General features: G+C 39.6%; 3 protein-coding genes across 18 annotated transcripts; 2 read left to right on the top strand and 1 right to left on the bottom strand.

Moving 5' to 3' along the window:
• Positions 1 to 2,448: 2,448 nt before the first annotated feature.
• Positions 2,449 to 32,518, bottom strand: SERAC1 (serine active site containing 1). 13 transcript variants are annotated; one of them, XM_075035911.1, is made up of 18 exons: positions 29,251 to 29,338; positions 28,562 to 28,676; positions 27,841 to 27,877; positions 27,395 to 27,546; positions 26,987 to 27,076; positions 25,912 to 26,043; positions 23,726 to 23,847; positions 22,098 to 22,226; positions 20,606 to 20,719; positions 18,806 to 18,968; positions 15,901 to 16,051; positions 14,932 to 15,073; positions 14,036 to 14,136; positions 10,028 to 10,125; positions 9,299 to 9,481; positions 8,675 to 8,818; positions 6,566 to 6,729; positions 2,449 to 5,347 (listed from the first exon to the last, which is right to left on the bottom strand). In XM_075035911.1, the coding sequence occupies exons 1-17, from the start codon at positions 29,257 to 29,259 to the stop codon at positions 6,593 to 6,595; spliced, it is 2,019 nt and encodes a 672-aa protein (XP_074892012.1). In that variant the 5' UTR covers positions 29,260 to 29,338; the 3' UTR covers positions 2,449 to 5,347; positions 6,566 to 6,592. The 13 variants fall into 13 exon arrangements, 11 of the variants coding, with proteins under 11 accessions (XP_074892012.1, XP_074892016.1, XP_074892020.1 ...); XR_012651664.1 differs by lacking the exon at positions 2,449 to 5,347 and adding an exon at positions 8,176 to 8,323 and having other exon boundaries at positions 6,608 to 6,729; XM_075035915.1 differs by lacking the exon at positions 28,562 to 28,676 and adding an exon at positions 32,414 to 32,518 and having other exon boundaries at positions 2,449 to 6,729; positions 29,251 to 29,342.
• A 1-nt stretch (position 32,519) lies between these two features.
• On the top strand, positions 32,520 to 36,668 carry GTF2H5 (general transcription factor IIH subunit 5). 3 transcript variants are annotated; one of them, XM_075035923.1, is made up of 3 exons: positions 32,520 to 32,561; positions 33,041 to 33,159; positions 36,262 to 36,668. In XM_075035923.1, exons 2-3 carry the CDS (start codon positions 33,125 to 33,127, stop codon positions 36,440 to 36,442), a joined length of 216 nt encoding a protein of 71 aa, XP_074892024.1. In that variant the 5' UTR covers positions 32,520 to 32,561; positions 33,041 to 33,124; the 3' UTR covers positions 36,443 to 36,668. The 3 variants fall into 3 exon arrangements, with proteins under 3 accessions (XP_074892024.1, XP_074892022.1, XP_074892023.1); XM_075035921.1 differs by having other exon boundaries at positions 32,520 to 32,608; XM_075035922.1 differs by lacking the exon at positions 32,520 to 32,561 and adding an exon at positions 32,654 to 32,851.
• A 16,899-nt stretch (positions 36,669 to 53,567) lies between these two features.
• TULP4 (TUB like protein 4) lies at positions 53,568 to 215,514 on the top strand. Of its 2 annotated transcripts, none has more exons than XM_075035904.1 (15): positions 53,568 to 53,636; positions 82,667 to 84,962; positions 155,666 to 155,794; positions 156,111 to 156,272; positions 174,548 to 174,728; positions 177,285 to 177,419; positions 181,357 to 181,523; positions 190,960 to 191,184; positions 193,437 to 193,671; positions 194,172 to 194,316; positions 195,859 to 196,003; positions 197,268 to 197,361; positions 199,006 to 199,149; positions 203,330 to 205,920; positions 207,701 to 215,514. In XM_075035904.1, exons 2-15 carry the CDS (start codon positions 84,711 to 84,713, stop codon positions 207,815 to 207,817), a joined length of 4,722 nt encoding a protein of 1,573 aa, XP_074892005.1. In that variant the 5' UTR covers positions 53,568 to 53,636; positions 82,667 to 84,710; the 3' UTR covers positions 207,818 to 215,514. The 2 variants fall into 2 exon arrangements, with proteins under 2 accessions (XP_074892005.1, XP_074892006.1); XM_075035905.1 differs by lacking the exon at positions 53,568 to 53,636 and adding an exon at positions 53,705 to 53,784.
• Positions 215,515 to 228,976: the final 13,462 nt, after the last annotated feature.

Below are 228,976 nucleotides of genomic sequence, written 5' to 3'. Positions count from 1 at the left end.
TGTGGTAAAAGCTGTGCTGCAGCCGTGAAAAACAGTAGGATCACCAAACATGATCCTGGGAAGGCTAAGAAATGGAACTAGACATGGGCCACTGCAGCTAAGACCAAGGACAAATTTAAGAAGCATGTGCACCGCTCTAAATAAAACTGTTGCCCAGGTGCGCTGTGGATCTATACAGGGAGTGTACCTAGGAGGCAGTTGCAACACATAGAGTAAGAAAGACCAACAAACAGGCAAGTGCAGGTTCTTGCAAACGAGAGGTTTAAAAGATGATCATGTTCAATGGTTCAGTCTACAACAGCCTAGACCAGGGAAGCACCCCCTGCGAACCACTGCAGGAACTCCAGGTAAGTACTCCCATGCGCCTGCTTTGCTTCTCCCGTACATTTACCCAGCATTCCACCAGAGCCTATAAGGCAGGTGTTTCAGGTGAGTCTATAGGTCACTTACCACAGTGGGCTGACTCATGAAGTATTGGTGCTCCGCTCAAAGCAGACTCGATGAAGTCATCTTGTTCATTAGCAAGCCAGCAGTCATGCTTCTCAGAAGCCCAGGATTTTGGCGAGGATAATCCACGGTGCTAAATGCGTCTGTTATCTGCTCTGGCTGCGCAGGCTTTTGCCTTGTCTGTGCAGTAAAATCATACACTACAGATGCCATTTGTTCAAAGCAGGCAGTTAAAAATGACAAAACAGATTGTGACTTGTCATGGTAACTTGTTAAGAGAAGCATCAAGATCTTTTATTATTAAAGGAAGTAGAGCATTTTTAAGCAGTTGGTGAAGCTGAAAAAAACCCCTCATTTTCAGATTTTTTTTGCAGGAAACATGTATTAAAAAAAGTTCAGAGGTTTGGGTTTTTTTCATAGGAAAATTAATTGGCTTGTTCTCAGCTTCTTGGAAACTGGGAATTCAGCCATTTTCATACTTGCAACGCCTACCTGTTTCAGTGCCACTGCCAAATTTTGAACACAAGACATCCTGTAAGAGAGGACGCTGCCTTTGTCTGAGCACCTGCCATCCTCCTCTGCTCCCTCGTTTGCCAGACATTTTAAGAAACCCTCCAAAACCTTCAGAGGCCAAACCAGTGAAACCCAGTGCTAAGCTTCTTACACAAGTGTCAGTTTAACATGGTAGCAGGCTGGGGAATAATGCCGAAGCAAGATAGTTATTTCCTTACAAGATGACACAGAGCCTGAGCCTATTCATCCTCCTCTTAAAAAAAGAGTGAACATTTATGGGCACATTTCAGTATAAAACATTAAGAGCAGTAAAAAAGAAAGAGTATGTTATATGACCATATCCAACATTTTCTGCAAAGATAATTAACAGCTCTAGGACAGCTAATTTACATGTTAATGAAAGTGTTAGGAGGAAAGCCAATTAAAGTGGATTTATACAAGTCAAATAAAATCTGCTTTATTACTCTCCTTGAATAAGAGAAGTATCTGGCCTTTAGCATTATATCTTACATCTATGTATGTGGCAAGCTGCCCACTGAAGTATAAATCCCTGCAGCTAGCTGGTTTATACTATCAGTGACAGCATATACTGTTCAATTGCAGCAAATCAAGGGAAAGGAACAGACAGTCCAGCTGAAAAGGTTACAGCAAAGAATGAGGAATCTCCTGTCTCAATATATTATCTTCCGCACTGGTGCCCAACACCCCAGCCAAGTGTTTTTTCAGAGGGAGGTGCTCGTGACCTGGGTTCTAGTTTTAATCGTCAGGAGAAGGTAAGCAGGGCCAGACTTGCTCTGCGTTTGGGAAACCACTACACAAAACTCAGGCTGCAGGAGGTGGTGGTTCTTTCCTTCTCATTCAGAATTAATTTGGGCCCCACCACAGTGTGAAAAGAAGCTAAGTAACCTGAACCATCGTTACCTGACATCTGCAACTAGGGAACCCACAGCATGGCTCTGTCCTCAGCTCTGCTGCCCATTCTCACTGGGACATTATCAATGGAACCCAAGGTTCTCAGTGATAGCTCTCAGTCTTGAGTGCCATATAACAGGTGGTAGGGAGCGGCCATCCCATCACATTTTTCATGTTGTAAACCCAGCTCTTGGAAATCTTAAAGTGTTGAAGCTGGCTGTGAAGCCAGATATGAATATCTGGGAATCCAGATATGCAAGTATATAAACTGCTGTGTCCTTATTTGATGTGAGAGACTTTGGCAAGAGACTAACACCATGTGAGCGCGCCCAGGACCCTGTAGTCCAGAAACTTTAAGTTGCTACAGGCATCCTGGTTGTTCAGCCGCATGTGTGTTTGGGTGGGTAAGTGGTCCTCCCTGGTATAGGAACTGCCCACATTAACTTTTTTAGGTGGGTGGTCACTGAAAAAAAGCCAAAGAAAAAAAGAACCAGACCCAAAATATTGTTTAGAATTTCTATTCTGACACAACAAAATTTTTGCTTTTTCCTTTTTGTCTAGAATTGACATTTTCACCAGATGGAAAATTCCTCCTTTCTAGGTAGCTGCTCTGCCTGGCACCATGGAGCACAAATCACAGTGAAAGCCAGTTTGCACTACTGTAATCACAGCAATTAAAGACTTAATGACTGTTGCTACTAGAAATACCAATACAGTTATACAAGAGTGCTGGACAACAAGTGCATGAGGATTGACAAATTCCTATTAGTCCTTCCTTCCTGTCTTACTGTTTTAGTCTTGGATGCCACAACGCAGATGAAATACCATCTTCTCAGACAATTCACACATACCTGCTAGCCACATCTGCAGCTGGGTTCCCAGCTAGATGGGATTAAAGGCATAGTTTGAGACCTAAGAATTTACATAAAGGCACTATTCTGAATTAATGTGACACCAGGGAAGCATGAAAGCATGAGCTTCTAATGGGAAGCAGACATGAATTCTATCCAACAGACCCTCTGGCCTTCAAAGCAATGTCTGTACATGGTTGAGGAGACAGTTTTGCAAAATCTAAAAGCTCAACTGAAAAACTGTTCAGTTTGGACAAACTGATGACTGGCTGTGCCCCCCAGTACTATGCCTTTTACTGAAGATGAAGGGTAAACATTACATTCTTCCAGCATGAGACAATCACTAAAAAATAATGCAGGTCTTTAACAAAAGCAAACATGATCCAGAGCATTCATTTGGTAGATCATTCACCTTTAATACATTTTGTGGCGTACCTAGTACATGTTTAAAAACACATTTCATTACTATATTCCAAACCCCCGCCCCACAACCCTAAAATCAACACCTCAAAATGTTAGTTTTAAAAGTTACACATATATACATACAGCTTCAAAAAGGAGAAAGTTGCCTCGAGTTCCAGTTCCAGTAACAAAACACAGATGCATTTACTGAGATTAATGTGTAACGTCATTGATCTGAATCGCTGTAAGCCAAAGAAGTCTATTAAAATCAATACAAGATTTGTCACACTAAACACATATTCAGTTATTAGAAGTCTTGTCTATTCACAATGAACTCCACATACCCTCTACTTTGTGAATATGAAGTGTTCTAATATATTTACACTCTGAAGTTTAAACCACAGTGTATAAACCTCTTTAGAAGTTACAACGGTTCTGTTACATTTTCTATCCGAAATACTGCTTTGCAGTGTTCTTGCCTACATCTTGGTTAGGGGAAAATAAATGCTTTTTGCCAGTGTCATGCTGTACGTTCTCTGTACTGCTTTTGTGAATTTTACTCCACAACTTCAGCAGGTCAAGGCTCAACTTCCAGAAGTGCATTTTCAGATGTAGTGTCCTCCTGGGCTGGAGTGCTCTTAAGTGGGAACAGCTGAGGTGGCCTCAGGACCTATCAGGACTGCAATGGCCACTGGCACCTGCACCAAGCCCCTGCAGAAATGCAAAGTGCATCCCACCTCTTTGGTAGCTTTTACAGCCATGATTTTAAGGCCAGTGATATTAGATCCATCTCACATAAGTGATGCTAAGAGACATCTTAAGCCTGTCGTCAATACAGGCCTTATTTAACAAATGGTCAGCTAGGGCAGTATAGCCTAATCATAGCCTATGTTTGTTTTCAGAGAGGGTTGGGGGTGGAAAGAAAGGAAGGGAAGAGACCACAATTAGACTAGGCTGCTTTTAACTACATTGCAAACCATTTAAGACTTTAAAAAAGTGGCTGAGCACTGATGGTTTTTTTTTCTAAAAATACTTATTTCTCACCAGTATTGTTAAGGTACCCTTAACATAAGCATAAACTCAAATAAGACAACACTGCTGTTTTTCTCTATACCTACACCAATATACACTTGGCCTTCAAGAACTCAAAACATCTGGGATATTCTGCATTTCCAGTGGGACCTTATGATCACCTGAATTTCTTCCTACTTTACTTTTCTCTACATGAGCTCCAAACTCTAAGCATCAGCTGTTTTGTCAGGGCCTACATTTGTCTTGCTCCACTTGAGCATTTTCAATGCTCTTTAAATCAGCTAAAGAAAGAGTTTCTAAATAAGTAACATGAGCCATGGATTTGAACATATCATCTTGGTACATCCCAAGAGTAAAGCAAAAGAGCTAAGCCTCTGTTCTATATCTTCCATGAGAACAAGCACACAACTGCCCTGAGTCTGACCAGATACACACTGTCCTAAAGAAAGCAACCTCACAAGTTGCTAAGAGAGAAACGTAGAAGAAGCTGAACAATTCTTTTGTTTTGTTTTCATTTGTACAAACAGATTAAAACAACTACAGTTGTCTATGCAAGACAACCTACCAACCTATGTCTTTCTCATGCAGAAAACAGATGCCATATTTGCTGAAAAATCTGGGTGGTCTCTTAAATGAAAAGGCGAATTACAAAAACTCCTGTAACTGGGCCACTGTATTGGTTTTATGTGGCAAGGTTTTGGTAGTGGGGGGGGGTTACAGGGGTGGCTTCTGTAAGAAGCTGCTGGAAGCTTCCCCTGTGTTCGAGAGAGAGCCCATACCAGCTGGCTCTAAGACGGACCCGCCGCCGGCCAAGGCCGAGCCCATCAGCGATAGTGGTAACGCCTCTGTGATAACATTTTTAAGAAGGAAAAAAAGTTGGGACAGGGAGAAACAGCTGCCGGAGAGAGGAGTGAGAACATGTAAGAGAAACAAGCCTGTGGACACCAAGGTCAGTGAAGAAGGAGGGGGAGGAGATGCTCCAGGTGCCGGAGCGAAGATTCCCCTGCAGCCTGTGGTGAAGACCATGGTGAGGCAGGCTGTCCCCCTGCAGTCCAGGGAGGTCCACGGTGGAGCAGATCTCCACCTGCAGCCCATGGAGGACCCCACGCCGGAGCAGGTGGGTTCCCGAAGGAGGCTGTGACCCCGTGGGAACCCCGCGCTGGAGCAGGTTCCTGCCAGGACCTGTGGATCTGCAGAGAGAGGAGCCCGTGGAGCAGGTTTTCTGGCAGGACTTGTGACCCCGTGGGGGACCCACGCTGGAGCAGTGTGCTCCTGAAGGACTGCACACCGTGGAAAGGACCCACGCTGGAGCAGTTCGTGAAGAACTGCAGCCCGTGGGAATGGCCCACATGGAGACGTTCGTGGAGGACTGTCTCCCGTGGGTGGGACCCCATGTTGGAGCGGGGGAAGAGTGTGATGAGCCCTCACCCTGAGGAGGTGAAGCGGCAGAAAATAACGTGTGATGACCGTAAACCCTATCCCTGTCCCCCTTTTGCTGCTGGGGGGGCTTGGTGGAGAAATCCAGGAGTGAAGTAGTGCCCGGGAAGAAGGGAGGGGTGGTGGGAAGGTGTTCTGAGATTTTGTTTTATTTCTCATTACCTTACTCTGGCTGATTTGTAATAAATTGAGCTAATTTTCCCTAAGCTGAGTCTGTTTTGCCCGTGACGGTAATTAGTGAATGATCTCTCCTGTCCTTATCTCGACCCGCAAGTTTTTGTTATATTTTTCTCTCCCCTGTCCAGCTGAGGATGGGGGAGTGATAGAACGGCTTTGGTGGGCACCTGGCGTCCAGCCAGGGTCAACCCATCACAGCCACTAAACCAAAATGCTACCTTCATTCACTTGGATAAATTTCTTCAAGCTTCAGTCATACTACTTAACATGGACAGTAAACCAAAGCTTTGAGGCAGCCACATGCTTCTTGTCCCCTTTGACACAACAAATAGCCCACCTCAGTTAATTCTTTCTGATCTTCTCTATAAGGCTTTAGTCCCAGATGCATATTTATCTTAATGAGATCACCTACCTCCAGAGCAAGCTTCCCCCCCACCAGCTAAAAGAAGATATCCTGGGCACTCTCCACATTCTAGCTGTATTGCTTCAGAGGGATATCTGTAGACTAAGTGAAACTTCTCTTCCATTGAATCCCCATCCCCTCCCAGACAAACTGCTGGAGCATTTACACACATTTTGTTGACATATCATTGTCACTTTAAGCCAACACACATTTTCTTTTTGTCAAGCTCATAGGACTTCAGTTTGTATTTGTTTTGAATATATTTTAGAAATAAGTTGGAGAGATGTCTAAGTTGGAGATGTACTGAAAATTATTTTAGCAGCAGATACTATTGACACAGCATCTTTGTAGTTCTGCAGATCCCCTAACAAACGTTAGGGGAAGAACTTACTGTGTTACACCAAATAGAAGAAAAAACTCAGTCTCCAATTTCTTGGGCTAAAACATCCTGAATGAACTTCAATGTACGTTGGTACAGGAAAGCATCCTTCTTCTTTGGCTTACAAATATTTAGATGATTAACATCCACTGGAATAAGGTCTCCAATTCCTAACTCTGGGAAAGGAAAAAAAAAAAAAAGATAAAGAAGAAAAAACTACCAAAGTTCGTAAGATCACCTAGACTGAAAAGCACATCTTGCATTAACAATTTATCTCTCAAAAGCAACTTCTCCTGTCTTCAGTATAACTGTTTTGTCTTCATTATTTTTTAATGTGCTAAAAGCATCAATACACACTGTTATAGTCAGATAGAGCTATACGTTGCTACAAAACTGACACTGGTAAACCACTAGGTCAGAGTTCTACTATCTTTACTGGGAATACACAAATGTACACTTCTCCATACAGACAACTTTGAAGAATCAAAACTTCATTTACCAGCACCTGACTGACAGCAAAGTCCTGACTGAAGTTTAAGCATTGACATGAAAATGGAAAGGGTTTAAATCCAGGGTATCCAGGTTTTCATCACCACTAATTGCCCATAATCCTTATAAAATACTTTGATATGGAGATTAAAAATGGGACTAGAATGAACCTGAAATATGCCACAAATCACTACACACATTTCCAGGGAAATGAAAAATTTACATTGCTTTATTGTAGAGTACAAGTAATCCATTTTCAGCTACACATTTTGGTGCACACTACAGCATTTATTCTTTCCTGACAGCTATCACTACCAGTGAAATTTCCAGTTAGGATGCTGTGACTGCCACGTTCCAGTTTATTATCTATTCACTCGACCTCCTGAGAAATCCTCCGTTTTGCTTGGAACTCTGTATCTTTAACCATGTAAAATAACACTAGAGCAGGATGAAGGTTTGCTTTTGTGTGCCCAAGCATGCATGTAAGAAACAGTGAGCATACTGCTTGTCAGCCTGGGTTTTTAACAAAATGAGTGGCATGCCACTGAACCATCATGTATCCTCTAAAGGCTTTTGAGAGCTCACGTGCTGCATTGTGTGTCATCTCTAAAAGAGAAGTATGCTACAAAATTATAAGTGCACAGTGCTTATTTGTGCACTCTGTTATCCAGCCCTCTTTTTCATTTTATTTTGTTAAATCAAAAAAAATGAATGCCCAGTTTTTCAGTCCTCACCAATAACATCGCATCAGCAGCATTTTCCACACAATTGCTTCTTGAGAAGACATACTGAAAAAATACCACTAAATATTGACTCAGGAAAACAGGGATATATGGTCCGCCTTTTTCAGAGAAACTAACCTTGCATTTAACCTAGTGGATTTAGCTGGTGGAAAGCCTGATCTAAAAACCCAACAAAGTAACGGCTTCTGTTCAAGGCCTTACAGGTACCTTTGGCAGCACAGAAGAGCATTTTGTTCAGGGAAAACCTGAAAATATCACACTTAAAACAATTCCCTAAGTTGAACACCCATAAACAAAGCAAGAGAAAGAACTGGCTGGTGCTCCCTTCTCCTACAAAAGGCAAAAAGATGGAGGGAACTTTTCAGGAGGTAAACTCTATTTCTTGAGTACCTGAGATATGGAAGATAAAGGACTCAACATTGAAAAACAGCTTTGTGACTTTTTCCTTCCATTAGCAGTTTGCTAATTTTCTTTCTTATTTTTTAAAGGAGGAAATAGTTGGAATTTGCGGGAGCTTCTGAAACACTATTCAGCCTACCTATACAAGGATAAACAACAGTTACTCATAATTACAAAGGAAAGGACTACAACAATGTAAAATCAGACCAGGGACTACCTGGTTTTTTCAATAAGGAAGTGTTACTTGCATTTAGAAAAATCAAAACAAACAATTGCTATTCTAAGATGTAAACGTAGCTGCCTCTGATCTCAGCAGGGGGACTGTAGATTAAACTCAGCCAAAAGTTTAAACAAAAACCCCACAACATAACAGATGTATTTTTCTAGGTCTTTCTACCAAAGCATTTGTAATCCTTCCTCATTATCGATGCTTACATGAACATATACAAAATTAAATAAATTAAATAAATTAAATGGTTATTTGACTTACTTGCTGATTCCAGAGGTACGACATGCAGTTTTATCATGCTGCCTATATGTGTTGGTAAGGTTTCTGCAAAACTCAGCACTGAAAATTTCTTGTCTTTGGCAAAAGACAGGAAGTCGTCATTCAGCTCTTTAAGGGCAGGAGAATCTGAGAAAAAGCAACATAATTTTTGCAGTGTTATCTTGAACATAAGATTATAGCATTTGTCTTGCAAGACTGCATTCCTACAGAGATGTTTTGGAAAAATTAATACTGCATTAAAAGAAGTAGCATTTTGTTTGTGATCCCTTTTTCCTGCTATCATATGCAACAATTGTTTGTTTCTGTGTAGCGTGGAATTGTTTAGAAGATAAGAGCCTGAAGTCCAGCACATGTTGAGTTACTACATTCCTAAATGGCCCAAACTACTATTCTATAAACTTTTTCTGACTCCCTTTTTTCCCCTTGACTCTACAATCAAATGAAAGTTACTCAGAATTACTTACAGTAATTCAACACACAACCCAAAACATAAAAAGGGAGTTTGTTGTTTTTACATCCAGCTTTTTCTGACAGCACAATAAAAAAAAGCATCGCGAACAGATTAGCATAGATCCCTGCTGTTAAATGGTAGCAAAGTGAGCGTACCCTTGCTGAGTTCTTTAACCTCCACAGATGGAAAGAGAAGATATCTGGCATTTATAGAATATTCAGCCAGCTGGGAACCATGGTGAGGTACGCTATAAAATATGATTCCTCTGGTGTTGTTTACAATTTTATCCATTTCTGGATTCTTGGAAGCATCCACCAGCATCTTTTTGACTAGAAGACCTGGCAATAGAAACTGAATTAATGCAGGGATTTAAATCACAATGAAAATAACGATCATGCTATATTATCCATGAAACAACTAACCATATTCTTGCCTCAGTTGATTAGTTCTTAGTTTGTCAACCATGTTAGATTAAGTTGAAAAAAAACAAACCAAACCTGAGGAGGCATTAAAATAAAATGTCAATGAATGATGCAAATCCAATTTTGGTTTCCTTTAAGTGTTGCTAATGACATTTACTATATGCCTGATCATGGAGAAAATTCTGCCTCTGGATTCCCATTTACATGAATTTCAACTCATTGATTTTGTGGTTTTAAATCAACACAGTAAAAACAAACAGCAATAATAATCCTTCCAAAATGTATATGCTATTGAAGGTAATGCATTGAGAAAGTAGAAATCTATTTTTCATTTTTAGGTCTTTGCAAATTTTTTAGATAAACTATTCTGAATAATTGCATTTCAGACTGAATTTAGTTAACAGCTTATTCTGAACTAAAACAACAAATAAATACTTTATATCAAACAGGCAATGTGCTTACCACCCATGCTATGTGATACCCACACCAGAGGTCTGTCTCCAATCCCAGCAGCTCTGAGCTTGTCGAGAAGTTCATTGCTCCTGTAAGCAATAGACTTCCTGCAAAGAAAAAACAAACACAAGCATGATGGAGCATGATATGTTAAAAGGCTATGTTAAAACAGAATGAATTTTCAGTGCTGCACATTTATGAAAGTGAGTTAGGTACATAAAACATTAATGACTTAATTGTTGTTGCTACACTGAAAAATGCCAGAAACTTTCGTAAGGTTGGCTTCACAAGGACAACAGGAATTGAGCTAAATTCAGTTTCTTGATCTTGCCAGAAAGATTTATTTTCATTTCACTCACCACTCATTTCCTTTAGCTTTAGTTCGACAAATCTCTTTATGGAATTTTAAATAGTTTCATTTACACATTGTAATAAAATTATGTTTTCATTTTATGAAAGCATCATCAATGCATAATGAACTTTATCCCCTGAAGCAAGAATATACCTAATGTCTGACAAAAACATACTTGGCTAAACAACAGTCAAAATGTGGAGCAATGTACAGGAATTTAATAGCTAAGTGCATGATCAACCAATACACTAAAAAAAAAAGATCACAGATAATGTCTGTTATACTTTCCAGACGATATTCTCCAAATGTTTTGTACTGGAATAGTACAAAAGCACAATAATCTCCACTTTATAAATTAAGAGACTGAGCTCTGGAAAGGATAAGCTACACATTAGAGGTTGAAAATGAATCTGTGGTAAAACCAAAACAAAACCAATGCCAACTCCCAATCCAAGCTTGAAAGTGCAACACAGTCACTCCTTGCAGTGTAACAAGAATCTTAGAAAGATGACCCTTGAATAATGAAAACATAAGGATGTTGGGGCAACCACTGTGCAAAGTAATTCACTTCATCTCTATTTGGTTCTCTGCATTCTCACTAGAAATTGCTTTTATAATACATATGAAAAGGATACCCAAATGTGTCTTCTCAGCCAAACAGTAGACTTTAGGATAGCCGAGAGACATAAAACCTCACTTTTGAAACAGTGAATAAGCCTATACACTTAGAACAATCATAAGGTTGTAATTCTAATGCTACACCTTTGTTCCTGCTAGTTAAAGTATCTCTCATTTTTTATTAACTATATCAAATTATAAAATAATCAAATACTATGCTTGTGTGGCCATAAATAGCAGGTAATGTAATTTTCCATTTTGTAACAAAAAAGACATTATCTGAAAATAAATAAAGAAATATATGTTTAGTTCTTTTTCAAATTTTCTTCCATTACACTTACTCCAGATGGACAGAGGAAAAAAGTTCTCTTAGAAACATAGAATTGTTTAGGTTGGAAAAGACCCTTAAGATCATCAAGTCCAACCATTAACCTAACACTGCCAAGTCCACCACTACACCATGTCCCTAAGCGCCACCTCTACACGTCTTCTAAATACCTCCAGGGATAGTGCCCAACCACTTCCCTGGGCAGCTTGTTCCAAAGCTTGACAACCCTTTCGGTGAAGAAATTTTTCCTAATATCCGATCTAAATCTCCCCTGGTGCAACTTGAGGCCATTTCCTCTTGCTTGTTACTTGGGAGAGGAGACCGACCCCCACCTCACTACAACCTTTTTTCAGGTAGTTGTAGGGAGCAATAAGGTCTCCCCTCAGCCTCCTTTCCTCCAGACTAAACAACCCCAGTTACCTCAGCTTCTCCTCATAAGACTTGTGCTCCAGAGCCTTCACCAGCTTCGTTGCTCTTCTTTGGGTGCAAAACAAGGTGCAAGGTCCCTCTACAAGGTCCAGTCTGCTTTGGACCTTGTAGAGGTAACCACCTACATGTTTTTTACTGTCATTGTTTTGCCTAATTTCAAATAGGCATTTTAACAGCCATGTCTTCCTTATTTTTTCCCTGCTTACACGCTTTAATGTAGTAACTGCATTGATCCTTCCTGTATCCATAGAGTGGAGTGAATGAAAAAGTACCAAGTTCCCAGTCTATTATACACATGCTCATTTTTCTTATCCCCTACACAAAACATAATCAATTTTCAGACTCTTAACCTATGAGCAGTGATGCACGTGCCTTCACTGAAGTACACAAGCTGAATCTACAGTACTCGTTACATGCTTAAGTATCTGCATAAGTGTTTGAAGGACTCAGATTAGGATCCGATTTAAAGATCATTGAACTTAATTACTAAGCTGTCCTGGTTTCAGCTGGGATGGAGTAAATTTTCTTCCTAGTAGGTGGTATAGTGTTCTGTTTTGGATTTAGTATGAGAATAAGGTTGATAACACACACTGATATTTTTAGTTGTTGCTAAGTATTGTTTAGACTAAGTCAAGGATTTTTCAGCTTCTCATGCCCAGGCAGCAAGTAGGCTGGAGGGGCACAAGAAGTTGGAAGGGGACACAGCCAGGACAGCTGACCCAAACTGGCCAAAGGAATATTCCATACCATGTGATGTCATGCCCAGTATATAAACTGGGGGAATTGGCCTTGGGGGGGATTGTTGCTCAGGAATTAACTGGGCATTGGTCGGCAGGTGGTGAGCAATTGCATTGTGCATCACTTGTTTTGTATATTCCAATTCTTTTATTATTATTGTATTATTATTATGATTACTATTATCATCACCATTATTATTATTTTCTTCCTTTCTGTCCTGTTAAACTGTCTTTATCTCAACCCACGAGTTTTACTTTTTTTTTCCCCGATTGTCTCCCCCATCCCACTGGGTGGGGGGGAGTGAGTGAGCAGCTGTGTGCTGCTTAGTTGCTGGCTGGGGTTAAACCATGACACAAGCCTAAAATCTGTTCAAGCCAAATAACCTTTACAGGCTCAAAGTATTTTTAATTTTTAGAAGGAACATGTTTGGAGGTAGCATTTTTCTCTGATGTGCCTACTTCATGGTCAGTAAAAACACAATTCCTCTGATGATGGCAATTACACTATCTGACCAAACCAGGTACAGTTGCTGTATTTTGTCTATCAGACTTATATGAATCTTTTTCCAGGAATTAGCACTTGAATAAAACTATCTTTGTATCAGAAATAGTGTGGCCAGCAGGAGCAGGGAAGTGATCGTCGCCCTGTACTCAGCACTGGTGAGGCCGCACCTCCAGTGCTGTGTTCAGTTTTGGGCTCCTCACTACAGGAAAGACATTGAGGTGCTGGAGCGTGTCCAGAGAAGGGCAACCAAGCTGGTGAGGGGCCTGGAGCACAAGTCTTATGAGGAGAAGCTGAGGTAACTGGGGTTGTTTAGTCTGGAGGAAAGGAGGCTGAGGGGAGACCTTATTGCTCCCTACAACTACCTGAAAAAAGGTTGTAGTGAGGTGGGGGTCGGTCTCCTCTCCCAAGTAACAAGCAAGAGGAAATGGCCTCAAGTTGCACCAGGGGAGGTTTAGATCGGATATTAGGAAAAATTTCTTCACCGAAAGGGTTGTCAAGCTTTGGAACAAGCTGCCCAGGGAAGTGGTTGGGCACCATCCCTGGAGGTATTTAGAAGACGTGTAGAGGTGGCGCTTAGGGACATGGTGTAGTGGTGGACTTGGCAGTGTTAGGTTAATGGTTGGACTCAATGATCTTAATTCTATGATTCTACGAAAATTATATCCTTCATTTTATCATGAGTATAAAGTCACAGTCCAGTGATTTTTTTGCTGTGCTTATGAAGAATTATTGGGTAATTAAGTTTAAGAAACATTCCCCTTAAGATGTAAAATTGATGTTATATTTATATCAATTAATAGCATAATTTAGTGTCTCCCCTAAACATGAAGCAGAACAGACTGTAAGAATTTAGAAAGTTGCCACAAATAATTACCTATGAGGCTAAAAACCTCAAGCATACCATGACTGTACCTACTGTTTTTCTGAACAATTTTCAAATGCAACAGGAAAAGTTAAATTCTCTGTTTCAAACTAGGTGATCCCAATGATAAGCTTTAGAGGTCTCCCTCCTGGCCCCCCTCCTAAGTGCAGACACTATATTTGTTACCTGTGAGCCTCAACAGGACATTTTGCTTTCCAGTCACTCAAATGGGTGTCATATTCCACAGATATGATTCTAAGGGCAGGACAGTCTGAAGCCAGCCATGTCTAAATTAAAGCAAAGCAAGACCAAAAGGAACTTATAATTGAAGTACTTAAACTCTTGCAAGCAATTTATCAGCAATGGAGCAAAGATGTTCCTATGGGGACAATATCAAGCAAGATTTTTGCTCTTCAGTTAATCCCCAAATACATCTTACACCTAGACTATTATTCTTTTATTACATGCTTGCAAACTCTAGGTTGTTCCCCAGCCACGAAGTAGGCGAAAGATGGAGATGGATTACTAACTCGTGCGTTCCTGGCTCCCTCTCCTGGGTGAAACAAGAATTACTAAGATCACCAACGGAACTGATCAGTTTAAGTTTTACAGATACTTTGGTGGTTATACCAGTATGAGTTGCTTGAAGCAGTAATTACTTATTTACCAACAATATTCAAGTAGCAATCTGCAGAAATTTAGGTACCAGACACCTATGTAAGAAAAGGTACTTAATTTAAAAGGTAATTCTATGTATCTTTTTCTCAGCAAAAACATTCCATAAAAAAAAAAAAAAAAAAGCATGAGGAAAGCAGCCATTGCTGCCTCTTTCACTACGAGGAGAATAATGTTGCGAGCATTAAATTTAGCGGGGATTTTCCTTTGCAAGAATAATCTGTTCAAAATTTCAGCTTGCTAACAAAAATATATCAGGAACTTGGAAAGTGCTACTTGTATAACAGATTACAAGTCATTTGATTCAAAAAAGACAACTGCCAGGACAGTGTAGTTCTAGATACTCTGGACAGCTCTCATTAATGAGAAAACAGCACCTACAAGTGAAAATGTTATTGTCTTTTTACCTTTGGCCAGCACTGGCTATAGTCCTCTTCCCCTTCTGAAGCCTTTTTATCCAAACGCCGGTCAATGTCTTGCTGTCGCCAGGTTTTAAATGCTGCCCCCAAAAGACCATGAACAAAAAGGATGTCTGCTCTGATGGGCTGACTGATACAAAAAATAGGAATTTTTAAGAGATGCACGGTACATATTCTTTTAGCAAATTAAATTTATACAGAACTTTTAACCTAAAGGATGCCAAAATGCTATTTTTAACACTATATGTGATTTCTTATCTTCTGGACAACATTTCATGATGTTTCAAAGAGGCTACTCAGATCAAGACAAAAAAACAGGGATCCACCCATGAAAGAGAGATATAAAAAGAGGTATGGAAAGTACCCACCTCACAAGTCATATTTTTCTATAATGAAAAACACCATTCTCTCCAGCTACTGTTAATGCAGCTCAGTAGTTCCAGATTTATCATCAAATTAGATCTTCACTGTAACCTGACTAACACCAATGAGCCAGGGAATAGTTGCTACTAAGTGACATAACCACATTGGGGACTGCTTCAGTCCCAGATACACAATCACTACTAAAAGAAGCTAAAGCTGTATATTTACTGCATCTTAGGCCAACAGGTACTGCTGCCAGCAGAATAATTGCAAGGCACTGTATCCCAAGACAGCCAGTGCAAAGGTTAAATAGTTGTAATGCGTGCTAAGCAGTAATTCATCTCATGCCTTCTGTTTGGATTTCTCCATTGTAGTACAATAATACTCCTTTCATGGTTGTGGACTGCTCCAACCACTTCTGTTGCTCTCCTATTTGAGAACCTAAATTCAGTCCTCTCAACTCACCAAAGAACAGGAGGAGCAGGTGACATCAGTACAGCAGCACTCTGACATCAACTCTTACAAAGTTTTGTAACTGAACAGTATAACAAGTAACTCAAAGTACAACATGTACAATATCTCCTTCTGCTTTACCTGCTACGATATTGTGGATGTAAAACATAAACACCATCTGGATACTTTTCTTTCACTGTGTCCCTGTCTAGATTAGCCAAAGCTCTGGATGCATGAGAAGACTGAATGACATGTGGGGATTTCATTACTTCAGCAAGTACAGAAACCCAACCTACATTGAAAAAATAAAGTAGCAGGTTAACTAATTAGAAACATCATCCAAACAGAAGAACTCAGAAACATCCTTCAAACTATACTTGTGAAAATAGATGTTAAAACTTAAGAATGATAACATCAAAACAAATTATTTCAATCCACTCTCTTTACCACAGGAAAGCCAATGCTAGGTAAGTGGAACCTCCAAAATTCAAAAATCCAGAGCACCAAGGAGGCAATGTATTTTACTACTGTGCAGCTTATGATCTGAAGGAGATCCCCTTCTCAGAGAAAAAGAAAGTGTATTAGCAGGTCAGTGCAGTTGTCAGAGAGAGAACAGATCTGAAGTCTCTTTTTGCAGGTAAGATGCAAGAAAAAGAAATGTCCCAGGGAGAAAATGAAGCTTAAAGCATAAGACAGACATAGAAAACAACCCACAGGAGTAATGGCAGGTGGAAAAATTGATGCTTGCTGTGAGAGTACAACCATTTCTAATTTTAAAGTCCAGTGTGTGAAAAACTATTTAAGGAATTAAAATGTCCCTGCTATTCTAAAAACAGTATACTATTTATACCTAAGAAACAAGAGAATGAATGAAGGAAATCTTTGATACAATCCTCAATAAAATTTTAAGTCATAGCTACTTCAAGAAAAAGCAGACACTTTATAATACCTTACCTAGGGTGTAATATATAGTTTCTTAGACATGGATGGGGATGTTTATAGACTACTGAGAAATGCAAGGAATATCTTTTATGCACACACATACACACACACACATTTCTTTAAAATTCTGATAAATCTTGTTGCTGCTAGCAAGAGTGGCCTATAAATCACAATTACATTAAAGTCAAGTTCATAAATAAAACCTGGGAAGACTTTGAAGAGAGATTTTCAAATGGAGGCTGATTTGAAAAAGAAGAAACAATTTACTGCATTAGCATTATTTCAAAATCATGTACAATATGTTGCTACTAGTATAGCCTGTAAGTTGCTAATTCAAGATAGTTAGTTCACTGTGGACTGAGGAAAAGAATGAATTGACATGTGAGGTTTGTTTTAATACAAGTACCTTTGAGAACTGTAATTTTTTTTTTTTTAAGAATTATGTATTTAAATTACACTTCTAACCAGAATATATGTTGACCACTGTGCAAGTTCTCCTTAAGAGGAACACTATCTAAAATCTATTTTCAGTTCCCCAAATACAATGAAAGACTGCCAAGCCAGTCTGATTAAAACTAGCAAGGTCTCTGGTTTTGCATTTCTCTTAAATGAGCCAAGATGAATAGTCAAAATAGTGCTCAGAATGCTTCTGCCTCCAGATGCCCCATCACAGCTACTACACAGTGCATCATTGCTTTTCTTCCTCTTCCTGTGCCAGCAGTTTTTGCAAAGCAAAAGAACCTTAGAGGTTTTTACTTCTTATGCACCATCCAGCAACAAAGAGAAGTCTTATCAGCTCTTGACCAGCAGTATCCAACTGCTCATCTCTGGAGTCCAGTTCACTGTCTAAAATTCCATTGTACTGACAGCTCTGCCCCTGGGAGCTGCTGACTCTTCTGTTACAATCTCTTCCTCTACACATATGGTTTTAGCAGTTATTGTAAGATGATGCTAGAGCTCAGACCAATGGCCTTGTACTCCAGCTGTCTTTCTCCAAAAGCGAGCAGTAATGGCAGTTGTGGAACAATAAAAACATAGAGCAATAAAAGGGCAAGTATATAGTGCTGATTCTCCACTACACCCTCTCAGTTTTCTGCAAGCAACTTGGCTTCTGTGTGTAGAGCTTTATAGTTTTTTCTTTCCATGAATTTGTCTAATCACTTTTTGAAGCTTTATAAGTCTTCAACAATCACAATGTTTTGTGGCCAGTTTTAGTTTGGTCATGCACTGTGTGGAAAAAAAAAAAAATATACATTTATTCGTTCTGCCTCTTGATAATTTCACGTACAAGAACCTTTGGTCTTGCATTACAAGAAACAGCAGATGACCATTCCCTCTCTGCCTTCTCTATGCCAGTGAGGTTTTTATAAATCCTTCAGTTGCTTTTTCCATACTAAGTATAAGACTTTCCCTGTGCCTTTGCTACTTCTTTTTGCAAGAGGGAGATTAAAAAAATGCACACTGTGTTTAAGAGGCAGACAGCAGCCTGGACATATACAACAGCGTATGGATATTTTCTATTTTTCTTTCCTAATAAAACATTGGGAATTATTTATTTGATACACAACTTTCATTGTGATATTTAGGGGTATTAAAAAAGAGGCATCAGACCAAAGCTTAGCAGAAGTTACTAGCATAACATGAAACAAGGGAGGGCAGGAAGGCATGTTTCTCTGTTCTAAAAGGTAAGGACTGCAAGCTGGTCTGTTCTTTTACAAGACTAAAACACAGTCAATAAAAAAAAAAAATAAAAAAAATTAATCTACAAGGTAGATGATCTGTAAGAGTAGGAAAGTAAAAAAATTTTTGCCATTAATGTGAACTGAACATCAACCAAGTCCAAATTCTCACCATCCATCGGACTTAGAACACCTCTGTAGCACGGACATATATTGGCTAGACAGCATACAGGAGTCTTTAATCAACACCATCTAAATCGTCTGTATTTTTTGTATTAAAAAAACCCAACAACACCTCCCCACCCCCCAAATATAAAACTGACACCACTACCATGGTCCCTTGCAATTACAAAAGCACCAAATCATCTGAAAATTTTAGAATAGAAATCTGACATTCAGACTGCTGGTATTTGCTTTCCTCTTACCTGCACGTACTATGGATGAATGAAGACGTTCATCCAAAGCCATATTTCCAATAATGCGAATTATATTCCTTTGTATTTTTGCTGAATCTTTACGTAGCTGGTATATCCTCTGTAGTAGCTGAAGGCCTCCTTTAGCTTCAATTTTATCACAGTGAGAAGAAACCTAGCATTATACAGTAAATACAATAAGTAGATGTTCTGCAAAAGGTTCTTTGAGATGCTGTTAATTCACAAAGCAGGGAATTTTAAGGAGCCGATATAACGCAGAGCCCTTACTACACAGAAATTCTTATTAATCTAGAATTTATTATGCCATAGTTAAAAAGGAAGTAAATATTTTAATATGCTAAATGCATGATTTCTATGGATTGACAACCCTGAAGATGCTGAGTACCATCACTCTAGTCTCCTCCGCATTTGAGGGAGATGAGATTGCTCTCCACTTGGCGTGATCAAATTTCAACTAAAGTTCAAGAGTCTGAACAGGACAATTGTCTGCATTTTTTAAAGCACTATCTCAACCAGAGCTACTTGTCTTCCTGTTTACCACCTAAAATGCAATCATTATAATCCCTTCTCTTTGAAATGCAAAGGCATTTCTACATTCCAAATAGTACTGCTATCATCATTGATCTTAAGGGCAACAACAGATTCTAGTCCAAGCAGATGAATACGCACTAATTAGTTGTAGTGTCAAGTACTGATATTGGCCAAATGCTTACGACTTGAACATGTTGTCTACAGTGCTTAAAAATGTGCGGTAGTTATGGTCCTCAAGTCTGTGGCTTTCAACAAAGACAGACACACGTTCGGAATGAGTACAGTCACAACTTGTTTAAACTGAAAACCTGGAATATAAAAAATTCTAGACTAAGTCAGAATTTCTATGTATATGGAAGACGTGAAAGGAATACTGGCAAAGTGCACTTTATCCATCCCTACTACCAATAACAATTTGGCATTCTCAACACTGTTGCTCAGTGCGCTTGGCTTCTGAGCAATTAAGTGCACACAGAAGAGTGCAGCAATAAGAAACAAGACGAATCACTGTTACACAGTCTTCCATACTTTTCATCTGTGTCTGCAAAGAACAGACTGGTCATGTGAAGATGCACTGTGTTAGCTGCATGCTGTGCAATATCCTGTCCAAAGGCAGTGACCCTTGAAAGAGGGCCATTGTGAATAGCCAAGGTTTGCATTCCTTTCTGGCTTCTGATTAGAGTGAATTCATGAAGCTACTCTGCTTTCTGGAAACCGGGCACTAGAGTTACATTAAGAGCTGTAAGAAGAGACTGCTTGTAAGCTTTCTGAGCTGAGGTACACCAACACAAATACACGCATACTTTGCACTGAGAATTTCGCATCATCAGTATCTCGCTTACTGAGAAGCTGTAGAATGGAAACACTGTTTCCTCATGATATCAATCTCCAATGACTTTGGGTGTCAGTGGGAGGTAGCCCTATACAGAAAAGGCATCCAGACTTCAGGCATTCTCTCCTGCTTTTTTGTATCAGAGCTGCCCTTTTACTTCCTGAAAGATACATACAGGTATGCTACAGGGGAACTTATATGGGCTAATTAGAAACAATAACAGAATTTACATACAATTCCCATGAGAAAAAATGAGTTTGTTATGCTGCCTTCCAATTCACACCAGTCTCAGTTGTCAGAACATCCTTACAGAAGGGGTGAGGGGTAGGAGACAAGGAAATGGCAACTCCTTCCCAATATATGAGAGAATATTAGAAAGGAATGTTTATAAATGTAGCTTTTCAGTTATAGTTTAAAGGAAAAATTACCTTAGAATGCTGCACTAAAGCTTGCAAGCAAAAGAGTTCCACTGTCTCTGAAGGGATTTTACTCAACGTCTCACAATATGGAAGTCCATTTCCTCCAAAACACCACAAGCCTCCCTGAAATGAGAATCAGTTAAAAATTATACCACATTCCAAATGGCTACATAAAGTATTTCTAAACTAAAACATTAAGTGTGTAATGATCTGCAGAAATTGCTATAAAGAGTGCACAGCATGTATGCACTTTTCAAAATGTACGAATTACACAACAGTACACCATAAAAATATCTACTATTTTTAACTGAAAATATTAACTAGATTTTCAGTCAGTAGTCTCCATAGTCTATTAACTTCAAACCATACAATAAAGGGGGAAAATGTAGGATTTTCATTTTGTTAATGAATGTTGTCTTTTAAGATCATTTGCTTAAGCATAAAAAAGCAAGAATCTGACTGCATCTAGATTTCCATAGCTGCAAAAATGAGAAGAGGAGGAAAAAAGGTCTTATACACATAGCACAGCGTCTGAAGACCAGTCTCTCTCAATTATGTAGTAGGAAGACCAGCATAACCTCAATAAAAACCAGTTTTCCAGAACAGCATGATTATCAAAATGCCTCCATGTGTGGTATCTTACCAAAGCTCCCTTTGTAGCAAGAGCTCTGGCTGTAAAAGCAATAAAGGAGTGATAGCGTAAGAATATTACACGTAACTGTGTCATAGGAAATAAAAAAGTTATTGCACTCTGGATCTCTAAACAAAGCCTGACTGGCATCATTATTAAAATATGACAGTCATTTTTATTATAGCATCTTACAAAAAATAATAATCACCCATTAAAAAAGTCACCACTTTTACAGAAAAAAATAAAATGCACAAGAGATAGTGGATGGCACTGGCATTACAATTATTATTTTTAAGCAATTACAGCACTTTAAATGATGTTCCTAAAGCCACTTAGGAAGTTGTTGGACAGAGTTGAAGAACTCCTAGTTTCCAAGTCCACAAACAGACCACTTGGCTCTTCCAATTCTGGTTTTGGCAACAGTGACCTGTTATAGGGATACATTTCCAGGTGACAGAGTTTACTATTTAAGGTGTGCTAACAACTTACCAGTTTGCTAGTAAGACTTAACAGAGGTTTAATCATCTTAGCAGTAAAAGAACACTCAAACAACGGTAAGACAAAATGTGAAAAATCATTTTATGAGCACTGCAAGGGAAAGGAAATGTTCTGGACAAGACATTGAAATATCTGCTTTAAGAGAAGGCTTCTAAGTAAAGATATAATCTTTCACTAGACCAACTAGTACAGCTGGGAAAGATAAACAAGCTTTCAGGCAGACTGACTACATGTAGAAGAGATTTTACTTATGCTGTACGGTCACAAAGTCTCTGTATTTCTCTTCCTCTTATAATGCTCAAAAATACAGAATCTTTGAGCTCTGCAGGAACAAAGAACCCAAATAGCCCTATTCTGCAGGTGGGAACTCACCCTTTGTGCAGCCAGAGTCTGACTACTTTCACGTAAAGCAAGAGACGTGAAGTACTGGACACATGGATCAAGACCAGTCTGAGGTAAAGATACTAACAACAAGCGAAGTTCATCTTCTATGGGATAATCCTGTAAGAAATAAGCACAAATAGCTTTTAGTTCTGTTCAAAGCATGAAGCAAAACAGAGAAAAGAAAGATCTGAAATAATGGAATCTGACATATTAATAAGGCCATAAAATACAAACCCTGCACTTGAGTGCACTGCAACTTCGGTTTAATAGTTACACCTGTAAAGACTTTGGAAACTGATAATTCTAAAACCACTAAGTGATGAAAAGCAAGCTCTAAACTTCATACTTTGGTGGCCTTATTCTAACAGGTCTGAAGGGCAGAAGAAAAAACACAGTTTCTCTCGGCACAGGAAACTTAAAAGTTCACCCCTAACTACACAGTAATTTTGGAGCTGCTCCATTAAAAATGAACATAAAAATTAGTAGTAAAAAATACAGACATTTCTTTTAATCTTTTATCTTCAAAATATTCATATAGATGTTAATTTAATAATCCAGGGTAGATGACAGGAAAATAGATTCAAAGTAATTTTATTTGCCCACAGTCATGGAACTTGTAGTTATTCTAGTCCTTGCCACAATCAGAGGTAGAGACATATCTGATGTGCAGAGCAACACTTGCTGACACAATGATTTGTTTCAACTTCCTAAGCAGCAGATTGGGAACTCTTATCTTCAATCACCTAGCAATCATACTGCTGTAAAAATAAAGCATATACACAACCATATACTAGTATAACCTAGTTCTGCAGGACTGACAGGTACAGATTCACTGTCATGTAATGTTACAAAGATAAGAAAGCAAAAACTGAGAATATCACTACCAATCAATGCTGGTTTTCAGAGTTTTGTTGGTTAATATATATAGGTATTCTCTGACAGGGACTTCTGCCAGCATTCATTCTACTAGCATTACAAAAGACCTCTTATATTATCCTTTGTGTGCCAATTCTGTTTATTGAAGAAGCTGACATGATGACATGACTGCTCAAACCATCATATATATATATATACACACACACTTACAAATTAACATAAAAACAAACCAGGGGCAAATCTATCCAATACAGATTTGTTGGTACACAAAAGCTGGCAATAAAGAGGTGGGCCTACGGCAGAGCACTACACTAGCAGTGAGGATGCAAAGGCCTCCAGGAGTGCTCCCTATGTGTAGGATTCTGTCAGTATCAACAAGGCAATCTAGGATGACTTAATATAAGACTGCTTCGCATTGCCTATTAGGTACAGACAGGCAGTGTCTGTATCAGACTGGTAACTGACTCAAACTTCACTGATAAATATGTAATGTGGACATACAGTCCAAGAAAAATAATTGATCAACACTCCCATCCTTATTTCTTTCCATCATGCCATTCACTACTGCAGATATACTCCAGGGGTATATCACTGTATTACGGTTTTGTATTTTGGTCTTAATTTTACTACTTGTTAGTTACTTTAGAAGAACTCCACTTTAGTACAGTTGCCAACATCAAAAGCACTAAAAACAAACAACCAAGCAAAAATCATCGAATACCTACTTTTCATTTACTTACATTCTTTATTTTTGGCAATGGTGGTGGAGGCAGGAAAAAGCGAAGGTCGATATCTTTGGATCGAGCCAAACCTATAGCAGTCCTTTGATCACAGGTTTGGGCAACTGTACCATACTGATAATCTGTAGTACAAGAACTTCAGTGTTAGGGTTAAAACTAACCTTAAATATTTAATTTGGTTTTAAATGTAGTTTCTTCTCTACTTTGTAAATATACTTGAAAAAAGAACCACCTCTGCAATCTACTTAAATAAGATCTGATTTTGTAACCACAAATTCCAAAAGATAAAAATTGCAGATGTTAGACCAGCATTATACTGAGCTGAAATATGACTGGGCGCTAATTGTTCATTATAGACCAGTTTGATAAAGGTCCTCAGATATAAGTTGAACACAAGCAAAACCAAATGTTCAGTGTTGCCACTGTGAAAGGAATACAAGGATTATAGACCCAAGCTTAATACCCTGGGCTTGAGTTAAAATTTGAAAAGCATCTTGCATACTTTTTTCTGCATACAGCATTAAAAACCGGAGCCTTAAATCCAAATGCTGCAAAGACATAGACATCTAATGTTAAATGATACAAAAGGCAATAAAATTGTTAACATCACAAAATCAGGTGACCTTAGAAAAGGCAGGATAGCACCACAGTACAGTTTTAAACAGCCCTTTCTTACTGAAGATACAAGAGAGACTTTCAGTTATCCTACTGAAGGGAAACCAGATTTAAACAGTAACTACTATTCCCTTCCAAAACTTACCTACTTTATAGCTGGAGAAATTGAAAATTACGCTCTGAAATTAAGTGGCAAACTGAAGGAAAAAAACCCAACAAACCTTAAAGTGGATCAATACTTTTTTCTATAAAAAATTGTTTCTATCCTTGTTACTGTTATACAATTCTAGAACAAAACTGACAAGCCATTTAAAATATACTTTTCACAGTCACAGATTGGCCATATTTTTTCTTTGGTGCAGATCACTTACAGCTGCAAATTGAAGTCACTGAAGCTGTGCTTTGGACAAGCGAAATACTGTATTTACAGTAACAGGCATGCTGAACAATTTGGTCCTAGCTGTGAGAAGTCAGCACATACTTTCAGTCTTAACCTTTCTTGGACTCAGTTTTGGAATAGCAGGTTAAAAAAAAGCCTGCTTCCCTCATGAGGTAGTTGGCAAGAATAATTACTATTTGTGAAACATCCAAGTACTACAGCAATGAGCACTACAGAGAAAAGGAGATAACAAAAAGCAACTAGATTCCCGAGTACTGGCCTTCTTGTGCACTGAGAACCTGAGATCACCTGCTAACAGATAGTATTCTCCTACAAACACAAGACAGTTATATTAAATTAGTACACAAAGCTTCAATTTTGGTACATCCTAGGTTTCAAATATTTTCAAACGCAGCTTTTTGATGTAAATTGCTTGGGGAAATTAATTAGAATTTTAAAGAGGCAATCTGAAACAAGATAAATCCCATGGCACAGAATTGCACTGGAAGAGTGAAAGGTCCTCAACAGACTGGATACCAGAATAATGAGAGTCAAGATTAGGGTGTCACCTAGTTCACGTGGACAAATGATGAATGGGAGAGGAGGACACACATACACACACCCCCCCTTTACTTGGGGTTTCAACGATATTTGCTGCTAGAGCAACAGGAAGAACTTATTACTACCAAATAACAGCTAGGATGGAAAATGGCTTACAAATAATGCTTGCACATACAAGTCCTCTACCTCTAGTTTGTCATTACTACCTTGCTATTACTAATTATCAGCTCCTAACCAATTTTTATTAACTTAACCATGGCCCTAAACTCACTCCTACAGAGCCTTATAAAAATCACTGCCAGAACTTGTGACTGTGTTAGCAGTCCCAACAGAAAAACCAAGGAACCAATGAACACGAACTGCTCTCCCACACCACAGCAGTGGTGTAATTCTCTGGCGGGGAAACAGAGACCCGCACTGCAGACACACACCCTGTATCAGGGTATTAAGAAAGAACAATTGCTTGAAATATAAATAACCCCCTCACACACACATTTTAGACCAAATTACAGAACGTATTTACACTTCTTGCAGCTACTAGCTTTTTTTCATGTTGGCAGCAGACTTGGAACAGCTAACTGAGACTTTGTCGCATTTCTGGGATGAATTAGGCTACATCAGCATACGTTACCATGCCAGTGACTGTTGTTTGCCAGGTCTTGTACAGCCTGCAGTCGGACTTCTTTGTCTTCTGACTGACTTCTCTTTAAGAGAAGCCATAAGGCACATTCATGATCTTCTCCATCAAATGTACTGAATTGTTCTTTTACCAGGAAACAAATAAAACTGAAGTTATTATTAATGAGCATTTTAACAGTCACACTTCTATTTGTTGAGTAAAAAGATCTGTTTCTTTTAATATTTGAATATCAGTTGTTAACAATAACTTAGAGTGTAATGTTTTAATATTAAATTAGTGCAATACACAATGCCAGGATGACATCAGTAAAATGCTGATCCTTAAATTAATAGGATGGGTTTGATTCATTTTAGTGGCAGCAAGTTGATATTTCATATATACGTTACACACAAAACCCCCTAGCTGGCACTTACCAATCAGAATTGCCAGCTTCCAGCAGGTGCTAGAAACAATTAGCAAATCTTGCGGCTCTGACCTTGAACAATTAATTTCATAGCATGGCAGTGGAGGTACATATTGTTATAATCATTTAACAGACAGTTAAATGAGAATAGATAGTATGCCTCAGGAGCACAGTTTCTTATATGAATTGAAATTCTTATTTTAAATTACTCTAAAAAGCAGTGACACACTCTTACAAAAAGAGTGTGCTGCTTTCAGTTAATACTGGCAGTTCTGTGGAGAGCATAACATACTTGCCTAAAATGAAATTTTGAGAGTATCTCATTTCCCAAATGCCTTTTGTACACAAAACTGGTATCAAATATTAACATGGTATCTTAAGCTTCAAATTTCTTTTGAAACAGGAAAAAAACCCCAACAAACAACCCTCAAATCTCTTCTCAACCGTCATTTTCATTTACGTTAAGAAAAGGAATGTTTTTAACACATAAAAAATATACTAATATTCTATCTTAATACAGAAAATTATAAGTAATATTACCATTGTTTCAAACACAAAAGAACACGTTAAGTTTGTAAGGAAAATTATTTTACTTTCTAAAAGGCTTATATTTTACTATTCAAAAATAATAATCACAGATAAAGCCATGCCTTGAATACCTACCATTAAAAGGTCTCCGGAAAATTTTAGCTTCTGTTTCTAGAATTTTCCTCACTGCTTTATGGATTTCTTTTCTGGCATGGTATGTGATGCCTACAAGAGTATTTTTAGATTACTAGAAGTCTGAAAGACAGTTCTCACATTATTTTTCATATACATATATAAAATATACACACACATACACATATGGACATATATGTAGAGAATTCTCTCATACATAAAGAACTGTATGTATAGAACGATCTTAAAAAAACAGCCACCAGCTTAAAATAAATTTGGTGACATTGTGAAGAATATTGGTTTTGTAACAGATCTCAGGAAATATAACTTTCCTTACATAAGGGTGACTTCTAGAAACATTCTATTCTCATAAAACTCTATTTTTAGAACCCAAACAATTATGCATCTTACCTTGATAGTCACTTGGATTTACAGAAGTTGTACGTATGTATACATAGGATTTAAGTTTTTCTTGATGTATAGCTTGAGTATCAATTTGCAGTAACTTCTTTAAGGACAGGACTTCATATGTAATGAATACAAAACCTCTAGATAAAAGAAAACTGCACATGAATATTAATTTAAAAATATTATAGCAAAAATATGATAACAATCACTTTAGTGTAAATCATCCAGATTTTACTGAATATATAATAGTCTGCATATTATTTTAATTGAGCAAAGCAGAGAAAAGACTTTAAAATACTGGAAGTAACAACTATCAGAAAATATGCTTCAAAACTATATCCTACCATGTCTAAAGGTCTCCTAGTACTGTCACATTTTTTGAAAGATATGTGAATTGAAATTTTAACTGTATACATAAGTTACATATATGCTTGTCAGTTACAACTTACCCTAGTATAAGCGATCCAGTTACTTTTGCAATTTTTCCTTGAAAAGATGAAAAATTCATGTCAAACAAAGTTGTGTGCATCACCTCAATATAAACACAGTTAGCATTTGATTATGAGACAGTAAGAATGTCAGCCATTAAGAGTAAGCTTTTTTAAACAACTTCTATTGCTCTCTGGCCTTCAGGAAATCATTATCTAAATTTAAAAATAGAGAAAACATTACTTGATTAGAATTTCCTGCTCTCCTAAGCAAGACGATACAACATGTATCCTGCCAGTGCTATTTACTTTTGAGTATTGCTACCTATTAATTACATTCATCACTCAGCTGCACGAATCAACAGTAAACTTTCTCTGCCTGTACCACTAGCATTCATTTGGAACTCTAGATTACAAGGATTTAACTTTTTCTTACATGGTGTGGATATTTCTTCAATGTGTATTAATACATACAGGAGTACGCATGTTCTTTGAAAAGTCCTGCAGAGTATCCCTAAGAAAATATATGGTTTTTAAATGATTCCATTGAATCTAATTTATAAAGCAAACAGCTGAATAAACACATGCCACTTGCAACAATTTCTCTTTAAGTCTAATGATCCTGTCAGATTTGAGCTATTTTGCCTGGACAAAGTTGAGCTGATTATCTGGATGTAAGGATCTCAATACGGAGAAACTCTATTATTACCAGTAGCAGCAAACCCAATGAAACACATCTCACCTATCATGAATAATTTCTTTTCCTCAGCATGATTTGGGAGATTTGCCCCACAACCACTGCCACCAGGTTCTGTCTTTGCGAGACCATAAGAATTTTGCATGCAGACAAGAGGCAGCTACACGTTGAAGAAATAACTGGCAGAGAAGGTTGAAAAGGCAAAAAAAATGCAATGCTTCCTGTAGAGCAGAAATGGAAATATCCTATCTTTTAATGCTCAAAAATAAACTTCTGTATAGAATGACAATTCTTACAATTCTGAAGGCACCAAAGAAAGCAGAGACTGTGCAGGAAAGACTGCAGAACTAATATCAGTAAAGGAGGAAGAAACAACAGAAACATACTTTATTCAAACTTTATTCACAGTTTATGGATGTTGTTTCATGGCTCTAGAGGTTACAAAAAAATCAGATACAAAATGGAGTTTAAGATAGTTTAATGAATTGCATGGGGGGGGGGGGCACCCTCATCTCATGTTCTAATCCCAGATAATCTGCTGGTGTCATTATACATATCACCATGCAAAGCAAGGTCAGAAGCAGACATCCACTTTAGGCAAATAAAAGCTTTTAATCACAAAGTATTCAGGGATTTAGATGTTTAGTATCATTTAATTATGCATGGCATCATACCAACACAGATTTTTCCTTTTTATTAACACCTCAGATCAATACATATAGAACTATACTTACTGATATCATTCCAGGGTAGGTGTGTTTTTGTGGCTGGACCAGAGGTTCCTATTTGTCTATAGCAAAATATACAGTAAGCAGCCACTGACATTCTGCGTATTAAAAAAAAAAAAAAAAAAAAAGAAAAAGTAATGATTGATTTGAGAATCACAGCAGAAAACCTATAGCAGTTTTTTCCTGTCTTTTTACAGCAAAGGTCATGATTTACAGCAAAGGTCACAATAAACCATATTTGTGTCATTTTACTCCATATAAAGTGCTCTAATTAAAGAAGTCTATAAACTCCTCAATTTAATAGACTGCATTTCAATTACAAGTAAAGTTTAAAGCAGTTTTTCATACAATTGTGTTACTGTTGATTTTAGTGAGTATGTATCTCCAATTAATTTCTCTGCTTGCAAGTCTCCTTTCCTACTTCTTAGTAACTCTGCCTTAAATACCACATATGCTCATATCTCCATCAAGACATTACTCAATATGACACGGGCTTTAATATAACTCAGTAACCAACTGCTTTTAAAGTTCACAATTGATTGTGTTAGCAAGTCTTTTATTTGCCTAACAAGGCTCCAAGAACTAACTACTACATATTTTTGCCTTTAAAGGGCAAATCCATCTAATCCTTCAAGAACATAAAAACTCTACAGCTAAAAAAATAAGTAATGGTTCTAAAATGCTCTGACTCCATAAGCTCATGAAACTCATCGGCCATGCTTACAGGTAAAACATAGGGGATGCATCTCATTGTAGAAAAATTCTTACACATGTGAAAGAATGAAAACCGAGCCATAGCCATGAAGAAGAGAACCTTTTCTAAAATTAAGACCTTAGCAATTCAATGTTATGAAGACACAGAATACTGACAGACTAATTGCACTGTATTCACTGAATGCTGACATCAAACTAGAATTTTTTTTCCAGTCACAAACACATATAATGCATCTTAGAATTACCAAAGTCCTGAATGTGCAAGCAATCCTGTGCGAGCATGAATCTTCTTGACAGTAATTGTCTCCATGAAAGTAGTATCCGAGTTCTTCAGAAATATGAAACGATTTACTCTTCTGACCTATCTATGGTGCAAGGCATGAACTTTCCTGATTTTACAGGTAGGAAGATGAGTTAAGACAAGCATGCTGCAACTTCCTTACACATTCCAGATATTACCTTGCCTCTTTGAACAAGTGGGACTATTCAGGAGGGACCATAAAGAAGCCATGCTCTTTAGGCCACTGATCAAGGCTGTATCTTAACCTCTGCACAATAAGGTGCAAAGAAAATGTAGTTACATTAGTCAAGCACTGAAAACCAAGGCAATTTAGGCCAGGCAAAAGCACCAATTCCTGTTTCTACCACTCACATATATTTACTATTTTATGCAGTAGCAAAATTTACTGCCTTTACATTTGATTTATATAAGAAAAACTTACCTAAGTTAGGAAAATAAACAAATTGGCTTTGGCAACCCACGACAACAATCAAGTGCTGCATGTTACTTCTGCCAAAGACTTAATCTCAAGTCTTAGTAGACAGAACGTGAAGTATTTTTAGTACAAGAATTATGCCAAAATCCAGAAAGAATATCAAACATTTATAGCAACCACAAAACAAACAAACGTTTTTGCAGAAGTAACATGAAATTCATCTTTTATGATCTAGTGTCTGCATTGATACATCTACACTGGCTGAAACACCGAGTTAATCTGTTTAAATGGATTTTAAACCACACCACTCTTTCTCATATATTTATCAAATTATTATGTTGGAAACATAGACATCCTTATTAAATGTCAAATTAAGTCTATATCACCACAATGACAATTAACTCAAAATGATAAAATGTCAGGTGTGTAGATCTTGATCAGTAAATCTGATCTTGAAATATGGGAGCCCCTGATATTCTCCTTGAAGGCAATCTCTACAGATCAAAAAAAAAGAGCTTACATTGCTTTTTATGTTAGCGTCCAATTTCTCTAAACAAGGAGACTTTTTTCTTTCCTTCCATTAAGATGCCTTCCTCTTTTCCTGTTTCCCCCAAAGTTTTGATTTTTCCTTCTCTCTTGCTTGTGTTTGGGAGATTTTGGAAAAACATCAGCATTACCCCAGCACTGCCACAATCACAGCAGACAACTTTTTGGCTTCTGTCATTTCAGCATTGTGTTTATCCATTCACTTCAACAAAGTACACAACACTATGAAACACTTTAAAGACATTAACAATCAGTCCTCTGGAGACACCTCCCCCTCCTCCAAACACTCTAATTTGTGGCAGTGCCTTTACTATCTTTATTCACAGAACCACGGTACTCATATTTATTCTTCTACCCAGCCACAGTGTGTAACTGCAATAAACATGTAGTTCAGTGACACCAGGTGCCACAATTCCCTGAATTCAAAACATGCACCTGCAAACCGAAGAGGCCAAAGCAAGTACCATTTCTTTGTTGCCAGGATCCCCTGTTCAGGTCTGAGAGCAAATATGCTTAGGTATACCCAAATATAATGCAAAAGGACGCGTTTTGCACCGTTTCACAGCTGGTTCAGGGAGCTCTGCAGTCTGCAACAAACTCCTGCACCGGCCCACGCCGATGAGGCTGCATCGTGCCAACGTTTCTGTCATTACCCCAGCGTGGGGCAGCAACACTGCTGCCTTGCAATTAGGGCACATTTGAAAAAAATACAATTTTAGGCAATGCAACATCCAAAGGCCAAGGAGCAAAGCGGGGATAACTCCGTGCCTCTTTCCAGAGGGGGAAAAAAAACATTTGTTACCTTTTCTGCGCTCACACGGAGCAGGTGAAGCCTAAGGCACCACTAATTTCTGGATATTTTTCACGAGCGCGGGCTGCCCCGGGGTCTCCCCCCCGCCCGGGCGGGGCCATGCCGCTCGGCGGGCCGGGGCGCCGGGGGGCGGCGCAGGCAGCCTCGCCGCTGCGGGCTCCCGGAACCGGGAGGGACTTAGAGGCCGAGATCATTAAAGCGATAATAAATATCAAACCGGGAAAACACACCGCAAATCCTGTGAGGTAAACAAGCACGCCGCCTCGGCGGGCGGTGACGGCGGGGCTGAGATCCCCCGTGTCCCGCCCCAGAGCCCAACCCCGCCCGCCGGCCAGCCGCCATTACCGAGCCCCCCCCGCCCCCGGGCAAACGCCGCCGCTACCTTCCGCCTCTCCTCCCGGCACCGGCGCCTACGCGCTCCCGTGACGCCAGCACGCTGCAGGTAGCCCGGCCAATCCGGAGGCGATGCCGGAAGCGGAGGCGGGAGAGGGGGAGGTCGCGCATGCGTATGGCACAGCGGCCGCCGGCGGGTGCGGTAACTCTGTCGTCAGGGAAGCGGTCGGCGGTAGCGGCCGAGGTGAAGGGCGGGTGGGACCGGAGCTCCTGGGAGCGGCGGGGCCTGTCGGGCGGGAGTCGGCCCGCCCGTTCAACGTCCCTGGCCGTCTCAGCGGCGCGTTGGGGCTCGTCTTCCTCCGCCCAGGCCGCCTTTCGCAAGGCCGCGGCTCGCCTCCGCCGGCAGAAGGGCCGGTAGTCGGCCGCAGCCGCTGGAGGAGCTCGGCGGGGCTGGCGGGGGGCAGAGGTGCCTGGACTGCACTCAGGGGTGAGGGGAGGCGACTTCAGTTTTTACAGCTCAGTGCCACAGCTGAGCGGGCCCTGCTGCCCCGGCCCGGCCCGGCGCGCCTCTCTCCAAGCCCCCGGCCTCGGCCTAATAGCGCTGCTGGTCCGGGGGAGGCGAGCTGTCTTGAAGGGTCAATGAGTTCAACCAAGGCGTTGTTTCTTTTTCTTTCAGATTTCCTCTGTTTACGTGTGTAACCCAAAGCAAGAGTTGTTCTTGTCACCTCTTCCTGTCAGTGTTTGTGAGAGAACTGAGAAGATGGTGAATGTTCTGAAAGGTGTTCTGATTGAATGGTTAGTAACAGCACTTACTGCTTCTTGTTGTGTGAAAGTACTTATTTCTTTAGAGCTGGTAATATTCTAAGTAACTTAAGAGTCTAGACAAAAAAAAATAAATTGTTGTGAGGAGGGATGATGCTGAACAAGCAGACAAGAGGAGAGTATGGCCTTTTGGGAAGAAGGAAAGAGGCAGTTGTAGGTAATCCTAATTCCAAACTAACTTTTCTTTTCAAGATATTGTTTTCCGCTTATGCTTAGCTATTAGATGTTCCCTCTTGTTCTTTATATTGCTTACAAATAATGGGGTTTGTTGTTGTTGTTTGTGAGCAATGTGTATCTTTACTGATTCTAGAGGGAGGCGAGATAATCTTTCATCTTTTCTCTCCTGTCTTTTTTCATCAGTTCCAGTCCAAATTCTGTTCAAGGCTGACATGTGGCTCTGTTTGTAGATCATAATTGAAAGGAGTATGCTTGTAGTTTGTAAAAATAAGCTTTTGATGTATGTGCAGTAAACATGTTTTCATACAATCTGAAGTCTCTAGACTAAGCATCAGATAACTGGTTACCTCCAAAGTAAAAAGAAGCATCAGTCAGGATTTGTGGGGTCATTGCATAGCATTATACGACATATAAAATTTCTGTTGTACACTTAGATTGTAAACATATTAACAGATTATATCTACACAAAAGCAGAAGAACCTTCAACCTCTGTGATGTGCCTGCATATAGCCGTGATCTTGCAGCAGCTAACTTCTGGGCTGGCTGGATGCTATCCAGCTGAAGTCTGGATGTCTAATGGCTATGTGTGAGCAGTTCAGAGTCTAAACTCTGCTATAACAAAAAGCCTGTCTTCTCAGATTTGGCTCCCTGGTAGTACCTGAAGCACAAGAAATTGCATGCCTGCAGTTGACTGTGATGATGCCCAGAGCAGAATTGTTGACTGACAAGACAAGAAGTTCTAAAATCTCAAGCAGTTAGCAAAATATTTTACTTTGCACCTTATGTATTTATTTTACACATACCTAAAGATCCTTGTGTTTTTATTCAGCTCTGTGGCCACATTCCACTTAGTATTAGCATGGAACTTAATCATCCTCCCTGGAAGGGAAGGGTATTTTCTCTCTGATAACAAATCTACAGCATTTGTTATGCCATCAGATGTTTTCAACAGCTCCGTGGGAAACTGACCTTTGAGTTGGTTTTGCTAGCTCTTGGTGATTTGGTTTTGTTTGTTTTCTCCCCACCTATGCGTAAGGGTAGCCTATGATTGCGCACAAAATTCCATCCTAGAAGAAGATGCAGAATTACTATAAACCTGTCCTCTTGTTTACACTTCAGATACAAGTTTTTTACAACCCAGTTTCCTGAGGGTGTTTAAGATACCAAATGGATAGGGAGTGGAAAAAAAAAGACACTTCTGAATGTGTAAATCATGCAAATAAAATAGTGAAATGTCGTGCAGGTCTTTTTTTATCCATATTCTTCCAATAAATAGCTAAACTTTTCTGAAGACACCATATCAAGGATTATAATCTTCAAGTACTATAACGAGATCAATGTTTCTGCTGTGGCATATATCTACTGGCACTGGTTACAGTTCTGTACATTGATTGTGTGAAAACCAGTCTGTGGGTGCTGCCTAACATCATAAAGGCTGGTCATACCAGCTAGGACAAAAGCTATGCCATCTAGTACTACTAATGTGAGTCACTAAAGTACAACTGAATGAAACAAGCAAAAAATGAATCTCCCTGCACCAATCCAAAGGGGGATGTGGATGGATGCTGGGAACAACATATTTCTGGTATCTGATTTTTCTCAATTCTTACGTTTCTCTTTTGTTTCTGCTCTTACATACTGGAGTGCATAAATAATGGCTCTTCTAAAGAAGATACAGCTTCCAGACATTCCCATTCTCCTTTCCTCAAAATCACTTTGTACTTTGAAAACTCATCTTACTCTAGTCATGCTTCTGCAGGTTTGAGGCTAATATTAAAGGTTGTTTTTTGAGTTGCTGGTTAAGGGGCAGGGGAAGGGTTTGATCTCATAGTGCATGTCTTTGCACCATATATATGTTTAGGTAAGGGAAAATTAGTCCTCATACTGCATTTAAAAAAGAGAAGGTTAACCAAGGGGTTCTTTTAAGACTTACTATGTTATTAAGAATTCTTTTTAAGACTTACTATGTTGCGAAAACAATTGTGTTCATAATTTTGAAAGTGTCCTGAGCTACCTGATTCCAATTTCCTGTATTTCTTGCACATATTCTTCACCAGTTGTTGCAATCAAATACTAAGTTTTACCAAAAAGCATGTTTTTCCTGTTTTAGAAAAACTAGTATCAGAATAATACAGTCTGAATTCTTTAAAATTTCAGTGGATCAAAGAGCTTATATTTTTAAGCCACTTTATCTAGCTGCTTAGTATAATGCAACTGTTTCAGTTACCTGTAATTTTCATACTTCCAAAATGTTTTCTTTTAAACACTTAATTTAACTTAGAAGGTGACATCATGAAAAAGAAGAGACTGTTCAGTTACGGTGTGATACATGTACAATTCATACATGACCGCTTTTTCTCTGTGCTATAATACTTTGAGTGAAATCTATGTTCTGGGTTTTGGTTACCCTCAAACAAAAACGTACTTTAAGAAAACCTGTTTCTATGGTGCTCTTGCTGAAGATAGAAATGTAAGTTCAAACTTGCCTTATTTTTTGTTTAAGCTAATTTAACAGCAGCATAGGGGCACTTCTCTGCTAATCAAGCAGCTAGTTCTTCTCATTAGACTTCATTATCAGTTTATTTTTATCTCTAAAGTAATCCAAGCAATTACTATTGTGAGAGAAACAACTTTTTCAAAAGCTTCTGTTGTGGTTTAACCCCAGCTGGGAACTAAGTACCACACAGCTGCTTGCACAGATGGTCCTGAAGTTACAGCTCCAATTTCCCAAAACCAGCACAGCTACATAAACTTTGTTTAAGTTGTGAGCAGCTCTTGAAATTAATATTAATTTCCCAAAGAACTTTAGGAGTGTCTTCAAACAGTGGTTTTTTTAATTTGTTCTTAACTGTATCTCATTGCAATGAGGTGGGATCTGATGTGTGTTTGTCTTTACAGTGACCCAGCAATGAAGCAGTTTCTGCTCTACTTGGATGAGTCAAATGCATTGGGAAAGAAGTTCATCATACAAGACCTGGATGAAACTCATGTCTTTGTATTAGCTGAGTTGGTTAACTTCCTCCAGGAGAGAGTGGGCGAGTTAATGGACCAGAACTCTTTTCCTATTACTCAGAAGTAAAAAGACTAGAGAAATGAGATTACTGCAAGTTTTGGAATAGTGTATTTCAATAGCTTGGGTTGTTACTGTTTTAATAGATACACTGTGGTTAGTAAGTTCTACATGGAAGCGGCTACTCTAGAAAATGGATCATTTTCATAGGCAAAATACTCTTGAATTGGATTTTATTTCTCTTTTTGAAAGATTATGGTATCTTTATTAAAATCCTTAAAATGATACACTTGAAGACTTGCCTAGAGAACTTTTGATGCATGCTCTCTGTTTTTCCTTTAGAATTTTTATCTTGTAAGGTGTTATGACTCAAAAATTAGAGTAGTGTTTCTGTTTTGGAATGCTATATGAACTCCTCTGACATGTTACATTCCTGTGGAATTGATTAATTTGGTTATAGTGTGACTGACAGAATATAAAGAGTGTCTGTTAAAGTATGATCTGTGCTTGATGGAACATCTCCATAAGTTGACGGCATGGTTAGATACTGTTTTAACTTAATGGCTTTTGTACACCAAAATGAAAGTTGGTGTGAGGTTTTGGGGGGGGGTTAGTTGTTCTTGAGTTTTTTTGGTTTGGGGTTGTGGGTTTTTTTTCAAACATTTTACAAATGCTCCATACTACTTGCCTACTTTCTTGAGGCCACATCCATTCTTTTGTTTTGTGTTCCGGGTTTGGGGAGTGGTGGTGGGAATCTAGGTGTTTGGAGGGGAAGTGGGGATGTGAGGGGAGGGGGACGACAAAATCCATTATCTCAGATCATTCCATTTTAACTGTAAATTGATTACTTGCATATCAACAATACCAAATTAAAGGGATAACAAATGGGAGACCAGTCATTTAGATACAATTGCTTGTATTTTTCCACTGAAGCTAATACCTAGTCACAATAACGCATGTGATCAGGAAGGGGAAATAAAGACTTAGTTGCTCTACTTGTGAAGAAGAAAGCTGGTTTTGGTTTTTTTGGGGTGTTCGGGTTTTGTTGGTTGTTTTTTGGTTTGTTTTTTTTTTTTTCTTTCTTCAGCTTAGCCTTCCTCCCCTACTGCACTTTGCTGCAAAGAAAATGCCTCATAATTTCATAGTTTGGGGGGGGGGGGGGTTATACTGTATTTGTAACTCACTATCTCAGACACTGGCTTATTTAGTAAGTCAGTTACTGCATGATGATAAAACCTGTGAAGATTTCTGTCTACAAATGTGGCAGATATAGGTTACAGAAACAAAAAGAATAACATGTATTACCTTTTCTCTTATCCTACTTCCTACTCAAAATAGTCAAATTTATTGGATCTATAAGTAATCATTTATAAATGAAAGACTTCTAGGATATTACTTCAAACAGAAGCTTGGTTTTCAGAGCTGCTCATGTACATCAGATAGATGCCATCTTTTTATCTTTGGGGAAAAAACGAGTGTAAATAGAAAGGCTTATATAAGGAACAGTTTTCTTTACTGACTCTCCCACCATTGCTTTTTTTTTCTTGTCCAGTAGATACTGATATCAGATTTGTTGGTGGTTTTGGGTTTTTTGGCTTTTGTTTGTTTTTGTTGTTTTGTTTTGGGTTTTTTTTTCCCCAGGAATAGGGAAGCTTCAGGAGCAAGTTTCATTAGATGTTTTTAATCACAAAGCTGTCCAAAGAACGTTCTGCAGAATTGCATATATTCAGGCTCATGTGGATGAACAAATAGCCCTGTGGAATTTAGTTTCATAGAACAACAGAAGAATAGAACAATGGGGTTTGGTCCAAGTTGTTTCATCTCTTTCTTTTACAAATGGATGCTTCCCCAGTCACACAGATCAAGAACCAGCTACACATCTTCACTTGAAATAAAAAGTTGAAATCTTGTATGAATGGTTTATGGTTCCTTAACTCTTTCTTGAGATTGGTCAAATGTTGACCTCATAACTGTTATTTTGTGGAACATAATTGGATGCTCATTTAATGGAGAGATGATCAGTAGTCTTAACATGGCATGCTGGCTTAATGCAATTTATTAGAAGTGTCTTAGATCCTTTGGAAACTTGGTTTATTTTCCATCCAGATTTTGACGAAACGTAGATGATCCCTCTCTCTTTGAAGGACGGTGTTTGAAAAGTCATGTCAGAATTACACCTGTTAAACTTACCTGTATTTAGGATGTCTAGTGCTACATTTCTATTGTGATTTTCCTTTTAAGTCTATGATAAACTTCTTGCAGTTCTTGGCTTTTTCTCCTGGTAATTGTACAGCTTTATTGTTGCATTACCTGTGTTTTAGCTTACATTTCCAGTGATAAATGGCTTATGTAATACAGAGGGATAAAAGTTCCAAACTGTATAAACTAAACAGTTAGGCATGCTCTCAATCTTTTTCGAGCAATCATGTTTATGGGTTTTAACTTCTAAACCTGTCAAGACTTAGATCCTTCCTGCAACCTAACCAGGCCTAACTGATTCTGTGCTGGAAGAGTAAACAAAAGATATGAAGAAGCAAATTGGTATCTCCAAATGGGGTCTGAGGAGCTGAGTTCTCTGTAATTTCTGGGGAAAAAAGGGTCTTGAATCATGTAGTGTGGTGAAGGAAATCCAATGAGGAAGCTTGTAGAACTTCAGTACATGTATGTATTAAAAAAAACCACCAAACACACAAGGGTTTCTGGAGTTGAATAAAGTGGGACCCCAGGAAGCTTTTTTTTTCTTAAATGCATATAATCCTAAAACTTACAGTGCTTTTAAGAATACATATATATATTGCCCAGATGGGAGAAAAGTAGATACTAGCTTTAAAAATACCAAGACATTTTGAGATAGTTAACATTTACACTGACAGATTTTAAATGTTTTCACAGGCTTTCCTTTAGGTGTGAAATACTATTGGTGAGTGGAGCTTGGAATTAAACATTGTGTTAAGAATATCTTATTATTTTTAAAGGCTGGAAGCATTTGAGAATAAAAGGTAAAGGAGATCCATTTAAATATATACATGTTTTGCTAATAGAGTTGATATGGTGAGAACATCAGCTCTGATTGTATTTGGAACGTTGTATGTTAATTCAGCATTCCTATCCATAGCTAGTAAGTTCACTTTTTTTTTTTTTTGCTAGTGTCTAGCATAGGGACTATACTGTGCTTGGGTCCTACTTGAGCAGCAAAAATAGAGCTTGAATGGTAGACTTCTTATTGCTTCTTGTTGAAGCAGCAAATTTTATCTTGATGGGCTTTCACTGCTAAGGGTTGAGCTGGTGCTTCACTTTGCTTTCAGTCTGAGTTGAAAGTATCTTGTCTACTGGAGGAAGAACATAGTAGAATAAGTACCTAAAGGACACTTATTTGAACTTTGTTTCTTATTTGCTACTTATTTATACTTAGCTCTAAAAAAGCTTGCAAGTTCACTTGTTTGTGTTTTGTGATGCAAACAATTGCTCTTGGGTAGTTACTGTAACTTTGAACAGGCTTATAAATACCACTTTCATTAACACAGATGCAGAAGCTAAAGAGTAGTATTTGACAGAAAGGTGACAGATCTCCCTAAAGCAAGGTAAGAGAATTGGAACAATGCAAACAAAATATTTATATTAAATGGGAAGAGGGGGTAGAAACTGAAAATGGAGCTTCCCATTAAAATAACGCAATAGCACCTCATTTTTATTGAAAATTACACTATTTCGTGTTTTGTTTTTTGTTCAAGACTCAGATTATTTTTTAAGTTTGTTTATTAATGGTCTTAAAAGAAAGCTGTGTAGTATGACCATAGTGTACCACAAAAGAAAATAAGCCTAAATGCTGTCACATATTTAGATACTTTTAGAAATTGTGAGATAAGCTAATTCTGGAGGATGGGGTTTTTTAACGCGGGGGTTGGCAGCACGATGAAGATGGCCCTGAGTTAGTATAGATAGAGATTATAATGAATTTCTTAGCTTGTTACCAGTGCATAAGTCCCCTTTCCTTCTCTCCAGTACAACAGATAGCCCAGGGAGAATAATTGTCCAGTGCAGTAAAGGAGGAAATAACCAACAATCAGTAGAGAGAATGGATGTGGCCTCAAGAAAGAAAACTGTTGAAAGAAAATAGAGAATGCTTCAGAGAATTGCACCATTTTATCTGAGAGAAGCCAGATTGAGTGGATTTGACTTTGTAGCTAAACTGACAGTGTCGTTTCATAAAAAGGTAGGCATCTGAATCCATTTGGAATGAAGAATGGTAGAGTGGTTTTGTTTATTTGTTTAGAAATTTAATGTGCTTATAATGATAGTTTGTTTTTTGTTCTATGTAGCACAGTGCTGAGACCTAGATGGCTGGTGTGATGTACTATACAAAAAATTCTCCAAGTGCTGTTTTACAGTCTTTCCAGGATTGTAGGGTGTATTGAAAAGCGTATCTTCTGATTCTTTTTTTAATGTGGCATAGCAACAGATTTTACTGTTTTTTCTCACTCAAGTTAGCTCTGCAGGGCCACCTGAAGTATGTGAGAACAAACTAGAGAACATGTATTTTATGCATTAATAGGATTGTTTACAGTGAGCTGAAGATAATGGTATTTCATGGTGTCATTAAAATGACTTATTTTAACCTTTCTTAGTTGGCATCATCACCGTGAAGTGTCCAATTTCAGTCAGCCTCTAGGCTGAACTTGCAAAAGTAGGGCTCTAAAAACTGTGTCTCCATATATGCGTGTGTGTATATATATTAAAAAAATCAACAAGTCTTTAATCATATAAACCAACACAGGCTGAGAAGTATATTTTGTACTCCCAACCAGGCAATAGGCCATTGAAGAAAACAGCAAGCTTTTGTAATAAATCTTTTTGCAGTTCCCAATTCCACAGCAGATTCTGATCCTTTTCCCATACTGACTCGCTAATTATCCCACAAATGATCCCATTAAAGCTGGTGGTGGTTACTGTGAAATGAGGCATTACTCTATGTCAGATTTGGGTGTCCATGTTTGTTTTGTAATTCAGACTTTGGCAAGGCTTACATGTGCTATACAAAATTAAGGATTCAGTAAATTGGTGAAGTTCATAATGACGCAGAAAAACATTTTTCCTAAACTAAGTCATTATCTTTAGTCTTATGACTTAACAACTAATAAGAAATTTAAAAAATAGGGTCCCTGGTAGAAATATGATATGGCTTTTTTTTTTTTTTTTAAATGTTGAATAGAAATAATATTTTACCTATCTTTGTTTCATAGAAAAAGATTCTCAGGACTGAAGACTTAACAATTTGAAGGCAGACCAGTAAGGGGAGCTCTTACCAATATTTTAAACTGCTTTTTAAAAAATTGCTGCAGCATGGGCAATGGTGTGTCAGACTTACCATGCTTTGGAACATTAATATATTTCCGGATATGCTTTCAGCTGGAGATGAACATTCAACTTCAAAGGATCCTTCTAGAAAGATATTTGCGTTAGGAGATTTTGGAATCTAGTATCTTTAGCTCTGAAATTTCTTAGATGTTTAGTTATCCAATGTTTTCTTTCTGTGCTTACGTGCACAGTCCTGTTACATTAAAATTATGTATCTGAAATGTGGTCTTCCTTTCAGATGTTACTGGTGGGTCTGTGTATCTCCACACCACTAGCCTGTTTTAGGAGTTGCTCTGTATTAAGTTACATCATTTTTAGTGAGTGTAAATTGCAGGAAGACATTGTTGATACAGTCAGAAGTAATTGCTATTAAGTTTTTTTTCTCTTTATTTCCTCATCATACAAAATGCATGTGATTGTAGGGTACTTGTTCCTCAGAGCACATGCACCATACCCTATGGAAGTCACATACAACAACTATTCAGTCTTACAGTATTTCAGTCTGCACTGGGGATTTCTGTGTCTGTATCCCTACAGTGTTGCTAATAGTACATAGAAATGAGACATACAGAAAGTTTTCCCCTCATTACCCCCAAAAGTGAATAGTTTTATTGGTTTACACTTATAGAAAGGTAAAATTCAGTATGTTCCCTAAACAAACAAAACCCCCACACCTACCAGTTAAGTTTTAATACAAAGGGAAAAAACCTCTTAATACCTTGGATATTAGTGGTTGTGTTTTTCATATACACAGAAAAAGTAATTTTCTCTCCTCTGTGTAGCAGTAATAAGCAGATTAACTGCAGAGTAGAAATGGACTATGAAATTGCTGTCCAGTGAACAAATTCAAAAAGTTAAAATTTTAGAGTATTATTGTTAGCTTTTAACTTTTTTGTTCATGAGCAATTCTAGGTGTTAGTAACAGCAACAAGTATAAGGTTCCTGGAAGATATCTCATTTTCAAATTAATATTCTTCTTTTACCAAAAGAAAAGCAGACTCATAATACCCATGCAGGAATGTGCTCCAACACACCAAAGAAAACTCACTCAACACCAAAACTGATTGATTAGCCATAAAACTAGCCCCTCAGGAAAGAAACAGCAAGCAAAATTTCTGGATGACTATAGACTTGAAGGACTTGGCTGTCAGAGCTATGCAGTTGTTCACTTTTCTATTACAGAAAAGATGGACCCAGTTGTAAATTACAGGACATGCAGAATGATGGGTCCACTTGCAGCTGTGAAGATATCACTTACAGATAAAGTATTGCACATTTCTACAATGTTGGTGTAACTCGTACACTGTCAGTAGCGAGAGGTAAACATACTAAGCAAACCTCTATAATCTGTCAGTGTTTTGTGTGTTGTTTTCCTGATGCTTGGAAGCTAGAGAGGTGAGATAGATGGACAAAAGAGAAAGAAGGTAGGAAAAGAGGGGGAAGAGTATTTTAGGCTTGTAACTAGCATTTCCTGTTAATTCTGAAATTGAACAAGATCACAAGGAGCATAGGAAAAAATTGCGAGAGATTGCACTCAGATCAATTTTAATTTTGTGTCCAAAAATGTACTTGCAATTAACTAGACCTTAATTGGTTTATAGAAGGTCCTGTATTTATCATCAGAGCCAACATATCATGAGGACTGGGAGAGCAAGTTTTCTGAATGTTATGCCTATTATTCTACCTTGCTTCTGTCCTGGACGGGACCACTTTTCCATGTGGAATGATAGTGTAGTTTTGGTTCTTTTTAATCTTTTGATTCTCCTACACTGGCAACTTTATTGGGTGTAAAATGTGTTTTGCATGTGTGTGGTATGTTTATCATTAGATATATAGGTATTCCAGAAGCTAGTGATGAGTAACCCTGGGATAACGATAGCCTTCTGTATCATCAACCAGCTTGAAATTATTCAGCTGTAACATGAAGCATGTTCCCTGCATTTGATTTTGCTTTTGGTCTAAACTGAGACTAATTATATCTTTTAATTTTGGGAAAGTTATAAATTCAGTATAAAATTGAAGAAAAGAGAGGCCTGGTTTCTTAAGGAGTATTTGAAATGGATATTGTCAAGCACAGCCATGGCAATGTCAGTGTGATAGAGGACTATGACAGCTTTTTGCTACTGGGCAGGTTGCCCTTTGGGCAAAGGCAGCTGCAAACAGTGTTTGAGAGGAGCAGGAGAGTAGAGATGAGGAGTGGGCAAAGCTAAGAATCTGAACAAATCTGTCAGGAGGACCAGGGAACCTGAAGTCTTGGAACTAGTAAATGTTTCCCCTTTTGGCTTTGAGTAGCTTTTTTTTAAAACCATTTCTGCCTGTTTAGCCTGCTGTGTGACAGCAGGAGCCAGAAGGAGCTCTAGGGAGTGGGAAGGAGGGATTCTGAGGGTGTATGTGTTTCAGAAGGTGGTTCCTAAAGTTGTTTGCTACAAGTTTGAAAAACTAGACCAAGCTGAAACTGCCTATTCAATATGCAGAGTTATTCTAGCTCATTTATTTTTAAATATACTATAAAGCAAAAGGAACTGTGAAGGTGCTGGAAAGAACTTTTATTTTTCAAATTGCTAACTATAAGAAGCAACCTGCTACACCTCTCAATTTGAAACGGTGAAGGAGGTTTTCATGTAGTGCATTTTTTCATTATCATCATAGTTACATGAAGATCATAACCAAAACAGTCTTCTCTCTTTGTTTCTATGACTTGATATAAATGGCCGAAGTTTAAGACTAGTGGTCAGACATTGGCAACACTTCATCCCTGCTCAAGCTTGAGATTAATCGCTTGTGCCAATTTTTTTAGTTTCTACTAGTCAGGAGGCTTGCCTTGGGACGTCTGGGGCAGAACTCTAAGTTGGATGTGCTGGAAACTTGTCACTCTTGGGTTGAGGGAATGTAAAAGTCTGGATTTTTCAGTCTCAAAAACTGCTACACTTAAGCATGACAGGTACTTTTCTCCTTTGTCCTAGCACCCAATATGTAATGATGACAGTCATGCGCATTTGTAACATCTGTGACAATATACATAATGCAATAATGAAGTATCATGTACAACTGAAAGGGTGATGTAGGGATTTAATTTTCTTCTCTTTTAAAAGTACAAGAACACATGTGAGAATAACTTGTGTGTGCACCAGAAAGCATTGAATGCAGTTCATTCTAAGTATGATCTCTGACACCAAGTGATTGATCTTTTTTAATGAAGCAGCCATTTAAATATATGTAAATTGTGTAACAAGTGTTGAGAACATAGCAAAATGCCAAGTCATTAGTTCAAATTTCCTCCAGATGTTGGTAAGAAAATCATTAAAAAGTAATAAATATACAAAGCAAATATTAGCAAAGCAATTAAGGGTTTGTTCATGCAAATGTGAACTTATTACCAAGTGCAGTGTACTTACTATTCAGAGTTGTTCTGCTAGCTTTCCAGACCTGATCATATGTGATACTAAACACTACATTTAACAGTAATGTTTTTACTTCTGCCTTACTACTCTACTAGAGCTATGAAAATTAGTTCTTTCTGAGAAGGGAAGATGTTAACAACATTATTTTGGTGAGACTCTCTCACCACTGAAAGAATAGTTCACCTTTCAGTTAAGTAGTATGATCTAGTGGAGAAGTGAAAAGTCTGACATTGCTCTATGTTCTCAAGCAGGTAACTTTCTTTGCCCTAATATAGATTTTCCTACCTGTAAAACAGGGATAAGAGTGCTTATTTTTCTGCTACGCCTACTGAGCAGGACTGCGGCCTTGCTCTGTATTCTATCTATACAAAATGCACAATGGAAGTCTGTCGTGCTCTCTGTTCCTATTAAAATATAAATATTCTCTAGTGAAAGTAAATGTTGGGGTACTTCATAACATACATAGGAAAATATGCATTCAGTTGCAGGAGATCTTACTATGCTAACATGTTGGCTTGCATGCATGCATATTAACTATTGCCATTAATCAAAGATTCTTATGCCTTCATAGCATCAGATCCTGGCCTAACTGCAATTTTGTAGATATATATAAATATAAATACACACACACAAAAAAATAACTGTGTGTATATGTGTGTGTGCATATATATTTATATGCAGTATGTGTATATAATTACTGCAGCTATAGTATGCTTACCTTGTGGGAGAAAGATACCCTTCCTGACCCAACAATATTTCTTACAGTTTAGGGAGGAAAAAGATGCTTTTGCAGTCCTTGTACTGAGTAGCCTCACTGTAAGCCTCAAGTGGGGGGAGGGGTGTGTCTCAAGGGGGAACAAAGGTAGGAAATTGGAGTGCTAATAAGGATAACCAGACCTTTCACATGTGGAATTTATTTTGTGTCCTCCTAAAACTAGGATTAAAATGATCAGTGAAATCCCTAATCAGGCATTCATGTAAGTAAGGGGTTTTTTTCTTTTCTTTGTACTTAGAGCTGCCTTTTATCATTGTATTATATTTTGCTAACACCCTAACAAATGAAAAAAAAACCTAATCAGTATATTCTTCATATTCTTGTAGTGTATTTTCCTAGTGTTAAATCTAGATTGAAATTATTTTTTCGGTGGAGTAGGAAGACTTTAAATATTTGATCATGTTCCTTTGTAGGACTACCACAGCAAATGCAGGTATGCTGTAATTATGTTACTTTTTTTAAGAATTAACATTTGATTTTGCAACAATCTCTGTATTTGTTGTATTTTCTACTATGGAGAGGGATAGCACAGAGGATGCTTATTTGGGACTGTGGTGAGCTAACTGCTGGTAGAATTCTGGTGCTTAAAACCTTGGATATTTTGATGGCTTTTCTCTTATTCTTTCATATTTTTCGAGAACTTTATTTTTGTATTTGAATGTTGTCTCCATTGAATTTTGCAAAAAAAAGGATTGCTTAAGCTTTGCTGTTCTGTCCTCTTACTTGAACTGCTCATGAGACCACACTTTGAAATGATAAGCGGTTTTGAAGAATCTATATATATATGGCATGGGTCTCTGTAGATTTAAGCCAAAAAAGATATAAATTTGTATCTCAGCCATTAAAGCACTTGTCTGAAAAGCCTAGGGACCTTGGAAGTATTTCCACCAGCTGCTATTTATTTTAATATTCTAATGTGGGCTTTGCTGAGAAAGTTATATTAATTGCTTTTTTATATTGTAGACACATTCAAAGGTCTCACTTTGAACTAGGGTTTCGTAATGCTAAATTTTTCATGAAATGCATAAGAAGGGGGCCTGACTTGATGTAGTAAATGAAATAGGCAAAAATTGACTGTGTTTGTTTAATAGAGTAACATAGAGATAGAATCATGTCTGTTTCTCCTGGCCCTTTGCTGTACCCATTTCAAATTTAATTTATTATTCTTCAATGTAAGTGATCACAACTGTATGCAGAACTCTAGGTGAAGTCTTCCCAGTACCAGTGCAATAGCATTTATATTCCAAATCTCTCTTGGAAATCCTGGGAGAATCAGCCTCTTTCATGATCTCATCAGATTGATGCCTTATGGATATTATGTTGCTGACCGGCAGATACAGATTTTTCTCCTCCTCTTTTCAGTTGATGCCTTCAGTTTAAAATGAATATTTGTAAGTCCTTCAGTTCATGATTTTGAACTCTGTACTATCATGTTTCATCCCTCCTTTTTTTTTGTCTGCTTCTGTGGGTCATCCATTTTCTGAATGATATATATATATTATGGTTTTAGGCTGTATTGTTCTCAAGTTTGTGTCATCAGCTAATTTTATTAGCACACTCATGTTTTTGTTCTAAGGTCAACTAACAAAAATCTTAAAAAGGTCAGTATCATGACTGATTGTTCAGGGACTCCATTTATATTATCTCCTCAGTCTGATTTCTTTGGAGCACCATCCACTGCCATCCTTATTAGTTCCCATCCCTTGCTATCTGTACTAATCCTCATCTCTTCAGTTTAATATCTTGTGTGGCACCATTTGAAATACTACATAAAGTTTAAAAAAAAAATACACATGTATGTATTTCCCTTGTTTATCACATCAGTAATCTGACAAAGAAAAAAATGCAAAAGTTGCATTTCTGTTCAACTTAGTGTATGTTGTCCCATTTTTCCCATTTACCAAATTGGTTTTGTTCTTATCTACAAAATGTTTTTCAAATCTTTATGTGCCATTCACACCTGATGGGTAACTCTGAGCTTGCCCTTATTGTTCCCTTTCTTGAATACAGGTACAATGTCTTCTCTTAGATATGCTAGGGTTGGCAGACTTAATTTTTAAAAATTGCTGCTGCTTTTAATGTGTCAGCTCTTTCAGTATCCCAGGAAGATACCTTATTTTTCCTGTTCACATTTCCCCCCTTCTTCACAGAGTTTAAAAACGTATGTGGAAGGTTGGAACTGCTTCCACAACAAAAATGAGGCAGGAAGAAGCTGAAGTGAACAGCCAGTTGAAGGGGGGGTTGGTTAATCATCAGTCAGCCTGGCTGTTCTCAGCTACTGAAGAAATCCTTGCTCTTTTGGGGAATCTGCCCAAGCAAGCTGACTTGTTTCTCTTTCTCTGATGTGTTCCTGTGTGGTGGAGGAAAATTGCAAAGTTAGTTACATCAAAAGGAAAATGCCTTTTGGAATCAGTTGAGTGTGTAAAGCTAACAAAAATGAGTTAAGTTTGTGTGTGGAATGAGTGAATAGATTTGCACGTGAAGAAAGTGAGCAAGTTTGCATGTGAAACTCTCCAATGTATTAAAAAATGGGACAGTCATTCATGCTGGAAATCCAGATAGAAGTGAAGGAGGAAGATGGAATAATGGAGGCATCTACAAGAACAGATTTCCCATTGTGACACAAGATGCTTAGGTACCTCTTCTAGTTTAGGTCCTGTGAGGTACTGTTCTGCAAGGTGAACTGTTCATGTCCTTTTTTGACAACACATCAAGACAATTTGCAATTTTTTCCGTTTCTTTTAATTTAGGGTATTTTGGTATTTCTCAGCTTCCCTTTTTTTGCTGAAGGACTAAGAAACTGGAGTGAAATAATGACATACCTTAATTTGAGTTTTAGGCTTCTTGAATGTGTAGCAGATGTAGTTGAGTTGGGAGCCCTTTAAAATCTTTACTTGATTATTTTTGTTATTAATTATATTTAATTTTAACAGCTTGTAATGGAAACAAACTGAACTAAAAGGCTAAATTTCAATGCTTTTATACTGATGAATAATACCACTGATGGACTCTGGGTTCAAAAGAAATCTATATTTGTTCAAACATAGCAGAACTCCCTATGGCTAGGAGGAGCAGGGACATTTGAAGAAATCCACCCACTACTGCCAGCCAGAGGCATTTCAGGTTGGGCAACAGAAATTGGAGAATTTTGTCATCTTGAAACCTGTAAATATCAGTGGACTATCTACTATGTTTGGCCTATGTTTCTAAGAAATTAATATCAAAATCTTATCCTGAGCTCAGACACCCTTCCGCATCCATTCTGCTAAACTTGGGAAGTCCAGCTTGGGAGTTGTAGAGCAGTAATTCTGATGCAGTCTTCTGAAAAGTTACTAGCCAGCAAGAAAAACAGCGAGTCACAGTCTGATGGAGGCAGCTCATGTAGGTGATCAAAGCAACGAGAGGTATGAGCAGGATTTCCCTTTACATCTCTGTTGTAGACTGAAATGGAATAAAATAATTTTTTCTGTTGGTAGTTTAAATAGCATTTAAATTATGTACTTTTTAGAAAGTCAGGGCAAACTTTCAATGCAAAGACCTCAGTCCTGCAAATACTTAGGCATATTAGTTTGTTGAACTCAAAGATATTGAAAAGTTTTTATAACAATCAAGCTTGAGTATGGATTTAACCGCATGCCAATGTTGAACTCAATTTGCTTACCTGCTAATGATTACACCTGAAAGAGGCAAGAACTTTTTTTTTTTTTTTTTTTTTTTTTTTTTTAGAAATAGGCCACTTTTCCCTTGGGTAACTCAAGAACTCATTTTTGTTTTTCTTTTTTCCTGCCTTAGTTATCTGGACATAGTAGATCTGCATTTTTAAATTAAACTGTCTTTAGGATGAGATTAATTATGAAGAGCTACATCCCCCAAAATACTTAAAAAACAACCAAACAAAAGCTCTGAGTTAAACTAAGGGATTCAAAAGGATCTTAACAATAATGGTTACATTTGACCTTTCAGGTGTGCTTTCCCTTTCTCATGGAGCATATGGAACACTTCTAGGAAGTGATTGCAACATTAAAAAAACAACCACCCTTGACTTTACATATGAAGAATATATAGAGAACTATCAGGTCACCAGTTCTGGGAATATAATGCCTGCAGAAATCACAGTTTTGTTCTTTGTAGTGCTAATGTTGCTTGCATTTGGAAGGCAACCAAGTCCCGTGCTTTGTTTTCTGACCCAACGTACCCAAGTTGTATAAATGAGCACGAACAGAGTGAGCTTGTGAATGGGGAAGAAATCATTAAACATGAAATGACATGGAAAAATAAAAAGCATCTGCCATGAAAACATTTAATGTGGGAGAGTGTGAATATTCTACCTGGAAAGAAAAAAATTAGATGTTCTGGCTGGGGAGACTAAGTAAGGTGAGTTGAAGAAATTGTTTCCTTGTGTTTTCTTTTTGAAATAAAAAATTTTGACATTCAAAAAAGTTCACGTAGTTGCTCATAGACAAGTGGGATTTACCATCTGCCTTCATGAATGGTCATAGCTAGTTATTTTAAAGGTGTCTGAATTAAAAAAAAAAAAAGGAAAAAAAAAAAGGAGGTATTATAAGAAAATCTTCCTGAAAAAGAGGCCAGCCTTTGGTTTCTTAGAGGTTTGTGAATATGGGATTAATGGTTTATAGTAATGGACAGATATTGGAGTAGCTGTTTACTCTCACAGCTGGGTACATGTACAAGCATAGGCCTGGTCAAGACTGAAATGAACAGAGCTAAGTTCCTTCTGAAAAGGCAGATGTCTTACTGCCTTTGACCTTAAATTTACAATACTCCAATAGAAAAAATGAATTTACAAACTTTTCTGTACAGTTTCTTGAGTGATATTTTATTATCCAGTCAAGTTGGCTAGGTAACTAAGCTGTTCTTTAGATCTGTAATACCAGAAGTGAGTAGAAACACAGCTTTAAAAAAAAAGTGGGGGTTTTAGGCTTCAAAATAAAACTAACAATGTTGCATGATATGATGATTTTGATAACACAATTTTAGTTTAATGTCTCTATTCATTTGTACTGCTGAAGTTGCATTAAATGTTCCAGTTGGACTATTGAAATGTTTATGCTGTTAGCTCCATAATATGATGAACTGGTGCTTTAGGTCAAGCTTATTACACTGGAGGAAGGGATGGAGTAGACTAGTGGAGGAAAAGGTTGTCTCTCCCATTTGAGTTTTCTGGTTTGTACATATCTTTAAAAAATACTTTGGAGTGTGAATTAAGTGGGTGTTAAAATGCTTGATTATCCTAGAGATGTACCTTTAGTCACAGAAAAAGTAGAAAATAGTAGTTGCACAAACCTGATGCAATACAGTAGTGATATTTTCCTAAGTGTGATCTGCCTTTGCATTTATAGAGCAGCAGTGTCCTGTAGGCAAGTTAAAAGAGCATGTGCTACTGCTATAAATAATAGAGGTTTTGACTTCTGTTTTCACTTTGGAAGCTGAGGCCTTGTCTTAACTGCAAGGATACTCCTGGGTTCCAGTCACTCAGACTATGGACTTGATTTGAGATTGCTGTTGCTCCCCTTCTGCACATGGGTAAATGCTGTACTCCATCCCTGATGTAGAATCAGGTCTTGTTGATACACACACGCAGATGAAAAAGATGGGGAATTGCTCCTCTGTTGCAAGGTTTACACATAGCTTGAAGTATCTCATTCTGGTTCCTGGGACTCTTGTGCATCTGTGTGAATTTGTTTCCGGAAAATAAATATGTTGATAGAATGAGCTGCAGCAATGATAGGGTTCACCTTCCTATGTATTTTCCTTCAGTCCTCAACATGTAATGGTGTGCAGAATGGGTAAGACTCCTGCAAGATATCACTTAAAGCCATGATCATAGTTTGCAGTGGGTGGTGAAGAACTACCAGACATAGTTTTCTCTTGTGATTATGAACCCAGCTACAACTTCTAATATGGCTGAGAGAAGGGACTAGTAGGCAACACGTTTACACTGTAGTTAATGTGCCAGGGGTGAAGAGTACAGGATTACAAAGGGGGTTAAAGCTGCAGCAGTGTTTTGGAAACCTCTCTGATGTTTTTTGCTTTACTACCTAAACTTAAGTCTTAAGATAGCCTGTAAATTAGGAATTGAGCTAAGGTACTGATGGCTTAAGTTAAACACAAAAATTGAGGGAGGTAGTGGTTTTAAATGTTTTGGCTCCTCAAAATTTTCTGCTGAAGAAGTAACCCCAATATAATAAATGTAAGACTACCAATAAGGGTGGTGGTTGTTGTCTTTTGCAGATATCCGGGAGGTAATTCAGGGACCCTGGTCTTCACAGCTCACCAGTTGATAATAACTACTGTAATGTACCCAGGAATGGAGCCCTAACTCCTTGATAGCTTTTTATTGCCCTTTAACTATAGGACTGTAATTCTACCTTTAACAGACACCCAAGGGTTTTGCCTGTGTAGTGCAACTGAAAATATTAAAAAAAACCAAACCAAAACAACTTTTTTTCTAAATGACAATTATATTAACAGATTAAATCTATACCTAGCTCTAACATATTATCTCAGGCTTCAGTCTTCCAGGTTTTCACAGACCTAGCTGGTCCTCTGGCACAAAGTTTGGCCCCTTCTTGCTATAGGTTGTATGATAAAATCCTTACAGAGCTTTGGGGAACAGTGTGAAAAATATTTACCTTTTTAGTTTCTGAAACGGTCAGTACGTTTTGATTACTAAAGCCAGCAGGGGATTGGGCCTTTTCACTTCCTGCTCCCCACGTACTATTCTTTAGATGGCTTTTTTAGAGCCGATAGTTACAGTTTGTTCTGGTTTCCTTAAACTACTAAGCGCTTTCTACTTCTTGCGTCTAGGCATTTTGTTGCTCTTCTCTGAAGAAAGGGAACATGCACTGAATGTGATACCAGAATATAACTTCAGAGCTTGTTTGCAATACAAATCCCGTTTTACTGAGGCTCCCCCAGATCTTGTAGTGTTGATATCCCTGGATTGTATCCTGAATTGCCAAGTTTGAGGATAAAGGCGTTCTCTCCCATAAGACACCCCCTGGACCCGTTATTGTAAGCATTATTTGCTGGGAGCAATGGTTTCGCTTAGCATGGGGCACTAATCAACACAGTTAATTTTCACTCTCTGTGGCTTTTGGTTTAAGTCAAAACACAGGAACGTAGTGGTGCCAGCGCCTGTGATTTTTGCTGGGAGGAGGAGTGTGAGGTACGTGATGGGACTTGGTGTCCCGGCTATTGGCACCAACTTCTTTTCCTTCCTTCTGTGTTAGCCCCGAAGGTGGGAGGGAGACGTCAGCTCTGACTGCTTTGTTATCAAATAACCCTCACCCTCATACACAGCCTTGGCTTTCTGTGATGCGTCCTGTGCTTTTCTTTTTCAGAGGAAGGTAAGGGAGTTCAGGGGCTGAGGGGGGACAGGGACGTGCTGGCGGCAGCCTTGGCCCCCCCACGGCTCCCTCCCCTCGTCAAATGAGCTGTTATCACGTCGCGTTACAGTGTCGCGCCGTCATGGCGCTGGCCGGACCCCACGAACGGGCCGTGGCCTTGCAGGGGGCACCGGGGGGTGCCCACGGCTCCGCTGGCGGGGGCGGCTTGCAGCGGCCCGGCTCGGCCCGGCGGAGCGGCCCCGGCGGCGCCCGGCGCTGCGGGAGAGACGGCGGGGGCGGAGCCGGCCCGGGGAAGTGTGGTGGTCACGTGGCGGGGTCACGTGGCGGGGGAGTCGGGCCCAGCCGCCGCCGCTCCGGTAGCGGTGAGAGACGGAGCCGGGAGGGCGGGCAGGGAAAAGGGAGGGGGGGGCGGGGGGGGGAAGGGGAGGCGCGCGGGGCCGGGGCGGGCGCGGGGAGGGAGCCCGGGGGTGCGAGTGGCCGCCGCTCGCTCCGCCGCCGCGCCCCGCCGAGGTGAGTGCGGGGGGGCGATGCGCGGGGCAGGGCCGCAGGGCGGGGGCGCCGGCGGGGGCGGGATGGGCCGGGCGCTGCGCGGCTCCGGGGCTGGCTTCCTTTTGTCGCGGGGGGCACCTGCGTGCCGGCGGAGCCGTCCGTTTTTTGGGGTGGGGGGGTGCCGGGGCGCCGCCGGGACGCGCGCATCGGTTGCGTGGCGCGCGCCGCGTCCTTTCCGTGGCGGTTCCCCGGGCGGCGGGCGGGCACCGGCCGGGCTGAGCCTCTGCCGGGCGGCTGGCGCCGTTCCTGCCTCCCCGACCGCCTCAGGAGCGGGGACGGGGGAGCGGCGGGAGGCTGGCTGGGAACGCCGGTCCTTCCCTCATACCTGCGGCTCCGAGAGCCGGGCGGTGAGGTGGGGTGGGGGTGGGGGTCCCCGCCTTCCCCCGGAGGCCGCCGCCGCTCCGCCTGCCTGAGCGGCCGGGGTCCGGCAGCGGCCGGCGCTCCGGGAGCCCCCGGCGGCGGCGGCGGCGGAGCGGCGAGCGGTGGCGCTGGCTCCGGCATCACCTGTGACTCTCTGCCCGCTGCCTGTAGCGCGGCGATTTTTTTACGTGTTGGTTTTTTGGGGTTTTTTTTTTCCTTTTTCTTCCTTCTCTTTTTCTACATTGCCCCCGCGCCCCCGCCTTTCTCGGGGCGGGAGACGGTTCGGAAATTTGCCCTGCGGTGTGGTAAAATTCGCCTAGCGAGTGCAACTCCTTCACATTCTTTTGTGTTGTGTTTTCACATCATGCTTTTCAATAAATGTCTGCGTGCGAACATGTTCCGAGCGCCTTGGCTTCCTAAAGGTTTCCAAAAAAGTGCAGGAATCCTTTACTGATCCGCTGCTTATATTTGACTTAAACATTAAAACATACAATTCAGACAGCTGTATGGGGTCAGATCAAAGGTCCGTCTAGTTCAGATTCCAGTTTCTGCAAGCGGCACATAGCAGATGCTTAGGAAACACCGTAACAACAGGGTGAGTGTGCTGTGAAGCTTCGGGAAGCCAGCCAGGCCGCCAGCAATTTGAGGTTAAGGGACTTCCTGAGTCGAATGTGATGTTTTAGGATTCAAGAGCCCTTTTTTTCCCGTGACTTAGAAATACATGCTTTCAAAAAAGAACGATACAAAGGCCTCTTAATAGAAAAGTTTTTTCTTTGCCTTCTTTAAAAAAATATAATGGCACTCGTATTATTGTCGTACATAATTTCATTTTGCCAGGATGAAATTTGCCTGTCCAAGGCTTACTGATTCATGAGCAACTTACTGTGCTTTAAATAGGTAAGGGGTATTTGCAGTGGATGTTTTCTACGCATATGGGAGCTGTAAATAATGGAATTGTTTCTTAATGTCTCTTTTTTACAAATCATTTGCAAAATTTAAGTCTTAAAATAACTGTTTAATAAAATGCAGTACATAAAATAGCAAGTGTTTTACTGTAATACAGTCTTGACATCTTTGGAGATTATTATACGAATGTGAACCACTAACGTTTATTTGTATTTAAGCTTAAAGAGTTAACTTGTACAAAAAGAAGATGTTTAGTAATAGAACAGATTTCTCACTACATCAAGATTTCTGGTAAAATTATTTCAATAATACCATCATAGATTTTTCCATAATAGCAAAATCATGGTGATCCCTAGGGATGCTAGCTATCAACTTGATTGTGCAATTCTAATTCAAGAAATAGCTTCGTGCCAGGAGCTCCTAACCTGATTGCTCTTATAAGGAACATTTGCACGAGTGGGCCTCATTCTTCACAGGCAACGTGAATGTCAAGCGAAATAGAGCTATTTCAAAATCTGCAAATCCCCCCACGCCTCCAGTGGAATTTTATAAGAAGGTCATTATCAGTTTCTTGGGGGCTGAAAGGAGGTGGTGGGTTGGGGGTGTGTGTGTGTATATACATATATATTTATAAGATTAAAAATAGTGTAGAAAACTGACAACTATAACTGTTGTGAATGACTTTCATGAAAAGATGATTTTTCTTTTAGTACATCACATCACTGCTTCTAACAACAGACTGGAATTTGTTCTCACCTAGTCAACAGATGTTTATTCTAAAACCCTTTTCACTATTCTGTAAAAACCCTTTGAACTATACTGAGCTCATGATGGATATTTTCTTCAGTAAGTTGATGAATAGGTTTAGATGGTTCTAATGTAAACTTACACCAAGAAAGCTGTTGCAGTGCAACTTTCCTTAGCTCACTGAATCATTTTTATCACAAAAAATGATTGGTTCAGCTGAACTTTCAAATAAAGTTAGTTTTGTTTATAACTAGCCTTTAGAAAAAGTTGTACTTGTTTTATGTAATTGTGAAGCATACTTATAATACACAGCTTTTAGCAGTACTTTCCATTAGTAAGTCTCAAAGCACCTTGCAGAAGAATTCAGTGTAATTATTCTCTTCTTATCTAAGGGTAATTATTCTGATCTTATCTAGTGCTCATAAAGAGATCATTGTCTGCCTGCGATTGCTGTAAGAAACTATAAGAAGGTCTAACACTAAAATCAGGTTTTTAAATTTTTTTACAATAAAAAACCCACAAACTCACCTTTCTGTTTTGTACAATTTTCTGTTGTAGCATATATATTTCATTTAATGATGCCTGAGGTCATTTCATACTGTACCTTCCATTCCAAGGTTGGAAGCTAAGCCTGTGCTTGAAGTAGAACAGACTTCTCGGTGTCAGAAGAGACCTTGCTGAAGGCTTAACTAAATTTATTGATGAGTTAGAGAATGATTCAGGACAGTTTCTGTTAAGGTGATTGAAGTAGTAATGGTGCGTGTCTCTAGTTTAGTTACCATAGAGCTTGACTGCTAAGAAAGTTTGTACAGATGTCTCTTGATATCTGTCGGGGGGAAAGAAAACGTGTGTGTGTGTGCGCACGCACATGTGTATGAATGCGTTACATGGCCAGCATCCTCATATCTTCTTGGTTTTCTTTCATTTCCACCTTGCAAAGCTGGTACAAATGGTACGGGATCTCGCATTTCATTTTTTTGACTGGAACCACCAGTTCCAGTCACCTTCGGCATCCCATTTTTGTAATGCATCTGGTAGCAGAACAAAATTCTGATGCTAGAGCTGTGAAGTACACACCCTTAAATCGTTGTTTTCCAACTAGCTCTATCAGTTGGGGTGTGCAGGTGATTATCACTAATTATATTATTGGTGCATTTCAATAGTTTAGTTTAGGACTTGAGATCTACTGGGTTGATATTTTCCAAAATAGGGACAGAAAGCCATTTATTTGTTTTTTAATTCAAGACAATACTTTAAAGCATTGTCATTTAGGGATAAAATACACGTTAGGAAACGTATGAAAAATTTTATAATGGAAGGATTTTAATTTGGGAACTATATAGTATACTAAATAATATGGGAACTGTATTCCCAGATAGTGTAATGCTATCCAGAAACATGAGTTCCTGTAACATAGATCTAAGCTGTAAACCTTTTATTAAAGGGGACGAAGGCTTACCTACTGTAATGAAATGTTTGCCAGCAGTCTTACAGGTGTAGTCAGTGATTTCACTTGACACTCTCTGTAGAAGCAATGCCTCTTTGTTGGCAGGCTAGCATCTAGACTTCAGTTAGATCTGTGTGAATTCACATTATTTGGAAAAAGGAACCAAGAGGAAATGTTCCGAGAGGTCCAGTTTCAAGGAGTTTTTCTGCCAGTTTCTGTTTTCATTGTTTTTGTGTGACTCTTGTTTTGATTCATGCTTTTGTATTTGATCCATTATTTCTATGTTGTGTTATTTTTAACTAATGCCTTTGTTTACATAATTTTACAGTACTTAAAACTTCAGTATCTTTTAAATGGTCTCTAATAGTTTTCACTTTGTGCTTATACCCATGAAAGACCTTAATATTATTCTACTGCACATCATATCCTTGATAGCTATAATATATCAAAGCTGGGCTGGAGAACCTCCTAACTGGAAAGCTGGGCTGTTTGTGTAGCATGGAGGTCCTGATTCGTTTGTGATTGTTGCCTTCTGCATAGTTTCAGAGCTAGCAGACCCAGCTGGTAGTTGTACGCTGGGTTTGAATAGTCTCTGACATCCTTGCCTAGTGCGAAGTAGTCTTCGCAAAGCATGTACTTGAAGATTAACTTTCCCATTAGAATATAAAGATCTAGCATTTCTCAGTACTAATAGCAGTCCATCCCGTTGGTTCTTCCTCTGCTTTGTAGGTGTGATGGAATAGGTTCCTTTGAAGGCACTCATTAAATATTTGTTGAAGCAAGTATCTTGGAGCTAAACTGATTTCTAAATAATATCTTCATATATCTCTTGTTTCACTCATTTGAATAATAATTGCGAAGTAAAATTTGGAGGAAGGCCAAACCCATTCACATAGCCATTTAAAGAAAATCCCTGCAAATACTTTACCAATGGTACCTGGCACCATTTAAGCAGACGAAAAACATGGAAAGGAGCCATAAATATTGGACACAATATGAAAGAAAAGAATCCTTCTGCATGTATATTAAGGATATGATAGAGGAGCAATGTTTTTGATGTTTTTGAAGATAAGTAGCAAATAAAGTTATTGCGAAAAGCAAAGGTTGGCTGCCTGCTGTGATTGTGATGGATCACAGTCCACAGGAGGCTCTTTAGTTGGAAAAAGACCATAGCTGACAGAATTCTTCAATTGTGAGAGGGAGAGAGAGCGCTCTTGCTTTTTTTATTCTGTTCTGGGTGCAGTATCTAGTACAGTGGGAACCCTGGTCTGTTAGGCATCCAGGCATTACTAGCAATGTTAATTGCTGCCTGTGCTTGATAAAGAACAGATCTCTCTATTCTAATGGCACGGTGGAATGACTTCTAGGAAATCCTTTCAGTTGTAAATAACTAAAAAATAAAACACAACACCAAAGATCTCCTGTCTAAAATTTGAATAAAATACACACGAGGAAGATTGACTAACACAAATTCTCTCTTGCAGATAATACAGGCTGTGGATAATAGTTAATGTTGTACAAAAATATAAAAAATGTTACTCATAAAGCTATTTTAAGTGTTAAGTAAAACTTGAAAGGGGGAGTGAATTCAGCTAAGGGAGAAGGAGGAAGAGTTATATATTTGTGATATTTGTGGTGTCTTCCCCAGCCCTCATGAGTGATGTAAGTATATTAAGAACTGTTACTATATAAATATTTTGGCTGCCATACAAGTGCCCTACATAGTGTTTGGAAATGAAAGAATTGAATAGTGTAGGTGTTGAACCAGCTTTAGATATTTTACCTTCCTTTTTCCCAGGCACAAAAATACGGACCTAAGAACAGTATATCAGTTCAGACCAAAGGTGTTTCTACATCAATATCTTGGTTTTTAACAGTGAATGATAGCAGATGCTTGGGGAAGAGTATCATAGGGCATGCAAACAGCTGAGTTTCTGAAGGGAATCATCACTGGCTTCTAGCAAGATGCAGTTTAGGGGTCTCTGGGCAGATGATTTGGTATTTAATAATTTGTTTTTTAATAGTTGTGGTGAATTTATGCAATCTCTTTTTGAGCCCTTGATAGCTTTAGCATCTGCAGCATCCTGTGACACAAGAATGACAGAAGTATAAGTGTCCATTGTTAGGCTGTTGCCAGCTAAAGAGTTGCAATCCTCCACTCCTTTCATTTTGCATGGTGTAAAACCCTGCTCGTTTTAATCTGTAAAATTTGATATGAAACTTTTCTGGATAAAGTTGAGTGCTTGATGTGTACATATGGAATGTCAGGCCTTGTGTGTACACTCCTTTTATTTGCTGAGAAATATAAAAAAGAGTTCTTCATAAAATCTTACTTTGCATTTCTCTTGAAATGGAACCTGAGAACTGTTTATAGCCACTTTTGCTCTTAGCAATCTATCTTTTTGTAAAGATTATGGCATTCATATCTGTATATGAATTGTATTTGTAGAAGTATTGTGAGCATAAGCAGCTTGCTTTTGAAAAGTAATTGCCAATTTTTTGATTGTTTGTAAGAATGAAGAAAGTTTTGATTGAGATTTTGGTGTGAAGTTTCTGTAGTTGAGTAGCAGAGGACAGGTATTATACCCATATTTATCATATGGTCATCCAAAAAAAAGTAAGACGTTGCTGAATAATTTGGAAACAGAACAGTATGTAAATGAAATGGCTCTTTCCTGTGGTCAATACTTGAACTTTCACTTCATCTGTAAAGAAACAGTTATATAAATCAGATGGGTTTGATTTGCCTTTCCAGACTTGGATTGCTCTGGAAACTGCTGAGGACTTTTCCAGTTTGATATGGACTTATCCCTGGCTTGGATTCTACCTTCCTCCTCTTGAGTGTTAGGGTTTGTTAGCAGATCTTTAAAGATGTTTGATTTCTAAGGCAGAGGATCCTTTATGGCAGGGGGTTTGGGGGGGGGTTTCGTTTGTTTTTTGGGTTTTTTTTTGTTTTTTTAATTTGTCAAAACAGAAGATGGGGCTACAGCTCCCATTGTCCAGTAGCTCTTTATGAATTTAATTAGATAAAGCAATTAAAGTGGTTGAATTCTAGAAGACAGATTTAAATAAATCGTTTTGAATCTTACAATGACATGGGAAGCTATGCAGTGAAAATCTGCTATTTTGCATGAATGATCAGGGGATAAAATTAAACCAGCTCACATTACAGGTATGCGATTTAGAACCATTTGCAGTTTTTGCAAAGTGGAGATGAAGATATTAAAAAAAAAAAAAATAAAATAGAGGGATAGGAGAAGGGACATGGTTCTTCTAAAGATACCTAGACCAAGCCCTATTATGAATTGTAACAGGCAACTATGAGCAAGAATTAGTCTGTTTCTCTCAACAGCAACAACTTCGGTGCAGCATCAAGGTTCTATTAAAAGCAAATACAAATCATAGGATTAAGTGATTAAGTCCTCTTCCCCTGGGTTACAGACCTTCCAGGGATGGATTCCTTCCAGATTGTGCCAGTTTACTGAGGAGACATTCTTTCTTCCGTTATACCAGCAGAATAACCCTGTGGAACATGTATTAAGTCCAATACATGTTATTTCCCAGTGTTGTTGGCAGAGGATTTCTGAATTTGAAAGTCTGTTCACTGGACCTGTAGTAAGATTGAGGAAAGTATACTGTATAAAAAAGTATAATTTGAGCTCACTACAAGTGCTAGGAGTATGCCTGTACAGTATTAGTCCCTCCCTTGTATTTCCAGAAGGTTAAGTACTTTTTATTAATAAAGGAATTGGAAATTACTCTTTCTTCCAAGCATTTAAATGAGAGACCACTGATTAGAGAATGATGTTGTAGCTTGGGAGATGAGTAAGAAGATTATATGGAAAATTCTTACAATACAGTTTCATTTTCAGTACTGTGTTGGTGGGTTTTGCAATCAATAATGCAGAGAGCAGATGACATGAGTAGTGGTTGTTCTGGGCTAAAAGTGACCAGTAATGCTGAAAGATTTCATAAAAGATAGTGTCCTGTTTTCACGAGATGCAACAGTAAAGTCTTTTGTCACTGTCATGGGGAGGTTATATTCCAAAGGTTGGATAGTTCCTTAATTCAGTCTTCCTGCTTTGGAGTTTGGTTTAAGTACTTCTGGTGTGAGAAACCTTCTAGTTGGTTTGGAGAGAAAGTATTTGTGATTTAATTGTCTAGTGCTGTGGTGCCAGAATGAGCTCTTGCTGGTTTTAAAATAGCATTGCTCATTTAAACTCCAGAAATACTGGGAAAACTTTGTTCCCTGGTTTGGATTTGAGTTTGTGTCCTTCCTTGTTGTCCAAGGATGAGTGTGAAAACCAAGAAATGACCGGCATTAGCTTTATGTTGGGCAGAGAATGAAAACTCTCCTAAAACAATCAAATGACTTTTGCATAGGCAACAATAATATGATTTTATAGTGTATCCAGGAGTAGATCTGCAACCAGTTGCCCATTTTTGGTTAAGGGAGATAAAATGGGATGGATGTGTCATGAGGATTTGGATCATATTGATTCGCCTCCAGCTGCATTGTCACAGTTTTGACAAATATCACGGCTGATGACTGAGTGTCCATACTGATGTGCAATTGTCTATTTGTTTTCACTTATGTTTACTTCTGCTTTGTTTTGTTGGTGTGTAGACTAAGATCTCCTTGCTTTCTGAGCCTAACACTTGCTCAAGCTCTTGGAATAACTCTTCTCCCTTGGAGTATCTTAAGAGGTTTGGGTTGTTGCCGCCTTCACTGGTAGGACTAGTATGGAAGCATTGAACATAAGATTTTAAAATGCTGATGGTGCTCAGTTCTGTTCCTGTTTTGATTGTCCCAAATGACATTTTTGAGTGCACATCTCCATGTGTGGGTTGATAACACTATTGATAAAAATAGGCCTGACGTGGTGTAGGTTGAATGGAAAAAGCACTGGAGAATGTACTAAAGAGTACATGACTTCTTTGAGCTTGTGTCCTTGATGAGGCTCGGGGGTTTTTGGGGGTGATGGTAGTGTATTTTTTGTGTTTGTTTTTTTTTTTTTTTTTTTTATTTGGGTTGGTTTGTTTGTTTGGGTTTTTTTTAACAATGATTAGGACAATTTCTTCCAGTCTTTCTGGTTAAGGGTTGTGACCCTATTTCCTGGATGCTGATATTGTTATTGTCTGCCTTCGCTGAAATTTACAATTTTGCAATTTTGTGGTATGCTAGGAGAGACTGTGTTTTGTTACTGCTTCCTTGTTTCCTCTACAACTTTATAGCAAATGTAGTCAGGAAAGAAATCTTGGGGATTTTGTTTGTTTTAAAGCACCTCATTGTGTTAGTTGATGTAAAAATCTATCTGGAAAATTGCCCCAACTTAAAAATAAATAACAATTGCACACAGACATACTTGGCTGCACAGCAAGATCTATTTTTAGAAAAGGGTTCTGTCCTGTTTTCACTTAATTTTAATGATCTGGAGTTTTACCTTCATTTGAGAAATCCTAATGAATTTTGGCATCTTTTCCAGTCCTTCCTAGGAGATAAATGCATGTGTCCTCTTGATCAGATTTCAGAGTAATTTGTGTAAGGGAAGCCCTGCTTATCTGTCAGATAACCTCAGGTATTCCCGTAGTTCCTAGTGCGTTCGAAGTTCTGTCTCTGCTTATTTGGCATTTACTCTAAAGGGGTCGTGTGGTTGGAAGGGTGAAGTAGTAGGTAGGCTGTAGGAGGTTGCTGCCATGTAAATATAAGATGATAAAAAGCAACTGTGATCCCAGGGAGATGAGTGTTCTGATGAAATGTTGTTTTTGTTTTTTAAATGAACCTATGTTAGACTAAGTTAATAGTTACATTTGGATTTTATTTTTGTTGTGCATTAGTTGATGATTACAGCAGCAGACTGGGAGTTGGAACTCCTGTACTTCTCTCTCAATTCTATCATGAGCTTCTGTATTGCCTTGGGATGCTTAATTGTCTTTCACTCAGCAGTATAATGTGAATAATGCTATTTTCCTACTTCTCCTAGGATCACTGAGGCTAGTAGAGTACTTCTAGGACACTGCATAAAAGGTTTGAAGTTCAGGGTCGTGTTAAAAGAAATCACCGTGCAGTTGGAAATGAGTCAAATGTTCACTCAACTGAAGATGATTAGGCTAGGTAAAGGTTAAACTAAAAAAGTTGCAGAAAGAGGGGACTGAAATAAGACAGGCTAAGCTATAAATACTGTTACATGACTCCTTGTTTCCTTGTTGATTCTTCAGACTGTGAACTAGGCCTATCACTAAATGTCTGTGAACCTTCAGACACAGCAATGATGTTAAAGTAATGATACTTAAAAAAAATAAGATTGGCAAAAGTGCATGCCTGGATGAGGTACCTGTGTAGGGCACATACTTGGACACATCCACTAAAGCACTCTTGTAGTTGAAGATTCCTCCACCTGTTTGTAGCAGATTGAATCACAGAAAGGGTCCCCAGTGTTGCTAAATTAGAATATGGTGTGTTGGGAGGTTGAGGAGTTAGCAAGGGCAAGTCTGTATTGCTCATTCATTGGTAAGGGTGCGTTCGTGATGGAAGGGTTGATTAAACAGCTTAGTGCATTTCTTTCTCTCTTGTGTAATAGAAAATACATCTGTAGACTATTCAGCTTTATCCATAGAAATGCTTTTTGGCCGCAGATTTTTGAGTGAGGTTGTGGGAGTTTTCATTTTCACAGTCCTTTAGCAATGTCTGTGTTTACTGAAGCAGTACGAATAAAGCAGACATGCTCTTTTGTTGAAAAGTCTCATCCTACCTGTTTGGAATTATTTCTGGAGCCCAGACTGCTAATTCCTATAATGATTTTCTTTAATACTTAGCTGTTATGCCTCAGATTTATGTTTGAAAAGTGTAGTATCCAATATGCAAAGTACAATTTATCTATGTCACGGATTTGTTAAGAATTAAGCATTAAGGTCATTTAGCCTAAACTTCTGCACAGCACTGTCTTTGCATTGTATGTGAAGTTGGGTGCTTAGGTTAAACTAAAGCAGTGTTCTTTTCAGAAAAAGTAAGACTTAAAATTGATAGAGGTATGAAGCTGGTTCTCTCATATAGTCAACTGTTAATAGGCCTGTCTTTTCTTGCATCTAGGTATAGGTAGAGACCTTGTGAAGAGGAGAATTGTGCTTCAAGGCAAAGAGGCAAATATAAAATTCTTAGGTCACAGAGAGGGGTAAGAAAAGTCAGGAAGGTCCTTGCTTCTCGTTTTGAGGCTTATCAGTGTTCTGGTGCAGATGTTTATTTGGAAATTTAACTGAACAAACAAAACATGCCATGAAAAATGCAGTGAACAAAATTGCATTCTTTTGTGATAGTTTTCTTCACTAGGTTTCTCAAGTTGTGGCGCAAGGCTTTCTGAGTGTCTCACCTTCAGCTGCTTGCCACCTCTCTTGGTAACATGTCTTGTTTACCTATCTTTTTCTTTTCTATTTTTGGAGACAATTATTCTATGTCTTCAGAGGTTTACTTGCCTTCTTTGAGTAGCTGAGTAAATTCAGGGATCCCTCAGGGATTTAAATTTGTCAAAAGATGATATTGCTGTCATGTTTCGTGCCTTGTCCCTCTGCATTTTTGAGTTTTTCTTTCAGGACAAGCTCCTGTGGCTATGCAGTTGATAATGTGTGTAGTTCCTCAAAGTGAGACTGTTAAGGTTTTTGCTCTCTAGCCTCTGATGTTTGTTAGGTGGCCTGTACCATAGTACTCAAGCCTTTTCTTTCAGCCTTTTCTTGCAGGATATTTCAAAGCCGTCCGTTTTAAGGTATGAATAAGTGATAATAGGAAGGGAAAAGTTGTGGGAGGTGCTCATTTCCATACCAAATAAAACTCACAGAAGTGCCCAGCTTGTTTGGCAGCATTAAGATATCTAGTGCGCTTTGCAGCGCACTTGCTGTGAACTGAGAGCCAAAGACCTTTTGTTCACTGTTTTGGAAAATTTCAGGCCCAGAACTGGTCAAAACACTATTCAGGCAAAAACTGGTGTATAGCCACTGCTCTGAAAGCCATAATCTCTCTTCTTATATTAAGGTTTTCAGACTTAATACAGAAATGTCCCATACTCTCTACTGTTTGAAGGATCAAAGGCTTAAGAAACATGATACTTCAAATTGTGAGTTATTTGCCCTAGCACCCATTCACATTGAGTATCTTCTGCAGAATTTTTCTGGTATTTATGAACGAATTGGACAAAAGCTTAGTTTTTCCTAGAGTATGGTTGTTTAGTCTGTGTTTGATCCCCCCCCCCCCCCGCCTCTAAATTCTGAAATCCTCGCTGATGAGTCTAATGATAAACAAGACATTCCCTCACAGTGGTGATAAGTCTACCCACAATCAGCAGGGTATCATAGTGTGTTCATAGCTTGAGCATACGAAGACAAATTTTGCTGAACCTAGGCCTTGATCAGCTGGAAAGGTTGCTTCCTGCTTTCTTTCCACTGCTGGTTTTTAGTGCACGTTTGTGTTGTACAGAAACAAAAATGAAGCAAAGGTAGTGGTATTATACACAGGTTTGGGGTGGAGACAAGCATACTGGTTGTCAAAGAGGTATTTTGGTGTGTCCTGTCCTGTTCCCCCAGCCCTAGTCATGGTATACGGTTACAGTAATAGTGAAAAATGTGTCTGGAAAGAATCTAGCATGAGGATAACACTCTCTCTCAGGAGTTTGCAATCTGTATTCATTTTTTAAGGCAAACACCTATTGTATACTTCTATCAATCGGGTCTTTATGGGAATAATATGAAAGGAATCACTGCCATCCTAATTTTTTCATCAGCATTTTATCTCTGTTTTGCTTAATTGCTGAATGTACGTTGTTTCTAGTAACACACTTCTATCTCCCTACATGAACTTAGTGTCTAATTTATTGAGACAGGATTGTCTTGCGTAGTGGATTTTATGAACATGTCATTTCTCATGTCAAATAATTTAGCATTTCTTTGGCATGCTAATAAAAAAATATGCTTCAATAACTTTGGGTTTGTTTTCAATTCTTCTCTTTTTTTTTTTTTTTTAATTTAGGAGTGTCTTAAAAATGCTGTTGCTAGACTGAAGGACACAGGTTCTCCCCCATCATCCGCCCTCCGCAGTCCGGTACCCCTACCGTGCTAATTAAACATCCCTTGTACTAGATGGGAAATGATGCTCTGTAGTATGTATGTACAGGCTGTTGGCCTGGTTACTCAGTCCAGGAAATTGATACCATGCCTGAAGTCTGCACAAACTCCACATGTTAATCTAGTGCTCTTTTTACCCTGTGAACCACCTGCCTCTTCTCAATATGACCTTAATTCACCCCATTTTCCCAGAAGGAAACTTGCTCCTTGTGTCTCTGCTTTCCTCTTAGAGGGATTCTCTCCAGCTCTGTCATTAGCCTCATGACTGGGATAATGTTTGTCGTGACCTGATGTCTCAGCTGGAAGGGAGCAGATCAGTCACTGGTCAGCTTGGAGCCAGCTTCTAAAGATTGACCTACTGCTGCCATATGACACTGCAGGGTTTGGCAGATAACCATTACAATTTTTCTTCTCATGTGTGCATATGTAGATGGCTTTGAATGCAGGGGAAGTAGAAATGTTAATTTCTGTATAGTTTCTCTATTATGAACCTGACATATGCATTGTTCATGCCACATTCACCCATCTGAAATCTTGTGTGTGTTGAGATTCGAAGTGTGAAGACTCTATCTTTTCCTGAAGTTTAAAAGAAATAAAACTAGTATGTCTAAATGGCTTTAGCAGACAAAATGCGTTGAAGTCTGGCTGTGACAGTTTGATGTGTCTTCTCCTGCCGTACCTGGTAGAGACTATCACCAGTCTGCTGCTGAATGGTTAGAGGAGAATGTGTGCCTGTACCACATGCAATTTACTTTAGAATTTGGCTTTTTACCTTGGTCTTATCTTCATCGTCAGCTTTTAAACTGAGATTCAGGACCTTTTTGTGTTGTGATAGAAGTGCAGACATGGGCCTGTAATGGAGGAGGAGCCTTTCTGACAATACCATAGCTAAAAGTCTTTTGTTACTGTGCTATGTTAGAGAGCATTTACAGAGTAGCTAAAAATACATATAAAAAGATACTGCTTTTAAGTGGAACTCTTTGTTTAAGTCTATTGTAGTAAATTTAGCCTTCAGCATAATTTGTCAAATTTAAGTAAAATAGCTTTGGTAATAAATAATATGAGTATGTATCGTTTAAATATTTTGCGAAATTGCTGGGTAAATAATTGGATTTAGTTTGCTGAAGGGGCAGATCAGTTTGCAACAGATTTTCTTCAGTAGGCATAGATGGAAAATTGTGTATTTATTTCAGTATAGTTTATGTCAGTTCTTTTTTTTTTCCTAAAGGAGAAACTGAAAAGCATTGTTTTCTTCTTATAAAATGTAATAAAAATGAGATGTGATGTTGAGATCAGCTATTTCTACTTTTGTAGTGATGTAGTATCCAGAAAGTCACCTCAGTTCACTAGCTAAAGATAATGCTTCCTTTTATTTAAAAAAAAATAAAAATCAATTAAACCCATGATTAATAGAGACATATGAATCCAAAATATCTAATGTAGTTTTATTTTATTAGTAGCATTCTCTAAATCTTGTAAAACTTGGATTTGTGTAAAAGGCATTCTAGCTTCCTTTGAAACTAACTTGATACAGTTGTGAGTTTAGAAGATAATCCTGAAATGTAAACCTTTAAAATACGGCAACTTTTTCTTGCTGACCCCAGCAACATTGGTGAGGTTGGATTTGACTGTTGGCAGGGGTAACTTCTTATTCTAGGGTGAGTCTTGTAACACTTCAGAGTACTTTGTGTACTAGCAGTGTTATGTAGGCATATACTCTGTGTCAGTGGTGCGTATATGGCTGTTTGGAGAACATCTGGTCCAGAAAATGAGAAGGACCATTTACCATTCTTTAACATCAAATGTGAAAATCATCAATCTGAATAAATGTGTGTTTAAATTATGCAACTACTTAAATGTGAATGTATTATAGCATTAAAGTTAGCAAATCAAAATATCAAATACAAGGTATAAGCTATGTTTACTTGCAAATCAACATCAGTTTAAGGTTACTAGATAGTAGCAGGATTTCTTTCAGAAAAGGAGTAGAAATGCAAAATTAAAATTGTATATTTAAATCAAATTTCCTTGCTTGATGATTGAAGTAGTAAATATTCTTGGTTACTGTAAATCATTTTGAATTAACCTGGCCTGAGTATCTATCTGTCTACAGTGAATGGCAGAAGTGTTTTGACATGCGATGCATTTCACCAAATGTTGATGGATATTTTTGAATATGAGAACAAAAAGCAGAATGTTGGTTATGGCTTTTCCTGTGGATCTAAAACAGATAAATTTTGAAGCAAGATGGAAATGGACAGGAAAACATCACAGGAGCCACACTTAGTGCTCATAGGATCGTAGCACAGACTGGAAGCCAGTAATGGTAAATTCTTCCTTCTTATTATGGTGCTATCTTTCCCTTCAATATTAAGGAGGATGCTCCAGCTCTGTCCCATGGAGAAATTCCATGGTGCAGCTGAGCTGATCTAACATCTTTCTTTTTCTGAAAGATCTCCCTGCATCTAAGTCTTGTGGATCCTGCGTGCTCCTTTGCTTCACCTAAGGCCACAGAATACTCCTCACTTTGTTCATATTTATTTTCTGATGTTTTAAGAAACTGAGTCTGACCAAGGAGATGTCAGACAGGCACCTGGCAGTGAACAGAGGAACAAGGGCCAGCCAGATCTAGGAAGGCAAATTGGAGTGGGTCATAGGGGTGGTGGGGATTGAGAAGTCTTTCTGTGGCATACGTTGCTTTGAACAGTTTGCTTGTCTTGCAGGCCTGTACCTTTCGTTTCATCTGTTACAACAGGAATCATACTTACCTATCTTACAGGGTTGCTAAAAAGACTTTGTAGTGTGTGCATTCAAGGCATCGTAAATGGTGAGAAAGATCTTATAGAAACAATCCTGCCTTACTGTATACTGAATGTACTACAACTTTTGCCATAAAACTTGATTTCTCAAGAGGTGAGATGTCATAAAGCTGTTGTATTACCATTGATAATGGTAATTCTGCCAGTCAGCTCTTCTGTTGAAGGATGATGAAGCTCTCTTTGTATTAATAATTTTATGGGAAGAGCAGGGCTAGCTGTTTGAATCATTGAATGTTGCTATGAGAAACCCAGTAGTGTTTCCATAGGGCATACCAACGTAATTATAGAAGCTTCTTTTGAAGATTGGTAAGGTGTCAGTTATTTGTAGCTCTGCTTCAGAGCAAATAAAACAATAACAAATGTTGAACAGAGTGGATGACTTGTGTGTGTCCTGATTTTCTTTGTAACTGTATGTGGCCTTCCAGAAGATAGATTTGGGTTTGCTTTTAGTCTGTTAGAGCTCTGGCTGATCTGAGTACAGTTCTGAAAAGCAGCAATAAAGGGCATTTGCTGTCGACCCATAGCAGTTGCTTTGTACTTTGGCTTTTGGCTCTTATGAGGAGAGCAACAGATCCAAGTATCACAGAACACATTGCACGGGGGAATGTTATGAAACTGTAAGTGCCTTGCTATGCTCTGCTTAAAAATTTTGATAAATTAAAATGTTGAAGCATTGAGAGGGAATAATCCTGTGACATCTGTAAGGCTCTATATAAGAAACAAACACTGTTTTACTGTAGAATATCCCAGTGTACATGCTTGCCATCCCAGTGGGAGACTGACTGCCCAGCAGAAGATACTGTCTGTATTCAGATCCCTGCAGCTCTGCATTGCTCTAGTATGTCTGTCTAGAATCTAGCAGTGTCTTGCTTTATTTTACTGTTCATATTGCTCTCTGTGAAATGGATTTCTTCATCTGAAATGAAAATTTGTAAACATACAAGTGCAAACTAAAGCTTGTGAGTTACATTTATAAAAAGCCACGTTATTGGTTTCGGTCAACTGAAATATTAATTTAACATTTTTTTGGATGTGAGCATTAGCTTCTCAAGCTTTAATCAATGTAAGGCATGAGATAATAGTATTAGCTCTTAAGCAAAAAAGGCTGACATCAGTTACAAGACTTCAGAAAGTACTTTGCTTCAGATGCTAAGCAGCGAAAAAGAAATCTGATGGATTGGATATGGTATTATTTTATTGATATTTTGCCCTCAAAGGGGGGGGTGTCCATGAATCTTGTTAATACTGTCTCCTACCTACTTGATATCCTGTAGAAATAACAATAAAATTTAATATATGCAAGACAATTAAATGGACTAGGCTTTGCAGACAATTCGCAGCTGTCTTGGAATACCAAGGGTAGAATATCTCTCTCTACATGAATGGAAACAGGAAAGAAGTTTAGAGAGCTCCTAAACCTAATTCTATACTTTGATCATTCTTGAGAGCAAGGGGAAGAAAATTTGGTTTTGTTAGCAGGCCCCTTAAATGCCATGTGTGTGTGGCATCTTTTGGGGTTTACTTGCTTAAGGACTTTGTGTCCAGTGGGGAGGGACAGGAAAGAATGGAATATTTGTTTTATGGTTTTTGTGGTTATCCATCAGTAAAATGTTGTTTACTCCCATTGTTAGTGATAGATTTTGGATGGACTACTGTAGGAGTACACTGTGGGGAATATTTGGAAGATATAACTGATACTAACTGACACTACAAATCTCTCAGGTGCATTAATTTGTAAAATTATTTGTTCCTATATGATAATTGTTTTGGGGGGTTTGCTTTTTTCAGGATTATTGTGGAACATTTATCCATTCACTGTCCATGTTACAGTTATTTAAAGGTATATTTAACATGTTTGGAACAGTGTATGCCATTTCCTTAGGCTCTCTTCTGGCTTTGCAGTTTTATTAATGCACTGAAATGCTCATCCTGGGAACATTATGAGTTGGTTACTCATCCCTCTTCTGCCAGATATTCCTAGCAGCCTTTCCATATTCTACTTTGACCAGTGACACAAGCATTACAGAGCCCCTTGTAAGAGTGAAATACATGAGAAATGGACACAAGGAGAAAGCAGTGGCAGTAATACTACTGTTGCTGTGATGGTCTACGGTTATAAGCAAGACAGGATATTTACGTGTAATGTTTTGTTTTGTATCTTTTTAGAAGGAAATAGGCTGACTTCAGGCAAACATATACTCTTTGGATTATACGTGAAGTATAACAGATTTTTCGTTTTTTATTTTTTCATATCTTACATCATTTTAATCATCCAGCCCAATACAGAATTGGTAGGTTGATGATCAAGTGAAATCAGCATCTGTAGCAGGTATTATTTGAGGTTTTAGTGTCACTAAGTAACTAGATTTTCCCATATTTAATTTAGGTTTTTCATTCTTTTAATAGTTAGAAATATAATTTTTGTATTCTGATGTAATTTCTGATTGTTCTTCAGCTGTCTTCGTTTCATGCTGTGATTCAGTAGACCAGTAAGTGAAAAGTAATATATAATTTTAGTTATTGGCGTAGAATTTTCTTAAAATGTCATTCTTCAGTTACTTAATTTCAGAAGCTTTGTATTAGCTTTACGAAATACTGTATGTTTTTCTCTAAATAGTGTTTGTTTTGTGCATCCTAACTACTACAGATCAAACATGATGGCTGTTTCAAGCAGATGCTGAAGTGTTGATTTCATTGCAGTCTAGCTAGTATAGATAACAAGAAAGCATACAGTTTTCTCCTAGTAACCTCCTGTTATTCGGTGGTCTGTGCATAATACACAGTTAATGGTGAAAGTATTGAGGTGTCATGACAGCATTAGATACTGAAGTAGTATACTGTCTTATGTTCCTTGAATCTAAAAAGAAACTGGAATATACTGATCCTCTTAAACTATAGAATTGAAATCCTGAAAAAGATGTTTTCAAGTAATTTGTTTTAATAGACTTCGTAAACTCAAGGGGACCACTGACACTACAAGATTATGATGTTACCTTGCCAAGCTGCTTACCAGGAAAAGCGGCAGAATTTTCCTTGAGCAGTTTGCAAGCAGACTTTTTCAATACAGAAGAGCAACCTTAAGTACAGGTGTTGAGTTCTATAGAGGGAACGATCAGGGTGGATTATATGTTACCAGTTTGGGTTTTTTTTCTCTGATTGTTCTGCTTTTTCACCGCTTCACATAGACATACAGAAATAACACTTAATACAGTAAATATTATGCTTTTATACAGCTCTGGAGGTACTTTGTAAAGTACTTACTAAATAAAAAAAGATTGTACTAAACCAAGTTTGTCTACATATGTAGTAATTCTAGGCATAGAAGGAAAAAAGCGACTGTATGTAAGATAGCTTTAAAATTTTAGGTCAAAATTATATTATTTATGAAATGACCTCAGATTGCTTTTATCTTCTTATTGTTATTTTTGGCTAGAATCTGCAAACATGATGGTATCCTAAGGAATTTACAATCATGTTAAAAAAAAAAAAAGCAACCTTTGCACGAGCAAAGCATGAGTGCAGGAGTATGACCTACATTTGTGAGATTTAGCAGAAGCAGCCCAAGTAGCACATCATCTACTAAATGCAATCATATTACTTTCCTAAATCCAAGTTTTGAAAATGAAGTAGAAAATGTATGAAGCTGATGTTCTTCAGTCGAAATCAGTCTTTTCTCTGGCTGTTTTGAAAAGTTCACCATCTTAATCTGAAGATCCTTGTGCTCCTTGGGAAAGGCAGTAAGGTGAAACTTGGCAATAGGAAAGAAGAAAATCCAAACAAAGAATGCCAGTGGTTTTTTTTTTCTCTTGTTTAGTCATGGATAGCTTTAGCTTTGTGTGTATGTGAATGCATTAGCTCTGTGTGAATATATATCTAAAAGGTATAGATTTAACTGCGATGATGAATTTTCGCTTTTGATTTTCATGCTTTGTAGATTCTGAATTGGAGCTTTACCAAAAAAAAATGTCGTAAGCGTAGGTTAGGTACAGATGCCAAAAGGCATTGAGAGTTTTGTGTTGAGGAAGAGAAATAATGGGGTCCAAGACGTTTGACAGTTACTGCATTTATATAACTTCTTGGGGAAAAAAACAAAATAAATTTAATTACAGGACTAGCTAGGAAGTAGTGAGAATATTACTGTAACTTAAAAAAAAACCCTCAAATTTAGAACATTTGTTTAATTTCTTGGTGCAACCTGAATGTTTGTTCAATGGAAGAGCATTTTCATAACTTCGTAGAGATTATAGTTAGAAGCAAGCACTATCTGGTAGTTGTACAGAGTTAAATGAATTACACAAAGTCTGGCTATCTTGGGATGTTACCATGTTAAGAAATAGACATATCAATACAATATAAAATGAATAAATTTTATATTAAAAATTACACCTTTCAAAGGCTTACTCTTTGCAGACTGACAGAACTGAATGAGAGGAATTGGCATCTCAGCTAAAAATTTAGTTAATTATAGAAATGAATTTTAGAAACAAAATTTGAGTAGTCTCTTTTTTACATTGACAGCATTAAAGTGAAATGTTCAGAATTCCTACTTAAAATAACTCATGTTGCTCTTTGAATATACTTTTCCAGAGTTTCTGAAAATCTTTTTCTGTTCACTCATTTTCCGTGATCATTTTAACACATATTTTTGTATCATATTTAAGAAAATAGAAGAGACAGTCCTTGATAGCTTTCCTTCCACTGAATACCCCTGTAATCACCAATTTTTACCTATTATGGACTTCTTACTAAAAAGGTTGTAGTGTCACAGTCGTGCAAGAAGAATGAGAGCTGTTTGCGACTACAGCATACTGCTGTTTCTTATCCCCATTTCAAAATTTTACAGTTTATCTACCTAAATCTTTCATATGTCTAGCAGGAGCAGCTGGCCAGGATGAGGAAAGAATCATAATTGTGAAGACCTCTACAAAGTAAAACTACCTGGACACGACTGCTGTGCTAATTTACCTAGGTGCAGGTCTGCCTTCAGCCTACCCCCCACAACATGACTGTGCGTAGAGGACGCCTGCTTCTTCCTGGACTCCTTGCTTCTGTCAGTGCAGGGGTCCAGTCAACACTTGGCATATTAGTGCCAACAGAACAGTTCAAAACCATCATCCACCTAACTGGGCACATATGTTTGCAGCTAATCTCATGCCCTCTGAGTCTTGCTAGTGAAACAACTCACTTCTGTACAGAAGTGTTTGCTTTGCTGCAAGCATTCATTTAAAGCTCCTGGCTTTTAAAAAGGCCTCTTCAGTGACTCGCTTGTCGAGGCTGCCTCTAAAGCAACCACTCTTAGAGTCTGACTGCCTTGATGATATTATATGCCTCTTTTAACCCAGAGACCTTGGCACAACCTTCCAGAACCTTGAGGAAAAAACAGGAAACTTGAAGCAAAAGGGGACAGGTATGGGGAGGAGATGAAGCTGTTCCTTAGCTTTGCATCTCTTCCTTGTGAGGGTAGAAGTATCCCTCCTCTGCATCTAGACCTCTAAGCAGTGGTGGTAAGGTGGGTGCAAGTCCTCCAACACAGACTGAAATCTTCAGTGACGGCATATTTGAGTGACGTTAGTGACAGTCAGGACTAGAGTCAAGTTCTTGATCCAAAAGCCAAAGACTGAGAAACCGGAGTTCTTTGAAAACTGCAACTCTTGTCTTTTTGTACTTTAAAAAAAAAATTAAAGAAAAATCCAACCCATTGAAGGTCTTCTGTGTGAGAAGTGCCTTGCTTCACAGCTCTAGCCGAGCAGCCTGTGGTGAGCAAATCCACTTCGCACCTGTGATGCAGCTTGCAGGCATCACCAGGAGCTCTGTCCCCGCAGGCTGATGCAGCATCCTTCCCTGCTGCAACACGCCACACTCAAACTGCTCCACAGAGATTATCAGATTTCTCACTGAAATATGTCTTGCTGTCCAACAGAAATAATTCTTGTTTATGAGGCTCTTCTGAATTTAAAAAACTGGTGGCTTCTGTTATTTTTCTCCTTTCATCTCCCCCTCCTTTTTTTATTTTATTTTTTGTTTCCAGTGTTGCAGTGCATGTGTCACATACAAAGGTGTATTGGGATTTTGGGGGAGGATATCAAAACTTCAATGTGTGTTCGTAAGAAAGTATTCAAAGAGCCTGTGGGCAGATATTGGAGATAATTAGGAACTAGCTGGAACTGCTGCAGGCTCCAGGGATGATTGCAGGCTGCAGAACGTTCCTACGGGAAAGAAATTGCTCTGTAATTACAGGCAAGGTCAGTGCAGTCAGTTCAATGGGAAAGAGGTGGTAAGAGCTGGGGCTCCCTCCCTTGAAGATCTTTGAATGTCATTAAGGAGACACAGTTGTTACTACTTTTTAAGTAAATGTCCCCTGAAGTGTACATTCTATAAGTGTTCCCTCTGCTGTGAGGATTGCAGCCCTTTCTTGAGAGGGAAGATTCACACTTGTAAGTGAAGGGAATTTCTTGGTTGCACTTCACGTTTCTTTTAATCTCTAAAGATTCTGAATGCGTGTTTCAGCAGTGTAAATCTCCAATTTGTTTAAAAGGCTAATACATATTATTTGTACATTTTTCTTTTCTGAAACAGGTCTTTCAACATCTGTCTGAAGTATTTCAGCCCTCTTCAATTTATTTGAAAATGAGGCATCTTTTCACGGCTGATGGGTAGCCTTGGCTCCAAGATATTGTGGTAGCCATCTTAAATTCGTCCTCAAAAGACCAACTTTGCTTTCCTCCCTTCTGAGGGCAAACCCTTGAGTTCAGAAATACTCTGTGCCCAAAATTTGTCATCAAAAGTGTTCAAGTGACAATACTAGTTGCAAGTACTCCTCCTTTCTGTTTCTCGCTTGTGCTGTACAGCTCCATCTTCTCCATTTTGCCAGTGCAGCTGAACGTGGGACCACGCTGGGACTGTGTCAGGGATCGATTCAACTTAAAAAAGATAAAGCTTTTGAGCACAGTTCAAACTGGTTGAAATCTAGGCTGCTGTGGTGCCATACCTCCCACCCCCTTTCTTACATTGGCAGTAGTGCTGCTGCTGCACGTGCATGGTGAGTTCGCTAAGGGGAGCTCCCTTAAAATTGATTGCTGTTTTTGGAGAGTATGTTTTTGGCAAGATCAGCTTCCTGAACTGTATGATTGGACGAGTGCTGGTGCTTGTGTTAGGACATGCTGGAGGGGTATGGTTTGCCACAAGGGAAACTGAGAGTGCGGCTGAATCTAGGAAACCAGATTTATATTGGTTAAGCTGTTGTGAATCTTCATTTCTCAAATTTTTAATTGGATCATTTCTCTAATGTAGTTCAGAGTGTAGCACCTTGAATGATCATCCTGGCTTAAGTGAGAGTCATGGTGTGCTGTGCTAGGGGTTGAGAAAGAAGTGATCCGAGCTGCGGGAGCAGAAACATTTTCTGTTCATCTTGCAGCTGAATCCTTTGTATTGTCTAGCCTTCAATTATTTTTCTGGTTTGCTTCACTGCCGTATAAGCTTAACAGATCTAACATTATTTGACTCAGAAGTTTCCCATGAGTGTGTTTGACCAGTAACTGATTAAAGGGATTTGCAGCAGTTCTTTCACAAGTGGATATAGTATTTATTCATCTAAAGTATGTAGTTGCTAAAGAAAGTGTTTAAAAAAACAAACCAAAATCAAACAAAAAAACACACCCAAGTTAGGTATTCTCTTTCTTGCATGTTTTGGTAGGTTCTGTTTAGCTCAAATGTCCTTAGTTTTGGGGCTGACTCTGTTCTGCAGTGCTTTTATCTTTTCTAACTTCTTTTCCCTGTGAACAGCATAACTGTTTACCTCAGTTCCTCCATAGGCAGAGTTTCTAACAATTTACTGTATTTCAAGTCTTCAGGCCTCCACCTTTTGAAGAATGTGTATCAATTTGGCAATTCACAATTAATACCTTCTAACAGTTTGCTTAAGGACCCTTTATGTTTTTCTTGAAAATATTTTTCCTGAAGGCATTTTAAAATTTGTTTCTTGCTTGTTCTTCCTAATTGTATTTTTAAATTTAACTCCAGTTTAATCTGATGGTATAGCATCAAGCATTGAAAGTGGAATATATATAATAGTTCTAGAAATAACGCATATAAGACAGCTATACACAAAAAAAGATCTTGCACTTTAAAAAATGTATACAACACACATATATATTGCCTTCTCCCCTATTACAAGAACCCAGGAGGGTCATTCAGCACATCAGAAATGCCGATCAGCTAGTACTATTTTTTTTATTTTCGCTTCTCTAAGAGTGTAATTTGGTGGAGGAGATGGTTGTAAGTTTGTAGGAGTATTGCATTGAAATAAATTTTGGCTATATTCATAATGAATGTCGCTGAACAGCCACTAATACAAGCTTCACTTCTCTCAATATGCCAACAAATACATTTTCTGTCAGTTTTATTTGCTTAACGATATATAGGCGCATATAACTAACACTACAGTGTCTGTATTACTTGGCTGGCAGTTATTATCACAGTTCCTGGTGTTACACCTTTGCTACGTATCTGCTTCTGTGCAGCTATGCTGTGGTTACAGATCTCTTTACATCTCTGATTAGCATGATTGACTGTCTTGCCCAGGCCATGCAGCTGTCCCCGAGTAAGGGAAGAGCTTCTAGAATTACCCATGGACAAACATTGTGGACAAACATTTAAGAACAAACAGAACAAAAATCAAGCATCTTCTAACTTTTTTTTCCTCTCTGCTCCTCCTTCATTTTTTAGGGGTGAAGAACATTTTTACAGCCACTAGTTAGCTTATTGGTATTTGTTTAGAATCATGTCCTCCAAATTAGTTTTGTGTTGTTGTGTAATATGAAAGAAAGGTGTTAACCTCAATGACTTATACCACAATAGAAGGTATAGAAGGTGAATAAAGCAAAGATAATTAGAAGGGATGAGTGAAAGAGGAGGAAAACCAGTACTTATTCAGGTCAAAATTGCATTTTGTCCCTATGGATTGGCCCTTTTTTAATGGAAAAAAAAAATCCTTTTACCTACAAACCAGTTAACTTTTCTTTTACATACTTTAGCCTTTTAGGAATTGAGTAGTTAATTTTGTTATATCATTTTCTTTCCTTTTGGATAGGATTATTTAATAATTTATGTTACCTTGTAAGTTGGACTAAATAAACAACAAAATGTATCATCTTGCCAGCTTCTAGCTCTATAGTATTTAGCCTGTAATACGGTGACTGTATTACAGAATGTGCCAATTTTGTAGTATAGTGTTCAGCAGTAACCTTGAAGGTTACTCCCACAGTCACCGTTTGATAGCTGGTGGGATCACCTGCCATGAGCTTGTGCAGAACGATTTGTGGTTTGATCCTTCTGAACAAAATGCAAGTTAGTGGTCTCACTTTTTTTTTTTTTTTAAGTATCTTGCTGTCTTCATGGATACTGGTGTATATTTTTTCCTTCTTAGACTGTGAAGGGAGGGAAAACTGCAGTTTCCTTTGTCATGCAAGATTGACCGGAAGGAAATCTGGTTAGGCTGAAAAATCCTAAAATCTGTTAGCCTGACTTTTCAAAGACTCTGTAGCTTACGTTTCTTTCCATAAGGTGTTTGGGCAGTCAGAATCTTCAAAGTGCAGCCTGTGAGTCCTTTTTTGTTTTGGTTTGTTTTTTTGAATGTAATAATTTAGAAATGGTGTGTATTCATCTGAATTTTCCTTCTCTGCTTTCCTTCCCCTCTCAGTCTCCTTTTATCCTCACCTTCAGATACTCCACTCTGGAGCCTTGAAGACTAGGGTTTTGAATAAACATAAAATGCTGAAGAGCTTGCTGCAGTGTTGGTACACTTGGCTGTGCATGACTTCTTTCTGTCAACAAAAGAGAGACACCTCAATGAAAGATGCATGAGAACAAACAAATGTTTTTCTGGATGTCCAACTGTGGCTTAACACTTACACTTTATATAAGTTAATGGAAACAGTTAGGAGATAAAAATGATGAGTTAAATATTGACACTAAAATATGAGAGCCACTGTTAATAAGTTCATTTTTAAAAATTAATACCTAAATTCATTTCTATAATGTGGAAACATAACTTGTTGCTGGTTTTGCATTTGAGAAGAGCTATGCTTTCACAGCAAAATCAAATTAAATACTTGTGGATCCTTTCCTGGGTCACAGGTCTAATACATTTTTGTCTCATTAGGTGCCTGTACTTAAGAAACGTTACATCACTGGGCTTAGACTCAAAACAGTATTAGAGGATAATTTCAAGTAGCAGCTCCCTTTGTTAAAGGGAAAATCCAGAGCAGAGATATTTTCAGCTACCTTTTAAGTGAGAATAAAAGTAGGTAACTGCGATTTGTTGATATTTAGTGTCCTAGTAGCACTAGAAATAATTTGCCAGCAAAAATAAGTATTTTCTCAGAATCCAGTGTACTTCTATGATTAGCCCTTGTCCTGCTCTGAAAGAAAAGATACATAAAGTTTGATTATAAATCTGCAGTCAAAACTTTAGTTTGGATTAATTTCATCTGGAAGGCCAAGTTCTCTTTATGTGGGGAGCTCAAACTGTATTCAGACTAGTGGTAAGATCATGCAAGTAACACGTAGCTCTTCTATAATGCTTTTTATCCTTGGCTCTTACACATGCTTTAGAATAGATGTAGCCATTACCCTAGTGTTTCATGGTGGGGAAGAAGGCAAAAAGCTTGCTTTAAACATGTGAAAAGGAGCAGAACTGTGGGACTGCTGTAATGGCAGAAGAAAGGGGGGAGTGTCTAAATTAGTTACAGATTTTCTTGAGGGAAGGCTGGCATCTGAATCTTTTAATTAGGTTATTTCTTAGGAAATACTGAGTGGGTGGAAATGAAGGAGAGGGGAATGGAAAGAATTAAATCTTAATATATAATATATGTAATCTTAATTCAGCCTACCTTTTGAGTGTTTGACACTACAGTCTTAAAAGTACTTTTTATCTTGTCTACTGAATGTAAGTACAACATAAAGGAAGTGTTGACCCTCAGTGATTTAAAGGTAAAATAGTCTCGTGGGGTGTATTGTACTGAGAAAGATGTATTTGAATAATGATTGACTTTATTCCTTTTGTAGTTATTCTAGACTTTCAACTCTACCTGTCCAGCATTCCTAATGGAGTTAGGATATTTTTAAGAGGAGAAGCCTTTAGTTTGTCTAATCTTGAAAGTGATGGTAAATGGGACTCAGGTGAGAGAAGGTTATTGGCCAAGACACAAAAGAGTTCTTTTCTCAAACTTGTTAATTTTATATGCAGTGAATAAGGACAGAAATTGCATACAGATTTTGTGCAAAGCCACAGCCTCTGTAGTTGTCTGTGTTTTAAAATCCACTTGTAAAGTCATGGTACTTGCACAGTTCAAACAATTCTGTTTAATGCTTACCTCATGCTGCTCTAACTGATGTTTCAGAGACTTTCTGTTTGCTCAGTAAACCATTTTTGTTTTTTGTTTCTCTGTGAGGTTAGTAAAGGCTTGCATCATAATACACAAGTCGCTAATATAAAATGTCAACTCTTGAATGCAGGTATTTGTTAGGAAGACCCTGGTGGGTGTGGAAGTAACAGCACTGATCCTTGACAGGATTATTTGCTTATGGGATGAGCACAGAAATTCTTCAGACCATCGTTGTGTTCTGGAAGTTTTTCTGAATTTTCCTTTATGTGAACTTTCTTTGGACTGTAATTGAGAAGCACCATAAATCTGGAAAGACTAGGTGACATTTCTTATATCCTCATCATGCTATGATGAAAAAAATTGGTAGCAGCCATTATTTTTAAATCTTTGGTTAGTTGTAATGCTGAAAAGTTCTGGTAGTGACTCACCAAACCTCATGGATGGTGTTCCTGATAAGTGTGCTAGCTGAATAGTGTTGTAAACCACTTTATGGCCTTGCCTTTATATCTATAATTTTTTTTCTTATCTTTTTCTTTTTTTAAAGAAAAAAATTATTGGTACATCTATGCTAGACTGAAAAAAGTGGTTAATTACTTGAAATGTGAGGTTAGTACAGTGCTGTATGTAATATAGACAAGACCATTTTTACAGCCCTGTTGAATGTCATAAATGCAATTCTCAATTTAAATGAGCTCTGTTTAGCAGTAAATGTTTAGAAGCATAACTGTGCCTATGTGTGCATTTCAGATATAACTTCTGGAATATCCTGGACAGTCTTTTCCTTGGTCTCTTCTACTCTACACTCTTCTGTGTATAACTGACTTTGGGGAATTTTTTCCCCCTTTTTCAAATGGAGACTTATGCAGAATTTGAGTAGTCAGTTCATCTGTATTGATTCAAACTTCTAAGTTTTAATTTTGGAGTACCTTAGATCTCTTTAAAGCAGTAATTTAAGCCCTGGAGGAATCTTCTCAGTCTTCTTTGACAAGTTTAGCACAGTACTTTCATGGTTTGGAGCATCTTTCATATGAGGAAAGTCTGAAAGAGCTGGGACTGTTCAGTCTGGAGAAGAAAAGGCTCGGGGAGATCTTTTTAGTATGTATAAAAGATCATCTTCACTGTGAGGGTGGTGAAACATGGGAACAGGTTGCCCAGAGAAGTTGTGGATGCCCCATCCCTGGAAATATTCAAGGCCAGGTTGGATGGGGCTTTGAGCAACCTGGTCTAGTGGAAGGTGTCCCTGCCCATGGCAGGGGGTTGGAACTAGATGATCTTTAAGGTCCCTTCCGACCCAAACCATTTTATGATTCTATGATAAACACTTGATGGGAGGGAATGAAGATGACAGAGCCAGGCTCTTGTCAGTGGAGCCCAGTGATAGGACCAGTGGCAGTGGGCACAAACTGCAACACAGGAGGTTCCCTCTGAACATCAGGGAACACTTCTTTACTGTGACGATGACGGAGTACTGGCACGGGTTGCACAGAGAGGTTGTGGAGTCTCCATCCTTGGAGACACTCAAAAGCTGCCTGGGTGCAGTCCTGGGCAGCCGGCTCTAGGTGTCCCTGCTTGAGCAGGGGGGTTGGACCAGATAATGTCCAGTGGTGCCTTCCAACCTCAGCCACTCTGTGATTCTGTTTGTGTGCCTTGGGGTCTAACTTTGTGCCTGCTCCGCCACTTCCCTACCCTCACTCCAAAGTTATGGAATCTTTGTCTAAGAGTTTGCCCCAGTGACTATGGCCAAAAGAAAGTTCCCTTTTTTCCCCCTGATGTATCCTTCCTGGATACATTTCATTAGTTATGTGTCAATTGTGTAATGTTTTAGAAACTTTGGAAGTGAAAAAGAAAATTTTGTAGTTTGTATTTGTGTATCAAATACATATGTGTGTGTGTCTGAATATTCCATGTATCTATATATAATATAGATATTTTATAGGAGTCCGTTATAAAATCCTTAATCATAATGCTTTGATTACTGTAACAATAGTCCTTGTATCTTTAAGTTGTCTTGTGGCTTATTTTATTCACTTGTTTTTTTCTTTTTTTGTATGTGTGTGTGCTTTGTCTTGCAGGGTTGGAAGAATCCAGGGATTTCAAGCTTTGAATGACGGGGGTCTTACAAGATTACCACAGCTAAACTGAAAAGGCAGATGCAGCTCTGAGTACCAGATTGAGTGAGCTGGTGTGTGCGCTGCATGTACATGAAAATGCACATGTTTTTGTCATCACATAGACTTACTCTTGCATATTCCTGAGAGCTTTGCAATTGATGAAAATTAATCTGAGAACCAGATGGAGCACCCTTACATCACAGGAATCAGTAACCCATGGAAAGACACGTGCCAGTAATGTTCAACTTTCCACATGGTCTTCACAGGTGAAAAAAGTTTGCAAGAAGAGGAAGAAAAAACACCCTCTGCACAGAAGAAGCCTAATAAATACCTCCACAATCTCAATCAATAGCTGCGAGGGAAACAGAAGAATACAGAGGGTAGAGGAAACTGATTTTGTTATTGCAGAGGGATAATGTATGGTCTTTGGCACATTTTGCTTTGGGCTCAGTAGATTGTGAATGGACTAATAAATCGTGACCATATGTTGAGTAATGATGACTGGAAGTAAATAAGTTGAGGAACTATGGGACAAGTCTGGGCATTGAACTGAGCAAACCTCGTCATCCTTCTTGAGTTAACCAGGTCATCAAACTTGCGTATTCTTTCTCCCTCTCCTTTTTCCTCTTTTCACTTAGTGTGGTATAAATACTAATTAATTGAGCTCATAAATGTTATTCAAATAAAACAATTGGAATACTTCATATGTTTCCTTCTTGTACAGCTGCAAATGTTGTGTCTGGAACTATGAATCTATGCTGTAGACAAGCATCAAGAAGGAAAGATCCGATCAAACAAGCAAGGAAAATACCTAGAGAAATAGCGAACCCAGGAAGTCAGATTTTTAATGCTGCTTCTCTTTCTTTTTTAGATGATTATATTTCTTCCTTCCTTGAATTTTAGAAGATTTTGAAAGAGTGCTTACTTGATGTGCTTTAATTCTGGCATTTGTTTTTTACGGTAGGATGAAAAGTCTGTGATTCCTTGTAGCAGAAAAAAGGGAAAAGTAAAGGAAAAACAGCTTGACATTTTAGCCTGTTTCAGAGGAGAGAGAACTTCATGGTTCACCTGAGGCAAAATTATCTGCTTTGAAAGCTAAAAGCTTTAGAGCATTTTTGATTCTGCTATAAATGAAGAGGGGGTTTCTTTTTCATTCGTGTGTGGCAGCAAAAAGTGGGAAAGCAGGCAAGATAGCGTGATAAACAGTTCAGGCTGTGTTGGGTCTCTGGTGGAAAAAAAGTGCTGCAATGAAAATTGGATTGGCTTTGGATTGCAAAAACTTTTGAGTCCAACGAGCAGTTCAGTACCAAGAGGGATTTTCCAACTGGCCTGGCACACCAGTGCCTGCACAAGTTCGGGTCTGTTGTTTCGCACGGTTTGTGTGCCTTTTTTTCCCTTTATGCAATCTCTTTCAGCTTTAGCAGCAGAAATACATCAGATGGAAAAGATATGCCAGAGGGCAGCTTGGAAAAGATGAATGTCATATATATACATATATATGTATGTGCGTGTGTTTAAATTTCTGCAACTGAACTTTTGAAGAAAATCTGACTGGAGGAAATCTTAAAAGCCTTAAGTTACTTGAAACCTACACATTTGCAACTCTTTGTCTCTGGAATTGCATTACGCTAAACTGGAATCTCAGGCTGTATAAAGATTATATCAAGTTGAGCAAAAAGATGACTTAACCATTTCTTGAGCGCCTCTTATGAAGTAGCTGTTTCTCCAAAGGATAAGTGCACCCTCACTCTACAGACTCAAAAACAAAAATGAACCTGAATTTTTTTTTAAGTGTTACTTTTTCTTAGCCAACTGCCATCATCTTTTATAGAGGAATTTTTCACTATGCATTTGGTGGATATTTATAAACACTGACCCCATCCTCCTCCCTTTCAATGATCTATCCCAGGTCAGTCTTATCAATAAAAAAAAAAAAAAATTGATTTAAATTTTGTGCACTAGACATATTACTTTCTTATGTCAAAAAATAAAATATTTAAAAAGCATGTATGCAGCAGTGGAACATGGGCCTGTTCTTTGCAGCGATTCCAACATCCTCTGCCTCTCCTGGAAAGGCAGAGTCCCCAAAAGTGAGAAGGAGAAACCGGTGTGCAGGAGGCGGTACTATGAGGAAGGCTGGTTGGCAACAGGCAATGGCAGAGGAGTTGTAGGCGTCACTTTTACTTCCAGCCATTGCAGGAGGGACCGGAACACCCCTCAGAGAATCAACTTCAATTTGAGGGGCCACAACAGTGAGGTAAGCAAAATGTGTGTTACACTTTAAAGGAAACAATAGCAACCTTTTTTTTTTTGTTGTTTTGGTAGTATTTCTGCTTGAAATTTGACAGGGCGGTGTGAAGGAGGCTCAAGACTAATCCAAATGTGATTGGGATCTATTGGAGTTCTTTCTAGTAAATTCAAGCGCATGAAGCTGATGGGGGGGAGGTTCTCTGGAAAGGTCTGGTTTTGTTTGGCCTATTTTCTCCCTCATTCCCCAGTGCCTCCCAGTTTACAGGCAAATTCAATAAGTGCATGTTAAGAGAGTTAAAAGTTGTGATAGTTGACTGCTTTTACACAGTATTAAAGTCTGGCTTGGAAGACTAAGGCAGGGGAGTGGGAGAGGAGCTCAGTTGAAGTCTGCCAGTTTTTCGGAAGCTGCAGACTGGAATGGCAGGGGATAGCTGTCATCTTTAGAAAAACTCTCAATTTTGTTAGAAAGAGGGGCAAGTGGGACTTCTCAGGAAAAGTGTTAAGATGCCCTGCAGTAAAATGCTGTAATTTCAGAGTGCAAGGCATTGTCCTGACTACAATGATACAAAAACTTTTCCACTTGTTTTTTCTGTTGGTAAAAGCTGATATTTCAGCTGTGCTTTATCATCTTCCTGGGTCCTATCTCTCTCTTGGTGTAATTCTTCATGGGAAGTGCAGATGATGCCCAGCAGCATACAGAGTTGGACAGGTGTAAGGACTTAGTTTGTTTCTGCTTTTTAGTTAGGCTGTGTTTGGATGTGCTCTTTGAAAATAATCTGTCCAAATCAAAGCTTTGCTTTTAGGTTAGTGGGTGGAATGACTTGTATGTACTGAAATTAAAACCGAAGATACAATGTGGTTTTTCTTGTCTTTTGTGCTACTTACTCATTGGACTCCAATGTATGTTGCCCTTTTGACATAAGCTGCACCAAAGATTTAGAGGTGGGTGGGTTTGGTTCTTGTGTTAACATTGATAACAATCCTCTTTTCAAGGAAAAAAGGGAGCAGGGGATAAATATTTAGTCTTAAATAATTGCATCCACATGCTTTGTCTATATAAAGATGCATGGGTGTATTGTAAATTATATAGACTTTTATATTTGTAGACAAGGGACAGATTCATGTATATATTTGTATTGGGTTCATTCAAAAAAATTGTAGCCACCTTTTCCCAAAGGGAGGAATGATGTTTAAATCCAGCATTTTGTTTTGAATCCTCTCTAGTTGTCAGTATAATTTTCAGTTGCAAATTGCATTTTATTTTTGAAATGTGTGATACAATGATCACTTTTCATTTCTCCATATTTTCTTCTCTAACTTTTCTGTGAACCTAGGCACCTATTTTTCTCCTTTTGCATCATATGTGTCTTGGAAACAATGGAGGAAGTGCTCTATATGGGAACGTGAAGTCTTGTTGCAGAACGTGGAAATACAAGACTAGGTTTAAGTATGTGCCAGTTAAGTGGAGAAGATGCTTATGTGTATGCTGCCCTTTGGTTTTGGCTAGTTTTGCTTTGTTTACTCAGTTGGCCATTAGATCCTCTTTCTGGGTCACTGCATCGTTGCCATGTGGATTGAGCTGTGGTGTCTGCACATCCTTTCACCGAACAGTGATTGGCATGAGGGAGACTTTCAAACGAAAGGAAAATGTTGTTTGAATTTTTATTTTTTTTTAATTTGGGTGCTTAAAATGTTCTGGGTCAAGCTTGTCATTAATAGAGTTATGTTTCTGTAAATAGTCTTCCTGACAGCAGAAGATGCATGAATGACCAGAATAGAGACTGCCAATTAATTTTTCTGTATGGCACTACGAAACTGGTGTGGTGGGGTTGTAGTGAAGGAAGAAGAAAAGTGGCTTTAGTGCAGCTAGCTTTCTGTGATAAGTCAGTGGCAGCTGTCAGATTTTCCTGCTGGCATATTTTTTTGAGCATCAGTGTAGATGAAAGTTCATACTTGCAAGATGATGTGTTATACAACACTCTTCACCAGGCTTACTGAATGTAATCCTTTTACAGGAGAATCCTACTGATTTTGGTAGGAATGAAACTAATACAGGATTTGTTAGTTGTTAAAGGTATATAGTTGAACGGACAAGATTTTTTTCTTTAGAAAACACCTTTCCTTCTAAATCTGTCTGTTGAAAGATTCTTTAAAAGAAAGAAAATGTTGAACAGCACTGCTTATTGCTAATATTTGCACAAGAAGTAGTGAATGTTTTGTTTTCCTATTATCATTTTAAAAAGCAGGCAGCCAATGACAACCTTGTCTCTTCTGTCTACCACATTACGCAATGGAAAATGCTAATTTTGCAAGCATATTCTGGTATATGTGTCTGATTAAAGCTATGTTTGTTGTTAAGAATGTACCCAAAGGGATGTGATTGACCTAAAACTTTTGAGAGCCTGTGTGTTTCACTGACCAGTTCTAGGAGTGTGTTGTATTGTCTTGTTCCCAGAAATGGTGATTTATACCTCTACATATTTTTCTCTGGGATAAAGCTAGGGTGACAAGTCAAGTTGACTGTTTTTCTGACATACGTTGCTGCTTTAATATTACTATGCATTCAATTTTAAAGTTTGCTGTAACAATTATACAGTATGCTGTAATGAAGAGAGCGGAAGAGTGAAAATACAGAAGCTAGATCCTTTCCATTTGGGTTATAATTAGCAGTATGCTGCAGGCAGAGCCGTACGTTGTATTTCAGTTTTAGGGTGAAAATCTGGAAAAGGTAATACAGCAGCACTGTGCTTTTGACAAGAACGTGAGACTATTTTTAATAGGGTCATCAAGGTGGATGCTAGTGATGTATTTTTGCAATGTTTTTATGATTGCTGAAGAGATTCACTGAAACCTTCTTTTGGTACACAGGTTCTTTTTTGACTGTAATAGCATGCCTGTAGCATATCTGAACAAATAAGAATGAAGAATCCCCAGGACTGAATTACTGACACGCATATTGCAGTGGTGGACTTGCATGACTCATCACATTGAACAATAATTGAGAATTAAATGCTTTGTAGTGTGAGCCATGCTTGTGTTTTTACAGTTGCTTCAAGATTGGTTTTTAGAGTTTGCAACTAGAAAGTGGCTGCCATATTATTTTAGTTAACCACCTCATTTTTTTGTAGTTTCTAAGGAGAACTACAGGGATTAAAATAAGCATATTCCTTTTATTCTGTGGCAAGAGGTAAAAATACTGCATTTTGTGATAGATTTTTTTTTAAAATTTGGCAATGCATTTACAGTTCTGAATCTCATTTACGAAAGGCTCAGCATTCTAAAAATGAAAATTTAAATGGGCACATATCAAAGGCAGAAGCAACTTTGGTGCAGAAGGAAGGGGAAATGTGCGTTGTGCAGCAGTTGTGCAGCAATGACGTGTTTCACGTGTCATAGGAACACGTTGCATCTCTGACCATGGGATGGGAGTGTCTCTGTGAGGGTATGTAGTGGATGGAGCAGATGTGAATGACTGCGGAGGCGCATGATTCAGTTTGGCTTTGGAACATTTCCCTTGGTCTGGGAGAACAAACTGATGGAAGCTGGCATTCGATGGGTTTCTTTCTTAAGTCTGGCAGAAAGGTTAGAAGGCAGGAAGATGTGCCATTGTACCGCAGCGTGTGAATTAGCAGCCAGGGAACAGAGATGTGGTGGCCTAGAATACCTTCCCCTCCCTTGCATTTGTAAATGCAGTGCTGTGCAGAAATTAGAGAGTGAAATTTAGAAGTCTTTGATTTTGACCTAACTTGACTTTCCTTAGCTGCACTGGGAAACAGTGTTAGAAAAGTAATTGAGTACATTCCTTTTATGACTCTTATTATTTCTGTGATAAATTAAGGATTAAATGAAAAATATCTGGTCACTTCAGCAAGGTCAGGGTTTTACCCAGTGTGACTAGTAGGCTCTGAAGCATGCCAGGCTGAATATTTTTTTTATAATACCACAGAGACACTGACTTTCAGCTTCTGGTCCATCCCAAGGTTTCTGGGGAGAGATTTTCAAGGGGATCTGTGAAAGATAATTAGAAAAAAAGCCCAAACTTATCCCCCAGTGGGCTTTGATTAGCCTTTCAGGGATCTTCCCTTCCAGTGAAAGATTTACAGGATGTCTGCAAATCAAATTGGTTGGATGGTGCTGCTGGAGGTATTTCTTTTAATGGGTTCTGTTGTGTCTAGTGTATTAAGATAATAACACTTTCTATGGCACTTACTGTTTCTTATATTATTAGTGTTTAAAAAAAATGTTTTGCAGAAAATGTGTATTTTCTCTTCACTGAGCTAACTAAAAAGACATCTTTGATATATTTATTAAGATGCAGTATGCTAATTGCTGGACTGAAGCATTAAAAAAGTAGTGCAAGAATATGCAAATTCAGATGCAGGGAACAAAGTAACATGCTGAATATGTTATTAAGTATGTATACACTTTTGTAAATTGCTCATTTATTTACGTTTGACATTATTTTAGTGTCTTAAGTGCATGACTACAGCTGCAAAAACCACCCTGTTTTGTTTAGCACAGGATTTAGAAGTAGATAGGGTTGTAAACATATCTCAGTTGGACTGTCAAATTAAGTATTTTTAGTTAGAGCTTTTCAAAGGAATGCTGTCCTTTAAAAACATTCAATAAATGTTGCTTTTCATACTACATTTGTTATGGAAGTCTCTGCACAGTTCTTGGTTTTGCTTTGGAGTGGAAGGAGGTTACAAATTGTTTTTCCTATTTTAAAAGGAAAGCTTTTCTTTATTCTGTCCACCTTTTGGAGCTTGTATATGAAAGTTCTGAGCAATTCTGGCAGAGCAGATTCTTTCCAGAAGTGTGTGGCTTGTATAGGAAATAAATTTAAAAAACCAAACAAATAAACCTTTTTAAGTAGTGTTTCTTGGTTTGTAGTGTCACTGGTAAGGATATAGAAAAAAATACAGGAAAACTGTTGATTTGTTTTGGTTTGTTTGTTGTGTTTTTTTAAAAAAAACTTTGTCTCTTTTAATTGTAAGTGGCATTTGAACCTTAAATGATTCCTGGACAGAATTCCTGGACAGAAAAAAACAAGTCAGCATGTGAGTCTTGACAGCATGGGTACCTCGTATCAATTGTTGCCTTCAGACACGACTGAAACTGTTGTTACTGGCGAATGCTTTAAGAAATTTTGAGGTAGAGCGATACCATAATAATGCCTTTTGGCTGTAGAAGCCTCAGTGGTACAAGACATACGCTGATGTAAACTGCAGTGGTACTGCAGATCTTCTCTCTTGATTTTCTGTCACTGCACACCGAAGACAGGACAAGGTTTGTCGGCAGAAATCTTTTTGTTAAAGCAAGCTCGTATAATTGGAAAAGACAGACAAGCTTTTGGGCATACAAGGTTCTGAAGAAGGACTTGTATTTCTGAAAACTCACCTAGTTTTTATAGCCCTGCTAGCTGATACAGTGCTAAATCTGTCTACAAACCATGCCCTTACTCTGTCCTTAAGCTATTACGGCTACAGAAAAATAGTGCTGCAGAGAGAGGCAGAATTAGTGCTTTTGTGGGCAGTGACTTGTAGGAGAACAGGTCCTGTGCCTGACTGGGCTGGCTCAGTTAAATTTGTATTGTGACTGGTATTGCCAGGCTTTTCTGACTACTTACTTTCAGAAAGGACAAACACATTGGGATTTCATGCAGGCACTTTATATCTTCTGGAATTGTCTGCTCTGCACTTGCTCTGGGTGCTTGAGTGCTTTAATTTCTTAAAACAGTATTAAAAGAGCCAAAATACATTTTAAACTTCTTTGGTAAGAAAAAGACTTAACAGTCTTTTAAACTTTGACGAAGCTTAAATATGCTCTGTGACATGCAAGAAGTGTCTTTCATAGCCTTCTCAAGAGAATTAGCAAAGAAAATAAATGGAGCTTGAAGTTCCTTAAATGACAAATAGCAGTCCTGCTGCTTCGCCTTTCTGTGCCCTATATCAGTTTGCAAACCCCAAGGTATGGCCTAAACTGTGCTGGTACACATTCTGTAAAGTTTGTTCACTCCAAGAAGTGTGACCACTTTCAATGTGTCTTTTATCTTTTCTTTGTGATACTGGTTTTTTCCAGCCACACTTAGCTTCTAGTTCCACAAATATTTGGCCCTTTCTGTCTGACTGTCCGTCTTTCTCCATTGCCTCGGAATCCCAGCCTCTCTGCGAGCTCTCCAAGTTCGAGGGGGTTGGCTGCTCAGTGCACTCTCCTCTTACTAAGGTACAGGATTATATTTGTCTTACACAGTCACGTGGCTTTGAAGCAAACCATCCAGTATTGCTACAAGTGGTGTTGAATAATCAGAGTTGGTAATGCTGCATTGATGTGCTTCTGGGAGGTTGCTGTTGTAGGTTGTGTGTACACAATGTGTTTCCTGCAAAGGATAGGGCATCTGCTCAAGAAGACTTTAAATTACAGTTTTTCTGTTTTGTTTCAATAAGCATCTAGAAAGTCATCCCTCAAGGCTGGGTAAAAAAGGAATACATGACATGAGAACAGTATTGTCAGCTTTTAAACAGAACTAATTATATTTGTAAGCAGGTCATCAGTGCGGTTTTATGTTTTACTGTGCTATAACACATAGCTACAGTTTTGTTGTTAGATAATTCTACTCAAAAAAAGTTTGAAGTGGAATCAAGCTGACTTCTATCAGAAATGAACCCTAAGCTTTTATTCATGTTAAATTGTTGAAAGATAACAACATGCATATTTCAAGATAATGATATGCCCAAGGAACCTTTCTTGCCTTATGAATTAGGGCGAAGATGCCCTATTGTTTTGGATAGGAGCAATTGTTCAGCATGATAACTTGGGTGTTCAAGGGAAATAAATGCATTTTCTTTAACAAAAGTTTAATAATAAGGAACTATAGATGTAGTGAATAGGTGAGATTACTACTAACAGTTGATAGCTAAGCTTGGAATATGAGCACCTTCTGAATAAGGAGGGTCACAACTCAATATGTAATTCTGAAGGCCTTGTATATGCATACATACATACTGAGCATCTGAATAGTCAAGAAATCAGGTTTTATGATAGCATTTCTGAGCCATAATAATCATTAAGGATACTGCCTTGGTTTAAACAGTTCCCAGAGGAATTCATCAAATTACAGATAGTCTGAACAGATAAGATATCCATTACAAACCATAAACATTTCACAATATAATTGAACATAGAACACCAAGTAATTGCTTGTCAAGTATAGCTAGAATGTAGTAGGACAGACAAAAGAAATTTTATAGGCACTTGTCCTTGGGCAACCAGCATTTCTGCTCTGATAACAATCTTTTATGAACATGTGTGAACTTCTGAGGGAGTTCTCAGTATTCTCCTTGCATTAGGAGCTTCTTTAAAGAGAAATAATCCATTTGTATAACAAAAATGTTACAGGAAGAAATGAAAATGAAGTTGAATTGGGGAATTTTTTGTGAATTTTCAAAAAGAAGTGCTGGTTTTAAGTTTTCAAAATAGGATTGTGATGTTCCGGTTCTGGAATTATTTGACAAATTAGTATATTGGAAAACAGTATCCTTACATGCTCATCTATTTTTTGCATTTTAAGAAAATGAAATGTACATAGCTGACTTTACTAATGAAGAAAATACATCTTTGTTTAGCCTGATCAGAATGTAATGAAACTGCAAAGTACAGTGGATTTATTCTGCTATTCAAAAGGGACACTCTGGCAGGAAGGAGTTCACACCCCTTGCCCTGATTAACAGCAGGGTTCTCGTGTTGGTGAAAGATGTGCATTGGAGGAGCCTGCTTTGCCAATTTTGGTTGTTCTCTGCAGACAACAGACAACACTGTCTCGTAAGGTTCTCATAGACAAGCTGTTGATGTACAGGCTGGATAAGCAGACAGTGAGGTGGATTGAAAACTGGCTGAATGGCTGGGCCTGGAGGGTGGTGATCAGTGGCACAAAGTCTAGTTGGGGGCCAGTGACTAGTGATGTACCCCAGGGATCAATACTGGGTCCAGTTGTGTTTGACATCTTCATTAATGATCTGGATGATGGGGCAGAGTTTACCCTCAGCAGGTTTGCTGATGACACCAGACTGACAGGAGTGGCTGATAAGCCAGAGGGTCGTGCTGCCATCCAGAGGGACCTTGACAGGCTGGAGAAATGGGCTGACAGCAACCTCATGAAGTTCAACAAGAAGAGCAAAGTCCTGCCCCTGGGGAGGAAGAACCCCATGCACCAATATATGCTGGGGGGCCACCCAGCTGGAAAGCATCTTTGCAAAAAAGGACCTGGGGGTCCTGTTGGACGCCAGGTTGAACATGAGCAAGCAATGGGCCCTTGCAGCAAAGAATGGAAATGGTGTCCTCAGCTGCATTAGGAGAAGTATTGCCAGCAGGTTGAGGGAGGTGATCCTTCTCTGCACAGCACTGCTAAGGCCACACCTGGAGGACTGGGTCCTGTTCTGGGGGGCTCCCCGGTACAAGAGAGACGTGGGCATATAGGAGGGAGTTAAACAAAGGGCCACAAGGATGATGAAGGGACTGGAGCACCTCACATGAGGAAGGGCTGAGAGAGCTGGGGTTGTTCAGCCTGAAGAGAAGGCTCAGGAGGATCTTATTAATTTATATAAATACCTGAAGGGAGGGTGCAAAGAAGATGGGGCCAGGCTCTTTTCAGTAGTGCCCAGTGACAGAGGCAATGGGCACAAACTAAACTGCAGGAGGTTCCCTGTGAATATCAGAAAACACTTTTTCGCTGTGAGGGCAACGGGCTTATTTTGCCCAGAGACATTGTGGAGCCTCTATGCTTAGAAATATTCAAAAGTCGTCTGAACACAGTCCTGGGCAACCAACTCTGTGTCCCTCCTTGAGCAGGGAGCTTGGACCTTCCAGAGGTTCCTTCCAACCCCAACTGTTCTGTGATTCTGTGAAATCTGTTTGTAACTCAAGGTGAAATCCTTTGCACCTGAACTGGTGGAGCAACATCAAAAAAACACAACTCATGAAGGCAGGCAGGAAGCACTAAATATGCAGAAGTGTGGAGAGAAGCCATTCAAGTTTGGCTAAAATGAGAGAACAGCTGATGTGCTAGAGGAGGCAGAGAGCATTTTTCCTGAGGATGAATCCAGATGATATTCCAAGTAGTCAAGCAGTTGGAGAGCATAGTCAAATTCCTCATGAGGAATTATATAGGCAGAGATAATTAAAATGCATAAGAAAGTTAAAGCTGTTGGATGTGAGGGTAACCACAAGAGAAGCAGAATTTGGGAAGGAAGATTGTCACTAAGCTGAAGAGGAGCAGAAACTGTTTAGGTGGAACAAGCCATGCCCTTGGAAAGAAGTTTTAGAAGAAGCTGCAGAGCATAAGTCTGCTCTAAGCTGTAGAAATCTGCAGCTCTGCTTAAAGCAAAGTAATAAAAAATGCTAAATGTAGACAGTGAAAGATCTGACTTCTGGAGGAAGTTGTATCACAAGGTAGCAGTGCCCTAATTACTGAGCTGGCTTGTTTGAATGTAAAATGAGAAAATGGTAAGTAACTGTTTCATCAAGGAAAGGCAAGGCAGAACTGTGAAGAAACCTGCAGCAACAGATCATCACTACCTAGGATAGGTGTGTAAGTATACCTGCATATGTGCAGGAGAGGCAGGTGTAGCTGGAGTAGAGCCAGTCTCAGAAATATTGTCCAAGCTGAGAGTAACACTGGCTTTTGTGAAGGTGAGCAAACGTGTGAGGGATCTAGCGTTCACTGACAGTCAGCAGAAGGCAGCAGTTAGTTCCACAGATGTAGTTTCCAGAGAGGATAACGGCCAGCAGCAGAAGACACAACCGAAGGCTGATTATCGGCAGTATGGTGACCTCCGAAAGTTAATGTTCTGAGTAGTGTCCTGGAGAGGGGGCCAAGCACAAGGACCTGCAAGAGGTGTTGGAGAAGTTGAGAAAGACTGAGTGTTTTAACCTGTTGAAGGAGAAATCCATCATTCTGAGTAAGATGGAAAAAAGACAGACAGGGGGTTCTTCCACTCAGGGAAGAGGTCGCTCTAAAGCCTTTAACCTGAAAAGAGCTAGAGGATGTTGAGTTTCACAGAAAATCTGATTCCACCAAAAGGAATGAATCAATGTCATTCTTCAGGTAGAGATACAACAGAGAATTGTGTTAGTAAAAAAAAAAAAGGTAGGAAGGAGACTCAAATAGGCTTGATTATTCAGTTACAAAATACTAAAAATAATGTTTGTAATTTCTAGCTACCCTAATGAGGACCTTTCTTGAGGAATGACATTATTTATCTTTAAAGGGTGCACAGGTGAAGATATCCCAAAAGGGTGTTTTGATACAATGAGACAGCTTTCTGATGCTCTGCTGTTGGGAAAAGGAGTGTTGATCGCATACTAGAGAGCTTAGTTTAAAAGGGATACAACCAGGCCTTTACATCAGAGTTATCGTAAGGAAAAGGGATCTATTCCTTATTCTTTCCCTTCCCTTAATTCTAATTTGGTCCTGTGAGGTATTTCTTGAGCCGGGTAATACTCAAATACTTTGCTCCTCAGTTCAGAAGTATTGTGGGAGCATATGATGAAGCTGTGTTTGCTGCTGCTACACAGAAGTGATAATGTTAAATGCCTGGTTAATTAATAGTGTTGCTGTGGAGGGAGTTGTATTTATTGTAAGGACTGGGTGCTCAAAATGGGGTTCCTTGAAATAAGGTGTCTTAAAAGTACACAGAGGACTAAATGGCTAAGAAAGGCTGCAGTTTGAGAGTACCTGTCACTTCTTGTTCTGGTAATAGCTTGAGTTAGGCATATACTTCATGACCTAAATGGGACCAATACTGAATAAAATGTATGACATGGAAGAATATTTGATGTTACAGTTAGAGGCACAGATTGTTTTAGTGTACAAAATGAGGCGTTAGCTTAAGTTATGTTTATCAGTGCAGAAGATAAATGCTTTCTCGCTTATGTCATTTTAGCAATTCTACTATTGCCCACAAGATACCGCATTGATTACAGATGTTAAGAGTAGGAATTGCTGTTTTCCCATGGAATGCCATCAATCATCTACATGTTTTATTTATAGTTCATTGCATTTCCAGCATTCTTACCGTTTCCCGAATAATACCCTTAATGGCTTCTTCAGATTTAGTAGTCCTTTTACTAATTAGGGAACCGAGACCCTGAACTCCACTTGTGAGAGAAGTCTGTGTGTCATAAGCTCTCTTGAATATTAGCAATACTTATGGAAGTTATAAAAATATAAGCCAACACTTGTTTATTGAGAAATATGTATTGGAATATATATATGTTGTTCTTGTTTGAAGGAAATCAGAAGTCTTTTGAAGCAGTGTTTCAAATCAAGAATAGTTGTTAAGGATAAAATTTGTCCTGCTTTAAGTACTTTCTCCAGAAGAAATAAATCCAGCAGGGAGGTTAACAAATTAGATTAGAACATTGTCGTTTTAATACGTACTACTTATGCAGCCAATTATACCTTGTTATTATGTCTTATGGCTGCCATAAAGTCATTCTGTTGATTAAACAGATTCAAATTAGGCTTTGACACAATGTTATTATGTATTATCAAAGGCCCTACCTGGATCTGGAGTTTCATTGGGTTAACTGTGGTAATGGTTCTAGTCTTTGTGGTCACTGGGTATATGTAAAAATTTCCTTGCTCAGCCAGCTTCCTGTACGGTTCCCTCAGAGTGAAGAAGTGAGATGTGGTTGTGATTACACTGGCCAGGGAGACGATTGTGTTTAATGACCGGCAGCAGGTGTCAGTAATTATAGGTGTAGGTTGCTTCTCCATCCGGAAGGTCCTGAGTTGCTGCTAGCAACTAAAATGAGCCACCTTATGCCTGAGATGGGAGAGGGAGATGCCTTCTCTGAAAATAGATGAGCCTAAATTAGCATTTGAGGCAAATGCATGTACTTTTGTTTCTGTACATATATAATATTTTCATACATGCCTCATTTTTATTTTATTTGCTCTTTCTGCAGCTTTGATGCATAATTGTGACAGTAGTCAAAACTTGCTTGTAAAACTTGAAGGACTTCTGCTTGTTCATATGACTAGAAAACGTCATATAAAGAAGTTGTATTTTACGTGAATATATATATGTCTTAGGAAAGACATGGACCTGTTGGAGTGGGTCCAGAGGAGGGCCACAAAGATGATCAGGGGGCTGGAGCACCTCTCCAATGAGGATAGGCTGAGAGAGTTGGGGTTGTTCAGCCTGGAGAAGAGAAGGCTCTGGGGAGACCTTGTTGCATCCTTGCAGTACTTGAAGTGGGCTTGTAAGAAAGATGGGGACAAAATTTTTAGCAGGGCCTGTAGCGGTAGGACAAGGAGTAATGGTTTTAAACTAGAAGAGGGTAGATCTAGATTAGATGTAAGGAAGAAGTTCTCCACTGTGAGGGTAGTGAAACATGGGAACGGGTTGCCCAGAGAGGCTGTGGATGCCCCATGCCTGGCAGTGTTCAAGGCCAGGTTGGATGGGGCTTTGAGCAACCTGGTCTAGTGGAAGGTGTCCCTGCCCATGGCAGGGGGGTTGGAACTAGATGATCTTTAAGGTCCCTTCCAACCCAAACCATTCTATGATTCTATGATAAATATGTAAATTAGAGTATTTGTAATATATATTGTCAGGTAAAATAAATTCATGTAAGTAAAGCTGTTGAAAAAATAACAGCTGTAGAAAAGTTCTGTTCCATAGAAAAGTAAGCTAATGAGGAACTAAACCATTTGATCTGTGGGCCTCATACAGTCTCCTAATGTTCCATGCTTTACTTTCAGCTAACTTCATAAAACAAATATTCTATATTGAGCTAAAAATTCATATGGAGTTCAATAAATGTGCAAATAGATGAGACATACCATAACATATGATACTGTTTTAAATAAGAGCATAGCATTTTTTTATTGTGACTTTTGAATATTCTTATTTTCTAACTAACGATTCTTCAAATCGGTTGTGAATAGGCATTAATTGCATACTAGCCGAAGGAGTAAGCTTTCTGTCCTTGTGTTTTGCCTATTCAACTGTTTTGTTTTGCAGGAAATGTCTGCTTTTACTATGACTGTTCAAGTGCTTTTAAGTGTTTCTTTCCTACAAGTTCCCCATTTTTAGTGCCGTGAAGACTCAATAACAATAGCTGAAACTAAACTAGAAACACCTTTTTGATATGTGTACCCAAGATGAAAATTCTTGCTGTGTACTAGGCATTTTATTACTTCACTTAAGATATTTTTTCAAAGTATTTTCCGAGCGTGAGACTTCTGTACTGAAATACACAGAGGTTTAGTCACAAGTGTATCTCCTGTCTGAAAGTAGTAAGACATAGACTTAAAAGATTTTAAACCTAATGCCTTTGGGCAGCTGTTATTTTTAAGTTTCTTGTGGCCTTTATGTTTGTAATCTTCAGGACAGAAATTTGAAAGCTTTTTAATACTGAAGGCACTCTTGTTTCTTAGATTGTTTGGGGTTTTTTTTTCTAATACTACTAGTCGTATTAGAAATACCTTGCTATTAAAATTTTATTTTTAATTGCTGGTGCAAATAATAGTAGCACCTGAATTATTAGCATTATTTCTACTAACTCTGTAGAAATGGTAAGCTTTCCAATATTATTACTGTACTGTTGAAAACCAGATGATTTTATGTGATGAGCATCCATTATTATTTTTACTGACATTTATTCAAGCAGAGCATTTTACTCATTTGATGTAGGGATCTAATACATAATTAATTACATGTTAAGTGGTAGCAGTGTCCATGAGAGCAGGGAAAGAGCTCAGAATTTCAGTAGAAGTGGGAATGAGCAGGCCCTGGGGAACAGGGCAGCCTGAAAGGTAGGGTGGGAGTTTGGGACTGTTCGGATGTGAGACGCAGGAGTACCTGGAGGAGGATAGGAGGCAGAGAGAGGGCAAGCCTGCCTGCTGCTTTTCTGATGAGGCTGTCTGCCAGGCCATGGGGTTGGACCTATACTTCTGAGATCCTGAGTTCCGCTGGATTCGTAAACAGCTATCAGGTGTGGTCAAAATATGTTCATCCTCTGTAGTGAATGATCCAAACCAGAGATGACAACTTTAATAGCTGTTAGTTAAATGTAGATAGTAGATATCAGTCCTGCTCATCGTTTTGTGGATTGATGGTGGATGTCAGGAGCAACATGTAGGTTTTTCCTATTTCTTTTGTAAAGCTTGAGCAATTTGTCAGACAGCCATTGTGTATCAGAGAGAAAAATTAAGCTATCCGAGGTTATGAAATGTCAGCATTACTTGCAGTTGATTTACCGTGTCGGCTCGTTTCTTTTAATGTGTTGGTGCGTACATATTATGATTCAGTTTTCAATTAGCTGAATACATCCTTTTTTTTTTTTGATGCCTTGCAATTCTTTTCTGTTCAGTACCTGTGTGGTGCCTGTGGATGAGGGAAAGTTGCCTGAACAAGCTCTATACTGGTTTTGAAAATCAGTAAGTAGTCACTGAAGGGCATGAAGAAAAGTGAAGTCCCATGGTTGGGCAGCTGAATGTTGCTGTGGGGGATTGTTTTTTTTTTACTGAGCTTTTCACCATAACCAGTATGTATTTCTCATTTTCTGAGTGATAGTAGTAATCATTTTACTATCTTTGGAACTGTGAAGATGAATTAATTAATTTTCATTAAATGTCCAGATACTATAATTCTACTCAGATACCCAGCATTTCTTAGTCTTAAAACATTTGCTTTTGTCAGTGTCATCTTGATACTCTTCTGGGGATCTGATTTCACAAGCCAATTTTAAAGTAAATTTTCATGACTCATCTTCAGAGTTTGATCATGAGTAATATTTGGCCCCGTGGCATGTGGGCACCAATGCAGTGGAGGTTTTTGGTATATATCTATCTAATCTTAAGGGTTTCCTTGATGGACAGCATAGCTAACTTCAAAACTCAAGACTTCTGGTGTATAGCAGTCAGAGTAAGGGGATTTTTAGTTGTGTTTTACATCTAGCTCATTGTGATTCAGTCGGTTTGTCAGCTTAGAAATCTCCTGTTTGGAGCTTCAGAACAATTGCAATGACGTGGATTGTACCCAGAGGATGTATAACACAATTCCTGTTAATGGGAGGTTTTAATAATTGAGTTCACTGTTGTTGATGATAACATTAGAGATGTTAGGTCTAACTTGTCCTGTTGAGCTTGAGTTTTAAAGTGTTCTAAAAAAATTCTGTGATGTACTTATATGCTGCAGTGATTATTAAGACTGAGAATCATAGGCATTTAATTGAATCTGAAACATGGTAGTGTGACTCCCTTGGGTAGGCGTGAAAGCTAGAAGTAAGTCAGATAGTACATGGAGTGAAGTTTCTTATTGTCAATTAACTCCAGAATCACTTGAGAAGTGCAGACAGTTTATCGGCAAACTTACTGTATCCTCACCAGTACTGCAAATACCACCACAGTCTGAAAAATCAAGTTGAGCTTTTAGTCCTCACCAGTAATCAAGGTTTTGTAGGTTAATGTAGGTTAGCTCTCCTACATCATTTTTCCAACTTGGTATCTCTAGCAAGTTTAAGCAGGTATAATGGAATGAACTATTGTATTTATGAGTAAAGATATTCCTTTGGTTGTGAAAGCAACAAAAATATGTTTTCTCTTTACTATGCTAACTCTGTGGTGTTAACTTTTTATCTTGCATGTCAGCAGAGGTGAGTTTTGAATACACATGGGGAGCAAATTTATTGAGTAAACAGTTGCTACTGTTAAATAAATCACTCCTAAGGCTGCATTTTAAAGCCCTTCTATTGTCAGAATCAGGCAGAGGCCCATAAAATGCCTTACAGAAGGTGTATGAACTGTAGAAGAGGCTTTAAAATGGGGGTAAAATGTCTTTTTAAATGCCCTTTATACTTCCAGGTGGTTGTGGAGGGTGCTTTTTGGGTTTTGCTGTCCAATGTGATGATGGTTAATTTTCCTCTTTATTTTTACAAGTGTTCTTTAGCAATGAAAATTCCATTGTATTGTGCTGTAGCACTCGCGGGTAACTTCTGTCGGTGTACATTTAGCTACCATTCTTGTTGAATTGAAATTTTCCTTCATAGTTTTCCTTAAAGTGAAAGATGGGTTATTATTTTTTAAATATTCGTGTGGATGGCACTGGTTTTAGTGGAACATGTTAGATTATGTAAAATACTACTCTAGTCTGGTGATAATGACAACTTTCTATTTGGGGTTTTTTACTAATTGAAAGTATTTGAATTTTTTTACTTAAAATACAGTTTTCAAAAGCCATTTTGCTCACTCCTCTTAATCTTTGTAATTCTGCTTAAAGAAAGTAGTCTGCTGCTTTCTTCATTCACTACTTGGGATAAGTAGGGAGGGGAAGCCTTGAAAATACTTAAAATTGAAGACACAGATTTTCCATTTCAGTGAGCCAGTAGTAGTCCAAGTTAAAAATAAGAGGCTTGGTTTTGAGGATTTTTGATGAGCTGAAAGCTTTTGGAACTGTAATCACAAGAATCACATAATTGTTTGATGGAAGGCTGCTCACCGATTTGTATTCATTTTTGGGTGGTTATTAGCAAGCTAATAACTCTAGATGCTGTTTTGAAATTTCCTGTCGTTTCTTGTCATTGTCACTGGAAGCACTGGGTATCATTCCAAGGGATCAGCCTGACATTTGATACCACATTTCTCACAGGCAGTGATGAGGACTGCAGTGTATGTAGACCAGTGATGCCCAATCTTTCTATCCAGATGAACCGACACCTTATTCAAGTGTTAAGAGGAAATTGTGTGCTTTGGCTCCTCTGCCACATGACTGGACTGTGGGGGGGGCACTACAGTCACCTACTTCCCAGAAGCAATAAAAATAAATAGGTAACTTGTACCAGCGAGTTGTATTTGGCCCTCAGGTGGAAGTTACCTGAGCAGCAGCTGTAAAATATGCTCATTATCATGCTTTGCTGAAGGTGGTACAAATGTGTAGCCCAGCTGCTTCGTCATGGCCGTGCTAAGGAACGAGATTTGGCTGCCCTTCTTCTTTGTGTTGTTACCACCAGCGCAGACAAATTGTTGTGCCTTACACAGCTGCAAGAGCCACTGCACTTCTGTAGTGGTAGCACTCTGTGTTGCAGGTAGCTGGAGTTGGTCTGTGGCTGGAGACAGGCTATTCCAGAAGCTGAGTTGTAGCAGAAACTCTTTGTTTGCTTCCCCCATTTTGCAGCGTTTTTGTCAGTGAAGGATCCCAGCAGTAAGAGAGCAAGTCAAGCTACAGAGCAGAAAGGACCGAGGCAGGATCTCTCAGTCACAAGGATGCCAAACCATCTGACATCAAAAAGCTGTTAAAACTTACAAGTATATGACAAACTAGTACAAATAGCATGCTGGGTCTTTTAGAATATTAATCTATTTTATGATCTCCCTTTTATAAATAAAGCTATATAATAAAGTGCTCCAGGGTCTTTTCAGATGAAAGGCATTAGATAATGGCGCCTTTGGATGTTTACCTCTTGTCTGGGCCTGTTAATACGTTTATCACTGAAATGCTTTATTGCAACAACTCTGTTCTTGCCCTTGTGTGGTGTAAAACCATTTGAATGTCATCTTTATTTATTTTAGCTCATTTATTAAGTTGCCTATTGTGAGGCATCTATGGCCTGAATTAAAACAGCTACGAAACACTAAAACCAAATCTCTACATAAAACTGCCAAATAAAATACATAGCCAGGCAAGATTAAAAATAAAGAAATAAATAAAAAATCAGGCACAAGGACAAGCCCAACAAACCTCTTGCGAACCACCCACAAAGGGATTAGTTACCAGCTTCTCAAAGGAATGGGATAAACATGGGTAGCAGATAAAGAGCAAAGGGAGGGGACCCAAAACAGATAAAAATAGCTCAGTTGAAATAAACAAGTCCTGCAGTAAAGCCTGCCAGAAAAGGGCAAGAAAAGAAGTGCGTGCTGGAACGTTACACAGAACTGTGAGTTGTTATACAGGGGTGGAAGTCACGGTGCAATGTGGCATCATCCTGAGCCTGGATCTGATCCGGAGCAGGCAGAGTGCCTCGCTGGCGTGCAGCCTGCAGGCTTCAGTTTGGTTTTGTCTGGCTGTTTCAGCCTGCCCTTGAAGGACCAGCTGCAAGGAAGGAGACAGCAATGCTGATACAAGTCAGAAAGCTGCTCTTCCAAAACGCAGGTTTGCTTTCTTTGGTTGGAATTACAGTATCAGGGCCCTTATCCACCCATTAAGCACAGAAGACCCAAGTACTAAAATGTTTTGCAGGATGAAGTCTAGAAGTTGTAAAAAGATGCATCCTTTTGAGGTTTTGAGTTTTACTGGCCTGGGTGGTTTCTTCTCATCTTTCCCAAGAAAAGTCCTTTGTAGCCATCTGAATGCTACAGGCAAGTGGAGACCAACTACAAGGGCTTATCTAAAACATCCCCTTTTTAACAGATTATTTCTCCACAAATGGACCTTACTTGTTATAAGATAATTTAAATGAAATCTGTGTTGCTGCCATGTTTGGAAATCTGAACTGTAATCCTTCACCTGTGCCAAATTGTTGTCCCCAAACAGGTTAAATTATTGAGGACGGGAGAAAAGTCTAACATGTGACTTGGCATTTTTGGTGGGGTCCACCCATGCTCCCAGCTCTAAATTTCAAAACAAACACACCCTGAACATTATGCTGCTCTTTTATTATAACTTCTGTGGTTGGTTTCTGCTTTGCATAGCTGCCACTTCATGGGATTCTTATTGACATTTAGTTTTTCTGCTTGGCCCATTTAGGTATTTGTTTCAATGGTATAAATAAATAAATACTACTACTACTACTATCTTTAGTTCCACTGCTGCTTTTCCTCAAGTAACAATCTTGTAGTTTTCTCTCCTTCCCTCCCCCCTTGCAGTCGTACCCTTTTGCACTAAAAATATTTGAATAATAATGTTACCATATTTTGCCCTTTCTTGATGCATTCCTTTTGAATCTCTTTATGTGAAATCAGTGCTTGTGAAAGCTGGAAGTTGACTGTTCTGGAGGCGAATCGGAGAGATACCAGTCAGAGTGGATGTGCAAAAAGGCGGCAGTTGTAAGAACTCTTTAAACCTTTAAGGTTTATGCTCACCTGTTGCCAGAGGTCCTGGTGCAATCCCCAGTGCTGATGCTGGGGTGGCTCCTGTGTGGAATCCCCTATGCATCAGGATCAGGAGCACATGTATAATCGTCATCTAACTGGAACATGTTTCAGTCATTACTGTCCTGTCTTAGAGGTGTAACCGAAGGCAGTCTGCAGGTGACTAGGAAGATGCTACAAATTCTCACCTGTAGGGTCTTATATAAATTGGAGAGTCATAACCCTGCTGGTTTGTGACCGACATCCAAGGGAAGTTATAAACAGTGTGGATGGAGGTTTACAAAGTAATGGGGCATTGCAAATTTCAGTTCCTCTTTGCTAATGTGTGTTTGGTATTTGTAAGTTAAAAATAGAATGGCTGTTTGAATTTAAAACATACATTAAATGAAATAGCTAAGAGAATGTAAAGTAGTAATTCCTTTGTTGTCAAGCAGAGCTCTGACTCTGTTGAAGCTCTCTTGGACACTGCAGTTGTCTTCATAAATCCAAACTCCTCATACCCATACGAAGCTGCATCCCCTTCATTGTAGCTTTGATTGGACCCACAGATGGGTGCTATGCCCAGATATGCAGGAGTGTGGATAAAAGGAGTGTGATGAAAGGAGCAGTCTGGTTTACACCCTCATACATAATCTGCTATTTAGCATTTCTCAATTCCTGGTCTTCCCTGTAGTATGCTGTGGGACTTCTGGAAGCTATTACTGTGGTACTGGGTTTATGGTTGTGACAAAACACTCGCCAGTCTTCAGAGCTTTCTGAGAAGCTGCTGTTTGAAAATGGAGTATTTTCTTCTTTCTTTTTTTTTTTCTTTTTCATTTTATCTGTCATTACCACCATATTACCATGCTTTTCCTTTATTCCTAATAGTTTCCTTTTTCATTTTGAAATGAAACTCTTCAGCCTTAGCTGGTGCTTAGTGTTCCTTTGTCTTGCTCATCTGACTCCTTGTCTTAATTACATCAGCTCCAAACCCCATCTATATTTCTGAAATGGCTCAGTCCCACTTTCTGTTGTGCCTACTTGGTTTCCATTGCTTAATGATAGATTTGTTTGGGCCAGAGGTTTCTGCCTGTACTTTCTGGTGGTGGAACAATTTAAGGAGTCCTGCAAGGTCTTCAGATGTTCATTGCAACTGTGATTTGAGGCATTTGGTCTAGTAAGGCTCTGTGCTGAGATGTATTGTAGAAACAGATGTATGTGAAGCTGCCTGTGTCATTATATTAGCTTACTGATAGGTATACTGCTCAGTGTTCTTAAAATGTCCCTTGTCAGGTTTTTAACTTAATTGTACAATTGAACTTTTTGATGTGAAGAGGAAAAAAAATAAAAGAGATAATTAAAAGTTCAGATATTGACCTTTTGAGAAAAGGAGTGAAAAAGAAATACAGAGCAGACTTTACCAGAGGTAGAGAGAGAGAGAAAAGTTTAATGCTGGCACTGGCAATTTTTAGAATTAATTTGTAGCTGTATGTCACCAGTTTGAGACAGGACAGCAAAAAGTTTTACATCCAGCATTGTTTAACATCTTTGTTGGCAACACGGACAGTGGGATTGGGTGTACCCTCAGCAAGTTTGTCAACGACACCAGGCTGTGTGGTGTGGTCAACACACCGGAGGAAGGGATGCCATCCAGAGGGACCTGGACAGGCTTGAGAGGTGGGCCCATATGAACCTCATGAAGTTCAACAAGGCCAAGTGCAAGGTCCTGCCCATGGGTCAGGGCAATCCCAAGCACAAATACAGGCTGGGCGATGAGTGGATTGAGAGCAGCCCTGAGGAGAAGGACTTGGGGGTGTTAGTGGATGAAAGACTGAGTATGAGCCAGCAATGTGCGCTTGCAGCCCAGAAAGCCATTCACATCCTGGGCCGCATCAAAAGAAGCGTGACCAGCAGGTTGAGGGAGGTGATTCTGCCCCTCTCCTCTGCTCTCATGAGACCCCACCTGGAGTACTGTGTTCAGCTCTGGGGCCCCCAACATAAGGTCATGGACCTGTTGGAGCAAGTCCAGAGGAGGGCCATGAAGATGATCAGAGGGCTGGACCACCTCTCCTGTGAAGACAGGCTGAGCGAGTTGGGGTTGTTCAGCCTGGAGAAGAGAAGACTTCAAGGGAGACCTTACAGCAGCCTTCCAGTACCTAAAGGGGGCCTACAAGAAAGCTGGAGAGGGACTTTTTACAAGGGCGTGTAGTGATAGGACAAGGGGTGTGATGGCTTTAAACTGAAAGAGAGTAGATTTAGATCAGATGTGAGGAAGCAGTTCTCCACTGTGAGGGTGGTGAGGCACTGGAACGGGTTCCTCAGAGAGGCTGTGGATGCCCCATCCCTGGCAGTGTTCAAGGCCAGGTTGGATGGGGCTTTGAGCAACCTGGTCTAGTGGAAGGTGTCCCTGCCCATGGCAGGGGGGTTGGAACTAGGTGATCTTTAAAGGTCCCTTCCAACCCAAACCATTCTATGATTCTATGTTAAAGGCTTTGTCCACAGTGGTTAAGAGCATCCATAGAGTATCAGATCAAATGTCCAGATGGCACGGTGTCCTGTTTGTGGCAGTGACCAGTAGCTGACACGTAGGGAAGAGTTTAAGCACCAGTATGCTCATAGTTGTGCTTTCCTGATACAGACCCTCACTCTCCAGGACTCTGCAGCTCAGGAGCTCCGTGGGCCAGGTACACGGACTTTGTGTCCGTACAACTTTATTCTGTGAATTTGCCTAACTGCTTTTTGCATCTGTGTAAAATTTTGACCTATCCTTTATAGTGAATTGTACCATTTACCTATGGGTTGTGTGGAAAAAGTACATTCTTTCGTTCGAATAGTCATCTTTCTGATTTCCATTGATGACCTTTATTTTCTGCACTGGAAACGGCAGTAACAGTTGTTAACCTATTTACTTGATGCCAGTCCTGATGTAATAGACCTGTATGATATGCCTTTACAGTCATTTATTTTCCTGATTTGAATAGTGTTAGTGTGTTGCTCATACTAATCTACTTATACGTTTGAGTCATCTTTTTTTTTCCTATTCTCAGTGTGTTTTCAGGTTGCCTTATATGCATTTTGAGACTAGAGGAAGAAGAACTGCACATAATAGAAATGAAAATCCATACAGTGGTGTAATGCTGGTTCCTGTTTTCCCTATCTCCCCCACTCCCTTACAGTTGCAAACGGTGGCCAACATAATAATGACAATTACTGCTTGTTATAGTTAGGGCGGACGTGTTTCTTTGAAAGAAGGCCTAGTGGGGGACATTTTAACTGGTGATGGATACAGGACCTGACGTGGACTCCCAATACAATTTCTGCTTCTTTGTTCCATGTAATATTTGTCAAAACAGTGGCAATGAATTATGATATGTATTTATATTTTTTCAGTGTGAAGGATGGCTGCATTCAAACATGCACACACACAGATAAAAGAAGTTGAACAGCTTCAAAAGCTGTGTCAGTCAGTCTGTCAAAATCGCATTGGCAGACCTGGAACACTGTATGTACAGATGGGACCTGAAAGTGAGATCTGTTTGCTCACGGGAGAAAAGGGAGCTTGGTTTGACAAGATTACCGCGGGGAGCTGCTGCCTTGCTTGGCTGTGACTGCATCTTCACACGCCTTGTAAGAAGCTTTTGCTAAATCTCTTTTTTTTTTTTTTTTTTTTTCTGCAAGCCGTGTTTCCCTCTTGGAGGTGCGCAGCCTTCATGTGCTGTGTCCTCTCTGGGGCACCAGCCACCTTTGTGGCCCTGGCCCTGCTCCTGGGGTCTCCCTGAGTGTGTCACTGCGCGGGGCGTTCATGGGCAGGCAGGAGAGCTGCTGTCCCAGCTATACTTTTGCTCATGCTCTGAAGGGTCTGCAGGGAAGCAAATAAAGGAACAGCGGCTACTTTTCTGTGTAGGGGAGTTAGGGAAGAAGAGCAAAAAGCAAGTAAGGCACAGGCTGCGAGTCCTGCTCGTTCCTTCAGAGTAAGCCCTCCTTGGGACCTGAATTTGGGCCAGATTTTGTGGTGAAGAGGTGTGTGCCTGTGGTCCAGAAGCCTGTCTTACACACTTTGGAGAGATCTTTTTAAACTGCATCAAGCCTTGAAACTAAACAAGTAACTTACCTGTTGGCTAGAAGGTTGGGGGGGTTTTGTTACAGGGTTGGCAATTCAGAGCAGCTGTTCACCTACCGAGTTAATGGAAATAAGTGTTTGAAATGTTGGGAGATTCTTCTTTCTGGCATCTATAGCCTTTATGTGTTTAAAGTTGTCATATAAGCAGTTATCCATGTCTTATACTTTTGTCATGAGAAATAAGATAATCTTCATTTGTTTTAAAATGTGAGCATTTAAAAATGTGTTTGTATAGGCAGTATAATTAATTCATCTCTCTTGACCAGGTAATAGGTATGTATTATTTTGCTAGGCTTGCTCCATAGTAATACTGATGTACTGAAGTACTGATCTGTTTTCTGGCCACTAGTTTTTGTGACTGCCTTTCTCAGAAAGATCTCATGCATTGAGGGGAAGACCTGTGGGTCTTATTAGAGGCGTCCACCTTCATGGCTTTGATCATGCTGCATACAGCAGCATAAGAACAACACACCTGTGTTTCATGATAAGGCTACTTTGCTCTGATTTCAGCTAGCAGATCGCTTAAGTCAGTAATATTTGTCCACCTTGAAAATGGTGATCATTTTTTAAATTTTTTGTAAGGAAGATACTAAATGTCTAATATCTGTATTGTTGAATGGATTAAAATAAATATATGGAAATGATGCAACTTAATGAGCACGTTCGCTTGAGAATATACTCAAATGCAAAAAGTACGTGAAGAACATGGGCACCTACAGACTACAGCAAATGTATGAAGGAATAAAATTCCCGTAAGACAAAGATTTGGAAAGAACAGAAAAAAAGCTAGTACATAATAGTAGTTAAAGGTCTAAAATCTATAAATCAGTCATTGTATTGGGAAATAGAAAAAGAGAAACTTAGCAAGGGAATGCAGACATTAACATAAATGAGGTTCTTGCAGCCTCAATTGTTACTTAAATTTTCTTTAAAATGTCAAAGGCATGTGTTTTCATTGTCCCTTAAGTCCTTGTAAAGTCTGATTTTTCTTTGTCTTTCTGAATAGAGAGCTGAGTGGTGCCCCGTGGCAGGACCAGAGGCAATGGGCTCAAACTGAAACACAGGAGATTCCTTCTGAACACAATGAAACACTTTTTCACTGTGAGGGTGACCAAGCACTGGCACAGGTTGCCCAGAGAGGTTGTGGAGATTCCACCCTTGGAGATACACAAAAGCTGCCTGGAGAGGGTCCTGGGCAGCCGGCTCTAGGTGTCCCTGCTTGAGCAGGGGGGTTGGACCAGATGACCTCCAGAGGTGCCTTCCAACCTCAGCCGTTCTGTGATTCTGAAAAAAAAGGCTTTTAATTATAAAAAAGAGTATTTTATTGCCATTTGCATAATGTAAACAGCTCAGCCAACATAGTTGACACTTGTAAAAAGAAACATTCACCTTCAGATATTAAAATGAGCTTTCCAACCAAATAAATGTCTAAAACTGTTATGTTTCAGTGATAAGAGGGGACAGAAGGGAAGCTTCAGACCACAGTGTGGATTTGGGGCTCTGATCTCCTCTAGCTGTAAATTGGAGGTTTTGCATAACACTGCTGATTAAACATATCTTGTTATGAGGAAAATATTCAGAAACAACCTTTGTGGGGTCTTGTTAGAAGTACTGAGTAGGTATTTGGTGTTTATAGCTCACTGGGATGCTTGCTAATGTATTCTTGGGTGAGATCTACAGACTTCTGTCTAAGAAATTATTTTTTTTAAAGTAGAAGTGCAAAATAAATGAGAGATTAATTGCCATCCAAATTGGATTATTTGGCAGGGCATCTTGTGTAAATCCATTGGCATCAGTGCTTGATCTAAAATGATGATGGCATTGATACTAAAATGTAAAGCACTGGCATTTTAAGATGACTCACTTTAGGAAGAAATACTATTTTAAAATCAGTCCTTCAGTCTGAGCTGCAGGCTGGGGAGAACAGTATTTGCTTTTGATAAGGGATAGGAAAAAAATCGATTGAAGATTTACTGAGGGACAGAATCGTTGCAGGCATGCAAAGTTAGAGAAGGTAAAACACTTTGGAGAGGACTGTAGAGGAAAAGTCTACTTTGAAAGAAACAGAATAGGCTGTATGATCCAAGACAGATACAAACTAATAGGCTGACCTTACCACATTTTCTATGAGGTTTGGCTTGAAAAGGAGAGAAGTAACTTCCAGTCGAAGGAAATTTTGTGTCTAGTTCTTTGAACTTCATTCTATGACTTGCATTTGTAATTATCGATGTAGCTTGAGCTGAATTACAATTTTTTTTTTCTAATGGCACAGTATTTTTTTATTTTAGTTAGTTCATGTTTTGAACATGAAAAATGCTACATAAGTGTAAAGTGTTGTTTTATCTTTGGACTGCTAGTCTTAATTTATTTACTTGCATGAATTTGTGCTCCAATTCCAGTCTCCCTGTGATTTCCCTTTATCTTCTACAGCTTGTGTTGCTTGGGATAGATGGCTTAGCTGAGAATAAAGCTGAATTTTTCATAATTTTTCTCAGAATCCCTTAATGACTCTTTGTGGTACTGGTTTCCTTAACTGATGCATTCATTTTTTTTATTTTTTCCTTTTTCTGAGAGTGTTCAAACTTTCAAATTGTTTCCCAGTGTCTAAATCTAAATGTTAATATTTCTTTACTTTTTTCTGAATTGCCATAGGTATCTTTATATTACTTTAAAAAAAAAGAAAAAAGCATACCTATTATGAATTGCTATCTTAGTTCCTTGATATGTGATGCAGCAGCAATCAAATATATTGTATCTCATTCTCTCTGTCAGAGATTTACATAACACTTGAGTCTCCTGTGACTGTGAAGCTTAATAAAATTTAGACTGCATCTTTGCTTTGATACAGAAGTTATTGTTTTTCAAGATACTGGATTTTCCTTCTTATACTACCTCTCCATATCACTGTAACTGATGGATGCAAATCCATCTGTACTTCGGCTGACTGACTGTCTTGCTGCATGCTACAAGATAAATTTCTATGGAACAACTTGAAATAATACTTTAATAAGAAAGAAGGTTTAAGTTTATGAAAAGGAGATCGCTTTTGCTGTCCGAGAAACTGGATTTTTACCTTTGTAGGTCTCTTTGAAAGAAAGAAAATACCATGGAAGCTGAAGTTCTTAATATTTGAACAAGTCAAGGGAAGAAAATTTAGCTTTCCATTGGATTAAGCAACAACTTGCTTACTATTTAGTTGGCCCATTTGGATTTCAACATTTATAGAAAAAGATGCTGTCTACAGTTTTTAAAAGTGAAACCATCCAGTAGTGGATTCTGTACTGGTTCATAAATGGAAAAGATTCAAAAAGTTAACTGCAAGTGAAACTAGGCAGTTGGGATTAGATTGCTTCAGTCAGTGGAAAAATAAATGTTTCTGGGGTCTCTAACATATATTTACTTGGAAAAAAAATTGGCGATAATAATAATGTCCATGAGCAGAAGCTATTAACAGCAGGAACTTCACTTAGGAAGTCTGGTAGCAAGCACCATGTAGTTAAATGCTGTGACTTGATGGGGGAGCATACAGGATGCTGTCTCTGGCTGCCCTGCAATGGCAGTGGTGTTTGAGTCTGGTGAAAGAAATGAGATGGAAGAACAGAGCAGAGGAAGAAAGGAGATCAAAGCAGAAGCTCTCACTGTAATAATGAGAAAGAAAATATCCAGCAAAACCCCCTTTCTCTTTGTTCTTCCTGCTCATTTGATGGTGTTGAGAAGTAGTGTTTGCACCAGAGCAGGGAATGGCCTTTCTTTTCAGCAGATGTCTTCCAGGAATTTTCAGTAGTGAGTAAATAGATCTGCTCATGGCTACGACTGGATATGTCTTTTTATAGGCAGAATCTATTTTTGTTATGACCTATTTATAATGCTTTACTTTCTTTAGCTCACTGGAGAAAAGTAGCTCATTTTTCATCTGAGTTGTCTTTCGGTAGTCACATTTTCCATGGCTTTGGAAGCCTCTGCTCAGTTGTTTCAAAATTTTTTTTTTTTTTTTTTTTTAATTGGTTGATGACTTGAAGCTGCAATGACTTCTAGTTAGGAGACCTAGCTGTCTGTTGGTGAATAGGCTTATTTTATTTTAATATTAGGTGATTTTAATTTTCTTGGCAGATCTGTGATGGCCAGTGCTGTTCAATTCTGTTGCTATTTGTAGAGCTTTGCTTTTGAATGTTCTCTTCTAGGAGTCCAGTAGGAAACAAACAAATTATCAACTCTGGGGGTTTTTTTTGCAAAGATTAGAGCTACAGAAGTCAACGGACTTATGTGATCTCCTAGAGAAAATAGGTAGACATACTCTGCAGATTATTTCATTTACATCAAAACAAAATTAATCTGGTGCTAGTATTTATTTCCAGCTATTTGCATGTCAGTACAAACAACGATGAGAAGTTCTTTTAATCCTCATGTCAGTGCCTACATTGTGACTTAGACAAATGAAATTGTCCAAATCTAGAAGAGCCCAAGGAAACAGAGGACCCCAGTGCATCATCTAGTCTGGCCACCAGTAGGTCACAAACTGTAATATCAAGCTCAGTGCAGAATTCAGTACCTTGAAACTTGGTCACACAACTTGTATCAGATAAAAATCCTCTCTTGCAGTTGCAAAAAGTACATTCCTTTTGTCTCAGGTGTTGCAAGTTTCTGTTCCATTGAAAAAATGAAAATTATAAGCCCTTGCAATATTTTTTCTTACCTCTAAGTAAATATGCAGTGGCAACATCATCAACAATCTGTAAATTGCTTCAAAGTACTACTGAAATACTAACCCTCTCACACATAGCTGTCAAGAGAAATGCAGAGGGCTACTTGAGACAGATTAATTGGTAGGAGTTAATGGGACCCGAAGGCAGTCTGCTGGTAGCTGTGTGCTAAGATAACCAGATGTTCCTCTCCCAGTATTGTCTCTCTCATACTGTCAGAAGTCTTTTTAAGTGTCTGTCTTTGTTCTAATGAAAGACTGCAGAAATTTTAAAAAAGAAATTATTTCAGTCTTTTCCTTTGCAGAGAGGGAAATTGAAGTAGTGTTTAATGCGATTGCTGAATTGCTACCAAAAGTGCCCCAAATCAGTCCTTTACATGAGAAGACATCTCAACACATGCTGTCATTTTTCAGCTTGTATATGGACTATGGAGAGATGAAAATACAGGTGCAATGCAGCTGAGTTATACCTTTTAAACATACAGTGTGAAAATCACTTAGGTTTTCTTATGTTCCTAGAAAATTAACACATTCAGGTTGGATTATGAAAAAGAAAAAACTTGTCTGCATAATGGCTGTTCTTGAAAGTATACTCTTGGGTGAATTGGTAGATTGGGTTGTTTTGTATGTTGCCTATTTTTTAGAGCTCAGAACAGGTACAGAGATTGTCACCTACGATATTTTTAGGTTTTAGGGCACTTTCTAAAGGAAGAAAATAAATAATTAAATCTAAGCAATGAACTCATTTGTGAGGAGCTCAGTGAAAATCTATTTAGTTTTTGCTCATCCTACTTAAACTTGATATGTATTCTGCCTGTAGGGGAACAGTACTACTGTGCATTTTAATAGTGTAAAATAAGTTATTAATTTTGGAGTGTTAACTTGACAGCATTTCTATGCAATTACCGTCTCTTATGGATTGGTTGTGGTTCTTTTTTCTTTCTCACTCTAGCATTGGGATGGGACTTATTTCAGAGCCTGTCACCACTGGTTCATGTTCAGGCAGAAGAGTGGCAACTGAGTTGTGTACTGGGCTGAGAGTGTGGCTGCGTTGCAGTTCCAGCTCCTGCAGTCCCAGGCAGGCAGACTCTGAGAGATAGCGAGCCACATTTTGCTCTCATAAAAACTGGAGCAATATCAGTGAAGCCACTTGGATTGAAGGCTGCTTAATACTTCTGTAAATCAGGTTTAACTGTCCACTTGTCTCCTTCTGGGCCATGCTAAACTGGCCACTTCGGCAGAGTTTGTGCGGTGACAGTTGCTACGGGTAAGAGAAGGAATTGCATTATTTTTTCCACCTTTCTTGACATACATTGCCCAAGCAAGGTATGAGAATTGGCTTCAGAAGCACATGAAGTTTGTCAGCTCTCCAGGAGCTTTGAGGGTGAACCACAAATTTTTGGGTCAAATCTTGAGCTCACTGAAAACAATGAAAATTCTGTTCTGATTATAATAGAATCAGTCATGGGTTAGCTTTAAAATAAATAATGTATTTGTGAAAAGATGCATATCCTTAAAACTCATTATGAGTAATAATTGTTGACTTTTTGGTTTTTTTCTTCAGGAAGATGACCTAGTAATAAAAGAAATATTGCTATATTATTATATGATCTTTTATTACACACAGCATATTAATGACGGATTGGAGTTGTCACTAATTTTATTACTACTGAAGAAGCAGCTCTAGAATGCGAGCTCTTTTGTGTGTCTTGCTGCCTTTTATTCTAACTGAGAGGAAAGTCCAATGCCCAAATGGTCAGGTGTATTGAAGTTGAAAGCATCTGTGCTGGTAAGCCATCTTCTCACTTATGAAATGCTTTCATTTTGTCTAAAATGGGATTGTACTAGGCTGTTGCTTGGCATGTTGCACCTGTTCTAGTGTTGAAATGAGTGGGTACAATATATTTTAAAAATTGTGAAAGAACACTGGCAGATGAAATACGGAGTGCACAAATGTCACAAAATTCCTGAATTAAATTTGGCTGTGTGACATGAGTTCTCTACCTTATGCGCAGGCATCAGGAACAAGTCTTTAATTACATAACCACATAGTGGGGTTTCCTCTCTTTCATACTACAGAATACCTGGGCTGCTTGCATTTACTCTGGGAGCATCCAAAACCAGCTTGGCATTATCACTTGTGATAATAGTTGGTGCTCAAAAGTAAAAAGACCTCAAAAAGTCTAGACAGGAGAAGTGCCAACCCACGTTTAAGTGCTAAAGTCAATATGAGTTGCCTATGATATTGTAGGATTCCTGGTAAATTGCTTAAAAATTAATGTTTAAATCCCTGATTGGCATGCAGTAAGGGGTTTGTTAACAAGGCTTAAAAACTGCTTAGTGGAGTTGTAGCACATAAGCACAGAAATATGGGTCAGGAGATTAGCAGCTATAACAAACCATGCCCATTTCACATATCAAACTGAAAGGTGCTGAAAAATAAGAAAATAATTGTGTTTTCTACTCTGTATTATATTTAGAGAAACTGAAATAAAAACGTCAATACAGGCTAATGATGAAGAATCAACCTGAGTAAGTGTTAAAGGGTTAGAATTGCACTGGTAACGGACAATAATAGGCTTTAATCCCACAGTTGACCTAATTTTGAAGATACTTGCGATGATCTGTTTCCTGGAGCCAGTTACTGGGCTGGGGCTGTATTCCCTAAATGCTGCAACGTGGCGAGTGTTTGCACAGGCTTCAACACAAGAGCAGATTAGGGAAGATAAAGAGTTGCTGTGCATCGCTCCAACTTACGGTCATTTTCTGTGTGCATGCTCTTAGCCTGCAGCAAACGTTAGATAATTTGTGTTAGCTCATTGAACTTGCTCTTAGTGACTGAAGTTGTTTGCTAATGCTCATCTTGGACATTAAAGCTAAGATGATCTTAAGGGGCAAGGAGGCATTGGTGCCTCACCAGTTCCTCTGCATCAGATCTAGTGCTTAGCAGCTCCAGGGAGGGTCAGCTGAGCTGGTTGAGCCCCCCCCCCAAACTAATTCCCTAGACAAATTAGTGCCATTTCTTCCCTTTCTGAGGTTGCTGTCAGTTTTACTTATCAGGATTATTGTGTATATGAGCTATTCATTGTTTCTTTCTCTCTTTAGGTTGTGCTTAGCAGTTTGTGGGCACTTCAGTCTTGCACACTGTAAAGATTAATCTGCTAAGCTCATCATGCGGGTTTTATGTGGTAATGGTTGGGGTTTAACATTGCCTGTGCTTAGTTCTGAATGCCATTTAAAGAGGAAAGGAGAAACTCAAAACCATCATATATTTTAGAGAGAAGTAGGAAAGGGACTGAAGGAAGGCTGTGTGTGGAAAGAAGTTTTACAGAAGTTGGGGTCTGCCTTGCTCTGGCTGTTCAGGGTAAAAGAAATAATGAACCTATCTTGCTGCAGCCCAGAAAAATGAACTGTAAGGGTGTGTGGATTAAAAATACAAGAGCAGTTAGCCAATAAACTAAATTGCTAAGGGAGATAGTAAAAGTGTTAATTGAAGCCCATGTAAGCATAGGATAGATCAGACTCCCATCCATTAGGGCTGTCTTAGGGCCAGTGGCATAGTTTCTGAGATGGGGCAGCAAAACAGCTGGCTGAACAGCTGCAGAGTTCTTCTAAAACCAGAAAAATAAATGTGTTGGGTATTGGTTATTTAATGGCTGTGGTAAATAGAAGGTTCAGAGTAAACTCCTGCTGATTTAGACGCTCTCATCTGAGTTGCATCTTTGGTGTCAGCTCAGCCAAGCGGGTTTGGCTTATAAAGGGAATGGAGAAGCTCTGCTTTCTTCAGTCTCAATCTTAATCTTTCTTTTTGTGATGAGACATTTTCTCAGTCATTTCCTTGCAGTGAATTGTTTCCGCTCTTTTCATTTGCGGATAGGTTTATGTGTGGATAAAAGGTTTGCGTTCTTTTAGTCACTTTTGGGGGTTTTTTAGTCACTTTGAAAGCTTGCTCCTTTATGGCCAAGAAAGCTTCTCCCCATGTGGTGGGCAACCACAAGCTCTAAGGGCCTCTGGTGTTCCTCAGTGTTATCTATAAAAGCTCACAGAGGAGGAGGACAGTCTTTCAGTAAGCAATAGATGGTGATTCAGTGCCAGCTCCAACTGTTCAGTCTTTTGTAAGTGACTGTTTTGGCCACTCATTTAATCTTTTTCTGTTTCGGTTTTCCCTTTGTAAAATGTGAGTAATATTAATTCCCTTTTAGCACCCTTTTGTTCATATGTAGATTTTAAACTTTTGGGACTCTTTATTATAATGTATTTGCACAAAATCTAGCACTGTGGGATCCTCATCTTAGCTGAAGCCTTAGAGCACTATCATAAGTAGTGGCAGAAATAATAAGCTCCGTTCCCTATTTATCCCAAACCTTAAGACAACTTGAGAGCTCATGAGGTTGGTACTTAGCATAAGACCCTGCAGACTGCTGAAGGCTTTAATCAGGAAATTGTTATCATATGAACTCACCAGAACAAAAGTTAAATTCATGAGGGAGTTAATTTCTCAAACATATATTCCCAGTGTAAGCCCTCATTAAGATGGAGCTCATGTTCAGAATGTACGCAATTCATTTAGGCAAATTTACAAAAATGTTGTAAAGACTGGGAACAATACGGCCTGCCATTAAAGAGAGAAACCCCCAAACACTGAAAGTTCTGGAGTTAATGTTAAATTTCATGTGTTTGGCTTTCTTCTAAGCTCAGAAATACGTAGTTAAAATGCATGTACTACCAGTCTTCTGTGATGCTCTTTAGTGATCAGAAAGTTGTGACTGTGAATAATAGTATCGTGTTCCAGTTCAGATCAGGCTGATTAATTAAAACACATAGAAATCTGTATTTTCTTTCAGTTCCCCCCTCCCCCCGGTTTATAGCCAGAGAACAAGAAGAAAGCCATACAGGTTGATTAGCAAAGACTTTCCATGTGGCATATTTTTTCCCTTATGGAGGATGGTGGTTGTTTTGAAAGAAAGGGGCCATCATCTTTCCTAAGGCCAGATTGCGTCAGTAATCCTTCAGGTGCACTGGGATGTGGCCGTCCCTTTGCAGTACAGTTCTTAATGGAATTTTCTGCTACAGAGCAAAAGTCATCAGTCCTTGTTAATTTAGAAAGAGTGGGGAAAGATGACATGGCCATTAATCCTTAAACAGATAAATAGGCAGAATTTTTGAATGATGCATGAGATTTCAGGGAGCTTTTACAGTATGTGAGAGTGTCTTGCACTAAGATCCCTTGGGACACAGGAATGATTTAAAGCAAGATTTTCAGCATTTTAGTAACCTGTTTTTAATTGAATTTATATCTAGCTTTCCTCCGAGTTCTTCATTTTGTGCAAGTATTGCACCTGCTGATGTTGGTACATACGGTATTATTTGTATGTAACTGTGGTTGAAATCTTTGGTTTACTTGGAGAGCTTTACAACATATAAAAACGGTAGTTGGTATTTCTGCAGTACCAGGAAGACCAGAACTTGAAATTTGTACTTGAAGATAGATACAGGTACTCTCCCCCTACCCTGTAATTGTGCTGTTATAGGCAAAGCTTGAAATACTAACTATGGTTAGTGCCTGCTGAAACAAAACATGATAGTAAATATTGCATTTTCTGATTATTAGTCCTTTCTTATAATCTACAATTCAGAAATTTGCAATTCAGATTTTTGTCTCGCTTCATTACCAGCCTCATTTCTTACTTTTAAAGACACAATCTCCAGCTGAGCTAAATTAGCAATTGTCCAGTGGATAGAATCAGTTAGGCAAGCACCTTGGCAGACCTTCAGTGTATCTACACATTTGAAAGACAGAGATAATCTGCTGCAGAAATAAAAATAGCATCTGAATTACCCAGAGGAGACAGAGAATGAAGCTACTGGATTAGAATACTGCTCATTTGTATGCAAATGTACTATCTTTTTTCCTGAACTTGATCCTTAAGATCTTTTAATATGGAAGAGTAAGGGATGAAAAACATTCTTGGAATTGATCCAGACAGATACACGCAGGTTAGTGCTGTGTGGCTAAATCATGATCTACATGTTGGGGATTATCTGAAAAAAACCTACATTTGAAAAAGCCAAGCTGACTGGCTTGGGAGAGCAAAGCACTGCATCTAATATTACTGAGGCTAATGGTCCTATATGACTTTAATCATATAAAGATTTTGATTTGCTAGAAAATTTTAGTGCCTAGAAAATCAAGTGGTAAATGCCTGCATTTTTGCTACTAAATGTTGCTGATTACCTGTGAATAAACATTACCCAGATGAATGGAAATATTTTGGTGGAAGGTTTTTTTTTTTTCCTGGTTTTGATAAGTCTTTTTTTTTTTTCTGTAGAAAATTGAGGTAAAGAAGGGGGGAGGGGGGAAGAGACTCTGCCTTAGAGGCTACGATTTCAACCAAACCTGCAAATATTTATTTGCATATTTGAATCTTGTGGGGACTTTACTGCTCTATTCAGTTACCTGAAGTGTAGGCTATCAACTGAGTTCCAATGCCATGCGCTTTCAGTCTACAGTGGGGTTTGTCATTTTGAATTTTGATGGCATGGAAATGTACCTAAGTAAACTTACACACCTGGTTGTGTGGGCTTTACGTTGCATTCTGTCCATACCTAAAATTATATAGACTCAGGGTTTTTAATTTCCCGTGGTTTCTCTGCTGTTGTGGTTACCCATCATGTCATGAAAGAACAGCTCTGTATTTTTCTGTAGCAAGAAAAAATAAGGAAACAAAAATGAAGGAAAACAAAACTGCTCATTTAAAAAGAAAGCAAGGATATGAAATAAAGAAATTGAGAACTAATGTTAGAATTAAGGCTGTTAGCCTTCCTCAGATTTTCTTCTTATGTGTTAGGGCTATCTGATTACAGAGATACTACATTTCATAGGTTTTGTTCTTTGGGTCCTTTGCCTTCAACAGGTGGTACAGGATTTTGCATGGTACAGGATAAGAGAGAAAAGTTGATACATTTATGGTTCTAGACTGACATTGACGGGTCCAGCAGCATGGCCCCAGATGCTTTGTGCCGTGTTGGGCAGGAACGCTTTAGTGCTTGTGCGCTGAGCAGCCAGGAGAAGGTGTCACGCATGCTCAGTCCTGCCATTCCAAAGGCACCTTTTCCACAGCCAGGAAATGTTACATTATTTCAGTTTGGGGTTTTTTTTCTGAATTGGTGTAACTGTTATAAATTGAATCTGATGTTCTGAAATGAAATTTTGAGAGATTCTTTGCAATATTTTCTGGGTGCATTGGACAACACTATTTTGTCTTATGGCACAGAATACTAAAAAATGATAAGGTAAGAACTTTTAAGGGGTTGGCATTTCCTAATACTTGCATTATTATACATTAGCTTAAAGCTTTAGTCGACCTTTTTTGCTTTTAACCATGCTTAATCTGTTTAATGAGTAGAATTTTTTATAACTTCCCTTGCAGCACTTGCAATAGTCAATCTCTAGACACTATGCTTTTTGCATAGCCCCCATGTTTTGCAGATCTCTCTATGTTAAAAGTGGTTATTGATCTGTAGAACCCGGTATAAAATTGAGAAAGGTCATCTGCAAAAAATTGTCTGAGAGGAAGAAAGCGTGTTACGTATATAGTTGTTTTTTTGGCTAGTGCACTTCACAGTCTGTTATCTCTTCCATTTGTGTGACTTATCTCCCACTTAATTTCATCCTTCCTTTTACCTCCTGGCAAACAGCAATATGCCTCAGCATAATGATGAGCAGCAGCAAAGGTAAAAACATATATTTATATTCTTTCCTGCCTTCCAAATTTAGAACTGAAAATAGAAACTAGTTAATATCTACTGTTCAGAAGGATAACAAAAAAACATGGTTTGGGTAAAAAGGCTGGATATACTTCAACATTTTTCTGTTATGCTTTTCTGTAGGAGGTAAAGATTTTTGTAAAATAATTTAGGAATGATGCTGACAAGAAAAAGATAAGCAGGAAGATAATTAGCTCCTGGAAACACTCTATGTATAGCTTTTATTTCAGTGAGACTTCAGAGGCTTAAAGCTAAAATATGCTGAACTATTTGCAGGATGAAATGCGTGACACATAAAAAGCAACACAGTGCATGGCAGAGTATTTGGAGTCCGTCAAGGCTGGGAATAACACTTTTAATGAACATACCCACTAACTGCTGTTTAGTAACTCTGCCATCAGTGCATACTGTTCCTCCTCACTATGAAGTTAGCCCTCTGGATACTGCAGCACAATTTTGTGTTTCCATTGTCACTTGGGTAGTCAAATGCTGGAAGATGCTGCCCAGAGAGGCTGTGGAGTCTCCATCCTTGCAGAGACTCAAAACCCGACCGGGCATGGCCCTGAGCTCCCTGCTCCAGCTGACCCTGCTCTGAGTGGGGAGGTTGAACCGGTGGTCTCCAGAGGTCCCTTCCCACCCCAGCCAGTCTGTGGTGTGATAGCACAGAGGGATAGCTTTTGATAAGAAGTGCTGAAGATGTTGGGACATGCGCCGACTGCGACTGAAAGGGGAGCTAGGCTTATCTGAGGGCAGCTTAGAAAATGTTGGCAGATCATGGCCATAGATGTTTTTGCAGAATGTCTCCAGAGCAACTGTAGAAATAGTACTGCTAGTATGTAATCATAAGGGGGAATGAGGAGCCCAAAGCTAACTAGGGGATGGGTGTGACAGGGATGTTTATCCATCATAAAAATGATCCGCTTAGGTGCAGTACAAACCAAATGTAATTGAGGAGTTAAGTAAGTTAGCAGCTGCTTAAAGGTTTTGAAAATGAAGAATTGGTGCCAGATGGTCCATGGCTGGAATTTTCCACATACCAATCAGTGGTTTCACCCAAGTGAAAGGTGAGCAAAATATTTGTTTTAGCATTGCCTTCATGACCAAAGGTTGAGGGGGTTTTTTATCATTATTTTTCACTTTTCTCTTCTGGAAAGCCTGACAGTCAGGGTGGCAGCAGAAGCAATACCTTTCAGCTGGTACCTTATGTCCCCCTGACAGCTACCTCTAGGCAGCCACGTCACCGGGGAAGCCAGCCCTGCAGGGCAGCCGATGGTAGAGGGTTGCCTGTGGCGAGGATGGTTGCATTGGTGGGCTGGGAACATGAGCTGGGACAGTTCTGTATTCAACACAGCTTCCCTCCTCCCTCTGGGGTCATGAAGTCACCAGGCAGGAGCTGTGAATTTGAGGTTGTGTTTTCTCTCAGGCTGTTTCTTGGCCAGAGGTGCACAGGCATTTGAGGTTAGAGAGGAGTGTTGTAAACATTCAGTCATATCTTCCATATCCTAGGCCTTGGGGCATCTTTCAGTTAGGGTATTAATGAGCTCAGACGTGGATTATCAGTTATTAGGAGCTTGATAGATCAGCTGTAGTTTAGCCAATAATTATCATCACTATTACACATCTCCTCCTACTGATTTTCTTGCCTGAATTTAACCTGTGGTGGATCTTCGCTAGTGTATGTGGATGTTGAAATAAAAAGTCTGAGGACAAAGTATGACAAAATAAAACATACATCCAGGATTAAGTAATTGGTTAGGAAATGCTTTCAGGAAAATTCATTTTAAGAGGTAGATACATAGCTCTATAATCCTTTAGTATTTACATTCTTACCATGTAGTTCCAAGGCCTGATTGAAGAGACGTAGGCAAGAGTGGTGATGACATCATGACTATAAGACAAGATACGGCTAACAACACAGTGATGCCAATCTAGTGACTCGTTACTGCCAAAAAAGCAGGCTCCTCTCCCTCTCCAAGTTGTTTTCTGTCTTCTTTTTTATTTCTCATAGTTTCCTGCCAGCATAGCCCCTGAAGTAAGGTTATGTGAGTGCTAGGAGAAGAGGTTAGACAGAAACCATTCCTTTCAGGAGTAGCCCATAGTTAGATTGGCTCAGCAGTGTCACTCAGATCTAAGGGACATAATGGACCCGGGGAACTAAGAGTCTGACTAGGAACAATATTGTTAAAAATTTCATCTTGCAGCAGAGGTTTGAAAAATCGTATTTTCTGAGATTTCTGTTAAGATTTAGATGTTTGGGCTCTTTAATGTTAAATTTAGAATGTAAATATGACCACATTAGGACATTGCTGTGGGAACACGTTGCTAGTGTGGACCATGCACAACCATGGAAGTTACAGGCTTGACAGCGGCATGCACATGAGTTGACAACACCCCCTGAATAATACATATGATGGGTATAGGTGGTTGATGCACTGGTGTGTGACTGACATGTACATGATGAGAGGAGAAGAAGTGAGGGCAGCATGAGGTCAGAAACGCCCTTCTGCTTCTTCGCCTTCCCGATCTTACACATCAGGAATTGGAAGAAAGAGAAGTGCTCTGGTGCCCTTTGGGTCATGTCAACACCTTAATGTTGTATATGTCTGAAGTGAGCTTTGTCATCTTGTCTCACAAAGTGTTTAGTTAAAACTATGATATGCTTCTAGAGAGGCATCTACTTTGGGCAGTTTGGTAACACAGTCATGTTAAAGGCCATTCTGTAAACTAGGCTTTTTCTGAACAAGCTATTGACCTGAGCTGGACCTTACTTCTGAAGATAATGTAGGTGAGAAGAGAGCAAAGTACCTTTTTTTGTGTGTGTGTATATATTCTGAAGCACCCCATTGTAAAAGTTGTTTAATGCTTCTCTCCTTCCAATATATTTAAGAATGTTTTTAGAGGTACATAATCCCATTTGTCCTCCCTTTTCTTACTGATTGCATTAGAGAACTGTGTAATTGGCGCTCTTTCAAACTTTCACAAAGAGTAGAAATTCTGAAACATTTACAAAGAAGGATTTTGTCTGGAATATTGTCTAGCTTGTATTTGATTGCAGCTTATCAGAAATAAATAATGAAGAGTTTTATACAATGAAAAAAAAAGATCCTCTCTTTTCAGATCTTTTCAGTGTCTGGTGCTCATATATAGGTGTATCTTTTATAGTGGTATAGAAGGCTTCACAGTTCCGATATAAAAACGCATGGGATATTTTAACAATGAAAAAAAAACCCCCACCGAGTAATGTTAACCATGCCAAAATCAAACCACTTCATATTTATGTGCATGAACATGAAATGTGTAATTACGTATATGGTTATAATGGGGCAGAGTGGCCATAGTGGTTTTCTTTGCGTCTGTTTATATTTCTGGAAAAAAAAACCCCTCCACTCTAACACCAATATTTGAATGGGATAAAGCCTCATTCTCCTAAGTTTACCCAAATCTGTAACTATACAGAATCACAGAATAATCGAGGTTTAAAGGGACCCCTGGAGATTGTGTAGTCCAACTCCTGTGCCCAAAGCGGTGTCAGCTGGAGCTGACCAGGACTGTGTCCGGTTGGGTTTTGAGCACCTCCAAGAATTGTGACTCCACAACTTCTCTGAGTCCAAATAGCACCATATGTGGTATAAAATATTGAATATGGTACAGGAAGTGAGATGAAGAACCAAGTTTTATGGTCCACACTCCATGGAAGCATTTAAGCTCATACTTCAGTCTTACTACAGTAAACACAATTTATGTTTGGGTATAAGTGCAGTACTGAGCTAGAGTCCTTAGTAATGTTTATTGTCAGGTAATGGTGCCTTTGGTGTTCCTTACACATATTAAACCTAGTATTCAGTCACAGAATCAGATGGACAATTGTCAGTTCTGCTGTCTTCCGTTGTACCCAAGTACAACCATGTATCCCTATGGGCTTTGGTCAATTTTATTACTAGTGGCTAGGAGTATGTTGGGGTTTTTTTTATTACTACAATACTACACAGAACTGTAGGCATTTATAATGTTTGTATACGAAGAGGTGTCATTTATTTATAATGTGTGCAGTAACTTTTTTTTATGCCATGAACTCTTTACATAAAGCCTTTGAAAGAACGATAAGGCTGCAGCAGGCCTGTGCAATAATCTTGTCATCCTTAAATTATTTTTCTGAAGCCCTGCTTCTCAAGCTGTCATATGGGATATTTTCATCTCTTTTGCTGATGGCATTCTCTATGTCTGCTTCCAGGGCAGCCACAGGCAGACCTCTTTAGAAAAACAGATGAAGCAGTTTATATATAGCATTCCATTTATTCCCAATGAAATCAAATGGCCTTGTGGCCAGGACTTCAGTTAAAAAGAGCAGTTTATTGAGAACCTCTAAATAGGATAAAAAATAGGATAAAAAGGGTAACAAATGGTGCTGTATTCACCCACTGGTTACCTTTTCAATATCATATGGGAAAATTCCCTCTGAAATGGAAAGAATTCACTGCACCCTGTTTATATAGAGGTGATTCACTTCTTGAAGATTTGACAAATAGTAAAAAAAAAATAGGTACACCTCCTGCGACATTGAACATCAGAACTGGGACACCAGAATAACTAACATGTAATATTTATCAGGTTTCCCAGTGTTCCTTCCTAAGCAGAAAAACCATGTGATTGCATGTTATTTTTAATTGAGATGAAAGGACAATTCTTTTTTTTTTTCCTCCAATATATATTGAAATTCCATCACAGTTAGTGAATTTGGAGGGTCAACCTGAGACTTGTTTCTGACTCTGCAGCTAACTTCAGCATATGATGTGCTGGAAGGAGCACAAAGACCTACTGATCATGATTCCTCACAGACAAAGCTCTAAACTGAAAGTACACTTTACCTGTCATGTCTGCATAATGCCCACGTGTGTAAGATTAGACATGTTTACACAAATACTGGTGTGGGTGTGCTGTACTTAATGACTATATACAGTGTTTTGCTATGGAAAGACTTTTAGGATTAAGATTGCCCTTAAGTCATTAGCTGGAAGAGGTGCTGAAGGTACATCAGTGTTTCTTGACAGAGCAAGTCAGGTGATGCATGTAATTCAAACCTATGTAATTAGTGTGTGAAAAGTCATCGTCTATTCACCTCATTAACTGTACTTTTATCTTGAGATGGAAGAGTCTAAATATGTCTCTTTTAACTGTAATACTGTTAACCCGATTGAATTGTCTGCTTGAAAAGTTTGTTCTTCTAATTGGCTTCTATTACAATTTAATTCTTTAGAGTTCAGTTAGTTCTGTAATATGGCTGTGTGGTTTAATAATAATTAAAAAACCTCTCAAACTGAGTAGTTTTATAGCTCTCTAAATGTTACATTCTATCTTGTGTGTTTATTGTCTGTCACTCTTCCACTTTACACCTGCCTGTGTGCCTTTAGCTAATTTCCCATTCAGGAAGACTTTTTCCCAGGATGCATTTCATGATGCATTTTCTCAAGGTCACCAAGGTCTTTCCACCTGTTCCTTTGCTCTTTTCATCTCTCTGATTTTTTAGTACTTGGCCAATTAGATAATGTTAATCTTAAAGGGCCAGTTGATCAAGACAGTTGACTCAGATTTGCAACCAAACTTGGAAGAGCACCTTCCATGAATATGTGACCGATTGTAATGAGCCTGTCAAAGAAAATGACCGAACTTCAGCATCTTAATGCCGCCATACTAAAGTGGCAGTTATTATTTGAAATTCGCCTTTTTCAACTGTTAAGAAAAATATAATTTTATAAAGGTGCTTGAATTTGCAAAATCTGGATGCTGAAGGTAGCTTTTTGTTGACCCAATTGAGTGTTTTGGCAGTTGTTGGAAGGAAGGACTATGTAGCAAACTAATCTTTATTAGTTGCCATGGGCAATCAACTTTTTTTAGTGACATCACATCAGAATTTACAGAAAGAAGATTTTTTTGAGATGCAGAGATTTTATGTGCTTTTAATGCCAATAAGATTTACCTTTTAAATTTGATACAGTTTTGCACTAACTTAGGTCTGAACACAAGCTTCTTAGCCTTTAACAACCAAAGGCAGAAGTGGCCTCGGTTTCAAGAAGGAAACAAAAACAAGAATGGAGAGTGAAGAAAGGTGAATGGTAGAGCCCTTCTTTCAACCGCGGGACAGTGCTCTTTCACTTGCCCTCAGCCCTCAAACCCCACTTACTTTTCCAGTGGTATTACAAGTAGTATGTCCAGGATCTCATGTTCAGGATTTCATTTAAAAACTGAAGGAGACCAACTGTGGAGAGCAAAGCCTGCCCTGTGTAGCTAGATGCAAGCTCACTTTGTTCATCCCTTTCCTAGTCTGTTAGACCTTTAGTTCTCTCTCGTATATTGTTCTTCTTCGCTTACTAACCCAGAAAGCCAGATATCAATATGAATAGTACACTGTGTCATGTATGTAGAAGATATGGAAAAGTACACCCACTGGCAACCTGTAGAGATGGGTCTGGAGCCTAAGCGTGATTACTTCTGAGTACCGGAATAAAATATTGTAGTGAAAACAAAAGGACTGCGGTTTTAATTTTTCTTTTAAACTTCCTAAAAGCGTGTTTGTAAGCAGGTAATTCCAGATTGCTTTATGGCTCTGAAGTTGTGCTCCTGGGCTGTCCTCAGCAGAGACGCCAGTGTCTGCATCCTGATGTGTGGTTCACGCCCCGTCGGTCACTCGGCCGGAGCCTGGCGGAGGGACTGCCATCCGTCTGGTCCATTCGTCAGCTCTAACTGCGGTTGTCGTTTTGGAGCTTTCAAATAGGCACAGATAACGAAAAGAAATTGTTTTCTAGTTAATCATACGGTGCTGAAAAGCAAGTAAACCACTGAAATCGTTGCAAGAAACAAAATATACAGGGAGGAGAGGCAGGAGTACAGAAGTGGGAGAGACATAGACTGATAAAAGAGATGAAGTGTCACGGACATTAAGTAGATGAACGAAAGTGAGGAAAATACACGTGCTGTAGAAAGTCAAATTTTAAATTAGTATCCGTTTATATTGTAATGTCAGGAATGTACTTTATAGCTGGAGCAAGAACTCTTATCATAAATCCAGACTAATCTGTTTGGTCTGTAAGTAATGGACTGAGGAATGACTCACTCTTCTGAATTTATATGCCGTTATTGTTAATATAATCATGTGTTGCCTGTTAGACTCTTTGGAAATGCAGGTGTTTTCCCAGGTATTTTGAATACCATGGGACTTCCCTAATCATGGTTGCCAGTGAGGAGGTTTGCACTGGCTCGTGCTATGAACCACCTTCCTGGAATACTGTGGAAAACATGTTCAGATGCTGTCTGCTACTTCCCTTCCCGGGTGTTCCTTCAAATTGCTTTGAAATTCTCCTTAAGTCAGGTTAAGGTAAAAGCAAATGATTTTTATTTATAAAATTCACATTATACAATACAGCTCAAAAAACATAAGTGATGTAAAGGAAAGAAAACCACAGAGTTATCTGTCTGTTAGGTTAAATCAGGATATTCATCCTAGCCTGTATGGAGTAGCTCACAGGTTGCCAGAAGTTAACGTCCCTGTGGCTGAGGAGCCATTTCACAAGTCTCTGGTCTTAGACTGTAGCAGTGGAAGAGGGTTAAGGGTAAATAAGCTGTTACACCCCAGCCATTTTTTGCATTTTGCTTGGGTTTCATTTGTAATTAAATCTCCTTTTCCTTCTCCCTCATTCATACGCTTCTGTAAGAATTACTGATCCATAGGTTATTCAGTTTTAGATGCCTTCTGATCTGTTAAGTGGTCTCACTTTTTGGAAATACTGGGATCCCTTTGGCTAGATTTCCTGTAATGCAGTAGGCTGCCTTTTTGGTAGATGATTTCCTGTACTTGATTAAACTGTTACTAGAATGTTAATTTATTGAAGAGGAAGGCTGTGTTTCTTGGCTGGTAAGGAAACACAAAAATCTCAGGTTAAAGCCTTTTCATGCTCTGGAACTTCCAAGCATTCAGTTCAGCAGCTTCATACAGACCCATAAACCAAGATTAATATATGCATTACTGGCTCCTGAATGAATCTAGATGTGGCTCTCTATAGACCACTTCAGGGTGAAAAAGGGGTTGGGGTCACTGTCCACAACTTTTTTTTTCTTTAGAGAAACTTTTAACCCTTTTTTCCTTGCTCATTTTCCTGAAAGTCATAGATCTGAGCCTACTGCTTCTCCTGTGATGGCAATGAAAAGCTGGGGTCCCAGTTGTAGGCTTAGTTTCTCAGTCTGTGATGTTGAAGTGTTTCTGATATAATGGTGAATCGTTTCTGACTGTATCAATATATGGCCAGAGCAGCAGGTGATGCACTCTTATATACTAAGTTTTTGTAATTAAGGATCCCCCATTTTATCTTATGGACTGAAGACTGTTAGAACTCCAGAGTTGGTTTACAGGGGCCTCGTGGGAGATGTTACCTGAAAAATCTGGTGTCTTTGCATAGCTACATGGTTGAATTCGGTAGGTTTGCCCTTTGCACTTTGAAGGGAATAATTCTCATATTAATATTTTTAATCTTGTACAAATCTTTTGATTTGCTATTGCCTTAACTTTTGTAAAGTAGAGCTAATTATAATTCCTTCTTTGCAAGGAACCATTATAATAACTGGAAGGAAAAAAAGGAGACTGCAAAGTGTATTGCCACCCTGAGCTATAAATACACTATGGAAATGTGAAGTGTGTCATGCATAGATCTGTAATCCTTCAGGGGTAAGATTAGCCTTTGATGGGACCATTCAGTGAAACTGCAGTGTGAACAGGTCTTTAAATTTAAGATGATGAGATTTTAAAATAGATTTTAAAGTAGAATAGTGTTTGTAGTAACCATTCTGACTGAAATGCTAAATTCATAATATCAGATTTATTTTTAACACCTATTTGCTATCTGTAGCAAACTTTTAGAAAAGTCCCGTGTCCTGATGTTTCTTAGATGTTTGGATGACTGCGTTATATGGTTGTGTTTTGATATGCTCCCCATCTTTATCTTGTCATTTGGTGCTAGCTTGAAAGAAAATACCTGCATGCCTCATAGTTATGCACCTTTGCCAAATAAGTCTTTTGCTCAAAACCAGCATGGTGAGGGAGTGGGTGTTGGTGAAGGAAAGCAGCTGCTGTTCTTGCTGTTCCCTTGGGAGGTATTATGTGTTTCTAATGGTAATGCTGGACATCAAGCAGTACTTCTTCAGATCAGCAAGTTTTCCCCTCTGTGAACTTGACTGTGGGCTGTCCTAAGTAAACCCCAGTGCGCTGTCTTATTAAACAGGGGGGTATTGCTGAGTGTGTATTTTTGGTATCTGGAAAAAACATCTCCTTACTTGAATGATTGCTGGATTTGTTTCTTTATTTTTTAGGCATGCTGTTGAAAGAACGACTGCCAATGCCTCAATAAATAGCTCATCAAAAAAGCACCCTATGTGGTTATTTGCTTAGTTTTTGAAAGAAAGAATCCAGCATTGTTTTATTTACATGGTGTAAATCCCAAGCCCCTCTACTAACTTCCTTGGTTTGTCTTTGTACATACTTGTTCTTTCTGAGAGTTTCTGAGGGCAAAACACAGCCAGTAACTTAACAGCAGAAAGACCCTTCTGAAATAATGTTTTTAAAAGTAATTCACTTGCACTGAACTGGTAAATTGAGAACTCTTTACATTATTTGGCATAGCTTTTATTTTTGATCTACAACCAGTGAATGCTGGAAGTTACTTAATACTTATGCTAGCAAAAGGCAAAGAATAAATCAACAGCTTAATAATGTCATTCTTTAATTACTTTTTGTTCTCTTTTTATATTTAATTTTATACTGAATGAAGTGTTCCTTAGAGTAATTCAGATGTTGATTAGTTAAATGGATTATTCATGATGGAAAAAAGTTTAATTGAAGTGAAAGCAAACATCTTTGCCTATGTCTGTACAAATCCAAGCAATATATATATATATTTTTTTAAAGCTTGTATATTTTTAGCTGATTTACAGCAGGAGTATGACAGAGTTCACCAGTTAAGGAGAGATCTCTGGATATGCTTCTGTTACTGAAGCTATACTTGCTGATTGGAGGTTTCGGTTGGAGTAATAGAAATTATAATTAAACAGTACATCTTCCTGAAAATCTGTGATTTCACTGTTTTAAAATTACCTAAAATAATTGGTCAAGTGGGCTTTGCCCACACAGGTCATGCTACGGATTTAGTGTAGGTAATCACAGAAACACTGTTTACTAAAGGCTTTCTCTACATTTCAAATGGTTGTCATCAGCTGCAATGCTTTTGTCTGCAAATAAAGCATGTAGAATAAATAGACCAGGTACTTACGTGTCTGTGACAGTCCACTAAGTGAAAGCTAGGACTGCTTACAAGGTAGTTTTTGTCATGTGTGTAGTTACTTAGTTCTCACTTGGGAACAAAATTTTCTTTAATTATTTTGGTATACAGTATTTTTACATTGGCTGCTTACTAGATAGGAACTGCTGGGGAAGAATGTGAGCAGGATTCAAAGCCACTGGTTTCTTAGCACTCAGCAGGAACACAGTCTAGAAAAAGAACTTGTCAGGTACAGCAGATGATGTAACTGCATCAGATACTTAACCTGCATTGGGATCATTATACTGATTTTTCAAAAGCATTTCTTTCTCTCCACCAAACTTTTGTCAGCAAAGAGGGGTCCTTACCTCTTCTTTTTCCTCCTCTTCTTCTCAAGATCTGGTTGTTAACCTATCTGGAAGGCAACGCTAAGTAATTTTAATTTCAGAAGGTTTTACTGTTAGACAGTATTCCTCAAGTCTGCTTTTAGACTGATTTATAACTCCCTGAAATCTGAGGGAGGCAATTTAAATTTTAGCAGTTAGATCTTTGAAGATTTCTTCCTTGTCGAGTATCTTCCCACCTTTCCTCGTGCTGGTCAAATTGCACATGGATCCGTCCCACAAAGTGGCTCAGTGCAGTGGTGCCTGATGCTGCGGGGATGAGGTTGGACTGTTTCTGCTTTGGCTGCTTCTGCTTTGAGACAACCAAGCTGAGGGTGGGAATAGGGAAAACAGGGAGCACAGGTGAGATGAAAGTGATGTGGACAAAGTGAAGGCAGGAATGGGTGGGAGGGGAGAGCAGAGTTCTTGAGGAAGAGCTGTGGTGGGGGAAGAGAAGTGAATTTGTCTGGGAAAGGAGATTGGAAGGTGAGGCAAGGCATAGCTGAAGGGGAGTCCGAAATGGAAAGCCCACCGGGGAGGCTGGGAGTGGGAAATGGCAAGGGGGAAATCGAGGAAATGGTCAAGGGGTGGTTCTTCACAAGGACACGAGGAAGCAGAGGAAAAGAGACTAGAATGAGGTCAGATGAGGATTTGGTGGTGGGGACGAAATAGGATGGGGCCCAAGCACAGTTTGGGTAAAAGGGGCTAAGGAATTTTAAGCATGGTATGAAAAGGCAGAAGATAACAGTATTAAATACCATAGCCTGCGATAGCTATGATAAGCCCTGCATTCAAGAGTCTCTGTTATCAGCAAATATCTGTGAAGCCCACCGGTACAATCTCCCAGTACTGTGTAGAGGTGGGGGTCTAGGGGGACAGCAGGCTGCTAATGTTATGGGTTGCTTGGTTAGTTCATGTGCCACAGATACGGGAGATCAATATGCAAGTGCCATTAAGGTAGGAAAATCAGGTGTTCAGGGTTATCAAAATGGGAGAATTTAGGTGGTTCTTTTGACCCAGTGTGACATACAGGAACCTGAAAGTTTCAAAGCAGAGTTACCACCACTTCATCCACTTGGTGCCATTTAAAGGTCAGTGTTTGCCCTCCATTGCTCTTCTGCAGTGTCAGATCCTCTTTTTACTATAGTTAATGTAGGAACCTGCCACCCTGTTGGAGTTACTAGTGGTTTGGGACTCCTGATGCACAGGTTTAATCCGGCTGGGCACTCACAGGCTGTATGGTCTTGGACTACTTGATTCATCTTAATGTGCTTTATTTTCCCCATCAGTAATTTGAGGATAATGATTTCTAACCACCCTCTGTAGGGGCCATTGAGCTCTCCGAATGCCGCAGCAAGAGCTGAGAGATGCTGGTTGTGTTATTAATGAAAGTTTCTTTCTATCTGGCTGGTGACTGTTTCTTTTTTCTCTTTGGATCATTGTGTGACGGTGGTAGGACAGAAATTGAGAAGAAAGAAAGGAACTGCTGGGGATGATAGATATGGTGTAACAGGGATAGCTTTCTGTCTGTTATCCAGGCCCACTGCTCAGACAACACTGGATGCATTTGTGTCTGCACCCGGACTGACTCAAACTTTGTAGAGTGTCATTTCAAAGACCCACAGGCCTCCCTAATGGCACTCAGTCTATATGAAATCATTTTGAAGAATCTGGCTTTATTAAGTAATTGTGAGTGACTTGGACCCCGGCACTGAGTACTCGTTTTGTAGCTGGTGTGATAATGCCGCTTGTGATGTGATGTCGTGGGCTGCGGGATCGGGCAGCACCACGGGAATGTGGCAGGGTGAGAGACGGGGCTAGGAAGGGAGAAACTGCAGAATAGCGTGTTTATTTTCATACATTGTTATGTGAATGTTTTACGGACTTTATACATCTGCCCTTCATTTGAATGAGGTAGCTTTTTTATTTCATGTTTATTCTTGCTCTTCTTACTATTTGCAGCTCTCTTGGAGCAGAGAGAGCGCCTCAGTGCTGTGCTGGAGATGGCTCATGCTGGTTTATGGTGCATATCTGTGTCTATGAATTTGGACTTGAATTCAGATGAGAATCTGTTTCAGTGTCATAGGTATCTAGCATTGAGAAGCAATTGCATCTCAGAGGTTTGTGTGTTATATTTAGTACAATTGTTATGAATATCTCAGACCCTTGCCATTCTGTCAAAATTGTCATTGAGGAACACGCTCAGGTCAAAAAGTTTTTGGTATGTCTTATTGTTAGAGGAGAAGATGCTATCATATGTGGCATAGAGATGAAATGAAGTAGAAGTCAGTGCATTGCCTCATCCACAGAGTCTGTGAAAGTAGTCAGGCTTGAAAGGCAGTTGGCTGAGGAAAGTGCAGAGTTAATTCCTTCAAGCTCTTGCTGTAACACCACATCTCCTATTAGATTAAGATCTTTCCTTCTTTCCTGCTTTTTTTATTGTTGTTTTTGTTCTTGAGGTTTAATGTTCATGAGAGTAAGCCCTGCTGGAAGCCAGGAGGCTGTAGGCTGGCTCTGCAGCCCAGTATCTACACTGCTGCTTTGCTCTCAGAAGCTATTGCAAATTTGGTCCTCAACCAAACCTCCAAACTCTGCTGGGAAGTCGATATGAGAGCAGATTAAAGCGCTTAGATGTTCTTTTCGGGAACAAGCCCAATTCAGCAGGTTTTGAAGAGCCAGATGCTTGTGAACTTTAGAGGCTGATATCTTTCTCAACTGCAGTATTCCTTTCATCCTCTTTCTTTGGTTGTTTCTGTCCTAGCTCCTTTTCTGTAACCTGTCCTTGTAAGGTAACACAAGCCAAGAGTTGGGTAAAAGTGTTTTGACATTCTTTTGTCTGAAATCTGGTTGAAAAGGTACAGATGCTGAATTTTTTTCATGGAAAAGAAAGTTCCACAAAACATTATATTGGAAACATATTAAGCAAATCACATTTTGTGTTTTATTTCCATGTATTGTTGCATTACTGTTGTCTATGTGCTGTATGATACAGTTCTTTACAAGCCTGGCTCTGTGGCTGACCACATTTCTTATGATGTGCCTGCAGTTATGCTTAGGAGTCTTTAAAATTTCCCTGGCAAGTTGATGTGCTTGCTTTTATCTGTTGTCATAATACTTGCCTCGATGCATTGCAGGTTGAAAATAGTCCCTAAGCCACTCCAAATTGTTGAGTCTGGTACTGTAGAACAGTCTTTGTGCACTGACCTCTCATTACAAAAACATTTTCTTCAGGTTACCTCCTCTCATCTATTTTGAGAAAAGAGGGGGTGGTTGTAATTCCTGAATGCTATTCATGACTCCCAAGTTGAGAAATTCTGTCCTAGGATAAATACTTCCAGTGACACTCCAGTGCACTGTTGCAGGAGCGCTGCATTGCCCGTAACTCTGCCATTATCAGTCATGAGATACCTTGACTATACAGCGTTGTAAATTGTGGATAATATTACGCAGTGGTCATATAAAGTGGACACCAAAGCATAGATAGTATATGCTTCAGGAGTAGAGAATGTAATTAGAAAAGATGATATAACTGTGATGGATTTGTTTTAGCAAGAGGAGGAAAAAACCAATGTTAATGAAGTAATCTTAGTCTGTGATCTACGGAAGCCTTTTAATCTTCCTTTCTCTTCTTAGGAATAGCATTGCTGTCCCCTTAGCGTGGTGACTATACATTAAATAGCAGCTCTTTAAGACTAAAAAAAAGATTTTTTGTCAATTTTACCCTTATTTCTGGAGCTCTGTTCTCATTTTGCTGGATAGTGATAACTCCCTGTGAAAAAAATGAGAATTACTTATATCACACATCCAGAGAGTCAGGTTCTGGATTCTGAGATTCACCAATGGTGAAATGGTAAAAAGTGTTATGTAGACTTCAAATGCTTGGGCTGTATAAGCAGGGATGAGTCTCAAGCGAGAGCCTTGTTGAATAGTGAGAGTATGCACAGCTTGAGTCTTAGAGCAGCATGGATTCAGCTCACAGAAAACCAATTTGGAAGAAAATCTCTTTACTGTGGAGGAATTATCATATCCTCTAGATTTGGGTACATGCTGAGTGGGTGGGTAAGTTAGCCTGGAACACTTAGCTGCCCAAAAAGAAAGGTTTTTTTAGGACCTGCTTATGGAGTATATATTTCTGGCCTTCAACCTTTTTTAATTCACTTCACGTGACAGTTGTGCATTATTTATAGTGAGTGTGGGAGAAGGAAAGAGTACTGTGGAAGAAAGAAAAATAAACCTTTCAATCATGAATTCTGTTTTTGACTGTGATGCCAGTTTGGGGCAAGATGCCAATAATTTCGCACCCAAAATAGAAGTGCTAAAATCCCCCAAAATTCACCAGTCTCACTCATGATCTGAATATTTTCTCAAATTATAGCTAGGAAGCAAAGCACAGAGTCTTGAGGCATGTGTCAGCCTCATGATGAGAAGAGCAGATCATCCTCTTTTAACTCATAAATGTCTTCCTGCTGCTTTGAATAGGCTTTAATGGCCAGAGATGACCTGTGTTTAGATGTTGTCAAGGTTACCAGGCTGTAAAAACAAACCAGCAGACTTCTTGGGTTTTGTGTTCCCCAGTCCTTGGTGCCCCATGCCATGGGCCATACATCGGAGCAGGCTTCCTCTTGGCTGGGGGCAAGGGATGCTGAAAGCTCCCCCAGAAGGCACCCAAGTTTTGGAGCTGTGCAGGACTGTAGCCTTTCTTCAGCTCTGGAGTTTTAACAAGCCAGGTGAAACCTGTGTAGGAGTTGAGCTGTGTTGGGCATAAGAGGCCATCGCCATCAGATGAACATGCTCTACTGTGCCGCCAGCCTGTTTCTGTCACTGCGCTGGTACCAAAGGGACATGAATGCAGTTTCATGGACAGCCTTTGGTATCAGAATTTACTCAAGAGGTTTATCTTCCTGCACAGTAGTTCAGCAACACTTAATCATTGCGAGAGATTATTTCTGTGATCTGATTTACTGTGAGTACACAATTGCATTGGCACAAATGAAGGAACAGTAAGATGGGAACCAGGCGTGGGAACAAGCAGCTGAGTTGGGAGCTTGTCCCACTGAAGAAAATTTATACAGCAGCTCTTCCTGAGTCTCCTACAAAGCATGGCACTTGGCAGATCTGAGTCAACCGACCTGGGAGTTCGCGTAGATCTAAACACTGCACTGGCACTACTCAACAGTCCTAACTTTTTGTTGAAAGCATGCATCAATTCATACCATTTTACGCATGCCTCATTTTGCTTACAGCTGAACCACCTTCATTCTGTTTAGTGCTACAGTAAGAATTACTTTGAAAAGTCATGGCCTTGTTGTTCAGAAAACTGGAGTACTGCACAGTGCAACTGTCAAGTCTGGTTACTTTTAAGGGAAGGTAAGGCCCTGTGTCGTTAAAGCAAGTCAAATGTCATTTATTTTGAGCCTGGTTACAGAGCAGCCTAATAAATACTTGTTCAGCCTAGGTAACACGGAAGCTAAAGGCATATTATGCTTATGAATAATGAAAAGATCAAACAACATGGGCTTTTTTTTTATTATTATTTACATGTTGTACTTTTAACTTACTCTACTTGTTCTTCACCTGTGGCTGCTAGAGGCCATGAGGGGACAGATTTCATGTTTGGAGTGTCATACGTATAGACCCTATATAAGCATGATGAATAGGGCAAAGAGTAAGAGACAGTGATTCAACATGAATCTGATGTGGAGCTATCAACTCTCCTTATCTTGTAGGAAAAGTTAAGAGACCAACGGTCCATAGGGGATCATCTCATTAATTGTCTTGCATTTCTTAGTTAAGGTCTATAGTGTTTGTTTACACAAGCATTCGAAAGTCATGTCTCAGACCCCGAATTTATGAATTTAACTTAAAAATATTAACATTTTTCAGCTTTTTGTCTTTTGAACTGTTAATATTTGTGATTCTACTCTTGATGACCACAGAAAAATACTTGAATTTTTTTTGTGTGTTAAACTATGAATGAGATTACTTTGTCACCCTCTGGTGTGCTTTGAGATCTCACAAACAGGGAGAAAGTTACAGTAAAAGTGATCCCTTACACAAGCCCATGCACCAAGAGCATCTTTTCCCTGTAGTCCTACAAGTGAGAGAAGCAGGGAAGGGAGAGGCTTGGCAGTCCCCCCATCCACAGCAGATCCCGGGCAGTGCCTCTGCCCTGAGATCCTGCAGCCAGGATCCAGTAACCGGATGGCCTTTTTGTGTGCACCTTGCCTGGAGAGAAGAAAACCACTGTCTTCAGAAGGTGCTTGGCTGTAGGACTCTTAAAGGAAAGTAAGCCCCTAGGGTAGTCCTACAACAGGTAAAAATGGACCCCAAAAGACCAAAATGCTGGCAGCATAGCACACAGCTGAAGGAATAGGAACAAATAACAGAGTGCTTTCAGTGAATGAGAAGCTGGAAGTTGGTGAGACAACTGGTGGACCTGCTGGATGGGTTGCCATGTGCGAAGGGAGCAATTCAGGAAAGTGTAATATTGCAGAGATGTTAAATTTTTTATTAGTACCAGTACTCACTGTGGATGTGCATCCAGATTTGTTGAGAGAGCTCAAGTGTGAGGTGGCTGAGGTGTTAGACAAAATACATGCAGTTTTATTAGAAATAACATAATAAGAATGTGGAACTAAATGCATTAGAAGGCTGTAGGAAGCATCTGGAGAATTACAGCCCAGTAAGCTTATACTGGTAGTCAGTAAATTAGCTGAAATAATAGTTACTGACAGGTCACAATTCATAGATTGCAGCCATCAAGATTGCACAGAAGAAAATGGTGTCATGCCAAACTGAAGGGGAGGAGGGTATTTTGGCAGATAGAAGATCATTTGATTTAACTGATGAAAGCTTTTAGAAAGTTTCATTGTCTTCACAGATGGTTATTAAGAAACACAGTACTACTAAGATGAGAGTCAGTTTGCTGGCACGACTCAAAACCTATATTGGAGACAGAAGCAAAAAGCACATTAACCAGTTAGACCTTCTAACAGTGGTACGTTGATAAATCCCCACTTTAAACTGGTGGGGACTGTTCCATTCTTAGAGGCATGAAGCAGCACTGGTGTGGGATTGTGCCTGCCCTACTAGCCCTGCCGAAAGGCAGAACTGGGAAGTGTCCAAATGGTCTCTGTCTAATCCCTGAGCATAGAGAGCTCTGAGGCTGTTGGTCCTACGCCCCTCCATGGAGACCTCCATTTAGGAAAGACCTGGACCTGAGAATAGCATAGCAAGTTCTTTCTCGGTATGCAGCTGACTTGAAAAATACAGTAGTAAAAGAAAAAATCCTGCTAATTTTGAAAACATACCATTAAGAATACAAAACCTAATAAAGACTAGCTTGAAGAATGTTACCAAAAGTAAAAGCCAATGTATCAAGAACGCCCTCATCTCACCTCAAAATAGCATTCGAGAGTTAGTGGGAGTTCTGGGAACATGAGATGAAGCTGAAAAAGGAGCGGGGAAATCTCAGTTGTGGAGAGTGGCTGAAGAAAATTGTGACTGTTTACCTTAGAAAGCAGATGAGTCAGCGAAGAGATGTGCTAGAACTGTATAAACCAGTAAATGGTAATAGAGAAGGTAGATTGGGGTAGTTTCTGTTTTCCTTGTCTTAAAGCACTAAAGTAAGTAGATACTTAAAGGAATCAGAAGGTTGCAAATTCCAAAACTGATAAAAGGAAATTCTTGTTCAGATCTGTGATTAAGTTATGAAAGTCACTATGGCAGTAAGTTGTTAGGATGAAGAATTTAACAAGGTTTTTAAAAGGTTATTTTAAGGGATATCAGAAATATTTACAGCTGCCATAATCCATGCTGACAAATTCTGAAGGCGATATTAAGCATCACACTTGAGATTTTAAGACAATCTCTAGCTACTAGGGCTATCTTTCTGTTCTTTTGCTGGTTGTTCTTCCTTCCTGACAAAGTGTTAGGTAGGACTTTAGTGGTGTAATTCATAGAATACTTGTATAAAAGGTATGAAATTAGTTTTGATTCTCAGTAACATCCTAAAGAGCATTCTGTGTGGGTGATGCCTGAATTCAGGGTGGCACGGTCTGTTTTCCAGCACTGCCTGAGCAGAGTAGCCCAGGGGATGGTAGGGGTGGTTCCCAGCATCTCGTGAAGTCACCAAAGTCTGTCGCTAAACAGAAGCGTGCAGATACGGGATTCCAGAAATGTAATAAGGTCAGGAACTGATGTGATTGTAAGTTGAGGTAGAAGGTGTTGAGGTGCCTTTTTTTTGGTCATATGTGCATTACGTGTACAGAGTAAAAGATCGTCATCTCTTAAAAATGCCCTTAAAGCAAGAGCACTTTCTGCACTTGTTTTCTGGAGTTCATTTCACTTACAGTGACTGGGAGGCATGACGTAAGCAACTGTTGTCTTTCCCTGATGTCTTCAGTTAAACTGTTGAAGTAAATAGGCAGACCTAAACTAAGGATTTTTTTGTTTGTTTGCTTGTCTACAAAAGCACATCTCCTTGGTGCAGTTCCAGTATGCGTGGTTTTCATGGGTATGCATGTGAGTACCTGATATGTATGTGAGTACATGGTGATGAGCAGGTCATCATTTTTGTTAAGGTTTCAGTTGTATTAAATTATGTTTGTCCTTAAGTGAATTTGACTCTGACATTTGCCAGACATCAGACAGACAGTTCATGTAGTCCTGCCGTTTTACCTGATAGTAACCTTCTCAGGAATTGTATTTGCAGTCTTACAAATGTGTTCATCTCAGTGCTGGTGTACAGTTATTCTCTGAGTTGTGCCTCTTTTTAGGTGACATGATATTTTAGAATAATACAAAAAACCCCAAACAATAATTAATTATATTGTCTGCAGATCTTAAAGGTATGAGATAGATATTTGAAAGGACTTTTGAAATCAAATCCTTGAGAAAGGAAAGCTGTATATGCAAAAAAAGAAACTAATTTCTGCTTAATTGGCAGAAGGTAAGGTAATTCCAAAATGTTAATGGAAAATGTTGATATTTGGCCTTCAAATGGCAAGCATAACACAAACCTGCTGATTAGAATCAGTAAAATGGTATGGAAGAAAACCACCCTACTTGAGAGTTTTAGGAAATCGATGGGTAATAAATCATGCATATGCCTATGCAGTAATAATAACAGAACTTTAGAAAAAATAAAAAGGCTAGCGTGATTTCTGTTAAAATAGTGTTAACTAACTGAATCATAAATGCAAATAAAACTATTAACTCTAGAGGACTGGCTCATAGTTACAGTATCTCAACTATCGTGGTTTCACTGCATAACAACAGACTCTCCAGTGCATGAGTCTGCATCACATGGTTTTATTTTTAGTACTGATAAATCTAACGGTTCAAGATCATGTGAGACTGGGAGTCAGGCTGGGCACTGGGGGTTGCTCAGTAGCTGCCTCTTCTGCACTCCCTCGCTCTCTGCTGAGACACACTCTCCAGGACTCCCCGACTCCTGCTCATTCCCTTCGACAAAGGTGTTAGCTTTGGCAAACGGCACGTTACGAGCAAAATCGTTCTTCTGAGACCGAGTTTGGGATTTGGTGATGCACACAGCGTCAGGAGGGTTGGGAGCACAGCTGCAGGCCAGGCAGGGTGCCGCTGCCACAGCTCACACAAAGCAGTGGGCAGGTGTTGGCATCACGGATGCTGTGGACATAATAGAGTACGACAATGTTTTTGTCGGTATTTTCTACAGAAGCATGCTTTGAAGGAATTACCGTATAGTAATGGTAGCAAAGCAGGATAATAACTGCCGGGATGTGGTTGGCACCGACAGGGAGGTAGGCTGAAAAACTTCTGACTGGTGGGCTGTACAGATGGGACGCAGAGCACGAGGAGGCAGTGATTGCCATGGGACGCGTGTCCACGTTCCAGCTGAGGCTCTGGGACAGAGGATGGTGGAGGAAGCTGGTGGCAGAGAGCTGCAGCTGTGGGATCCCTGTGCTCCACTGTTTGGGGGTGCTTAGCTGGAGCGTTCCCTGCTCAGCTTCATCTCCTGCCCTGTACTAGCTGAGCTTGGTCACGAGTCGGCTTACTGTGGCGCCTTCACTCCTGCTTCTGAACATTGTGGTACTTGGTGGGCCATGTAGTATCCTTGAGTCCTCCACAGAGTCCTCTTTGGTACTGCATAGAGGACTTTGCTTGGTGAAAATCACTCTTTGTTGGATCTTGGGTCCCATTGCTGACTCCATGCTTTTGATCTATTGCCCTAATCCTCCATCTCCCTTTTTTTTTTTTTTTTGGAGAGAGAGAGACACTCTGATTTCTCTGTTATGCTATGATCCACTCAGAACCACCTCATTCAATTAGCTCCCCGCCAAGATCCCTAGCTGCTTAATAATACGAACAATTTCCAAATGGAGCTGTCTGTTCATCATGCTAGTGATGTCACTGCTTTGTTCCTAAAGGTTTCTGACAAAGGGAATGACTCCCAGACTGTTTCACTCTGTCTGTTGTTCTTTAGAAAGACATTCCACTCTGAAAATGCTAGCAGTGTAACAAGAGCACACATAGAGCAAAACTTACTGAAATGACTGATCGCTTGCAGATCTGCATGCAGACGTGAAAGTAGCTGGCAGACCATCTAGGCAGCCATCACCTATATCCCCAGCCTATAGACAGACACAAAAATTGTGATTTAATCATAACTATATAAAAACACAGATCATTCCCCTATGTGAAAATTTGTGTGAAGTGTTTCCAAAGGTTGGCTGCATTCCACCTTTACTTTAGAAGACTGTTTAACCATTTCTTTCATTGATGGATGTTTTAATTGATGTTTAACCTAAAATACAGTTTCCTGAATATTGTCCTATTACTTACAGTAACATTTAATAATTTCTTACCTTCCTTGTTTTTTCACGTCATTCCAGTACTTGCTGACTCTTTGCATGACTCCACTTTGCCAGTATGCATTTTTTTGTTTTATTATTTGCCTTTAATCTCTCAAAACTTCAATTACTTTTATTGCTTTTTAAACTCTTAAGGATGTTAAAAACACATTACTTTAACATCTATAAAGTATCATAAAGAAAGGAAACCAAAATTCTGCACAGAATGAAGGCAAGTATTTTCTTCAGCCCCGTCTGAAGTAATGCCGTTGCTGCTTGATAAGGGGACGTCCAGTGGCAGTGTTTTCTGCTTTTGAAATTGAACTTCATAGAACCGTGGCAGTCAGAAAGCATGGCCTGCAGTGCTTGTGGGCAACCTCTTGCATTATGGCAGTGTTTATTTAACAATACCTATGTTAAACCTGTCTTGTGTATTTACAGTTTTAAATACTTCAGTGATGTTTGTTCCACAATTTCTTGCAGAATCTTGTCTTATTGCCTAAGTCTTCTGGTTAATATAAAGGTGTGGGGCTTTTTGTTCCCCTCAAGCAAAGGCATCAGAAATTATGCAGATGAATAAATAGTAAAAAAACCCAAAAGAGTGTTTGCAAGGAAAATGCAGGATTGAGGGCAGGGAGAATCAATTTATTCCGCGGTCTAGAGTCCTTCTCTGGAAATACCTAAGCATAGAGGTAGAAGACTGAAACATGGAGAGTGTGCCAGCCTGCAGAGGAGGAGGAGGGCTGTATGGTGGGAGGAAAGCTGCAATGGCTTGGTGTAGAAGGCTCGGTAGCACAGACATGGACAGGATCTTAGGTGGGGTAGCACCTGGTCACGTGTAAGCTTTCTGTGCTTCAGGGGTGTTTGACAGAGATGTAGAAATTGTCAAGTCAAAACCATTGTTTAAATACTGATACCTTTGCTTTGAAATAAAGTTTCCTTTTTAATTTAGGAGGTTTTTCACTTTTGGAAAAAGTTTGGTAGCCACCTGCCTCTACTTCTTTGCTGTCCCTAGCCAGATTAGTTCTAATTTTATTGAAAACCTGAAAGGAGAGCCATTTACATTGAGACTTTCATATGACAGGGAGGAGGGAAATGGTTTCTGGATAACGTAGAGGCAGCGCACAGACAGACTTGCTTGCGTAAAGGCAGTTCATTCCTTCAGTAGGTTTTTGTCCCGGTCGTATTCCAGATGGTCATCAACACACAAGTGACTTGGGATAGAAAACAGGTGAAAGGTGAAACTTTCTTAAGGATTTTACCGGAGAAAAAAAGAACAGAAATGTGTGTGCTTCTAACTGCTTTTCCTCTCTTTTTTGAGCGAACTGAAGGGTAAACTATCTAAACTATAAAAATTACTTTCCAGTGATGCAGTTCTTATAAGCTAGCTGGCTTGGGCTCTTGGATATGGATCAGACAACTTTCCTCTCTAGTCTGTGGTTCTTATACTGCCTGGGTTGTTAAAGGTTGAATATTGTTGCTCTTTGGTCTCTGAGAAGCAAGTCAGTTTTAGCTCAGTTCCTTGCAAACTGCTTTCTGCACCACAGGTAATCAATATCTTTGTTAAGATTTGCATTAGATGAGGTGAGGTATTGTCCTAGACAGTCAGATGTGTGTCCTATCATCTGTATGGCCAACAATCTGGTAGTCTCACGGTGACCCTTACATCCCATTAGGGTGCCCAGGGATTGTGTTCCCAACCTACAGTTCAGCCCTCTCAAGTGTGTTGAGCAAATACAGTCATTTTAGAGCTCTGTAGAGCTAGCCTTCCCTGCAGTGCTTCCCTAGCCTGCCTTTTTCTTTGTCTTCAAGGCTAAAGTTTCAAGGACTGTCCTTGTTCATAAACTGTGCAGTTCCAACAACATGAGGGTCTCTTCTTTATGCCACAGCAGTAAAAAGGAATAGCACTGATTGGTGCTTTCTGGGGTCATCCACTTTGCCTGTTGTGATCCTTCTATCCGAGTAACTGATTGAACCCCTTATTTATAGCTCCCTTGTGTTCTCTGGAAAATCAAACAAGTGAAATTATTGGTCATTTGGCCAACTGCATCATGGTGCAGTTTTTATTTTATGAAGAAATAAGAAACGAAGATAAAACCACTTACAGGGGTTTGGTCTGAATATAGTCGGTGCAGAATTGCAGGCCAGCCAAAGCAAGGATGGCATTTTCAAATCTGTTATTTGGCATTTCTTAGAGTATGGCATTTCTGTAGCTAGTATTCACATTGTCAGAAGTTTGTATCGTATCATTTGCAAATTAGGTGGGCCACTGTGTCTCAAGCCTGAATCAGAGCCTCTGTGGGGGTAATATGTATATATATTAACGAATATATAACGAATATAACAAATAATTCTTGGTAGGTATCTGTTGTCTTGTTTATTGTAATATGCTAAACTGAATGCTTTGCATGTAAATATTGTGGGTTTTAGTTATTTGTATTGTTAATTTATAGTCTCCTTTTTGTACCTTTCTGTCCTGAGAGGCGCAGGTGCTGAGTGGCTGTTCAGCCCTTTCTGCATTCCCTGTTTTACTGCCCGCTCCCTCCCTTGCATTGTTCACCTTGGAAACAGAAACTATTTCTTTTTGTTCACTTTGTTTTCTATGTCCATCTCAGCAATTATACAGTTGCCTCAGTAGCTGCCCCAAATGCCAAGAGCTAAACATCGTATAAATGAACCCACTCGGGGGCAGCCGGCAGGTGGGGGGCTCAGGTGGTGGCCTCATGCGTGAAGTTAAAGCAGGTATTCTACCTTTGCAAAGTAACGTGGTGGAATTTCGTCATTCTCACAAAAGGATTAGGGATGCACAGTCTCTGTGGGTCACGCAAAGACAGTCCAAGCAACCCAATAAAAATTACACAACTGCTTTCTTTTCTCAGTTTCTGTGACTAATTTATGGTCACCGATATTCCTCAGATGGCCAGAAATTGTGTGTAACTCACACAGAGGTCTTATGGTTGGACTTGATGATCAGAATAATGATAGTTGAGTTTTTCTCTGGGAATTTGGGATAGTAAAGTAGTCCCACTTCAGCAGTGAAATGCCCAGCTATACCATTTGTCTCCAGTCTACCTTATAACTCATCTTAATTAAATTAGTGCACAGCTATTATCACCTGGGAAATGATAATAGATTTGAAGTGCTGATCTGTGCTCTTACTGAAGTTTGGATTACTTTTACTTCCTTGTGTTTGAAAAAAAAATAATTAAGGTTGAAGTACTGTACCTGTACCTGTCAGAGAAATAATCAGTCTTGGACAGCACTTTTTGACACTTGCCTCTGAATTTTAAGGTCTTTTCTGTTTACATCACTGACAAAAGTCGAGTTTTTACTGCAGTTCTTAAAGGATTAAGTTCATCTCTGTGGAGAGGCCTTGCACAAAGCTTATGCTGCAGTCAGGTCCCATATAAGACTTGTTTGGAGGACTGTTCAGGGATTTCACCTAAGGAGGTGCAAGCTAAGTTATAGTCTACCCTGTGAAATCATCAAGAGAGTCATTGGCCGGCTTCTGATTAAAAATCTTTACTACAAATGCTAATGATGATATTCAGAAACCTGGAATTATGTTACCTAATTGCCATGCTGTATGAGTTTGAATATCTCATAAGCGAAAAATTATCTTTTACCTTAGTACATTTGATATAGACAGACTTACTATATTTGATACGGGCAGATCCTCAGTATGTGGTCATGAGACACCATTATTTTTCTGACACTTCTCAGAATACTCTCCAGAAGGTGAAGAACTTGTGTTGCCTCCTTTCTCTGTGTTAACTAGCACAGTCTTATAAAAAAAATTACATTTTTATGAGTTTCCTTTAAAGTTTTCTAGTAGTGGAAGTGGGGTTTTTTTCTTTAATAATGTTCTCATGCACACATATATACATGTAAAGTTATAAAATTATATTTCGTTATTCTGTGACCACTTGCTCAGGAATTTTTAACCACCAAACTGGGAAGATCGAGTATATGGGAGAATACCTCTGTCATAGTCACTTCACTGACTTTTTCCAGCAATTCATTAACCTGGGGGCGTTCCCCAACAAGATAGCATTTACAAGGTAGAAAGATACTACAGGAATTCCTAAGTAGCTGCTGTTGAGAAAGCAGAGCAGAGCTAGTTCATTTTGAGTAGGAATGGTTTTCAATAATGTTTATTGTTATCCTGTGTCCTCTGGCTTTTTTTTTATTATTATTATTTGGATATAATACATGGTTCCAAACAGTGTTTTGTCCTTGATTGCATGTTTTTAAAAAGAAGAGACAGAATAAAAGCCATAGTCTCTGCTACAGGGTGTCTGTGTCTCTGCATCCAATATTTTTCTGTATTTCTAGCCAGGAAAAAAAGACAGAAAGACTTTTAAATCTGTCTTATGTGGGGTATTTTGGTTGGTTTCTTCCTCCCTCTCCTTGGAACTTCTAACAAAGATGTGCATGATCTCTGAATTCCTATATGGTCCTGATGCATAGGTAGATGTCAGCGAGTGTTATACTTGTTTTTAAAGCTTGAGGTTTATTTACACTGAGCTTCTTTTACACAGGCCAAAAGTGATTGTAAATGTGGAGGTTGTAAAATGGTCCTGATTTATACCATCTGTGATGTAATTTTGTCAGACCTTAGTGAAATGAGCATTAGGCTCATGTACTTTTAATTTAATGTAGGCTAAATACCAAAGATTTTTAACTATGGTGCTTTTTTTCTCGTGGGAAAATATTGGACCGTAGATGCTTGAACCCAAGGAACTGCCAGCTCTGCACAGTTATTGTGTCTTATTTTTAACAGCAATGGACCTTTCCTAATGGTGCTCATCAGTGATTTGCTACAGAGAAGGGGAACTATTTTGCTCTGGGTATTTTGATCGTAAGGCAAAACGGTTGTTCATCTTTAGCTAGCATAGTCATCTTTCCTTTCTTTATTATGGTGTTTTTATCTATATGGAAACTAGAACAAGGCAAAATCTTTCTTCTTATAAAGGAAGGCAATGAAAGTGCTGTTTTATCCTTTGCTCATCCTTATCAACATTCGGTTTTGTTTTATTTTTAGTGAACTGGGGCTTGCCTCTGCACTTCTAGGGAGTATGTATGGGCAATTAAACAGAAGTATCTTGCAGGAATGCTTAAGGACAGGAAGACCGTTGATAGGAGACAATGATAGTAATGTACATGCTATAAAAGAGTTTCCCTCACTGGAAATGAGCATGGCATAACTCTTAAAAAGGATTTTTCTGTGGAAACAGTTGTCTTTTCTGTGAAAGAGCTTTTGGGATTTGAGCATTCTTCTGAAGGTAAGGGAGTCAAAAGCAGAGCATACACCTTATCACTGTCACTCCATTGTCTGTGAGATGGGAGATGAGCAGACCTCTACCCATTTCCCTTCCACAAACATCATGTGCAGATATCTCGTGCCTATGGGTGATTGACTTCAGGCCTTCACTCTTTTCACGCCTTAATTCTTTCCCTTCGGATTATACCCAACTATTTTCCTTAATAGCCCTTGAAGGAGTAGTTAAGAAACTTATTCAAATGAGACCTGGTAGCCAGATACCAACATCTTGTCATCCACGTTAGGTTTGTATCGCTTGTCATTTCTGTTTCTCACATGCAACTTCCAGTTCTGACAAGTGACCCATCAAAAGATCCTCAGCTGCCCAAACACATTTATTGGGTATATCTTGGATACAGCTAATTTCTGTTGTGTTTTTTTAAATGTCTGCTACAACTGTAGTTCTTTGAAGACACGATTAAATGTGGTGATTCCAAGGTGAAAAGAGTAATTCCTTTGGAACTGGCCCTATGAACCACTTCATTCGTAGGAGCATAACGCTTCTTGTTTGGTACCTGTGGGGATGCTTTCCTCTAAGGTAGGTGATCAGATGGCATATTTTGTGTTCAGGGAAAATACAAAATGGTTACGTGGCAAATCCTTGGGATCAATAGACTTTGGGGGTGTATTTCTTAAAGTGAAGTATATGACTTAAGGAACGTAAGAGATTTGTAAAGCTTTAGAGCCTTTCTGAGTCTTCGTCTTGTCAGTTTACTATCAAGGCTCCTAAATGTATTCAGTGAGATGTTGACAGTCTAGGTATTTTTAAGACGACATCTTATTCACACTAAGTACATTCCCTCCTCAAAGTAGCTATCAAAACAAGTATTTCTTGCAGTTGCCTATTTGCCAAAATCATCCCCTAGAGCTTTTAAAGGTCAGACTGCCTTCCATTGGGGATTGGATGCCAACCGTATGATACCTTTCAAAAATAGGTATATGTGGTGGGTTGGATGCCAACCCCAAGATGCCTTTTAAAAATAGGCATGTGTGGCATTTGTCTGCAAAGCAAATAGAGGAAACTTGCTGGGGAGCATCAACAGTCTTCCCAGGGGGTGAGCAGCCACACTATGACTTGCAGAGGGTACCAGCCGCTCACACAGAGAGCGAGTGAGTGCTGGGTGAATGATTACCTCCCCTGTGCCTACTCCGAAGGATATTGCTGGTAAACGGCACTGCTCCTACCTGGCCTTGTCTCTTTCTGCAACTAGGCAGGTGACCCGAGTCTTTGTCAGCCCGGTGCGTGCTCTGAGCATTGTGAAAACAAACACCAAGGAGAAAGGGGGAAAAAATTAGAGCAAGCATATTGAAGAAAATGGCACAGACCTTCTAATGTATGTATCACTACATTGTACTTACCTTTAGACACTTACCTGAGGTGTTTGAGTTAGGGTTGTAGTTGCTTTGGAGTAGGTTTTCATGAGAAGACCACAGAGAAGTCTGTGGTCAGAAGGAGGTACAGAGTTGGACCTGCACCTTTCAGATCTGTTAAGGTCAGCACCTTGTTGCTGGTCCAGCCTTACCTCTGATTTCAGTTAGCGCAAGCTTAGGTCCCCCACTGACGCAGACATCGCATTTAGCTTATTGATAATGTTATACCATGAAATCAGATTCCCAGTTTAAAAAAAAAAAAAAAGGCTACTCAAATTTGATCCTTGCATGGATTTTTTTCTATTTTTAAACCCCTGTAGTTACTAGCTTTTGTATCATCTCTCACAAGAATGTTGTTATATTTGTTTAAATGGTATATATAGAAACTGAAGTTCCTTTTCAAAGAGCCGAAAAAGCAAGATGACAGGTGCTGGCAGAGTAATACGCTTTTTTCAAGGAAAAAGTAGGATCCTGGGATAAAGCAGCAGACCTCTAATGGATGAGTGGCAGTGGAAAGCACTGCCTGCGGCAGCTGCCGGCCCCCCCAGGGGCTGCGAGCAGCTGCCGGGCCACCGGCGCACGTCACCGGTGACTGCAGCTTCTCCCGCAGCAGGGGTAAGGGGTATGAAAGGACATCCATCCCTGAGGTATCTGGAGGCTACTCCAGTCCTTTCAGGAAAAGAGTTCATTTTCTTATTATTTAGACTGAAGAAACACAAAGACTTTGGGTGGTGTTTTCTGTCTCCAAGATCTCATTCGCCGTCCGTTTACCCACTATGTAACATGCCACCCCTATTGTGAGATGGCAGTTTTTCTCACTAACTATTAGAAAATTGCTGTTCTTTAGCTGCAGCACCGTGTTTGTTATTAATAGTAGCAGTTTCTTCTTAATAATTCCTTGATGGGTATCATACCTTGCAAACTGGCAGCTCCATATGCAAATGAAGCACTTCCACCTGGCTGTAATGTCACTAGAAACAAAAAGTCAGAACTTTGCGGGTGTGGGAGAGACAGGGAGTGTACCATTAGAGCGTGCAGTATAAGACAAGTAGGATAGGAAAATGGGTGTGCCACCCTGGGAGAGGCAAACTAGCTGTCTACCATGTCTGCTGATTTTTTGTCTAGTGTTATTAGTAGGAAAAATACTTACGTGATGCTCTTTGTCTGCGCAATTGAATTAGTTTGAATGGAGAGAGTTATCCTGACATTATTGTCATGGCAAGAAATGAAGGTCATAAGTGAAGATGAAGGTAAGAACAATTGCAAACAATCTGTTTGCAGCATGAGAAATTAGGAGAGAGAAGCTCGAATAGCCTTTATTTTAAAAATACTAGTATTAAAAAAATAGTTAAATTTTATGTTTCATTGAACTGAAGATATGCAGAACCATTTAGAACCAAGCATTGGTTATAGGTATAGTGAGAAGCAGCAGTTTGTTAACTGCAACCCTACTGCTTATTCTGGGCACCTGTTGTCACTTTCAAATTACGTTTTAGTTACAAAAATCACTTTAGTTAACTAACTTCAAGTCCACAAATATACAAAGTTGACACAGTCGAGGATTTAATAGGGATGTGTGTTCATGCACACACCCATGTTATATATATGTAATGTGTATACACATTATACGTGTATATCTCTATATATTATGTAAACAGAGACACTGAACTGTATTAGCTAGTAAAGGTGGTTATTGGTTTCTCTGGTCCCTTTGCTTTTACGTTTCATTCCTGTTCCCCGCTGTACACTCATCTTTTTTCTTTGATAGATATGCTTACACATCTCTTCATCTTTGTTCCCATTAATAAAATGTGTGCCAGTGTGTTGCACGTACTGTATGCATGTATTTCTCTAGACTTGTAACTGTGAGTGAAGGTCTATCTACTTATTAGAGGATTGCATAATAGGATTGCTCAATACAACAAATAGGTCATGCTCAGTAATCCTAGGCAGATTGTCTAGTCTCCTTTTCCAGTGCTTTGTTTCAACCCTTATATGTTCCTTTAAAAACTGAAGTACTTTCCTAAAAGCACAGGATTGGAAGAAGCCTTCGCATAGACTGAGTCCTGTACTCTGCTACTGTAGGCAAAAGCCTAATCTCCTTTATTGGTTTTTCTATACCTATCCTAGCAACAGTTAGGTCTTTTGCCATTGCTGCTTGGAAGGTGGATTCATATCAGCACTTTCAATAACACTAGAAATGTAGTATGATTTCTTAGGGCAAAGAAAAGGCCAGCAATTCCCTAGAACGTTTAGTATTGTATGTGCTCAATGGAGTTATAATGCATCGCATCCTGTGCACCCTGCAATGATGCCTGGTTCACTTGTAGTTTCAGAAATGGTCATGCCAGATAAAGGAATGTGGCTCTCCAGGCATAGCAAATTGTGCTGCAATCAAATATTTGCCATCAAGTATTGTCTACTTTCTATTGCAGTGATAGTCCATCTGCAAGCACATCTCCATAGCGTATGTGAAGATGAATGCTGGAGAAGACCTCTATATTTAGAGCATATGCCTGCTCCTCAGTAAAATGGATGGAGGATCAGACATTAAAAAAAATGACTCACTGTGACTCACTACAGTGTATCAGTAATAAAATCTATCTAAATTTGGTAAGGAACTCTAGGAACTAATTCCCCTAGTTATTTACCCATTTATTTTTTCTAGATGTTTGTCCCTTGCCTCTATCGTAATTATGTACTGTATGTTTTAGGGACTACAGAGATAAGATTTCAGTAATGACTGTTGTATGGTATTCTAGATGAAGGGCTTCTGCTCTTGGAATTTTGATTGGTATCATATTTTCAATCATCTCCTTCAAAAACTGTAATGAAATTAGGAATAATAGAAGCTCTCAGAATGCTTTGGATTTTAGTGGTCTTGTGTGAGAAAATGTGAAAAAATTAATAAAAGTGTCAATAGCACATACTGAATTTAAATCACCAAACCTGGCTTCAGTTGGGAAGAGGTCACATTTACTGTAAATCACATATTTGCTTCTCCAAAAATTGCAGTTACTCAAAATTTCTTGTCTAAGACATTAATAAATAACATTGCTAGCCGCATGATGGTCTTTCTGTGGCAGTGTCTTTCTAAGAACTTTGATGATCTTCTGGGCCAGAGACTGGCCTTTGTTTTGTTATTTGCGGTAGTGAACCAAAAACATTAGAGTGAATGAAAATGGAAATTTTAAAGCGTAATTAAGTGATCTTAAAACATAAATAAATATTGGCTGTTGTTTTTTCAGTTAGAATAATACAGATGTTTCCTTTGGCACCAGACAAGGCCTTTTCCAAATAGAGCATCTGTGAAGATAAGAAGTCAAGGGAAGTAACTGAGGTTCATAAACTATAATTTATGTTTGCACAACATTTTTAATTGAGAAATGTCATCCATTATTTCATTTTTTATTAATCTGTAGTACTGGAAATGAATGCACAGATTTATCTCCTAGGTGCAAGTTAACAAAATTTTCTCTTTTGATTTTATACGTAAACAAGTTTTTTAACATTGAGGATAACAAATCCTCACATATCCTTAATTTGTGATGAAAATAATTTTTAAGGGTTTTATTTTTTGCTGGTTCTGCTCTATTTGCAGCATTATAGTATGCAGTCAGTTCTTGGGGAGAGTTTCTAGCACCTTTAAGTACATTGTACTTAAGGTATTAGGCCAGGAGTTCCTTGAAGTTTTATTCATGGGAGATCATTCCATGTAAGAGATAGCAGCTTAGAACCTGATTAATATCTGTGATACAAATTTTTTCTAGAGTAGAACAAACACATTTGCCATTTTTATAGTGTTTAAAAAACCACAAACAAACAACAAACCAACCAAAGAATTAGGCGATATACAAAGGCTGTGTGGAACACAAATAGTCCACAGACAACTTTCTTTGGCATACCAACATTTTCATTCTTTCAGTACAAGATAAAACAGTTTAGTCCTTCAGTACCTGTGTGAAGATGCTAAGTAGGAAGCGGAGAACCATAAAGGCAGAAGTAAAAATGGGTCCCCTGTGAGTCGAAGCTGTTAGTGAAAGTAATGATATCTTTGCGTTTATGGGTTAGCAATAAAATTCCTCTTTGCAGAGGGGTAATTCAAGCTTACGTGTTATTTAAGTGTACTATCAATGGGGCATGTTTTCATATGCTTTACATTTTAGCCAACATAAAAGCCAAAAGCAATTTTAATTCTTAGGGTAATACTTCTTCCTTTCTTTATCTCTGCTTCAGTATGTTATGAAAAATGAAATAAAATTAAAATGGTAATATTCAAAGCAGCTGTGGACTCAGCACCTGTAGTTGGATGTTAAATATAAATGGTGGAAGCATCTTTAAAATGACCTCATAAATGATAACATTTACTCTGTGTTTAAAGAAGCTGAATTTTCAAATCACAAATTTGCTTCCTTATAAGCATGTTATCAGAAGACATATAAAATCATTGTCTCACTTTCATTTGTGACTATAAAGCAGTAAGTTTATTTTGGAATTTACTAATTTGTATCTAATTGGGATGGAGGGAGGGATGCTCTGGTTAATCTTGTTTGCATTCAAAGGTACCCTTGGATTTTTTATCAAATCCAAACAAAAGACAGTTTGTACAGAATTTGAATCAAAAGGTATCTTCAAGTTTTAACAAGATTCCTATTTAAAATAGAAAAGAGAAAAAACACAGCAAGGTAACTATTGTCACTTTGCCCATAATTCGTATCATTAAATCAGCCAGGTTGTCTAATCTATAAAATCATATGCTCGTCTCAAATCTTTGCCAGGCAGAACAGGACAATTTTAAGACAGATAGTAGCACCTTTGATGGTGTTAGTTAAAAAACATGTTATTTGAACTATTAGTTTTATCTTTTGTTCCTAAATTTTCTCTAGCAATTTATTCTGTATGATCTGTGAAATGTCCAACATGGGCACTGTCTAAGCATTAAAGGTCTGATTTTCAGTGGTGATAAGTACCTTTCACTCTATTAAAGGTTGGGATGAAGATTTTTCAGTGTTATCCTTGTGTTACTTAGAGGGTTTTCTTCACTTCTTCTGTAATACTGTTAGACATTACTGGCAAGTACAGTTACGACATTGCATTTTGCCTCAGGGTGGATGAAATGATTGTTTTGTGCATGGGAGTTACACCAAATAGAAAACAAAATTTTGACAAATCTGTGCTATTCCTGCTTAGATGGAAGGGACAGAGTCAAACTTCTACCAAAGTACAGCTGCTTGTATTAATATGTTGCGGTATTTTATTTACTGCTCTCGAAAAAAAAAAAAAAAAAGCAGTGTGTGATATAATCCATCTAGTGGTATGATATAATCCACCCCACTGGAGACAGGACTTGTGACTTGGAGTGCAGCTGCAAGGTCATAATCAAGCAGAAGCAAGTGTATTTCTGCAGAATTTCAATGGGATTCTTCTTAGCTGCTTAACAACAGAGAGGTGGTTTGTCATACTCATTTCTCCCCATAATCTTCATGTATGCACAAAGAAACAATTTTCTTTTTAATCATTCAAGGATTGATGCTCCAGGCTGGCAAGCGCCACTGATGTACACGTTCTGAAGTTCTGACCCTTGACACTCTGTGAATAAATGTAGCACTCACTAAATAAGTGTAAGATCATCTTTTTTCAGCTGTCAAGTTTAGGTTTCGGGTATGCGTATTTATATCCTAATTCTGAAAATGAGTGCTGATTTTGTTGTGAAGTATGGTGGGTCTGTCTGCTCAGAGCTTGTAGGATTGGGATCTTCAGGAGCATCAGTCCATCTCTGTAAACAGCAAAATATATTTTGGGAGAATATTCTCTTGCTCTCTCTTTTAAATGATTAATTATCTATTTAGATTTATGAGGAAGCATCATTAAAGCTGGATGTCCATTTAGTTAAAATAACACCCTACTGATTGACTATTTAATATATGTTTTCTTTGTATATGCCATGTCTCTGTAAAGTAACTGGGAGGGTAATCTCCTTGTGTATGAATGTAAGCGTCCTATATATATATCTGCATGTTTTTGAAATAAAACTAATTTGGAAAACAGTTTTTAAGAAAAAGTCACTAACAGAAGGTACATGGTTTTACAGCTAATTTCTGCTTCAAGCACTAGGATGACATGTCTTTTTCAGTTCTATACTGAGGTCTCAAGGGATACTGTATTTGTTAAATTTGATATTAATTAGAAATGAGAGAGCAGTTTGGTAGGTTTAGACTTGATTAGATTCTCCAGAAATCTAATCTAGAGCCCAGATAGCTCTAATGTGGAGAGAAGAGCCTAAAACTGCTTCGTATTCCTTCTGCACTCATTAGCAAGGCAACTTTTCTATGAAATTTCAAATTTTTAATAATTTGGGACTCTAACATTTTTTTTCATGTCACTATTGGTATGAGTATTCAAATTCAACCTGATAGCAGTGCATGCAACTTCATTTGAAGTCAGCAAGAGGTGATGATTTGACATAGAGTCTGACAGTCTCTGAGATTACAGTGGGGGAAATCATTGGAAGGAGTGTTGGATGGTCTGTACGGGGCCTCCTGTTTGCTGCTTCTGTAATGAAGTCCAGCGTTCCGGTGTACAGTATGATTTTATTGAAAGCATGCAATGCCTTCCAAAAAGGCCTGATGGTGAGAGATTGTGCATTTCCTGACAGCCATGACAAAATGATTCCAGCTGTTCTTGAGAGGCGCCTAATGCTGTGCTCAAAATTGCTGTTTTGTACATCTTCTTTAGGATTTAAATGTGATGATGTTTATTTTGCAGTATCGTTTAACTGGTTATTGTTAAATACTTGTTAGCGCAACACACTGTTTTGGTAATGCTGGTTTTGTTTGTAATCTTTTAAGGTTGTGCTGGTGAGATGGAACGAACCATTCCAGAAATTAGCAACCTGCGATGCAGATGGAGGAATATTTGTTTGGATACAATACGAAGGCAGATGGTCTGTGGAGCTTGTGAATGATCGTGGGGCACAGGTTGGTATGCATGTTTTCTCTGCAGTCGAGAGTGATCAAGTCCTGAAAAGCAAAATGAAGAGGACAATGAATGGTGCTTTATACCTTTCAAAAAGCACAGGAGAAAATGAAACATTTCTTTATTGAAAGGAATATGCAAGAATTGTCACAAAGACACTTTGCAAGGACAGTTGCTTTAGCCGATAGCTGTGACATCAGAGCTACAACTGGGCTAATAGGTGCCCCGTCTAGTTCTGTGCAGTGCTACCTTTTATTAAAACAACAAAAAAATCCTTCGTGGCTCATATAACTATTTTCTTGTCTTTGATATGTTAAGGTAAGCGACTTTACATGGAGCCATGATGGGACTCAAGCACTTATCTCCTATAGAGATGGATTTGTGCTGGTCGGTTCAGTCAGCGGACAAAGACACTGGTCTTCAGAAATAAACTTGGAGAGTCAGATCACCTGTGGCATATGGACTCCAGATGACCAACAGGTAACGGGGCTTTTAGAGGTATTAATTATGTTGCATCGATATGCTATAGAATACAACTCTTAAAAAGTTGTTAAGTAAAACGGTCTCTTTGTAAGAACAGTTTCCGTCAAAACTGGTGGTCCCACAGATAACGAAAATTTAATTCATCCTGTTGTTCTCATTAGGCAAATACAATAATGTACCAAGTTACCTATCATCACTTTTCACCTCGATTCACATGCAGTCTTATTCAAAGTTAGTTGTTTGAGACGAGAGTCTGTAATCATACCCCTAATTTGTTGATACAGCTATCTTGAAAATGCATTGGAGCAGAGGTACAGCCTGGACTAGTAAACATCTGACTGGTCATTTTTGTGTACAGCTGTCCAGTCTGCACTTGCAGCAAAAGCAGTTCCAGTGACAGTTATGGTTATGTTTGCCTTCACTTGAGCAAATGCATCCAATTGATTGAGTGTCAGAGAGACACCTCAGCCTTATGCAAACAACATAATTTAAAAGAAGGACATTTTTCCAACTGTTGAGTCAAAACTTGCTGAGCTTTGAAAAAAACAGTTGAATAATTCTTCTTTATTGTTTTTCTAAAGAAGCATATGATATTGGTCACATCACCATTTATAGCGGGGCTTGAGCTCACCCGTTGGTTTCATTTGCAGAATTTACAATGGCCCTTTGCCATTCACTGTTGAGCTTACTGGAACAGTCTTTCCTTCCCCATGCTTACTGTCATTATGGTTAATGTGTGTATAATATAGTACTGAAAGAAATGATGGGGGTAGAATAGTGCAAAGAGAAACTGTGTTAAGATCACAACTGGATTATCTTCCTTCATTTTACACCGCTATAAAAAGGTGCTGGTTCAAGACTCAAGGTACCACTGACTTTAATTTAGAATACTATAAATCCATTCAAGGTAGAGTTATTTTGGGACTTGCTAATGGAATATAATAGCACTAATAATATGCATTTCTGCAGCAGCATCTAATAATTTCAGAGCACTCTGCAAAGAATAATGAATTAATTATTGCAACACTGCTCTTTAAAGCCAGGGAGTCTAACTTCCCTCTTTATGAATCTGGCAAAATGTAAATCTTGAAAATAAATAATTTACTCGAGATCAAGAGGAAAAGACAAGCAGCAGAAATAGGATGGGAAACTAAGATCTAATAGCTCTCAATCCTATGTTTTAAACATGAGGCTACCCCATTTGTGTGATACTCAGTTGTTGCTGCTGTATTTGGAAATATCTTCACTTGAGTGTTTAATTTGGGGTGACTGACTGCCTCCAATTCAGTTTAGCCAATATGTTTGTACTTTCTGATCTGGATGCTCCATAAGCAGTTATTCTGGGAAACAAACACTTGTTCAGTGTCCAGATAAGCACATTCGAACATAATGGCCAATTCCAGCTGTGTGAAAATCACTCGCTTGAGTTACAGGCTCTGCTGCTGACAAACTCACTGAAATAGAGACCAAAACCAGCCACGAGCTTGATGCTGCTCTGCACAGTTCTCCTAACTGTGGGGTTTTGCATGTTAAGTGATGATGGATCTTTGTACTGTTCTCTGGAGTTCGTGGAAAGAAGCGATCTTCTAAAATGTATTTAGATGTATTTGCCTCTGGAGGCACAAGGAAATATGATTCACTGAGGTACTAGGCGAGAGACTATGCTCAGTTCAAACTAAAAATAGCAAATTGGGGGCGAAGGACATCGCATATATTACAGACAAAAAAGCACATATGGAAATGGATACCCTTACTAGCTTATCCCCTTATCTCATTTCTCTCCTGATTTGTATCTGTGCAAACGACAACAGAATATTATTCTAATCTATTCAGCATCTTCCCTATTGACTAATGTAATCTACTTGTCAGTACAGTGAATGAAAGATAAATGCCAACATGTAAATTTATATTTTCATACTATTCTTTTTGTCACCCCTCTGGCACCCTGAAGATTGCTAGTGAAAGTTTTCCTGGAAAACGTTACACTCTATGGTCCCATGACCTTTAACACAATTAACTTGGAAAGTTAAATTTCTAAGAGGAATGTATTGTTCAGTATCAGTTTTCTATTGTCCTGATAAAAATTTGCTCAATATAGCCTGTCTGTTTGCCTTACTCTTCAGTCTTTCCCCCTCAGCCTTCTGCTGCATGCATCCTCCTCTTTTCTTCAAGTCTCATTTTCCATCTTTTCTCCTGTCTGTCTATTCAACACCAGTAGGCTCTCACCTCTGGCACTCCTCACCACGGCTCTGTAGCAGCTCTGCAAGAGGAGGGTAATTTCCTACCACCGTCTTTCTGTTGGGGGCAAGAAATGGTTGGAGCTACAGTATTGCCAACCATCTTCTTGTCTGACAGAGCGTGTGGCCTCTGAGTTTGTGTCCTTGCTGTGTGTTGAGACAGGCTTGTAAGTAGAGCACCTGAGGTAGTGGCTGATGCCACCTGTGCTTGAAACTCCATAGTTATCGCTTCCCAAATCCTTTGGGGAGCCTACAGATGGGATGAGAGCTAGAGATGGCCAGCGTGGGGTACAGCCCTGCTGAAATTGAGCATATAGTTCTGTCTTAACTGATTTGGTGCATACTTTGCCCTGATGAAGTTATTGGCTGATGTTATTAATACTAGATGCAACTGTTCTGCATTTTCTTTTAGGAAGAGAGCGGTGTCATTCTTCCTATGGCTGTTGTTTTTCAGGTTTTCTTGAGCTCTCCTTGTCTGTTGGGGACAAACTTACTGTGAGTCGAAGGACAGTTGATGCAATCTGGTTGACCGCAATGCTTTCTTTCTCAGCATCGTATGTCGTCAGATGATCTTCTTGTGAAGGTCATGGGCAGATTTTTATTGGGATTGGCACCCAGGTGTTGAGTCTGGACTTTGAGCTCTGGGCTTCTTCAGCTAATTCAATACATAGGCCTTCTGACTGTGATTCTGCATGTTTATTGTAGAGGACTAGAAGTTAATTTTCTCACTTCATTGTGCGTCTGTGGTCCTGCTCATTTAGGTGTTTGCTGCTTATGTGCACTATAACCAGAGCACCCATCTGGCCAAGGCAGAGAGCCCTGTTATACCAATGGCCTCTTGAGGATAATAAGCAAATACACACAATAGGAAGACTTCCCAGGACCGGGTCCTCTCTATCTCAAGCAGAGTGCCACACTTGGGTTAAACTCAGATGGGTGGGATCGCTCAGGAGTGTGACCTTCCTTTCACTGTTTTGAAATGGTTTTTTTCAGGGCTACAAAAGGCTGTAGTAGAGCCTACTTCCTCAGGGTCATTTGGAGTATTTTTCTGGTGCAAAAGCTCACCTAGGATCATGTAAGGATGAAAAGTATATTTGAAATGAAAGTAAATTTGAAGTATCAGAGAATGCTGTACCCTGTCTTGAGACAGTTCTGTGGTGTCATACCACACTTGTTTGCAAAGAGGGAGTGTACATACTGAGTAGATTGAATGACTTCCCAAGTGATAAAAACTTGAGTTTTGTCTAGCCAAAGGGTTTATTTATAATTATAGAAGCAATGTCAATAAGTAATTAAGGATTTTTCCTAAGTCCACAAGTCATATAAAATATCTTTCCAGTGCTTCATCCCATTCCTGTGTGCTTGCTCCCCTCCTACTTGCTCAGTGACATTTTTCTGTCAACAACTGCTGCCCTTGGGCCATCCTCTCCCTCTCCCAGATTTTACCTATTAAAGAGGCTTATCTCTGTTCAGGATGGAGAAAGGCACAGTGTCAGAGAGCTGGGTGAGAACCGTAGGGGGGTCTGATTATCCTCTTGTTTACAGCAATATAGTGTAACGCCCTGGACTTCACTGAGGTTGTTTCTGTTGCAGTTTCTGTGTGTGAGAAGGAAATCAGAAGGAAATCGCTCCCCAACAGAGGGAAGCCTTGATGAAAATGAGTGAATATATTAATTCCTGGATATCCCAAGAGGTGCTATTAATCTATATTTGTTCCCTGCATCTCAGCTAGTGTAAATTATTAGACTTTTCTGACAGCTGTAAGAGCCCATTTCTACTTTTCCACCCCTTCTTTCCTGTTGTAAGCTTTTATTTGTTGAAATTCAGGGACTGGCCAGGATTCTCTTTGGCCAGGACATGACAGACTACAGATACATGTGAACTGTGCCAGCGTGCTTCCTTCTGTTTGCTTTGAAAATAGGTATATGAGCAGTTAGCTAATTTGATTTGCATCCCGCCGGGTACAGCATTAACTATTGTATGTGGTCCCCTCACAACGCAACATGCATTAGTACTGAGAATGTGTAAATACAGGCCCCAAGTTTCAGCCTGTTCTGTGTCTAATCATACAGAATTCTGCTCTCAGTGGAAGAGAAAAGCAGCACCACGCTAGGAACAGATACCGTGCACACTGCAGGGTCTTAGAAGACACTGGAAGAGAACGATGAGACCAGCAGCAGATGAAACTGCTTTGTTTCGAAATGCAGAGTGCGGGAGGTCTGTGCGTTGGGGTTTTTTTAAATCTTTTGTAGCTTGCAGTAGCTGCGCAGGAAGGCTGTTTCTATGCTGGTAGTCACTCCTGCTCCCAGTGCTCGCCATCCTGAGTCCCATGGCAACCACAGATGCTTCAGCATCTTCTTCCCTGACGGGCAGGAGGCAGGGGCAGGCTTCAGCTCCTTCACCCTGCCTGCAGCACCCTGTCTGCAGCGCTTCAGCGTGGAGCCCGGGACCCAGAAAGGGGCTTCACGTGAAGGAGGGAATACTTTCTGGGTCCAGCAGTGTAGTCAGGAGGGACCTGTGTGCTCGTGCAGCATTGGTGCCTTAGGTCGCCCTGACAGGATCAGTGCCGTGCTGTGCCAAGGGGCTGCTGTGAGGTAGGAGCTATGGCACAATTCTCACCGGGAGGTAGGAGCTAATTAAGAAGAAGCGCTCTCAAATGTTTTACCAGTGGCACCAGGCATTTCATGAGATTGCCTCTTGGGCTCCTCAGTTTTGGTGTGGCTTTAGTCCCTGGCAGGAATTGTAACTAATAAATCCATGATAGTAGAGTCTGCTTTTGGATCCCCTCGCATTTTCATCTGTGGACTATGATTTGCAGTTGCTACCACCTTTTCAGGGAAATAGGTGTTCTGAACACCTCCTAAGCTGAAAGTAGGGATAGTAGCCTTACCTAGCTTCCAGAACATGGCTTAAAAATAAGGAATTTATAAATGTTTGAAAATGTTGCATCTGTTTGGGCCATGATGTCATTTTCTCACCTCCGTCTTCTTTTGCCTGCTGCTCTGGAACGAGGAGTTTGTGCTTCCATTCACCCTACCGTTTTGTTTTTAATCAGGTGCTGTAGTGCACATCTGATTAAGGCAGTCCTTGCTATTGTGGTAATCACACTGATCAAGTTTAATTATGCTCAGACATCTAGCTGTGTGGAAAAAATATCCTGAAGACAGCCTTCTAATGAGTTGACAGAATGATGAAAGGGAGCTACAAACAGGCAACTGGGGCAGCATAGGGAAGGCAAATATTTACCTTAATTATTATGAATGAACGGAAGGAAGGACAAAATGAAAAAAAATTACAGCCTGGAAAATTTGAAAGTGTAAGCAATGATTTTGGTCTTTATTAGAATACTTCCTGTCCCTATTAAGGATCTTTACAGGTTCACGAAAAGGAGCCTTTAAAATGCCAGGGAATATCAATATTTTTGTGTCTTAACATATAAAAATGCACCTTTTCCCCATCAATTCTGGATGCAGAGACTATCAAATGACCTTACATATATGTTTACAATGACTAGGGCCACTCAGAATTGCACTGTAAGATACAGTCTTTGAGGAAGAACTGAAAGACTTATTTTCATTGATGGATGAATTACTCGGATTACTGGGAAAAATGGCTAGAGGCTTTTTATAGCATTGAAGAAGTGTCATTAATTAACTAGGCAGTTTATTCAAGCCACAAGGAGTGCAGACAATGGTTAAATCGCATATAAGGATTTTAACATTGCATGCTGCATAATTGAGCAGTACCATTAAAATGCAAAAAGAGGACAGGGGAAGGAGACTTCAGCTGTCTTTCAAGATAAATCCGCTTGTTATATAAAACAAACAGATAAACAAAACCCACCACAGCTTAACTGTCTTTAATATTTTGGACTATTTTTACAAGCATTTCAAACCTTTGTGTCAGACTTGCTATTAAAACTGGTGATTTCTGCTTGCTTGTGTTAAGGGTTCTGTGAATGTTTACGATCCTATTGCACCCTTTTATAGACAAAATATGTGGGGTTTTTTATATATACTTAAAATGTTTAAATGTTTTTGTGGAGACTTTGCATTCTTGTTTTATATGTTTATACGTGCTGGAAGCTGGTTTTGTTGTTTGCTTGGTGACTTGATTTTTACGGTGCCTCATAATAGTGACAGGCAGATTTTATGTGGAAAAGTAATGTGAATTTTAAGTGCTAGTTAACCTTTCTTTCTCCCATCTCTTTTTATTATGTTGTTTTAAAGCTGCATTATTACGCAGCTATTTCTGAAATAATAGATTTCTCTCTTTTTTTTTTTTTCCCTTGGTATCTATACATAGTTTTATTAGCATTGTCTTTCCTTTGCCTTTTTGTCTCAAGCAGGTTTTGGTGCATCATTCTGCTGAGAGTGCAGCTTCCAAAAAGAAGGAAGGAGAAGGGTTAAAGAGCTTGGTGCGCTGTGCCTTTTTTTAGTTGCGCTCTCCTTTTCTCACTAACAATAAGCAGCTACGCTGCAGATTTCAGTACTCAGATGAGGACTTTATAGGCTTTGCCTTGAGTTTTGGGGAAGGTAGACAACAAGGATGTTCTCCTTGGAGCCTCTAGGGTTCATCTGTGGCTTCAGGAGCCGTGGCATCCCTCTGTGGGTTTATTCCAGACAAGGTTTTTCCTGCCAGAAACCCTAGCCGATACTGCACAGTTATTGAGCGGGTAATTGAAGGAGCGGAGCAACAAGGTGATGCTTCAATGTGCTTGCTTCTTCCCACTCACTGCATCTGTGCCTTGCCTAATCTTTCCCTTGATGCTCTTCATCCAGCCTGTAGTGGCAAGACACTGAGGGAGCTGACGAGATGGTGCCATTTGTTCTAGTCATGAGGGCTGTAACATGGGGGATGTTTATGGGCTGACAGCATCGTGGCTCATGTTTTCTCAGTAGCTCCTGCAGCGTTTCATGTCAACACTGTTTCAGATGAGTCTTGCAAATAAATTTTTCCTTTAGTGACTCTGAAAGGAGTAATACAACTGTTCTAATGTTTTGCTCACCCTTGTAGACAGGGTGTTTGATGTTTGTCACTGCAAAAAGCATATGGCTGAATGGATTTCTGCATCCCCTTCAATGCACAGTGTACTAGGATGTACAGATTGCCCTCAACGGTGTATCTTGCAACTCTTTACCTTGATCTGACATGACACTCAGATAGGTCACAATATTCTTATTTTAGTTGACCAGAATCTGGGGTTTGTTAAGCTCTGCACACTCTACCATGTCTTCCTTTCCCTCAGGAAAGGAAGGATGTCAATGGCAGTGACAAACCAGAGACGAAGGGAGAGCTGAAGACTCATTGTGCTCTTCAGTTAATGTGTCCACTTAGCATTTTTATACCCATTGCTGTTTTACATTTTTGGAGCATCAGTGTTTGAGTCAGCAAAGTAAAGATGAGCGCAAATAGAAACATGACCAGTCTCTGTGTGGGAAGTGTCAGGAAGAAAGAAGTCGTTTGCCTCTTCTCTCTTTCACCTGGCTGGCACTTGTTCAGAAAGATTTGCTCATATAGCCTGAAGTCTTTAGTTCTTTGGGACAGGGAGTACTTCCTTGAAACTGTGTTTCTGAAAAGCTCTGTGTTTTGCTTCAGCTGTGGGGCAGATAGTAAGAACAAGGATTTGCAGTGCACCTGTGCAAAGTAGCAGCACATACTTACGCTGCTTTTTAGGTAGCGCACGGAGAAAATGGAACCTCCTGCAGGAAGCTGCTCTCTTTCTAAGGAGAAGTCATATGTAAGGTAGGAAAATTGCTTTAATTTGTTCGTTCAGATTTTGAGTTGGTCGGGACAGGGCGTGTGAGTGGAAGTGTAATTCTTACAGAGGAAAAACTCTCCAAACTTTGAAGGTTTTACAGCATTTTTCGGAAACAGTCTGTTATTCCATTGCCAGAGCCACTTGGCTGAGAATGCTTCAGCCTCAGGACCCCTTTGGTTCATCCAGAGCTTTCTGGTCTTTTCAGTTCAAAAGAAATGTAGCTGCCAGAGTGGTTAATTTAAACTTTATTATCACTGGGACCTGATCCGTTTATTTTTTGGAAGTTACTAAGAAGACCAGGAGCCAAATGGGGTCTTGAACTTGGATCAGACGTGTTCAGGCCTGTGAATAGTCTGAAACCTTGATGCAGGGAAGGAGGATTAGAATGATTGAATCTGGAGGAGGAGATTTGTGGATTTCTGCACTAGGTCTTGTCTGGGAAAGCAAGGCCAAGTTTCATAGTAAATTGGAGACAAAAGGTGATATTTTTGGAAAGCGATATCTCATGGTCTTTCAGTTGATTTGACAAAAAGAGATAGTATGCCAATGGAAAGTGGAAACAGTATCTTTTTATTCTCCAAAACCTTTCCCATCAGTGTTTCAATCCTGCGTGGATTCAACTTCAGCTCTCTGCTCTTTGTCCAGGAGCCAGTTTCTTGTTGGTGTTCAGACGTTGAGGGATTGTTGGCAACTGCATCAGCTGAAGAGGGATTAATCTTTCCCTGCTTTCCTTGCTTTTGGGAGGATAGTCATTCTTCTTCAGTGCCTCATTTCGGTAACAGTTTATTACTCAGCCTATCTCCATGTTGACTCAGTTATACTTGACCTCACCCATTCTACATATTTCGTGACCATGCTGAGTTACCCCTCTCTGCCAGCACCGAAGACCTAGAAGGAGGATGCAGAAGTTGAAGGGCTGGCTTCCATTAGCATATAGCTTAACCCAGGGGCTTCTTGATTTTGTATTATGAAATTCAAACCAGCAAGGACATTGCTTCTAAACTGCTTTGTATTGCATTTTCACTGGTCGAGAGTGCAATCCTTGTTGCTAAGTAATGCTATTTTCAATTAGGAGAAAAAACAAACCATAAAACCCCAGCAGAAACTCTCAGACTTCTAAAACTCTGAGAAATTTTAGCTTCAGCAGTCAACATATCTTTCAGGAAATAACCAAAACCTGGCTCGGGAACAATGCAGGAGACTGCCAAGTGTATCAGTTGACTTCTTTGCCTGATTGAGTGGTTGTTGGTAAAACTGATTGCATTTTCCCACCTAATAGCACCAAATAGTTGTTTTTGTTGCTATATATAATTGGATTTATGTGAAGAATATGTGTTTTCATACACATGTGTGCACTTGCCTGGCAGAGTTTAGTGAGAAAACAGAAAATGGCACTGCTTGAAGAGCATTCCAGAGTACTTCTGCTGTGGGAGCTCAGTGGTCCAGGCTCGGAGTCCTGTCCATGTTAAAAGCTACAGAACATGTTCTGTAGAAGGTGTTCCAGCTGCTGGCTTTTTGTTCATTTTGCATACCACTTCAAATGTGATTTGAAACCTGGCACAAGTTTAAAAAAAACACACAACTCTTTTCCATGTCTAAAGTAAACGGAGGCATATTGTTAATTTATTGTTAATTGTTATATAGAAGGGCAACTCTTTTGTCTTAAAAATCTAATTGTTACAGGATGCTTTCTTGAAAAATGTCTCAAGAGTCAGGAAAGAATATAGAAATGTGTGTGCCTGGAAACACACAAGTCAGAATTAGTCCAGGTATAATTACAGGGACATATAATAATCAGTCTTTCTGTGATCTGCCAGAATACTTGCAAATAACATTATCTTCTCCTGGACAATTGCTTCCATCCCCACATGTCCAGAGTAGTTGTATAGCTTGAGAACCTGGTTTTAAGACTACTTACATTTTTGACTCCTGAAACAGCGTGCAAGACTGTATCTCATTTACAGTCATTCAGCTATGTTATACTATTTTAGAAAGAGATAAAGCCAGTGTGGTTTCGATCCCCAGGTTTTAGTATTTAAATATTTGTTAAATGGATTTGTCACCAAGATCTCCAATGTATTTACTTTGTCTGCTCATTTGAGGGCTTTGTAACAGTTATCTAGACCCTATGGACTTTGTGAGAGAGAGAAGGAACAAGCCTGAAAGTAGGTAACTAAACCAGTGCTGCTTTTGAAAGCATTAATGGTCTTGAATGAGAATTTCACTGCTGTGTATATATGCAGTTAGCTGGATGATCTTGTGGTGTATCATCCATGTGTGGGGCCGGTAACTCCTCATGTCCAAAGGAAACAAAAACTTTTCTCATCTTTTTTCAGACATAAAGGCAGTCAAAGAAAACCTAGTACTTTCCCCCTGAACTTGTGTGTGAATTGTAGTGATGTCTCTTTTTGTGTCAGTTCAAGAAATCACTTTATAGCAGTTGAATTTTTAATGGAAAAAAAAAAGTATTCAGCAGGAGAGCAGCTGTCTCCCTCTCTCTGGTTGTCTCTCTTTCACTTTACATTTTGAGGTATAAAGAAGGAAAGCCAGAAATATCACACTGAGAAAAAAACAAACTTTCACTTTTTAATGTATCCTAAGAGGCAGCTGCCGCAGTGTCTCTTGCATTGTGATGGAGAAACAGTAAACAAGAAGAGCACAAGGAATCCAAAATGCTAGTACCGCAACTAAATGGACTGAAAAATGTTGTAACTCAGCCTTTGCAAGACTGGCATTTTTTTGTTAGGCTAATGAATGAATTTATTTAAAGGAATAATTTTCCAAGTAGTTCCTATGTTGCGAAGCCTAGCTGCATAAATAGAAGGTGGATCCATCATTTTGTATATTAATCAGTTTATAGTTCAGTTAATTTTGGATCAGCAAAATAGCTTTATCTCTATTAGTATGATGGCATTATGGTGATGACTGTGAAGGCTGTTCCTATCATGAATATTAATGTTTGTCCAGATGGCTAAATCAGGGCAAACAGAACTAATTCAGCTTCCTTGAACTGCTTAGCATCTTCTGGCAATGCAAACGCAGTTGGCCTTATTAGCATTTTTGCAGAACATAATTTCTGAGGTACAGTGCTGACTTTTTCCTTTGCGGGGGAGATGAGGGAGGAGGCTGAGGGAGAAAGCGTAGAGAGAGGTCTAAACTTTGCAAAGGGGAATGTCAGTGAAACAGAACGTCAGACAAGGCGCCTGCAAATGCAGAGGTACAGGGTAAGTTGTTAGTGGCAGCATTCATACTACCTGGTAAAATGGCAGCAAGGTTTCAGCAGATGTGTGTGCCAAACACAAAGGTACCGCGAAGGCAAAGAGTAAAACAGAATGCTAAAAGAGCAAGGTTTGCAAAGTGGGTAGGTGGAAAAGGAATCCTTCAAACTTTGGAAGTACAACCCTGGAGAATGTTAAAAACCAAAAGCATAAGTTTTCATGAGATATTCACAGTTTACCTCATCACATGATGCTGATGAGATTTCTGCCCTGGGCTACTACTTCATGGTTAAGAGATTCCTCACTGAGTCTGAGGAAATTAAAAGGAGGTCCTGGAACAGGTTAGTTTGAAATGCAGCAAGTCCTTCTGTCCAACTGGTACACCCAAAGATCATGAAGGATCTTGAATATGAGCTAGTTTAGCTGCTAGCAGAAACAATCACTTCTCTGTCCTACGTCTTGAAGGGCAGCACTATTTTCCTGCAATACATTTAGAAAAGGGGTTAGGAACATTCAAGAAATGTGCAAATAAGCTTTACATCTGCACCTTGCAACTGGTTAAAGCAAAAACGGAACATGGAATCACAAAACACCTGTAAACTGGTCTGAAAAGACCTAGGTAGGACATTTCTTCCAGAGGGAGATCATGATTCACTAGTCTCTCAGAAGTCTTTGCGTGTGTCATTAAAAGTGACGGGTAGAAAAAAATAGGCAAAATGGTGTATTTGGTTCTGAAAAAGTCAACACATTCCAGTGCGAATAGGCCCTCCCTTAGGATTTCCTGACAGAAATACCTGCATGTGTGCTTTGGCGTAGTGGGGATATATCCTCTGCATGAATGATTTGGCATGTGTAGAAACCCCAGCATATTATAACAATATGTATTTTACTTACTGTGTTTGGATGGATTAGCAGTGCAGGAAGAAGAACTGGCCAGGAATCAGTCCACAAAGGGGAAGACTAAGTAGTCAGTTTTCATTATAAAAATGGGGACAGTGGGTTTGCCTTTGTGTCACGCTATATTTTAAATTACTTTTAATTCTAAAATACTTCTGTTTAAAATATTTACTATTGTGAGATAGCAACATTTACAGGTTACATACAGTTATTTGTATTACTTAGGGCTGTAGAAGGCTTGAATATTTCAGTAGAGCTCAGTTTGCCAAATGGGTCCAGTAAGCATCTTCTAGGACACATCTAACCCTTTGCCTTTCTAATGTGATCAGTCACTTCCTGGAAAAAATTTGTGTGGTCACTTTGTCCTTCCAGCTGCCACCTATCCTATGGGAGAAGGAAGAGATATAACTCGAGAAATTGCTCAGTAGAGTTACTGTCAGCCTAGTCACAGCTTAGGGAAGATTAGAGCACCTGAGATTTCATGACAGATGACATTAATTTTCAGAACATTTCAGTGTATTCAGGAATTTAATTGCAATCTGTTAATGCACCTTGCATAGTCCTACAAGGCAAGCTCTGTCTTTCTGTGAAAAATTTGGTTTTTAAATAATCAAATTATGCTAGGATGGAGTTTACTAGATTAATTTTCAATGCTGTTTTTATTAGCAGAATGTGTGAGTTGTTTTGCTTCCCTCAGTTGTCAGATGCATGTTCTTTGTAAAAAGTCAGAGAGGTTCTATTAAAAATCCTGGGCCAACAGCAGTAAAGTAGATAGATGTTCCTTTTCCAGCCTTCTAGCATCACAATACTGGAGTCTCTCACTTTAAAAGTGCTATCTTGAAGTAGCCTCCAATGGCTTTATATTTCTTCCAGTAGCTATAGCAAGTCCACCTTCTAATACTGCAACTTGAGCTTCAGTCAAAGGCTCAGTCGTTGCACTGATACAGAATGACAACCCATGTTCTGAAAATGTATTGATCAGATTTCGTGGGAGTTTTGTTTAACCAGCAGCATGAGAAACCTTCAGTGTTAGTACTAAATGTCATGAAGGGAGCATCTTATTTTATCAATATCTTTCTGTAACAGTATTGACTGTTCAGTTTGTACAATCAAGACATGAGACTGGAAGTAATTCCATCTTTTACCCTTTGTATATACATCAAGTCCTTGAATACATTATTGCTGGGATTGGTTTATCCTCAGTTATTATAAAAGTCAAAGTGACTGTAGTTCTGGAAAACTTCTTTGGCAATGAGGACAGGCAAAGATGCAGGAATGTACAGTGGCTAGGTTCCCTGCAGATGTAAGTCACCACAGCCTCATTGACTTAAGTCTATACATCATAACAATTTAATTTTCTCAGCTACTGCATATAATCAGATGTAGTGACATGGCAGGATCTCCCCCTTTCCTACTGGGCTAGTATATTCAAATTAACATAAAGCTTGAGCATTCTTACTGTTGATGAGTTCAATGTTCTTACATTAAACCAAATTAAATAGCAACGAAATGTGTTTTGTGTTAAAACGACATCACTGTTAGTAAATTACAGTTCTCTTACAAAGTAGTGGGCCTCCTGAGCTGGACCTTCAGTGCACCAGGGCTTTGGTCACTCCATTGTAGCTCTGTTGATCTCGGTGCTGCCGAAGCATTTTCTGCTAGTACTGTATCTGGTCCAGACGCATTACAGCATCACAACAGATCTTACAGGAACAGCGACAGTTCAGCATAACAGATCCACACATAGCAAAGTCACTGAACAGGTTCAAGTTGTTCCTCGGACTGAATTTTTTAGCTTCTTGGCTGTTCTAATATTCATCTCCTCAGGAGATGAATACTTAAGAGCAGAATACCCCATCTTTTGATTACCACATGTCTTTTAGGAATTGGTATATTTCAGACTGCTAATTGAAGAGTCTTTGAAATCTTGGCATTTAATGGGATTGCAGTCTTAAATGATAGTTGCATGGATAATGGTTTAACAACTGTTTTTAGTTGAAAAAATCTTTAGATGAAAAACCTTTTTATTTACCAAAACTAGCTTGTGAAACTCATCACAAGTTACCACAGAGGCTAAGAGGTCAGCAGATTTCAGGGGAGGGTGTTTTTCAGGTATTTGGATTTGCTAGCATAAATAGGAATCACCACAAGCTTGGGTTTCATGGAGAATGCAGACAGTTGTATTTCAGGACTGAACCCAACTTTCAGCTCTTGGTACGCTTAGAAAACTGTGTGTGAATTATCCCAATGCTGTTTATCACAGTTTTCCCTTCAAAGCATACAGCATCAGGGCACTGTTGGAGACTGCTCAGCATTTGTATGACCTTTCATCAGCTGCAGCTTCACTGTAGTGCAGGATTCATTACGTTTGATATGTTTTGAAAAGAAATACTGTATTTATGTTGTGTAACTGACTCACACTTTGAATATATTGGGTGATTTTAGGTATTTTGTTATCAGATTATGCATAGTTCTACAAATGCAATTCTGCAAGTGGTAATGCATGTAAAAACAGTTGAAATAATGAACAGTATGAAAGAAGAGGAGATGAGACGAGTAGAGGAACAGAACAAGGGGCCAAAGAACAACTTCAAAATAAGGACTTGGGATTTTTTTTTTAAATTACTATTATTATCATTTAGCTTTTGTATTCAGGGGTTAACAAACCACTGTAACTTGTTCATTACCTCTTACCAAATTCCCTCAGACCTCCTAGATCTGCGAATACCTGAAAAATATGAATTTAGGCAGCTAAAATGCAACCTTTTCATTTCTCTGTTGGATCCTTCGGGCATACCCTGTGGCTAAACCTTTTTTCTGAAGGTCAAGAGAGTTTTATTCATCTGACATAAGTAGCTTGAGTGTGGCATTTATAACTTGAGTAATGTTATGGATGAAAACACCATTAGGCATTTTTACAGCTTCAGCAGGAGTTCAGCCAGCGGGACTATCAGCCTGATAAATGCTTTCATCTTAAAGCTTGTATTGCTACAATAACCCCAAAACTTAAAGCTGCTCCTTGAAACCTGTGGCCGGGCTAAAGAGATGAAGAGTGCCCTCTGACATTTCTAGGTTGCTAAAGAGCTCTCTCAGGTTCCAGTGCAAGAATTAAGATGCCCACATGCAGCTGTTCTGAACTGAATTGGAAATTACTGTAGAACTTTGTAATTTTAAATGAATTGGGGGCAGTGCTACTTGAAAGAATTAGCTTCAGATTGAGATGAGACTGAACTCTGGGTGATGAGTCCCAACATTTTGTTCCTGCCCAATTGTAAAGTGTTTCTACAGGATTTTAGGAGGCAGAACTCTTATACAGCTATTTTCAGAAACAATAGAGAGTTTCACCTCCTCTGTCTGGGTATTTTGCAGTTATAAAACTCCTAGGAGACTGGTAAAAAACTAATCTATAGAGTAGGCTGCAAGTGGTCTGAGAAGCTAGCAATGACAACCAGTAGGATTTTGGCTTTGTAGAAGATGTTTGTTCTGTAGAGATCTGAAAGAGAGTGGTTATGTTCTGAAAGTAGACTGTTGTCGTGGTTTAACCCCAGCCAGCAACTAAGCATCACGCAGCCGCTCACTCACTCCCCCCCATCCAGTGGGATGGGGGAGAAAATCAGGACAAGAAGTAAAACTCGTGGGTTGCGATAAGAATGGTTTAATAGAACAGAAAAGAAGAAACTAATAATGATAATGATAACACTAATAAAAAGACAACAGCAATAATAAAAGGATTGGAATGTACAAATGATGTGCAGGGCAATTGCTCACCACCCGCCGACCAACACCCAGCTAGTCCCCGAGCGGCGATTCCCCACCCCCACTCCCCCCAGTTCCTATACCAGATGTGACGTCCCATGGTATGGAATACACCGTTGGCCAGTTTGGGTCAGCTGCCCTGGCTGTGTCCTGTCCCAACTTCTTGTGCCCCTCCAGCTTTCTCACTGGCTGGGCATGAGAAGCTGAAAAATCCTTGACTTTAGGCTAAACACTACTTAGCAACAACTGAAAACATCAGTGTTATCAACACTCTTCTCATACCTAGCTCAAAAACATAGCACTGTACCAGCTACTAGGAAGACAATTAACTCTATCCCAGCTAAAACCAGGACAACCGTGAAAGTGGCTGTGCACTGATCATGCATGTAAAAACAGTTGAAATAATGAACAGTGAGAAAGGAGATGGGATGATACAAGTGGAAGAAGAGTAGAATAAAGGACCACAAAAGAAGGGAGTGCGAGATGAACAAAGGTCAAGTTCTTGCTTTTAGGTCTAAAAATAGCAATCTGAGGCTTGTAGCAAACTTTAGCCACTGTTTTAACCTAGCAGCTATTTAACACAACAATATTTGTAACTTGTAATGATGACAGTTAATGCAGCCAGATAGTTTTTTTCATTGCTTCTGATAATGTGAAACAACTCCATTGATTTTCTTAAGATTTTAATGACTTCACTGGAGTTCCTCTGCTAAACTGCTATTCTGGTTTACAACCTTCTGTGTTTCCTGAGCATCACCTTGATCATAGAAAAAATTCTAGTACTTCTTATTTTTGACTGAGACCTTTGAAGCCATGCTTCCTTTCTGAAACTTTTAAAAGTGCATCCATGACAATTACTTCCTAGGTGAGTACTATTGCGTAAGTCTGATACAATACACAGTTCGAATGCTGCAAGTCTGGCATGACATCTCAGAAGGAAGATAGAAAGGAAGACCTCTGACAGCAGAGGTCAACAAGGGTGATTGGAGGCTTTGAACAACAACTGCACAGGGAGATCCGAAGTAGCCTATGATTCTTCAGCTTGGAAAAAAGGTGGTTAAGGGATTAGATAATAGAGGTCTATAAAATTGTGACCGATGTTGAGAATGTAAGTAAGGAACAATTATTCTATATTTCTTTTAGTGTTAAGCGGTAAAGGTTACCAAGTGGAATTATCAGTTATCAAAGAAGAGGGAGTATTTTTTGCTGGAAGCTACGTGAGTGTGCAGGGGAGGTGCCTGCTCAGTGCATCCTGTTCTTTTACTCTTCCCCAAATACTTGACCACTGTTAGTGGTAAGATACAAGGCTAGATGAATTTTTGATCTGAGCATATAATTGTTACAATCTTAAATTTACAAGCACTGGAAATAGGTGGTAGACTGAAAGGCGAGTATAAGATTTGACCTTCCTTTTAGCTTCATTTTTAATGCTGGCTAGTTTTCAAGTTGATGAGTGCCTTTAAACTTGCTTTAAAACATATTTGCCTCATATGGAATTACGTGATAGCAGCAGCAGCCTTGGCTAATGCATTTATTGTTTTGTGGATTTATTAATCCCTATTTCCTGATGTTTTTCTAAAATTCATCAAATATGCAGGATCTTAACTTGCTAAAAGCCTCAAGACAGAAAATGCTTATAAAAAAGAAATTGTAGGTTCCAGTCAGTCTGACTTCAGTCAGTGCGCATCAGCTATGGAGTTGTATAGGGGCAAGAAAAAAACTTGCATTATCCACTTTGTATTTGAAACGGTGGGTAGAAGCTCTTCTTCATCTCTTCCTGAATGTGTAACATATTGCCTTCCTCTTGGGCTATAATAATCTACTTCCAATTGACTGATCATATAGCTTTTCGCCTCTGTTTTTGGAAGACATTCTCCCACTTCTTTCAGCTCATCAACTGAATAACCTGTCCTCCTCTGTTCAGCTTTCTAGTTCTCACAAGCTGTTTGAAATCTCTGCTAAGACCTCACTTTTGTCAGCTGTGCCTTTTGATGTTGTTACGACTGATGCATACCTTGGTTTCTGCCACCAATTTTAGAAGTTTCTGTATAACCCAAGAATACTGCAGAATCTGTGGTAGCCCTTCTGCCAGCTCGCTTTAGTTGCAGTAATGGCCAAGTTCAAATAAAGTGTAATGGTTCATATTAAAGTGAACAAAACGCACCCCACCGTGAAACATTACTTGCTCACAGATTTTAGGCACTTACCTCTAGATCCTGCTGCTTTAACTTCATTCTTCATATACATCTTTGGTTGCGGTGCCCTATTGTGGCACCATTTCACATCCCTGACTGCTTTGCTTTCAATTAATTTCCAGCGTAGCTAGTTAATTACAAGATGCGTTTGAAGGAGGGTCCAGTGGCTGACGTTTGGTGGGCCTGAGGGCTGTTGTGTTATTTCCAGGTACTGTTTGGCACTGCTGATGGACAGGTTATCGTCATGGACTGCCATGGCCGAATGCTGGCCCATGTGCTCCTTCATGAGTCAGATGGCATCCTCAGCATGTCCTGGAACTACCCCAGCTTCCTGGTGGAGGACAGCAGCGAGAGTGACACGGACTCCGACGACTATTCCCCGCCACAAGGTAGTGTTGTGCGCACGTCCTTCTGTTTCAGCTTTGCAAGTGTTCACAAAGACATTTCCAACACCAGGGAGTTGTCATGCTCTACTACAACAGCAGGATGGCCGCAGTTTCAAGCTGGTAGAGGCCGAGAGATGGCACATTCCTGTGGAGGTAGCATGGGGGTTGGAGCAGAGAGCTGGTACGGGGCAGTGGGTTTGTCCCCAGCTCTGCCACCAGCCTCGCTGTGTGGCTTGCTGCAGGTCGTACCTCATCTGTGCTGCTCTGCCTCCGTTTGCACAAATGAGATAACAGCACAAAGCTCAAAGTTTTTAGTGAGGGTGAGTGAAAAACACTAGAAAGGGGCGTATCAGGTTTCACTGATAAGCAGATGTGAGGTGTTGCAACGGTCCATATGTACGGAGGTAGTCAGAGTGCACAGAAGTTAATGCGTTGTTATATAGATTCGTGTGAAAAGACACCAGTACTAGACATCGTGGAAAGTACTACATCTTTAATTTTATCTCTGTTTCATAGGATTTCTGTAATGCTCATCATTATAGTCCCATCCTTGATAGTCCTGATATAAAGAGCCCAATAAATTCCGTAGAAGGATTGGAAATGAAAAATATTTCCTGCAATTACACAGGGTAGAAGAAGAGCGACTGGAGCTGTCTGGAGTTACTAATTCCCATGCTTCAGAGCACTTTGCCAGTTTGAGGGTCAGGAAGAAATCCTTCCCTCCCATTAAGTATAAATATAACTCATTGGGTGAAATGTTTTGGTTTTAAACTCTTTGGAAATCATCAATAGCAAAGACCTAGAAGGCCTAGGTATCTATGCACAGTCAGCCCCATCCTTCTTATTCAAGTAATGCTAATATTTGTTGTTAATGCTGTTGATGAGTCTATAAGATCTAGGTAAGCTGTTTCTGTTTTCCAGTGCATAAAATCTGAACTAAAGAACTAAATTAATATAACAGTGATTGTACAATGAAAAATTTAAATACATATTAGCTAGAAATAATTCTGAATTTGCATCTTAGATCTGAACCACTGAATTGAGGACTCTCACAATTTTAACTCTAATTGGGATTCCATCAAAAAAATGTACCTTTTCCAGAATCGTGTGTATATATGTCAATATAATAAGCATATGTATTTAACAAATAATGATAGAAGATAATGTGACCATCTGGTAAAATGTTAGCATCTTTTGAAACTGAGTTTTGTTTTGGCTTTCATGCCTCACTTTTGGTACTGGGTGAGATTTCTTACCTTAGTAGGAAAGAAACAAACTTCAAATCTCCTAGCAAGCTTCTAAAGCAAGACAGAGAACAGCATTAAATTGTTTTTTCTTTTTTTTTTTTAAAACACTGATGTTCCAGCTGGAGGATGGTAAAGTTGCAGAGTACACACATGAGAACTTAAATGATCCGAATGAGCTAGCTTTTTCTGAGTCAGTCAGGGCAGGGGGGTGGACTTGTAACAAGCCTGCAAGCCTATTTTGATGATTACCCAAACATGATGTGTTTTCTTTAGAGCAGATGCAGCATAAACCTCTCAAAGGTGACAAGCCTTTGACTCACACAGACATGTAGGAAGGACTGGAAGTTTGATGGGTTTTTCTTATTAAATTTTATACACACAGAGATGCTAATTACTAGACATCTCTCTCCAAAATGCTTTCTGATCAGCTTTTTTACAAGTTGAGGAAGCAATACCACTCTTAACTCACTCTGCCATTTTGGTTGACTTAAAAGTTGCTGGCTGGACCTTGAGAGGCACTTTAGCAGGGGCCAGCAGCATCTCCTGTCAGAAACTGTAAACAAAAAGAGTTAAACAGTGAACGGTACAGATGGTGATATTGGTCATGAAGTATTTGAACAAGGGAATTTCAGTGAATGCTGAAAAACAAGCCCAGAGGAGCAGAGACTTTGCAGAAATGGTTTTTAAAGCCAGGTGTTCCATTGGGGCTCCTCTCTACCTTTGAGTGCATTGGATCCTGTTATGCAGGATGGCAAGTAACTTTACATGCTGCTGCCTAGCTCTTAACTTTTAGAATACAGTAATTTGTGAAAGGTCAGTGTGTTCTCTTAGAAGTTCTTAGAATGTCTTTATGTGATTTCAGGAGGAGTCCCCAACACTTGCCCAAGCAGAAAGTGTATCTAACAAATAGCTTTTAATGTGATTATGTTGTTGTTTACACTGGTTTTCAACTTGGGTCCCAAGGAAGCCTTCCAAAGCAGTGGTTTTCAATTTGTAGACACTTCAGGGAGTTGACAATGGAGAAGGATTGAAAACCACCACTGTATAACATAATAGCATATGCATAAATCACATTGGATATACTGCAGTAAAAATTCACAAAGTGAAAACGTTGGGGTTTCACAAAAGGAAACAAGCGAACTAGCTAAACCTGCTTTGCTTTTGCCCATAGATGTTGCAGAAATAAGCAGGTAGAGTTTGAGGCTTGGAACCACTCCTGATGGTGGTAGGCTGAAGTACAGTGCATTTCAGCCTGGATGTAATTACTTCTGGTTGTTTGCCTTTTGCTCACTCCAGAGCCTTGTTTTTGCAGATGGACCAGCTGCGTATCCAGTGCCGGTGCAGAACACCAAACCACTACTTACTGTCAGCTTCACATCGGGAGACATCAGTTTAATGAACAATTATGACGACTTGTCTCCTACTATCATCCGCTCAGGGTTGAAAGGTACAAAAGGAAACCATTTCACCCCCTCCCTTTGCTCTGTTTTTCTTGTCTTTTTAATGATGTGTGTATAGGTTATGGTTTTGCGATTGTCTCTCCTAACCCAGCAAGCACTTGGCCGTTGTTATTGCCATTTCCAGCAGTGACACCTGCTGGTGAAAGAGCAGCAGTTGGCTGATAGAGTTTTTGTGTTTTGAAAAAATGTTTCCATTTTTGAGATCATGTTTTCATGGCAGTTTTGTAGAGCAATTGCTCTGTTTTCTGGTTTTCAGCTGAATGTGCTAATACGTTTATGCTTCTTTGTGTGAATGCCTCTGCTATGTAACACTTCCTTTCCATCTTTAATTCACAAGGTCTCCTCCTATGCTTTTGGTAATCGGGTATGAATCACAATGCTGCTTTGACTCCCACAAATTTTGAAAATGTGCTAGAATTATTAATTTTCAAGAGGCAAGTTATTCTGAGAGAAGGAAAATTCCACTGATTAATTACTATACATCTTGCTAAGTGATGTGCATGAATGTTTGTACGATCAATATTCCATGTAAAATCTTTAATTCACATGGAAATTTTTACTGTTCTTACCTATCAAAAAGTCCTTTACTTTGCCAGTACTCTCAGTACAATTTACAGTGCTTTGCCTGGAGAAAAGTTTTAATTCACTGTGGCAAATAAGCACATACTTAAATATAGGTTCCATTGATTCTTTTTCATCTCCAGAGGTAAGTTAGTTTTATATTAGATGAAAAAAAATTAAAGCAAGCTGTTACAGCAGACTCTTAGCTGTTCTGTAACACTGGGATATTTTTTGTGAAAAGTTGCCCTAACACCAGCCTAGTAGTTTTGGGGTGATCCACTATGTAGGGTAGTCTTAGGAGATTAAAAAAATCACCTTTGAGGTTTCTTTTCCTGCTTCCATCTGTGTCAAAACAAGAAGCACATGGCTGTCAAAATGTAGCATCCTGGGGTAACCCTATGATCCAGAAAACTTCTTCAGCTGAAAGGACGCCTAAAGTCTGGGAAACTGGAACCAATTTAGAGAAGCTCTTGTGAGATCCACCGAGGGGTGTGCCCAGCATCTCCACAGAATTATAGTAGATAGAATAGGAGGTAGTCTTGAGTTGTCATCTAGTCTAGCTTTCAGCTAGAAACAGTAGGAGAAACAAACTCCATCTTATTCTCTGTTTAGAGTTGCATGGCTCTGTCTTGCTGAGGATGTCTGTCCTGTTTCTCTTTCCCCATTAACTTTCACTAATGGAAAAAAGATCCCTTAATTACATCACCCTCCTCTGGCAAAATACTAATGTGCAAGCTACAGTAGAAATATTTTTTATGAATTGTAAACTGGACTACATCACAGACATCAGTAGAAGAATGTGCAACATCTTACTGGATTGGGAGTATGTATGAGACAGAGAGAGAAAGGTGATTGGGACATCACTGTTGTTTTGAAGCTAGCCATTGTACAGTGGAAAGTGTTTTAGATATAACTGTCATATAGATGTAAACATTTTCTGTACCTTCTTATCAAAATTTTTTTTCAAGTGACTATAATTTTACTGGTTGTTATCACATGCAAGAATGTGCAAAAGCACCCAGTTCAAGGTCTCCATCCTCTCCAGCCACTTGGTATTCTGCTGAGAGTGGATGGTCTTTAGTATTGTGTATAAGTCTTAATTAATGTGTTTCTGTTTGAAATCTGTAAGTATTGCTTTGTGGTCTCTGCAGCAGATGCCCTTGTCTTTATGGGCTGCTGGATGAGCAGCACACTGAAAGTATTTTTAAAGCAGGCAACTATAAAACTATTTCAAGCAATACCGATATATTTTTGCTGTTCTACTAGCTTTGCATAGCTGTCATTTTACTGGGAATATTCATATTAAATTGATGCAGAAGAACATTTGCTGTTGAATGAGATACCCAAATACCAGTTCTTTTCATCCAGCTTGAACACTCCTAGAAGTTTTATCAGTTCTAGTGGAGGTCCTGAACTGTTCATTTGTATCCTTCCTTTCTTTATGCTTTTTATCTCTGTGATTCTCAGTGCACTGCTACCTGCAGAACTGCTGAAGTGCATCTACTTACTGGTGGTACTAGTTAGCTACAACTGCTACCTGTAGAGCTATGGCACATTTAGAGTGCTCTCTCTTCAAAGTTTGTTGATACACATGCCTGTAGTGGCTGGCAAGTAGTTTTCAGGGATGGCTCTGATCCCCTGATTCATTTGCAGACTGTTACCCTAGATGAAACATCCTCTGATTTCTTATCTCTGTGCTTGTGCTGAGACCTAGTTATCAGCTGAGCTATTGTACATCAAGGTTCGATAGTCATTGAAGACTCCATGTGCAGTGCAGCATGCTGTAGAGCCGTGCTGTCCCAGGGGGATGCTGCAGCCCACGTCCAGCCCTTCGCTGCCTTTGCAGCACCCTAATTCTATGAGTTTTGAGAGAAAGAAAACTCCTGGATGCAGTAACCGCTCCTCTTCCTCTCGGTATGGGGATTGACTGAAGGTTTTATCTGAAGACATGTATCCAAAGGAGATTTTTTTTTCACTTTGGTAATTGTTTAGTTAAACCAGCTACCAAAAGTGGAGTTGATCAGCATGCCTTATTGATTTCTAACCTGCCTATCGTTATATTCTCTGAGAAAGATGAATTAAATCCCACTGTAGATTACTTAGAGGGCTGAGGACTAGGAGAAAAGAAAAGGCATACAGTGCCTAGCTGTGAAAAAATTATCTTGAGGAATATGCGTCTTACCTCTGATATGTACAGAAGCATAATTCCCATGAGAAATATCAGAAAGTTGAAATAATACAAAACCATTTTAAATTGCACATAAAAGTCTCTGAAAATGACAAGTTGACAACTTGAAACAATTTTGAGATCCTTCCTGCCAACTCTCATTTCTCTCCTGCTTCTTCATTTGAAGATAGTTTCTCGCCCACAAATTTCTTCAAAAGGTTCTTGGCAGATTGAGCATCCCAGAGCACAAAAGTTTTGTCTTTACCTTCACTTTGTCTCAGCACAAAATAGCTGCCTTTCACCTCTGGTTTAAGAGTAAAAAGGTTTAAAGACTAGCTCGGTATTCCTTGCACATACAAATCTGCCTCTGAAACACAAGTAGAAACCCAAAATACTGTTTTAGTGCTCTTGAAGTGTGACAAAGAGCTGGAGGATATAAGGGTTTGAAATTAGCATCCCCCAATTAAGCTGTGGGCGTTCCTCATCATGAGGTGCCTGTAGGAGAAGTAACCGATACGTATATTCATATTCATGTACATGAGAGACTAAGTAATCCCTGTGTGCTTCTGGCAAACTCATGCTAGACAAATGAGTAGATTTTCACAAGTCAAGTGTCAAAAGAAAACCTATGACATGCAGGCCATATGTATATATGGAGAAAAATCCAAAAGTCTTTTTATTTTGATGTTATACTAAACTATAACTCTAGCTTGAGTTATGCTAAAAGTTATTTCACAGCCAGCAAGAATATGAGCCATTGCCAGATACGCTGCTTTTTTGCACTGTAGGCCTTTCCAGACAAATACTCTTTGCTGCTCCCTTAGTGAGATTATTTATCTGCGCGTTAACGTGATTCCACTTACTTACCCCAAGGATGTGCATAGGATCTTCCACATCAGTTTTAACATCTCTGATAAATTCTTGTCCTTAGGTACTTAGGAGCAACCACTGATTACATTATAGGCTCACCATAGAGAGAAAAATGGATGGTTTTAACACATTTTTTGCAGTTTACAAAGTAAAAAGAGTCCTTCTCGGAAGTGCGTATGCGGCATATTTGCTACTATTTCAATGATAAGTACTTAAGTAACTTTTGAGAGCATGATTTAGCTGTTCAAGTCACTTTACAGCATCTGGAAATGCTGGTCCTACTGATTCTAATCAGTGATTATTGCAAACCGTCTTTGTGATTTCAGATGTGGTGGTGCAGTGGTGTACACAAGGAGACCTACTTGCAGTAGCAGGCATGGAGAAGCAAAGCCAGCTGGTTGACCTCAGCAATGGTTCCCTGTTGAAAAGCGCACTTGTCAAGTTCTACAATGTGCGCGGGGAACATATCTACACTCTGGAGACACCTGTGCAGGTAGGAGGTATTTTTTAAGTTCTCAATGCTTTGCTGACATGTTTTTCCCACATTAGCTCATTGGTATAGACCTGCAATGTGAAAACGGTTGTAAAATGTCCTGAACACATTCTAAAATATAATATAGATTAAAATGCATTGTAAATATTGTTTGCATTAAGACAGACATCCAAGAGTGCATCTGATTCTAAGGCCCACTGTGCTAGGTATTGTGAAAATATATACTGAGAAACAGCCTGTTTCCCAAAATCATTGGGCAAGATAGAAAAAGGAAATTCTGTTGGTTTATGGGTAAGCGACTGGGGAGAAAACACTAGATAACTTGCTTGATGTTATAGCAGAGCCAGGAGCTGGACAACAATATTCCACGTCCAGTATCATAACTGCAAGATTATTCTCTCTTTGTTATTGCTGTAATTTTCTAATGTACAATCAGTTGATCTGATGCAATATTTTACTTTTTATGGCATCAGATGGAGAAGGATGAATCAGAAAGTCTTGTTTCTGTTCCCACCTTCTATACAGACTTCCACTGTAACCTCAGTCACGTTACTTGACAAGTAAATGTCAACACACGTTCTGTGTGCTGCTTAGGAGCACAACATACTTCATAGGTCTTTGCTGGTATTTCAGAACCCAGCTGAATGTCTCTCTACAGTTTATTTCATTTTCTGCAGAATAGGGATGAATCCATTCTGATTTCTGACTGTTATTAGTGAAACTTAATTTATAATAGCTTTGAAATCTGAAAGTGGAGGAAAATGCTATAGATGTATTTACTTAATTATGTTTAATGATGATACCATTTATTATCATTTTTTTTTTTCAGTACCCTGATCTGGGATGGATACAAAAGGATGACGTAGTAAACCAGCTGCTAAGCTTTTGTGTTTGCTTATATTTAGCATTAACCTGTGCTTATTAACGTTAGCACTCTAATTTAGATAGAATTTTTTAGTTTTGTAATGTATAAAGTAATGGTCTCTAAAGCCAACATAAATACGTACAGCGACATCTAATGCTGATTTAGGTACCTAAAGGACTTACCCATATACACAGCTCTATTGTCTTAAACACAGCCCTTTCAGCAAAGTAGCACAGCCCTTTCCTCTCTGGATCAATTCGGGAGAAAACGTATTTATACAAGTGTTGCTTATTCCCAGACCAGGTGAAAAGCAAATATTCTGTTACTACAGTATGTCCATGTTAGCTGTTGAACCAGTGTAACAGTCCAGTGCCAAGCTGTGAAATCAAATTGTGGTTTGAGCATCAGAACCTATGGGATCAGGTTGCCTCAAGGTGTGTGTGTGTGTGTGTGTGTGTGCGCGCGCGTGCAGGCTCTTCTCTTACTGCTTTGTTCCCAGTAACCTCAAATTCTCCTTCGTTTAAATACCTTCATCTCCTCTCATTCTCCCTATATGGTTTCAACTTCTTTTCCTATTTTCAGCTCTTCTTTCTTTCTGCCTAATCAGCTGGGAGAAAGCACATGCTGTGGCTGGTGTGAGGGCTAATTATTCTGCCATTATATACTTATAGGGCCACTGACAAGTCATACAGAACAGGTAACTGCCAAGTTCATACTACAGTATTTCTCATAGCGAAAATACTAACATGAGCCTCTCTGCTCTTTCCAACTGCTAATTTTCACTGAAGTTGCAGCATTTTGATATCATGGAGATTTCTTCCCCCATTGTCAACTTCAGATGAAAGGCCAACAGCTTCAGAAGTTGTAAGCCAGGTTGGACGTGAGGGATGGGGGAGTCAGGGGGTGGCAACCACCACTTAATAGCACAATCATGGAGTCTCATTTCCTTGGGAAATAACATTCAAACTGACATATTTATGTTTATTTAAAAACTGTGTCCATAAACCTGCCTAAAATTAGAGACACTCTTCTTATTAGTCAGTGTTTATTCTCTTTATTTAGTGCATTTAAATTCATATTTACTCAGCTGCAGGAGGAAGTGAGGGTTCTTTCAGAAGGACATCTGTATCTGCTCATGTGGACTTTATGCTTCCATGTATTTGAATGCTGGTCTAGCGGTATTACCAGCTAAGTGACAGGTATGCTAGAACATTGCTAAGTATTTGGTTTACTAACAAAACCAGATAAAAACTGCTGTTCCAAAAAAGTTGCTAGTAACTTTTGTTATGCTGTACCTCTGCTCCAAATATGTTTATGCAAAGACAACACAGTGAGTTAGTGGTCCCAGTAATTTGTCTGATGACAAATTCATCAGAGTAAATTAATTAGTTTTCTGTACCATAAGAATCAGCCTTGTAATGGGATTTTATAAAATTAGTCACTGGTTATTGAAGAAAAGAATTGAAGAAAAGAAAAGAATTTCCTCATCTCAAACTCTTCTGCTAAAACTGCTTCTTCTGAAGCAAGCAAATGTGTGACTGGAAAAGCACATTTATTCTAAATAAGCATTGTTCTGAATATAAAGGTCAAAAAAAGTAGAGCAGCAAGGAACATATACAGGTGCAAAACTGATTTTCCATGTGGTCCTCTGTCCCAATTCTTTGATAAAGCAGACGTCTGAAAATTTTATCACTATAATATCTTGAACTGGTTTTGTTTCTGCTGTTTGTCTGTCCTGTCTTTGGTAGGATATTCAGGAAACAAGAGATTTTATTGTTTATAACAAAACTCAGTCTAAAACTTATGTAGGATTTATATGCAACTTGGCTGGAACGTTACCTAACCTAAAGTCACTGCAAACCCCAAGGCAGAATAGACTTGGGTACTGCAGGTTACTCATCTTGATGGAACAGTCATGGATCCCTTCAAGGTGTTTTATGTGCCAACTTCTCCAGCTTTAGTATGGTTTTGGCATCCTCTGTCTCATTTGATTAACTCTCTTAAGCTCTTACCTTCAGTGTAGGATTATATAGTTCTTAAACCTAGTTTGCAGACTATAAAACCTTAGGTAGGGACACCACACTTGTTGAGAAGTATCCAAATGAATGCAGTAGCTTTGCATGAAGAACAACATTCATAAACAGAGTGGTGGGGTTGGCATAGTGTAACAGTCTCTCTTGTTCCCTGCTCTGGAGCTTCAGCCTGCCACCCTGACATGCTGCAAGAATATATTCGCAGAATATAGTGGAAAGAGCTGAAAAAGCATTGGTAAGGGTAGGGCAAATATTGAACTTCTGCTGCACAGAATCAGACTGGTTTGAACCTTGAAAGAATGATGAAAATATTTCAGAAGGGACTTCAGAAAGTCACACCAGACTTTTATCTTATTGGAAGCAGTTCTGTGAAAACTGGGTACATACCGTGACTCCACAGAGTCGATACTGGTTATTTATTTTATACAAAGAGTGTGTCTTAAAGGCTGTTGATTAGCTGATAACTATTCAAAAATATACTATTAATTTCTGTAAAATTTAGCTCTTACTACACTCACCCTTATGTACACGAACACCAACCTGATGTACCAAAAATGTGCCCAGTTCTTTTAGCCGGCAGTTTTTTCATGGTCCTGCTTTTTCAACACTTAAAAATGAGATTACAATAGCAGGCTGCCCTGCTGGTCATAATTTTTTTTATCGGAAGAATGTTACTTTCTTACATTATTTGTTAAATACTCAAAACGTTTCCCTGGCATCAAGCAGGGATGAGAATAATCAACTCATTCAAGACTGTTTTTCAGTCTTGCTAAAATTGTTTACCGGAAATGCTGCAACCCAGTTCTGTCACTTCAGAATTTCTCATCTGATGTGCAGACAGGTCTTTACTAAATCAACTAACTGTACCTGCTGTCGCTTCTGAGTGGATACAGCTGCTCCACATCTTCCCATTTGAACTTTAAACAGACGAGTCTCTGACAGGATCACTTCAAAATTACCTAACTGCCAACTTTAACAAACCTGTGAAATCTTTCTGTCTAATGGTTCAGAGTTGTGGCTTATGTTTTGGTTCCTTCTTCACTTTTCAAAATTTTCTTTTTTATATGTCCCAGAGAGGACCAGGGGAACAAGAATGTGGATTTAGAAACCCTGATGCTGATCTCATCTATGCACCTATAAGTCTACAGTAAATTTACATTAGCTTATGATTTTATACCACTGTGTAACTGATGTAAGAACAGATTAAACCTCAACCGCAATGAAGAATAAGGGTAAGAGTGAACTAAGCCTCGCATGTTCCAGAATCAGTTGTACAAGCAACAAGATTAGATGCAGAAAAACTGTAATCACATTTTTATCAGTGTAATATTTTTAAACTCTAATTCAAACTGGTGTACCAAAGGCTAAATCTTTATGGGAGAGGCTTCCAGGTGTCTTTGAGAAGAAGACCCACTTGCTCTAAACCTGCAGCTGTCAGCAGCAGCCTTCACAGCATTTCATGGGCTGCTTCTCTGCTGGAAATGTCCCGGCATCTGAATGGATAGATTTAAGATTATGTGATCCAGCAGAAACCTGGTAGTTGTGTAAAAGCTATTTTACTAAGGCCTGAGAAGGAGGTTGTAATTTTAGGTTAAATTCAGATCAAAAGGCTTTGAGAGTAGAGGCTGCCTTTTATGTTACTCAGCTGAGCTGACCTTGCTTACTTTGTCTTCATTTATTTCGCATAGAACGTTCAGGTTTGTTGCTTCTGAATTATTGTTGCCTTTCATTTATATTGCCTGAAATTAATCCTATTTAGTTGTTATTGGATGACAACAAAGCTTCAAGAAGAGTTTATTTTCTTACAGAAAGAGAAACAAGAGCAACAGCTTAGAACTAGCTGGTGAAACATTCTTCAGGTTATCAATAAGGACCGTGATATTTTCCATATAGGCCATAAGCTCCTCTCTGCCTGCTGCAGGAATGGATCATAATCAGGACTGGGAAATGGAGACACTTGTCTAAGCAAAGACTCATTCTGCTAAAATGGAATCTCATTGCTGTATTGAAATCTTAAAAAAAAGAATACTGTAGAAGCAGAGAGGATATAAGAAACATCTGCAAACAGAATAAGACTTCACTGCATGAAAAATCATATAAGGCCACAGCAGTGTAATTTCTGACCACATCAATAGTCTTTATTGCTTTTATCACCATCAATTCTTACTAGTTAATATTATTGCCACTGTAAATATGGGGAACAGAAGAATGAAGAAGTTATGTTGCTTTCCAGCAGCCATCCATGAATGCTGTGGCAGTACAGAGGTGTGCACAAGCGATTCACAAGAGCCGGGTGGGCATTGCAGCCATTTCACCTTCCAGCTTCTCTCTGAGAAAAGCAGAGGGAAAAATGTGTGTCTCCAGGCCAGCAGTCTAAAGTGAGAGCAAATAGGCAAAGTGCATCAGATTTTTACTTACCATTCACTAGATACTGTTTTGCAGTTGGGTTCTTTCTGCTGAGAAAAATCCTGCTTGTTGCTGGGCTTTCTGCCCTGGAATACCATTTTTATTTCATTACCAGTGGGACTCCCAGTGCCAGCAGACAAGGGATTAGTGCAAGCAGCAGGCAAGCCCCATGGCTCAGGATTTCTGAGCTCAAGGCAGGCAGCAAGAATCAGCTTGAACAGTGTTTTCGTTGACTGAACTGCATACAAGTGATGAAAGGTATATAAATTATGTTCTCCCCTGTAAGAGAGACAGATGAGTGAATTATAAGAAGCAACCACAGAGCTTGAGCAGGAATATCCATTCCTGCGTGCTTTTTTTAAGGGGAGTTGACAGCCCAGCTGGGAGGTACAAATTTAAGTAGATGTAGCTGATTTTCAAGCCCACTCTGAAAAAAATGGCAAAAGAGCTCCTTGTTGGCCACTTTTTGAGATGTGTTTTCAGTCAATATTTCTCCTGATAAAACATCTCTTTTTTTTTTGCTGTTTAGCCAATTATTTCTAATATATAATTGTCATAGAGCTGAATCCTATCTATGTATAGAAGTTCAAGGGTTTTTTGAGGATTTTTTTTTTCCTACATGTTTGTATTTAAACCCTGGGATTCATTCGAGTATTTATAGTTTGTGCTGAAATTTTTCAAAACCTGATGGGATTTTTATATGCAAAGTGAGATTAGAAATTATCATTAGACATTCTATTTGTAGCTTCATTTCCTTGGTCATAGCAGAAAAAAACAAGTGTGCAAACATGGAAAATAAAATTCTTCTGTGCTAGAATCTGCTTGTTCCTTTTCTAACAGGTGTAATCCAGGTATTAACTTTTTTCCTTCCTTTTTTTGCTAAACAATGCAAATAAGCGGATGCTTTATGAGGAGCAATACTTTTGCATTGGGCATTGGAGTTCAATTGTTTTTTCTCAGCAGAGTTTGGAAGGAAAGCTGTGGCCAGCTCATAACTGACTTGCTGCAGTAATTGATTCATATCCCTTGTCCTTCAAGGGAAAGGATGGGAAGCGTAGCTATTGAAAAATATTATTGGAGCAGTACATTCAAAGGTCAGGTCAGATCTGGCATTTGGGTGATCTTTTATTTCTCCAAGCCTGTAATGACAGGCTGATTTTCCCTGAATCTTATCTTAAATCTTAGCCCTTCACTGTAAATGAATTGTTGCTGGATATTAGGCTTGAGGAGTACTGGGGGACTGACCATTCCATAGAAGGCAGCGGCAAGGTGTGTCTGGTGAATCAGTAAGCAAAAACAAACCAGTATGGTAAAAGCGTTCTTTGATAAGATTGAAAATATTAAGATTAAAATGTGAGATGTGTGGGGAGATTAAATGTACAAATGCAGGAGTAGAAATGTCGTGATTTATGAACACTTGTAGGTAGTGCATGTGCGCATGTGTATTTAAACATGCACCCACTTACATGTTTACATAAAAATACATAAATAGAATATAAAGGAAACAGACATTCAGAAGTTTACAAGATGGCTGAACTATGGTTGCCTATTGGGAAACTGTGGTGAAATCACGCAGTGAGGCAAAGTCTTTTGACTTCTGACTTTCTTCTCTTCCCCAGCTCCACAGTGCTGTGTTGCCAGAGGTCTCACTCAGTGTTTCAAAGCTTCTGAAAAATGTGTTTCTTGGGAATATGTTTAAGATTGCAAAGTTTCTTGCACTGGTGCTGTCTGCATCTCTGCTGTTCTCTGCATGCAGTGGTAACCTGAGGAGAGAATTAGTTTCATTTGACTCTATTTGGATGAACAGAGACCTATCTGGGTGTGATATATTGGGTTATAGTAGCTGCAATAGTAGACTTCATGGTAGGGCTACCTGGATGTGCTGTATTGGATTATGATAGCTGAGATATTAGACTTCTCTTCGGTGTTTAACTCTATGCAATAAATAAACATTTGTGTGCTAAGTCACATACTTGTTTGTTTTCACTGTATTTATAGGTAAGCTTTAGTTGATGCAAGGTGAACAGAAGGATGCAGTTTGTATCCCACAGTAACGCCCAGGTAGATAGTTCTACCCATGCTGGGTTTCAGCCTTTGGGGAAATCAGGGTCACTTCTACTGGTGCCTTTCTCAGACTGCCATATAATAGATGTGGCAGATACCTAACTTGTGTCAGTGCCTTTTCAATTGCATTTATTTTGCAAGCAGCTTGAACTGTCTCATTACTGCCAGGCAGTATGAGGGCTGAGCCACTCTCTCAAATCATGAAAATACCAATCAGTAAGGGATACTTTAATTGATCACTCATCAAATTTAAGGCTCTGTCCCACAGATCATGCTAATGACAAGCCATGTAATAATTATTGATGGTATACAGAGGATTTCTTATTTCTTTTGAAATTCTTCACTACAAAATGCCTTTAGCAATGACTGTGAAAATCACAAGGTTCACATATTGCTGCTTTCTGTTTGCATATCAGGCAGCCTGAAGGTTTGTGCCTCCGTGGAAGTGTGTGTGTGTGTGTGTGTGTGTGGTGGTGCCTAGATGTAATGAAAATGAAGCTTCTTCATTCCTCCCACTTTAAAACTAATATTTTCCTTGAGATTTAAATATAGCATAAGATGACATAGGAAGAAAGATCTTTTCTCTGAAAAAGTTGTTTCATCCAACCCTTTATCTTGATGATAGACATTGATACAGTTCTGTGCCAGCTGCATTTTGCTTCATATCATTCACATAAAAACATCTTGTCCCAGTTTCTCACTTTAAGCATCTTGAATTTGTAACTGAAGGGAAAGCTTTTTTCCCCATACTAGATCAGTAACTTCTGGGCTGATCTAACCCTGGGTACTGTATTACTAGAGAGGAGTGGATAAAAGTTACTACTGATGTTGCCTTGACCCTTATCTTCTGTATAGTTAATTCTTGTTTGGTGCATCTTGTGAAAAGCAAAGATATTCCAAAGAGACCCTGACCTTTCAGTAAATACAGTTCATACTTCAGATGAAAAACCTGTTTGCTTGAACTTTTGAGTGTCACAGATTGTGAAAAGAAGGGAGCCCTTCACAGGAAGGAATAAACCTTTTTGTAGTTCACAGACTACAGCCTGCTGCACGGTATTCTTCATGGAGTGAGAGTTTCTTCTTTACTCTGTGTTGTTTATTTGTATAGAGGTAGCAGCTATGGGATTGAAATTCCATACAGTATGTGTATGTATGCAAATAGAGATGCTTTGTAACACAGAAAGCAAGAAATGACAGGTGGATGCAGCTAACACTCATGAAGGGCAAAAGTAATAGTGGCAGGGCTATAAAAGGTCACAACAGACTGGTGCTTTACATGAAAAAGATGGGGTTTAGGAAGAGAGATTAGAGAGCTCCTTGCAAGCACTACTCAGTATTTTCACATGAACTCTTAACGTTCATGCAGCAGGGAATAATGTCCAAAGCAGCGTTTGAGTTGTTTATTGTTATTCTGCTCCACATTCTGACACTTAGTACCAGTCGCCTCTGACTCTTTCTGGTTTTACTGTCATGAATTTTAGACATTTCAGAGTGTAGACAAGCAAAAGACAAAAGGCCATTCTCTCTTTTGTTCCTGGTGCTCTTTCACAGTTCACTTCCTCTGAGAATAGTTCAAAAGAGACACTGTGCAACAGAAGACTCAGTGCAAGACAACAAAGCCGACTGGGTTTTGTCCACTAGTTTACTAAATGTCTCTGGGCATATAACTTAACTTCTCAGTTGTAAAATGTGAGCCATTACCAGTGGATGAGGATTGATTAGATGACTGAAAAAATAATCTAGATAGGGCATCAAAAGATCCTGCTTTTTAAGTGTGACGTCGGAGTCATGTATCCTATCCAGGTAGTGAATTTGATAGACAATTCCTTGTGTGAAGAGCTTTAAGCCTTGTGAGTAAAAAGCACTGTATAAACATCAACTGCTGTTATTGATAATTTCAGATGTTCATATTTTGCTCCCTTTTTGTGGGCAGTAGTATGCACTTTTAAGTTTCTGGAAGATTTAGGGTAACATGATCAGTGCTAAATTCATGTGATCACTTGCTGTGCAACCATTTTGGAGAAAGTACAGGCTCTTTTAAAGTTGTATCCTTTTCCTCTCCATGCAGCGTCCCATCATCTCGATCTGTTGGGGTCACAGGGATTCGCGCCTGCTGATGGCTTCCGGACCTGCATTATACGTTGTCAGAGTCGAGCACAGGGTCTCCAGTCTGCAACTGCTGTGCCAGCAGACCATCGCTAGCTGTCTGCGGGATGACAAGGATATCAGCAAACTGACCCTGCCCCCTCGGCTCTGCTCGTACCTCACCACGGCCTTTATACCAACAATCAAGGTAAAAGGAAAGAAACACGTGTGTGCGGCGCAGAGGAAAGGGTTGCTTGACTTCTCCCCCATGGTGCTCCTAAGTGACAATGGATAAATCATAAGATATTATAATTACCATAATTATAATTTTAAAAGCTTGATTAAGGGTCATTCCTGTCCTCTTCAAGAGCCCACTGATCCATTTGATGCCTATTAAAATCTGAAAAGAAGGCTCACGCGTGCTGATCTGCCTTAGTCTATGGGGGTGGCCATTTCAAGGACATCCCAAGGGTAAAATATGCTGGTGACTCACAAAGACTTCTGAAGAAGTTCATGCTGATGGTAATACTGTGTCACTGTTATAGGAGAGATTCACAGTGGTAAAACTGTTGCCTCCCTACTTGTTACATGAGTCCTTGTATCACCAGGAAGGTTATACTTAAGACCTGTGGCTGCCCAGATATTTCTACTGACAGTGAGTTTTGCTAACCTTACTGCTCCAACAGTGCTATGGAAAAATAAACCTGATATTATGCCTTTTCCTGTAGCACTAGCAGAGCCATCTGCTCAGCCCCTTTGTTTCATGGCGTTGTCCTCAGTCACATCTCAGGATTCCCAAACTCTTTATCACAGCCTATAAACCAGAGCATTAGCTGGTAAATGCCCTAGATGCAAACATATATTTTTGTGTTACATATTTTTTGTGTATGTTACAGCATTCTCTTGAGCCAGTTTCAGGTCCTTGTTAAAACAATGCAGAGCTAGAATAAATAATTTGAAATCAATTATTTTCAGTGGAGTTGGCCCAGCTTAAATGAGAGCAAATTATGCCTATAAAATAATGATTCAGCGCAGTTCCATTTGGGTACTGCTGATCAGGGCAATTTGTGTGACTGTGAAACATTTCATTTGCCAGAGAAAAATAAATGCCTTGCTGTAACCATAACTCCTCGATCTCCAAAGATGCAGGGCATTTAACAGACCAGTGGTTCTCAGTTCTTTCTAGCATGCCTACTTCTCCCCAGGATGCTTTCCATGTTGTCCCAGAGCCAGCTCTGCGGCTCTCTAGAGCATCAGTGGCGGTTGCTTGGCTGTTAGGGGTGGGGTGGGGTGGGCTGAAGGCAGCAGTTGGCTGTAGCAAGGCTGGGAGCCGTGAAGGGGATCAGAGGGGCAGAGGAAGTACAGGGGCACACCGTTGCCAACAACCCTTCTGTCACCTCCTCGAGGGCATGCCAGGGTGGGGAGCCACCGTGGGGCTGCGTAGCTGAGAGGCTGAAGCAGGGTTCCCAGAAGCCATGTGCCGCTGCTCGTTCATGGGTGTTTCTGGAGCCTCTTCAACACTGCTTTATACTTCACCCTGGCTCTCCCCCAGCCACATGCTCCCACCTCCATTGTCAGCCGTGCCTGCAGTGCCTGGCAAGGCACCCTCTTCCCTGCATACATTCCTCTTCCCCCTCCACCTTGAGGACTGCATTAGAAATCACTCCTCGGCCCATATCCATCTCGCCAGGTTAAGGAGGCTCCTTTTTTTATTCCTACTTTTTTTTCTTGTACTTTCATTTTGAAAGAAACTGTGTTGACTTATACACATTAGTAGCATATGTGTCATACAGGCTATATCGTCCTAGACAAAAGCAGTCCAACTGCACTAGGACTGAGCTTTTCATGGATTAATACAGCGTGCCGGCAAGCAGGGCAAAGTAACCCACCCTGAGCTTTGTGCTCGTGTATCTTCACACTGCATGCAAATAGGCCCTCAGCAAAGATGGGTCATGTGCTTGGAAGTGATAGAAGAAGTACAAGCTTCTTCCAGAACTCACAGCACTGTAGCATAGTGGGATAGTATGTACCAATACTAACCAGGAGTGGGAACCTGAGGCCAAGTTCACTTGGAGGGCCAGCAGGAGACCAGATACTCTTGAGACTTATACTTGACCACATTACCCAAGTTAAAAGAGAAGTTTGTGATAGAGCCGGGACTTGAAGACAGGTTTATTGTCTAATTCAGTGTCTAATCACAGGTCCAACCTTCCTTTTTGATGTACCTAGTTTTAGTTTTCTCTGTACCGCTGCTTTTGACCTAACTAAATAATACACAGCCACTCTGTCTTGCATGTGAGTCCTGCATAACTCACACAGTAACCTGTACTAATCTTGACCTGCCAAGTTAGACTTGGGTTCAGATTCAGTTAGTTGTGTTGGGATTAAGTCACCACAGAAAAAAAATGCAAAACAGTAACCTATAGGAAACTTTCTCTTTCCTTCCTTCATTTAATTAAGCCTCCTATCCCAGACCCAAACAATATGAGAGATTTTGTCAGCTACCCAACAGCTGGTAATGAACGGCTTCACTGCACAATGAAGCGGACAGAAGATGACCCAGAAGTTGGTGGTCCATGTTATACTCTCTACCTGGAATACCTTGGGGGACTGGTGCCTATCCTGAAAGGACGTCGTATCAGCAAGTTGCGGCCAGAGTTTGTCATCATGGATCCTAAAACAGATGGAAAAGCAGGTAGAATTTAATTGTTGCTCTCTATAAAAAATGGTTTAGAAATACTTTAGATATTACATCCTCAAGAGTTAAAGAAAATCTATATATGCAACATGGAAGGTGGCATCTGATATTTTTTTTTTCTGATGTGAAAAAAATCTGTAGTGTGACCTAGGCTCAAGCCTCTGAATTTATATCATGCTGTCTTCTGTTTTACAAAAGAGAACTTCTTGTATTTTGAATAGTGGGGCATAGCTTGCTCATTAGCAGAAAATATTCTTTAGTCTCAATTTTGAAGTTGATTGAATGCTATTCACCCCTCTGAATCATGTTCACTTGAGTTCGAACCAGTGGAAATTTGGAGTTTATACTAGGCAGGATGAAGAACGGTTAATTTTCTCTGCATAGTTTTATCTCAACTGCTGCCTATGGATCGGATTTATGCTTCTGATGACTGATAGTTGTAATTGACATCAGTTTTCTGAAGCAGCACTTACATTTTCTGGGGCCTGTCTTGATAGATGAAATCTATGGAAACAGCTTGATTTCCACTGTGATTGACAGCTGCAACTGCTCGGACTCCAGTGATATCGAACTGAGTGATGACTGGGCAGCAAAGAAGTCTCCCAAAATCAGTCGAGCTAGCAAATCACCCAAACTCCCCAGGTAATCATTTCTTGATTATTTCTTCTTTTTCCCCAGGTTTTCCCTTTCCCTTTCCCTTTCCCTTTCCCTTTCCCTTTCCCTTTCCCTTTCCCTTTCCCTTTTCCTTTTCCTTTTCCTTTTCCTTTCTTAACACTGTCTTGACCCCTCATAAAATTAAAAGCAAACTCCTCTGGGCAGAGAAGAGTCTTTTGGAGGAGTGGGGTCCTCTACAGTGTGCAGTTCTGGAGTAATCTCAGAGATTGGTGTTGAGGTGGACTTTGGGGAAGGTTCTGGGGCAAAAGGTAATGGGAAGCAATAGGGCACCACTTCTCCCCAAGCACTCTCAAAGAAAGATTTTATAAACTCTCCAACCACTGCCTCTACCACATGTAAACTCTTGCCACCATAGGATATATTTTGTCCTTCAGACAATCTGTGGTTTTACCTCCTCTGTGCTTAGGGTCCCTGGTCTAGTTAAAGCCTTTGTTTCCTCAGGGATATGTTCAAATTTGTAAGTCCATGCATAGATGGCATAGATCCTGGCACAGGTGGCACTGCTGCTGTGGTGACCTTGCAAGGGAGCCTCAACAAACAGATCCTTCTACACACTAGGTTGACAAGCTTCTGTAACGATATGTAAAATAAGCTCATTATTTGTCTGGTTGCTTTCCTGTGAGCTCTTTGTTATATTCATTACGTATATAGACAGAACCCTCCACCTGCACAGAGCCTCACTGATGTCTGTGGTGCTTCTCATAGGCACTGACATCTATCTGCCAGCTTCATGTTATGGGATTGAGGTCCTGATGCCTTCTAGCTGCAGCTGACACTTTTCCAAAGACCTTATATTACGAGCTTGTCCTAGTATGAGGCAAAGAAAATGCATCCCTTTATCTGTGAACATAATGTGTGAAATACCAAAGTTTTAGTTTAGTAGTACTTGACAAAAGAACCATCAGTTCCTGAGCCTAAAACTGAAATGGTGCAGGAAGAACAACTGTCCTGCGTCCTCGGTTTTCTAAGACCGTATGTTTGAAATGTAACTCTTATTCATTATTTTTTTCTACCAGCGAGCTTTTTCAGGTGCTTGATCTCTTATTCATGACCCCCTTTATATAGTGGGAGGTAGCAATAACTTTTAGCTTAGAGTAAGAACACTGTCAAAGTTTGTGGAGCCTTGGTTTGCTGTACTAACGTGGAGATCTGCCAGCTGAGGTGTCATGTTTCCATTTCTTGAGGCTTTGCTCAAAGTCTGCATAGCTGAAATAGCTCAGCCCTACACCTTTTTATGGATTAGTGGAGGATATATTGTATCTGGGAGAGCCACTGTAAGCTTTGTTAAATGAATCAGAAAGCATCTGGTCTGAGTTACTGCAAGTGCGTCAGCCCTTATATATCTTTAAATTTGACCTGTAACTCTGCATCCTGTAGACTCTACAGTCTTCATTAGTCATTTAGAGGACACCATTCCAGTTGTCTTCATTACATATTTACGTTCAAAGACATGAATGTTGTATATTTTTGCATGCTCGTTGATGATTCTAATTATTGCTTTATATGCAGAATCAATATAGAAGCTCGCAAATCTCCAAAGATGTCACGATCTGCACAGGAGATATCAAGATCACCAAGGTTACCAATAAGGAAACCTTCTATTGGTTCACCAAGCCTAACCCGAAGAGAGTTTCCTTTAGAAGATATTACTCAGGTATTGTGCACATTGTTACCAGACCTGAGTCCAAATGCATCTCCTTCCAGATGCAGCAGGTTGTGATATAGATCCAATGATTACCAATAAAAAATTTTCATTTAATTACAGTAACTAGATGGAACAACTAGAGAATTGCATGTTCCAGTTCAGTGTTAATGTTCAAAAATGTCAATGGAATATCAGGTGTTGTTTGATAAATCCTGGCACCACTAACTTCTGTCAGTGTGAATCCATGCGAGAGGTTTTATTCTAGGTGATGTTGTTGGCTCTTTGAAAGTGTATGTGAAAATGCTTCATCAGTTTCTTAGAGCTGTCTTAATGCCACCATAGTTCTCTGCTTTGCTAGGGATTGCAGAGATAAGGAACTGTTTGCTTCAGAGGGCCACATGTTCTCTGTTTCATAATTAACATGGAACAGCCTTAATTGGAAGGAAGGCAAGGAATTAGCACTTTGTGCTCTTTGTGGCGTTCATGTCCCATGGATAAATGAAACTTAGCAGGCTGTAGAACTGTCTGGGTTACATATTTATTACTACCAGCCTGCACTCGTTTTGTTTTGTTTCGTTTCGTTTCAGCTGTTTTCTTCTGCTCTGTCGATTCACTTTTTTCTTTATATTGAAACATTCTAAATCAGTTACACAGCAGTGGTAGATAGGACCAAAAGTCCTTTGAATAGGGCAGGAGACAAGAGGCTTACATCCTGCTCCTGATGCTGACAGCATAACTCTTGGCCTTTGAGAAAATCTCTTGGTCTTTCAGAGCCATAATTTGATCACCATGGAAGCAGTGGTTTGGGAAGCTGTTTTGGAAGCTCCAGGAAAAATATGTTTGCCATTAATGAGTAATTGATTTCTGTCTTATTTATTTTTCTATAAAGTGATTCATAAGCATAGAACCAAAAGGCATGGTGTATTACTTTCTGAAATACAGAATAGCCGCGCTTTTGGTGTGCAGGAGAAGGAAGTATCTGAAAACAGACCTATTCTCACTAAGCAGCCGTCATGTCGTTCAGTTCTTCAACAGCTTTAATCAGCCTATGTGGCTGCTGTATACATCATTTCTGATGGTGTTCGGATATCAAAAAGAGACATCTTAATGACTGGGTAAAACAGTTGCTACATAGGCACATTAGGCTGTTTCAATAAAATAAGAGAAGCTGAAATTGTATTATCATTTGCAATAGCTTGATTGCTTTGCAGTTTTTTGTTAGAGCTTGATACAGATTTTATTAGGTGAAAATGATCTTGTTTTTGCTTTGCAGCACAACTACCTAGCTCAGGTCACATCTAATATCTGGGGAACCAAATTTAAAATTGTGGGTTTGGCTGCTTTCCTACCAACTAACCTTGGTGCAGGTAAAAGTAAACTCTATTGATTTTTTTGCATGTCACACTCTTTCTAACAAACAACAAACTTATGCCATGTGATTCTTTTTAAGTGATAAAAAGGCTTCTTTAACAAAGCACTTATTTTCTGTGGACAGTAGGAATGAGATTTCACAAAATTCACTGTAACTAAAAGAGATGAAAATCTATAAATACAATAACGAGATGATCAATAAAATGTTAAAAGTCTCAGTTGTAATAAAAAGATTAATTAGCAGTCAAGCCCAGACCTTTATTTTTACAATTTATTTGAACAAAACCCAAACAAATGAAGAAAATTTTTGCAAGGCGATAAAAATTATAGGGTTTAAGTTACTGTAATAGAAATATTTTTAAAAGTCAGATTTTTATAGAAATTTAGCTACTAATTATACCAAAGTAACGTTAAAAAAGCTCTTATAGCATCATGCTCAAGATTCTTCAAGTCAGTGCATAGCCTTATCATATGATTCTCTTGCTGGAGCATCAGTAAATTGGTAGCCTTCATTAAAAGTAGCAGTTGCCTGATCTCTTGACCTTCTTCTGTGTACGCCATTTCTCCCTGGATAGTCCTCTTGGAAGGAAGAAGGCTAAGTAAAGAACAGGTTACCATCTAGCAGAACTGTGCTCTGAATTGAAATATTAACACAAGTATAGGAGTTTTATGAGCTCTTTGGAAAACTTAATTTTTTCCTGTGTTGCATTATATAGTTAGATCAGGACTACATAATGATGCCCTGGATGCAGAATTGGTTAAATAGGTATCTTTTGTGGCTATATTGACTACTATCAGACAAAAGATGGAGTCCCAGCTACCGGGAAGAGGACTTTCTCTGGCCCAGCCTCCAGGCAAAAGTTGTCCTCCCAGGATGTTGTCACCCTGGGGACAACTGGTGTTACTACTACAGGGCAGTGGCCTTCTATTTAATAAAGTGTTATGGAAACCCTTGGGTTTGTTCCAGCCACTTTTTTTTCAAGTAATTTACAATTTTCTGACATCTGCATTTGCAATGATTGTCAAAAGATAGTGTAAGAATGACCCTACTGGGTCAGACCAGGGGTCATTCTCATTCTGTCATTGTCAGTGATGGATAGGTAGGGAGGATATGAGCATAGAGTAAGTTTATAGTGATAATTCCTTCAAATGTTCTACCAGTCTCCAATGGTTTGGGTCCCAGGGACTTCCTGAGCCAGGAGGGGTTTCTTTGTATGTAGTAACCCTCAACAGATTTCCTTCCTGAGAGCTTTCCAGTTTTCCTCTAAACTCACATAAGTCTGTAGCAACCTGTGGTGAAGAGCTCCAAAAGTAGAATGGAAAAATTATTTTCCTTGTGTAAAAATAGGTGTGAATACAAGATAAAGTAATTCATTATTTCTGCAGATTATTTAACTACAGAGATGCTGCTTCTATTTAAAGAGAAATAGCTGAAAGTAACAATCTCTTTTATCTTCTTTATGCAAAGTGTTGCATAGTGATTTGGCTAAGAATGGCCCATACATGCATTTGTTCATTAATACATTAAATAAAAATAGTCATAGCCCTTCTGTCTGCTTTAAATTGATTCTTTCTTAGCTGTAGATGCTCTTTGTGTAACAGATTTAATTTTTTTATTTCTTGTTATACTTTTTCTCCAGTAATATATAAAACCAGTTTGCTGCATCTGCAGCCCAGGCAGATGACAATATATCTCCCAGAAGTGCGGAAGATTTCAATGGACTACATTAACCTGCCTGTCTTTAATCCAAATGTTTTCAGTGAAGATGAAGATGATTTACCAGGTAAGGAGGAGCTGGAGGTCTGCCATGTTATGAGTTAAGCTAGATGGAGGACAGATCACTTGTGTCACTAGCCCCCTCTGGTAAACACACAAATCAAAATCCCTTAGTCTGATGGGGTCCTGTAGAACGGAATTAGAATAAGGCTAATATGTATTACAGACGTTGTTTTCTAAAATACGTGGAAAATATAATCTGTATAGAGCTGCTAAGTTTCCAGTTCATTGGAAAATTAATCATCTTCTATTTAGTTCGCTAAGAATTCTCTGTAGACTGATGCCTTGCATTCTGCATCTTTGTAGGACAGATTTGTAACGTGTTGGAAGCCCAAAAGGGTCATTCTTGTGACCTGATGGCAGCAAAGCACAGCCTGCTGATAGGAGCTTGGGTTGGAGGGCAGGTTCCCATAAAGCTCAGCCACCCTGAGAAGTGATAAATGCCCATTGGATTTTTATCAATACCAAGTGTTACAGAGAGGCTAAAATAGTAAAGTAGTCTATAAACAAGGGGGATCGGGAAGAATTTCTCATTTCATTGAGATGTAAGGTAGAACATTCAAGCAGTGCAGGGAAGGCTTGGATGCAGGTGATGTGAATGTAAAAGGCAGGTAAAAGGACTGGAAGTACTCAGGACCTCCTCCAATCAAAAAAAAAAAAAAAGAAAATCATCTTGCCAATAAAATTAACAAATAATAGACAAGAAGATAAATTAATACATTTTCAAAATTTTCACATTAGTGAGGGATTCCTGTTGCCAGGTCAAAGGTTTCTGGAACTACAGGAGTGGCCGTCATGCCAATGCTCGTTAAGGAGGAAGGAGTGTGAGCACTGCAAAGGAATTAAAAGCTTGTGCTAGAGTCTGTTGAAATAAATGGAAATACTCCCATTATTTCAGACCAAGGTTTTGACTGCTGAAAGCACCAAAGCTTGTGTCTGACCCAAGCATCAGAGTAGTCCTCTGGACTTCTAAGGAAATACTTGTGTGCTTAAAATGAAGCCCGTTCTTTCACAGTTTGGGGCTTGGCTTGCCTAATTTACGTCTACATGATATTCATCTGTAGGATCTGAAGAAAATAATAGAGATATTGATGATCGTATATATATTATGCATAGGAAGCACTCAACATTTTCTATTATGAAACGTGGTCCAAGCTGACAGAAAGTAATAAAAAAATTAAATAGAAAAAAAAGTTAATATAAAGTCCTTGCATTCTTTCTTGAAAATTGGATTAGATCTGCAATATCAATTCCTTTTAGAATTAGATTTGCAATATCAATCTCATTTAAAAGAGCTGAATCGCAGGTTGGTGAACACTACATAAATGTAGGGAAAATTGTTAGAGTTTTGTTACAGCTCTTTGAGAAGGCTAGTAAAAGAATCATACTATCCTGTCCTCCATAACAGCCTTCCTCTTCTTGTCCACTTTTTTCTTTCTAGTTTCTTCTGAAAATTCATTTCTGCCTTAGCAAATGGAGGCTACTTAAATCTTAAAAAACATTTTTGGGGATATCCTTTTTTAAAGCCTGCATTTAAAGGAAAAAAGTGCCATGTACTAATGGGAAAAAATATTGCAGTGTAAATAATGATTACATGATAGATTAAAAAAAAATAGTAGAAAGCTGCTCTTGGGCGGTGGAGTGTTAATAGTGAGGTACTCCTGGGACAGGTGTTTTTTAATGTAGTCAGTAAAGATTTGGCAAGGCAAATGGACAGTGAATTGATTTAACTTGCAAATTATGCAAACAAATCAATTAAAAACCATTGGAGAACTGAAAAAAAAAAACATTGGATTTAAGCACTTTGGGATATTAAGCAACACTGAGAAGAATGAGATTTTCTTTGGTAAGGCACTCAATACCAATGACAGCAACATTCTGAGTTTCTCAAGCCAAGCTAACAATTAAACCTCAAGCTTTGGCAGATAAATTACGAACCTGCAGGGTTCAGCATGAAAGCACGGCCTGCCAGCCAGTCACAGAACCACACTGCCTTAGGGTCAGTTAAGTTTAGCTGTCAGTCTTCTAAAGGAACGAATAGAACTACCATAAAAATTTGCCAGCATAGCCACAGACCTGTCTGTATACCTACCATATTCATGACTGGTGCTGATAAAAGCCTAATGCTATCAAAAATGTAATTATAGGGCATAGGTAGATGACTAGAATTTTAATTAGAAATTAATTAGGAACTGGGCAGTGGCTGGAGGAGTCCTGACTAATGGATCTCTTGCCTGATCTGGTCTTGCAAATCAGAGGTCTCCACAGAATCTGGCATGCTTAAATGATTCTGGATATGACTCCAGGATCCTGGATATTACACTAGTCTCTTTTCCTCCTATAAAGCTGCTGATGCAACTCTCTTGTTATTTTCTGTGAGTATTATACAGGAAAACTAATAAAGAATCTGCAAGATTCTTGGGGGTTTTAATATAGTATTTACTGTTCCCCCTCATTATTATATTTTGTTCCTTCTTATCTTGACTTCTGCACCTGTATGTACGTGGTTCCAGTGTCCTCGTTTCCCTGCCTCGCTCCAGCTTTTTCAGTGGTAGTTCCTGTTGGAATCACTCTCACTGCTTTTTGCAAAAGGAATTGCAAGCAATTGAGCAAGCCCCTCCTTATAATAATCAGAATTGCTTCTTGCCTTACTGTCACTTGTTCACCACCACCACATGTGGGAAACTTTTCCTATATACATTTGCTTCTTCTCACATTTCTGATTGCAGCCTGTCCAAACATTGATGCTGAAGTTGCCCTGAGTACAGTACCCACTTCTTGAATCTTTTTGGCTTCCCATCTATTTCCTCACATATTTTCCATACAAATCTTCTTTCAAGAACTTTTATAAGTTTTGTCTGTATTTCATTCCATCATATTCCTCTCTTCATATTTCATCTTCCTTCTTCTTGCGTTACTGATTACTTTGTCACCCATGATACTCAAGAGATAATACTACTTCCTTTTTCCCAACTGTTGTCTGTATTCTCCAGCTTTCCTAAGGTCATTGACTCTGGGGACATTGTACTAGATACTACACAGTGCCTTCAGTGCACGTCTTTGACTTTCTTTTTATTTTCCTCCACTTCTTTTTTCTTTTCTTGGTGACAACAAACATCCTAGTCAAAACTCATAACTGCTGTCAGATCAGGGCAGGCTTGAGGAGCATCGTTTCATCTTCTTCCTGAAGCTGGGTCTAGCATGGCACAGTGATACCTGACTGGCTCTAGAGGGAGTCAGCCTGGGCCAGCGGGGACTTTTTTGTGCCTCACCATCAGGTGGCAGCAGCTCTAGAGGAAGCCAGGAAGCCATGTTAGTGGCCCTAGATCTAGGGGCAAAGAAGAGGTGGCAGCAGCCACAGGTCTGTGAGTGGATTTTCCTTTCTGTTGTTTGTTGATGTATTTATTATCAAAAAACCTCCCTGAAAACTATTGAGTCCTGATTCAGCAAAACTTTTCTTGATTTGAGTAGCAGTGGTTAAAATTGGCTGATAAGCGAACGGTAATTCAGACCCATCAGGTAAACTCCTTGCTCTGTGAAAGTCCACGGCAGTCATAGTGTAGACTGAAAGTAAGCTCTGAACTTTACCTCCGAAGCATCACTCCCAAGAAGTTACTTTCAAGTTGACTACCAGCTGTTAAAATGGGAATCAGTGGAGACAGGCTAGCTTACTTGTTCAAGCTAAGGTCTCATCCGTTGATTTTAAGATCTGATAGCAGTCCATCCAAATGCAGCAGAGCGCTTAAGCAAGTGCATAAAGATAGCAGGTATTTTAAAAGTCAAGGGGAAAGTGGAATGACAAATTACAAAACACATGCAGTGTTTTTTTCTTCCAACTAGCTTTAAAAAACCATTTCCCCCCAGTTTCCGAGTTTTATGTCAACGCTGCCATGAAGTTTTCCCGTTAAATGTTTTTTAGCAACCTGCAGGTCTTCCCTAGGTGCTGAAGAAAACCCCAAAATACGTGCAACACTGCTTCAGGAAAATTCCCTATTTCAGTGCCTGTTACCCAGCCGCTTGCCTAACCGCTGCAGTCAGCGAAGGCTCGCGGCCCCCTGCCCCTCCAGGCCCGGGGCTGGGACGGCCCCACAGCACAGGCCTCGCCGCCGCCACCACCGTCGCGTGCGAGGGGCCCCGGGGCAGAGGAGGCCTGGACGGCGGGTGACACGCTGTGTTGTTCGTTGCAGTGCCCGGCGCCCCCGGTGCCCCCGCCAGCAGCCCGCCGTGCACCGTCAACATCCCCATCGCCCCCATCCACAGCTCGGCCCAGGCCATGTCACCCACGCAGAGCATCGGCCTGGTCCAGTCGCTGCTGGCCAATCAGAACGTGCAGCTGGATGTGCTGGCCAATCCGCCGGCGGAAGCGGGGGGCGAGGGGGCGGGGCCTTTCCCGGGCCCGCCGGGCCGCTTTCCTGGGGCGGGGGCGCTGGCTGGGGGGGAGCTGGGCCGCGCCGCCCCCGCGCCCCCCGCCCTGGCCCCGCCGCCCCCCGCGCCCCCCGCCATCGCCCTGGCTGACCTGCGGGACCACGGCGACCGCGAGCACGAGCCCCCGGCCAAGGCCAAGCCCCCGCGGCCGGTGCCGCAGCTTCTGGAAGGGGACGCCGTCGTCTTCGGGGCCGCCCAGGAGCTGCAGCTGAACAAGATGAACCCCCCGCCGCCCTACCCCGGCACCATCCCCGCCGCGCCGACCGCCGCCCTGCCGCCCCCGCCCGGCCCCCCGCAGCCGCCCCTCGACCTCTGCCTGAAAAAGGGGGAGTTCTCCCTCTACCCTGCGGGGCACTACCAGACGCCCCTGGGGTACGAGCGGATAACGACGTTCGACAGCAGCGGGAACGTGGAGGAGGTGTGCCGGCCTCGCACCAGGATGCTCTGCGCCCAGAGCACCTACACCCTGCCGGGGCCCGGCAGCTCTGCCACCTTGCGCATCACCGCCGCCGAGAAGAAGATGCAGCAGCCGTGCGCCAGTGCCACCCTAAACCGGCTCACGGTCCCCCGGTACTCCATCCCGACCGGGGACCCGCCGCCCTACCCTGACATTGCCAGCCAGCTGTCCCAGGGCAGAAGCATCACGCAGAGGCTGGACAGCAGTATCATTCATGCGACTCTGCGGAGGAACAGCCGAGAGGCAGCCCTGAAAATGGCTCAGCTGGTGGAGGGTCAGAGAGCCACCTTGCAACTTCCCCCAAAAGCCAAGAGCAATGTTGTGACGGCGCAGTACCAGCAGAGAGTACCCACCGCCTTGTACACCTGCAGCCAATGCAGCGGCGGCGGTGGCGGCGGTGGCGGCGGCAGCAACGCGAGCGCTGGTGGTGTGGGCAACATCACTAGTGCCAATGCTAGTAGCAGCACTTCCAGTATTGGTGGCATGAGACCTGATCTGAGCACAGGGAGCACCTCCCAGCACAGCTCTGTCATCGCTCACTCTGTCAGTACTTCGCCTCTGGCCTCCCAGTCCTCCTACAGCTTGCTGAGCCCACCTGACAATTCCCGTGACCGAGCAGATTACATCAACTCTGCCTTCACGGAGGATGAGGCCCTTTCTCAGCACTGCCCAGTGGAGAAAACAATACGTCACGTACCTGTGTCCTTGACGGAGGCTGCCCTTGGTGTAAAACGGCCGCCCCCATACCAGTGGGACCCTATGGTGAGTGAAGAGATATGGGTTCCTCAGGAAAGGACATCTCAGAGCTCAGTGCCCAACCCTCTAAAACCTACTCCTCTCATCATCGGTCAAGCTCAACATCTGGATATGTCTCGAGTGCCGTTTGTTTCCCCCAAGTCACCAACCAGTCCCACTGCCACTTTCCAGACGAGTTACGGGGTCGGAGTACCTTACCCAGGAAGCTACAGTGCCCCTCCCCTTCAGGGAATGCAGCCCCCCTGCTCCCCCAAAGAAGCTCTGGCCCCAACGCAGTTTGCACAGCAGGAGCCCACAGTTGTGCTTCAGCCAGGTTATCCATCCAACCTCTCCTATTGCCCTTTGCCACCCATGTACCCAGGAAGTAGCGCCTGCTCTAGTTTACAGCTGCCACCGATCGCCTTGCACCCATGGAGCTCCTATAGCGCCTGTCCACCCGTACAGAACCCCCAGGGCACCTTGCCCCCCAAGCCGCTCCTCGTGGTGGAGAAGCCAGTGATGTCTCCCCCACCGGCAGAGCTGCAGGGCCACGTGGGCACAGAAGTAATGGTGGAGACAGCAGACACCTTCCAGGAGGTGCTCTCCTTGACAGAAAGCCCCATCCCTCAAAGGACAGACAAATTTGGCAAGAAGAGCCGGAAGCGCCTGGACAGTCGAGCTGAGGAAGGAAACGTGCAGGCTATCACCGAGGGCAAGGTCAAAAAGGAGGCAAGGACGCTGACCGACTTCAATTCGCTAATATCCAGCCCTCGACTGGGGAGGGAGAAGAAGAAGGTCAAGAGCCAGAAAGACCAGCTGAAGTCCAAGAAGCTAAACAAGACCAATGAGTTTCAGGACAGTTCGGAGAGCGAGCCAGAGCTTTTTATCAGCGGGGATGAACTGATGAACCAGAGCCAGGGCAGCAAAAAGGGTTGGAAAACCAAAAGGAGTTTGAGGACAGCCAGTGAGCTGGATGAATTCAAGTGCCGGAAGGCCAGTGAGAAGGAGGATGGGAGGCTGGGGAGCCAGGGCTTTGTGTACGTGATGGCCAACAAGCAGCCACTGTGGAACGAGGCAACGCAAGTCTACCAGCTGGACTTCGGAGGGCGGGTGACCCAGGAGTCGGCAAAAAACTTCCAGATTGAGCTGGAAGGACGACAGGTAGGAGGGGGTGGCACACGCAGGCCAGGGTGTGGGAAAGCTATGCCAGAAATAAGCTCTGCCTCTCACATGGCCGACTGCCTTGCACTCATGTTAGCTGCTCTGTGAAAAAAAAGCCTTTGCCACATGGTTGATAAAAACCAGCAATCAAAGGTCTAAATTCAGAATGGAGGGTGAAGTTTAGTTGTAAAGTAAACATACAAAATACGCTTGGTCTTACTGCAGTCGGACATGGGAATAAGGGCCTCCTTTAGTCTCACTGGCTCTCGCTGCTGAAGGTGGGTGGGTTTTGTAATAAACACAACGGATCTCCCCAACAGTAGCTGCATTTGCCGTCGGTGGTTGTGGATAGCAGCTAGCTGAGTGAACACTGCTCCCTTCTTGCTACACTCACAAAGGTTAGCCAGTCAGCAGATAGCTAAGGCAGAGAAAATGGACAGGCAGTTAGGTTCCCTCCATGGCGAAATTTCCCCTTGTGGGTTACTAGGCCTCTGGGGCTGGTTCTTAATGCTAGAGAAGGGAGGCACTGACCCTCCCCAGAACAAAGTGCTCCTGGGCCGCTTCTGAACCACCTGTGGGTAGACGAATCTATAGATAGTTCAAAACATCAAAACATTCAATTTTAGGCTCTCTCACCTTGGCCCGAGTGGGATGTTACTACACCAAATACAGGCTATTAAGTGGTACTGATCAGCAGGACACTGGACTGAGACTCAGGAGACACATACTTATTTCCTTGTCCAGCTGTCCCATCTCTGTAAGTCACTTTTGATTTATTAAAGGCATCAAGGCTCTCAACTCCCTCTGATTTAACTTGGGAGTTTGATGTCTTAAATATCCAACATGCATGACCAGTGGTAGTCTCTTGGTTTTGTTTGTCTGTAACAGCAGCTCATTAAAAAGGCAGTGATCAGAGCCATTTATACCCTTTTCTTCTTCAGTTAAATGGCTGTGGATACATGCCTGTGGGCGGGCAGCTGTGCAAAATGACCCGGCCACAGGTTTTGTTCTTGGGGAAACAAAGCCTGACATGGCTTGCACAGACAGCCTCCATTCTAGCTCAAGGATCTTCACTGTAGAGCAAATACAATCTGAGCTTCTGGTGAAGTGAATGAAAAAGCAGTAATAATAGGCCAAACTTCAGATATTTCCTGCGGAAGAAGAACAACCAACCTGACTAGCCTTGCTTTACATTTCAAACAGCTCCCACTGCCCCTTTGCTAATTCATTCTCGGTGTAATTATGTGCTAGTGAAGTTTATGCAGAGGAAAACATAACTGCCAAGAACATACAGCTTAACGGCTATGAAGTGCTGGAGTCAGGAGATTGGTTATTCCCCTTCCCTGAAAGCTTTTTTCTTTGAAAACAAAATCTATTTTCCTGGTGGGCTGATGATAGGATCTCTCCAAGGGACAGAATGGTATTTTCCTGCAGGAAGCATGATGCTGGTGTAACCAACATCTGCTGAAGTACTTGGTGACAATCTACTTACACCAATGCTGTATATAGTCTAGCATGTTTTAAAGCTTCATTTAGTCTATAGAGTCAAATGTTGCAGTCAAATACTCTATACAGACCAATAGCCCAGTGCTCTTACTCTTCTTTGGCATCATACCCCATTCTGTGAATAGCCCCATTCATATTAGCTCAGGAGGTAAGGTGTTCATACAAAGGAGCAAAAACATTTTGCTTTTGTTCTTCTCCGGTTCCTTTTCTGTGGTTCACTTTTTTTGACCTTGTTCTCTCTTTGCTTCCCTCCTCCTCTTCCCCTGCTTCCCAGGTGATGCAGTTTGGAAGGATTGATGGCAATGCTTACATTTTGGACTTTCAGTATCCGTTTTCTGCAGTGCAAGCCTTTGCTGTTGCTCTGGCTAATGTGACTCAACGCCTCAAATGAACAAGTAGAGACTGGAGAGAGGAAAATGTTAACCTTCTCATGAAGTCCAAACCGGAAAATGTCAGGGCAGCCTGCTTTAGGTGTGCAGAGGTGCCTGGGAGTGAAGAAGGCAGTAAAACTGGAAAAGTCTCTTGGTGCCCAACAGAAGGGCATTAACTCTAATCAGTCATGGGATGGAGGGTGGGGGGCTGTTTTCTGTTTTGTTTGTTTATTCGTTTGTTTGTTTTCAGGTGTTTTTTTTTCTTTTTAAGCATTGTGCTGGGTCTCAGAAAGAGCAAAGGGTTGAGAGCCATTCAGTGTTATGTGGAGAAGTGTGGCTTTTGGCTTGTTGTGGTGGTTCTGCCGTGTTTGCTACAGTAGCTGATGTAAGCTCATAGGGGGATTAAAAAAGACTGCTCTTTTTGATAGACTGCCTTATATCATGCTGTTCTTTTTAAAACAGGGAACATAACTTTTTTTCTGGTCCAGTTTGTACTACTACTCCTACTCCTACTACTACTCCTCTACTACTACTACATCAGTGATAGCAGCAAAAAAAGAAAAAAAAGCTATAATACTTGAAGACATATGTTTCTTCTCTGATCTCTGATAATAACTGAGCACTACAAGTTCCAAGGAGGCTTATGTAGGTCAATGTTTAATTTATAAATAATGATGTATTATTCAGAAGAGAAACAATTGTTACCAATGGCTGGTTTAAAAACCCAGTGTATTGAAGAAGTTGATGTCTGCTTGTTTTGTGTGCTGTTATGGGGATAAACATCTTTCAGCAGGTGACAGAAGATAGAGGAGGAAATAACTACGAGCGTTGCTTCTTTTGTTATTGGGGATAAACATCTTTCAGCAGGTGACAGAAAATAGGGGAGGAAATAAGCATGAGCGTTGCTTCTTTTTTCATATTGATCAGCAGTATTCTCCGATTTGGCCTGTAGTTGGGAGAGGTACAGTGTGACCAGATGTACCTCTGGGGCCATGCCTGTACATGGTCCTCATTTAAATGTGTTTACACTTTATAAACAGTCTTTCAAGTGAATGAGAAGGCCTGGTGTATTCAGTCTTCTTAGCAATCAGTATAAATCAAGTTGTACAACAGTGTATCAGTGCTTGAATTAGGAAGGAGACAGAAGTGTAGCAAGTCATTACAAGAAGCAATTTCATCAGAAAAGCAATTTCATTACAGGAAACAACATCATGGCTGGCTGGAGAACAAATGAGTTGAAAGAGGAAGGAAAAATTGGACAGAATCATCCCTTTTATCACCTAGCTACTCGGGTAGTCTTTGTGACTGTGGTTTGAAAATATAATGTTACAGCTAAGATCAGGAAGCCAAAGTTTACAGGGAATGTTACAGAGGAAGGCTTAATAACCATGGCATGACTCTGCAGTTCCTTCTGGTGGACATGCAGACCTGTTGAGCATTTCAGAAGGGTAGCTTGCACAGAAGAGTTTCTGTGTTGTCCATGTGTTGTGCACATATTTGTTTGCTTTCTCTCTTTCCTCCTTGCCTGCATTTTGCTACGGAATATGTTTTTGTATGGAAGTAGTTTCCCCAGTAATACACAAAACCTGAAACTATTCATGTAATGATTTGGACATTAGATTACAAAACATAACTGCAGATATCCTTCAGAAATTACTCTTTTGAAGTGAAAGGCACACTGAGAAAGGTACGTTGGTTGAGGTGTTGATGGCTGCTTTGTCTTTATCTTTCATCCACACCAACTTCTTACTTGAAAAACTTGGTATAACTTAGGATGAATAGGCGCGATTTTCTCTCTTTGCTTTTCTTAAATCCTAATGGTAGGGGCAGATGTGTGTTGCATTTGATTCATTCTAGAGGAACATATCGCATAAGATAAGACCCTGCTGTAGTAGAAGTTACCAACATGCAGTGAGCTTGTAACTTCTGTTCTGCTGAGGCTTCTAGAGCTGTACAGCACAGAGGGAGTAATGCCAGTCAGAGAGGAGCTTCGGAGAGTTGCCAAGGGAGATGACAAGGCAGAGCATCGACAGGTAATGTCCCGCAGGGTAAGTCCAGGAAAAACCACCTGCAAGATGGTTTCCTTGGAGGGAGGAAGCAGAGGTAGCATGGAAGGACGGGGGAAGTAGATGGTACCATGCCTGTATTATGCCAAAGCTCAGCAGCTTCTGCTTGTGTGTGGGAGTGGTCAGGCACAACATTCCCCTTGGCATCTAGCAGATTGTTGTTTGCTTTAATGAATTCATTTTGTTTCCATCAGTTGTCTGGGCCCATTTGTATTCTTCCTCACATGCATGATTTATTCAGCAGTTTGAATGCCTGTATGTATAATGAGTGTGGAACAGAGGAATCGAAATGGATTTGGTTCTGGTCCCTTTAAATCAGTGGAAGTGTTTCCCTTGGATTTTTGTGGAGGAAGCACTATTAAGCCCTTTGTCTATATTGAGTTACACACTGTACAAACAGTAGGTTGAATTCTCAGTTCACTGATTCCAATGCACAAGGAGGAAAGTTGGCTGGTAAGAGTCTTCACCTGCCTTAACGTCTGTGCTAAGCAGTCATACCCTAATTAGAGTATAACAGGCACACACTGAACACCGTAAGAGAAGAAACATAGCATGGCTTGCTTGCTGAGGGAAGGGCCACTCAGTCACATTTTAGAAATCTTCAGCTGGAAGAAACATCAGTTGTAGTTTTAAGCCAAAATTGTTAGTACATGGAAACAACATTAATGTTTTTTCTGAACAAAATCTAATCTAAATAGAAGGACTTCTGCATGCAGTTTCTTTAACCTTCCAGAGAATAGTATTCCTCTTCACTTGGTTCATTGCCAAATTTTTCCAATTATCAACAGTTTTATGCTAATGGAGAACAAATAAATGAAACCCGATACAACAAGTAGCAGAGTCTAACTCTAATTTGGTTTCATTGGCCTAGGTCGTGATTGTGTTCTTCTGATGGCACTTACAAAGAGCTTTGGCATAGAAAGAGACCTGGTTTCTGCCCCAGCAAAGCACAAGGAATAATTATAAAAAATTGGGAAAATAAACATAATTTCCACCATCCTTCCCATTTACTTGTCAGAAGATCCTATAGGATAAGGTAATCTTTTATCTTTTTGAAAATAACGTAGCAGAGTCCCTTTAATTGAGGATTTTAATCATGTAGAGAATACCCAGTATTAGAGAAAGAAAATACTCTCAAATATATAGAATTTTAGTGAAAGGAATGGGAATCATGTAAATGTCTGAGTGTGTGACTGGATCCTAAATTATACAAAGAACAAGTGAAAGTGACAGTTGGTTTATTTTTCATTGAGATACAATATAGGAAACTAATTTAAAAGCTCCCTCCCGCCCCCAATAATCACTTAAATCCTGAAGATCGCTATTGCATTCAACCAAAAGATAGATGTTACATTTTATATTCTGTTAGTAAAACCCAGGTTTTCTGTAGATAGCTAAGTTCTTCTAGGAAGAATGTAGCAAAGTGTTCAGAAATATCTCATTCTTTTATACATACAGTAATTTCCAGTAGTTAAGTATGTTTTTTCCAAAGTTTTTTTTAGTTGTGCAATAATTGTGACAGTCTAGGGGTTTTATGAGGTTTTTGTTGGGGTTTTTTGTTGGTTTTTCTTTTTTTTTTTTAGGGAGTTTAGAGTGTTTTTTTAAAGATAATTTAATGCAGATTTCCTGTTGATGTCCAAAAGACAAATTATTTATCTTCCATAATGTAATAAGTGATTTAGGGATTATTTTATTAGTAGGTATCAGTGAGTTATACACACTTTCTTATTTATATTTAAAGAGCATCTTTGTAAGTAATTGTTTGCTAGCAGTACGTTTTGCTGCAAGAAGTTAAAAATGCATATAGGAAGACCTGTTTTTGCTGGATAGTATGCAAAATTTCATAATGCAGGCAGGCAAAAATATTTTTTTGGCAGCTGAACACAGCGAGTTTGCTGTGGAGGACCGTGTAGACTACAGAGTGTAGATGACTTCTTTGGGACCTGCAGAAATCTGTCCTTCTCCACTGTTTTCCTCCTTTGTTTCTAACTGTATATTTCAGTTGGGAGTGGTTTTAAAAATACAAGGCTTGATTTGCTTTCCCTCTTCTTAGTACAGTGCTTTTTCTTGAGATGTAGAATAAGGTAGGTTATGTGATAAATGAGGATATAACGATATAGGCTCAGTTTGTAAGAAGTTCATTGCATAGTTAGTAGGGTTTGGCGATGGCATAATTCAGTGCTATGCAGAGATACAGGCAAACTGGCTTCAAATAAGGTAGCTGAGGCACAAGAAATAGCATAGCAGTAGATGCATTTTCCTCTGCTCAGACTAATAACATTCCTTCTTCAGCTGGGCTCAGCTGATTCCAACACAGCCAGAGTGCTTCTGATATCTGAGCTAGCATTGCACAGAGCTGATGGAGCTGAGCCCTGACACTGCCTGCAGCAGCTTTGCCTCTTCAGGAGGCTCCATCGGAGACCTGGTGGAGCAGGCATTCCTCCACTCCTCCTTCTAGGTCTGCTCCAAGAACAGCGTGAAGCTGCTGTGGGGTTTGGCTGCAGCAGCTTTGGGCAGAGAAAGCCCTGATGCCAGCCAGTGGCCATGGTGGCCATCTGAAGTCAGAACCTGCTCCACTGGAGCTGCAAAGGTCTGCAACAGAAAACCTGATTCCTTTGAAAAAATATGGCTGATGTCCTCGAAATATAGCTCCTAACAGAGTCTAAAAATTGATACTTAAAAGCCTGATGTGAAGTGCACCATGTATGGAGAGGCAAATTTTAGCTGGAAACAGTAAGAATATCATGTTTCTGCAATATCATGTTTCTGCAACACCCTAAGAAACTATGAGAAGGAGGGGGGTGAAAGAGGGGAAAAAAGGAATTTTCACGTTAATAATTTTGCACTCAGTTCCAGAGGTAGCAGTAACATGTGCCACAGGCTGCCTGAATATCGGTGAATCTGCATACAGATTCATCTCAGTTAGATGAACTTTCTGTGTTGCAACCACAAGTAAAACAGTTTCTCGTTTCTCTCTCCAGTTTTGTTCCATTGTTTTTATGAAGATGCATGAAGGTCTGCAGGTGTCAGACAAAGATTTCTGACTTTGCTAAACCTTAAGCCTAGACTTTCCGTAGGTCCAGGCTTTCTTTGTTGTGTCTTTTTAGTGTCCTCTCAGAAATTCCAAACAGATTTCAGAGCTTGCCTGATTGTTGCTTCAGACAATTTCTGTGCATTTGCTTTTTGCAGCCTGATGTGTGTGATCCTATGTTATCTTGGTGCCCTGTTACCTGTCAGAAACAGTTTAAATCCTCATACGAAGAGAGCGGCATGTGCAAAAACTGATTTGATTGAGAGAAAGGAGAGAGGAGACAAAGTAAGTTTTCACTAGCTTTAAAGAATGTGTTTCCCAGAGCAACAGTTTGGAAATTACACATTTCTGCAGAGCCCAAACCACTCCAAACCAGTATATCTGACTTGGAGATTAGTAGCAGATGAGTCACTTGTGTGACATGCTGACAGAGGGCCAACTTCTAGCCTCACCACATGGTTACACCAAGATACGTAAGAGAGTAGAATCCAACCCAAAATGTACTTTCCCTTTACTGTGTGATTATAAAGAATTACGTATATGACCTGTATATCCACTTAAGAAAATTATAAAGCATTAGCCAACAACTATATCAACAGTTCTGTATAACTCCCTTGAAGAATGCTAGAAGTAAAATCCTGGCCACAGAGTAGTCATTCGGATTTTTGCCTTTGATTCCCATTTCTAGGATTCCATCACAGGTGAGCAAGCTGTTATGTTATCTAGAGATTGGCATAATGGTTTTCCCAGTATAAGAGAGCAAGTGTTACCATACCGCTGACAAAAATGGAAAACTTCTGGTAGATGAATTTTTTCATTTTCAAGTCCCTTCACCTTCAAGGCAAGCACAATCCTCCATCAGCAAATACCAATTTAGAGTCCTGCTACCCTCAGGAATAGTTGCAGGTAGGTGCCACAGGTTCTCTTTGCAGGATTGGAATTTACATGCACCATTCTCGAAGGAATAAGATTAATTACTAGTTGTGAACAATGGGCTATGTGAATTATTTTATCTTTGTATTTATTTAATTTTCTTCTAAAAAAAAATCCTGCAGAGAAGTTTTAAGATTAAAAGACTCAGCTTTGTGTGTTGCCTGGTATCTCTGAAGATATATCAGGAGATAATTTCTTTGGGTAGTTTGATTCTGTTGCTGCATCTAGAAAATTAGATTTTTAAGACAAAAGCAATTAACCAAATAAAAGAATGAAATAGGATTCAGTGAAGCAATTCTTGCCAAGAAAATTAAAAACTTCACCCTTCAACTTTTGATTTTGCAAATGGATCTATAATGAGGAATTTGTGCTTCAAGGCAAATTGATTGTTGTGGAGCACTATGCAAGTGCACAGATTTGCTGACCCAGAGCTGTCTGCAGGATCAAAACAACATGATTTTGTGAGACTTAAATAAATGAAAATACTGAATACTTACCTATCCAGAGTGTTCAGTGAAAAAATTAGATGGTATGATGTTAAAGCCTGCCAGCTTATTCTTAATCCTTGCCCTCCAGTTTACATTATTACAAATTTAAAAATATGATCTGACTCAGCAATTCTGAATCCTGACAAATGTTGTCTATTTGCGGAATGTTTATCTTACTGGCCAAGTAGATGGTTTAAGACATGGATTAAGATTAAAGTAATGATAAAAGAGAAACATTTTTTAACAGTGTGCAGACACCTGAGTTTCAGGTATTTCATTGGAATAGTGCTTGGTGTGTAATTCCTACCTATGTTGTTTCAAACTATTTCTTCGGAACTTTCCTAATTTTCCCTTTGTTTCTTTTTTTTGCTTGATACATGTTTTGCCTTTGATTGCCTTTTGTTTCACTATTTCTGCATTCACTGCTTCTTTTTCTATGTTGTGCATTTGGGGAAGGGTATGTTTGTTCAAGATCTCGTTGTTTATTGTAGATAAAATATATGGTGTTGTGGAATAGCATGGGGATGCATTTGATTGAAAAGGCACTGTAGTGTTTCCTGAAAAAGAAGGGGAGTTGCATTTGTTTATAAATGCATTATTTTGGTACTATAACTTTGAACATGATTTGGGTTTTTTTTTCTTTTTTTCTTTTTTTTTTTTTTTAATTTAATGAGCATATAGTCATGCAGGTGCATGCATTCTGAAGCTAGCAAGCCCAGCATGTTTTTCTTAAGGCTTTTGAAAATTTGGTACACAGTGTGTGTACTTTTACATACCTATACTATTTTTTAAATATATTTTTTGGAATCTCAAGTTTTCTTTTTTTTTTTCTCCTCAGTATACCATGGTATACCTGGTTTCCATTGTACTTAAAAACTACCCTGATCTGCCTCTCCTTTTATGTATCTTGTGTAATAGATTTTGCAGGAGGTGCCTAGAAAGCATTGTTGGTTTCCCTATAAAAAATGTGGTTTGTCCAAATTCTTTACTGTCTACATGATTGAGAGATGGACTGATTGCCCTATTTTTCCTTGATGATTTGGAGTTGTAAGAGTTGTCCAGCTGTTGCTTAATAAAATTTTGCAGACTAGAAAATTCCTGACTTGTTTTTATTGCATTCTGCATCTTGTCAAGCACCTGAAATACTTTTAAAGCAGATGACAAATCTGCACTGGAATGACCTGAATAATAAATAGCCAGATGCCATTATGTTTTCTCTTTTCAATAACTGTATCTGCCAAGTTCCACTGAACCTGATGCATGTACCAGCCCATCATACTTTGTGTCATTCATATGGGAGGATGGATGGAAAAGATTTTGTGGTAATAATGTTTCTGTCTGCCTGGATATCAGCCGATTCTTGTGCTATTTCTCCTCTGCTTGCTTTCCTTTTCAAGGAAATTACTTTGGGGGTTTGTGGTACTTCTCATTTTGTCATGGATATACTGGAAACTTTAACATTACCACAAGGGATTCCTCTGTCCTGTCATCTTTAACAACAGAATAAAATGCTGTGATGGCCAGTTGTGGTGGGTTGACCCTGGCTGGATGCCAGGTGCCCCCCAAAGCCACTCTATCACTGCCCCCCTCAGCTGGACAGGGGAGAGAAAATACAATGAAAGGCTCGTGGGTCGAGATAAGGACAGGGAGAGATCACTCACCAATTACCATCATGGGCAAAACAGACTCAACTTGGGGAAAATTAATTTAATTTATTACCAATCAAATCAAAGTAGGATAAGGAGAAATAAAACCAAATCTTAAAACATCTTGCCCCACCTTTCCCTTCTTCCTGGGCTCAATTTCACTCCTGATTTTCTCTCCCTTCTCCCTGCCAGCGGCACAGGGGGAGAGGGAATGGGGGTTGGGGTCAGTTCATCACACGTTGTCTCTGCCGCTCCTTCCTCCTCAGGGGGAGGACTCATCACACTCTTCCCCTGCTCCAGCGTGGGTCCCTCCCATGGAAGACAGTGCTCCACGAACTTCATGAGTATGAATTTGCTCAGTTGTCACTCTTCCCAAGGAATCTGCAAATGGCTATTGTAGGAGACAAAACACTGGGCTTAAATGGATTCTCACTCTGAACCAGTGCCACCATTCATATGCCAGCATTTCTAAAACAAGCTTAAACCTGGAGTGTCAGGCTCTGGGAATGAGGAAAAGGGGGAGGATTTCCAGCCTGGTGTCTGAACGCTTTGCACTGCAACCATGAAAAGTCCTCTTCTAGCATTAGCACTGCTCAGGGGATGAGTGCTGGGGGTCTGCCAACATTCATGAAATCTCCCTTAGCTCTAGATGAGATTTCCAGTAAAATTAAACTTCTACTAAAATGCAGAAATTGGGAAATTAGTTGTTAAGTTTAGAGACAGAGAAATGGAACAGCAATATAGCTTCTGGTCATGGCACTCTGCTTTGACCTTGTGTTTTTCCCTTTTTGCTTTGGCTAGTTTTGGTGTTTCCCTGAGCTAGTAACTGGCCAGGTGAACTAAGCTGATTCATGCAGTTTCTGTTTAGATCAAGGTTCCAGCACTTTTCAGTTTTTTCCTTCTTTGTGTAGGATATTGACTTAAAATATAGTCATCTTCTGCTTCCCTGCCCTTTTTTTAGTGTTAATTTGGGGGATTCTGCCAGCTACAGCACTGGTAATTGATTCAATCAGGGTAACAATCTCTATCTCCTTTGCTCATGGAACCGAGCTAATGCAGTTTGGTTTGTGGTTCTGGAAGATCATTTTTGGAAGGCCCCTCTCTGCTGGGTGCAACCAGCTAAATTTAACACATATAGTCACTTGTTGTTTGTAAATAAACTTCAAGTATGCTGCATCACCTTCTTTGCATGTTGGTACAGAAACGGGACTAAATGAGAATGCTGGACCTGTAACTAGCTCTTGAGAGAGAGGAGGCATGAAAGGAAGCAAACAGATCTGGGGAGGTGGCTTGTTTGGGGGAGATGACTACTGAAACATGCTTGCCTGGAAATGGCTGGGGACACAAGTGCAAAATTTATCAATTAACAGGGGCTGCAGTAAACAAATAAAAATGTGATCCTTTAGGAAAATATCCTAGAAAGATTCCTGAGATCATTTTCTTGCCTTGTAGAGGGATTAATAGCATTTACTTGTTCTTTTTTATATAGGATTGTGGTTGTTGTTGATAATAGTGCTATCTTATTTTTATGATTTAGATGAACACAAGGGCTATTTGTGCCCAGTGCCCTCTTATTTATGCTGCCTGGTTTAGAGGGTCAGGACATGTGCAGACAACAAGGGAACAATATTTAAGCAGGGGCTTTTAAAAAAGAAGTTGGGAATACAGCAGCTATACATATAGTTAAGCTTGTATATATGATTTAATAACTACTGGCTAGATCATGAACTTTTACACCAAGACAGGTTATTATTGTTGATGTTCTCTGGTCAATGGCATATTTCCAATAAAAGTCGGCATTACTACCAAAATAACTACCAATAATAAAATAGCAATCTTTACTTACTGCTAATTTTTTCAACAGCAGCCCAGCTTTCATTATGCAATCTTAATGGGATAGACTCGGGAGCTAAGTAATTACCTAGCTGTGAGGGAGTTGTACAAGATTAGAAAAAAAACTGGAGCACTTCATACCAATCGAGATTCATCTCAGACCTTTCATCTCACTCCTCATCCATTATAGCTGTCTATTGCACATTCTTGTTTTCTGTTCTGTTTAAAACAGACACAATTCAAATTTTTTTTTTTGTTTGATCAAAGGGAAACCTATTCATCTGGGGGATTGTTTTGCTTTGTTGCATCTCCTGATATTTTTATCCTTTCCAGCTGTTCCATGTTTTCTTCCATTTCTCACTTCCTTGTGGATAAGGAAGAAAGTTAGATTTGAACTGCAGTAAGTAACATTTCTTTGTTCTCCTCCTTTCTCATTGCACTCTGTGGTGATAGTCCTCTCTTAAAACAAGGGTATCTTTGTTCCCTTTGTTGCACAGTTTTTGTGAGATTAATTTCTTCCTTTTCCTTTCAAAGCTATTTAGGACTTCCTTACTTTTTTGTAATCTGAAAGGATGTTTAGTTTAGAGAAGAGTCTATAGGAGGCAGTTATAGCAAAGGGAAGATACTAAAAATGATTTAAACATCATGGAGTCTTCCAGTTGCCTCACACGGAGGCAGCCAAATCCAGAGTCTCATCTTCAGAAGTCACATAACTGTGATATGACTTCTAAGGGACTTCTCTATCTCATTTTATGATGCTTTCTAATGAGGGAAGCATCCTTCTTTCATCAGATCTATGAACATACCTTAAGATTTTTCTCCTTGAGCTGCTGTGGTAGCTAGTATAATCTGAAGTGGCAAACATTCATTCTGACATTTGGCTTGAAGAGTCACTAAAACCAAGATTCCAGTTTTGTTCATAAATCCACTGCTAGTATTCCTATTTATATGATACTAATAATTTTATCTGCAGCTTAAAAAATACACAGGTTTTAGCAGATATGAATTGTGTCTGATCAACAGAACGTATTAATGAGTGTGAAAAAAGAGTGGACATCTTTCCAAAAACTGTGGCCTATGTATAATTCACACTGGAAGTTCTGCTATGAACATCAGAAGTTCCAGATGACAGTGAAGTGTCCCCTCAGGCCATAAATTGAGGGAGCGTCATTTGGAGAGCTGCCAGAATCCACAATTAGATTCCACTTCTGGAGATCATGGAAGACTCGAGTGAGAGTAAAGTGCCACAAACTGAGTATCATCAGAAGTACTGCAGGATGCGCATGATGAAGCAGCTCTCCAAAGAGCAAGGCAGTAGCGACTGAGAAAGGAGAGGCTTCTGGGAAGTCAGTGAAGCTGTTGTGGGGGGTGGATCAGCAGCATATGAGACACAATGTACCTTACTTCAGAAGAAGTAAGGACAAAAAAAACTCATGAGCTGATGCATAAGTATAAATCACTTGTATTCAGATATATCAATACAAAAACTACAATGATGGTCATCCTTGCCATCATCGCTAGAAAGATAGTGGCCATGGAACCTTTTTTTTTTTTTTGTCTGTGGAAATTTTTACTGTGTGAATATTAAATATGAAGAGAATCAAAATAAAGTGATAGATGGTGAGAATGATGACCTAAAATCTAAATATTCTGAAATGGAAAATGTTGCATACTAAGAGCAATTCACATCCATTAGGAAAATATTTATCCAATGATGAACAACCTCATAGCAAGATTGCTTGCATCTGTGAAGTCATAAGCAAGCCAATGAAGAAAAGATCCAAGATGTGCAGCTGTCCTAAGCTGGAGGCCAGGTCTGAAAGACCAAAACATGGAATTCATGAAGATAAAGCAATATTTATCATGTTCCCAAAGTTGTTGCATTTATCTACCATATGTAGATTACTGAGTGCAAGAGGCAGAGTTGAAAACAATTTAATCAAAAGAACAGATGTTTAAAATGGTTTTGAGTAGAGTTCTACAGACAACTGATGACGTCAAGTGTCTTTAAATTGGACCTCTACATTCTTTTGGAAGAATCCTAGTGTAGCAGGCAATTGAGAAGTAATCAGCTGAAGAGATTCAAAGAACAGGATGTACAACAAAATTTGCTCTCAAAATAGTTAAGCGGTAATTACATGAATGAGTTAATAATCATACGAAACAACTGACAGCCATGATTCAACTGATCAATTTCAAGATAACTCATGAAGACCTGTAAGTACGTATGACTTTAAAATATCAGGTGGGTATTGAAGCTTTGTTTGAAAAGTTTGAGGGCACGAGATAAACGCAGTCAGTGCTAATAAGGCAGATGCTGTCAGTCCGTTAACTGCTTGGCAACTTTCCCCTCTGATGTTGTTGATAACCTATTAAAGTATGTAAAGTTGGGGAAGAAGCACATTGTGATATCAGGAGGAATTGTTTTAGATGTGATTCACCTTCATAGAAACATTATGACTAGATGTCCAAGTAGAAGTATAAGATGTTTTCAAGTACCAACAGAAAGGAGTTGGAAAGTGCTTAGGAAAGGATGTTGGAGGAATTTCTTAGGAAAAATATTAATTGTTGTGCAACACAGAGAGCCAAAGGAGTCCCTGTGTATTCCCAGGGAATTGGCAATATTGAACGGGTTACAAGCGTGACGCCTGCCGAGATCATCATTGACTCTGTTACTACAGAATGAATTTAATCCAAAGAATGAACAGTGTTAACTAAGCGTTGACATCACTGGGTCCTTAGCACTATGAAATGATACAGCAGCTGCAAATGTAGCTAATGTTTGATATTTCCAAAGGTTGACAAAAAAAGGTGCAGAGAGATGCAACAGAGGATGCAAAGCATGTATTCATTTCAAGAACAGAACTGTGTAGCAATGAAGAAAGGTTTTTAATCCCATCAGCAACTCAGGCCTCATCAAATTTGTGGCAGAAGAGAGTAAGTTTATATGATAAATTCTCCATGTTGTAAATGAGTCCCTGAACTAATCAGTGACTTGAAAAAAACTCAGACTTACCTAAATTCTCTTATGAAAAGCTGATGGACGTTTTTGCATGCAGTCTGTGCCTCAAGTGATGGGCACAAATCAGCCACAATTACCCCTGAAGACATAACTATTCTTGAGCTTAGTCTTGGGTGCAACAATTTTATATCTTGGCCAGAATATCAGATGACTGGAACACAAGCCTGGACAAGATTCACAGGCATCCATGAAGTTATATGCTCCCCTGACACTGATGTTTGTGGAGCTGAAACAAGCTTATGTGTCTTGTTTGGGATGTTAACACTGCTAGGTAAGGGAAGGTTGGGAGATAGAAAATTCATGCAGGTGTAGCTCGAAGCACTGGCAATTTCATCAGTTGTCTTTGAAACATAGGTGACGTGAAATCCTGTGATGGGCACAACAATAAGGTTTTTTTATTAGCCTTTCTTCCAAAATGAATGAAGTAGGTCTCAGCTGTCTTTGGGCATGCACTATGTCAGTCTGCACTGTCTACAATTACACTGGAATTTGGAGGCAGTTGCTGCAGTGCAAACTTCTTTTGCTCAGTCCTGCAAGCTGTGGCTAAACAACTGGCACCCAGAAGAATCTGGACAGGGAGTGGATGTTTGGATCATCACCACTACTGCTGCCTTTCACATTTATTATCATGTGTGTCTTCCACGGTCAGTGCACATGTCCAAATCAGTAATGCCTTTGCTTGAACAGAGGTGCAAACTGCAACCCTCTGCCTGCTAGACGATTAAAGATGAAGAGAGATACTGAGTAAAATCATTTCACTGAAGATTTGTAAGACATGGAGGTGAATTATTTTGTTTGAAATAGAATCTTACAAGTGTTTTACAGTATTATGAACATGTTAAGGCAAAATACTATGTTGTCTGTTTATGGTGCTTTTAAACAATGAATGTATATAATTTTTGTTGTATTAATAATCAAATTTTGACTGATTATTACAGTGCAAAAATATGTCACCAACAGGCAGTGCACCATTTTTAAAAGCTTAATTATCACTTTGAAGCTACCAAAGGCTGTAGGATCTGAACAAAGTCCGGCAACGCTGATGTCTTCAAAAAGCATTATTAAACTTTGCTTCTTCAAATGACACCAGCAGCTGAATTTTCTGACCTTGGTTCATTGACTCCATGAGCTGAATGCTGCTCCCAGGAGCTTTACACACAGCAAGCTCACCAAATTAACTGGATTTTCCTCTCAGGTGGTTCCTGACAATGACTTTTCTAACACAGTGACACAGAGAAGCCCTGTAACAACAGTTAATCTGTGGCTGACTCAGAGTGATTGAATAAGCCATCGTTTCAGCTCCTAGTGTTGCATTCTAATAGCTTCCCTTTTATTGCCCTGTTCTTTGTTCCCCCTGATGTATTCATCAAGCCAATTAAAAAGAAAAAAAAAATCAAAATAAAAACAACTTAAATACAACACCCCGGCTTTCTAGCATGTGATACACACAGCGTGCCAGCAAGCCTCAAAGGAACCTGATCTATCAGTGATAGTAATGGGGAGGGGGCAGGGGCTTTTCATAGCAGTGCATCAAGAGTGAAGAGGGAGCATCTACAAAGCAAACACCAATTCCTGAGGTGCACCTGCGGTAGGAATAGGAAGGCAGAACAGCTCACCCTATTTCATCATGCCTGCGTGAATTCACTGAGAGGGACACTTTCCTATAGAGCTGATGATGAAAACACATACAGACTGCAGCTGTAGGGACCAAATACCATCTTTGGAAAGCCAGAGGACACCAGGGAACTGCAGGCTGCAGCAGTGTCTTATGGTATGTCACAAAAATAAAGTAAATGTGAAACGGAGATTCATTCTGCAACAGAAATCACCTGGGACTGCAAAGGAGTAGATATGAGCAAACTAGCAGGAGGAATATTCATTGTAATTCCCTGAGGGACTAGACAGTACACCCACAGGCAGCCAGGAAAGACAGCTTGAATCATCAAAGAATTTGAGTCTTGAGAGCAATGCAGAGATGAGAAGAAGCAAGCTGTGTTGTGTCCAATTGCTCCTAGTACCGATGCAATGAGCAGTACCCAGGAGGTGGACTTGGTTTAAACTGTGACTGATCCCTAGAGCTGTAATTTTAATAATTCTCAGCTCTCTCTTGTGGACAGCAATAACTGGATGGAATCCTACTATAGCTTGAAACTTACTGTACAGCCCTGAAATAAAATGCTTCTAAAGAAATTCCTTTCTTACACGAGGAGGCAAAGAGTCCATGGAGGCATTAGGCAGTGTGTCAAGAGATGCCAAGCTCCAGAGCCAGTTCTGCAATTTTAGTTCTAAAGAAAACGCTTTCTCTCCAAAGTACATGAGCTACAAAGTACATGAGCTAACTTTAAAAAATGTGGGAGTCTACTAGCTATATTTTGTCACCCTGAGCAATGCAAGATGGTGTCACATACTACTTACTGTTGGAAAACATATTGCTAGACTTGAGCACACTTAACACCTTCCTTCCTTTTCTGCTAAAATAGATGGGTAAATTAAGTACAAAATTAAAGTACAGAATTAAACATCCTACCAAACTCGTTCCTCAGGCAGTATAGTTAATGACTTGCAGTAATAATTAGAATTGACCTGTATCAGTTTATCCTGTTTCACTCTTTTTTTCAAAAGGTCGAGACTTGGCTAGTTCATTGTCAAGAGTGGCATAGAGCAGGCTGAAGAGAACTCCAGCCAACTGATGTGCATTTTTAATGGATTTTATACAGTCTGAGAAATTTCAGGAGCCTGAGAAAATGCTTAGCTAACAATATTTGAAAAAAGGAAGTAGGTAGCAGGCCAGCTATGCTGACCCCAGCAGCAGGCAGAATAATAAAAAGGATGTTATAGGAGTCAGTTAAAAACTGGGATATAAGGGTGTAAACCATGAGAAAGTAATTTTAGGTGATATGTTATGGAGAAAAAAGAGATCTTATCCCACTGTGTCCTTTGATACCATTATTTGAGGCTATTACCTTAATTTGTAAATAAAATTTCATTCACAGGGCATTTGATGAAATGCTGCCTGGGGTTCCAATAAAGAAATTAGCAATAACTAGTGTGAACAAGGTGTGCTTTAAATGGATTATGAATGAACCGAGAGATCTCACAAAGTAGCCTGCAACATGGAATTGTCACTGAGTGGAGTGTTTCTGATGGGATTTTGCAGAGACGGGTACTAGATTTGACAGTAAACAGGACTTGAAAGCAAATACAGGACTGTGGTTCATCAAATCTGGACATAGCACAAAATTGCCAGAAAGGCAACTAGCACTAAGGACAAGGCAGTGAAGCATGACAGACAAAATGCATTTTTAATATAGGCAAATGTGAAGTTATGCATTTAGGAGCAAGGAATGTGGACTTATCTTCAAAATCAGTAATTTAGCTCCAAAAGCTGCAGGTCTGATTTGGAGGCACAGGTCAGAGCAGACATGAATCTCAATATGATGTCAGCAATCCTGAGATCTCCTTGCAAAAAGAGCTAGTACAATTCTCAGATTGGTACGTAGGGCAGTGGAAGGAGGGAAGTGATTTCACCTAATAAAATACTGGGTCCGCTTCTGCTGTCCACGCTTTTAAACTATCTTGGAAGAAGGGAGAGTATTGAAAAACTCTGAAGTTCAAAAACTGAAGAAAATGCCTCACAGCAAGAGATTTGTCTAGCTTATTTCAGGGAAAAGCATAATTAAATAATTCTCACTATCTTAAAAAACTTAACTGAACTAAAATAATAGTATCAAAAAGCACTTTAATTTAGCAGGGAAAGGTGCAACAAGCACTAATGACTGGGGGCTGAAGCCAAGCACAAAAAGAAGCAAAACACACCTAATGATGAAAATGATTAACACTGGAACAAGCTCAAAGAAGTCATGGATTCTCCATCCTGTGAAGTGTTCCAATCAAGACTGCTTTAGCAGAATGCATTTGGATAGATGTAGAGGTGAATGTGTGAAACACAATGACCAAAGGCAAATTGGCTTCCAGAGGCATAGGTCAGTATTTGCCAAGGTCTCAGTGCCCCCATCAGCTGGATGATGACCTGGCTGGAGGACACTCCTGCTCCTTCGCCATCTGCACACCCAGGTTTCTTTCTTTCCTACAAGGGGAGGAGAAGTGAGGGCCTGAGGATGAGGAGTCCCTGTCTTTTGTGGGCTCATGATTTAGCCACACATGTGCCCAGTCCAGGAACTTAGAAGTATGCCCAAGTCCTACAAATTAGCTGTAGTCCTAAACGGCTGAGTAGGAGACACGTTGGTTTGTGCAAGCAAGAGCTAATTCACTCTAGTGGGCTGCAAACCTATATTATATATGTTTTTCTATTACTTCTTTGAAAAAAAGTGTCATGTGCTATTTATAACTGGGTATTCAACTTTGTGGTTCAGACCAGAAACTCCAGACTGGCTGGAGAAAGGAGATGCCCAAGCACAGAATAAGACCCTGGTGATACTGCCTGTTTCTAGTTAGATCTAGCAGTACCTAAAGGTTCTTATAATTAATTTATGTGTGACTGTGTATGTAGGTAATAAGCTGCTTCTAAAGGAAGAGAAGTTTTCCAAAATGTCTGGCACTTTTCACTATTTCCATGTTAGTTTTAATTGCTTCCCTTGAGATGTACAAAAACCAGTTCAGAAACAGGAGTATTATAAATGATTAAAAAGTATTATGAAGCCTTCTATCTGAATAATGACATACTGTGTGGGGTGCAGGTGCCCAGGTGCTGGCGGGGAGGGGGGGGGGCCTGCAGGGGGAAGAGGCTGGGGCTGTCCTGTGTTGGACACAGATGGTTTCAGCCAGTTCCAAAATGGACCCAGCGCAGGACACAGCTAAGCCCATCAGCAAAGCTGGTGGTGCCTCTGTGCAAACATATTTAAGAAAGAGCAGAGACAGGAGGAGGGAAGAAAAAAGAGTGAGAAACAGCAGGGGTACACCAAGGTTGGAGGAGGAGGAGGTGCTCCGTGGTGGGCCAGGCACCCCACCACCGCCAAGAAGCTGTGGAGGACACACAAGCACACGCACACACACCCTGGAGCGTGTACAAACCCCAAGAGGGACTGCACCCTATGGATAAGTCCATGCTGGAGCAGGTACAACCCAAAATAGCTAGGAAAAGAGTGAGAAGGAGGGAGCAGCAGAGAGAAACTTCTGTGTCCTGATTGCATCCCCACCACTCCGCCGTTGCCTCACTGAAGGGACTGGGTGTAATGCGCAGTGATAATCGGGGTGGGGGCCTGGGGAGGAGAGGTGCTTGGATGAAGATGAGCCTGGGGAAGGTGGAGAAAAGCTGGTTTACTTAAGTGTATAAACGTTTGGTTTGGGGTTTTTGGTTTTGTTTCCCAGTATCCAAATCAGTACTCAAATATTTATCTCAACTGACAATACATTAAGTTAAATTCCCCACATAAAGTCTGGTTTGCCCCCAACAGTAACTGGCAAGTGATCTCCCCATCTTTATCTCAACCCACAAGCTCTTTTGCTCCTGTTCTTTTTATTTTCTCCCCTGTCCAGCTCATTGCAGGGCAGGGTGGGGGAGTGAGCAAGCAGTTGGGTGGGAGTTTGGCTGCCCATCCAGGGTCAACCCACCACACATTTTTAGTCTGAGGTTATATAATTTGCATGGTTATTAGTCAGTTAATTCTAAATATTCTCGAGAGATGAGATTATATCTCACAAGAGACTTGACTTTCAAAGGAAGGGTAATAGGCATCCTAAAATCAAAACAAATATGTTTTGCTTCAAATAGATACAATAAAACTGGCAAGATATGACATTACACGTATTTTCTCAAACGTTGTGAAACTTTTTAGAAAAATACAGCTCTGTGGTTTGAACATCGTGTTTAAAATTTTTTCTGAAGTATACTTGCAGCAATATGCTGTGTGAGAACTGAAAAGTAAAGATGATGATCTATTTCATTGACTAAGGTAACCAAAATACAAAAAGTAAGTAGCAATTAAAAATATGCAGTTACTCTTAAGTCTTCAGTAGTTGTTATCTAGATATCACAAGTTGTTGAGTTTTTATTTCCCTTACAAGTATTCCTTTTAATACAAGTGGGATATTTAAGCTAATATATGCCACTGGTAATTATTATTCCAAGTATAGTTGACATTTGAAAGCCAGTAATCACACTGGAACACCATATTAAAATGTTAATTTATATATAGGACAGGCAACCTAGTCATGCTCCCAATTAGGCCATTTCAGTCTTCCCATTGCTTTCGACGTGACAGTGGAGAGAAAAGCAACTTAGCCATAGTAAGAGATACACAAGAGTGTGAATCAGGTGTGATTAGGGTTTCCTCTTTGTCATCCTTGAAATCACCTCACTAGAGATTCTTCTTAAATTTTGATCAAAAGAGATTATAAATCTTATTTTATTTTCTTGTCCTCACTCACATCTCTTCAAAGCAGGATAGATTCAGGGAAGATTCATCTCCAAAGATACAAAAAGAGAGCGATGAGTCTTTCTTGCTGCTGCTGCAAGGGTTGGGACTGCCAGCTGCAGCCAGCTGTGTAGAGCTTTATTCCTCCCAGCGATGACAAGAGCAGCTGTGGCTCCAAAGCCTCTGTCAGCTCAGAGATCATTTGTTACAGGTGATCTGTCAGGGGCTGTCCCAGCTGATGTCTCTGTGCCACCTCTTCAAATAAATGAGAAGCCTCACTTCATGGTGAGCACCGCACTCCTGCCGAGCTCCCCCAACCTTTCTGTCCCCAGCATGCTGCTGTGAGCCTCTGCCTGCGCAGCAAGGGCTATGTGCTAACAGTTGTCATCACACAACTGGTTAGCTGTGACAAAGTAGTCTTCTGACAGGAGGAGACAGTCAAGCCATGATAACCTGGGGTGAGGCAGGGGTTATTCTCTTCTGGGATCAAGGCAACAGTGAAGAAGAGGGCAGGGTGGACCGAAGTCCTGAGGTTTCTGTGGGGCTCGGCACAGTTTCTGCTCGTGCAACTTGGGGATACTCGGTGACAGCTCCTGTATGTGCCAAGACTCAGAGACATACTTGCAGCTGTGTAACAGCAGCACAGACTCTCTTACCTTGGGAGAGTCAGTATGGATATGCGCTTGTTTCTGTGCCATCTGACGCACCAGTCCTTAACTCCACTCAGAAAGAAAAAGACAGTTGCCCTTTTCAGCCAGCAGCTGCCACTACTGCCTTTCTCTGGCTCAAAACAGTTTTGAAGGAGAAAGTATTTGCTAAGAAGCTGGACTTCTGCTTGTTTGTGGGTTTTGTTCCTTTGCTGAAAAAAGAGGGACTTGAGTTGGCAGTGTTTATGCTGTTAACGTCTCAGCACCAGCTGCTATTTCTTCTGAAAGATCCCAGAGTAATAATTCTGGTGCTTTTATGTGGATTGCCAAGCTTTGTATTTAGCTACTATCACAATTTAATACGTGTGGCTGATGCTGTAAAAGGCTAACTATACACAGGGGGAGAATCAGGAAGAAAAATTATGTGGGGGACTTCTGTTAAGCTCCACCCTCAAAATAAACTCTGTCCATGTGATGTGATACGATGAGTGCATTGAACAGATGTTGAGTTTGTCACATCTTAGTCTTAGACTCTTGGGGCTTTTCTCTCCCTCATGAAGTCCAGAAGCACTCGGGGGATCAATTGAGTTCCAAAAGCTTAAATTCTAACTGAGGTGTATAGGAGTCTCAGTATTATTTTAGCAGGGCTGTGGGTAAGTGAACAGCTAATTGAAATGTTCCATTCATTAGCTTTTGACAAAAGAAAATAGATTGGCAGTTTTAAAAGAAGTGCCTGTTTAATAGTAAATGTCTGTTTTAATATTTTTCTCATTTAATAAAAAAAAAAAGAAAACCTGAAATTTATTTGAAGAAAAGGTTTGTATGGGAGCTAATTTTTTTTCCTTAAAAATGTTACCTAGGCATTGGTACTGTGCAGCAAGGGCAGCACTTAAAAAAAAAAAAAAAAAAAGCAGCAGGCCAGACTTGTAACTACAGTATCTTTTTCCCAAAGTCATATTCAGGTTGCTGAGCTTCACAGACCACCAACATCCTTAGCCCTTGGGTGCTTTCTCAGCTGCACAAGGCATGGCTGGTGCAGCTCTGCATGCTCTCAGTGTCTGGTCATTTCCCAGGCAGAGGAGGCCATGCACTGAAAACATTTGATTTGCACACTAGTGCACACATACAACTCCGTGTGT

Source organism: Buteo buteo, chromosome 9 (assembly GCF_964188355.1).
Source record: "Buteo buteo chromosome 9, bButBut1.hap1.1, whole genome shotgun sequence".
NCBI lineage: Eukaryota > Metazoa > Chordata > Aves > Accipitriformes > Accipitridae > Buteo > Buteo buteo.
Note: the sequence above shows the minus strand (reverse complement) of the source record. Positions and strands in the feature narration are given on the sequence as shown.

Excerpts from the sequence above, each read along its gene's own strand:
- TULP4 (XM_075035904.1), top strand. The coding sequence starts at position 84,711 with ATGTATGCAGCAGTGGAACATGGGCCTGTTCTTTGCAGCGATTCCAAC. Across the intron at positions 84,963-155,665 it reads TGAGGGGCCACAACAGTGAG|GTTGTGCTGGTGAGATGGAA; the intron begins GTAAGCAAAATG and ends TAATCTTTTAAG. Across the intron at positions 177,420-181,356 it reads CATCCGCTCAGGGTTGAAAG|ATGTGGTGGTGCAGTGGTGT; the intron begins GTACAAAAGGAA and ends TTGTGATTTCAG.
- GTF2H5 (XM_075035921.1), top strand. The coding sequence starts at position 32,534 with ATGCGTATGGCACAGCGGCCGCCGGCGGGTGCGGTAACTCTGTCGTCA. Across the intron at positions 32,609-33,040 it reads GGTCGGCGGTAGCGGCCGAG|ATTTCCTCTGTTTACGTGTG; the intron begins GTGAAGGGCGGG and ends TTTTTCTTTCAG. Across the intron at positions 33,160-36,261 it reads AAAGGTGTTCTGATTGAATG|TGACCCAGCAATGAAGCAGT; the intron begins GTTAGTAACAGC and ends TTGTCTTTACAG.
- SERAC1 (XM_075035910.1), bottom strand. Across the intron at positions 23,848-25,911 it reads AAACAACAGTCACTGGCATG|ATTATCAGTATGGTACAGTT; the intron begins GTAACGTATGCT and ends CTTGTACTACAG. Across the intron at positions 20,720-22,097 it reads AGACTCTGGCTGCACAAAGG|GGAGGCTTGTGGTGTTTTGG; the intron begins GTGAGTTCCCAC and ends TTCTCATTTCAG.